At 41.9% G+C, this 288,358-nt stretch overlaps 13 protein-coding genes across 13 annotated transcripts in view; 6 read left to right on the forward strand and 7 right to left on the reverse strand.

Annotated features, from left to right (window-relative positions):
- The first annotated feature begins 1,441 nt into the window (after positions 1-1,441).
- psd2 (pleckstrin and Sec7 domain containing 2) lies at positions 1,442-23,761 on the forward strand. The gene is made up of 14 exons (XM_084549422.1): positions 1,442-1,953; positions 2,823-3,599; positions 15,381-15,578; positions 15,700-15,780; positions 16,528-16,640; positions 16,993-17,051; positions 18,414-18,503; positions 18,639-18,682; positions 18,820-19,010; positions 19,130-19,200; positions 19,630-19,787; positions 20,037-20,181; positions 20,458-20,601; positions 20,922-23,761. The coding sequence occupies exons 1-14, from the start codon at positions 1,451-1,453 to the stop codon at positions 21,150-21,152; spliced, it is 2,805 nt and encodes a 934-aa protein (XP_084405548.1). The 5' UTR covers positions 1,442-1,450; the 3' UTR covers positions 21,153-23,761.
- Positions 23,762-27,242: 3,481 nt separating this feature from the next.
- On the reverse strand, positions 27,243-34,153 carry purab (purine-rich element binding protein Ab). Its single transcript, XM_084549842.1, has one exon. The coding sequence runs from the start codon at positions 34,016-34,018 to the stop codon at positions 33,173-33,175; it is 846 nt and encodes a 281-aa protein (XP_084405968.1). The 5' UTR covers positions 34,019-34,153; the 3' UTR covers positions 27,243-33,172.
- Positions 34,154-38,748: 4,595 nt separating this feature from the next.
- nrg2b (neuregulin 2b) lies at positions 38,749-85,380 on the forward strand (the record flags this gene model as incomplete). The annotated part of the gene is given in 13 exon segments (XM_084550134.1): positions 38,749-39,157; positions 61,485-61,647; positions 63,370-63,488; positions 63,826-63,949; positions 70,846-70,904; positions 74,608-74,631; positions 77,479-77,581; positions 79,760-79,918; positions 79,920-79,935; positions 80,896-81,023; positions 82,061-82,276; positions 83,628-83,811; positions 84,904-85,380. Coding segments are annotated over 13 exon segments (2,181 nt in total).
- Positions 85,381-90,063: 4,683 nt separating this feature from the next.
- Positions 90,064-92,918, forward strand: LOC311492323 (N-acetyllactosaminide beta-1,3-N-acetylglucosaminyltransferase 2-like). The gene is made up of 2 exons (XM_084550575.1): positions 90,064-90,084; positions 90,601-92,918. Exon 2 carries the CDS (start codon positions 90,605-90,607, stop codon positions 91,955-91,957), a length of 1,353 nt encoding a protein of 450 aa, XP_084406701.1. The 5' UTR covers positions 90,064-90,084; positions 90,601-90,604; the 3' UTR covers positions 91,958-92,918.
- Positions 92,919-93,110: 192 nt separating this feature from the next.
- On the reverse strand, positions 93,111-96,207 carry eif1ad (eukaryotic translation initiation factor 1A domain containing). The gene is made up of 5 exons (XM_084550576.1): positions 96,078-96,207; positions 95,596-95,714; positions 95,367-95,475; positions 93,845-93,953; positions 93,111-93,725 (listed from the first exon to the last, which is right to left on the reverse strand). Exons 2-5 carry the CDS (start codon positions 95,680-95,682, stop codon positions 93,488-93,490), a joined length of 543 nt encoding a protein of 180 aa, XP_084406702.1. The 5' UTR covers positions 95,683-95,714; positions 96,078-96,207; the 3' UTR covers positions 93,111-93,487.
- A 437-nt stretch (positions 96,208-96,644) lies between these two features.
- On the reverse strand, positions 96,645-104,152 carry ctsf (cathepsin F). Its single transcript, XM_084550453.1, has 14 exons — positions 103,743-104,152; positions 102,900-103,010; positions 102,488-102,569; positions 101,920-101,981; positions 101,696-101,768; positions 100,022-100,135; positions 99,723-99,871; positions 99,522-99,618; positions 99,360-99,440; positions 99,030-99,149; positions 98,720-98,784; positions 98,272-98,362; positions 98,054-98,112; positions 96,645-97,791 (listed from the first exon to the last, which is right to left on the reverse strand). The coding sequence occupies exons 1-14, from the start codon at positions 103,989-103,991 to the stop codon at positions 97,717-97,719; spliced, it is 1,428 nt and encodes a 475-aa protein (XP_084406579.1). The 5' UTR covers positions 103,992-104,152; the 3' UTR covers positions 96,645-97,716.
- Positions 104,153-104,909: 757 nt separating this feature from the next.
- Positions 104,910-114,064, forward strand: aup1 (AUP1 lipid droplet regulating VLDL assembly factor). The gene is made up of 12 exons (XM_084549955.1): positions 104,910-105,205; positions 106,570-106,707; positions 107,253-107,403; positions 107,859-108,046; positions 109,610-109,682; positions 110,634-110,707; positions 111,088-111,154; positions 111,354-111,456; positions 111,557-111,694; positions 111,821-111,960; positions 112,790-112,878; positions 113,710-114,064. Exons 1-12 carry the CDS (start codon positions 105,165-105,167, stop codon positions 113,753-113,755), a joined length of 1,248 nt encoding a protein of 415 aa, XP_084406081.1. The 5' UTR covers positions 104,910-105,164; the 3' UTR covers positions 113,756-114,064.
- A 620-nt stretch (positions 114,065-114,684) lies between these two features.
- On the forward strand, positions 114,685-120,392 carry fnta (farnesyltransferase, CAAX box, subunit alpha). Its single transcript, XM_084549956.1, has 9 exons — positions 114,685-114,979; positions 115,440-115,525; positions 115,706-115,820; positions 116,455-116,559; positions 116,693-116,819; positions 117,051-117,199; positions 117,430-117,492; positions 118,560-118,752; positions 118,890-120,392. Exons 1-9 carry the CDS (start codon positions 114,852-114,854, stop codon positions 119,055-119,057), a joined length of 1,134 nt encoding a protein of 377 aa, XP_084406082.1. The 5' UTR covers positions 114,685-114,851; the 3' UTR covers positions 119,058-120,392.
- A 10,316-nt stretch (positions 120,393-130,708) lies between these two features.
- Positions 130,709-131,587, forward strand: tmem271 (transmembrane protein 271; the record flags this gene model as incomplete). Its single annotated transcript, XM_084549190.1, has 1 exon — positions 130,709-131,587. Exon 1 carries the CDS (start codon positions 130,796-130,798, stop codon positions 131,585-131,587), a length of 792 nt encoding a protein of 263 aa, XP_084405316.1. The 5' UTR covers positions 130,709-130,795.
- A 16,348-nt stretch (positions 131,588-147,935) lies between these two features.
- pigg (phosphatidylinositol glycan anchor biosynthesis class G (EMM blood group)) lies at positions 147,936-217,479 on the reverse strand. The gene is made up of 13 exons (XM_084550133.1): positions 216,558-217,479; positions 216,252-216,457; positions 210,042-210,251; positions 207,395-207,583; positions 201,172-201,310; positions 196,270-196,482; positions 190,476-190,693; positions 189,915-190,199; positions 182,437-182,840; positions 179,269-179,460; positions 165,657-165,966; positions 161,831-161,994; positions 147,936-154,770 (listed from the first exon to the last, which is right to left on the reverse strand). The coding sequence occupies exons 1-13, from the start codon at positions 216,709-216,711 to the stop codon at positions 154,554-154,556; spliced, it is 2,901 nt and encodes a 966-aa protein (XP_084406259.1). The 5' UTR covers positions 216,712-217,479; the 3' UTR covers positions 147,936-154,553.
- Positions 217,480-219,824: 2,345 nt separating this feature from the next.
- On the reverse strand, positions 219,825-229,903 carry guf1 (GTP binding elongation factor GUF1). Its single transcript, XM_084550164.1, has 17 exons — positions 229,556-229,903; positions 228,814-228,925; positions 227,927-228,075; positions 227,337-227,417; positions 227,168-227,245; positions 226,989-227,072; positions 226,847-226,911; positions 226,539-226,742; positions 225,340-225,479; positions 224,746-224,869; positions 224,120-224,252; positions 223,621-223,764; positions 223,302-223,435; positions 221,770-221,871; positions 220,321-220,440; positions 220,151-220,187; positions 219,825-220,058 (listed from the first exon to the last, which is right to left on the reverse strand). Exons 1-17 carry the CDS (start codon positions 229,742-229,744, stop codon positions 219,924-219,926), a joined length of 2,031 nt encoding a protein of 676 aa, XP_084406290.1. The 5' UTR covers positions 229,745-229,903; the 3' UTR covers positions 219,825-219,923.
- A 5,015-nt stretch (positions 229,904-234,918) lies between these two features.
- gabra2b (gamma-aminobutyric acid type A receptor subunit alpha2b) lies at positions 234,919-265,260 on the reverse strand (the record flags this gene model as incomplete). Its single annotated transcript, XM_084550136.1, has 9 exons — positions 234,919-235,227; positions 236,438-236,640; positions 238,189-238,341; positions 248,302-248,445; positions 249,277-249,359; positions 251,001-251,221; positions 253,507-253,574; positions 260,990-261,105; positions 265,190-265,260. 9 exons carry the CDS (start codon positions 265,258-265,260, stop codon positions 234,919-234,921), a joined length of 1,368 nt encoding a protein of 455 aa, XP_084406262.1.
- Positions 265,261-279,596: 14,336 nt separating this feature from the next.
- Positions 279,597-288,358, reverse strand: part of gabra4 (gamma-aminobutyric acid type A receptor subunit alpha4) — a 21,375-nt gene continuing 12,613 nt past the window's right edge. Inside the window, exons 8-9 of the mRNA XM_084550137.1 lie at positions 284,959-285,215; positions 279,597-281,205 (exon numbers count right to left, since the gene is read on the reverse strand). Coding sequence (XP_084406263.1) covers positions 280,669-281,205; positions 284,959-285,215 — 794 coding nt within the window. The 3' untranslated portion in view covers positions 279,597-280,668. The remainder of the gene's footprint in view (positions 281,206-284,958; positions 285,216-288,358) is intronic.

Raw genomic sequence — 288,358 nt, forward strand, 5'->3', positions numbered from 1 at the left:
TCTGCAGAAACATTCCCTTTGAGAAACCAGAGTTTTGTTGGGAGGATTAATGGTGAGTTCACTGCAGCCAGACCAGACCGTTACCTGCGTCTGCATGCCACCAGGAAAGCTTAGAATCCCAGTAAATACTTTACTGCAGTTGTGCTGCAAGTCCCTTGCTGCAGATGATTCATCAAAGCTGAGATCTCGTCTGTCTGAGGTCTATGGTTGGATCAGGCTGACAATCCTCCTTGTTAGCTGCACTCAGAGTTAGAATCTACCTTATGCACAGGTTTATGTGTATTAGTTTAGTTTTTATAATTAACATTTTTACCATTAGTCCATATAATACTGTTACATAAAAGCATGCATTAAGTATTTTAATAGGCTTGGTGACATGGTTAAGAGTGTTATCTTTCTAATAATTATATAACACACAATATAGAATATGCATGTAAAACATAAGGTATTCTAATGGATTTAGAAAACAGCTCCCTCATCTGATGAACCTTTCATTAAAGCTGAGCCTCAAAGTTTATTGTGAACCTTCTGACTTTTTGTGCAACCGACTGTCAAAAGCCCAAAAACATTCGCTTACAATAGCCAAGGAGGAAATTGTCTCAGTTGAGAAATAGCAAGCAATTCCCCACGCAGTCTTCTGACTTTATAAAAACATTCATTTCATTTTTATTCTTACTAAATCCATCTTTTTAAAATAAGTATGACTGTATAAAGCCAGCATTAATTCACACATAACTATCTGCACGTGTACTGAAGAGGCACTCTTTAGTGTTTGCCCTTGAGTCTCAGTATAGAGGAAGGCCGACGGCACAGAGGTCTCAACTGCTCGAGCAACAGTGCATATTAGAGTTAATAGCAGACCATTAAGTAACATGTTCAAAGGTTACTGTCATGCATTTACACAAGGCACAGTGAAAGCAGGAATCGAAACAGATAGTTATTAAGCTGTGAAATCTCCACAAAGATCAAGAGCGGATGAGCTAGGATCATTTTGACAAGACTCTTCTGGGTTTATTAAACAAATCTCTCCCCGTGTCTGCCTGTATTCCTCTGCTGTCTCCTCTCTCTACCTTTTCCTGCCCTCCTTTTCAGAACTGTTTTGGGATCATCTGGTGCAGAGGACAGAGTGTTCCAGACATATATGTCTCTCTAACACCCACATGCACACCTATAAACACACTGCAACGCTCATATGCACAGCTGCTCCTTTGTTGAGGATGACCTCTGTGACTTGCAATTAGGACTAGAATCTAATCTAATGACTGTATGGGTATCTGCCATGATTATTGCACCTGCGCCTCCTCATTTTCGCTCATTGTGTTGTCTTTATTTCAAGTTGATCTTCCTCTCCTTTGTTGTCCCCTGCTTTTGTTTCTCAGAGGGTCCTACCTGGTTGCTGATTTGGTCCTCCAGCCGGAGTGGACAGTTGCCCTCCTCAGTGAAGAGCACCATGACCCAGGAGGGGCAGGCACTGCCCTCTCCCACCCCACCAGAGAGCCCAGTGGAGCCCAATACTAACACCGCCAACGCCACTGCCGACCCGCCAACAGAAACACACAACAAAACTGATGAGGACAAGCTGGAGGCTGGGGCAAGGGATGAGCTAGAGGAGAGGAAACAAGATGAAGAGATCAGAGAAGGAGACGAGGGGGCTCAGGGGGAGACTCATAGAGAAGGAGAAGGGAGTGCGGAAGTAAAGGATGAGGGAGGAGAGGAGTTGAAAGAGGAAAGTGTAGGTAGCGCTGGAGATGAACATCAACGGACAGAAGGAGAGGCGGAGGGAGAGACGGAAGGGACGAGAGGGGAAGGATGTATAAGTGTGGAGGTAAGCTCGGCAGGGGAGGAGGCGTCACACGAGGCAGAGGAGATGAAAGAGGAAGAGGAGCCAAAGGAAAATGAAGAGATGAAACCCTTTACGGAGGAGGAGGGAACTAATTCTCAACAAGCTGGGCGGTTAGTGTACACAATCATATTTACTTTGCACAAAACAAATGTTGCCATTAATTGTGCGAACAGTCTGTGCCCGACTGTCATGCATCACATGAGCTGTTAATCAGCAACATATACAACACAGCTTCCCCAACCGTACATTTATAGTAGCTGTCTTTTGTGGTGGCGCAGACTGTGGTTGTGTTTTCCAGTGTTACTATCTTGAGTTACATGTTTTTAATCCAGAATGTTCTTAACACCAAATTGTTTTCTCAGTGTGGTTCTCCAGTACATAATTAGCGTAATGTGATTTACTAACATTTAAATATGCAACAAGCCTCAACCAAATGAGCGGAAAAGTAAACAACAAAAATGGTCTAATTTAAAAAGAGCTGAGGGATTCAGTAAGCTGTTTTGTAACAGCCTCATAAAGACATGGCATTGTTGAGGGCAGTGGGTGAAAAGCTCAAAATATAGTGGGAAAAAAAACATATCTGCTAATTAGGGGTTAGTTTTGTGAGAATTTTGTACAGAAATATAAAAACGTGCCAATAATGCAGATTGTTGCTGCTGCTTTTCATGAGCCCAACATGAAACTAGTTTGAAGGCAGCAAACATCACGACGGTTGAATCTAATTCTTTTTAATAAAAGGGATGAAATAGAGACGACTTGACAGACGAACGGAGATGAGTTTTAAGCTGCGCACACAGTAGAAAATAGCACGGTGCTTTTTCATCCTTCATCTTGCTTCAGTTAGTGGGACTATTCAAGCTAAAATATTTGCCCGATGCACATACTTCTGAACTTGGAATCATTTTAACAATGATTACATTCACACTTGCGTCAATCTAAAAATATTTTAATATTTCTTTTTTTCTCCCTGTTGATACAGACTGGCAAATGGTATAGGTGGGAATGATGACGAGGATGAAGGGGGTGAGGAGGATGAGGGTGGAGATGACGGGGTGACACAAACACACTTGGACACTTTCAGCTCTAACTTTGAGACAACCGTGGAAGAGGCCGACACAGAAGTGGAGGAAGAGGAGGAAGAAGAGGTCCAGGAAGAAGGAGACGGAAGAGAAAATCAGGACAGCTTCAGCTCAGCGTTCGAGCAGATTGTTGAGCAGGTCGACGTGCAGGAGGACGAAGAGGAGGAAGAAGAAGACAGAGGGTTGGAAGAGGAGAGGGAGAAAAGTATGGTGGACAACAAAGACGGATTCAGCTCCACGTTTGAGCGCATTGTAGAGTCCGCCCTGCTGAGGGGCGGCACCTGCTACAGCAGCCTGGACTCTCTGGATGTGCTGTCACTCACAGACGAGACGGACAGCTGCGTGAGCTTTGAGGCGCCACTGACACCTCTCATCCAACAGAGGGCGCTGTTACAGGGCCCTGAACCGCTGGAGCTGGAGTTGGCAACAGTTCAGGAGCAAGAAGGGTCTGAGGTCGGACCAGATGCCCCAGGTGGTGAGCTCACGGCGGGGGAGAGCGGTGTCCGTGGAGCTGGAGCCATGGCTGGAGTTGGAGGAAGCCCGCTGCGGACCACCATACCAGGGAGCAGATCAGAGTTCGTCCTGAGCCAGCCTGGACGTTGGGCCATCCCGAATGGATACCATACAGACTCCCAAGGAGCCATGGAAGGTTGTGGCGCTATGATCAACTCTTTCAGGTAAGGTGAAGGCTAGTTTAGTTTATTTAAGCCCAAGTGTTTATATACTCTATGTCTATATATCTAAATATAGCTACATATCTAAAAGAGTTCTGTTTAGACAAGAATCAAAATCTGTATCCAGGTCAGAAAGTTATTATCATTGCACATTCCTGTCTGACACAGTGTCTTTATGATAATACCATTTGCTCTAGCTGAAGTCATAAATTTACACAGGCTTTAAAGTATAGTCATTTATCTCTGAGTGTTATAGTAGCCGTGAGCCATGAATCAATGTGTGTCGTCTAAACATATTACGGTTTAGCATGAAATGTTTTATTACCGCAAATGATGCATGCCAAGTTTCTGCAGTGACTGATTGTTCAAGGTTTGTTCAGATGTCACACTCAAGTGTAATTCACTTGCTGTGACCTTGCCTTAACCAGCAGGTGGCATAAGCAAGTGGGGTGTGGGCCCTTAGGTTGGTGCAAGGAAGGTTGATTGGAGGTGAATTAGGTAGTCTGCAGACACTGATTTGTCCATACATGCAAACGCAGACAAAGTCTTACCAGTCTACCAAATCACAGCCAGCCAACCAAGCTTAAAATCTTTCATATCCTATCCTGAAACTGTTACTGTAACATGGTTGAATAGCTCTGTGCACGGCAAGGATGCTACATTCACACAGCAGACTTAAACAGCACCAAGCTAACAGCAACGTCAGACTAGCTTTAACATTTTCATGGCGTGAGTGGGACTGTTAAAACGAGAAGGAGTGGTGCATTGAAAATGGGGAGAGCTGGTAGTGACCGAGGGCCTGGAAAAACCCAGACAGCATGTTCGTACAACAGACCTGTAGATTGTGCCTCCGGTGTTTGCTCTATCCAACAAGCACACTTGCACAGTAATCGGAAAAAGAAAAACCCTCAGTGCGGCAAATGACTAAAGGTTTATGCATGACAGGACATCTTCTTTGAACGGAAACACAACTGTGGTGGTTAACACTTGAAGTTCATACATAAATATGGGAATAAGATACCTGAATCCTGCCTGCCTGCATAATGAATCATTTCTGTGAACAGCTGTATTGTTACAGATTTATAACAATACAGAGATTTTAGAGTGGATCATAAACTCACCCACTCTGACCACCATCTACATAGACCCTAAGGGACTGTAGGAATACAGCAACAGCTGACACTAATTTCATACTGTATATTTAATTATCTTAATAGCACTAAAGAGGGTTAGGGAGACGGTGCAGAGCCACTGAAGGAAGGGGGGGAGTAACAGGAACCATATGGGAAAGACCACGTGATTCGAACTATGGCTATAGGCCTTGTCTGGTTGGCATGTACACAGTGCCACAGTGGCTTGTTTGCCAGTATTTCCTTCCCTTGCTCAATCTCCACAGTTACGTACATACTGGAATGTCAAACAGACGCACGGACCTCTGACATGATCCCTTCAGCTCACTTCACGGATTTGTCCTCAGACTCTCCTGGTGCTTCACAGCTCAGCATTAGCTGAGTATGAATGGAGGATTTCAGATGTCGGCTCTGCTCCCCATTCCTCTCTCTCTCTCTCTCTCTCTCTACAGATGTTGTTCTTTAAGCACGGTCTAGCTTCCTGACCACCAGCGCCAAGCTGAATGAGCTATTGTTTATGTCATGACATCATCGTCTTCAGCTTTCCTCTGCCCAGCAGGGTCTTAGAGTGGATGTGAGTGTGTATGTGTGTAAGTGAGCGATTATTGCTCGCTGCTAGCCAGCATGCCAGACATTTGAGCACTTAAACCTAGAGTGGATACATCTGCTAGTCAGTCTTAAAGGGAAAGTTTAAGGTTTAAAGACTCTCACAGAATCCAATTTAAGTCCTTTGTGCCCATTTAACTTCAGCTTTTAGGGTGTAAAAATAGAAGAAGTTATAAGCTTTACCAAAGTTTCATATTACAAATTTGTAATATTCTCTCGAAAGAGCATTCATAAGTCAAAATAGCATCTTTTTAGGGCAATTTCATTGAAATATAATAAAGAACAAGAGACTAAATGGCAATAATGAAAACCTCGCAGTACTACTGAGAGTTTATTTCTTCTTTGAAGAGTCTAGGATACAAGGTAAAAACATAAAAATTAAAAAATATTAGGCAATATATGCCTACTGTGCTGTTCTTCATTTAAATGTCTACTATCCACATGTAGCTCAGTCCCTTTGTTTTTTGTTTTCTATCTCACCTCGTGCCTCTCAGTTAATTTCTCCTATTCATCCATCTCATCTCACTTTATCTCCTCTTACATCACCTCCCGCCCGCCCCCCACAGCACACACCACGCTCCTCCTCTCGTCTTTGCATCACCTCCTCTTCCATTTCCCCTACAGTGCTTTCCTGCTGCTGCTGCTTCTTATCTTTCAGTCCTCTCCCCACATCCATTCATGCCAGTGGGCAGCCACACAATTGGCACAGATACACTTTTTGGCACCTAGGGCGTCATGGACAACTAGTCTTTTTCACTGTAGGACAGAGCTGACAAGGAATGGATAGAAAATGTCATCCAGACAACATGGCAGACATTTTGTTATTTTATCGGTCAACCAGTACATTTGTTGACCTGTCATTTCATTCATTAAAATAATTTCCGTGATGTTTTTGAAGTTTTCTTTAACTTGTATCACTTATTACTTTAGATGGCATACAATGCTAAACTGGATAATGCTAGCTGCTAGCTGCTAGCTGCATTAATTAGCTCTAAACACATGCACATATAAAGCTGATGGTAATGTCATTAGTTGTGCTTTTATTTATTCAGAATCCAAAATATTTAGAATTCAAATTTTGATGATGACGATGCATAAGAAGTTAAAAGGATTAGAAATCATTCTGCCGCCTACATGTCTCTCATGGCAGTCCATCCAATAGTTTTTCAGACATTTGCCTTAAAACCTCAAATGTAAGTACTGTGGTGGCGCTGGAGGTAAAGTCAGGGGAACACTAAGTCCTTGTCTTTATATCATGAATGTTGTATTTGTTGTGATATTTTAATGTGAACCAGAGTGATGGACCAAAACAAAAAATATTCCCTGGAGTCACACAACTTGTGTGGCTAAAAAAATGTTAGAAACCATCACTCTAGTAGACATGTAGATACATTAGACTTTATGGTTTACTTGAAAGATAGAGTAGAGTAGATAGAGTAGTGTGTCCTTGCAGGAAAACATTGGCATGTAGAGTGAAGCAGTTGGATCAGCATATGTGTCTCAAAATGCTGACGGAACTCTGTTAGTGAGTCATAAATCAGTTGCAACATGTCTTCATGAATGCAACAGAATCAGTAGCACGGCTTGTCTTACTTTCGTTATTCATACTAGTAACGGGATTTGTACAGATTTAATTGTATCAGTGAAAAGAAATGACACAGATGTACTGATTTTCACCTAATCCAAACATGTAAATTGATTCTGACGGCTTTCAAACACTGCAGCAATAGTGCGTACACGCTTTCCAAAATTCTGGTTTGAAATTTGTAACAGACAGAGCTTAGATGCCGCTCCAGGGGGGGAGAGAAGAAACCTACATTTTACCTCATCCAAACTCTCCCTTAAGATCCTTTTTCCTGCTATTACTGATTCTTCTGACATCAGTGGATGGAGGAAGTGAAGTAGGCAGCATTGCCACAGGGATACAGTAAAAACTAGCAGTACTGCAGATATTATAAGCACGTCAACGAGCTCATGCAAATAAGAAGTGACAGTGCCAGTCTCTTAGTCAGCAAACCTGCTCGTTAGTGTTCAGGCATTACAGTCAGCACATAGTGTAGTTTGTCAGCCTGTCAGTCAGTCAGATAGTTAGGTAGTACTTTTCGATGAGACTGTCAGTCACATCTTCATTGGGTTTGTTCGTCAGTGCGTCTTTACGTGACTTGTGTACCTCCGTGCTCCCTGGGGATCGTCAGGGAGGTTGAAGCTTAACCTTAATCCATCGAGGATCCTAAAATCGCCGTGAAAACACACTCTGACTGTCTGTCAGTCCAGCAGCTTACTACAGATCAGGCTATATCTGTGCAGTGGAGCCAACTAGTTGAATGCTGATTATGTGATAATGCACCCAGCAGTGTAGCGTCCACTCAAACAGGCACGTAGAGAAAAATACTTTTAGCTCAAACTTGCATACGCACTGTGTCGCACTGAAGCACAAACTAATATTCAAAAGCCATCGTATAGTAAGTATCCCTGCAAATGTACTGTGCATGTGTGCAGTCTCTCTGGCTCGGTGTATGTTGTCGCACATGTTTCTATGTGCATCCGTGTGGGAAACATGCTGAGAGTGTGTGTTCCTCCCTCTAGCTCACGAGCCCACCAGATCTAAGCCCAAGCAGAGCAGATAAAAGCCAGGCGCAGTTGTTTCCATATCAGAGAAGCAGCTCTGCCGCGTGGACTAATCTCTTTCATACACGGCGTCGAGTGCAGAAACGCACATACACATAGAAGACACGCAGGCCAGCAGCATGCATGCATAAACAAAAAATGTGTTCAAGTCTCGTACATCGTGAAGCTCGTTCAGTGACACAGATATGAGAGCTCTGTATATCTATCTTTCACACACACACACACACTCTCTCTCTCACACACATACACACACATTTTCACACTGACACTATGGGAATAAAACCCTTAGCGTGGTTCTATAGCGCTGCTGAAACATCCTGCAGATTATCCTTTCCTGGCTCTCACTCAGGCAGTGATATGGACACACACACATACAGTAGCTGTGCACACTTTTGCAAAACAAGCACTAATACATTCCCTTTTGCCGTCTCACCACAGACACACACAGTAACTGCATCATTTCAGCGCTAACAGATTTATCCCCGTCTATTTATAGCTTGACTCTATGTTTTATGACACATCCCACAGTCTTACTGTAGCACTTACTGTTTTGGTTTGAATGAGGTTCTTCTTACCACGGGCTTCTCCTCCACTGAGGCGTCTTGTCAACACTTCCTGTATGTGTTGAGTGGAATCCGAGCCGCACTCTGCAAAACATTGGATGCCTGTTTTTCTGGGCAGAAGTTATTCCCTCTGTGTTATCAGACGAAGCTGCAGCGTTTCACAAACACAATCCCACACCTGAACATAATTAGTCTCGCCCAGCCAAAAGAGGTCATTATTGTCCATTGTCTGATGCTGAGTAGGTGTTTTTTTGGATCACATGTGTGTTTGTGAGAGAGGGAGAGCGCAAGAAAGACAGCAAGTCATTCTACGCTAACGTGGAGAACGGGTTTGTAAATAACCTATTGTATTTAACAAGATTAATCTATCTTGTTGCCTCTTCAAAATTACTATAATTTCTACTTTTAGTGTTGTTTATGATGCATTCCTTATTGTTGTCATTGTACGCTGGTAATTTTGTCATGCTGCATTTTTCTTATGCAATTTTAATGATTTATGAAATTTAGTTTTTCATGGTTTCATCTTAACATCATAATCTTGTGTGCTTTGTGGATCCTGATAGTTTAAAATTATCTATATAATATTGACCGATTTAGAGAATTACACATTTTTATTAAAAGGAGGAGGAAAACAGGCATTTAGTTATTTGTATTTTTAGTCATTTTGGACATCAGCGTGATTTTATTCTACTCTCCTTGATTTAAGTGATACTGGAGCTTTATGCCTAAACCACTACTGATATCTGTGAGTGTAAAAATGCGCTATTTATAATGATTATTATTTGTTTTAAACAGCAATTGTGGCTGAGTTATGCACTGAGAGGAATATTTTTCAGTTTGAAAATGAACTTGTGATTGCTTTCTGCTAAAATCTAAATAAGATATCGGAGATCGTGAGATAATAAGATGACACTGACAGATATATGGGCTTGTGTATTCTGGTAGTTTATACAAGCTTCTAGGGAGGTGTTAAGCGTTCTGTCAACTTTTAATTTGTCTCTCAGTCAAGAATGCCAAAGTCAAAACAGGAATTATCCATTACAGATGTTTAAAAGCATAAATCAAGTTTCCATTGTGGATGGAAGCAGGGCTCTTTGTGTAATGTGTGTGGCTTTTTATGTCCTGAGTTCATTGTTGTCTGTGGTGTTGCTAGATGGAACTCGAACTCCACAGCCTTTGTAAGGTCAAACTATATAGAAGTATGGCTGACTTGGTTGACAAGCACAAATTCAGGGCAAATTTTAATATGTTGCAGAAGTTATTGAGAAAAATTCATTTTAATTGTAATCTCTCTTCTCTTCTGGCTAACTGCTCAAAAAACCGAATTAGTTTTTTCCCACGGGTTTGCTCTCACGTCTGTGCCGCAACCACACACAACCAAATTTAGCTGTCTGTGTGGATCGTGTGAATGACAATGGTGAGTCATGGCAGTACAGCTGCTCATAAAACTGACTTGTGACCAGTGTTCAGCACTGCGTCTACTTGGTCCAAAAACGAGTGCTCACTGAATGAAGTATCTGCAGGCACTGAATCAGACTGCAGTGAATGTCTCAATGCAGGTCTTATATTGACTTTCCATCTACCACCTCATCCCCTCCAACTTTATACTTCTGACCCCACAGCTGCTTGTCTGTCCTATTCTATTGTTGTTCTTTCCACCAGAGTAGAAAGAGGAAGAAGGGATTCAGATGTCAAAGATGGCATGCAGAGATGTCTCAGTGTGCAGCTGATTATATAATATGAAGTACTCTTACTCTACTGCACATTATTTATACTGGTGCTGTACATAAAAAACCAAAAACATATCAGTGACGTCAATTAAGCGGATACATTTGTTTTGTTATTTATAGCCAACCCTGTAGCAAAATACCTAATTTAATGCATATTCTTCTTAGTTAGTGATGAACTTGTACAAAACAGGCTCCATTTCTTTATTTTTAAGACACATTAAGTTTAGTTGGCTTTACTCGTTCATGCCTTTGTGATTGTTTCAGCCTTACTGGAGCTGCACAAAGAGAAATGTGCAAGAATTACCAGCTGCTGGAAAGCAACTTAATGCACTTTAAGAGTTGCGGAATCGATCTGCTGGCTTTTAATGCTTTATTTCAATGCAGAGGAAGTTGTGTTGGCTGCTACACACAGGGCCATTGTAAAGCCACAACTAGGAACAGTGTAATTCATCAGGAAAAGTCTGTCGACTCGGTCGCCCCGCCCCCAACATCCTCTCCACTGAGGAGCGTTCAGACCAGCCAAGAAACTTCAAGGAACACACACAACACGTCCTCTGCCTGTTGACACCACGGCGGATTAACGCAGCAGTTTTAATTTATAACCTCCATATACGCTGTAATTATACAAGACGCGACCAAAGGTGAAGACATCAGGTTTGGCTTGAAGTTTAATTACAAACCGGGCCGATGCGGATTTTACCGACTACTGGATGATGAGGCGGTCGGACCATAGCGCGCCTTTAACCGCTGATTTCCAAAATCCGAGATGTGGAAAGAGGAATATGATGCTCACTTCGACTTTTTGCTGCAACTCCTGTAAGTTTCATATCTCAGTAGACCGGGTTTAAGCTTTGACGGCCAAATGGGTGGGAACATTAACGTTATGCTGCGTGGCAAAATGGAAATAATGAGGTAGCGGTGGTGTATATTTATCCTGACCAAAAAAAAACCTTGATACTATAATAATATTATTACCAAGACTTGGTTCCGGTACTAAAAATGGATGCAGGTGACTTAAACGTACTTTTATTTGATATGGCCCATCCCTATGATGTCTTGACAGTGCCTGCTGATCAGTATGGAGGATTCAGTTTCATTTATCAGGACTTAAATGTCTTGGAAATAAGTCTGCTAATAAGTAATAAGACTACTAAATTTTGTTTTAAATAAGTCAGCCATCACTATGTATGTACAGTATGACATACTGAGGACAGAGATGCAACTAACGACGCAAGTCAACAAAACAGGTTTATTAACTAATCATTTAATTAATGTAATATCAGAATATTAATGATAGACGCCCCAATACAAGTTCTCAAACATGTGTATGAGATAGACATAGAAGATGCCTAATTCCTGTCGCAGAGTCAATATGAAACTGCTTTATCTTAGTTATCATGTGCAATTGTGTAACGTTAGAGGGGTGTTTGGGAGGTTTTGTTTGTTTTAAATTTAGAACACCAGTAGTGTTTTCTAAAGAATGTTATCTATAAGCCGCATCAGATGTAATTCTGACTGACACACACGCTTAGTCAATCTCAAACAACTCTACTGTACATCAGTTGTCCGTTGACGAATATGAAAATGAAAGATAGGAAATAACAGGATTACAAACCTCAGGTTATCTCATAATTTGGGGATTGCATTCCTGGAAGATGCCATTAAGACCCTCCCCTCGCGGCCACACGCACCTCGCATGTAGACACACCTTGTAGGTGTGGGTACCGGAGGAGTACAGCCACACAGATTAGCATGTGAGTCACTGGCATGCCTCATCATGCTCTCTTACTCTGACACAGTCTCACACACAGACTGAGTGGCGGTCACAGTGACTGAATAAGTGTGGCCTGGGGATACAGAATTGTGCCTTTAGATAGACTAATGGCTTCACTGTGTGCCACTTGGCCCTCAGTAACTCTAAGTGTCTTTGCACAAAAGGCCAACTTTAGATATGCGACACTTATTACTGTGTCTCTCTTACTTGTACTTTGTGTGTTTGTGTGTTGTTATTGCCAGGGATCATAGCGCGGAGGGAGAGCCTGGCATCATTTTAGCCCGATGACTGATATGAGCTTTGAATGATTTATGAGGTCTTTCTGAATGGAGTGAATTAATATGGTCAGACAAGCGAAAGCAATTTCATAGCAAACACCAGGGTGGATATTGTTTTGATGGTTTACGACAGACTCATTTTGTTCGGTGTACATCCATATAGTGTGTGTGTGCGTGTATACATTTTGTATATTCATATGTGTTTCTGTTGACCCATTTTTTTCCTTGTTTGGTTCACAAGTAAGTGAAACTTCCTCAGCTTTGGTGGTATATTTTGTCCGGGGGTCTCCTTCCTGATGGAAGTGGTCAGAGTACCTCCAGAGGGAACTACACAGGAAGCATTTAAATCATATCCCCAAACGAAATCAGATGACGGCTTCTCCACTTGAAAGTTTAGTTTTACTCTTCCCGGAAACTCCCCACCCTGTCCCCAAGGCTGATCCCTAGACGCTGCAAATGGCTAATTTTTGCCAACTGTATCTGCAGTCTCATTTTCGTTCTGAGATGGAGCAGTATGCCTGACCCTCCTCATCATGGTGGAGTAGTTCATGTGTTCCATGACTCCAGGAATGGTTTTGTTGTTGGGTAATAGATTCTTGCTCCTAATTTTACTTGTCCCGGCAGGTCAAGGGCCAGATGAAGATTCAGGATGATGTAACCTTGCCTGGAAGAGGGAAATGCGGACTGTTTGTTTAGGTCAGCTATATGGCTGTATCACATAGTCAGCCAGACTAGCGCGTGAAGTCAGAGGAGTGACCTCTTTGTTATGTCCCTTGTGTTTTTGTGTATCTTTCTGTGGTTTCTTGTTTGTGTTTTTTAGTCCGTGATGGTCGACTCTCATTCTTCTTTTAGCTTGGAACTCTCAGCTTCCGCCGTCTCCATAGTAACCCACTAATCCCTTACGACAGCGGTGCATAATGTATTGAATTTGCGAGGGTAATGAAATTGGGTTGATCAGATTATGCAAAAAACATCTGAATCATCTGGTGAGAATGCTGGCGGTGCCGCGCAGATGAACACACAAGACAGGAAATGAGGAAATGCCATTGAATCCGACGGAGGTGAATGTACACACTTCATTTGTCGTTAAGCTGCTAGCAAATACAATAATAGTGTATCGTTTTACGTTTGCTCCAGTCAGCATGGGTGAATGATGGTAATGTTATGCTGCTTAACACAAATGTTAGATGTTCTTCTAATGTGGGGGCTGGGTGGAAGGAATGAGTTACAGGCACTTTAAATAAGACGTGAAGAAAAACGTTCTTGCTACAGAAATAATTGAAATAAAATGTTTTCTTAACTTGTAATCAAAATTAAGCTCAGCTGTTTATTTAAATGTCAATAAAAAGGCTAATTAGCTTCCCAGTGATTGACTCTGGTCTTTAGCAATTTGCAAAGTGTACGGTGAACATCTCAGCATCAATCAAACTGCCACAGTAAGTCATAAATAAATAAGCGGTGCTAATTAATACTCTGCATTGACTCTGTTCTCTAGACAACAATTTAACAGTTACAGTGAGTGCGAGACCTTTGAGTTGACAGTTCATTAAACTGTGTCCTTCAGCCATGCACTGCGTAATAGTCTGCAGTGGTGATGGCCCTATTTCTTTATGGTAATGGGCTGCGACCATTTTAACATCAAAATCAGTATAAGTGTCACAAGGGATACTACTCAGAAGTTGTGTAATGTCCTCTGTGGCTCTGAAAGGGGCTTTTTCGAGTCTTGGAAACTCGATGGGTCGGAAGGTGATTGGTCAAATTAAACTTTAAACTTCTAATTTGTTACGGGAAGCCTGTAGTAATCTGAAGGTGCAGTGTTTGAAATATGTGAGCATTTCCCAGGCAGAGAGGGTTCAGTGAAAGATGCTGGCGAGCTGCATTAGGGGACGTGTCTCGTTTTGTGTCTTTCTGAAGCTTGACCCGTGCCATGGACTGCGAATGAGAATATCCTGACCTCAGCAGTTTAAATTTTTATGATACAGCTCTTTTTAGTTTAATGTAGGTCCATTGCTACATCACTGCAGCACCAAGTCAGTTCCTCTCCATCCCTGCACATTTTTATTAATCATTAAAAATACAAGGGAATTCATTAATAAAACATGAACCACTGTCTCAGAGTATCATTTTCTTTTCAGTTTTTAAGCAGTTAAGTAACATGTCTCTTACTCAACAACATAAATAGTTACAATACCTTTAAATAAACTAAACAAAAACATGAAAATCTATTGGAGCATAAAGTAAGATGGCTGTAAGATGGTTACATAATCCCCACAGTTTATTTAAACAATATTTAAACAAATATTAATGCATTCCCGTTTGACACATGTAGGTGAAGGATTAGCATTTCAAACAAGGTAGTGTTTGTGCACAGTGTTTGAGATTCGTCATCTATCCAGGTTATCCACATAATTAATTTCCAATAAAAACTACGTGTTCATTCGTGTCCTCAGCTGTCTGGGCACTCAGCTAACCTTAGCGACTCCTGCAGGGTTAACTGAGTACATTCAGTGTTTTCCATGAACTCCCTGCTTCCTACTCCGACAGATGCTCCTATTCACAGCTGGAATAGAAAGCCTAGTGATAGACATGGAGGATGAGGTGGGGTGTTCTGCTCAAGGGCAAATTGATGGGAGTCGTTTAAGCCATCACTATGTGGATGTGAACAATGAAAAGCTCAGTTTACTAAGGTCTTGGCCACATTTTGCTGAAATAGAGTTTTATATTATAGCTTCAACTCAATTATAGAGGTTCACACGCTCTGAGATTAGTGGAGCTTTTTTAGAAGAGATTAGGGCAGGTGAAATCTTCAGCATAATAATCAGCCTTCATATCCACTGCATTAAAGTAGGACATTAAGTGACAGTGAAACTGGGTCATAACAAGTCATTTAAACCTCATTTGACTTGTGTATGTGAACATATGCTTATATAACAGATTTTTATGCTCAGCGTTTTGCATCTGGTTTTAAGTGAGTGGGCGTGTAACGACGGACGTGTGTTCCATTCATTAACCTGGGCACCGGCTTGTTTGTGTGTGGTTATTTGTATTTATGTGTGCGTATGTTGTCCTCCCCAGCGATGCCAGCCTCACAGACGTGCTGTCTGACTCAGAGGAGTGTGAGTTGGGCAGTCTGGACCGTTTGGAGCGCGGGAGCACCGACACTCTGGCCAATGGCTGCCGAGCTGACTGTGAGGCCGCCAAGAGGCTGGCCAAGCGCCTCTTTCACCTCGAGGGCTTCAAGCGCTGTGATGTGGCCAGACACCTGGGCAAGAAGTGAGCACTGACACACACACACTAACACATGCATCAAACACATATGTATGTGCTTAATATACAACAAAATGCCTTTTCTGTGCCACATTGATATGCTCATGCTCTTTCTGTCTCTCTGCAGTAACGAGTTCAGCCAGTTGGTGGCGTCTGAGTACCTGAGTTTCTTTGATTTTTCTGGCCTGTCTCTGGATCGAGCCCTGAGGTAATGCACGCTCAGCACTTGCAAGTGTGATGGTAGATATTCGTGCACAGTTGTGTTTGTGTATGTAGATACTTCACATCCCCTCTTCACAATGCATTAGCTGCATGCTAATCAAGTTGTCGTGTTGAGTACTATTAGCCAGTGTAGCTGACAGCTGCGGAGTACGTCACAGTCTTGTACCTGACATGTTGCTGTCTCAAACTGCTGCCTTCAGTGCAGGGTCTGCAGTTAAGAGGCCTCACGAGTTCACATCAGACAGAGACAGATAGCCTGTTTCCTCAAAACATATTCTTCCAAATGGCGATTAAACAACAGTGAAAATAGTGAAATAATTGATCATGAATCAAGGAGATACCCTGAGAATACTAATTTTACAATCATGCATAGCATAATAAAATCAGAAAATAAGCAGATCGATTGGGTAGACTGCAGTAGTAGGCACCTTTGTTTGATGAGCTGATAGTTTCAGATCTGCATTAATGTTGTAACTCAAAATGCACAGTATGAAAGTGGGACTACATGATATATGAAAGCTGTTGATTGTGACGCAGGGTTACAAACAGATCCATTAATCCATCAGTCAGCTATCACTCCCAGTTCTCAAGTCAAACAGATGTCACACAGTCATCCCTAATGGAAGCATGCTACAGGTTGCTTGAACACTGGGTCGGGTTTTAAAAGCAGGCTTGACTGTTCTTCAGTTCTTCCTGGAGTAAAATGTTTCATAATGTTGTTTATGTGTGCCAGGAACTTCTTAAAAGCCTTTCCACTGATGGGAGAGACCCAGGAGAGAGAGCGAGTCCTTGTACATTTCTCCAGACGCTTCTGTCACTGTAATCCGCAGACACCCACCTCTGAAGGTCAGAGTCGTGAGGGTGATGATAAAGATGGTAATGAGGAATAATATTATCAGGAAATAATATTATTTACACAGTATCTCGTGTTGTTTTTCATATGGATCTAAACTGACTAAACACTTGTTATACTCCTGTTATAAAAAAGCTGGTGCCATTTGTATAAGCCTTGAAACATAACCATCCTAAATGTTAATGCCAAATCAAACCACATTATTTTATCTTGGAGACTTCCTATGAAGTAATCTGTGTATGTGTTTGCTATGTGCAGAATGTCCTTTTTCACGACTGAGTGCGTGTGTGTAGAGAAATGTATGACATTTAGCTGACATCGGCCTTGTGTAATGTCCTCCTGTAGATGGAGCCCACACATTAACCTGCGCCCTCATGCTGCTCAACACTGATCTACATGGACACGTATGTACTATGGCTTTGTGTCTTACTGGTTCCCACACATGTATTCTTCTACTTAGGAAGTAAAGTGCAAAAACAGCCCTTTGCCAGCAGTGTCATCTTCTTATTTTCTACCTGTTTGTCTTCCCTTTTCTCAGAAGTTCTCTCTTTCTCCTTCGCGGCCTACTTTCTGACCTGTTTTTGTCTCTCCTTTCCTCTCCTCTCCTCCTCTCTTCCTCTCCTCTCATAGTCTCAACTGTTTAGTTCTAAAAACAGGAGCACTGTGGTCTGGGTAACATAACACGATCAGTATCACAGGTCTTTCGCTTTTCCATGAGCCTCTTGCTCAACTCAAGTCCGTCCCTGCTGATAGTAATTCTCCTGAATACCCCTTCCTCTAACTAATATCATCTCTCTCTTTTCAAATGCCTTTTCCTCCTTTTCAAATCCTTCCCCTGCTAACCATATCTGGTCCCCTGGTCTCTCTCTGCCCCTGCAGGTGGTAAGTATACTTACAGTACTAACATGCTCCTCATTGACTGTTCTGTTCCTCCTCTTGTCAACTAACAATAGAACTGAAGTCATACTTTTAAAACAGATGTCATGTTTATAGTAAATGCAGGTGCACTGCATTTATTTTAGGCAGTGACACAAATATAGTGTAGGGCATGAATGCTGTTTATAGGCGATGAGAAAACCCACAGTGTAGGGCTTTAAAGTGGAAGACAGATTTAATTTATAATACATAGCCTCTTTCAGGAGCCTAACTTAATAAGAGTACACTGTCCTGCAGCCTGTGCATAAAGGTATAGATTAATTCGTAAACAAGATTATCACATTGGATTATAGTTGTGAATTCCACCATTTATATTTTCCCTAAATGGAGCATGTAACATTTTCTGATGAAATCAAATCCTGAGTAATTTCTGCTTTTTAAAATAGACCAGTGATGTCTTGTCTGTTATTTGGCCTCCTTACAGGGAGATGTGTGTGTGTATATATATATGTATGTATTTCCACATCTGTAGCTATTAATAAGACTACCAGCTTGGTTCAGACACAGTGTACACTAACACCCTCTTTATCCTCTAATGATGCATCGTGATTAGAGGTTAAAACATGGGCGCTAAGCTGATGCTTGAGAAGCTCTAATGGAAACAAAACCCTCCTGACCGCCATTAGTTGAACTCCAGCAGCATGACATTGCCACCCAGTGGACAGTTGCAAAAAGGCATTCAGGTTCAAGAAAATAAAACTTGGCAGAAACTTAGAAATCTAAACAGATAAAAGCTAATTTGCACACAAAAAATTAAATCTAGATTGAACTCTTTGCTTTTTTTTTATGTCCGTGTCTGTCTATTAAATGGTTTTTCTCTCTTTCCTCAGAACATTGGGAAGAAGATGTCTTGCCAGCAGTTTATCAGTAACCTAGATGGCCTCAACAACGGCAAGGACTTTCCCAAAGAGTTATTAAAGGTACAGATCTACACCAGAGAGAGTACAGCCACAAGAAACTCCCAGTTGTGTTTGCCTTCCAACCCTGCTAAAATATATGAAAAGAAACAAAGAATAAATGAAAGAATGGTTTTCTCTCTTTTATTGCCCACACAGGTCTTGTATAACTCAATCAAGAATGAGAAGCTTGAGTGGGCAGTGTGAGTATGCATTTTGTGCTAATCAAAAGGGAAAGTATTTGGGGTATGCAAGTTTTTTAGCAGTAAGTACACTTGAATACATTCACCTCAGGTTTATTTGAATGGGTGTTTGTGTGTGTGTGTGTGTGTGTATGCAGTGAGGAGGAGGAGCTGAGGAAGAGTCTGTCAGAACTGGTGGAGGAGCAATGTGAGGGCGGGAGCAAGCGTGTTGCCAGGGTAACGGACGGCAGTAACCCTTTTATCGCCATTCCTATTCTCTTGAATGCCGTCACCTACAAACACGGAGTGCTGACCCGCAAGAGCCACGCTGACATGGATGGCAAACGCAGTGAGTGCACGTACACACACACACGCACGCACACACACGGCGTTTGACTGAAGCCACAGAATCTATAATCCTTTTAAAAGATATAAGGGGAATAATGTTTGACTCTGTTTCTCTCAAAGCCCCAAGGGGTCGCCGTGGATGGAAGAAGTTCTATGCGGTTCTGAAGGGGATGATCTTATATCTCCAGAAGGTACCGCATCTCGTCATCTGCTCCGTTGCCATAGAAACACATCCACCACCGCAGTGACAGCAGTGGTGGATGCTGTGAGCTGCTGTGCTCTGTGTGGTGTGTGTGCGTGTGTGTGTGTGTATGTGTGTTTCAGAGGGAGTGAGCATTAGGAAGAGCATTAAGAGAGGAGATGAGGCAATGCAGCAGTAGTGTGTGTTTGTCTCCTCCTGTTGGTAGGAAGCCTGTCCTGACCATGTGCAAGGTTGTTTAAAGTTCAACCTGCACAAAATGAATAGGATTCTGTATCTGTTACATTATGATGCTGGTATGAAGCTTACATTTTTTTTTTTGCTGTAACGGAGTGAATCAGTAAATGGACTTACAAGTATGTAACCTACAGTTTCTGCAGGTAACCTAAATATATATAAATGTGTTTTGTTACTCATCCAGGATGAGTACAAGCCAGACACTGACATTTCAGAGGTGGACCTGAAGAACGCAGTGCGGATCCACCACTCTTTAGCCACTCGTGCCACCGACTACAGCAAGAGAGCCAACGTACTGAAGCTCAAAACCTCAGACTGGAGAGTCTTTCTGCTGCAGGCCCCGTGAGTCATCCAAGTCAAATTTATGAAACCTAGAAACGCGTATTTAGATTTAACAAATGTATGTTTTGGAACTTTACCACTTTTGATTGTTGGGTTTCCATCTTGAATTTAAAAAACAATGTGAATGCAACAAAAACATAAAAGTAAAGAAACTTCAATTGAATGATTTTCATTTTCTGCACCCTTCGCACACGTTCTTACTCTTCAACTTCACCTCTACCTGCTCACTCTCTCTCTCTCTCTCTCCAGGAGTGAGGAAGAGATGATGTCTTGGATCTTTCGGATAAACCTGGTGGCGGCGCTGTTCTCCGCTCCCGCCTTCCCCGCCGCCATCGGCTCCATGAAAAAATTCTGTCGGCCCATCTTGCCGTCCTCATCCACTAGACTCAATCAGGTACATGAACACAAACACACACAGACTCACATGGACATACAGAAGAAACAGTTGAATACTTATATACTGTATATCTTGTACTTTTTCTACAGACACAATATACTGTTGTTAGTACTGCAATCTTCTGACTATTGCATATAGTGCACAGTATACGCAATACATTTAAAACCGCTACACAGGGCTGGGCAATTTTACATATTCTATTTGTGTCTGCTTGCATCTGATTGGCTGTTTTGAGCATCCTCCGGCTTTTTTCTCTGGCTGTGATTGGAGCAGGAGCAGCAGCTGCTGAGTCACGAGAGCAAGCTGAAGCAGATGAGCCTGGAGCTGGAAGAACATCGAAAAAATCTGCCCTCAGCCGACCCAAAAAGCAGAGACTGGGAGGAGTACCGGCTCAAAGAGCACTACCTCACATATGAGGTACTGGCTTTGTGCATCTTTTATTTATCTGCGTTTATTTTTCTCTCTCTCTCTTTTTTTTTTTTTTAACCAGACGAGTTCAAGTATTAGGACGAGTATTTTCACAATTTAAATTAATATCTCAACCAGCTGTAAGGTGACATTTATCTCACTCACACTTGGTACAAGCTTGTGATCTCTACTGAAATATCTCATGTGTTAATAGCAGGTGTAAATGGGGCCAGTGAATCCAAACGGCTTCAAACTAGGCCATTAGTGTCCCTTTGACTCTTGATTCATATTCTTTTATCCCTCCCTTCTCCATCCCTCTCTCTGAGCAGAAGACTCGCTATGAGACGTACATCAGCCTCCTGCAGGCTAAAATTCGCGCGGAGACGGACGACCTTGAGAAGATCGAGGCCAGCGTGATGGGTGGTCTGATCGTGGAGGCTGGCCTGGCCGGCCGCGAGTGCCACCTCCGCAAGACGCAGTCCTCCCCGTCCATCAGTCAGGCCCACGGTGGTCTGAATGGGAAGGCCACTGCATGCACTCTCCCAGCACAGAGGAGCTGAGGACAAGGGAGGAAGGAGGACCAGTAGCCACAGCCCACAAAGCAACATCCATCCAAGCCAAACTAGCTTAATACTACAACTCCTTACTGGGTTTGTTATTAGTCTTTTGCGCTTTGGGCTCCTCCATTCCTCAGTAAGCCGTCACTATCCTTCCCAGAATTTATCAACCCTTGATGATAGGTTTCTGTCCTCGAGCAATAGATGAAGAAGATGACGAAGAGTGTGCCCTTGACACCCCACAAGTAACCCTGCCAAACCTCAGTTCTTTGAACTTTTATTATTGCACATTTTAAATGATCATAACTGTGATCACTATTTATAGCAACATCATCAGTATTATTTTGAAAACTCAGACGTAAGCAGTTGTCTTCAGTTGAAATGTGTTTTCAGTCACGAGCTGAACTTTGAGTAGTTTATAATGTATAAGTAAAAGGCCAGAGAGAACAAAGAAAGAGAGTCAGACTGAGTTTGCCTTTGTCCTCTCTGTCCTGTCGTTGCTCTGCTGCCCGGGAGTCAGGCAGCGATTGAGATGGACATGGTAGAGATGGTACTACTGTAGCATTCTGGCCTTTTTTTCAACTCGCATTCACACACCCAGCCACTCACAGGTGTGTGCACTGCGTGGACCTACAGTATGGATGGAGTGTGGTGAGTGAAGATACAACATATCCATCAAAAAGAACTCAGAAGGTTTTAAGACCCTGTACAGCATATTTATTTATTTATTTAACTCTCCAGACCTTTACTCACCTAACAAAGGGTTTACACTGAGCGTGCTTGCCCTTTTTCAGACATTTCCTTGTTATCGTTCGAACATTTACATACATTCACGCGAGTACAGGAGCTGTCAAGTGGATCAATGGCTTAAACTGTTTACTGAGCTGCTCCGCCAGAGGAACTGGAGGTTGAGTGCCTTACTCAAGGGCACCTCAGCACTAGCTGTTGAGGGATTTTGGAAAATGCCACTCAGACACAGAGAGATCAAACGTCTGTTCCTGTGATTTTTGAGGTGCCACTACCCCAAATAGTACCATGTGTTTAATTATTCTGTTTGTTCTTAGGGAGTAAAAGAGGGTGCCGGTATGTAAGTGAGAGAAAGCACTGTGCCGTGTTCTGCATTATCCCCTCACTGCTCCTTTTAGTACACTGAGCTGGTAGGTATGCAACAATATATGGTTGGATGTGAGGTTTCTGAAAATTGAAATGAATGGCGAAACAGGAAGGTGTGGGTGGGAGGCATACTGTATGTGTGCGCTTCAGCATGCTATTTAAAGTGTTTCCATTTCAGATGTTGAAGCTGTAGGCAGCATGAAGAAGTAAAGTGAGCAGGGTCATGTTATAGTACGAAGACTTTATTGAGCATGTTTGGTGAGAAACAATGTGACGGCCTTCTGCTGAATAATACATCCATCAGTTAGGCCTGGATCTCTCAAAAGCATCGTCAACACAACAGCAGCCGTTATTCTTTTGACAAAAGACGTACCTTTACTTCATACTGAATCTTACCAATCTATGCTCTGATGTATAACATATTACGTGGACCTATAATAGCTTTTGTGGCCGGGTACAATGTTGGGCATTTTAATACTGGTATATTCCTTCCGCTATTACTGGCCTAGGCTTATTTTGGACTAAGACTGGCTGATAGCAGAGCGTAGCAGCAGGACTGCTCCAACTTGGTGTACTAAAGTCAGTGAACCTTCCAGCATACGTGAATGGATAAGGGATCTGCAGCAAAACAACTCTACCAGCAAAGTAGTCCCAGAGCGGGGAGGAGGGGAGGGAGGACAGACTTGTTTTCTGAGAAGAAGAGACTGGTTTGGCTTTCTTGGTATGGCCGTGTCCAGCAGCCAAGAACAGGCAAAACGGACATCCTGCACACATTTTTCCCAAACCAAGGAAAACAACATATTAAGCCTGATTCTCCTGGAAGTAGGACTTGTGTAAGGTTGTGGGGAAGTAGAGACGTGGTGGTACTGTTGTTTGTGAGCACCTTAATTGACCCTACCCACCCCTTAACACACACACATTCTTGCTTATGACACAACTGTAGATCAGTGAGTCCAGTGTACCCTCACCCAGCCCTGCTGTGCACAGAAGCATGTCGACATAACCAGAGTTGTGGATATTGATGGTATGAACAATTATATCTTTGGCTCTGGACACCGTGCTTCTGCTGCTTCGTTTATCGTACTAACAGAGACTGATGGGATCTGGCTGGAAACCTGGAATCACAGCTGGAATCCTGGAACCGGATCCTTGTACCAAAATGCTGAAAAGGAGCTGAGTTTTAAGAGAGGAAGTACCATTTTCTAAAGCTGTATTGTTAGGATAAATAACTGCTTTCTTACAGGGAGACTTCCCCTTATAGTCACTTTGGCTGTTGTGCTAACCATTGTTTCCCGATGTTCTAGGGTAGGCCTGTGCTGTAATATAGGATTGTGAAAAAAAAATGTTGATTGTTATGTTTTATTTAAAAAAGGAAAAAAAAAAAGGACAACTTCGGCACTTTGATGTCAGCATTGGATCTGTCTTTTTGTTTGTATATCTGAACCTTTTTGACAGGATGCTCATACTATGTAAAGGACATATTTACTGAATATTTAGTCTGTGCTTCATAAAGTAAGCTTTTATACACATGATGGTTGATGGCTGCTTTTTCTTTTTTTTACCACTTAGCGCCCAACACCAAATTTCCACCGAAGGTAAATGTGCTCGTCTTGAGGATTCATTAAATAGTTTAGCCTGAAGTTAAGAACTAAACTTGAAAGCAGCTGTTAGCTAGACCAAAGACAGAGCTCTAATATCCACAGGCAATACGCCTACACATCCAGGAACAAGTAATTGTCGTAGAGCTCACCAATTATTTTAGTTAGACATTTCAATTTATGTCCACAAAGTTGGCTTAGTATGTCAACTGACACATTGTTCGTGTACAATGAAGAGTGCACGCTGGCATCCTCCTCATTTTCTTCCAGAGAGTCAAATCTAAACTTGAAAGGCACCACCTTCTTGACCTCGGGTGTTTTGCAGCATTTCTCCTACATCAGCAGATATGTTGGGAGAAGTTCAGCTACGCCATCTGAGAAATGCTGATTGCATCCGTAAACTTATTTCACGATACAAGCTGCTGATACTTGCCAAAATGTCAGACAGACTTGGTTACTTGTGAGCTGTGAATACTGGGAAAGAACTGACCTGTAATGTAACGTTGGACTCAAAACCGAGATGGTCACGGTGAGACTTTGAGATTTCAGCTGACAGTTTTCAGCCTTTGCGTCATTTGGGGTTGGGCACAAGATAAGAATTTAATTCCACGTTGAAAATCACTATAGACAATGCCTTTAAAATAATTTTCCTTTAAACTACCATAAAGAACGAATGTGAAATTGTGTGATGATATTATTCACTCTGGACTACTGGTTTACTGAGATGTTTGATTTATAATGAATTAATTCTGCACAGTAAAAAGAATAAGATTAGTAAACCACCATATTGACCAGAAAACAATAAAAATAAAAACATGTTGGGTAACGTTGCAGAATTTGACAAAATTATAATTTCTATTTAAAGACAGGACGTCTCAGCTCTGCTACGCTGAAGCCTGTTCCTTTAATACCGCGTTGCATTGTGGGTTGTTTGTAGCTGTAATGTTGCTAAGCTAACAGGTTTCTATATGTCCACCTGCTACGTGTTTGCTCAGGTGTTGTAGCCCCAAATGTGTCCAAATGCCGCCTCTCATGAAGACACTCGTGACTTTAAAAAGGCTTTCAAGAAACAAGAAGTTGTAACATGAAGCAGAAAGTCCAAATGTCAAGATTAAAAGATGAAAAATATTTTATACAGCTTGCTTACAGTTTGAAAACATATGCTGTGCTCCTGAAAAGTACTGTGCTCCTGAAACTACTCGCAGACTGTGTGGATGTGCGACTGAAATATCAACTAAAGGAACAAAACACAAAAGGGTAAGTTGTATTACTTTAAAACAATATTTTTAAATTCAAAGAAAGCCTTCTCAGGTGAGAAATGAGTGGAGGGTGTTGCAAAGCTCGGTAAAAAAGTATTAAAAATGAATTGAAATGTTACAGTGTTTATCTGCCTTGCATAAATATGTGTCTTTAATCGGTCTTCATTCATAAAAAAGCGTTAAAATTGACAGTTAAAAGCATAAAAAAAGTTGGTGCGGCAGAACCAGAGATGTTGAGCGTCTCGTTCCTACACTACCCACAATGCAACGCAAACTGCAGCCTGCTCAGTGAGAGAGAAAGAGAGAGAGAGAGTCAGGTGTACTGCTGCTGCCTCCAAATATGAGACTGGTGGTTACAACGCGGGAAGTCGTTTACACAAAATGCGGCGCGGTGTTCAGGTGTTAACATCAGCTGTTAGTCATGACAACACTGCTGCTAGGCAACTGTTGGTGTCCAGAAGCAACCGAGGCTAACAGTTTAGCATGCTAACGACCTTATTTTTTATAAAAAACAAAAACATAATGAGAATAGGAAGCTCACACATATTATAAAACAATAGGGAACTTTATGTGACAAGTTCATAATGACAGACTATTCAATTCCGCCATTTCTGACACAATTGCGAGAAGTTGCCATTCAGATGGAGATGTTTTTTCAGGAGCTGGGCTTGGCCCCTTAGTTCCAGTGAAAGGAACGCTGAATGCTTCAGCATACCAAGAGATTTTGGACAATTCCACGCTCCCAACTACGTGGGAACAGTTTGGGAATGGCCCCTTCCTGTTCCAACATGACTGTGCACCAGTGCACAAAGCAAGGTCCATAAAAACATGGATGAGCGAGTTTGAGTCCTGATCTCAACCCGATAGAACACCTTTGGGATGAATTAGAGCGAAAGCTACGAGCCAGACCTTCTCGTCCAACATCAGTGTCTGATTTCACAAATGCGCTTCTGAAAGAATGGTCAAAAATTCTCATAAACACATTCCTAAACCTTGTGCAAAGGCTTCCCCAGAAGAGTTGAAGCTGTTGTAGCTGCAAAGGGTGGGCCGACATCATATTAAACCCTATTGATTGAGAATGGGATGTCACTCAAGTTCATATGCGTGTAAAGGCAAATGAGCGAATATTTTTGGCGATACAGTATAGGTATGTCTGCTCTTTAAAGTGAAGATCTCCGTTTTTTGGCGACACCTATGGAAATAAGAGGAGACTGCAGGTGTGTTTTTGAACCTCACTTCTCTAATTACTCTAGAAGTAGGAATTAAATATAAATCTTAACGCTTTTAAAAGAAACACAGCCAGCTTACAGCCGAAAAAACAAAAGCCAGTGAATAAACCTGAAGCATGTTATGACGACGTTGGTTTGATATAAGACGGGTACCTGCAATATGGCCACGCAAAAATAAGTGACTGTGTTTTTATGAAATATATTCTAAGTCCCTCATTGAATCGTCTCTGTTTGCAGCACTGTCTAGTTGATTAGCGTTTAAAAAGACCAATTTATCCACGGTTCATGCTAAAAATCATAACTCCCACTGGTTCTAAAGTTTTGTTCACAGTAGCTGAAAATTTAGTGCCAGGTGCCATCAGTTTAATTGCTCTTGGTGCAGTGACCTGTTAGCTGCTGCAGAGAGAGAGAGAGAAAGAGAGAGAGAAAAAAATCCGGATGACAGTAGTTAATACTGCTCTGTCACCGGTGTGTCCCGTCTCCTACTGCGGCAACAATCTGGCGCTTTGATTTTCCACATGAAAATCCAAAGCAGATGTCTGGAGCGCCGTTTATAAAATGTTTTTTTGTTCGGTGGGGGCGGCCTGAAGGGCGAGCGTTTGGGGCTCGCACCACACGGGGCAGAGCGTGCGGCCACACCTCTGCTGTCATTCCCCCGACTCTCTTTTCCCTGCATTTTCTGTCCGTCTACATTTAAGATAAATCTTTGCAACCGTCCGATGTAGTTGCTCTGTTATTATACGGATAGAGAGTCACAGTTAAGAGTAAAGGAGAATAAAATAAATCTGTCATATACAGTATTATGTATTATCTTTCTATATAATAAAGCCTGCAGCCGGTATCAGAATTTACTTTAGGAAGTAGGTAATCTTGTCAAGTATTCAGTCAGTGCCTACGGTTTCATTTTGATTAATTGATCCCAGCCCTGCTGATGGATCCACTGTAGTGTTGAGACAGTTGTGCAGAGACAGGGACGTGTGGAATGACATTTTATTGCGCGATTAGTCATTTTTCAGACAACAAGGCTCCCCCAACAATAAAACAAACAGCAACGTACAAAACAGCACACCTTTCTTGTTTTTAGTTTTTTTTGCCATCAACGGAAATTTAATAAGGTAGTGAGAGTACATAACAGAAAGTAATGAAGTGTGGAGGACGCGAGTTATGGTGATGTTGAGATGTCTAGGATGAGCTCGATGTCAAAGCCAAAGTAAGCACCATCGTCATGTAGTCAGGAAAGGCCATATTTCAGTAAGAAATATTCTAGGATGGGTGACGAGAGGTTAAACATGATACAAGAGGGTTGTTATCACAGTTTTCAGACATTTTTACCAACTAAAAAAAAAAAGAGAGAACAAAAAAAGAACAATATCGGTGTAGCACTACTTTATCATGCAATTTACTTTAGTAAACCTTCTGACACACAGACAAAATATACTTCAATAAGTAGAACTCAATACATCTCTGTCCAGCAATAGTCACAAAGCCTGTAATTTATACTCTTTAAATGTGAGATCCCTATCAAAAATAATATGCAGATTTTTATTTTTCTTAATATATCTAAAGTGCAAGTATTTATCCATTTTTATTCAATGCTTTCTGTAAGTATAAAATACAAAGGAAAAAAACAGCAATATGTTTTTCCTGTTTACATGTTATATTTTTCTGAAAGGAGGAGCATCATATATAACAAACCATATATATATATATATATACACACACACACGCCACAGATAAAATATTTCTTGAAAGATACAACATATTATCTCATATGGGGATGGTAAAGGGATTTAGACCAAACGGTGACATGGGATATGTTCATTGTGCATTGACCCCCACCCCTTTAAATCCAGGATCTGTTCCCCGACATCTTCAAAACATCTGAAAGAACGTCTTTATATCTATACACAACAGTAGCCTATACAGTCTGCAGACATGATGGACCCTACTACTTGGTGCGTGTGCAAACAGAAGACGTGCTGAATGAGCTCCTCTGTCAGTGGCTTGTGATGAGTCATATAGTGCTTGGCTTTGACCAGAGGCTGCGATTGGCTGTGTGATTAACCAGGAACTCTGAGCGGCCAATGAAAAGACTACAACACTGAAACCAGAAACAGAGCACGTTTGGTTGTCTGGAACACCTTAATGGAAGTTCAGTCTGTTTTCAGTCAGTACAGTTAGGCGGAGGCGAGTGGCCGCCGCTCACATTTCACTCTTGGAAGTTTGCTGTTAGTAAGTCATGCACATGTTGCTGTCGGCTGCAGCCAGAAACGCGATTAATCTCCCCAAGCAGACAAAGTACCTACAGTTGGAGCCATCCTAGCAATCTGACACTGAGTTACAAGCAACAAGTTACAAGCAACTGCTGCACATTTTCATGTTTCTATCAGCTAATATTTGTAAGGAATGGTCTGGTTGCCTGTAGACTGAGTGACAATAAACGAAGCTCTTTAAATCTAATTGCACAAATGGACACTGGCATGATTGCTACGATGGCTGCAGCTGGGTATTAAATCGAAACATCATTAATGCTAACCATCACTCTTGTATGCTGGACCTAGCCGGAGCCACCGAGGACAGTGTGCAGCTTCACAGAAAACAAGACGGAAAACATCTGCCTACCATTTTGCATTTGAGTCCCAGAAATGAATGACCGTGTAATTGCGGACACAACATGGCTGCAAGGTCACTCCAGAGTTGTTTTATTTTATTTTATTTATTTTTTTGCTGTGACAATGGGGTGGGTGAGCTCATCAAATGAGGAATTGGATTTGATCAGCAAAATCACAAGCGCCCCCTTCCTTTGTAACTCAGACAGAGCTGCGACCCAAAAATGGACAAGTCATGTTCATCGCAACAGAAACTTTCTTTCTGCACTGCAAAACACAACCGGCCCAGTAGCACCTGGCGATTACAGTCTGTAACAAGATGACACGTCTTTGAAAAAAAAAGAAAGAAAATGTGCGTTTCACAGAGTGAGGCATTCACAAAGTGAACTCTATGAGCAGGTTCAGGCTCTCCTTATATTTGGCCATTAGAGAAAGAGACGGAGAGAAAGGAAGTGTTGTATTTCCAGTCTTCATGTAGCATGAGCCTCCAGGAGGCCTAAATTCAATCAAGCTAAAGCTAAAACACTTTGGGGAATAAGTGCTGTATCACAACAGAGAGTCCACACTCATGCTGACCTCAAGACAAACTCAGTTTGACCTCAGATGTGCTTTGCCGGGCACATAGTCATAGGTGGCTTGTACATGTGTTCAATGGATTTTGATTAAATTCACAGGGCAGTGTGAGGAAATAGAGTCATCTCTGCAAGAGTGGAAACAGATTTTCTCTACTCCTCCAAAACGGAGAGAAAAGTCCCTAACTGGATCAGTCTAACAGCTGGGTCAGAAGGTCGCGGTAGGCTGCTGCTCGTAAGCCCCTACAGTGCAGTGCCAGGCTTCATCAGGCCTTTCACCGTCACTCTGAGACAAACGTGGGCCAAACAGATGGGATTTTCTGGAACACTTTTCTTGGCTTTGTCGCCATAGGCGTGACTAATCAAACCCAGATCACCATTTTAAAGCAGGGATCCAACGGGACGTCTAGTACCTTTTCAGCCCGATCGTGCTCTGGGGAATTCTGCTGTAGCCTAGCCTTAGCCATCCTACAAGTCTCATAGGTCACAGACTTGTAAATGCATTAGCCACTTCAATCCAGCTGAGGCCTCTAAAGCTGCAGTCCATACAGTCTGTGCTTCTCCTGCATGTCAGAAAGGTGGCACGCTACTCCGACGGGGCCCTTGCCCAGGCTCAGATGTATAAGCTGTTGTAACCTGCTTTAAATAAACCTGATCGAGGAACTAAACGCTTCGCGTGCTTTGATTGTTAAGTAGAATGTCGCTGTAAGCCTAAAGATCAGTTCGGGTCAAAATGAAGGAATGGACCATGTGACCTAAATGACGCATTTGGACAACTTTTGCCACACAGACAATGAGCCGGGGCCTTTTTTATGCTTTGAAGCCTGAGCTGAAAAGGAAAGAGGAGCAGACAAGAGATCAGAGTCTGCCCACATCAGAGAGGATCCCTCATTGTAAAAACAACAACAAACTCCTCTGTCCTATGGGCCTGCTGCGGCCGATCACTATCGCCTGGCTCTAGTGAAGCCGCACAAAAGTCAAATCGGGGTTTACCTGTCCTGCGATCGACCGTCCCAGGCGAGAGAGGGGGTCGCACTCAGGCTCCAAGCACTCAGTTTCTAATGACAGGAGTCCTTGTGTAGCTCTAGACACCATTCAAAATACTTTACAGGCCTCCCAAACACTCAGATAGCAACAAGAGGCCTCGGCAAGGGGGAGACCGTATGTGTGTGTGTGTGTCGGCCACCCCTGGACCTGAGCCTCAAGATACTATTCAGCTTTAGTGTAGGCCGGAGCAGAGGGGCTGACATGGAGACAGACAGTGGTTGTCGACTGCTGTGTGTTTGGAGAGTAAAAAAGAGGGGCAGGGCGTTTCTCTGCGGTGACTCCGTATGGGGGACGTAAAACACTAATCTACGCGCACTGAGAGACGGACAAGGCAGCCTACTGGTTTACAGAATGTGACAGGAAAAAACACCTCACTACTAGTCTGACTTATTATTATTTTTTTCACTCTGAGCAAGTGCTTGAGAAGAAAGTCTTCACATTTCGGAAAATATAATGCAGATGCATCAACCTCATGCTTTCAAATATCTACTGATCACGTAGCCTGTACATTTTTTCGTCTTTTTAATAGTCTATACACGTGATACAATGCCACGATTGGCACGTACACAATATTGCACACTAATATGAAATGTCCTACGCTCGTCGGCGGCTTCATCTCTGGCTGGGAGGGAGAAGCCAGACACGTTTAGGACAATGTAATGTGGAAAGAAAGAAAAAAACAAAAAACAAAGAGCATCAGAATAACAATAATGCAAAAGTGACATATTCTGAGCGGCGAGGCCCCCATGGGACGATCAAGGGGCTGTAGCACCATAAAGAGATAGATACTGCCTCGGCCCTGCACCGATAGGCCTCTACATCCACTGGACTGCGCTCAGACTGTCTGCATGGGACCGGCCGGCCCGCTGGCCCGCCTGGCTGGCTGACTGCCCGGCTCCTAAACAGCATCCATCTCAGCTCTAACAAACATCCAGTCGCTCCCGATTTTTTATTATTTATTTTTTTGTTGTTGTTGCTGTCCTGTCTTTTTATTTTCTACACGGTGCATATGGCCTGTAAAGCCACCCGTAACAGCTCCAGTTTAATCTCTGTGCTCGCAGTCGGTGTTGCCACAGAAGGCGCATCGCGGGTCCTTCCCTGGTTCCAGGGAGACACATCTCTACTCTGTGACAGACCACCCAGCCAGGTGCGCTGCTAGGGATTCTGGGCTCCATGTTGCCAGTGAGCCACCACCACCACCAGCTACCCTCAAACCCCAGCTCTTTTCTACCCTGTAGCACTGTCGGGGCCCTCCCTCTCAAAAGCTCCCAGCAGCCCTTCAGCCTTCTTCAGGTGTTGCCACACGTGCTCCATGCACTGCAGGGGTGTGAATCCCACAGTCCTGCTGAGTATATATTTCTGCCTACATAACAGCACTCGTAAAATAAAACGTACAGCGGTCGAGGTCACAGACCATCCACGTGAGAACACGTAAACGAGTGGAGTGTATAAGGCACGGGTCGTAATGACGTCAGAGAGGATGCGTTGCCTCGCCGCGCGCTGCGCTGACGCGTCTTTATTTTTTATATATATATATATCATTTTTTTTAGTTTTTGTTTCCGCGCCTCGCGCTCCCACAAGTGGACCTCATCTTTTTTTTGCATCCCCCCCCTCCCCCCTCCAAGAGGAAAAAAAAAAACAACAACATCAAAGTAACAAAGAAAAAACTTAACCCACAGAAAACGTGGGTATCTTAATAAGGATTTTTTTACAGCTGATTCACAAAATCATAATTAGTACATCTAAGTTAGCACTTTTTTTTCATTTAAGTTTATATGGACATGGTGCAAGAGGGCTGATATTCAATAGCTCAGAGATATAGATTTATCCCGTTTGTTTGAGGCGCACAAAATAGGCTGTTAAGTTTTTGAGTCTCCAACTTTCCACTATGGCATGATAGATCTGCTCTCATTAGCCGACTACGGTTCTGGTTTTTTAGTCAAATTAAAGCCTACTTTGCCAACTTCTTTTACAAAACATGAGCCTACACGCATGCTGACAGGTGTTTACAGGCCTGTAGTGCTGCGTTCTGCGAGTCATACACTTTTAGAGCGCTTTCATATTTATTCTGCGTACCTTTATAATAAACTATACATCTGGTATCCGGTTTTGGTTTCGTAAAATCCATAATATATTCTCTTTGTGCTGATGTCAAATATTCGTTCTACATGAAGACTGTCATTTTTATATAATAGACCTCTGGTTTTCTTTTTCTGATTTAATCTTAGTATATTACCAGTCTGAAAACATTTAAACCTCTGTGTTTTTTTTTGTTTTTTTGTTTTTTTTTTCTCTGTTGATGTGTGCAAAATCTGTCGTCGATAGAGATATAAACACTCTGTTCATTGTCATTTAAATCAAGTAGGAAACAGTTCATATCTTACAGTTCGATCCTTGATAGCAGCGGCTTACTGTTACATGGTGGTAAGTGGGGTGACATCCAGTAAAATGAGCGAGGAGGCAGCAGAGGTGCTGCCATGTCTGTGGAGGTTGTGTGTGGGGGTGATTCCCTTGGAAATTCTCTTTCTATTTTACAGTTAAAAGTCTGGTTTTTTGTCTCACAGTTCGGTTTTGTCTGGTTGCTTGAAATCCGCGTCAGTCATCGTCTCCATCATCTGCGCCGTGCGGGCCCTCAGGTAGCAGTTCGGAGGCCCGTTTCTCTCTACTCCTCTCCTGGATCTTCCTCATCTCCTCCGCGTATTTACTGAAGGTGTTGCCGAATTTGGACCACACTTTGCAGGGAACCGTGATGGAGTTCCGGTACGTGGGCTTCACCTCGCTAACCCGCATGAAGACTCCGTACTTATTGGAGCCCACGTCGAAGAAGAAGCGCTTGTTGTCGACCGTGAGAGAGGTGCCCTCCGGGAGCTCCGCCGGCTCCTCGTCCACGCCGTAGTCGTCGATGAGTTTGGCCAAAGCGTCGCGGAACTCGATGAGACCCTGCGCCGGCAAAGCGATGGTCTGGCCTTGTGCGCTTCCCAATCCAGGCCCCCGATTAACGGTCTGTCGGATCCTCAGGAACCGCCCCCTCTGGTTCTCCTTTAGATCCATGTAATATTTCCGATTCTCCCGCACCAGGAATTCGCTCTTGAGCGCCCGCCGGGGCTCATCCTGCACAATGTCCGGGTTGGTCGGGCCCAGCTGGGCGTAATGTTCGATAAAGTCCCCGAGATAATCGCGGAACTCCACGGCGACAGACATGGAGAGAGTGAGGCGGCTCTTGTTTCCCCCAGCCCCGACCTCGGCTATCTTTAGGAAGCGGCCTTTAACATTCTGCTTCACGTCAAGGTAGAAGCGCTTGTTCTGGATGTCGACGCGCTTGGAGGCGAGCTCCTCGGTGTCGTGCTGCAGCCGGGACATGGCGCCCATCGCGCCCGGGGGCAGCGAGCCGGGGCCTGCGGTGGGCCCTCCGTGGTCACTGCCACTGTCTCTGTCCGCCATGATGCTGCCTCCCTGCTTTACCTTCCACCGTCTCCCTCTGCCTGCTGCAACCTCGACTGCCCGTCAAACCACTCCGCCGCTCTATCGCGAGACGAGAGAAGGAGGAGAGGATGAAAAAATGAAAGTAACTGTAGTCGGTGTTACTGTAGTACTCCGAGCGGGCTGCGTTCAAGATAGTCGCGCTGTTTCTGCAACGTTTCGCACAGAATTTTCATTTCAGCCTTTAATGTGGTGTTATATTGCAAGTGAAAGTTAACCCCCACCCGCGTGAGCCTAAATCACTGCAGTAGTAGCATAGATATATGGATAGATAGGTAGATAGAAAGATAGATAGAAAGACAGAAAGACAGAAAGACAGAAAGATAGATGTCAAAGTATGTAAAGCTCACACCTGTCTGCACACGGTTTAAGAGAATATAAAGGGCAGGGCACGGACAAAGTCCTACCTGGTGGTTCTTGGCTGGGGTGTTTCAGCACCGTGGACAGTTGTTTAGGGCTTTCAGCACCACGGACAGCGAACCCGCGCAGTCCCCGTGGAGGGAGACGGAAGGAGCGGGACGAGAGGGAAATTTCTGAATGAGCAGCAGCAGATGATGATGGTGGCTGTGTGGGAGTCTGAGGACGGGGGCTGATAACACCGTGAAGCATCATGAATCATTACCCTGTGATTGGACTTGCGTGTGTGTCACTGTTTCTCAATGGGAAAGTGTTATGGCTTGGCCTTTAAAGGGTTTATCAGTGTGAAGGAGTCAAAAGGAAACTGACTGAAAAACAAAAACATCTTGAACGACTAGTCAGAAATTAATGTAATTCATATAAACCTGCAGCATGAATCCAAAACTTGTTTGGATCAAGGGTTAAATTTAAACATACACAAGCGGTGATAGAAAATCCTTGAAATTAGCAGGATAGCTAATTAATTATGAAATGATTTATTGTGTAGATGTACAATCAAACACAATTATCTATATGTGACCTCAATTTAACCTGTCAATTACCATTATCAGATATATTAATTGGTCTATTATAAACCAACAATATATATAATATATTTTTTGAGATTTTGTATTATTCTGGAAAAACAAGTCGTGTTACATTTTATTTTATTTATTTTTTCAAATAACCTTGTGAATTTGGCACTTTCTTCATTCCTTTCTCAGGAAATCAGACTATACGATAGTAGTCGACAGGTTAGATACTTAATAGTTTAAATAATAAGGAACAAATGAGACAGTCATCATTTCAGCCTCTAATTAAAATATTTTTTAAGTATATTAAAGCATAAATGTAACTAATATAAAATTGCTATTAAGCACAATAATGACAGTCATCTGTGAGTTTTAATAGTGGGTGGAGCAGGCCCCCATGTAGAAGAATGATGAGTCCTTAAGCGATTAGAGAGCAATAGGCTGTTATTAAAGTCAATAAACCAAATCTTAAATAGTGAAACCCTCCTGTGCTTAAGTGTAAGTTTAGGTGTTGTAGATATTTTGAAAGCTGTGCTGCAAACAGGATAAATATAAAATCTGTGTTATAAGAGGAGAGAGGGACAGTGTGATAAACTGACTGTTCGACTGGTCAAAGAGAAACAGATAAGTATGTAAGATAAGTGTATTTTCCAGACAGCAGACACTGGTTGTAGAACCCCATTTGACCCATGAGTGTTCCCGGTGATGTAAGAGAATTAGGGAACGAGAGCCGCTGAGAAGAAATCTGTGTCAAACGTAGGCCGTAAAAAAACATATTCTGTAAAAATAACAAAAAGGACTGCTGTGTCATTAAATGGTATCAGAGTGAGCACAGTGTGTCATGAGAGGCCGGTTCAAGTGACCTCGTCAACACCCCGCTGAAATGCCGATGCATTTTCCAAAAAGCAGCCCCCGCCGTGGTAATTCCCCCAGCTCTGGTATGAGCGTCAGGGGAATCGTGGAGGCAGTCGGTGGCCTCCTCGGGCCAGTCAGCAGGAACTGGTTCTGTACTCCCCTTCGCTTTGTCAACAAATGATTTTCCTCTCAGGGCTAATTTGGAAAATTCCTGCACGGGGTTTCTGAACGGGAGCTTTAATGAATGCACCAGCGGTCGAATGAATGAAGGAGAGACGGATCGGTGAATGGGTGGGCAGTGGGCAGTGGGCAGTGGGCGGAGAGGTAAAGAGGTGGGGGTGGGTCACAGGACGGATCACAGACTCACGGGCTGCTTTCCCCTTTGAAATTCTGTGATGACCTGTGAGCTGCAGAAACACTTCCACTAATGGGGAACAATCAATGTGATTAATCAAACCTGTGTGTATGAGTTTCTAGCACCACAGAGAGCACACATAACTTTTACTTGAGATATTTACTCCTAGTGACTTACATCGATCAGTCATAACATTATGACCACCTTCCTAATATTGTGTAGGTCTCCCTTGTGCCTCCAAAACAGTTGTGACTCATCAAAGAGTGGACATGGGCCTTCTGAGGGTGTCCTGTGGTGTCTGGCAACAGATTGATGTTAGTGGGGGGACTTTGGGTCCTATGGCTTAAGGGGAGGGGGCTCTGTGGATCATCCTACAGATACTTGATCAGTTTGGGATCTAGTGAATTTGGAGGCCAGGTCAGGTTTTTAGTTGCTCCCATTTTTGTGTGTGTCTGTGTCAGGCTGCTGGGGTGGCTGCTGGCATCAAGGAGTGTTATTGCTATGGGGTGGGGGTGCCTGGTCTGTTCTAGGTGGGTGGTACATGTCTAAGTAATATCCACATAAATGCCAGGTCCAAAAGTTTCCCTCGCAGATCATTGCGGTCACAAGCTGGTCAATTTTAATTACTTCTCCTGTCAGTGGTTTTAATGTTGTGGCTGATCGGTTTAAATGTATGCAGTGAGAAGAAGAGCATTCACTGCAGCAGTCTGATTGTGGCCTTCAAGCCATATGAGGAAGGCCAGCAAGCGATTAGCCTGTTGGATCTGAGTGCTTCACGTCTTTCAGCACCATGGACAGAGACGGGTCCCTGACCTGCTGGGGAGACGAGGACATGATGTAGGTGTATGCTCTGATGAAATGGCCTCTCGTACATTTCCTTTATCATCTCAGTCACCTATAGGATGAAGACCTCTGCACGTGTCCCCTATATGACATTATATTTTATCCCTCTCTCAGGGTGGACAATGAAAGGCTTCCTGACCTCTACCGAAGGGCGCTCGGCTCCTGACAGGGAGGGAAAGGTGAACCTTATGAATGGGTTGGCTGATGGTAAAACGCAGAGGGGGTCAGGGACTGGAAGGTGGGTATGTCATGCGTGGTCAACATATTGACACTCAGTGTAGTGTACTAAGCTCTGGTTTTACTGGTAGAGACGCATTCAATTTAAAAAAAAAAAAAAAAAAGTGGTTTTATATTCTGTATCTGAGCCGGATTGAATGAAAATGTCTCTCCACTATGATAATAGCCGCAGTTTGTGGCAGCCTAACTGTTGCTACCACGTGTTGCCATAGAGTCCTTAAACTGCACAGTTCCCCAAAGCGGCATTCGTGAACTGCAATGACTCGTTGACAGTGTTGAAATGTCAGGTTTTGGGTGTGCTCACTGAGCGTGCTACGTCTGGACGCATCTAAAGCGCAAGAGTCGAAACTCTCCGCTCTCTTCGCCATGCCGACGAATCCATTGAGAGAATTTCGCAGCGTTAGTCATCGCAACAGCTATCCGCAGTGTGTGTAGTAGTCGCCTATAGCCTCTCTTGCACCTCTTGCACCGGAGATCCACAGTGGGCGCCGTGCAGGGCTTGGCTACAGACGCACTCTGTGCCGCGTGTCTGTGCACCGCGTGCGCGATTTCTCCTGCACCCACCCGCAGAGGTTTAACAGTCGGCCGGCATGGTCTCACGCCGGTTGGGTCCGTGCCGCTGGGCCGCTGGGCGCCCGGGTCATTAGGGTGTTTGCGCAGGACGTGGCGAGCCGACGCCAGTGACCGGGCAGGTGATGTTTGCTCACGTAAGCCGCTCGCGTTTGATGAGGGGCGCAGGGGACGCGGCTGGAGGGTGCGCGCTACTGTTGCAACGCCTCACCGGATAACCGCTGCTATCCCATCCTGTCCGTTTGTTTCTTCTCGGGTTTTTTTTTTTTTTTTTTTTTGTTCTCTTTTTATTTTTTATTTCGCTGAACGCTACTGACGGATTTTTGCGAGAGCGGGACACTTGGCGATCGAAAGAAGTGGATAAAGGACCCGATTTTGCGTGTGCGTGTGCGTGGAGTGCGTAGCATTTCTTGTGATTCCCCTGTACGCGCAAGCCGCTTTTTTCCTTCCAGAGAGGCAATGCGCCCACCCATGCGATGCTAGCCTATTAGCTGGAGAGGGAGAGAGAGAGAGCGAGAGAGAGAGAGCGAGAGAGAGAGAGAAAGAGGGAGAGAGAGAGAGGTTTCAGCCCTGGATTCGAGAGGAGGCTAATTTACGAGTCTTGTTTTGCCTTTCAGGAAAAGGGGAGATAAGAGGGGGAGGGTGGTTGGTGAAGGAGAATGCAGCAATCACATTTTTAAGCATGCAGAAGCGGGCCGTTTCCGGTTCCTAGGCTGGTGTGTCCCCCCATCCGACGCCAGCAGCCGTATGGGGAAAGCAGCGGCAGACACAGATGGCATGGACACTTCCACAAGGTCTGCCGCTCTGCCCTGCCTGCTCTGCCGGAGCCCGTTCGCCGCCGTCTCTCTCTTCCAGCTCGCTCCGCCGCCCAGCAGCACTGCAGCACAGCACAGGCTGACGGCATGAGGCTTGATCCAGTGCATTTCTCCATGCTGGTCATCGGGGTCTCCTTCGCCTGTTACGCCCCGAGTCTCAACTCCCTCCAGGACCAGGCGTACAGATCAGCCGTGGTCATCGAGGGCGAGGTGCGCTCCTCCCCGGAGAACGTCTCCTCCCGGGAGCCCTACAGTGTGAATGTCAAAGTGCTGGATGTGTGGCCCGTCAACAGCGGCGGCCTCGAGAGGGAGCAGCTCGTGACCGTCGGGGACTTCGGCTCCGAGGCCCCGTGCACCACGGTGGAGAAGGACCACAGATATATCTTTTTCATGGACCCGACCGCCGAGCCCTTGGTATTCAAGGCATCGTACGCCCCCGTGGACGCCAGCGAGCCGGAGCTGAAGAGTGTGGAGAGTGTGTTGTGCGAGCACTGCGGTAAGTTTAAGGCTTTTCCGTTATACCTGCCTGTGCACTCACAGCGCACTATAAGGGCCACTGGAGCTGCCATGGTGATGTAAGGAGACATCCACCACTCTCTGGCTGCGCGTGCACGTGTGCAGTCTATACAGTGTGTCAGCGTGCATACAACACATGCATGCGCGCCAGGCGATTGACACTTCAATTCTCCATAACCCGGTCACCCATAATGAAATGAGAAGCGTGTCAGGGGATGTGTCTCTCTGTGTGTGTGTGCAGGTCTGTGTGTTGAAGAGATGGATAAATCTGCTAGTTTAACTTTATCAGCAGGTACTTCCTGTGATTAGACAGAAAACTTGCCTGGATTCCAGCAAGATCTGCATCATCACATCATTGCACTGAAGTAGGCTGCATGTGGAGTCTTAAGGTGGAACACTCAGCCAAAGGCAGCAGCTCCTCTCTCTCTCTCTGTGTGTGTGTGTGTGTGTGCATCAGAGAAAGAGAGAGTTAGGCCAAGCATGTGATGGGAATCAGGGACAGCAACCTCGTCTTGAAGTAACCTCATTTCCACAAACTTTGTATTGTTGCCTTTGGCCGGTATTAGATGTCAGATCCGGTGCCGCTTCGTACTGGAAACTGTGGCAACATCCTTGACAGTGCCAGTGTTGACTGCAGTGACAGAATGTGGGAGGCGGCAACGCTACAGATCTCCAAACTTGTTGCCAGTTCCTTTTGTTCACGCAGCACAACAAACGACAGAAACTGCCGTAGCTCTTCCTGGTCTTTAAGTTACTTACAGTCCTCGAGAAGTAGAGAAAACTAGGGCGCAGGAGCCGGTGGGCAGGTGGGAAAACTAGTCTGTTTAACCACATTAAAAGCAACATAAAGCCTAAAGTTTTAAGATGTTTTTTGTCCTTTTTTTCCTCATTTCTTCTCCATTTCGTATCCACCTCCTTATAGCTCAAATAACGTGTGAATTAAATCTTTGTGTGACTCATATTGTATCTTATTCAGTTAGTTGTAGGGACTCTTGATTCTCCTGCCAATATTTCCTTCAAGACGACTATAAGTAATTATCCTCATGATCTGCTCCATCTGTGTTTTCAGCACTGTACTGCAGCAATGCCTTCGACTAGATGTAACTGTGATCTGATTGTGTTTTAGTAACTCTGAGCAAAGACACAGGCAGGAAGTACCAGTTCCCCCTCCCGCACAGAAAGCCATTTTTCTCATACACTTTTTATGAAGCTCAAAAGGAACTGTAAAGCTCATTTGTCACACGAACGTGAGGACAGGAAACACTTGAAAGCACAGGCAAAAAACCTGGAGAATAAAAATAAACTCCTGTGCAAACTAACGGCGCCTTAAAGTGTTCAGTCCTAACAGAAGTCAAACTCAGAAGTCTGAACAAAGGGTTTATCGATCGCTCGAGGAAACAACGCGACGTTCTATTTTTACCTCGCGCTAAAATTATTCAAGTCATTCACTTATGACAGTGCAGTTGCAAGGCGGGGATGAGCTCGCTTTCTCTCCGCACAATCCGCATGTAGCTTCCGCCGCCTCGCTTGCATCCGTTGCTCCAATCATTTTGCATTTTGTGCCTCACAAGGAATCTCCACGAGGGCCACAGAGAGAAGAGAGAAATGCATCTTTATCAGACGCTCCAGAGCGTGTGGTGACACTATAGATGTGCACAGCAACACAAGAAAGGCTGTATCCATTATTTCCATCAGTTCTGCCTCTTTTCTAAGACTGACTGGATTAATCTGTGATAGTAAAACATAATCACACAAGTGCAAAATACATAGACAGAGACAGCCATGAGCTTAAGGGAACACTTCATCCTTGCATCCGTACGTTTTATTTTCAAATAGCAAACTTTAAGATGTTATAAAAATCTTTCAGTAGCCAGCCGTGGTGAATCTCTGTGTGAATCTGGTTTAAAAACGGCCAACAAATATCAAAAATACTAAACGTCTCTTTTCATCACAGATGCTGTTCCACATGTATTTGCAGCCTCTGCTTGGTGCATCTCAAATGCATAAATATCCAGTAAAGTGTTACAGCTCCCTCTGCAAAAGCTCTATAACTGATTATTGGCCAAGACTTGCCCTCAGTTGTAGCTCTCTCTCCCTCTCTCTCTCTGTCTCTCTGGCTACACTGACACTTTTCATTGGGTGGATGCAGCAGTGTCGGGGGGTAGCCGGGAAATGAGCTACGGCCGAGCAGGAGTCCCAGCCAGCAGTCGGGCTGGAGATGTGCAGATACTGTAGAAGAGTGTAATCTGAGACAGGAGTAATTGCGGCTCAAAGATGGGCCGGTGAGGGGTGTGTCAGCAGACACACACCCTGACCGTAGCCAATCCGGAAGCAAGCCTAAACACGGCCGGCCAATCCCTGCCAAGCGCTCAGTACACCCACATCTGCACAAACCCCTGGCAGTTCCTATCAACACATCATATTTTACAAACGCCTCAGTTACTAGTAGTAGCGTGGTGTGAAACGTTTGGGTTATGCTGAACTGGTGGCCCAATAAAGCAGGTAGAGACAGATGATCCAGCTTCCCTTTATCAAAAAGATCACTGCAGCTGTTATCTACTGGGTGGCACAGTTAGTTACGAGGGACGCAGCTCATCACGCTTGTCAGGCTTTATTCTGCCATGACAGTACACTCTCTGATGTCTGTGCGTTAGCTTCAGTACGAGCATTCACTATGGCACCACCGCAGTGCCAAGTTTTAAGAGGATACATCACTGTAGGCCTCAGGACAGCTCTACCATTTACTGTATTATAAAGGCAAAGGATCAATACAGCTTCCCTTCTGTCTGTTTTACCTCATTGCAATAGTGCAAAAACAATAAAACTGTGTAGAATAATGAATGACAGCCAGTCTAGGTGCACTCTTTAGCTGGATAGCTGATGTTTCTGGCCTAGCAGCGGCCCGTCAGGCAGATAGCGCTGACGTGCAGAATTTCAGGGGCCCGTTCTTGATATTTCTGGGTTATGAGAACATCCAGAAGCCACACAATGTCAGCGTTTGTGCCTGTAATACAAGTTAATATCATTTTTAGACAGCTGCTTATCAGGTTACTGTCTCTGGGATTAATTCAGACTTCGTGCCGGTGAATGTTGACATTTTAAAGTTAGGACGCACAGAGCGCTCGCTGTGAGAGAAATTATGAGACGGTAAATCTTTTTTCTTTCTTTTTTTTTTTTCTTTTGCTCAATAAAAGATAGCAGAGCCATCTTCCAAAAGCAGAGGCAATGTTGATTAAATGGCGAGAGCGGCCAGTTCCTCTCTTACTGTTTATTTTATTGAGTCTGCCATAGCTACTTCCAATAAGCCCCCGCCTCCGAACTCCAACTTAGCCCACACTCCTGACCAAGACGCAGCTGTGGCTTGCCTTATTTATCCCCACGCTTTTCAGATCAGTATTTGCCGAAATGGGTGCGACCTTATCTTATGTGCTATATATAAAACTTTCTTTATGAGGCATTCAAGGCTACATCATACGTCGAGTAGTTCTCTCCTTACAACTTAAAACCAACGCGCTTCTGTTGTACTCTAAATAACGCAGCTGTGGACTGCTCACACTCTCCCCCCCTCCGTTAGAAATCACAAAACCAGTTCAGTCTTACATCCCAGGCAGTCTGCAGTGAAATGTAGGTCTTCTCTGATCACTGCTGCTGGCATGCCTTTGGAGATGCATTGACAGTTTCTTCCTAAAATAGCCTTATCAGATGCCCAAACATGCTCCAGTCACTGATTTTGTATCTATTGCTGCATACATCAAGTCTCTCTCTCTCTCTCTCTACTCTCTCCTTGTCTCTCTCCTCAGGCTGTAGCTGACTGTAGCTGGAGTGTGTGGTTCAGCTTATGCCTGCCCTTCTGTCAGTCAGCCTCACGGGGGGTGGAGGGGGGTTGGTGGGTGGGGATAGATCTTTAGCTTTGAAACTACAAAGAGATGTTATAATAATGCATACTGTAAGAATTTCAATAATTGCCAAGGCTTTTGTTTTTTTTTACTTCATCGAGAATGAGGACACTAAGTTCAGGGACAGTTTTATTTTACCTGACGCGTCTAAAAATGGATCCACTGCATTTCTGTAAAATGCTGTGAGGCTGTCTTCTTCCAGCTAATGCATTTAATGCATTTAAGCAAAACAATACAGCAATTTTCTTGTCTGTGCGGAGACTAAAATTAAAACCGGCTGATAAAGTGTTATTTGTATTGTTCACGTAAGTGTTAAACATACATAAAATTAGTCCCCTCCCCTTTGTTTTTAGGCTTCGTGCTAAGCTAGGCTAACCCTGTCGTGACTGAAGCTTAACTATACACTGAATATAAAAGATGGATGCCTCATGGTCTCAGAAGTGAAGCCAATGCCTTAAACGTGTCCTCTTTCTAACAATCAACAGGGGGGCGGCTCCACTGGTTGCTAAAAGAGGTCAGACTGTGTAACCGTAGTGTCTTAATGGGTTTATGATCTCAAACGCTAGTTTTTAACGTGTAGTCCCAGTTAAATAGGTGATGAGACAGGGTTTGCTTTAGGGTGTGGCTCCCTGGGGATTGACACATTCCGACCGTAAGGACGTGGACATGGTGTCCTCGGGCCAGATCCACCCTTCGCTCCTCTCTAGCTCCAGCCTCTCTTCCAAATATGGTCACGTTTGTGATTTGAAAAAATGCTGAGCGTTCAGAAGGAAACACCAGAAACCGATGAGTGACAACACGATGGCTACGCCCTTATTTTTTTAACATAGGTGGACTAAAAGGGGAATTACCATTTTTTACAACCTGGACCTTATTTCTGGCATAAATAAGGTCCAATACGATTGTTTACTCGCCCATATAACTCTGGTATAATTTTTTGTCATTCGGACAATATTTAGATCCACGTATATCCATATAGTGGGAGTGATTGGGGCACCGAAACGCAGCCTATAAATAACACATTATCTGCCGAGAAACTTGTTCATTTCACCAATATTTTGTTAGGATATGCTAGTGCTATTCCCCGTTGAGTTTGGAGTTACCTCTTATCATCATCCGGGGTCTGTAGACTGACCTACTAACCTCTGACCTGGATGATGTCATCTCTGAGTGCTGTGTGCACCCCGCACGGCTTGTTTATCTGTAATTTGCTACTGCTAGTTTTTTGCAACATGGCTGAATATTTTTCCGATTCTGAGGTTGTGGACGATGACTTTGTTTATGATGGACGTCCTTACCGTTTTGAGCCAGAGTATACGGATGAGGAGCTCATTGAAAGGAGGATGCGGAGGCAGAGAGAGGAACAGCTGGCCAAAGAACAACAAACCGCTGCACGTCTGCAAATAGATAACCAGTAAGTCCTGGCTCAACGGGGAATAGCACTAGCGTATCATAACAAAATGACGTCCATCATAAAGAAAGTCATCGTCCACAACCTCTGAATCGGACAAATATTCAGCCATGTTGCAAAAAACTAGCAGTAGCAAATTACAGGTAAACAAGCCGTGCGGAGTGCGCGCAGCACTCAGAGATGACATCATCCAGGTCAGAGGTTAGTAGGTCAATCTAGAGACCCCAGATGATGATAACAGGTAACTCCGGACTCAACGGGGAACAGCACTAGAGTATCATAACAAAATATTGGTGAAATGAACGAGTTTCACGGCAGATAATGTGTTATTTAGAGGCTGCGTTTCGGTGCCCCAGTCACTCCCACTATATGGATATACGCAGATCTAAATATTGTCCGAATGACAAAAAATTACACTAAACTTATATGGGTGAGTAAACAATCATATTTTATGCCAGAAATAAGGTCCAGGTTGTAAAAAACGGTAATTCCCCTTTAACATACCAACTGACACACACTATCGGAAAGACAAAGAATCACAATTATTGAACTGTTCTTTTCAAATGATCATCTTGCCACTTCATTAGGTACACTAGTGAAACAAATGTATCCTAATACAACAGTCCTGCACTAAATCTTATCATCATGAAGGTTTTGGTATTCAGAATAAGTAATTATAACTGAGGGAGCTGTGTTTTCATCTTGAAGGCTGTGGTTTTTGACTCACCAAAGACTATTGAACTGTACAGACACATGTACCTATTATTCTGGCAAACCCATTGTAGTCCAGTGGGCTAATCCAAATAACAGAAAGACTGTAGTGTTTAATTAAATCCAGACTAACAGCTCCACAAACTACATCCTCCAAAATGATCATACAGCTGAATCACCACCTTGGTCTACAGTGTACGCAGTGGACACCAGTATATGACAGTATTTTGATTGCATGACTTGTGTGTTGTGCCTATCTAGCATCAGTCCATTCTAAACGGCAGTATATATATATTTTTTCTGGGTTAGCGCGCACCACCGCCGTCTCTCGGCTCAGGTTCACATCAGTGCGTACAGCAGCTGGAGGGCAGAACCACCGTGGCATTGATCTCCAAATCCTAGAATTAGGAGATCTCTTGCTCTGGGGCAGCACGTCAAAACAATCCCCGCAACAGGAAACACATCCAAGGCCACACCCGCGAACAAGTCTTTAAAACAATCCCAGAGAATTCATTACGGATTTCTGAAGGTGCTCCCGGATTCACGTCTCTTTCAAGCCAGTGGTGAGAAAGTTGTGTTCGTAGCAGGGGCTGATTTGTAGATTACTGGCCTTAATTGAACCGGTGTAAAGGTGGATCTCTGGCATACAGTATGCACATACTGCATGAATGTGCATTCACCGGTTGAATCGGTGACTTGACATGAATCTGTGTGTGTGTGTGTTGTATGTGTGTGGCCCCTCACTTGTCTGTCTCATCCCTTTCCCCCTCTTTGTTGCGTTATCTGTGTCTATTTCAGACACCCTCTGTGTGTCGCTTTCTCTTCTGTTTCTCTCTCCTTCTGTCTCCCTCACTGTCCTTGTCTCAACAGAGCTTTATACCTCTACACACACACACGCACACACACCACTGCCAGTTAGCTGTTGCTGCTGCTGCTGCTGCTGCTGCTGCTGTGCTGCAGATGCCCCAGTGTGCTGTCATTAGCAGAGAGATCTGGGGCTGCTATAAATTATGCACACTGAATAACAGAAGGCTGAGGATTTCTCCCCTCTGCTGCTTGCATGCATGTGTGCGTTTGTGTGTGTGGAAGGAAGCAAGGAATGCGCACGCCACATCTTCGCTCATTTATGCTCTACCGACTGATCAACTCTGCCTGTCGATGTGTGTGTGTGTGTGTGTGTGTGTGTGTGTGTGTGTGTTGGCGCACTTCTTTGTGGCTCGGCTCGCTCATGACTGTCCAACTCTCGTACATGTCCTTCAGTTATTTAGCGCGTGTGTGTGTCCTTGCTTGTGAATAATGTATCAGCACTCATCTTTTTCAGCAGTCAGCTTTAGTAGAAAAACTCCCGACACATGCCTCTTAAAGGGACCGGCCCGGTGTCACATGGCTCCGTTTGTGAATGAGCGAGGCCTTTGTGTGACCATACTTACACACAGACACAGACGACGTGGAAGCACACAAGCGCACACATGCAGATGTACCGCACACATCACCCACATACTCATGCAGCTGCTGCTTCTGCTGCTGCACTCACCCTCCTTACTGCATCAGCAAAGTGCCTGTTTGAGACGGGATGGATTTGCCCGATGCTCTCTCTCTTTTTCTCTCTTTCTCAGTCAAGATTATTTTTCCACAGAATTAGATTAGACAACAAATCCAGAGCTGAATAATTAAAAATGCCGTTGCCAAGAACCTGTCACTTGATATCTCCGATAAAACGTTTAAATATTACAAGTTTGCAACCGTTTCAATAAATCTGAGATGTCTTACTCTTTTTCTTGGAAAGCCATTTTAATCTCTGGCATTCTTCTCCGCAAGTAGCCCTGCTGTGCCAGACTGCGAGGGGCTGGCATGCCGTCAGCATGCCTGATATTCATGAAGTTGTAAAAGGACATTTCCAACTCTGGATGATACTTCATAAACGAGAGCTTCTCTGTTTTACAGCGAATGTGCTTTTAGAGAAGGGCATTTGAACTGTCCTCAGAGGTGACGCTCTGTACGGCTCTCCTTTTTTTCATTTAAACGCGAGGAATGTGATTTCTGAGAAAGAGAACGTGTGCTGTGCAGACACTTCCTGGGAGAGGAAGAGTTAAAACCTTCCTTTGGTTCTATATCAGGCTATCTTCAGCTCAGAAAGGTGGGCTATCTTTATCTCTCTTTGTTGTGGTGATCTCTGATGGTGACAAGCAGAGTATCTTCATCTGTCTTCTCAATGTCCTCCTTTGACTCTCTAGATGTTATCTTGTGACTATTATGGGATCCTGGTGGATATTACTGTATGTATGATGTGTTTGGTTTGGCGTCTTTTCATCCGTCTGTGCGAGATTGTGTGACCGTGCAGCGGTTTGTTCATATTTGTCTTTGAGAAGTGGATTTGGAGGAGCGTTCCACTCAGACCGATGCTGGTAATGCATTGCCTAATTCTCACTTATGAAATGATATTTCAGCTTCCCATTGTCAGCGTTCTTCGAGATATTGCGGATATTTATTTGTAATTTGGTCAATTATGTTACGACGCCAACAGTTTCCCAGACTTATTTTGTCTCTTTTGTGCCTGAACCAAGATAAGAAGCTTCAGATTTCATTCTGCACATGGGGCACTGGGTCTATTACAGTAAGTCATATCATCTCCATAAGCTGAGGCAAATGATTATTGCCATTTATTTGAATCATATTCATATCGTACATACATTGTGTTACTTGCTGAAACGACAAGAATGTTATAAGCTGACAGTTTAGCCTGTATGACACATGGAAAACAAAGTAAAGGGCATGGAAAATGTTTGTAGCTCTCCTAGGACTTTTCATCCGACAGAGAAATGGTTAGTTTTCAGGCATTTTAAGCAAAAATAGACTGATTCGAAGCTTAAAATATTAATTCTGAGTGAGAACCAATATGCTCACAATATGAGTCTGATAACACCCCATTTGGTTTTTCGTTATGGGCCGTGTTTCAGCTGTTACAAAGAAAAAATTACCTCTGCACGCAACTGGGAATTCATACAACCACTTTCAGAGCCAAATAAATCCCCATCCATGGCGCTCAGATGACATGTATGACGACAACGCTGTTACTCTTCTGTCCATCACCACACGAAGCCCATCCAAACTAACTGATTGACCCAACAGATCAGATCCCAACGGAGAGACTCCAGATCAGCTATTCACCACAAAAGATATGTGAGCAGGGATGGTCTAGCTTCTAGGCTAAATCAGATCTAATGGGGAATCATGACAACACATAAAACTGTGTTTGTTCGTGCTTGTCAAACCTCTCAGACTTTTAACATCAGCATAGACGTCTTGTAGCTGACTCTAGGAACATAATGCACCTCCGTTAAGGGCTTTTTGCTACTGTCATTGTTGTTGTCACTCTCTTTCTAGTGTGGTGGATGATATGCGGTCAAAGAGATACGCTTTCCATCTCCGCTTTCCTGCCATTTCTACCATCTGTTGAATACCAGCGAAAGCCGGAAGGCTCTACTTGGAAGAGCAAACGTTGATGATAATTTGAAGTTGATGAACCAAGGTTTAGCCACCTACTGGACTGGCGGGTGGAAGCGGTGCTACCTTCAAAATATATCAGGATGCTACAAGGCGAGCGGTTCTGTGGCTCATGAATAGAACTGGTGACCAATGGAAAAATCCAAAAGGGTGTTCCTGACTTTGACTCTCAACCAAAGACCACACATATTTACAGATATTCATTCATTTTCTATACCTGGTTATTCCTGTTAAGGGTCGCGGGGGTCTGCTGGAGCCTATCCCAGCTGTCATCGGGCGAGATGCAGGGGTACATCCTGGACAGGTCGCCAGTCCATCGCAGGGCTAACACAGAGACAGACAACCATTCACACGCACACCTACGGCCAATTTAGAATCACCAATTAACCTAACGAGCATGTCTTTGGACGGTGGGAGGAAGCCAGAGAACCCGGAGAGAACCCACGCAGACACAGGGAGAACATGCAAACTCCACACAGAAAGGCCCATGGCCCATGGATTCGAACCGGTGACCTTCTCACTGTGAGGCATCAGTGCTAACCACCTCGCCACTGTGCCGCCCATTTACAGATATTTCGATTTCATTTTTAAAAAAGGGTTCACTAATTTTCTAAAACACACATTTTATATTGAATGTCGTAATTATTTATGACAGTATATTTGGGATTGACCCAAAGCACCTAGTTCATACTAATGAACATGTCAGTCAGTGCACTAATAAAAACTATACATTGAAAGGCAGTACTTATTTCCTTTCTTGTGTTATTCACAGGACATTATCTGTGTGATAAAGTTAACATATATATACATATACACGATGATTTTAACAGTATGATATTTCCCATCTGACAACACTGATTCTGCTTGTCAGTAGTCGAACTCATTCACTAAACCAACTGCACTTGGTTGTAGTCATACGCTGCTATTATACCATGTTGTAGAACAAGAGAGGTGACCAAGGAAGACTGTGTTTGACTAAAATAGAAACCCTGAGACTGGGAATACATCATCTGTTCTCTTGTTCCCCAACCTGGTCTGACGTTCATGAATTATTTCTTAAAAGTGATTTAAGTTTTTGATTTGAGTTTTAATTAATTGTAATTATACCCCCCTCCACACACACACTCACATGCACACACATGCACTCACACGTCCACCTGACCAGGGCTGAGAGAAAGTCAAATAACCTTGCGCTTTAAGTGCATTTTAATCCAGATCAGAAGTGGACGTCCTGTCCAGCGTTGGACCCACTCACAATAAATCTCTCGTGGCCCGTCTCTCTTCGGTGTAAAGCGTCACAGGCTGACCGGCTGGTAAAAGAGCATGCGGCGACAGTTTATTCAGGTTATGAGGTTACATCGCAGCGATTCAAATTAAAACCGGTCCCTTTCACGTCTGTTTCGATGCCGCCGACATGCAAAGTTGCCAAGTGAAGATTTAATCCTCAATAAACCTTTGTCAGTGCAGCACTTTAATTTTAGAGGAAATGGAAAGGCCAGAGGGACTTCAATGCACAGTAGTGCCTGTCAAAAAAAGACCAGTGACTCATAGATTTATTTATTTATTTTTTTAAATAAAATCTTACGTGTTCGTTAGCGCCGTGGGTACGCAGACAAAAGAGACACTTCTGTTCTCGTAAACAAGAACGAAAACTCAACAAAACCTACATTAAGCATTTACCTTGAGATGAGACTCCTCTGAAAACAAAAGCATTTTCCCGTCATTGTTTTGTATGTTCATGTACTGAAATGAAACAAAGCAACACATTCAAAAAAGCACAGACAAGGACCTTTTAAATGATTTACCATCAGAGAAGAAGTGAACTTTTCACATTTCCCATAGTGGTGTCTTCTCAAATATGTTTGTTCCTTAAAGCTGCACATTGTGGCAAGATGCAAACATATGAAAACATGCAACACATACACATGGACCTATCTGCATGGTATTTTTTAGGTAAAACACACAGATTCAGATTTGACTTCAAACCGCTTGAGCTGAGCTCCGTGAGCTTTGTTCGTTTCACAAAAAAAGAGGAACAACATGTCTGAAAATGGTTTGTAAGGCTGCCATTTGAGCTTTGAATCGAAAAGTCAAAATACACACTCTCCTTTTTAGATGAGGTTTCTCTAGGCTCAAGGGGTACGAATTTAGTTGTGAAGCCTAACAGCACATGACACATAACACCGTATTCAGCACAGTAATTATTAAAATGAGCACAAGTTACTCACAATCCACCAGCTTTTGTTTTCTCTTTCACAGAGAGCACGGTTGCGACTATTGCATCTATGTTTCTTCGGATGTCACCGCTTTCTGAGATCTCGGCGCCTTAAATCAATTCCCTAGCTCACAGCCAGAGGGAGGTTAGTCCCTGTCACATGTGGGTGTTCAATTCAACGTTGGCAAGGATCCAGAAAAACCATTACAGACATCTGATCAAGTTCATAGGCTGAGGTTCCTTTTGGCCCTTTACAGGACAATAATAGCTCGTGTTTACGGCATTTATTCACTGATCAGAAATGCAACAAGGGCTCAGCGGGGCTCTGATCATCAGATAAAGGAGAAATGTGGAGCTGTGTGTCATCTGTGTACCGCTGGAAATGATACTGTGTTTACAAATGCCCTTAATGACAGCATAAACAAACTGAAAAAAGAATAGGACCCCGGGCAGAACCTTGGGGTATACCATGAAAAATAAATGCAGCTGTAGTACAGTAGCTCCTGTGCTTCGTCTCTCCAAGGGGCAGTGGGACGTCCTCCTTCTATAGAATCTTTAGCTCCTTATGGAGGACGGATGTGATCAATGCTTAAATCCCCTTATCAGGAGAACTGTGTCTGTTCGTCTGCTTTACAAGCCTGCAGTTAATGATGTGTGTGTGTGTGTGGTTGATGGGAGAGATGAGAGGTGGGAAATGGTGGGGTGAGGGGTGGAGGATAAGAGGTGGAGGAGGGAGAGACGCACAAGATAGCAGGATAGATGAAAACCTGAAGGAGGCAGAGGTGAAAAGGAGAGACGACTGTTGGGTGAAAGGAGTGGAGGGAAAGGAGCAGAAAGTGTTGGAGAACAGGAAGAGAGACACAAAGAAATAAAAAGATAAATGGAGGCCAGGTGGGGAGCAGAATGACTTGCACACGACTGAGAAGGGAAAAGAGGAGGAGGAGGAGGAGGAGGAGGAGGAGGAGGAGAAAGGAGAGACATAGAGAATAGCTTTTCCCCACCGTTCTGCCCGCAAGCCCTTCATTAACTATTCATTACCAACTCTGCACATCCTATCTATCTATCTATCTATCTATCTATCTATCTATCTATCTATCTATCTATCTATCTATCTATCTATTTATCTATCTATCGATCTATCTATCGTCTTACATACATTTCTCTCTCTATTTCTGTCCTCCCTAATTTTCTTCATTTCTCTCCGTCAAACCTTCTCCCTGAATGTTTCTCTCCTTCTCTCTGGCTTTCTCACACCCACTCCCTTCTCTCTCTATCTCTTACAAAAGGCTTGACTGTACATCTAGAGCACAAGACAACCTCTCTCTCTCTCTCGTATGTGTGCGTCCGTGGAAAAAAACAAAACAAAAAAAAAAACTGATTTCTATTGAATTTGAAGGATATATTTTTACCTAAATAGATCTCACCGCAGCCGATAGAACAATGCACACCACCACAAAAAGATAAGAGGCAAGGTCATGCCGCCGTGTTTGTGTAGCTACAAAAAGCAGAGAGGGGCAGAAGGCAGTGATTTATCGACAGTCGGCCTTGCTAACCATGCACACGCACACACGCATCCACTTAATAATTATTTCCTTCATCACACGTGAAACACTCAAACTCACATTGCCAAGTATTCACTGTTTGCTGCACAGACACACACACACACAGACACACACACATATGGAGGGTTGCCCTGGGCTTGGTGTTGCTGCTGTGCAGAGGTTAGCTGGGTGCTACTGCATGAAGGCCTGTTGTGGCTGCTATCATTCAACAACCAATGCTCATCTCTCTCTCTCTCTTTCTCCATCTTTCTCCCTCACACACACACATGCACTCTCCTACTCTTTCTCAATCTTATTTTTCCCTTTCTTTCTGCCTTACATCCTCTCCTCTCTCTCTCTCTTTCTCTCTCTGTGTCTCTCTATCTCCTGCTCCCTCCCCGGTTTCCATGGTGACAGCTGTGCGCTGCAGAAATCACACTGATCGGAGAACGAGATAGAAGGAGCTTCTCTCTTTTGTACGTGAACACGCGCGCAGGCTCGCTCGCTCGCTCCCTCTCAGCTCCCTCTCCCCCCGCATGTCTTTGTGCATTTTATGAATGTACTCTGTGTCTTCCCCTCAGCCGTCTCACTAGTGACCCGCACGCACACGCGTTCAGCCCCATGTGCGCAGTCATGTTGCCGGCCATGGCTTCCCGGGGTGCCGTACCTGTCTGCGAACACACCTAATTGGTTTGGCTTCCATATCACTCTCTGTTATTGGATCATGCTTAGCAAGAAATTAGATCAATTTTGTTGATGCTTGCTTTGCTGGACTACGAGAGAGAGGGAGAGAGAGAGAGAGGGAGGAGAGGAGGGCGGGAGCATCAGCTGACCTTGAAAGAAGGACCTCTTGATGGACGGCTGATGGGAGCGCTGGTCACGTGTGATTGGATTGTGGAGCAGGCCGGTCACAGGCTATTGGCCAGACGCTGCTGTCCATTCGTGGCTCCCCTTTCCACATCAACCCACCCACCGCCCCCACCCCTCTGCGCTCTCACTGAGGAATACTCCCATCAGTCAGTGATACAGAAGGCTTGGATCAGCAACTTATATGGCGCGCACACACACACACACATATATATATACACTGTGTGCGCACACAGACAATCACACGTATCCATCAGTGCAGACAATAAAACGTCCATGTGCACATCTGTGCATGGCACATGTTCTCATGCATGCACTCTCTCTCTCTCTCTCACACACACACACACACATATTCACAGTGCTGTGGAAAATCTCTGTGTCAGTGTATAAATTGCAGCTGCAGAATTAGACTTGTTATGGCTTGCTTGGTGCCTGCGCTGTGTGGGAAGTGTGAATCTACTCTAATTGTGTTCGTGCACATATTTCAGCTCTCTCTCTCGCGCTCTCTTTTTATGCACAGCTAGAAAACTGTTGTGCAGGCTTTTCCTTTTTCTTTTAACGTCTGCAGTCGTAAGAGTAATTCTCTATCAAGCTGCGTCTCAGCCTCAAATCTGACATCACCGATTCAGTTTTACCCACAGCGTTTTCTCTGGGGTTGTTAGCGAGCAGCGGCGCCAAAAATAAAGGAGGATTTGACGGGGCCCGCAGGATTTATTACTTTACTTGGATGTTTTCCAATTTGTTTACAGAGAAAAAAGTTAAAGGTAACAACTTGGAGATGAATAGGGGTTTCAGAATTGTTCAAAGGTCAACATGAAGTAGTCACTTTTGTTGTCCACGTAACAAAACAATTTACAGTTTATGCTAAATTAATCAAACCCTTTAGTAATGGTCTGTATTTAATTATATTATGTATTACAGTAGTTAAGTGTCAGGTGTTTTATGTCCTCCTTGTGCTATCTTTCATTTGTTTTTTGTAATTAATGCAGAGAAAATGAAGATCTATGCAAAGGGGGATGAAAATATCAGTTGAATTCCTTGTTTAAGACATCATCTGTCTAACATGCAAATGTACCCTATAGGTGCTGATGTGTCTGTGGCACATAGGCGGTGGTTTCAGGACTTAATAGGGAACCCTTTGCTCCACATATCAGCATCTGAGATTTGGTTTTGGAGCATCGAGCATCAGGCAGCAGCACAGTGTTCAGCAAATTTGTTTATATGCTCTAAAGCTCCTCAAAGCTTTCAGTGTGCTTTAATTCAATCGTGAGAGAATAACATGAATGTAGCTGTCATTTATGACAAAATCAGGTTATCTGGGAAAAAAAGGTTAAGCAGCCATTTTTGAATTTAGTTTGAAATGGATACACTCAAGCAAAGTAGAAGGTCTGTGATGATGAAATGCAGGCCCGTTAAACTAACCGTACAGTAAGCACAGAAGGAAGCATCTTAATTTTCCACATTATTGCTTGTTTTCATCGTATCGACTTTTGATTTGTTGACTGTTGTGAAGGACAAACTCATATGTTCGAGCACACACTTGAAGAATCATGCTGAAGGCTTAAAATGAGTTAAAAGCGCTTCGGGAATTCGCAGCGATTCAGTCAATCCGACACCGTCACACTCATAAACGTGGATGTCACATCCATGAAGGGTGATTTCTTCCCGGTTCTCAGCTAACGGGCCGACAACACCTCTGCGTTGCTGGAGGAGAGCGTCCCAGAGAGGGATGAGCTCATCGGTAACCTGGTTTACCACTCGCAGCTGCTCCAGGCTGGCTCTCGCTGCTGATTTCCTCGCACGGCTCCAGGTGACGGGCTCACCTCAGACTCACCAGGTTGACGGGCGTCATCTGGGTGACAGTCGTATCCATCTTGAAAACTAGTGGGGTAAAAGCAATGTCATCTAGTACTTTGCAAATCATGTGTGTTTCAAAGACGTCTCTAAATACAGCTGTTGTGTGTTGTGATGTGTCTAGAAAGTGAATTTGTATTTAAATGTCAAGAATAATATTTGGTTTTAAAGAAGTTGTTTAAAGGCAATCCATTCTTAATTATCACATAGCTTCCTGGTCAAATGTGGATAGTATTTTAAGTATAGCTGAATGTGATTAGTTAATAATAATGTCATCACGTAGTCAGATTGTCGCTCATAAAGTTAAAGGGAGCAGTGATTCCAGTGTGTGGGTGCTCCTTGTATTACAGTGAAGTTTAATAGCAGGAAACAAAATGCAGTATTAATTCTAAGCAGACTCGCTGCACTGAAGCTGCACTTAACAATCATACAGGAAGAAAGAAAAAATACTATAAAGCAATTTTCAGTGACTTTGTCTCAAACGACTCCAATGTAATGTAGGTGGAAGGAAGTGTTATCAGTTCCGTCTGGATTATGTTCAGTGGTATTTAAATCCAGTCAGGAAATAGTCACGTTCTTGTTGCTGGCATAGAAAATATAAGATTATGGTTCTGGTTATAATAAGTAAATAAAATAAAACACATCTATCGGCCATTTCAATATTTAACAAACTCAGATATCATTTTCCAACCATAACCAAGTGCTCTTGAACCCAACACTTAAAATATTAATCACGCTGAGGGCACAATCATAACAGTATATTTGACAATTAATTGCCATACAAATAATTGTAATAAGACATGTGCTTTTCTTTGTCAGACTATTGAAGAATTTCTTTAAAAGCTAATTTTCAATGGCTGCATTTCTTTGACATTATATCGTCACCATATTAGAAGTGAAGATTGGTGGCACTTCTTCACACGTGTGCTGTTAAACCACAGCACGAGAAGAAGACACAAAAACAACAATATAATTAAGAAAACGTGGTGGCACAGTGGCGAGGTGGTTAGCACTGATGCCTCACAGCAAGAAGGTCCTGGTTCGAACCCAGGCTGACTGGACCTTTCTGTGTGGAGTTTGTATGTCCTCCCTGTGTCTGCGTGGGTTCTCTCCGGGTACTCCAGCTTCCTCCCACTGTGCAAAGACATGCTTGTTATGTTCATTGGTGATTCTAAATTGGCCGTAGGTGTGATAGACTGGCGACCTGTCCAGGGTGTACCCCCCCGCCTCTCGTCCAATGACGGCTAGGATAGGCTCCAGGACCCCCCGTGACCCTTCACAGGAACAAGCGGTTACAGAAGATGAATGAATGAATAATTCAGAAAAAGTTATTTCTCTTAAAACAGACTAGCTGCTACAAAGGTTAGCATCAAAGCATTAGACCAGGTTGGATTAGCTCAGTGGTAAATGTAGATGACTCTATAACATGTCAAAGTAAATTCAGTCTGTACAACAAGAAAAGTTTCCTTTCTCCAGACTCAACACGTTGAACAAATATACCGGATGAAATGAAACGTCAAGGGGAAAAAGACTGAATGGTTTTCCTCCACCCTCTCTTTATGCACCATGTTACAGCCTCCTTATAAAAGCAGCAGGTGAGAACAGGGTCAGGTCAGCTGTTTCCCCACCGTCTTACCCTGTATGCTAATAAACCCCTGCCTCCAGTTGTGTAGTTACGGCACAGACCTGAGATCGGTAACGATCTGCTCATCTAACTCCCAGCAAGAAGCTAAATTAGCTGTACCTCCCGAACCGTCCAGCTGTTCTTTTGAAGTGGGCGTCTTGCAGAGCTCCGACCACACACTGGAAACTGAGAAAGAGACGCCGCGTCGCGCTCCTGCAAATGCGATTGAACCGGCCACTCAGGGTAGTTTGGAGGGATTGATTGACCGATTGACGAAAGGCTTGACTGTTATTTAACCCTGGATGCACGGACAGGCTGGCTATCCTCTCCTTCTCCTCCTGTGTGTGTCCTAACCTCCTACTCGTGTGTGTCTTTTGCCAAGCTTCGGGAAAAAAAATATTCTGATCCGCAGAGAGACCTAAATTTCATTCTCACACCTCACTCTCTTTTCTCCCACACATATTTCAAATGAACTCGGTGGTTTCTGAGAAGTCACAGCTATCATTTCTGTCTGTTTTTCCTGTGCTGCCTTGCCACAGTGAAATGAAACATGTTAGTGTGTGTGTAGAGTAACTGTGTAGTACAACACCTCCACTCCTTCAGACTCTGATACGTGTTCACGCCGAGGATGCTGAAGTGTTTTACTAAAAGAGAAGAGGAGCATCCGTGTACATGCAAGACTCTTTACGTACATGTTTGATCCCGCTGCCTGCTATGTTTCCTTTCTTTTGTTTGGTGGCATTTCTAGTTAATTTACTCTTGATTATTTCTAATGTATTTACTGACTGTGAAGCACTTTGTAACTAGCTTTTGAAAAGTGCAATACAAACAAAGATTATTATTCTCAGAGGTATTTTGTCACTGTGAAACTAAATGTCAAATCCCCACTGCTGGAATTGGCCCAGTGTCGCCCCTCCCACAATGAAATCTCATCTCTTTTCCACATATGGTACATTGATATTAGATTACAGTTCCCATGATTTCCTCTCGGTCTCCTGCAAAATATCCAAAGCAGAATGCAGGATGGAAACGGCAAGCGTGCTGTTCAGTGCCTTATAGAAAACAATTTGTCCTGACCACAGTGAGGAGGCTAAACCAGCCACGTTGGCTTTCATACATTATTGCAGACGTTATATAGCATGTTGGTAAATAATCCTTATGTTATACGCGAGGTAAACACATAATATTCCCTGTAATGACTTGTAGATATCACCTGTCTTTCTGAAGAAGGACCAGGGGTGTGTGTATGTTTGGAAGTTACACAAATGGTCGAACACAAGCCGCCGGCAATCTGACGTCATTAACTTAACGACAAATACAGCCAGACACTAAAAAGTTGCCTTTTAGTTATATTTTGGTCTCCACCGACTCCTGAGGAAAATGCCTTTCTCTTTAAATGCTCTGTTATCAAAGCACAACCAAAAATGTGAAGTAAAATTAAGTTGAATGAATTGATGTATAAAAAAACAAACTAAGAGTTTACCGATGCTATTTCGCTCACCTTTATTTCACCTAAATTCAACTCTTTGCATCCCTTATCGTTGTTAATCATAATAATCGTGCCGTGGAGGAGGTGTTAGCTTCTTTTTGGGCTAAAACTTCTCTCGTCTTTCTGCTACAGCTGGAAATCCCACAGATGAGAGCTGTCGGATTGAAGTTGAGAGCTATAAAACGGCAAGCTAGCACCAAAACAGCTAGCTGAAAGATGCTAAAATGCCCCACAGAACTGTGAACTGTGGAGGCAGGTGATAATTCTCTGTGGGTCTGTCGCTACGACACACAGTTACGATTCAGTGATTTCATATTTAATGAGAAAATCATAGATTTTAAGAGTCGATTTCAGTCCTGGTTGATTTGCAGACACCTGTAGGTTCTGATGCTAACGGCCAATGTGTTACAGTTCACAGAGTGGTCGTGGCAGCAAAACAAACTGTTTCCATCATCCTGTGAGCAAATGTGATGCTGTACACACATGCTGTATTTATTGTGAATACTTCATAATAAAAGAGCCTTTAATGTGATGCTGCAGCATTAGGAAATGTTCAGTTTGCATTAGCGGGGTCTTAATAGAGCATTTTGTCCATCGCCACAGATGCCCAGTTCATTATAATATTCAATGTCTAAATATTGCAATACTTTCCTCAGTGGGCCGTAGCCTCAGTCACCATTGTGTTACCTCATTAAGCTATTAATACTGACTAAATGGACATCTGTTTCAATTCAGATCTCTGAAACGGCCTCTTTAAAGTCATGAATACATAGCAGGGTTTGAGTCTCAGCAAGTCAAACATGGCCGCCTCCAACATGAATGTCGTTTTGGTCTTGTGAATCCAGGGCTCATCTGCACGGGGCTTTCCTTTAGTTTCATCAGTAAACACTAGCTCAAGCCAAGACCAAGCCTTGTAGAGTCCTAACTGAGACTGTGGCATCTGGGGTCTTGTTCTGGAGAAAAATCCCAAAATAGCCGGCAAATTATTCCAAAAAAAAAAAAAATATGATGACTGTGACAGTCAGTGCGATCCTTCAGCATAACTCATTACAAGCCAGGAGCCGTGGAGCGAGAGAGAGACGGCATCTGGTGATGCTGAGATGATTTACTTTGGTGTGACGTGGAATTATACATCAACTGTGTGTGTCGAGTCTGTGACAAGACTAAATCTCACAAAATGTGAAAACTGGATGCGCTGCTTGTTCTGCGCGGGTCTAAAAATCACACTTAAATCCTACTTACATAACTGCAAGCTGTTTGAATGGTACTTCATGGAGGATCTACTCTCTTAGCTCCATTGAGTTTTTTTGTTTTCTCCTCCATTGACTTCCACTTGTGTAATTTCCCAAGTTCCTACGTCTGTCCGTGGCATTTAGCCCCGAAACACATTCGTTCCCGCTGCTTAAGAACAGGTCGGTGACTTTTAAAAAAGAGCAGCTTCCTGAAACAGATGGACTCGGTAGTTTTTAGCGAACGATATTAAAATAAGAGTTAATGGTACATTTGTTGGGGACTATTTTTAGTGGCGGATTAATACAAATTGGGTGTTCTGGTGATGATTTCTGTCAAAATTAACTGCAGTGCGTGTTGACGATGATTACAAAAGAGCGTGTGGCTTTTTTGACATTTTTAATAGTTTCAAGACAACGGCAGAGCAACGGCTTTTAATACGCAGACACATACGCTGGTTCTTAGCAGGATCTTTGGTATTTTCATTCACATCAAGTGTGGCATTTGCTAGGAGCTGTTAACATCTCTTCAGAGCACAGAGCATCTCGTCAAATGCCAATTTACAGTGAGAGCAGTTAACTTTTAAAAATCATCTCACAACGACCACGTGGCCCGTTTTTCTGCTTCCATTTTTCTGGCTCTGGTTCGGGAATAAATCTCACCAACGGCGGTCCGATCGGTCGGTTGTGTTGCCAGTAAGGAAAAACAAGCATGGCCGACCAGAACCTCAGAACTGACCTCTGCTTGTATCAGTTAGTGGCCCAGTGGACTACAATGAATAGTGTAAACCTGGACTGAGACTTTTCTAACATATCTCCGTCGCTCTGCTAAATGTTTCCTGTCGCTCTGCTGTCAGAAATATCCCCTAAAAGCAAAAAAAGGAGACGTCATGCAACACTTCAGCTCATGATACAAGCACCACAGGATATTCACTAGGGCTAACAAGGCTCACGCAAACACACTGACCTGCTGTTGCTTATTTAAATGAATGAAGCTCAAGTGCTGCACCTATTGAGGGGTGGTGTTAGATGCAGCAGTGCCGTGAGGAGCTCTGTGGGCCTGTACAACAGTTGTCCTGCGTTGCATCAAACGTGTCCTATCGCTGCCCTGCGTGTGCGTCGGTCCCACGGTAAAATGGTACGCTGTGTGTTTCACTGGTTGCGTGTGTGTGTTGTGTATTAATGGGACTAGTGCTGAGTTGTCTCTTTGCTTTAGGTTCAGCTTGTGTTGCCTGCGCTGGTGTCGGTGATGCAGTCTGTTGTAGTTTTTAAGGAGAGCAGAAAGAGAGAGAGAGAGAGAGAGAAAGTGAAAGTCTCCTGGGACCGATGAAGCACACACACACACCACACACACACACACACACACACTATACACACACACGCATTGCTCTGTAGTGAAAATCTACTGCAGAGTTTCTGAGGAAAGATTTTCTTCTCTATAAGCTTTCAGTTTGTCTTTGCTTTTTAGGATTCAGACCTCACCCAAGTGCTTTTCTTGTATGCATGTGTGTGTGCTTGCGACTTTTTAGACCTCTGGAGCGAGGACATTTGTGGAGTAAGGACATTTCAGTCAGGTCTCCCTGTGGGACGCACCTTCAAAGTGGTGTTTGCAGGTTTTTGCAGGGTTCAGCTCAGAGTTAGTTTTAGGTTAAGCTTGGGTTCAAATGAAAGTACTGTATGTGTGGGTGTGTGTGTGTGTGTGTGTTTCATGTCAAATATTATTGATTCCCTTCCGTTCTTTGGCCATCGCTCATGCGACCTCTGACCTGTTGCCTCAGGTTTGACCTCAACATTTGAACCCTTGCTAATAGATTTTCATCGGCCACGCACAACCACACAAACACATGGACACACACAATTAAACAGATAGACTGACAGAAGGAAAGTCTGTAGGTCATTTCAATAATCCAAGTTTTGCTTTTCTTTCATTTCTTCCCCGTGTCTCCCTCCGTCTCTCCGTGTCCAGCCTCTGCTCCCAAGCTACAGCCGATGCCAGGCCAATCTGTGGTGGAAGGGGGGAAACTGTTCTTGAAGTGTGAGGCGACGGGGAATCCCAGCCCTTCCTTCCGCTGGTACAAAGACGGACATGAACTCCAGAAAGGCAGAGACCTCAAAATAAAAACCAACAAGTGAGTCTGTAAGGCTGGTTATTGTTTTTTTCTTAAAGGTGACAGTCGTATCAACCAAGAAGTTCCCTCGGTGAACTGTGCCGGGCATATTCACCTTGCACCCAAACTGTGGCCAGTAGGAGATGATTGGACTTTTACCATATTTTCCACTTCACCAGGTGTGTAACAAGTAAAAAGTTAAAGCTGCACCACTCAAAAAATTTATAATAAAGTATTAAATTACATAGAGAATATAGCAAAAGATGATCTGGTGTTAATGTCATGCTGGTATTTACAAAGAGACAGAATTATTCCCTGTCCCTTAGAGCATTTTATTGTCTTTCAGCTTGTTTTTACTTAGCGATGATTCCAGCATCAGCAGGCACAAAAAAAGTCTCCAGTACAGTATGTGTCCAGCACCAAACATTAAACAGACAGCTGCTAAAGAACCAGATATTTCCAAAAGGAGTCGGTGTAGATCTAAATAAAGCTGAAAAGAGAGCAGATACTGGAACTGACGGTGACCTAAGATGGATCTCCAAATTATAACACAATTATCGCACTGACTTTGGTTCATATCTTATTGTTCCCACTCCACTCCTGGCTTATTTGGCTATTGTATTCTTAGATGAACCGACTCATTAGATTGTGAATATGAAAAGCACAATTTATATGTATATATAATAAACAGGAGCACCCTTTGCCTTTGAAACGGCACCAGTACTCGACGCAGTTCTACAAGGTCAGTTGTCCAGACATCTCGGAGACGGCGAGGATTTAGGACTCTCTGGATTTAAATTGTCTCAGTCTTCAATAATCCCAGATTGACTCCATGACGTTTAGGCTCTGTGGGGCTCCTACCAACTCTTGCAGGACTCCTTCCTGGTGCTGAAGATAGGTTTTTATGAGTTTGGCTGTAAGTCTGGGCTTCTTGTCCGGCGGCAGAATGAATTTGGGGGGCTGATCAGACGCCTCCCAGATGAGGAGGTATGGTGTCATGGATAAACCACAGGTGTCAAACATACGGCCCATGGGCCAAAAGCGGCCTGTCAGAGGCTCTAATCTGGCCCACAGCATGAATTTGCAAAGTGCGAAAATTCAAAGAAAATAACTGATATCCCCAATTTTTAGACCTAGAGCTAAACAGCAGACAGCAATGTGCCCAAATTGCACTTATTTTACTTAAGAAATTTCTGGAGTTCCCGTTACTTATAGTTTATTATGCTGTCATCTTACTGGTCTGGCCCACTTGAGATCAAATTGGGCTGTATGTGGCCCCCAAACTAAAATGAGTTTGACACCCCTGGTCTCAACAAAAAAAGTTGTACACAGTACTGTAGAAAACAGAAAAAAATATATAAATATGTTTTAATTGGTACAATCCATTGCAGTAGAAAGAGCAGGACATAATTTTAATGTCTATCACACAGGCTTTATTTCTGATGTTTGAAACTCTGAATGAAGTTTGTGTTTTACATTGTGCTCTGACTGAATTTCTGATTGCACTGAGCATTGTTGTCACTTTCCCATGTTAAATGAGTACAGAGTCATTGTTTGAACAGATTTTAGTAGACCTGCCTTGTCTGCTTTTTGTTTGTCTCCATCAAAACTAATAGCCCATCAGTCAAAGATGAGCCTGCTGCTTTTTAGAAACTACAATAATTGACTCTGCTTTTTTTTTTTTTTTGTATCACTCTCTCTGTCTTCTTCTGCCTCTTCCTCCCACTTTCTCCTTAGCTCAAGAAAAAACTCCAAGGTGCAGATCATTCGTGTCCGAGTGAAAGACTCTGGCAACTACACCTGCGTGGCCGAAAACTCGCTGGGACAAGAAAACGCCACGAGTATAATCAGCGTCCAGATCTGTGAGCAGCAACACGTCTATCCATAAATCGTCCTGTCTGTCGTTCTTCTGTCATTCCTTCATCAGTCCATCTAGCTATCGATTTATTATTCTATCATTCTGTCTATCCTTGAAAAACTGCAAAGCTAAAGGAAGGAGGGAAGAAAACCATTAGAATTGTTTGTATGCTCATAAAACCAGACGTTTAAGAGAACTTCACTGTCGTCAAAAAGGTGGCTAGCTTTGTGACGCCGGCTCAAGGTGTGTGCAGCATTTTGCCTAAAATGTGAACGCCTCGTCGTACCGATAAAGACTCTGTGCATATTTGTCTGTTTTCTGTCCATCTGTCGTCCTCATAGTGACCACCACAACCCCGTCTCCGGGTGTGAGTCATGCAAGGCGCTGCAACGACTCGGAGAAGTCCTACTGCTTCAACGGAGGAGACTGTTACTTCATACATGGTATTAACGAGATGTCCTGCAAGTAAGTTTGTTTCTCACTCCCCTCCCCTCCCCCCCAAACCCTTAGTCATCACGGTGTAGTCACTCCCCCCTGTCTCTCCACCTGCCCTCTCTCCCTCTCTCTGTTTATGTCTGTTACTGGTCATGGCACCACCTTGTCTTCTGCTCCTCGGTTGTGCCCTCTCCACATACACCTGCAGCCCACCTAACCACTCACCGGAAGCCTCAGAGACAGTCTTCATCTGCACATTGTGATCCCATTGTTCAGAATTTGGTGTTTCCAGTGGGTTTCACTTCATTTAAGAGTGAGTGAGGTTTGCATGTGTAAGAGAGGAAATGCAAAGGTTTTACAAAGAAAGAGCGTCTCAGCTCCAGAGGAAATGTCTTCGAGTGTTATTTATATATTAATTTAACAATGAAAATAATGACTCCAAACTATTTTAGATGAAAATTACTGCAAAACTCTTTGCATGCTTTATAACTGTTAGTAATGTCGTGGTAAAGCCCAGCAGAAACAATGAGCAGTCTCTTTACCAAGACAAACAGCAGGGGTTTTTTTGTGTCGGTATTAAAGGGAGAAGATGTATGAATGTGGGGAAGCTTTAATGAAGGTCAGCAATATGTCTATTAGTTGTTGAACGACTTCAGATTTTTTAAAGTCGACTAATATGTGGTGAAAGTTGAGTCAACTAGTCAATGACGTCACACATAAAAACACAGTAGAAAGTAAAGCTTAGCAATAATGAAATCTATGCTCTTGACCTGAATACATATTGTAGCATCTCACACAAAAGAAGCTACAGCGGCTTTTCTACAAGGTAATTAAAGCTTGAACATGGGCTACTGTCAGCCGTAGACTACGTCAACACCACAAACACCGCCAGACACTTCTGATAAGAGATAATGGCATTGAAATTCATCAACAAATTGTTGATTTGCAGAATCCTTCTTTGGTGAAGTTGTTAATTGACTGCCACTGAGAGGATTTGGACCGTTCCTCTGCTAGCGTTAGCGGCTGCCTTTTCAGATGAGTGTGCATTACAGTAGTACATTTGTTGTATTTCAGGACTGACTTACATATCCTGCATGTCACGGTAGAATGGGCTTCATCTCTAGTGAAGTATTTATCCACACACTTGATAAACCGCTGCTAGTTTGCTGCAATGACCCACTGGGCTCCTCACCTATCTTGTTGGAGGCGATCGGCGACTAGTCGACTTCCTCCTCAAAGCTTCATGGCAGAGCAGTAAAGTCGACAGGTCGATTACTTCAACCCCTAATGTCTATACATGTTTCTACATCCAGTTTTATGTTCCAATAGACAGTTAAGATAGATGGTTAAGTCTAGGTCGCAGGTAAGATGACGGTAAGATTACAGGTCAATTCTGCCTTTGTTTGCTCTGTGCAAAAAAAAATGTTTCTGAGCATGGTGGTGTTGCACAGAGGAACGACACAGTGGCAAGAAAAGTTGAGCAGGACGTCCTGCTGACATCGTGTATTAGCTGCTGTCTCTACTGTCGGTCACTCTGTTGGCACATGACCATAAAACACTTTGAAAGCTGAGGACACGCAAAACAAAGAGGACAGAGGAGGCAAGGCAGCTTTCAGTACTTAAAAAAAAATGTATAGTGGTTTGAAGTGCTTACATTCAGCTATTAGTGAGGCCACACCATAATGTTTCTGTTAGTCTGTTGACATGTTCAATATAATCTTTCAGTGGCCACTTTTAATGACTATGGATCCATAATGATAGCTTTGGTAACTCCACCAGCTAGCACTTTAACACTAACATTACGTTAACTGAAATAAATTGGCACAAAGTGAAACATTCACATAATTTCTTCTTAAACTGTTCATAATTTGATAAGCAATGAACAGTATCAGTGGAATTACAATTAAGGCTTAATTGATCTGTTCCTATTCATTTCAAGCATTTGCTACTTTGTGATGGATATGACAAAATAAGAGGGAAACATAGCCTTCGAATTACGCGTGGCAGTGCTTAGCAGTTGTTGTTCACTGGATCACTTTCCCTAGAACTGGTGCAGTCAGCCCACGCTTTTAATCTGCACGCTACCTGCACCCTGTGCACATACCAGATGTTGAGAGCAAATAGTTGAAAAATATTTATCTCAGATATGACTTCTGTCAGGACCCTCGCGACAATCATCTGCAGACTGTTAAAACGATGGCGTTCAGTGCATCCGTTTTGTAGCTGACGCGAGCGCAGCGCAGTGAAGTGATTCTTCCTTGTCCTCTCACATCTGCATAAGCACACTTACTACTTCTGGTTGAAAGCTGTCGCTGCAGGTTGCTCTGTGCTCGTGCAGCTCCCACTTGATGTTGTGCTGTGATGCATTCATGTGCAGTGACAACCTCCGACTTCCAAGACTTTAGAGTGGGCTGTTGGACATAAATATTTTAATGGACGAAGATGGCAACTACACGTCGTGTCCATTTTCTTGTTGTTTAGGCTTTAGCTTTGACTCAGTTGGCGGACACACACATGTTTTGGACGTCTGGACCACCACGAAGATAAGAACACTTCAGATAGACACGGATAATCCACATTTAGCAGGTGCTCGGCTTTAAAGCATTGTGATAATGCGAGATCAAACTAGACAGACAGTAATCGTACAAACATCTTCCTTCTTTCTGATTTCCTCATTTCCTCTCTTACAGTTTGTGTCACCATGTTTTGTGTCGTCCCAGTAGGAGACAGGACAAGCGGCCTGACAAGCTCACGGCCACATTAGAAATAGGGATGCTGTCCATTTAGGAGTAGTTAAGAGTAGTCACTGTTTGTGCTAATGATCCAGTACTTCTTTATGTTTATTTGTGAAAAAAAAAAAAGAAGAAAGGAGTATGGACATAAAATGCATCACTTCCTGTGAGTGGGAGGGAGTTTTTTTCTCCCAGGAAACAGCTACCAGACTGGTAGGTGTTTAGAACAGCAAGTGCAAAAAAAAATCATGAACTGAATCTTAGATTAATCACTGCTGTGTTATATCAACTTATTCCAGAGGAAGACAGACATTTATTTATATGAACATGTCACTAGTTGCATATCTAGCAAATAGTGATATGGCCAATAGCAATAGTTTTCCAGTAGCAGTAGCAGTGAAGCCTTGTGGTGTAGAGGAGGTGGTTAACGACAGCGCTGTCCTTCTTCGGTACGCCGTAAATGGTATAAGAACAAGCACAAGAGCTGATTTGCATCCAAAAGCTCAGCATTAACCTAGGCAATGAAAAAGTCTGTTTTCCACTTAGCATAATGAATATTTTCTAAACTAGAGGTTGCAATCTTTCAGTTCTGACTTGAAAAAAACAAACAAACACACACACGCTGGGTCATTTTGTAGACGTGTAACAAAAAGCTTTCCCCGACGGCGTGGGTAACAGATGGCGTGTATAGTCATGCGTGATCAAAAGCGTTGCTGTTATGCTTCCTGTACAATAGGATGTATCTGCCAGAAAGCCGTCGTTAGATCTTTACGTGTATGTTTCAGATCTGCGCTCTTTGTCTCCTCATTTCCATCTCCCTCTCTTTCTCTCTATCTCCATTCTGTCCCTTGTTTGCCCCCTCCCCTCACTCTCTGCATCTCTCTCTCTTTATCTCTCATACCTTCCGGTCATAGCTGAAGGATAAATCAGATTTCGTTTTTTAAATGGTGCTGACAAGCAGAAAACTTTGTTTGGGAGGGTTCATATGGACACTGCGAGCTGCGTATAAAGCCGTTAGGGGTGCAAAATGTGCAGTATTGTACAACCTTGCGTTCATGATCGCGCTTCATGCTGCACACTAAATATTTGAAGAAGATACAGCGAGGTATCTAGGTAGCAGCAGCAGACTAGCCGGCAGTTTCCTGAGAGTTACTGTAGCGTCTTTGTTGGACCTGTCTGTTAGGGCTAGTGGATAACAGGATGTAAATAAGACTGCTGTCTGTAGACTGTCTGCGCAGCTTGTTCATTTCAGAGATATGTGGACCCCCTCTCCCCTCGCTCTCTCACACACACACACACAAATTCACTCATGAATCTGCAAGACAGCTGCAAATCACTCCGCTCCACGGCACTGGCAACCTGCAAAAATTGTTAATCTCTCTGAAATTTGAGGAGGTATTTTGCAAGCTCTTTTGTGCCGACCACGGAAACCTATAATCTCCTCCTCTTCCCTGAAGGGGAACGTAATGCTGTACTGCAAAATGGAGTCTGTAGGTTAAACTGGAGGACGGCACATACAGAAAGGCATCCTGGCTGAAACAGAGTGTGGAGGTTAAAGTGGAGACGAGCCCATGCAAACATTCCCCCCCTGGCAAGCTGGGGGCAGGTTAAAGCCTGGCGTGACTCCCTTCCTCCTTTCAGCCGCAGATAGCTCTTCTGATTAATCAGCGTCTTGTTGGTAAACTACAGATGCCGCCAGAAAGCATTATCCCATGTATCGCCAGCTATAGGTTGAAAATGTCAAATTTTCCCTCGTGAATCAATAACCTTCATTTAATCTGATCTAATCTTCAAATACCAAGAGTTCAGGCTGGTATTGATGTTCGGACATAATGTCCACGGGTGTCTGTGTCTGTGTGTGTGTTCTGTTACATTTGATGGGTCTGTATTTGTATGATGAACATAACAAAATGAACCACAGGGTTTGCTTTCTTTCACATGGTCGGAACAAAGCGTGCGCTAGCTTTTCTTTGCTCGTTCTCTCAGGGCTGCAAGAACAGTAAGGTCGGGGGGGGGGGAAACTAAGCTAAAGCAAGCACGGGCAGATAAAGAAAGGGCGAAGGGAGAAGGGAAATGAGACAGAGAAAAGAAATGATGTACAGTAAAAGCTTTTGCCGGCATAGGGCTGCCTCTGCACAGAGTGTCTCCCACCTCTCTCTCTCTCTCTCTCTCTCTGCTCTATTTATATCTCTCTGGGAAATTGCTGAGTGGGCTCTACCGAGGGTTTTTGCTGTAATTGATTCAAAATGCAAGTTGTCTCTTTAGTGGTGAGAAAGAGGAGAAAAGGATACCCAGTCAGTTATATGGACAGTATATGCACGAGGCTAAGGTCCTTGCATTTTAAACTAGATCCTTTTGTGCACCAGATATTTAAATCACAGTGTTTTTTTTTTTTTTTTTACTGCCGCTGGGTTAAACTGCGAGAGAGCTTCTGTTATTCTATAATGTAACGGGGCCACACCCATAATATCATACTGTGGTCAATTGTTGTGATTCGTCTGCAGCATAATGTGCGCTGCAGCTCGATCAGATTTTCTTCAACATGCCTATCTTTCATTTGGCTGCATTTACAGCTGATGTGCTATCAATTACAGCAATAACACGATTAAATCACAAATACGTCGGGCAGGGTGAAAGCAACCACAACGCTCATTAACAACACACAGATCAACACGTTCTTATGGGTGCCCTTTGAAACGTCTGCTTGAAAGTTTCAGGTTTTATAATTTAGTTTTATTAATTTCCTAGTTACTGCGATGCAGCGAGGAGCCTGCTTGATAGTTTCAGTGTTGTGTGTCTGATGGCCGATGCCGGAATATGAATCATACACAGCCCCGTGGTATCCCTGACAGCTCGCCACCCATCTAGAAACAAAACGACACATTCTGCAGCTGCACGTGAACCGTTGCCGTTATTTATGCCCAGGAAAATACCAAAACCGACTGTTTTTCTTGCTCACACACTGTGTGGAGGTCTCTCACTCTCTGTCTCGGTGTGTGTGTGTGCATCTGTGTGCTCTCCCTGTTTTATTTTTATCCCCGTGAAAAAGAGTTCAGTTTTGAGAGTTTGCTATTTTTGCAGGTCCTTGTTCTTTAAGGATTTATTGATGGCGTCCACACTAACATGGCGTTACACGGCGCAAGGACGTTGCATCCAGTAGAAAATGCATGGCTGTGCTGTCCTCCACGACTAAAGATCTCCACGACTGAAACAGGGCGCGCTGCCTTTTCTAGCTACCGCAGAGGAGAGCCAAAAAGGGAATTACTACCCTGCAGCTCACCTCAGCTTATTCACATTTTTAGCTCCTTCATTTTCTTCAGACTATTGCATTTTTTTTTGTTTGTTCAGACTTACTCCCATGAACCAGTTTCCAGCGGCAGGCGGCAGATTGTGTCCCACCTGCTCAGAAATAGATGCCAAAGTTAGCAACTAGCTGCGGAAACATTTAGCAGCGTATGAGCCTAATGTGTCCTTCAAGAGTCGGTGGAGACCAAACCAGAGGTAAAAGATGGGTCAGCGGTCAAGCTGATGTTGCTGTTTGTCTGCTGGGTGTGTTAATAGGCTAACTGTGTTCTAACTCATTAATAACCTTTGCTCCCACTATACCAGTTTCCTGGTTATGTTTTGCATACTGTAAAATCTGAATGATTTAACTAATTTCAATACAAAGAGTATATAAAAAAAAGTCAGTATAAACAGATCTTCTCCACAATTTTACACATTGTTGTACACAGGTTTTATAGACGCAGGTTTTATAAAAACAATGTTGTAAGGGGTTAAAAGGTGGGTCTGTAACGTAGGTTGTGTGTGTGTGTGTCTGTTTGCGTGAGAGGGGTTGGCGGTTGACGACGCTCGACCCCTCCCACTTCCTGCATCGCCATCACACGACCCTCATAACCATGATGATGTCTGATCTGTAGCGGTGATGTCATATTGATGGCGGCGATGTCACAGTATGCAGGTCATCTCTCTCTCTCTCTGTAGTTGGTGGATTGTGCTGTTTCTAATCCCTCATCTCTCTGCTCTCTTATGTCTCCCTCCTTCCCCTTCTTCTCTCTCCCCTTCCTGTCTGTCTTTGTGTATTTCTCCCCCCTCTCTTTCTCCCGGTTTGTTCCTCTCTCCTCCCTCTGTATCTTTGACCAACCCCACCCTCCCCACCCTCCCCGCCCCTGTGTCTCGTTTTCCCTCCATCAGGTGTCCCAATGACTATAAGGGGGACCGCTGTCAAAACTCCGTCATGGCCGATTTCTACAGTATGTCCATTTGCTCTTGTCTGTCTCCTTCCCACTGAGGTGCTGCATGCTACATTGGAGGGGTTTGGATCGAGAGAGAGCGCTGTGTGCGTGTGTGTACGTGTGTGTTTGCATACCTGCGCTTCTGTTTCATGTAAGTTAATGTGTTTGCGTGTGCGTGAATGTGCGTTTGCATGCCTCTGTGTCCACCCCTTCTTCTCCCTGTCTCCCCTGGTTCCTCTGTGGTGCTCCTCTGGCAACCAGAAACGACCAATCTAGGAAGGTTACAATTTGCAAATTGTATATATATTTTTTTCACTCATACTTCACCTGCTTGAAATTTTATTTATTATATATAGGATACTTGACCTACGACACTGCTAAAATGCACTTTGCATTCAAGAATTCTGCAAGTGAAACCTGTAAATTCCCTTTTCCTGCAGCCTGACCCAGAGAACTGCACTAAAAGAAACAGAGGAGACAGAGGATTAACACAATAGACAAAATAGGAGGTTGAAGTTTCATTGAGTCACTTTTCTTTGTAGATGGTCCATCGGTGCTGCCTTGTTTTCTAGCACTAACCAAATTAAGCGATTATAGCCGCATTGATAGAGGCGATTAACACAAGATTTCAAGTCCCCCCTCCTTGAAACAAAAAGTCTTTTATCGATTTTTACTTTCCGAAGTACCAACAGGACTGAAAATTTGCAGACTTTGGACGGACTGCGCGACTCCCTCTGACGTCGTCTTGAACGGCAGCCAATCACGACCAAAAGCCACGAAACCCAAACAATTTGGCAAGTGAATGGGAATAAGATTTAGGGGCTGGAACATGTTTAACATTTCAAGTCTTCAGGTAATGAGATTTGAAAGCATCACTCACGTTTATTCAACCGAGGGCCAGTCTCGCTGTGACATTTATCTTCATGTAAGGAGTTTCTCAGTGTCACGTCAGAGGAGTCTGTCCTGAGCTGATGAATTGTGATGCAACGCTGTTTCCACTCTGAGCATCCATGGATCATATATTTAATTCTCTTTGTTCCTACATTCAGCTCGGAACTTTTCTTTTTTTTTCGTAGGGTTGACTTCAGCTGTGTTTAAAAGTACTGTTGCATATTTTTGCTTCAAATCCCACTGGTAATGAATTAAAAGAAATGGTTTGGCATTTTGGGAAATTTCTCTCACATTAAATACGAAGCTGCAGGAGACAGTTAGCGTAGCTTAGCGCAAAGACTGGAAACAAAGGGAAACGGCTAGCCTGGCCATTTCCAAAGGTAACAGAATGTGTTTTACTGTTTTTTTACAACCTGGAACTTATTTCTGGCATAAAATACGATCGTTTACTCACCCATATAACTTTGGTGTCATTTGGAGTCATTTGGAAGATATTTAGATCCACGTATATCCATATAGTGGGAGTGACTGGGGCACCGAGACGCAGCCTCTAAATAACGCATTATCTGCCACGAAACTCGTTCATTTCACCAATATTTTGTTATGATACACTAGTGCTATTCCCCATTAAGTCGAGAGTTACCTGTTATCATAATCCGGACTCTGTAGATTGACCTACTAACCTCTGACCTGGATGATGTCATCTCTGAGCGCCATGCGCACCTACGACCGTCAGCTTGTTTACCTGTAATTTGCTACTCCTAGTTTTTTGGCTGAATATTTTTCCGATTCTGAGGTTGTGGACGATGACTTTGTTTATGATGGACGTCCTTACCGTTTTGAGCCAGAGTATAGGATGAGGAGCTCGTTGAAAGGAGGATGCGGAAGCAGAGAGAGGAACAGCTGGCCAAAGAACAACAAACTGCTGCACATCTGCGAATAGATAGCAGGTAACTCTGGACTCAATGGGGAATAGCACTAGCGTATCATAACAAGATATTAGTGAAATGAACGAGTTTCGCGGCAGATAATGCGTTATTTAGAGGCTCTGTTTCGGTGCCCCAGTCACTCCCACTATATGGATATATGCGGTGCTCCACTGGATCTAAATATCTTCCGAACGACTCCAAATGACTCCAAAGTTATATGGGTGAGTAAATGATCGTATTTTATGCCAGAAAGAAGGTCCAGGTTGTAAAAAATGATAATTCTCCTTTGCGTTTACTGATAAGCATTTTGTTTGTTAGTATGATTGTATACTAATTGAGAAAAACTGAAAAGTTTCTGAAAAGAGTAGTGACTTTCATTTTGTGTGTTGACCACTGTAGATTTTATTTTTCTACTTACATGTCTTTATGCTAAGCTAAGCCAACAGTCTCAATATGTGCACTGTGTTCAAACAATATCAATTCTCTCTCCACTCCTGTGTGTGGTCAATATGAAGAACTGTCACGTCACTGATTCCTTTTTGGCGTAACCCAACCGAATGCATGAATTTCCCAAAACGCTGAACTTTTCCTTTAAATCCCAGGGATGCAAATGGGGTGTGTTTTGTCACTCTCTCTCGTGATTGCATGGGCAGTGATAGGGAAACACATTTACTGGCGCAATCAGATGAAGGCCAGACGTCAAGAATTAGCAGCTGCAAAGATTACTGCGTGCTTGGCTCCTCTGCTACCCTTCCCTCTATTGGCTCTGTGTCACTCTCACGTCGCTGTCCAAACAATCACACGGAGATAAAGCAGAGGGATGGAAATCCTCCTCTTGTTTCCAGGGGTTAAACACCGTTGCTTCATGCCATGTTGTCTTGCTTTGCTGTTTGTCTACTGTTGAAGTTTCCCATGCTGAATAATGTCTAATTTACACCAGGAGCAGGTTTCACATCCCAAAAATATCATACTTTACGTAACGTCTGCTTATTTTTGACCCCATCATCAAGCCTTGTCTACATGCTAAAAATCTGTCTGTGTGACGCTGTGATTTTATTTTTGCATTGCGATGGTCAGGGAACACCCTCAAGGGTTAAGGGTAGGGTGGGCAGGAGGCTTTTCCTCTTTATATACGGCCTGTAATGCATGCAAAACCATGGAAATTGGGAAAGCTCGGATGAATTCTCTGTAAATTACATGAAAGGTTATAGAGTAATAGCTGTACGCAGCAGTAGTGGGACAAAGCACAACACAAGAGGTATGCTGTAATCAATACAAAGGCGCACAATTGCCATTAGTCAAACGAGTTACAGCACCCACCCCCATTTGCTGTGCCAGCCTCATCGACTGTACTGTGTTTTTATGTTGGAGAGTAACTCACTGCTTTTTTTATCTTTTGTTTTCTTGTTGTTGTTTTTTTTTTCCTTTCGTCTCGTTGTTTTCTATTCATTTTTATTTATTTTTTCTGTCCAATGTTGTTTACTCCAGAAATGAGGTCTAGTAAATATAGCAGTAAGTGATGTGGCTTCTTGTCTTGCTGTCTTTGTCCACCTGTCTCTGTCTGTGCATGCCGTTTCCTGCCTGCTGGTTTCTCTTTCCTTCTTCCTTTGGTTCATTTTCTCCCTTTCGCTTTGGCTTTCTGTTTGGTTCAGTTGAATTTTTTATTTATTTTTTAATTTTTTCCTGTCATTTCTGGGGGTCACAGAGCTGAGGCTGTCTGAATTGTCTGTCTGTTACTGGACGGTACGCATGTCAATCACTATGACTGACAGCACTAATTAACTTATATCCTGGTTCAGCATACACAGGACATGGAAATAATATATCTGCTCCAAAGTGGACATTACACCTGACCCTATCTGTCTCTTTCTTTTTACCATGACAACTTTCTGCGCTGGCAGAGCTTCTCAGAATTAAATTTATAGGTATGGAAATTTATTATTCATTTTGCTGTGCTTAAAGGGTTTGCCAAGATCCTCTCACAGTCACACATTATTGTGCCATCTTCTTTCCAAAGCCAACAACTGGGTCTCTCTCAACCTGTCCCTCTTTTTCTTCTGCCCACTAACCCGGTTCTAAAACACATAACCTCCCTTCTCTGCATGCCCTCTTCTTCTTCTAATCTGACAAATTTGGATACATAGATATTAGAGAAAGGGACAAATGAACTGAGAAGGGATGAATTAATGACAGAAAGTGCAGAGGGGAACTAACACACAATGTAATCCTTGAAACGAGTCATAGTTGTGTTCATCTAGAGCCAAAACTACCTTCTATGTAGCTTAAAAAAAAACTGGTCTGGGCTTTGGCGATGTGCACACTCGCTTCAGCAGCTTGTCGAATATAAAACACGCAAGCTGCGTTCATTTTCCCCGAAGCGTTGCTAGTGCTAGTGAGCAAAAAGGCCTGACCTCGTGGTCCATCCTTATTATTATGCCCTTGATTGACTCAGTGTCAGAGTCGAGAGCTCGCCTGTTCTAAATCACGATTGCTGTTGGCCCCACTGTGCCAGCAAGCTCGTCTTCCCATTTTCCTTTTCCTTCCTCTATCAGTACCCTGTGACACACACACAATGCCGGGCCAAGGCTCTCGTAGGCTTGTCAATCCCTACAGAGGCCCTTTATTTAGAGACTCTCCTTGTCCCCTCCCTCGCCCCCTTCCCTCCTCTTCAGTGGCGTGTCTAGAGCTAGAGTAGAAGGGAGGGGGGTATGTGGTGTCATGAATAAGGTAAAGTTGCAGGGTTTAATTTAACCGCCCAGGATCAGTCATATAGCTAGATATATAGATAGTTTTAACCTATTGCTTTTAACCTAATATTTGTGTTTCTGAAGGTGTTAGGACACTAAAAGTTGTTGCTAGCCTGCAGGGGCTTTAATTTTGGCCGTAACTAACAATCCAACGACCTCTCTAATCCAGTTAGTTGATAAGGGGACAAAGTCAGGTCAGTCATTGGTTCCTGGGGACCTGATTCTCCCTTGGTCCTTCTCTTGGACACGCCCCTGCTCCCCTCTCAGCCCCCCTTCCTCTCCCTCTATGTGTTTCCTCCTCCTCCTCCTCCTCTTCCTCCTCCTTCCTCAACACTTTGCTTTTTTCTGCTGTTATTCCCTCCTTCTTCCCCTCATGTTCTTTTCTGTTTGTTGCTCCCTCTGTCATTGTGTCGTAGCGCTTGCCGTTTCAGACACAGTGTTACGCCGCAGCCGGCCCACCCCCCCCAAAAAATATGGATTCACTCAAAATGATACGGCGGGATGGTGTAGTATTCACACAGCATCACCACAAACCTTTAAGTATTTAAGTTTAATATAGTGCAGTGAGTCCTGGCTACGATATGAAACAAATTACATGTGTGCAAAAAGAAAATAGTTTATACCACCATCAAAATTATGTGACTGTGACACTGTTGGATATCTGTAGCCAAAATCCTTACATAGAGAGCAATTACGCATTTTCACAGGACAATAATTGAAAACTTCCCTCCATAATACTGAGGATAATGGCGTTCTATCTCCACGTTTTATTTGAGCATCGCTATAACGTTACCTTGACCCCAGTTTGACGTCACAGACAACTTAAATCCTCCTTTTTTTGGGCTGCAAAACACTGCTTATCAGTCGATGTTTGCTTTTGACCAAATAAAATAAAATAAAATCTCACTTATAGTTGGTGGTAATCGGTTAAAGTCTGTTACTTTGAGCCTTTCCTCATTCCCAGGGCGTTACATAAAGCCGTTTTGTCAGAGTCACTGGCGTCGCAGAGATACGCACAAGGTGCCCTTTGGCGTTGGTGTCATGACGCACATCGGGCTTTGCTCCGAGAGACCATAGCCAAAGGTTGTGTGCTGCTTGCGTCCTTTTCAGGAAGGAAGAATCCAAAACCTAGACCTTTTTCTTAATCTAATTTAGTGCTTAACTCTAACCTAAAAGCGAAAGCTAAACTCCCAACTTCTGAAGTTCAAAAAAAACAACCAAACTCACGCGACCGTACGCGATCAGGCCACTGTCCTGGGATTTCGTCAAAACTGGAAACTCTCCGAGACACTCGGACAAACCAGGGGAGAGACAAAACAGCAGTCTTTGACTAAGAATGAGAACGCCTTTGCTGTAGAGACGACTTTGTGCAGGCGTCTGATGAAAACGTGCGCATAAGAGAGCTGGAAAATTAAAAAATCTGACCAAATCAACGGTGATCTTTGTGAATACCAAACTTTTATCTTGTTTCCAGGCCGCTGCGGTGTTAACACTTTGAACAATGTATTGTTTGTTTTCTTTTTCTTTTTTGTCATCTGGACAACTTGTCCTTTGTTGACTCCATCCATACTGGCATGCAGTCAGATCCTCTCCAGTCTCCTCTGTAGCATTACATCCCCATGGCCATTTGTAAATGAGCTCGGATAGGGACAGCAGGAAGTGTCAGGATGCAGGTTTCCATCTCTGCTTTTCATCACGATATTTATGAGATTGTAGAATTACTCCTGTCTGTTGTAGAGTAGCACTGTATGACTGCAGCACAGTTAATAGCGTAAGGCATGTGACATGACAGCGCAGGAGTTGTTGTGGAGACAGTACAGGGGATAGGATGGCAGCAGATAATAGTGAGAAAACTGTTTCTGTAGTTACCGTCAGTGGAGTAGCTCTCACGCTGTGTGTGTGTGTGTGTGCGTGTGTATGTTTGTGCGTATGTATTTTTTTTTGTCCGTTTCCTGCGATGCATGAATGTGTGTGTGCGCGTGTGTACATGTGTGCGTTTGTACGTGTGTGTGTTTCCATCCACAGAGGCTGAGGAGCTTTACCAGAGACGGGTGCTGACGATCACAGGCATCTGCGTGGCCTTGTTAGTGGCTGGCATCGTTTGTGTGGTGGCCTACTGCAAAACCAAGTATGTCTTTGAAGGAAAGATTAACTATTTCTCATTTATGAAAAGGGCCCAAACCTTCAAATTATCATCCTTTGAAAAAAAAAAAAAAACTAAAAAAACATTAGCTGCTTTTTCTGCTGGGGATGCAGTAAGTGAAGACTGCATTCATATTCAGAATCAAAGTAAAGTACAAGTATTGGAACTGTGCCCTGTGATTGATATAACTTATTATCATAAATGAGATTATTAGATTGTCGATACTGATGCGTCAATGTGCAAACAGCATTTTTCTGGTTGAGGCGGAGCTAACTGTAATGACATTATGTGCTGTTACATCCAGCGGTTGCCAATTTAATGCAAATGTTAAGCTATGTGATATCTTTATGAAAAGGCCAGACATGTTACTTCCTTTTTAACCACAGACAATCTGCCGCATTAGCATGTTCACCACAGAGCTCAAACCACTGAGAACCTAAATATTATTCACTTACCGTATTGTTTGGCAGAAAACCGGTCTCAGCGGACTGGAGATTGGCCAAACTGTGGTCCGTCCCCACTCCATTTTTCCGGCGTTCTGTTTCCATCCACGGACGTAAAAGTCTTACCTGGTTTCCATTTATTTTTGCAGTTTTCCCCTCAACTTCTAAAATGGTACTAGCCTACAGGCGCCAGAGTCAGTTCTTCTCAGAATATGAGTCTGGCAACGTGGCATTTGGATTTTATTATAGGGCAACCGATACAGAGAAGAAAAAAAAAAATCTCTGCATGGAATTGGATAGCCCTACAACCAAGCAGAGCCATTTTGCTGTAAACTGCATGGCACTCAGTTGTACGACTCTTCCGTCCATTACCACATACGGCCCCCGCTCAGACGATTTGATTGGCTCAGCAGATAATAAATCCAAACGGAGTGACTCCAGGCTAACATTTTGAGGGCAGGGGGAAGCTGGGCTGGCTTCCAGGCTAAAATGGTACTGATCTGTTGCCAGATATTTTGACAAGCATATTTGTCACTGTGCAATTGCACTGACACAGATACAAGCAATTGTGGACATGTTCTAGAAGCTTGTCTTTGAAACTTTCCGTCATTCACATCCCCATGCTGCCCTTACACCGCCCCTGCAAATCGTGTTTGAATGTTGTTCAGAGGATTCAGAATACACAAGCCACACGCCATGCAAAGGTGTCCTTCCCCTTCCTCTGGAAGGAAGTATATGTCTGACCAAAATTTACTTTCTACTTTACATTTATACTCTTCTTCTGAGTTTACTTCTCTCTAGTACATTTTGAGGACTTGTCCCATACATGCACTTACGTAAATTACAAATCAGTCTCTTAAGTATTCCTTCTTTTGCAGACACACACTTATTTCTTCTGTGCAACTTTTGTTCGAGAGTTATTATGCATTGGAGCGTCACGATGCAAAAAAATCCACATCACTTAGATGCAATTCCTATCACTCGGACCTTATCGGACCCTTTGCGTATTAGCTCAACACTAGCCTCAGGGTTTGATCTCCTCATAAGAAGATAAATCTGTGGGGTTCAGAGATGATTAATGGGGTAAGAAATAAGAAAAACTTAGGTATGGCTTTGCTTATTGTGTTAAAAATATTTGAACTCTTTGAATTTTGATATTTAAATGAAATGAACCGAACCATTTAAAGAAGACATCCCTCTGGTGTGAAGTAGCAATTAAATAAATACTCAATGCACGGGAACCTCAAAACTGAACTTGAGTTGAATGCTTGAGTCATTTTTTTGTGTCTTATTCTTGTAGAGTCCCTAAATCAGTACGTCTCATTGAATCAGCTATATTTGAATGAATCTATACGTTGGCTTCCTTTCTGTTTGGTTTGATGGTTCATCGTGATCTGAAAAGACCAGTTGCAAAAGCTCAATCGCTAACTGATCTTCAGAGCGAACGTATTTGTTTTGCCACAAATCGAATTCATAGTAATTCACAATGAAAATGCAATAGAAGTACCGTATAGGAGAATGATTCGTGGGCATCCAAAAGAGACAAAGGCAAAAAAAAAAAAAAAGCTTTGATAAAATTACCGCCACTGTAAAATGATCATGTGACAACTGCCAGCCAAAGAACTAATGAGAGAGATAGAGAGTAGAAAGCAGTATCAGTTTACTGTTTAGCACTTTTACCAGATCACTTATTGTTTCTTCGTAATCTCCTCTTCTCTAGGAAGCAGAGGAAGAAGATCAAGAGTCACCTACACCAAAACCAGAATCCGTGTGTGGAGCTGCCAAACCGAATAATACCCAACGGGCCGAACCACCCCGGGCCTGGTCCTGAGGAGATCCCCATGGTTGACGTGAGTAGCCTACAGACAGACAACAGAAACACAGCAGCAGAGGCAGGTACAAGCTTCATCCACAGTCATACTTTACATATCGTGACAGCATTTTAAAACGACCTTGGAGGCAGATTAGCATTTTTAATTATATCAGCAATAATCTCCATGCTGCTCATACATGAGCACTGACGTGGAGTGGAAATAACTCTCTGACTCGGGAAGTAACGTCCTGTTGAGGTCATGTGGATGGTTTTTAATACAGTGAGCTGGTGGCACATTTTACAACATTTAGCTTGTTCACTTTTTTATTATCATGGTTGCTGGTTAAGCATAGCCGGTGCCAGGGTAGCTGCCGTTGCCAAAGTGAAAAGGCAAAGGCACTTTCAGCATCTGTGATTTAGCTGTAGTTTAGTTTCTACACTATTCAAAACAATCGCAGTTACTTCACGACCGTCTGCTAGAAATCAGACAGCTCAAGTCACATTTTGTTATCTCCATCAAAGCCCACAGCATCTGCTTGAATAAAAGCAGACATATTAATGCTTTTAATTAAACATAGACACGCTATAAATAGGATTCAGGTGTCAGGATGTTCAGAATACCCTCAGATATTCATTAATGCTAAAGAGGGAGCGAAGAAAGAGAAAGAGGAGACGTGAGCTTCAGTCCTGGCTCGTTCATGTCTCCTGACGTTGGGTTACTGATAACGGCGAGTTTGTTTAAGTTTGGGACGTAGATTTAGCTCCATCAAGAAAGTTGTTTAGCTTTCAGAGCAGATCTGATTTGTGGTAATAAAACATACTGTAGAGGTATACGTAACAGGCATGAGTCAGCATAATAGCACCAGTACAAACACAGTGAAGAGGTGAACAATAACTACTTAACTACTTGTCATAGTTACATGTCATTACCCTTTTATGTTTGGTTCATATTCTTTGTATTATTTCTTTCTGATTTAGAAAACAAGACCATAGTAAAAGTAATTAAAAAAAAAAAAACAACTGTATGTGGGTTTTCTTTGCAGTACATCCCCAAGACTGTCCCTACCACGGAGTGCGTGATCAACCACGGAGCTGAGGGTGCAGGCAACTATGCAGGCAGTCGAATGTCCACCCGCTCCCACCACTCCACCACTGCCTCGCATGCTTCCAGGTAGACGTGGCGTTCACAATGCATAATGCAAACAGTTAGAAGACCCACAGGCGTTGTTTTAGTTTTACACGAGATCTTGGCAGTTTGTGAGACGTTGCTGTTCGCAGTGGTGTTCACCTCCACTGTATTGGCCACGTCAGCGACTTCCAAACCTGGACATGTAACACAAAAACTGTGCGGCTAGAGATTAACAGGACTTTTGTAAAAGAGAGGGAGAAAACGCCCAATAAGGTGAAGTTATTTCGCTTGTTGTCAACACGGATCAAAATATATAGCGTAGCACCTAATTCCGCAAGCATGAAGACGATATTAACAGAGTGAATGTTTAATTACAGGGATTAGCACGGAAAAGTCACCGCAGATTCAGAAGTCACCTAGCGCAGTATATTGTAACAATTGTGGTACAAAACTTCACCACTTGATGGCAGAGCAACAACTCATTTATTGGAAAAGCTGAGCTAAAACTGTTGCCCCGCCCAGTGGCTAGTGCCCAGTGTGCTAGTAAATGTTTCCTTGGCTTAGCTTAGCAACAATGCTAAATTGCTGTGTAATCTGATGAGCGTGGACTCTAGCGTTCATTTTAGCAGCCGCCCTGCGCCCATCCTCACCAGGTAGCCAGGTATAGCTGGGCTGCAGCCGCGACATTGGATGCCGAGCTCTGTTACCAGTTGGATGCACCTTCTCCAGTCCAATAATGTTTTACTAACATCTCCATGTCAGAGCAGAGAGTCTTAATTCTGTGCTTTCTTCTCTCCAACTTTAAAATCTTTATGCTCATCATATGAAACTCATTAGAATATTTTTTTATTCAGTGGGCTTTGTCTCTAAAACTGGCCTGTTATTAGGTTTAGCAAACAATACAGATCCAACACACTGCATCAAGAACTGCATCAGAACTATCCGTTCAGTTCCCTCTATTTGACAATGGCAACCTTTTATGGTTTACTCTTGCTCACCGTTCACTCCCTCTCAGCATCCTCCTGCCTCCTCGGTGCTGTTGTAACCTTTCAAACTTCTCTTGACGCCCACACCTGCAGACATGAAGAGCAGACGTGGAGCATGGAGCGGACAGAGAGTATGAACTCAGACTGCCAGTCGGGCGGGCTCTCCAGCTCTGTGGGAACCAGTAAGTGCAGCAGCCCGGCGTGCATGGCGAGGAGGGCCGCCCACTGGGGCTGCACGGACGTGTCGGGGCCGGGAATGCAGTATGGGGACTCCTACGACTCTCTAAGAGACTCACCTCACAGTGACAGGTAGAGAAAGTGGCAACGCGAGTGATGGTGGTGTGGAAGGAGCCGGGGTTTGCTCGCTGACTTTACAACACTTCTTGCTGTGATGTGGTTTTTGTCATAGCAGACCCATTTACTCTCTGGCGACCCCAAGTGGAAGTTAATTGTCAGGACTCGTCGTCAGGGTGTAAAAGACTTCCTCACCCAGATACTGTTAATTGTTATGTGAAAACCAGTGCTATTCTAGGAGCTAAATGTGTACCGGTAGTGAAGTTATTAAATAATTTAGGCATCCCTTTTCCCCCAAAAGAGAGATTCTTCCTACATTTCCCAGAATGCCACACAGACCTGACGTTTATACATTTAGCTATGACTGCGCCACAGAAATCCAGATATTGGACACAACTATAGTTTTGTTGTTGATGTTTTAAACTAATAAAAAACAAAAGAAATGTGATAAAACACAATAACTTCAAAGAATTTATCAGGGACCATTTTATTTAGATTTTTTTTATACAACATTAAAACCAGTTGTCATCTGATTTGCATGTCCCTGTTGTGCTTCTTGTAGTTTTCCACTAACTATCCACTAATCTGGGATCTCTGCGGCGATACTTTGCACCGACAACTATGTTTACGAGGTGGAGCAGTCGCACACCTCTTGTAGCAGCGAGGGCACATGTGCAGTAATGTTTTTAAATTTTTTTTTTTGTGACTGACTGACTGAGTGGGCGATGAGGAGGCTCAGCTGTTATCACTGGAAAAAGATCTCGCACGCAGAACTGAGCCAGCTGGCTGAATGTGTTTGCGCGTTTCCTCCCACAGTCCGTAGATTTTACAGGTCAGGTGGGCTGGATGCACTAACTTGCCCACAGGTATGAATATGGCTGTTTTTTTTCCTGCTTGTGTTATCCATGAAGAGATTATGATGGGAGCTGGAGCTCCGTCTGGGAAGCTCAACATGGTGAACGTAGCGCTACCTGGCTATAACTATAAATGACACAGGCGGCTCTTAAACGCATTGTTTTTCCACTTCCACTTGTGTGTATGGAAGTCTTAGATGTGCATAAATAGCACTAGCCCTATGATGACTGATGACCTGTTCAGGATATACCCCTACATTAACCCAGTGCAAGGGACAGCTCCAAACCCTGCTCGTCCCTGAAGAGGACAAGTAGTTTTTACTAACTGCTGCTACATAAAGTCTGCCTGCTCCAGAGAACTGCATTCCATCCCCCATTTTCATACCGGTGGCAATCAAGGTCACGGGCAATCAAGCTACTGCACCTTAGTCCCAGACTGCACTACATAATGCACTCTTAAAGCTAAACAGTGTAAGGCAGAGAGCTATTCATCCTGTCTTTTTCCCGTCCAGATATGTGTCAGCGCTGACCACGCCGGCACGCCTGTCTCCGGTGGAGTTCCACTACCCGCCGCTGCCACCCCAGGTGCCCACCTTCCAGATCACCTCGCCCAACACGAGCCACGCCCTCTCCCTTCCCCCTGCCGCCGCCGCCTACCACAGAGACGACGAGCCGCCGCTGCTACGATGCCCCGATGTACGTAGGCAGATATAGTCTGAACGTAACAGTGCAAGGAGATGGTGACAGCGTGCCATTAGGTGTATTTCTCACCATAAACACAACACATTTTCTCTCCCTTGTCTGTACTACATAAGCTCATTATTTCTGAAGATGTAAATCTTTAAAACTTGGTCATGGGTATTTACTTTCTTTTTTTAAGTTTTTTATTAAAACACAGCTCATTAATGTACCAAAAACAACAAGACGTAAATGTTACTCAAAGATACAGTGTCTGGGAGAGATCAACGCACTGCAGTTTAAAAAAAACACATGCAAACAGAAAAAAAAAACACAAGAAAATTAAGAAAATGTCTTCATCAATTCATCACATGGGCTGCACCCAATTACAGAAACACAATGCAGGTACAGTGCAAACAACATGTTTCCAGAAAAGGGTCGGAATCCAAACGTTTTTAATTGTTACTGATGCGGTCAATCTGCAAATGAACTGTGTGTTTCGCCAGATTATTGAAGTGACAAGTTTATAACAAGCAAATGGCTAATAAGGAGCCGTGCAATGAGGACGTTAAGAATGAAACTAAAATTAGTTTCAGCTAATTTCCAACCCAATTGATGTGTGGCAAGCTTTAACAGCTTCAAAAGTTATAAAGCTTTGAACAATAACCACATCCTAGACACGTTCATCACTTTTTTAGAGTCCCCTGGAAGCATTTCAGTTGTTTTTTTGTTTGCACTACTTGCATTGCATTGGTGCACATGTGTTGTCAAATTGAGACTTTTTCTGAATTGGCTTCAGTAGGCTATTGTATACCGAGACTGGTATTTTTTCCTGGGGACTATTTTCATCTGCGGATTATTATGCTGCAGAAATGTCAGTGCCCAGGTTGATCAGAAAAAGAAAACATGTGAAATTGTAAATCCCTGATTTGTACTCAGCAGTTTGTAGAAAGACAGTATTTGTTGTTAGGGTGAATTTACCTTTGTTCTCTATAAGAACATTATAGGATAGAAGTATGTGTTCCTGTGTTGTGTTGTAGCTTGTATTTAATATCGTCTACACTTTAGTGTGGTCATGTAGATTCTGTAAATCTTTGTTTCATGTTTTAGGATGGAAGTTTATACAGGCAGCCACGGCGTCCACGGCGACCCTACTTGACGGAGAGCACAGGAAGTCTACCATCCAGCCCCTACCGTCTCCCTGACGACGAGGCCTATGAGACCACGCAGGAGTACGCCTCTTCGCGGGAGCCCATCCGGAGCAGGCGCCGCCCGCGACGCAACCGCCTCAATGGACACATCTCCCAGCGTTCAGCCGGCCTTCGGGACTACAGCTCACAGAGCTTCAGCCAGTCAGAGGAGGAAGAGGAGGAGGAGGAGGAAGAGGATGCTCACGGGGAGAGCACACCTTTCCTTAGTATGCAGAACATGAACATGGACCCGCCCCTTTCTGTCCCAGGTTACCGTTCGTCATCTGGTGCGGACACACGGACTCACCGCGGGCTGAGTCGGCCGGGGACACGCAGCAACGGGCAGAGCCGCGGCTCCCATTCGCAGCGCTCCAAGGCCGACAACATGCCCCTTTAAGACTTGACCTCCCTCCGACGCCCACCCATAGGCCCCCTGCCACCTCCCACCCCCCTCCACCTCACACACTCCCCTTTCCTTCTACACACAACCAGTGGACTAGAGACCTGCACCTAGGAGAAATATTTTTATTTTGTATAACAGACAGATATTCTAAACAAATGAAATATTTATTTTCATTTCAGCAAAAATTGTCTACTAGCTAACAGCAAAGACTTTTTTTATAATGGGGGGGATATTTATATGTAAAGTTTTTTGATTTACAGCATTATGAGAGATGAAAACATAAGAGAATTACGTGCCAATTTTTTCACAAGTTAGATAAATAGAATAATATTGTGGTGCCTTTTGCTGTATGCTGAAGTCGGAGGTCCCATTGAGTTTTTGTAGCCTTTCTTATAAAGACTCCTCGTTTTTATAGAGACCAACCCTCTTCCTTCCTTTTGCTTTTGTTTTTTTTTTTTTTTTCTCTGATTTGGGATCTTCCTCTTTTTGAACTGTGATCTGATTATGTCATCATGCAATATTGATTCCTCCTGTGTAAAAGGTGTCTGTTTACATGAGTATGATCCACGCAAAGCGTTTCACAGGGACATTTAGTCGCCGACGCAGCCGGGTGTGTAGGGTAGTTTTCTTGGATGAACACACATCGGTCATTTATGTCCTCGTTCGCTGCCTGTCAGTCATTTGTTGTGTTGTTTCTGTGAAAATAAGAGTGTCAGGGAGTTGTTGAGGGAAAGTGACTCCAGATTCCTGTGTGGGTGTTCAGGGTGCTGCCATGACATTGGTGGTTGTTGCAGTGAATGTGTGCGTGCGTGTTTGTTTGTGTGTGGGTGGGTGCACGCCTGTATAGAGTCTGTACACCTCATGAAGCCTCATTTGGTTGGCACCTCTGTTCACCTCGGAGGGTGCGTGGTCTCTCGTTTGACTGACATGTTCTTCTCACCAATCCTCACGCTGCCAGAAGCTCCATTGCACTGTAAGAACCTCCCTCCGTGAGCAGTCATTGGCCAGGGAGCTGCCGATCCAAACCTGAACCTAACCAATCCAGTTGTAATCCAGCCTGACTCTGGCCTCCCGTGGACTGCCCAGCCCGCCCGTTTCCTATGCCAGCAGCTTAGAGCCGCACTGTGTCTCAGGACTTCTCCATCACATCACAGCCAAAAGACTCAAAGCAGAGAGAGCACGTCATCTCAGTCACAGTTCAGTCCGCAGGCCAGATCCACATCCCCTCACTCTCTTTCTTCTTTTTTTTTCCCGGTTTGTTGCGTTTACTCGTGGCCACGATTGACAGAGCGTTGGTAAAAAAAAAAAAAAAAAAACAACATAAAAAAAAAAAAAACATGGAATCAGAAGGGAGATTCAGTTGCTTTTTTATTTATTATTTTTATTTTTTTTTACTTCTAAGGGTGTGCAAGTGGGCATGTGTGTAAGCTGTGTGTGATTCACAGAGATGATGGCGATGACGAAAAGACGAAGTTGTGCAGAGACCACATCTGTTTGCTCTGTTGCAGGGGCGTACCTAGGAAATCTGCCCCCCTGACCCCCACCCCCTGAGAGGAGGATATTGCTCTGGGTTCCCACTTTTCCTTTCTGTTTTCTATTTTACATATATTAATGGAAGCGTTAGAGGTGTTACAGCCCCCTTAGAATCGCCACCACCTTTCACCACTCCAGCGACGGCACTGCGGGTTCACACTGCTCGGGAGCGAGTGTTTTATTTAGCTCACAGCCAAAATGGTGGCATATGATAATCCTGATTACTGCATCCTTGGTTTGCATTCCTATACCTTTACTGATTGAACTTCTTTTGCTTGGTCATATTGACTGAATGATCTGTTCCGTGTCTGTCCGCCCCTTCCGTCCCACGTCACCCCTCACCTCCATGTCTTCCTCAACCTCTTACTGACCTTCAGAAGCAACTAGCCGACGAATTCGAGCCCCGCGTCTGGACGAGAGCACCGAACAGCACACTTAACAGTAGGCCCATCGTGTCAGAAACTCTTCCACTTCAGATACACATCAAGTTTCGGGACCCTTTCAAGCTCACTGAGGAAAATGATGCCGTGTCAGATACAATATGTGTCCCTGTTAGAATTTCCAGTAGTTGTTTTTTGTTTTCTTTTTTTGTTTCCACACAGGCGATGCATGGATCACAGATTTCGAAAGTATCTTAAAAATGGCAACAGACGCCCCTCGGATTCAGGGGAATCATACTAGAAGTATATACAAATATTATTTGGGTACATGGCCCAAAGGTCTGGCTAGTTTTGTCTTACTGTCAATGTAATCAACCTGGGATTTGCTATGTGGAAATACTGCAAGTGAGGATAGTGTGCTTCTAGAGCTAGTTGAATTGTTAACAACCCCACCCTGTTTCTCCTCACCCTGCACTTCCCACCCGCCTTTTACAAACACCTTTCACACGTATACCGACATCATACATAACAAGGCACACACTGAGAAATGCACACAAAGACACACAGACACACACACAGAGTCCTTTCCATGTTTGTTTGTCAAGCAGTTTGCCTTTGTCTTTTTTACCTACCGAATCCCTCTCTCCCCTTCCTTCCCCTCCCCTGTCCGCCTTCTCTCTCCTCCTCTCCCCGTTCTCCTCCTCTTCTCCCCTCCTCTGGCCCCTTCCCCTCCTCTCCTCTCCTCTCCTCTCCTCTCACCCCACAAATCCCCCTGCATGTCCTAGTGGTACTGGTAGTTGGGTGCATGGAAAAAGCAGCAAGCAAATCGTTTTTCCACTCGGTGAAAAAAAAAAAAAAAGAAAATAAATAAAAACGTGTCTTCATTTTAACATTCAGCAATAAATCCCCTTCTCTTCATGTCCATCATTCTTGGAATATGCTAGAAGATTTTTTGCAAGTTTTATCAAAAACATACTACTTGTAAAAGAAGAAAAATCCAAAACCACCCCTTCATATGGAAAATAAAACTTTATTCCTACCATTTTGAAACACTACTGTCGTCTTTGCAACGTATATATTTTTAAAAACACATTTCTTGCTTCTCTCTCCTCGTATTTCTACTTAGAAATAAGACAGACTTTCAAACAGGAACACCGGGTGGCAGCACTTTCACCTTTAGCTGAAATAACATGAGCATGTTTTCGATGCAGCATTTGTGTGAGCAGGTGGATGAATTCAACTTGTGCAAAGGAGACGAGAGGTGAAACGAGAAGGGTAAAGAGCATCTAACCTCAATTCTTAGCCCTCTACCTTCCAGCAGGGCATATATCTTCTCATGCATGTTCAAAATAAGGATATTTTATACCTCACCATCAAGCGGAACCTCACTCATGACGGAGGCACATCTTCCCTGAGCCTCAACGCTACCTTATGGCTGCACTGGAGGCCCTGAGGTACATTACTTTATCTTTAACAAGACTTCTAGTTTACAAATGAGCAAACAATGTGCATTCTCCATTGTACATGTTTTAAATGGCACCCATCAAGTATTCCCTTTTCATTCTGACCTGGTTACAGCAGAGGTGTATGCTGGCTCATTGCCATGCCCATGGCCTATTAGCAACGAAACACAACAAAATGTCTGTTTGTTTAAATTCTGTTGATATAACGACAACTTGACAACTGAAAAAACAATGAAGCGGAGCGTTCGGATGCACCAAACCCCAAATATTGCAAACCGGCTCGGCAGTGCCTGAAGTGAACTTTCTAGAATTTAGTTTTGGATTCCTGATGGCGGGTAACGCCTTTGATGCATAATTTTGCACATTTGCCATACCAGTAGTTGCTATCTCAAGCAAACGACAAAAGACAAACCTTCTTTGTGTGTGAGATACTTTGACATTTAACTATGGCTCAGAATTCTAGTTTAAATGTTCCACTTTGTGACATTTGAGCAAAAGTTAAACTTCAGTTCATATTTTGAGTTAATATTGGCTTTTGGAATTCAAATTCTTTCACAGCTAGTTCATCATTAGTCAGAGCCCCTTGCTTTGGAAACTACGTAAATGGGTTTTCCTTCTTGGTGCATCAACGCCCACATATCAGGACGCACTTCAAACATGAGTCCCTCTTTGCAATTCCTGTTTAACCTGATGTGTGTGTGGCTTTGGCATAATGAGCCCTGGCGATTATCTTACTTTGTATTGATGGTTAAATCCAGATAAGCAGATATAGCAGTTGTTTGAACCGAACAGATGTTAAGCAGCTGCTACACAGGTTGTATACGAGTTTCCTTCAGCTGTAAAGTGCTAGATATCAGGAAGATGAAAAGATTGATGTTACTGAGTCTCAGTGATGGCTGAAACATTCTGGTTATTTGGTTTGGCACAAGGTATACTTGGATTAAGCTAAATTAGTTCACACTGTAGAAGAAAACAAAGACTGCTTCACTGTTTTACAGAAAATAGAATATAGAATATAATGAGTAGAGAAGCTGACATGTGCCTTTCTGTTTGCCTACTTTCCATAAATGGGTGTGTCCTTACCGCACACACACACAGACACACCTGTCTGATGAGTCTGCTGGGTGCTGTTAAATCTGCAGAAACTACAGCAGACTCATCAGACAAGCAGCCAGAGGGTTTCAGCCTACAGAAGGAAACCTCCACTCACCCTGCACTGACTCACTGGATCACATCTTCAGGGATTCTTCTTGTTCTTTTCTGCTTTCTCACCGGATTACTGGCATGAACTAGTTGAGTATTGAGCCTTCGTTTTAAAACAGGTAAGCTGATTTTATAATAAGACACTTAAGAGGATAGTGTCACTTCACTGGCACAGTGAAGTTGCTATCAGTAACACACATAATTTGTCAGCTGATAGAACTGTATTTTCGTACTTTTGTTCAAGGTGTAAGTTAACTGGATCTCAGCAACTCTCTTCTTGTCTTTTAAATAAGTCCATTCTTGACCCTGGGAACAGAAGTTGATAAAAAAGCTTTCTACAAGGTCCAGATTTTCAGGAGATTTCAGTTATATCCCAATCTTTCTAAGCATGCTGAGTTTCCCCAGGCATCGTAGAGTTGTAGCTGTATTAGAGATTTTAGATTAATCTGACAAAAAAGTGATTTTATGATTACATTATTGGGAAAAGTCAGCTTTATTCTGTCCTGATTTTGCTCAGTCATAGAAATTTGCATCTTAGCACGCACAGAAATGCACTGATTTAATGTTTTTCTTTATTTCAACACTCATCTAAGATTTGCCCAAACTAATCCACTATTTGTTTGTTGCGTCTGCAGTTGAATGGCACGGTGTCGCTGTCGCTGGCGTAACGTGTTGATCTGTTTGTGCACGCCATGCATCCTCCTGGTCAGCCTGTTCATCTTCGCTGCTGTAACGATCTGCATGAACATGCAAGGGCACTCGAGGACATCACCGGCATTTACAGAACACATCAGTTCTCATTTTGTGGCCACAGGAACGTTGCGTAATGGCAGATTCGGCCCATTCCCAGAAAAATTCTGGGAGAGCCACAACAGTGATGGTATTTGGAACCAGCTCCAGTTGTCCATTGACCACCATTTCAACCCCATCCTGCGTCCCAGCATAGCCAAGAGAGGATTAAAAAGGGCTGATGATTCCGTTCTGAAGCAAAGTTTCTCTCAATATGAGGACATCTTGAGGGAGAACGTTGACAAGCTACCAAAGCAGACTCGGGAGTTTGTGAGCAACATGCAAAGGAGGGACTACCCAATTCTCCTCCAGCCACATACATGTGGAGCCCAGACAAAGGAAGAAAGAGAGGTGCCTTTCCTTCTCTTGGCTATCAAGTCAACAGAGGTGAACTTCAGGAACCGGCAGGCGATTCGACAGACCTGGGGCAAGGTGGGATGGGTGGCAGGTCAGAAGAACGGCAGTGGAGCAGACGTTGGAGGCTACGTCCGCAGAGTGTTCCTGCTGGGTAAAGAAAACATTCAGGAGCTGGGTGTAGATGTGTCGGCTGCAGTGAAGTCAGAGAGTGAGTTTTATGGAGACATTCTCCAGTGGGACTTTGAGGATACATTCTTCAACCTCACCTTGAAGGACGTGCTCTTCTGGAGCTGGTTCTCGCGCTCCTGCGGTCAGACTCGCTTTGTCTTTAAGGGAGACGACGACGTCTTTGTCAACACTGCGAAAATGGTAACCTATCTCCATGACCAGCAAAACAACCCAAACATCACCATGGGAGACTTCATGGTTGGAGATGTCATAGGAGCAGCAATGCCCAACAGAGTCAACAAGTCCAAGTACTTTATCCCAGACACCTTCTACAAGGGGTTATATCCTACGTACGCAGGCGGGGGAGGGGTGGTGTACTCTGGCCTGCTGACAAAACGCCTGCACCACATGTCCAAGAGAGTTCACCTGTTCCCCATTGACGACGTTTACGTAGGGATGTGTATGCTTCGGCTTAATGCCTTTCCTATCCACCACCCTGCCTTCCTCACATTTGACTTTCCGGAGAAGGAAGAGGCGCAGCAGTGTTCTTACCACACAATACTGATGGTCCACAAACGAAGCCCCAGCCAGGTAACAGAACTGTGGAACGACTTGAAAAAGACGCAGACGCAATGTCGAGATGTGGCTCTGAGAGTTGAACACAAGAAGAAAAACTAACTGCACTGTGGCAGTGTCTGTTCACCGCTATTTTGTTGAGTCTGTCTTAGTCTGATAGATAGCACTGTCACATTTCTGAAAGTGAAACCCATGTCAGTTTGTTACTGGAGGCATGTTCTGTGCTCATATTTAATTACACCCAACAATGTGGAAACCGTGGTGTCAGCGGTCTAACAGCCAGCACCGTTTGTAAAAAGTCTACACCCGTGTGCTTGCTCATTTTACACATAAAACCACAGTACCTCTAAAAAACTATAATACCATGTAACAGTCTTTCAGTTTTAAATGTGATTTATTGTAAATAAGTGTGAATGTCCGGCTCTTTCTTATCTCAAGAAGGTTGAAATGATCCGGTTTGAATTATAGCCTGACTTCTCTCCATCCTGTCCGGCTTATTACAGTTTATTGTCTTTTATGACAGGGGAAGTAAAACAACTTCCTTCTTGCAAGTTCAGTGAGTTGTTTTTTGTTTTATACATTTACCAAAGTATTAACACCAAACTTTGTCATCTCCCTTACTATGTTGAGTATTTTAATTACAATATATTGTTTATTTACAGTCCCAGCGCCATCGTAATGTATTATTTAATAATGTGAGACGTGGTTTAAGCCAAAGCAAGCTTATAGTTGTTTGAATTAGTTAAGAGTTTGACAGTCAGAGTAATGATGTAGGAATTCACCTATGTCTCAAATCTAAATTATGTCGTCCAACGACAGTTTCCTCTCAAGCCTTGGGGGAAAACGTTCTTGTCGTACTGGTTCGTCTGGCAGTGGGAATATCCTACTATGTGATGAGCTAATGTTTTGGGTATGTGTACATAGCACATGTTGAAAACGTGTTGTTTTCAGAACCATGCTTGTGTTTTTTGTCCGCACAGAAGTTTCCAGAAGAGACTGTTGCTTAAATGTGAAATAAAAGGAAAGACATTCTGTTGAAAGTGATGCAGCCCCAGAGTTTATATTCAAAGAAATGTCAGTTTCAAGGTCATTTGGTCACTACTGACTAAAGGGGTAATGGCGGTGTTTGTAACTTCAGAAGACCAGTAAGACAGGAAAAGGATTCTCACAAAACCCCCCCACCAGTCCCGCAAAGATCTTGCTAAACCAGCAACCAATATCAGACACAACTAGAATGTATTACAGTAATAACGAGTTATTTTTTTAGTTTTCCAGATTTATTTATTTATTTCAAATGTACTGTAGCTCTTTGATTTCCACGTACTGACTCCATTGGAGGCCTCTGTGTATAAACATGGGGTTTGTGATAATTTGTCAACAGGAAACTGAAAAGACAAAGGTATCCCACGTTAGATTTTGGAGGATGAATTCTACAAGCAGGAATGATTAAGTCCACTGAACGAGTCCGAGCGTTTAACGTCTCCTACAGGTCTGTCATGCTAGAACCGCAGAGGGATCTGCAGCATGCAGGGATCGGCCATCATCTGAAATCATCAGTCAGTGACGACAGCAGCACAGCAGAGCACGCCGTTACTTGATTTTCACAAATCATGCTCTCGGTTGTCCGTGTCTTCAGCGCTGCGGCTGCGAACCGTTTTCTGTCCTTTCCTCTTTTTCCTCGTCCTCGTCCTCACTGTCCTCTTCCTCTTCACTCTCGCTGTACTGGTAGTTGCAGCGGTTGGTGTTTACAAAGAGGTCGCTCTCGTCGTCTTCAGAGTCGCTACCTTCCTCTTCCTCGTCTTTGTCCTCCTTTTCCGGCTGTTTGTGTATCTTGTCCTGTGCTGACTGCTCCTCCATAAACCCCTCTGGCCTGGAAGGAGGTAAGTAGAAAGAAAAACAAACACACACACTATAAGCTCAGTTACAGAAGTTAAGAAAGTGATGCCCATCAGGACACTTATATGTGTTTATATGTGTGTTTCTACCCACCAGAGCCGCTGTTTTTGCAGGTTCTGAATGTGATCTTTGTAGAGAATAAAGCTGATCTCTGCCTTCACCTTCTCTCCCTCCTCAATAGGATCCACAATCACATAATCACCTTGGGAAGCACGAGAAACAAACAAACCGTAAAGGTCATTTTAACTGTACGAGAGAAAGAGGCTTTGCAGTATCAACCAGTACGTAATCACATTGCTGACTTATCATCTTTCTACGTTAAGTTTACGTCATTATCTTTCTTTTTAAAAGCTGCCAGACCATTTTTTTTTGCTTATCTGCTGAGACAGAGAACAATAAGTACTTTTGGGAGGTAACAATTTATAATTCAACTGTAATCTCTTATGGGATTAATATCACGTCATATATTGAAACTACAGAAAAACGTTTTGAAAGTTGGAAAAGAAATCTAAACTCTGTAAATATTAGTTAATATTCAAGTGTTCCTTCTTTTTTTACAGAGTTTCTACAGCACAGTTTCTAAAGGATTGGAAACCTTGAAGAATGTGTATTTGCACGACTTGATGACACTCGCCGCTCTGGTTCAAAACTCTAAAACAAACTCCTTGACTTCAACAAAGACTGAACAACAGCTTCAGGAGAACGCTGCCAAAAAAGAAATTAAAAGCATCGCTTGATTTGAAAGCTCGCAACTGTCTGATCAAACCGCTGAAAGTGGGAGTTCAGATCTGAGCAATACGAACAAACATACAGTGTTCGCAGTTTCCAAATTAAGTTTCACCCCTCTGAACTTGTGCTTTTCAAATCATTGATTACAAGGTTTCAAACATTGGAAACTAAATCTGAAAAGGGAGAGCTGCAGCTGTGAAAAGGGACTATTAGAGATTCATATTTTCTTTAGACTTTTAAGAGTTAAGCAAGCTTTCAAAACCTTTGGCAGCCAGTCAAATTCTGAGTTACGTGTTTTAGTAGTTGCTGGAACTAACACAGTCAAAAGAATGCTGTTTATTTAGAGGAACACGACACGGCAGATGAACTTGTCAACACCTGAGAACGAGCTTTTACGAGCTACGTAAACACCAATCATGAAACTTCTCTAATATTACTGAACAAAGGTACAGCTTTATTACCAGCACTGACAACACTGCCAATGTTTATGTGAAAATTTATCTTCAGTCTCTGTTTAATCTAATTTGTGTGACCTCCATCCAAGATAAATTATACTGAAGGACTGTTGATATAAGTTTAACAATAACAAGTGTCGCGTACTGTTGTAATCTTGTGCAGTTTACACTTCCCGGACTTTGTTGTCTGGTTTAAAGCATTTCTTAGAAAAGCTATCCACGTAATAAGTTATCATTTGCAAGGGTATCATTAAGGATATATTAAAAGGGGTCAATAAATCCCAATGAGGGGTAATAAATGACAGTGGCACATGAGTACAAAAAAGCCACGAAGTATGTCCCTAAGTATAACACCTATAAAATATCACCTGGCACGTTTCAGGAGTTGTGCCACAGGAATAATACATAAAACATCCTACTCCATCAGTTACCTCTCTTGATCCAGATGTTCTTGCGGAACTTGGTGGGCATGCTCACCAGGAAGGTCTCACCCTGAGCCGTGATGGCTTCATGGAGGTTGTTACCACGGCTACTGGTAACCTGTCAAAAGTGCACAGGTAAAGGATGGAGATAAGATTCATATGTGGGTATTAGTTAATGTTTTTTTTTTTTTTTAACATGTGAGACGGTCAGATTTGGTGCAGTTCTGATAGAGGTTACCTTCACAATCTGCTGGTTTTCTGTGGGCGTGACGAAGTCTCCAAGAACCTCCTTGACAACGTGTTTGCGTTTGGTGGCCTGTGACATTATGAACAGTGAACTGCAGGTTCCTTCGCCAGCTGAGAAAGAAGATGAGACAGACAAAGTTCAGGTAAAAACAGGTAAACAAGAAGATATGTTGTGGTCACTAAATCATACATTAAGGAGCTAAAAAAAATCCCAGTAATCAAAAAAAGGGCTAAGTTAGCTTAATGTTAAAAGCTGCTAGCTAAAACTCGCATGGGTTGCTCATCAGTTAGCAACTTTTTGTAAAACATTTTGGCAACCTCAGTGACATGAAAACACATTAGCAATTAGCTGCTTCTTTCAACTTACACGCAGAACACACATAAACATTACTACGAATTTAGCTTGACAAGCTAACATTAGCTATCTTAAAGCGTATCCTCGTGCTCAATCACGTCGGCGGGTTACGTGACTACCTTGAAACAAAGAAGAAACGGTTGATATGCGTCCTTTTGAAGCGGATTATGTTTTAACACACTAGTAGTCTGTGTGGAAAAAGACTGTGTTCAAATCAACAACTAAGAGCCAAACCACATGAGCCTGTGTTTTCTGAAAACAGTGTGGCGAACGTACACTTCCGGGGTTAAAGGTCGTACCGTTTTCAAAATAATGGCTGCTGTTTATTTATATTTTGTTTCATGGCCGCGCAGTGGCTGTGTAATATATAACATGACGGATAAAGAAACGTTCACTAGAAGAAAATGTGACATTTAAGTAATTTATCCACGAATTATATTAGTGAATTTAACGGCAGACATCACGTGTAGTTTGTTTTAGTCTGTAACATCTCTAGTTCTTCCGTGGCCCTCCCTTTGCATTGTGGGTAATTGAGTTTTCTCTCTATCTGAGTAACGTTCAAGATCGCACCAGAGCCATGCTCATTTAATCGCTTTTTAATAGTTTAATGCAGTGTTTTTCAACCTTTTTTGAGCCAAGGTACATTTTTTTCATTGAAAAAAATCACAAGGCACACCACCAACTTAAATTGTTAAAAAAAATGAAACTCTGTAGCCTATATTAACAATATAAAGTCATTCTTGTCAAAGTGTCTTGAATAGGAATCAAATAAACACAAAGAAAAAAGTCTTATGATCTTTCATTTTTCTACTCATTCCATGTGAAACCTGGGCCTGTTTGGCTGAACACAGCTCTTGGCCTATAGATACACAGATATATATACACAGACACTTGACAATGGGATATTATTTACAGATAATAATTAATTTGTTTTCAAAAAATGTTTTTTAGACCAATTAGGTGAAATTGGATAATTTCCCACGGCACACCTGACGGTCTCTCGCGGCACACTAGTGTGCCACTGCACAGTGGTTGAAAAACACTGGTTTAATGTGCACTTTTCACTTTACTTTTCATATGTACATCTTAAATGTAATGTCTGTTTGTTAACTTATTCATAGTTCGTGTGCACATGAGGAAATATAAGTATATGAAAACACATATCAATAAAAAAAGAGCAAACAATAGGTCTCAACACCTGTTTTATTCAAACTTCATTCATTTCTCACAGTCTTACAGCAGTCATTACACTTGCACTGCAGCCCGTTAGTATGTGCAGATCTCCACTGTAAAGTCAAAACACCATCATTTCGAAAATACAACCCTTTCAAGTACATAACATTAGCACAAACACTGGTAAAGAGTTAGCCAAGTATACTGACAAAATATTAGTCTACAGTGAGTAAATCAGTCTATAAGCACTGGCTCAGATACTGAATGGAAAGATGAGTTAACACAACACCACCCGAAACACACCAATCACGATGAACTGCCCGACTAACGGAATGAAATGTGCATATCAAATCTAGTTTAAAATTAAATAAAGAAATATCATCATCACATCAAAGATAGCTTTATTGCAGCTGGTGTGCTTTTGTAATTTGACATGAGGTGTGAGGCATGAAGGTAAAACACTAATTTGGTTTTAACGGAAATGAAACATCAGTAGGATGTGGGTGCGTCAGAGTGTGACTACGAGTAGTGTAGCTGCGGGGTCAGCCGGCAGCTGCTGTACATCAGTACGGTGGGTTTGGTGGTTTAGTTGACTACAGCAGATGAGCACATTCTGTTGATCCCACATGCGTTGGAGCCCCTGTGTAGGTAGTAGTAACCCTGCGTGAAAGAAGCAGATTGTTTAAAGAAAAACACATACTAGTTTTCTTTTTTTTTACTTTCATTCTGTGTCATCAAACCTTCCACATAGATAGATAGATAGATAGATAGATAGATAGATAGATGTATTGTATATATCTTTCAACCACCACAGAGCATTACAATTTTTAACCTTCACAATGTTATATATTGCAGTGCTGTGATATATTTGGTTTAAATGTCAGGGTTTGGATTTTACTTAAGAACACAAATGTTTTCCTACCTGTTCGCCAAAGTCCTCCCCCCAGCTGTTTTTGATAGCCCAGAATGGGATACCTTTACCTGAAAACACAGGAACTTTATTACGGTGACGTCCCTCATCTTGATTTACAAAAAGATCATTATTTATGTTAAAAAGGAGGACCAACATATGCGTGGGCCTTCTCCCTTTTACAAGTAAGAACTGAAAATGAGGATTAAAAACAGGGCGGATATACTCACGTTCTCCGTATCCCACCATCAGCACAGCGTGGTCGATCATCCAGGGGTTGCAGAAGATCTTCAAGGGGTGAGAAATACCCTTTCTGTAGAACTACAGGAATTCACATGACCAGTTAAATTAATTAAATATGGTTGCAGTGAAATTCAGAGGCATCTTAACCTTATTTTCTCTTTATCGCCTGGTTCACATGCAGGTGATGGACGTGTGCTGTATGTCAAACTAAGTCTGTCAGACTTCAGTGTAACTACTTTATAGCACTTTTCTAAATGTTTTAAATGTTAATTAAACACAGAGCATAGAATACAACGGTAAAAATGTTAAGAGCACAAAGAATAGGAACAAAAATACAGACATAGGTACAATTTAAGAGAAAAATTCAAAGTTTCTTGTTGATAGTGAGTTTTATGATAAGATTTATTGTAGCACCGTTGTGACAGAACTGCTTACCTGCATCGCAAAAGCATTCAGAGCAACAGAGACCGGTCCATTCTCAGCCAGCCAGGCTGCAATTTCTGTGGAGAAAATCAAATCAAAATGAGCCCATTTAACAGCTCATTGTTTGACGCTGCTTAGCATTTCTACAGAAACAGCAGCCATTAATCTTCACTAACTGTTTGTCCTTAATACTGAAAATGACATGTCCACGTAGTGCTCTACCTAGCGACTTGCATCTTTCAGATTAAAAATCTGTTGACGTATTTATCTGAACTTTCTCTTCTCGTTCCTTGTCGCCTCTAAATTCGCTCTGCCCACTCACCCTTCTCATCTTTGGACAGCTCCACAGAGCTGTTGATGTAGGCGGCGACCTTCCTGGTGGTGAAGTCGCACGTCTGCTTGTGCCCTGTGTAGGAGTAGTCCGTTTCAGTCTCCAGGCCACCTTAACCACACACGAGGGGCAAACGTCAAAAGATTAATAGTTTGGGTTTAGCATCTTTTATTGTGCAAAAATCCATTTAATTAGCATAAATCCAAGATGTGTGCAAATCTGCAAATTCCTCTCTCTTTTGAAATATCCAAAATAAGCTATAACAAGTGCAACAGGACTTGTAGGGAGTCTATCCCAGCTGTCATCGGACGAGAGACTTACCCAGCTTCTCAATAGCTTCATAAGCATTTGATGGGAGGCCACCCCTGCACGCCTGGTCCACTCCATCACAGTCAACCAGCTCTGTGGAGGACAGATCGAAACATGAATTCAACTGTAAAAAGGAGAAAGTTACTGAACAACTGGATCAGCGCTCTGTGTTACCTTGCTCTGAAAGTGACAGCAGTGTTCCATTTTTCAGGAACCACTGGCCTTCGATGTTTCCCGTGACAGAAAATGCCCAGCACGATCCACACATACCCTGTAAGAGACGCCCACACCCACGATCAGCAGGAGGTAGAACTGTTTCATTATCAACATGCTATTTAAAAAGACTGCCTAATGATTAACTCTGTTTGTAGGCACCTGGTTCTTAACAGAGCTGACAGCTCCACGGTCCCGCCAATCCCAGCTGTCAGGGGCTGGGCCTTTGGCAGGAGAGGCTGGTTTCATTTGTCGGTGAAGAGCCCATTGACTGAGCATCGGGTTTAGGTAAGTAGAGCGAAACTCCTCCTCTGGAGAAACGCAGAAGGAGAAGAGTCAAAACCTGGTGTTTGCTAAGGAGGATTATTTGAAATGTGGCTGAAGCAACATGCAGAAAGCAGAAGCTGCATTTCCTCCACGGAAACTGTGGAAATACAAATACATAGCAGAGAGGTACATACCAGTTAGGTCACTGAACTTGGTGACTCCATACTCAGCTGTGCCTTGATCCAAAGACTGAAGCTTCTCAGCCGTCTTCAGGTTCTCGTGGAAGATGCGCACACGACGATCAGTCTCTGCAAAATCAAAGTTCAAATAAACATTAGTCTGCCTCTTGACAACTAAAGACTACTGTGTAGTATATTAATTTCTGACATTTTAAGAGACACTCAAGTATTGTGTCTGCAGATGATCAGTGTTTGTGATCTGGGTTGCTTTGAATTTAAACCAAAAGGTAGCCTTTCATTTCCTGTAGGAATGTTTTTTGGATTATGCTGGAGAAGTCAGTAATACTCCAGACTACTGGTTCTTCATAAACAGCTAGCTGGTGTTGATTCATGATTATCTGATCATCATTAAAACCCACACAAACACGGGGAGAACACTCCAGTGCTACCCATTGTTCCACCGTGCTGCCCAAAATAAAGTACTTGCGCCCAACGTGGGGCTCGAACCCACGACCCTGAGATTAAGAGTCTCATGCTCTACCGACTGAGCTAGCCGGGCCTTAAAGAGGGGCATCCTAACCTGCTCCATTCTGGTCGCAAAGGAAGAGGTGATGCAGAATACTAAGCATCAACACCAATGCTATAATAACTGATGGACAGACATTAGTGCAACACTGCAACAACAGTAAGCACAGAGAACTGTTGTTTGTGATTTAAATCTTTGCAAAGAGAGACTGGATAAGAGACGAGAAGTAGTAGGAGAGCAGATTCTAAATGATATTCTGGTTGCTGCAGTGGAAAAACACTGAGGACCTCCAAAGGATCGTAGTTTCTGGGGGGCAAGTCCAAGTGGGAAAATTTGGCTTCAGTGGCTGACAGGCAAATAGCACTCTGCCTGTTTACCTGTTTATTTTTTTATTTTGAATTTCTGTGTAGTCGTTATGTAGCTAATGTTGTCACACTAATGTGTCCTTTAGTTGTTGATCTTGTATTCTGTGCTGTTTTACATTTGGTCATGTTTATTTACGTGCTTATAACCAGCTACTGCAAAAGACATACACAGATCAGGCATAACATTATGACCACTCACAGGAGAAGTAAATGCAATTGACCAGTGTGTGATAATTCAATGTTCTGCTGGGAAACTTTTGGACCTGGCATTTGTGTGGATGTTACTTAGACATGTACCAAACCACCTAGACCAGACCAGGCACCCCCGCCCTGTAGCAATGACACTCCTTGATAGCAGCAGTCAAAAACAGTTTAAGAATAATTAAAAAGAAAACATGAAAAACAGCACAAGGTGTTGATCTGGCCTCCAAATTCACTAGATCCCAAACTGATCAAGTATCTGTGGGATGATCCACAGAGGCCCCTCCCCTCACCCCATAGGACCCAAAGGCCCCCACTAACAACATTGTGTTGCCAGACACCACAGGACACCATCAGAAGGCCCATGTCCATTCTCTGATGTGTCACAACTGTTTTGGAGGCACAAGGGAGACCTACACAATATCATAATGTTATTCCTGATCGGTGTATATCCACTGATTGCCACTCAGAGGTTTGTTTGTTTTCAATCAGGCTGAACTATAAGGTGAAGTATTCAGCGTGTGTCGACATGAATGTGTCCCACAATGCGCCCATTGTTTGGTGTGTCCATGGTATGAATACATGTGACTCACTCACCCTCCTGGCTGCTGTACACCTTATTGTATTTGACCATGAACTCTTTAAACTGGCCCAGCAGCTCCACAGACTCCTAACAGATAAAGAGAAGAAAAACACACAGAATCAACACAAACCTTATCCTCCATCCCAAGTTCAAAATGATGACAGCAGTTTACACAACAAGTTCACTGCTGGAGAACATAAGATACGCCAACTTATCACTGATCTGAATACAACATTACATTTACGTCCAGAGGCTGGCTGGTGGATGGATTCTCCACTTTGTTGGTCTCTTCAGGCTCAGCTGGAAAGAAAAACATACATGTTTATTATTTAGTGGTAGGTAAAAATCTATATATTTAATAGATATATCAATCTTGGTTGTTTTCTGTATACAGGAAGAAAGAATTTTAAAATCTGGACATGGACTCATCACTTTTTAACCTTTTACCTCATAACTTATCAGCCCCACTGGTAAACATTAGTCTTACATAATATGAGGGACAAAAATTATTCAAACAAACCCATGCACTGACTGACTGATATGAGCTTCTTGGTAAGACTGGCCTTCCAATCAACATGAAAAAATGTAATGAAACTGTACGTTTCTTCTTTTTCTTTTCCTTTACACGCATTGGAATAAACAGGGCTGGTGTATTACTGAATGACATTACTGCTATAACCAGAAGATTACAGTTAACCAAGAGCTCATGAGGTAGGACAGGTCACTGTGAGCTATAACTGTGTCCTTAATGAATCTTAAATGTTGAATGATCAATCTGTTTATCTGCTTACGTGCTGCTGACTGACCTTTAGGCTGGCATTTCTGTTTGAGCAGGGTAGAACTGCCCTGCCAGGGAATGTCCCACACTTCAAACACACACACCTCGGTCTGAAATGTAAAAAAATAAATGAAGATATAACAGAAGACAGGGAGTATAGATGTTAATTTCACTTACTGCACAATCTGTTTCATGTGCATGCCTGTGAGCAAGAGGCAAGAGCGTGCTTCGGGTCACTCTGAGTCAAACTCAAGTCACAAGATCAGATGGCTAACCTCAGCTGAACAAACGGAAATGCTTGGCCACGATAATAAATCAATACGCAGTTGGATTCATATTCATGTGCAATCTTGAGCAGTTTTAACTTGCGTTTTTAAAACCATAGCCTGTTTTTGTTTTTCTCTCTGTGGCAAATTCCCTTTTTGTCTCCAACATCCTACCTTGAGTTTGTGTGCCTCGGGATAGAAGTCACATGTCCTGAGCATGGTGGACTTCTTACACTGGGTGTTACTCAGTTCCACTGTCAAAGTATAACGGATTCCTTTAACCAGCTGGAAAACAGAAATACATACAAACAAAGATCACTTTTAATTTACAAAAAATAAAAAGATATTTCGCCCAATAATAAAGCATCTATTCAAACATTACTCACTGCATACAGACAGTAACAACAATATGTGTGTGCATCATGAGATTTTTTTGATGATGCACACACAATGCGCAGGCTTTGTTTTGTTGTCAATACTGGATGATCCTTTTACTGCATAGAGTCTAGTGGTACAGTAACAGGCCAGCGGGATGCGCTGATAAATGACCTATTTTCAGTGTTAAGCTATTTTTTTAACTCAAAGACAAGACTTCCGGTCACAATCAAAAGCTGAACCTTAAGATACCCGTATAATGCATGTAATCTTGTGATTTTTTTCCCTCCTAAAATTAAAAATAAATCTCTAACTTAATTATACTTATGTGAAAAGAAGAAAATAAAACTGCACTGGTTTAATTTGTGTTAGATCAACATAAACAATTCTTCTCCTCATGCTATTATTTTGAAAATAGGTCATCCCTCTTCCGGTCTGTGTGTAGCTAACTCTTGCTAACATGATGCAGTTTTAAATCCCTCCAGTAAGACTGTTGTTTACAACTGTTACACAACAATGTAATAAATTGTTAAATAAATAATTGTGTGTACTACAACACTATTTTACGACAAATTTTTTAATACGTGGACAAAATGATGATAATAAAATAAAATAAAATATAATAAAAGATGCTGTTTTGACCTGTTTGGAGCCAGAGATGAACCGGCTGACTTTGCGGAGGTGCATGGCGTTGGAGCCCCGATTGTAGCGCTCCTCTGCGAAAAGCAGTGCCTTTTTGAGGCCCGGGTCGGACTCCTTTAGCAGGATAGGAGACCCGGGGGGCCCGAACAGAGGCCGGTCGAGATCCTCGCCGAGCCCGAGTACCGATCCCAGCACTGCGGCCAGGGCCAGCCAAGGGATTAGCGCACAACTGCGGTTTCCGAGCACCATGATGCTCCTGCGTGATGTCAAGGAGAAAAGGGACCTGTCCTCAGTCTGCGCTCAGTTAAAAAAGACAAGTGTTTGTTTTTGGTAGAGGAATAATCGATATTCACTAAACTGCAGCGTTATACAATAGGTCCTCTCTTGTTGCCAAACAAAATCTGCTGTGGGAGGAGTCAGGGAGGATGGGGGTGTGTTCAAGAAACATACGTAGTGTTGCTCACTCTTATTATTTAACAATGACATTTCAGACCTGTAATAACTATAATTAAGTGATCATGCCATTGTAAATAAATCATATAATTATATAATCTAAGCAGACAAAACATGATAAGGTTAGATATTGACAGACAAGAGAGATAACAGCCAGTATATGGAGCGACATAGACTGCATTAATGTACAGTTATTCACATGCACGCAGCATTATGAAATATTTTTTTAAATCACGTTATTTAATTATCATGTATGTGTCACTCTTTTTTTCCTGAACCAGTTTAATACTAATATTATGTCTCACAGCTCTCAGACAACCTATTAATATTATTAATTTTATTTAATAAGCAAGTACAAAAATTGTACATAAAAATCTTGAACAATTGAGTTTATTACTAAAATGTTTTACCAGTTTTATAACATCGTGACTCGATGTGTCAAGTATAGACACTAGAGGGAGACAAACTACTGCACATTTTAACCGCTTTTTATTTTGAAAGAAAAAGACCGTATTTTGATGCAGATAGACTTAAATTGTTTTCTTACACAGCTACAGATTTTATAAAAAAATAAAATAAAATGAACGGCTTAAGCTTAGAGTTGTTATATATAATACGTTTTTTGTATTTTATGTTTAACCTACCTACAAATGTTTGTGTAGTGTAGGTAACGCTTTTATTCTGTAGGATCGTGGCCGGAAGTGTTATTGTTGTTGTGGGCTGGCTGACGAGCGCAGCCGTTAGCTCTGCTAGCACAACGGACAGTAACATCTGTTGATAAATGCTAAGCTAACATTTCTAACTCTAAACGTAAGCTGTTCGGAAGGACGTTAACGCGAGCTGGATTCAGTTTCACCCATCGCAGGACGAAAGTGCTGCCGTGAACGTTATGACTAATTTATATTTAGGGTTCAGGTTGTATTCTTAGCATTAGCTTCTGCCAAAAAAACCAAGGTCTGACGGGCAGACATGGAGACTCGGGGGATTGAAGACATGTTTGACTTTCGTCGGTAAGTCGGCTAACTGCTAGCTGATGTTAAGTTGCCTAGTTAAGCGGAAGCTAATGCTAATTAGCCACAGTTGCAGTTATGGCCTTGTGGTGAAGGAATCTAGTAAAGGTTATCGCAGACATTTATCGCTTGTTTGCTAACCAGCGCACCACAAGGCTTCTTTATGAAAATGTGTTAAATATTCCGTGAATCCTGCGGTTAGCTAGCCGTGCGACTAGCCGGCGACGTTAACGTAAACACTTTATTGTTAGCATTTGTTGTGCAATGCTAATTTAACTGTGCACGTCTTAATGCAGGAATATTAAACGAGATTAGATGACTGTTGGTGCTGAATGTCATGGTAGCTGGAAATTAAACATTTCAAGCTTCTTTTATTTATTCAGAGGAGTCAGAGATAGCGTTTTTTACTTATGTAAGCAGAATGGACAACTGTCATATAACCCTCAGCTTTGTGGAAAAACAGAAGTTGGTCTTCACCATGTACTCAAAGAAAGGCCCGCCGTTTAGATATTTCACTACAGTGCAAGTAGGAAATAAGGCCCTTGGTTACAGCAGTACCTTTTATGGTGTCGGGTTTAGTACAAAACAAAAACTAAATGTGAGCGAGATGTTGTGAAGCCCCAAACTACGAGTCAATCGTAGTGACACGTGTAATAGCTGAGAAAACGAAACTTGTGTATTAATGAGAAACTGAACTTCACCATGGCTCACAGTGAAGTTGTTTACTTTGCGTGCTCGGTTTAGTATTGTAAGAAAAGTGTGTGCATGTGCATAAACAGGCCATTTTAGAGAACATTAAGGAGAGCAAATGTACAACAAAATTAAATGTCTAGGAGAAATGTGGATTTGTTTTTTGTTTTTTGAAAGTTATTGTTGGGTAGTATAACGTTTCTGCACAGTCGAAGTGTTAAAGTAGCTTAACTTGATGCAGGATTATTTGGTGTTACAGTACTAGGTTGTCAACTAATACATGATTTTAGCAGTCTAATTTACACACTGTTCAAATTACAGGTGTGGTTGAGACAGGATGTTTTAAATTTGAACCTAAAACACACTTAATAGAGATTCCTAGTATATTTTTTTTTATGGAACAGGGACAAAGATGAATACCAAGATAGACACTGTAGTTGTGAAACCCTTCAGTGCTCTCTCGTGGAGATTACATAATGGTAACCCTGTCTGACATTTACCTCAAAACTCATTTTACATGCATGGTAGTTGTGTTTTTTGTTTTATTTTACTATGTACACTGATACATCCTTAAAAGACTAATAGTGACTGACATTGCCTGGTCAATTTATTGGTCTGTATCAACTGTAAATGTATAATTGGACCTATATTCCTGTGATTCTCTCTTGGTACAGATTTCCCAAAGATGCTGTTGTTCTCCTGCTGTTGCTGATTTACTTCCCAGTCGGCATTTGCTTGACGTTGATACGGATTTTTATTGGCGTCCATGTGTTCCTGGTCAGCTGTGCACTTCCAGAAAGTTTTGTTAGAAGGCAAGTATTTGTTTTAACACATTTGCTCCCTTTATGTGTCATTAATAATAATCAAAGTGTGCAACGATAATGATTTAGGTGCCAATAGAAATATAATGTATTAGGAAAACTGTTGACGCTAAAACACACTCTATAATACATGCTTTGCTTTCCATTAAAAATAATTGCAGCCTGTCAGAGTTTGGACCCCATTAAACACCATTAAGACAAATTGCTGGTCAATTTAATGTAATGGCATATTTCTCATAGTAATGTCCGTGTTTACATAGGGTTGATGACTGTATGATTCAAGAACCTTAACATATAATTACATATTATATTATAAATTATACTAATGTATGTACATGACCTGGATGTCGCTGGAAGAGCAGTAAAATTTAACCCTGAAGGAGTTAACACCTGCAGGCTGTTACTGAGAATGATTTATTGCACATCATACGTACTCAAAGTAATGTGCATTTTGGGGAATGGCTGGCTTTGTTGTGGTTAATAATTACATCCAGTTTTTTTATTCCACTTATGTCGTTTTATTTATTTTTTTTTAGATTTATTGTGAGGATTATGTGCTCAGTCCTGGGGATGCACGTGAGACAGAAAAATCCTCGCTCCAGAGACAAGAACACCAAGCTGTACATATGCAATCACGTGACGGAGTTCGACCACAACATAATCAACCTCCTGACCCCCTGCAATACTGTGAGTTTCACGTTGTACCTTGCTAAGCCACGTCGTGCAGCATGTTTTAAAGATGTATTCGAGCCCGTGCTCCGTTGGAACATCGCAATATGCACTTGTAGATATGGCCTGTACACAATTATATCACATGTTTCACTCGAAAATGTACATATTACGTAATTCCTTGTGGATGAGTCTGCAGCTGATTTCTCTAGTTTGGAACATGATCGCCTTCATGTCAATACTACATCTGAACTGACTGCAGATGATTGCATGTTTGCAGAAGGGCCAGTTTGTGCACCGATGCTTGAAAGCTTGTTTCAGTCCTACCTGCTCACTGTCCAGACAGTCTTGCTGCCCTCAGTGGAAATAAATGTGTAAATAAATATGCTGCCTTCCCCTTTTTTGTGTTGTATTGTCCAGTGAACACCGTGTCACAAGATTGCTCTCTGTCTTGTCTGATTTCCGCTCATTAGCCCCAGTTAGAGGGCTCCACAGGCTTTGTGTGCTGGGCCAGAGGCTTCATGGAAATCCATTCAGCGTCTGGCCAGGGTGCTATAGGAGAGTCTCTTCAGAGGTACTGCTCCACTGAAGGGACCCCACCTTTGCTCCTGTTTCCCGAAGAGGACACCACAAACGGCCGTGCTGCTCTGCTCAAGTTCAGGTTAGTGCAAAAGTTTCTATTTCTGATTAATGTAAGAATTCACATTTACGTCCTCTCACTGAGGAGAACACAGTTATTAAATATAGGAAAGGGAAATAGCCGGGAACATTGAAATCCAAACGACAAGCAAAAGTAGAATATTAAGGCCCCTTCACTCTTGTAATAATATGCGTTGTAGATGATTGGATCACAACAGGCCAGCATTAAGTACATGTGTTCACATCTACCGTTTAAATGCATCTTTAGATGTGTCTCAGTTGTCCACATAGGAAGAGGAAAGCCTCTGGTAATCAAAGTAAGTGAAAGCCTCTATCTGTAATGAGGAAATACATAATTTAATCATACATCGCTAAATTGCACATGTCAACATATAGACACGGCTGATGGAAACCACATGTGAATGCCATTATTATGATCAGATTACACAGAGCATACACACAGTCAATAATTTAATTTGCTAATTTATTCTTGTAAAAGCTTATTCATCAGTTTAGTTAGTAGTTAGTTAGTAACAGCAACAAGGACAGAACATATTCAGGAGCTCTTCCCACTAATAATTACACATCAGTGTTTTTTTTAGCAGTCTAGTGTCTTTGTTTTCTCCTCAGGTGCTGGTTTAAGATACAAGCCACGTTTTTGTTTTGAGATAATTTCAATCTTTACCCCACTTTCAAAGCAAGATGTGAATTGTGCTTTTGCAAAGGCCGTCAGTTGAGTTGGCGGTCTTTCAGTGTGGCCAGAGACCACTGTGTGTTTGCACCGCTAGAGGAATGTAGTCACAAGGAGGTCAGATCACCTCCAAATGTAGACCGAGCGGTCAGATCTCAAATGTGTCCCCACTGCGTCTTAAGTGTGTTCCCACCTGTTCTTAAAGCTGTCCACTTGTGATCATCACTGCGTGCTAGTACTCCGTCTGAATAAGGCCTAAAAAAAACTTTTCTAGACTTTCCTCTTTGTTCCTTTTGTTTCTGCTGTTGTTCATTTGTACACATTAGCCTACTGTAATCGGGAGCAAAATGAATAGTTACGCAACGGAGCAGTAAATGTTGGGATTTATCAATATTTGCCCATGGAGACAGTTTTGGCCTCATACCCATGAATTTGGTTGTAAAAAAAAGAAAAGAAAAGAGGGATTTAATGAAGCCAGCCGCAAATTATCATCCCTCTTTCACGGCACTTTGAGATAGAGATGAATCACTTTAGCAGTTGAGTCTCCTGGCTAATTTCCCTCTGGAGCTGGACAGAAATTAGTGTGAGGAAACATCTGCAGAATTGATTAATTTCTATTGTTAATTAGAGTAAACTCAGATCCATGTGTACTCTATCTTCAGTGGAGATGGAGGTGCACTTTATAATGAGATCATTGCCGTGGTTTTTGTGCAGAGTTCTGATATTCAGCACCAACTGGTTTCTTCATGGGTTCTTGCTATGATGCAATAATAATGAATATTTCAACATGTAATGAATTCAGAATTCTGTTTCTCAGAAAAGGTCAACATTGGTTCTAAAGTCTTATTTGCTCACGGACGATCCGACTAAATCTAAATATATTTTTCTTCTCAGTTCCTGGCCTTTCTCTCTCACCGAATCCATTCAACCTGTGGCCTTACGAGTGACCAGACCATTGATCTCTTTGGTAATGTCTTTTGAACTTGCATATATCAGCAGTATCAATATAATTAGTGTATTATCGATAAACGTGCTTCTTAATGTGTATGTAAGTATTGTTAGGAAGGAATTTGTGGTGACGCCGATGAAGAAGAAGAAGAAGTACCAGAGTCCTGTATGTTTTATGCTGAAGGGGTTTATTTAGGCTCGATTGAAGAGAACAGAAGATTCGTCATCACAACATAAGTGCATGAGTCCACCTCAATTCCGAGGGTCAAACAGTAAAGCTCAGATTCTTATACTAGAAAGGTGGGCCGAGGCAGCAAATAGGAGATGTGTTAACATCTAATTTGCTTTAGTACATAAACATGAAGATAAGGATTCACACCAGCTAGGAAATACAAAGTGTCATCATCCAGTGACGGAGGGCGTTATCATCTAACTCTACAGCTGTGTCTGCAGACAGCCAGAGAGTGAGATTGAAGACGCCAAAGAGGGACCATGGCCTTGGCATGTTCCTCAGAGAGAAAATAGGGCAGATAGCTGACCCCAGCAGTAATCTAACATTAACTACACAAACTATCTATAGGGAAGAGAAATTATTCTCTAACAAGTACGTGAAGAGATACTTTTGTGTGCTTGGCCGTAACATTGTGGCAGCCTTTTAATAACATAGTATGATGCATTTATGTATCATGTTCCTTCCATGGAAAATCATTACAAAATGAGTGAAATTTCTTGGAAGTAGCAGGAAGCTGATTAGTGTGGGCTGCGGTAATCTAATCCACCCATCTCAGCGCTAAGAATAATTCTGTCTTGTGTTCCTGTGTGCAGCAGTGGCCAATGTTGGGCTTTTATACTAAACAGGAATATTTATAAGTGGAGTTTGTTAGGATCACCTGAACACAACGCTTAGACGCTCAGGGTTACACTAAACTGTTACCATGATTGTTATTCATTATCTTTCGTCCGTCCACAGAGCACACCAGAGTCCAGCTGGCTGACGGAGCTCTTATGGACATTTTTCGCGCCCTGTACAGTGTATCATGTAAGGTACTAAATAATTTGTGTCATTATTTCTATCCGCTGTTGCTTTTTAACGTTGAATCATGATACTCTGGAGCCATGCTTTTGGATAATTTAGTTTTTCTTCTGAACTGTTTGGTGGCGATTGGATTATGTAAACTAGATTCACTGAGAACAGAATAAGCTGATGAAGACTTTTGGCACAAGTCACAACCTCAGGCTCGTCTACTCTAGTCAGTGATGCTAATAGATGTATCCCAAAAACATTTAAAAACGTTTTTTTTTTTTTTTTTAAAGCTCTGAGTTCTAAATTCAGGTTTTTAAATGGTTTCCTTTTGATTTTAAGGCTCTGTGTTGCCAGACTTCTCAGTGTAATATCTTCCATTACTTTTTCATCTTCATCCCAGTTGGCTTCCTCCAGTGTCCAGACAAGATGGTGAGTCCACGCAGGAGTTTGCCAACAAAGTCCAGGAGGTAAGACCGAGTGGATTTATACGTCTTATGTTCGTAATGGTAAAAGCAAATATTTGGAAATGTTAAATAAAGATCCCTGTATGGTGCAAAGTAACTAAACAGAGATCTGGGTTTGCTATAGTTCCCTAAATCATGAAATCCATGATTTTCTACTTTCTCTAAAGTGCATATCATGTGTGTTTTGTTTTTATCTTATCAGCTACTAGCTGTGGAACTCGGCTTGGTCTCCACCAAGATCACTAAAGCTGACAAAGCAGAGCACATCAAGAGGAAAAGACATTCTGTACCCCAAACATCTACAAGTGAGTAAATCCCATTATTTTACAACATATCTTGACGACTCTCTTACTGCAGAAGATTCAGATTTTTGGGGGAAGTCAGCTGTTCTTTTCATTAACGTAGGTGTCACACCTGGCTCTATTGGACTCGGATTCATGGTCCAGAGTTTGGGCACAGATGATCACAGGATTGCCAAGATGGCCCAACAGGTGAAGGACGTCCTGCCTCACGTCCCACTGAATGTCATCGCTAAAGATTTAGGTAGGGTACAGTCTAAATGCATGGTTATATTCACATCCATCTCTGCACCTTGTAACACATCCTTCGTAAAATTTACATAGGATTTAATGTGTCATACCCTTGAAGCCGTCTTTTGATCCTATACAGCAAAAACCAACTGTGTTGACACCACCATAACGAATCTGCTAGAGAACAAGGAAGAGGCTTCAATGGAAGCAACTGGGATGTCGACATTTGGGGCGTCTAAGATCAGCCACTATTCCTCTGGTTCTGCTCCCACTATTAAGGTTTGATTATAAATGAAGTTCATATTTGATTATTCCTACAATTTTAGTATAAAATTCAAAGTTGCATATGAACGTAAAACAGTTAAATATTCAGTTTTTTTTTGTATAACTGTTTTATATTGTGTCACTTTGATTGATTTTCTTGATACTGATGAGCCAAATCATAATGACCACCCTGTCTGATCTGTTCTTGGCGTGATGGACCAAGAACAGATTTCTGACCAAGGCATGGAAATAGACTGCAAGACCACTGAAGGTGTTCTGTACTAACTGGTACCAAGAGACTGCCAGTATATTCTTAACAGTAATTATTTCATTTTTGGAAGTGGGGAGATACTTATATCCATAGTCAGATCAGACAAAAATGGTGGTTGGGATACCCCCAGTTTGGTGAAGCACAGAAGAGTACCGGCACTCTTTAATTACCTGCCCCCAAGCAAATATGTTGAAACGTTGGCTTGACAGAGTCAGCAGTAAAATGAGTTTAGCCACTTAAAACAAGGAGCACCTAAAAAAAATACTATGAATATTAAGGATACTCCAAACCTTCTTGTAAAGGTAAACCTCACACTCCTCTCAACTCCTGTAAGTTGTGATTTGGAGCCACTGCAGTTTATGGACATAACATTGTTCAAGTCATACTTACACATTTGCATCAGACACAGTCAGTGAGAGAGAACTGACTGTTTTAGCCAGCTAATATCCCAAACCTTGACGTGTGCTGTTACAAGAACTTTGTGTACTTAATTTGTGAGTGGTTGCAGTATTTTTAGCTCCTCGTTCAGTTGCAATCATTTTAACTAAGGTGATTATTCCATTTTCTCCTCAGCCTGCTGCCAAATCTTTTGGGAAATCACCAGTTGATAGACATTTGTCTCTCCAGGAAAGAAAAGAAGCGCTGTATAACTTTGCACGAAGGTGAGGTTTTGTTACCGTTAGCACAGCAGTGTCTCTTGATAACCACATGTGACGGAAACATCTGTCATGTGTGGTGGAATCAAATTTTCTGTTAGTATCTCTCAGGTGTTTCAGCTCTCATTTTTAATGCTCCGTGTCTGTTCATGCTAATAAGACAACAGCCAAAGCAGCTTCATTATGCACAACATCCTGCAGGTGTGTAAGAGTGAACGGTTATACAATATTCATGTGGCTGGAGATTTACTTCCTTTGCTTGGTGCAGCTTTAACATTATGTAGAATCACTAATGAGCAACAGGCAGAACCCAAAGGTTATGTGTAAAAGAACAACGGTGTTCACAGATAAGATTAGACACTTCTGATTTTCTCATCTGAAATCTGGACTCAGAAAAGTTCTAACACTAATCAATAATTATATATTAACAATGGGTAATGACAAACCCTCAGAGTAATCTGTTCTCCTGGACTCTGTGGGGTGTTTTATGATGTTTCAGCTATTCTTTTATGCTGGCACATTTATTGTTTTGCTCCACTTTCATCTGTCTCATCAATAGTGTTTAGAGTGTTAGCAACAAGCTGAAAAACACATTCAGAAGTTAAATGGGCTGATAACTTTAATGTGATGTCTGTGGAAACACAGCCTGAAATATGAGTCCAGGTGAATGCTAACGTCACTCTGGTTCTGCTGGATGTGTTTAATCAGTATTGTTATATAAATTGTTCTGCCACCAGCTGGCCAAAATGTGCCACATCCACCATCTATAGGTGTGTGTCAACTCGTATGAAGCGAAGACCATTTCATCTCCTGTGTTTGTTTGTATTTCTCTTCCAGACGTTACATCGAGAAGCACGGATTGGATCAGGAAGAGAGTCACTGAACACACTTTAGGTCAAGCCATTATTGAAAACTCGTCAGAAAGAAGCATATTCAACTTGCATAGCTGTCTAATTTGAATGGTGATTTTATATTCAACCTGTTCTGTCAAAAATTGTTATTAGTAATAATGGCAACAAGTATTCAGGACATGTATAAGTTCATGGAATGGTGATTATGCATGTGTTTAATTCTTCATTCTGGCTGATAATTTTGATAACAGTTTGTATTACAATCCACTGACTGTGAATCATCTATTTATTTTTATAATGTCCAGAGTCCTCAAATGAAAATAAAATTCAGCTTGACCTTGCTTTCAAGAAATTATTCCGCATGTGTGTAGATTTTGTGGCACTCGTGATATTTGAGGAAGACATTTTTAATTTGTATGTCCAGCAACATTTAAATCACATTTTAATTGTCTCCGTTATGTTTGTAATGTGTCATGTATTACCTAAGATGCAACAAGAACCAAAGCCTTCTGTAGGAGGGAGCCAGTGAGTAGGTGTATGCTCAGGCCACTGACCCTCAGCTGTTAAATACCAGTTCTTATGAAAAATAGCCTGCCGCTCATGATAACAAAAACACACAATTAATAGGAAACTACAACCTTTTAACACCAGAGGCTGTAAATCCTGTGTTGTGAAAATAAGTTAAAGGTTTCTTAGTTTATTGAAATCAACACTATAGACCTGCAACTCTCGTGGAGAAGCAAAGTTTCTTGCAGTGTTAATGGATGAGATGCAGTTTATTATCAGTCGGATTTGACAGACAAAGGTCACGTTACTGCTTGTGGGAAACGGCAGCTTTAATGTGTTTTCTGTGCGGTAAACGTCCCATCTCGTCAACTACTTTTTTAGAGAAATCATGAGCAGTTCTGGGACAACTGGATATTTGGACAGGACAGGAATCAGACCGGTTGGTTGATTTTACACTTTGCGTTCATGATGATGTTGAATGGCGATTCACGAAGGGAGCGAGTGTTGGAAGAAGCGCGATATTTCTCCGCAGTACGTGAAGGCATCCTTCCGCCACACCGGAAGTGACGTTTTCATATTTCCCCCGCAGACTGCAGCCGCGGTTAAGCTAGCTGGTTAGCAATGTCAGGTGTTGAGGAAACTTCAAATGAATGCGCAGAACTTCAGGAAGACCAGGAGTTTAATGTAGAGATCGATGACCACCTCGAGGATGATTATGCCGATGACCCGACTCGATATAAGTTTTACAGGTAGTGTTTGGTTCTCGTTTTCTCTTAACTGTTGGGTGGCTAACTTAGCTTTGCTAGCTGCTGTAACTGCTAGTACTTTTTGAGATGAGTTTATAATAACGCTGTAATGTTTGATTACTTGTAGTTTAATGTCTGATTTGTTGTTGTGTGTAATAATAACCTCACTACGTGTGTCTTTGGTATTAAAAGGCAACTTTATAAGTTGCTAATTGGACGGCTCAGTTCTGCAAGTTGCTTACAACCATAGATAAATGAATATTGTTTAAAAAATAAATAATAACATTAAAAACATACAGTGATAATGTGTCAATCCAACTTCACAACTATCATATTTATTTCAAGAATGCACGACTTTATCCCATTTTTTTAAGGAACTAGTTAGCTCTGTCACTAGCTACATTAGCTGTTCAGTCAGTATTGTAAGGCAGCAAACAAGAAATGAATTGTCTTAATGTTTCAGGGACAGAAAGGAATGGGCTGACCTGGAGCCCGTCCCACAGGATGATGGACCAAATCCCGTGGTGAAGATTGCCTACTCTGAAAAGTGTAAGATGGTTTGGATTGTTCTTAAGACATAGAGAAATGCCACCCTCCATAAAAGTGAAAGTTACACCTGCACGTCCACCTTTCATGAATGTCTGGTAACCTTATATGCATTTAGTCACTACCATGTGCAACAAAACATAAAACACTGCCTAACTGTTCTTCATGTCTTTTGTCCAACAGTCTCAGATGTTTATGACTATTTCCGTGCACTCCTGAAGAATGATGAAAGAAGTGAACGTGCTTTCGCTTTGACAGCAGACGCCATTGAGCTAAATGCTGCAAATTACACAGTCTGGTGAGCGCCTTGCTTGTTTGCAGTGTGGGAAAGCAATATTCAGCTTCCACCTGAAAGATACGGAAATCTAAGATTATAGTTAATAGAATTCATTAAAGAGATGAGCTCTAAAAGGCCTGAAAGGAGTTGATGTTCAGCTGTGGACACATCCACAGTCAAACTGTATCATTTGTTTGTTTTTACTTTGGATCTTAGGTTGTTTTTTTGTTTTTTTTAAAGGATATCCAAAAACAGTAAAGCAAGGCAACTGGACTTGTAGAGTTTTCCCTCTCATCCAAGTAGCTTCTTCAGTTCTAAAGGACTGATGGGGAGTTGGGGAAAAATAGGAACATCTGTATGCGGTGTCCATCAGAAACTTGTATGATTAGTGTCTGTTAACGACCAGATACTTATCTGAGTGGTGTCGCCTGATGGCTCGAAACGTACCTGTCATTGGGGTCTTGTTTTTTAACAGGGCTATCCCTTAATGAACAAAAAGGTCACTTTAGACCTTAATTTTATAGTTTTGCAGGCAGATTGATTTATTTACTTTTTACACAGTTTCTGCATGAAGATGAATATATACAGATGAACAAAAAACAAAAGAGTGACCTCTGTAAAAATGTATTCTAACGTTGGTTTCGGGGATGTCCAGGCACTACAGGCGAGTGCTCCTGCAAGCCCTCTCAAAGGACCTGAGGGATGAGATGAGGTACATTACAGCCATCATTGAGGAGCAGCCCAAAAATTATCAAGTCTGGTGAGTGCTGGCAAATTCCCTTCTGCATTTCTAGTTAGAAGAGGGAGGGAGGGATGGAGGGAGGGTGCAGGACGTCTTTAAAATAATTCAGTTACATGACAAAATAGCAATGTTTTTTTCACGTCTCTTTCAGGCACCACAGACGTATGGTGGTAGAGTGGTTGAATGACCCCTCAGAGGAGCTGGAGTTCATTGCAGACATTCTCAGCCAAGATGCAAAGAACTACCATGCCTGGCAGCACAGACAGTGGGTCATCCAGGTAGGTGTTGCTCTTAGCAGAGAGAGGCTTCAAAACTGAGGAATGTGAAACAGTTTTCTGCCCACAGCAAGTCACTCTGCCAGATTGAATGATTCACTTGTTAATTTGGTTGTTTTGTTGGCGTGTTTCTGTGGTCAGTATTTCTTTCAAGCATTGCAGGGCCACTACGGAAAGCACAGTGTGATTACATAAACATGTCTGCGGCCAACATTTGTCTTCTTCAATCTCCAGGAGTACAAACTGTGGGACGGCGAGCTGGACTTTGTGGAGAACCTTTTGGAAGACGATGTGAGGAATAACTCTGCATGGAACCAGAGGCATTTTGTCATTTCTCACACTACGGGCTTCTCTGATCCAGCCATAGTGGAGAGAGAGATTCAGTAAGTGCTTTCCTTAAATACCTGGATGATTTGGACCGAAATTCAATTTGCACTCTTTAAGCTTGATGTAAAGTGCTTGCAGTTTGGAGTTCCTATTCCAAATAGCTTATTTAGAGAATTTCAATGCAAAGATATTTTCACTTAAAGGGACGTCACTGTATTTAAGAGAAATTTGAAGATTAATTAATTGTTCTGCATACATTTGACTGGTTTTCTTCTCTCTTCGTAAGGTACTGTGTGAACCAGATCAGGAAGGCGCCTCACAATGAGAGCGTGTGGAATTATTTAAAAGGGTAAGATATAAATCACAGATCAGACACAGTTTTGGATTGCCTTATTTGCACCTTGGTGAGAGCAGATTGATAGCAGCTAATGATGTGCTTACATACAGAGCCATAAAGCAGAGTCCTCACAGGTGTTGCATACATGGTCGCGCATCACTTCACTTATAGCTGTAGCTTTGTGGTAGTGGCTGGAAGATTTTCGGTGGATGCAACAAAACTACTTTTTGAGATTTAGTGAAGACTGAATGCAAATCGTCTTTCACAGTGTTAATTGTGCACTAGAAAGCCTTTCTTCAAACTGCTAACAGCATGTCGTGATGCATGTCTCTACCACGGTATTCACCAGGGTGCAAATAGTCACATTGGATGTTCCACCCTGGGTGAAAATAGCATAGTTGGCTGCTACCCTGGTGTAGCCAGAATCACTTCTTATCAGAATATGAGTCTGGTAACACATCATTTGCATTTCATTATGGGGCATGTTTCAACTGAATCGTAGAGGAATAAAAAAAAAAAATCCCCTGAAGTGCTGTTAACTGCGTATCCTTAGTTATTTCGCTGCAAGTGTCTTTTACAACAGATGCAATAGCTGAATCTAAACATCTCATCTTTGTTTGTGAACAAAATCAAGTCAGCAGCACTCAGATGATGTTGTTCTGTCCTTAACTGCATAATCCTCCCCTAGCGATTTGATTGATCCTCACCAGGTTTAATAAATACCTAATGTAGTGATTCCAGACTGAAATTCACCCATTAAAAGTTTGTGGACGCCATAACTTTGGGTTAGTACTGAGGCTACCTGGATGCTAAAACCATCTGCCTTCTTTTTTTCTACCGTATATCTTAATCCCAAGGAAATCTGTAATGATCAAAATTGTTGAAATTGTCTCTGATCTTTCAATTAATTTGTCCTGTTTGGTCAGAGTAAAAGAGGAATATTTCAGCCTTCCCCATTCAGACATTCATTATATATGGTATGCTACAGGGGTGAAATGGCAAATAGAGATCGAGTTATTAAACATGGAAAAGCTCGCTGACAGCATCTCCTGTTTTTCCTTCTTTCCCCCTCCCTCAAGGATGCTGCAAGACCGAGGTCTATCATCTCAGCCAGGTCTGATGGAAAGGGTCCTGGAGCTGAAAGAGACACACTGCTCATCTTACCTTCTAGCCTTTCTGTTTGACTGCTATGAAGATGCCTTGGAGAACAATGTGCAAAAGGAAACAGTGGATGAAGAGGAACAAAAGGAAACCATAAGAAAGGCTCTTGAAGTAAGTGTTGTGTGAAAAACGACAGCAAATTAGAAATAATCTGACTTTTTACTCGTGATTTTATTAGTTAAACCTGAGGGGGGCAATTTTCCAGTAATGTTGTTTGACCCTCTCGTATTTGTTCTCCCCCTTCGAAGATTTGTGACCATCTGGCACGAGAGAAGGACACCATTCGTAAGGAGTACTGGCAGTTTTTGGGACGTTCTTTAAAAAGCAAATACGGAAGCAGCGTTCCCTCAGATGAACCTGTGCCAGACAATCCTGAGCAGTCAGTCCCTGCACCTGCCCCTCAGGAGGTCAGCTAGGCCTCCGGGATACTCACTCCTTTCCCTCTCCCTATCCTGCTTCATGATGGAGGTTGATATTACTGTAAATTGCTTTAATGGAGTTTGAAACATCGCAACAAACATGAGGTCACCAAGAAGAATGCACTGAGCTTGAAAAGTCTCCCTCTAACTAAAGTGTTGATATGTTTGCGTCTGATTTTAAAAGAAAATAAGATAGAAGAGTGGATTACATGTTGATTATTTCCCACCTTAACTAAAACGTAAATAACCATCAGATAAGTTTTGTCTTCGATCTGGAAATCGTTGAGCCAGTTTAACCTCAGCTTTAGTTTTGTAAGACTGGCTTCTGTTCTCGTGCTTTGAATCTGAATATGTTATTTTTTTTTTTTCCTCTGAACTTACCTCACCTCTTTCAGCGTGTTTGCATGCAGCCAGTGTCCAATGTATATTTCTTAGTATTAAGAGGCCATTAACGATCAGAGAAAAACAATATGAACTGGACTGCTTTGGAAATATATTGTTTTATTATACGTTTAGTGATGTAGTCAGGATGGACAGGATGCATTTTGGTGACAGGAAGTGTCTTTAAAGCTATGTAATGGCAACAAAAGCCAACTGATGTCTCCTCAAATCATCTGTGTTGAGACCACAAAGCCAGGACAAGGGCCAACGGCCGTCAAACGTCCTCCACCTGCATGACATGAAACGTCTCTACCCGCCAGCAGGTGGCAGTAGTCTGTAGTTGTTACTCAAAACTGGAAACTGTAAGAGCCACTCATTGTACAGAGCTGACCTCTCAATCATGCTGATCTACTTTTTTTTTTTTTTTTTTTCAAGATGATCATGTCTGAGCCATCTTGAGTTTATTGTTTGGTCACTTTCACAAGTTCCATTTATTGTCTAAAAAGCCAATCACAATGATCTGTCACCAATGCCCACTTCTACACATTCTTCTAATAAGCGGGCAACAGGTCCCGACTAGCGCCAGTGGTGCAGGACGCCACTGTAACTAGAGTTACAGACAGCCTGACACCGACAGACCGCGTGCTTGGGTGTGTTAAAGCCCTGAGATATTTTCTTTTGCTGCACCTACAGCAGTCAGCGGTGAATGCAGGTGTGTTTTTAGAACCTCACTTCCCACAGAACCAAACCGTGTCACCTGTGTGGCGTCGACGGCTGCACCTGCTCTCAGTGGCAAAAATATAAACCCTGAATGATGGAGCACTTGATGCAGTAACTGTGCATGGCTTGCTATTTTTTTGTGCCACCACAGAGCCAGTTATTAGCACAGTAAATGCAAGGTCTTTCATGTGACTTTAGCAATTTGTCATCGGCTCAATCATCATTTTTGTTTCTTCATTTGTCAAAAATAACTTGAACTCCAAATAAGACTTGAATTGGACTCTTGTCTGCATGCAAACACGCTTTTAACATACTTCTATGAAAATGTTTTGATCGTTTGTCGGTCTCTTATTTGTGTTTTCTTTTCATTTTTTTAGAAGCATCGCAAAAATAAGTTTGTAGTAACATGACATTTGTTTGTAAAACTTTTTTTTCCCGTTATAATAAAGCAGGTGAGACACTACATGCAGCGTTAAGGCTGCTGCATTCTGATCAATGACTTGCACAACATCACAGCTTCCCGCTTCTCTCCAGATCTATATCGCTGCCTTTCAGCGAGTCGCTTTCTTTCCACCGGGCAGAGTTTGTTTTGTTTGAGCCTCGTCAGTTGCGCTGCCAGGAGAAAACTGAACCAGGCAGCCCCTGTGCACGCAGCACATGTATTGACACTCACAACTTCATGTCCTGGCCTCCCTCGGAGTTAGGAAATGGATTTACTCCACTAGACGCAGCTGTTTCAACTTCTGCTGACACTACAACACAATCCAACCCATTACAGTTTCTAACCAAGCAGCCAGTGTTCCAGCAGGGTAATTGCCACTTCTGCCACCCCGCAGTGTGAAAAGCAGTGATCATAAAGTTCATGTCATCAGTCGTTATGACACAACTGAGCATGATGGTTATATGACACTGACCAAAAAAATGCAAATGTCGTCCCACTTTGAGTCAAGCCGCATAAATGTGAAGTTACTACTTTAGTAAATGACAGCTGGCTTCGTTGCACCAGGCCACGAGACACAATCCAGGCTGCTGAGCTACACTGAATATTAGCCTCACTAATTTAAAATAAATAGATCAGGTATCTTCTGTACCTCCTTGTTTGGATGGCAGTGCTCCCTAGTGGTTAAATTCAGCCCCCCCAAACAAAAAGAGCACCAGACAGAGTGTAATTAAAATCCTAATTAAATCCAGCACAAGCCCAAACAAAGCACCCGGGTCCCCTTGAAGTCTGTGTGCAAAGGGAGTTATTAAATACAGGTGACTGCAGACAAATAGCTCCTCTTTTGGTGTCCATATGCGATGTCCTCCACAGCAGTTATCTTAGCTCGCTCACGGCGCCGCTGCCTACTTCTTAAAATGCACGCACAGACACAGTGGATTAACAGGAGACCAGCGTGTCGGTGCAGGGGTCTGGACGAGATCCAGATTGGTTCTGAGACATCTGTTTCTTATAAATGCTGGAATAGGCAGCTAATCCTGTGTGGGATTCTGCTGCTGCCTCTCTGTTCATCAAGGAGTCAGCTGTGTGTGTGTGTTTTCCCTGAGCATTGCTGCCAAAGCCATCCAGCTAGCAACATGTAAGGTTGCTGAGGGAGTGAATATGTGCATGGATATTGTATTGTCATAACGTAATGTGCAGACAATGGAATCACACATGGAATGAATAAATAAATAACACAGCTCCACGTGACGTTTCTATCACCTCCGTCACCGTGTTAACGCCAAGACATGAGACAAGTGTCTGATTATCTTTTCCAGCAGTTTGAACACTTAAAATAGATCACACACACACAAACACACAAACACACACACGGAGAAACAAGTCAAATTATTGTAATAAATAAATGAATAAAACATAAATAATAAAGCATGTGACACCCTGGGAATATATGTAGATTTATACCAGAGAGAGGTATAACAGAGGTACAGAATACTTCAATTAGTTAATATACTGTCACTACTACACCTTTAAATTTCTTCTTCTTTTTTAAAAAATATTTTATTTATATTTTATAAATTTATATATATTTTATTTCTGACTTAATCAGAATCACTTTATTGTCACTGTACCAAGTACGATGAAATTGAGGTAGCAGTTCTTCATATTCAGTGCAAAGTAGAAATAAGGTAAGACAAAACAACAAATAAATAACACACACGATACTACTACTAACAAAATTGAGACACATATTGCACAGACAGCAGAAAATTGCACAGGGTCGTGTTTCCAGTGTTAGAGAAAAACTGACAAGACATAAGATTGACAAACACGAACATCGCCTGCCTCTCCCCACCCCTCCCTTTACACGTGGAGGGAAAAACTAAGTAGATAAAGAAGGAAAAAAAGTAAGCAAATTAAAAAAAACAACAACAACCGTGGTGAACAATTTTTCACAGCTTTCTTTGGTCGTCCGCTTATACACTTATTTTATGTTTTAAAGATTATATAACGACAAATATTTAACTAAAAATGAGTCATTGAGGTGTCATGAGGGTCCTCTGCGTACTGTGATGTAATCAAGGAAGGGTTGCCAGATCTGCTTAAACAGGTTTGTTTTCCCTGCCATTTCAAATTGGATTTTCTCCATATATAAAGTGCTCAAGAACTCTTTGAGCCAAGATTCAAAGCAGGGGGGTGTCTCTTTATTCCAAATCTCAAGAACAGTTTTCTTTCCAATTACCATTCCACACTGAATCCACATAATTTTCCAACGACTTACAGTTTCCAGCTATTGAGACCAACGTAGAATGGCCGTTTCTGGATTAGGAGAGAGGCCGTGTCACTTTCCTGTTTTTTTTTTCATGATGCCTTCAAGTGTTGGCAATCTGACCTGTGAACACATGTACAAACATAGATACCAGCTTTTTTTAGTACCAGGTTTGGTTGTCAATAAAGACTGAAGCTTATCAGGAGAACTGTAAGTTTCAAAATTTGGAAGGTTTTCTCTGGCATAGTTCCTGACTTGCAGGTACCTGAAAAAAATATAAAATAAAATAGAATGACTGCAGTGAGAATTTTACTTTGAGGTTAGAAAGCCAGCGTCTAGTTGAGAAGGGGCAAATGCAGGACTATAACAGATGGGGACTAAAATGGAAGTGTCTGGCAACTTGAATGTTTTAGAGCTTTAAATTTCAATGAGAATCTGTTCTACAGAATTAACTAAACATACAATTAGACAACTCAGTTAACTCACAAAAAAAAGTCCAATACGAAAAAAATACAAATCTTAAAAGCTAGTACTAAAACCATATTATATCTGTTGTTGCCTGGCTTTACCAGCAGTCTGACTTTAGCCATAAAATTACATCTACCTCACAGACATAAATACATACAAATCCATGTTTTAGTCCTGCACCACACGTGAAGAGTTTATAAAATCACATATCGTACTCAGTCCTGTAAACCCGTGTTTGTAGTCATAAAACACTGAATCAGAACAAGTATTAAAACTCATAAACACACTCAGCTGTGAATGGTTTCGTGTGTCGGATATTATATAAATAAATATGTTGAATTTACATGTAGTCCTCCGTAATTGGAAAATCCAGAGTCTATGAATGTGCCATGACTGAGTGAATGTCCTCCAACAATACAGGACATGTGAAAACAGCTCTGATAGAAAAGGAAAATGACAAACAGGAAGTTTTAATCACACCAAACAAAGCTCCATCTCTTGGGATGTGTTGCAAGGCAGGAAGAAAGACTCTAAGGTGAGCCTTGTTAATGGACTCTACACCTCGCTGCTGCTTGGTCCTGGGGCCATACTACCTAAAACATGTTTCTCTGTTTTTGTCTAACCTCACTTTCGCTTGACCATGTTGACTGATCACGTCGAACGCCTTCTTAAAGGCAGTGATGCAACTTCTTTCTGTGAGAAGTGCACTGGCAGACACAAGGAGCACCCTGGATGTGTCTGGGCCAGTTGCATCATTTTGAACCATTACACGCTTGCAGGCAGTTTTATTAACTTGGAGAAACTACTGCACCTAATCAGGGAAAAAAAAAACATACACCATATAAAGCTCCAACAGGGTTTAAAAGAAAGACTCTGCTGGTGCTGGTGCTGGTAGAAGGCCCTTCGAATGAGATGAACAATGCTAACATAACTATATTGTGAAAGGATGTTTAGCTGTAGTGACTATTTCTCATATTTTGTGAGTATTTCTCATTTCATTTGAATGACATGATGTGCAAAGACGCCGGTGCTTACATGTAAAAGTGTACAAGTGAAGTCGATCATTGCTGTAGTTGTGTCATTAAAACGTCTAAAAGGTATTCCTGTAGGAAATACTCCCCTGTGGCTGTTTTAATCTCATACATGCGATCGTTGCCATTACGCGCCCTCTTATCTTCACCTCTTCCTTCTCTCTAATGAACCATTGTAATGGTCTGATCATCATCATTACCGCCGTTACCATCCCACGCAGCTCCGCTATGGAGAAGGAACAAATTCCTGTGTTAAAAAAGAGAAAAAAAAAAAAAAACGATATGTGGATATCCATCACAAAAATACCACCATTAATCTTCTTTAATAACAATCACAGTGATGGGACTGTGAATGTGGAAGAAATGTATTTAAGTTATTAATCAAATGTTGGCAGCGGCTGTCTCCAGACCCGCCACTCTGAGAATGAAGGATAATTTAATAACAAAGAGGGAAAAGAATGAAAAGATAATTGAACTGTTGTCACTATGTATGATTTAAACCTACTTCTCGACTTGAAATGTCTATCACCCTATTTTTATTTTTTTCTCTTTGTGCACTTTAGTTTTACTCCCTGAAAAATACAGTCTCCCAGAAGTTCTTTAATTAAAAGTCACTCCGTGGAAACCAATTATCAATATATACGGCCGGGCCAATAAAGTGTGTCATTACATCAGGTAGTGCAAATCTAAAGGCCCCGGGATGAGCTTAGAGATGAAGTGACTTTTGATTTAGGAGAAGAAATGTTATTAATTCTCTGTGTATTTCTCTCAGACAATGGCTCATGGTTGTAGAAGTAACACCGGAGACAGTCCTGAAGATGATGGGAGTATTTAGGGAGCTAATATCATTTATAATGTTAAAAAAGGTAACTACAAAGATTCAGTGTTTCCTACAGAAAATTATTTTTCTCACGATGAAACAGCCCTAACAGAACCTTGGCACTCTGAATTTCAGCCAATAAATGAATAAGCACCTTACGAATTACATCTTTTACATTTAATTTTTACACTTAAAGCTGCATCAGTTAAGTTTTTGGCCACCAGGGGGCAGCAGAACAAGCTTAAAACACAACATTTTATCATAATTATCACATCATGCACTATATTGCCAAAACTATTCACTCACCCATCCAAATAATTGTATTCAGGTGTTCCAATCACTTCCATTGCCAGAGGTGTATAAAATCCAAGCACCTAGGCATTCAGACTGCTTCTGCAAATATTTGTGAAAGAATAGGTCGCTCTCAGGAGCTCAGTAAATTCCAGCGTGCTGCTGTGATAGGATGCCACCTGAGCAACAAGTCCAGAAGTGAAATTTACTCGCTACTAAATATTCCACAGTCAACTGTCAGTGGTATTATAATAAAGTGGAAGCGATTGGAAACAACAGCAACTGGGGGATGGCAGGCTACATAAAATGACAGAGCGGGGTCAGCAGATGCTGAGGTGCATAGTGCACAGAGGTCGCCAACTTTCTGCAGAGTCAGTTGCTACAGACCTCCAAACTTCATGTGGCCTTCAGATAAGCTCAAGAACAGTGTGTAGAGAGCTTCATGAAATGGGTTTCCATTCCTGAGCAGCTGCATCCAAGCCATACATCACCAAGTGCAATGCAAAGCGTTGGATGCAGTGGTGTAATGCACGCCGCCACTGGCTGGACTGGAGAGCAGTGGAGACGTGTTCTCTGGAGTGACGAATCACACTTTTCTCATCTGGTAATCTGATGGATGAATCTGGGTTTGAGCATACCAAGAGATTTTGGACAATTCCATGCTCCCAACTTTGTGGGAACAGTTTGGGGATGGCCCCTTCCTGTTCCAACATGGCTGAGCGCCAGTGCACAAAGCAAGGTCCATAAAGACATGGATGAGTTAGTTTGGTGTGGAAGAACTTGACTGGCCACAACCTGATAGAACATCTTTGGGATGAATTAGAGCGAAGACTATGTGCCAGGCCTTCTCATCCAAAATCAGTGTCTGACCTCACAAATACGCTTCTGGAGGAATGGTCAAAAATTCCCATAAACACACTCCTAAACCTTGTGGAAAGCCTTCCCAGAAGAGTTGAAGCTGTTATAGCTGCAAAGGGTGGCCCAACATCGTATTTAACCCAATGGATTAAGAATGGGGTGTCACTTAAATTTATATGCAGATGAGTGAATACTTTTGGCAATATAATGTATTATAAACATGTTATTTACCGTTCTGTTTTGGTGTCCAGAAAATATATCTAGCTGCAGAATTATTTGTATGTACATTGTCTGCAATTGTTTGGTGCCAGAAGCATAGGGTGGATTTATCTAAGATTGTTTTTGGCCTGACAACGTGAGCCCATAGTGGATGTAGCTGACATCGATTAGAGCAGAATATGCGTGCTGGAAAATCAAAACTATTAGGCTAAAAAGCTCTGTGGTGCTGGAGCAACTGTTGAGTGAAAGCAACACATTTTACATTGCATACACTCATCTAATCCATTGCCAATATAAAAACACTGACTACTGCTTCTTTGTTCCTTTTGTTTTCGTTCCAGCCCGTTTGACATCACTTGTCCCCGGTCTGATCCTGGTCGGACAGATGTTCAGCCTCTATATTGATTCTATAATTCAGAGTCAGTTCCTCTTCGGGATAAACATTGTTTGTGTCCCTCCCAGTTCCAGCCATCAACAGTGGAGACTGCTTTAGACTCATTAATATTTATAGGCTAACACTGGATTTTACAGGCTGACCTGTCACTGCTGTTGTAACTGTTGCTGTAAAACTGCATCTTAGATGCAGAAGCAGTCCCTTCACAGCTGACTCTTGGCACAGCAGAAGCAAAGAGGTCCTAAACACACACATTCACACACACACTGTGTCTTGTAGTGATTTAAGTTGCTGCTCTTGAAGTGGAAAGAGGGGATTTTAGCACAGTGTTAGTGATCTGTCTGCATTGTTCTGTGTGTGTCTCTAATACTGCCGGGTTACTGTTAACATACCGCTCTGAAGAATGTCCTCTACATCTTAATCAGGCCAATTTCAGATATTTCTGCTGTGGTTTACAACCCTTTACCTCTCGCTGCCTTGTGTGTGAGGGGTGATCTTACCTATTAGGATGGGAATTGCTTTCTTCTTCAGTGACACTGTCTTCAAGGTTTGTGACCATGACAAGGAAATTGTCTGTGTTATGGAGGGGAGCGAGGCTCTCCTTGTGCCCCGATGAAAGACATATGCTGTTAACAACTTCTGCTTCATCAGATTTGTCGGGCAATTGAGTCCAGTAGCCTTCCCTAAGATTAAGATGCAAGCTGCGTACCTGTGGCTGCTCTTCCCGTGAGATAACTGAAGCCATTTTTTTCTGAGATGTCCTGGTCTTATTTGTGTAGCTCTTGATCACAGCTACAGACTCAAAAGGTTTCACAACGCCCACATTATGGAACAAAACAAATGTGAAAAACTGGTTTGAATCTGCTGCCGCACAAGGAGTGGACATTACACAATCCTGTAAGGGAAGGGCTCAGAGTTGTTGTTTTTTTTCTGCTAACGCCCGGTTGGCGGATGTGAGGTGATGGGTCCAGTCAGTCAGTATTGTTGCTGCTGATGATGTTTACATCTACAGTGCTGCCACTGGACTGACCCACACTGCCAGCAAGCAGGGCTGCCAATCAATCAATCAGTCAGTTGGCCAATCAGCAGATCATCAGCTCATCAGCATCACATTCTCTTATGTGCACACCTATGCAAAGAAGTAATGACCTAATTAGAGTGACACTCGTGCTTTCTGGCAGCTGTACTGGTACAGTCAATGAGGTGGCTCATTGTGATGAATGGACGGGCAAGGACTTTCCCCGGTGTCATTCTCTCACGTGCACCTCTCAAACATTTGGGTAATTAACTCAAAAACTTGTGCTCGTCCGCCGAGATGTTTCACATCCAGGCAAAATGAACTGGAAATAACTCCAACAACCTACAATGTTCTGCCAACAGGTCACACTATCAAATCATCTCGCACATCCTTGAACTTTTTCCGCAAGATCAATTCTTAAATTTGGGAAACTTATTTCCAGCTAGCTTGGTTTCAATGACACCTCTCTGTTGGCTGGCAATAGTCTTTGGTTCGGACTGAAATGTCTCAGTGGATTGTTTCCTATGAAATTGTGCACAGATGGATAATAAGACTTTGGTGATCCATGTACCTTTATCATGTGGCCATATCAAATTTGGTGTTCCCCTGACCTTCCCTCTAATTCACCTAAAACTTTAATCCATAACCAGGCAACTCAGCTATACTTACAACCGATTATTTAGCATGTTTGGTTGTTTTTAGCATTAGCAGCTATTTGGTGTAAGCTATCATTTTGTGCCTGTGGCCTAAATAATGACAGTGAAGGTGGTATCTCATAGAGATTTAGCTGTAGGTATATTTTAAACATTAACAAGTTAAGTGAAATAACGTCGGTAGCCTGTATTAACATTCTGCAGTTAGCATTAATTAATTAGTGTAGGCTATAAATTTAGCCACCTTTACTGACATATGCGTAAACAGTATGAGTATCTGCTAAACATTAGCATGTTTTAACTATGGCCAAATTAGCATTCTGATAGCATTTAGCTCAAAGCACAACCGATTATTTGGCATGTTTAGCTGTTACTTTTTGGTTTTTAGCATTAGCTGCTATTTGGTGTAAGCTATCATTTTGTGCCTGTGGCGTGAATAAAGACAGGGAAGGTGGTATCTCATAGAGATTTAGCTGTAGGTATATTTTAAACATTAACAAGTTAACTGAAATAACTGTGGGCAGTCTGTATTATTCTGAAGTTAGCATTTAGCTCAGTGCACTGCAGGACTGTTCTCCGTGGGTACATGTTAGCATGTTAGCATGCTTACACCTATGTGGAATTAGTTGTTCCTATTAATTAATTCATCTTATTTTAATTAGTGTAGACTATAAATTTAGCAACTGTAAAACAGTATGAGTTTTAAATATGGGCAAATTAGCATTCTGTTATTAGCATTTAGCTCAAAGCACTCAGAGCTGCTCCCCCATCATGAAGTAAGAGCTGAAGGAGACGTTTGTCCAGATAAAAAACCCTGAATTGTCTCCTTAACGCACTTTAAACCGACGAATTAACGGAATCTCCCCTTCATCTGACCGCTCTGTTTTGTCTTTTAATAGGAAACCATATTGGACTTCACACTCAAACATTTACTTTTAGACTGTGGGCTGCAGCTTCTGCTCGGCATTACAGCATGGACTGTGTGGATGACTCACACTGTATGTCCTTCTACATTTGTTTTGGGACTGAATGACTGTCTCTAAACAGCCATCAAGCCTGTGATGCCTATTTATTTAGATCGTTTCTCTCTGATTGGCTGAAGTCAGTGCCGAGGTCATGTGGGCATTGAACTGATTGCAGTTCGCGTAGGCTGGCATGCCACCTACACAATACATTCGTTTTAAATAAACGAAGTCAGATGCATAGTTTTGATTTTGCTTGGTTGGCTGTGAGGAGGGATGTCGAGGAGTCCGGTCAGATGGCCTGAGCTGGATGTTTCAGCACCACGGACAGCACACAGCCTCTCCCTCCTCCCCCTGGTGTTACTGCTGATGCCATGTTTATGATTAGGAGACAAATATCCCAACACAAGCAGAAAATACGCAGTGATTACGCATGTCACTGTGTATGTAGCTCATGCAAGGGGCCTGATATCTGCAGGAACTGGTTAAAATTGGAACTGGAATCGGAGTTAAATGATCTCATCACAGAAATCGTGAGCACAGTTTTACCATTTCCACAAATTAAATTCCTCCCAGTCGCTGCTGCCAATGATTTTACTACGAGGCTGAGGGCTTTACGGCTGCGTAAAGCAATTAATGTTCCTGAAAGGCAAATTATTTCTGTCCCTGCGGGGAACTGTTTGTTGATCACCAACCAGAAGCCGTACACCCACCTTTCAATTTGACACCACAAGGGCCACAGTTAAAGAGTTTGAAGGCCTGGGGGTCACTGGTCATTGGTCAGCATGGACCCTCAAGGCTCTCCGGTTGAAGCAGCACCCCCTCCCCTCCTTCTCTACCACAAAGACACCGCACATCATTCAGCCCGGCGACTTGGCGGACAGCAGGTGAAGCTCTTAACGGGAGAGAAAAAACTTTTGGTCAGAGGAGCGCTTTTTAAAGTCAGCTGTCTGGGCTGATCATTGACTGCGTATGGATTATCGATAAGTGCACAGAGGAAACGCGCTGTTGCCATTAATTATTTATATATTCCCGTAAAGCTGCGGGGATGCGAGAGAGACGCAGCAGCGGCGAGGATCGCCCGCTCTGAACCGGAGGAGTCACCGGCAGATGATGTCCCAATGTGAGAGTGCTTCCAGAGGAGACGAAGGAGAGGACGAAGGAGGATGAAGAAGGGGGGAGAGGGATCGAGAGCGGCAGAGGTGGAATATAATGAAGTTGAGTGGGAAAGGACTGTGCACCGTCCTCTCCGGCACCCTCCTCTTCGTGTGCGCCCTGAGCGAAGTTGTCGTTGGATTAAGATGCGTCTCGCTGGGATCTACGGTGAAAGCGCATTTCCACCTCGGCTCAGCGGCAGGGGCTTTCTACTCCGGGCTACTTGTGGGAATCGGGCAGGTCCTGCTGGGCTCCGCGCTGCTCTGTTGCATGGAGAAGCCCGGCTGCAGGAATTTCTTTCTCCTCGGTGTTGTGGTCTTCTTGTTGGGAGTCCTCACTGCCTTCTCCGGCGCGGTGGTGGACGGGGACACGGCTTCTCTGGTGGAGAGGAAATATTCCCATTACTGCTTCCACTCTTTGATTGTGAACCCTGCCTGCGAGCAGCTGAGAGATTACCAGCGGACTCTGGTGATCTCCACTGTTCTCAGCACATTGGAGTGTCTCCTCGGGCTCATCAACCTGGTGATCATCAAAAGGTACAAAGCAGCGCAGTTTTCTAGGAGCAGACAGTGTCAGAGGCAGAGCGCCGGGGCGATCATCTTCAGCGAGGAGCGGGACTGCTCCTCGGCGGATTTCCAGCCGGTGTCTTACATTAATTTGGGTGTTTTTAATGTGTTTGACGAGACAGGTGCCGAGGTGCAGTGCGGGGGACACCCGTCAATCGAGCTGCCGGGATACTCGCCCACGGACCCGGAGCTCAATCATTGCTTCCCTTTCTCCTACCCGATCCCCAGCGAGCTGCCACCCGCATACGAAGACATTTTCCCCGTTGAGGCATGCAACACATAGCCGCTCTGGAGCAGCAGCAGCGCGCCCCTCTGCTTTGACAATCAATGACTTTGTGCTCAAACGACCCCACTCCTATTCTTCTTCCAGCACCACCAACAACAAAAACAACTAGTAAGTTACACAAGAGGACAAGAGCAGTGGATTTTAATTCACCTGATTCCATTATGATATTTTCTTACATCTGCCTAGTAGCTTCTATAGTACATCACCAGTCAGACTGATGTAGATTTAAAAAAAAAAAAAAAGCAAAAAAAAAAAAAAAAAGATCAAAGTGATACAAGCCCAGACAGTGCAGCCACATCAAGGCCCATAAACGCAACAGCTTGCCAGTATAACAAAAGCAGAGTTTGTGTTTTGAATGTTTGCTGTTAACGTTTTTACTTGTGAATAAAATGTGTGTTTAACCTCATCTGAAGCTGATGCCAGTATGGCTTTTGGAAACCTTTATAACGGTGTGTTTAGTCTAAAAATTCAAGACTAAAGTTTCCTTCTGAACTCAGAGGAGGCTCAAAGCTGGAGGGAAAAGAATGTATATCACGTTTACTGTGTTTATTTTATTACTCGGGAGCCATCAGTGGTCTTATAAGCAGTTATTACCTAATTTGTAATTCATTATCAATACTGGCACATCATCATCACCACCATCATCATCATCTTGCTCATCACGCTGAAATGTTAAGAAAGCGACGACTCCAAAGAGCTCAGCATGTTACACTGTGTGGTGTCGACTTTAAAGGCACGCTCCAGTGATCTATTATTACACCGTCCTAAAGCTGGGGGACGAAACAGAGACAGAGCTGAAAAAGAATGGGTGAAATCCAAGGAGCAGAGGGTTCAGTATTCTGACTTTAAGTCTAGACTAGTATGGGTCAAGCTCCAAAGACACTGGATCCTTCAGCTTCCAGAATGTTTCCCTTATTGTAAAAAAGCAAAAACAAAAAACAACCACAACCTCAGATAACCCTGGTAACATCTTTATTAAACCAGACTTTTTAAAGTATCCTATGGGGCCCCAGAATTCATGATGCAGCTGCTTTTCCAGTCCCCATGAAGACTAAATGTGTGCAATCACCTGAATGCCCTTCTATGGATTAGTTTTGTCAGAAACACAAGGCTGATAATGAGCATTTGAGATTTCAGTGGAAGCAGGAGGTCGGAGGAAGCCTGGACGCATGGAGCTTATTTGTATTTAAAGCAGCAGAGGGAGGTAATGATATAAAATCCCTCATTTTAGAGGATCTTTGGTGCACACCCAGATGGGCCAGGCTGTCCAGATATAAAACAGATTGAAGGTGGTAATGCACTGTTTCCAATTTACAAGACTCACACTGTGCAGAGCTGCTTCCCATATTGTTCCGTTTGATGCGACTTGAAATAATTTTCAAACTTCACCGGACACAAATGACCACATCGATTGCACGGATCCTCCCTGGACCGTGAAAGGCTTTGCAACCTCACTGCTGCTAATTTCACTTAACAGCCGGAACAGTGACACAAGACAAATGATAGATTAGGCTGACGTTATTATGTGCCCACCTTTAGACGGCACCGCTCCGAGGTAAATTAAATCGAAATGGTCCCTTTTCCCTCAAATTAAAGCCCTCAGATGAGCATCCGCGGCTGAATGCATTGCTTAGGGCACTTTGACGAGCACACTGTGATGAACAAACTTTAAGAAGTGCTTCACTGGCTCAGTGTAATAATCATCCTCTTATCCTTTTCAAAACGTTATGATGACGCTTTCCACTCACTCTTTCTGCTTAGGTTGGGATTTGCGTGCCAGGGAGAGAAAAAAATCCTGCTCACTTTTCCTCTCTTGAGTTTCCTGCTTTTAAAAAGAAAGAAAGAAAGAAAGAGGGAAAGAAAAATGCTATAACCTACGACGACTAACTCAGCAACGAACCAGAGAACAAAAGAGGTCTTTGGGGAGCTGGTGTCCTAAAAGTTTCATAGAGAGTCGTCCAAAGAAAGATGCAAACAAAGCTAATGGCATGCCTCTGTAGAAGTCACCTGCTGTGGCTGGGCATCGACACAAAATCTGAACAGAAAACAAGACTTCTGGTTCAAACGAGATTATTCTAGCAGCTCAAATGAGGCTGCTGACCTGGAGTGCAGACATCCACGTCGGCAGTCTCACACCAGGTTTAATGATTTATCTATTCGGGATCTGTTTGGGTGTTTCTTATTCTTATTTGCACGTACCTTTTAGTACTAATGCCTTCTGTCTTCTCTCTTTGCTCTTAACACCCGTGCCGGGAGCTGGCGCAATAAAGCAACGTTGCTTCTGTTGCATATTTGTTATCATGCATGGGGCTTGTTACTTAGGAAAACTGGTCTGATAATCAAAGTAGAAGTGGCTGAGGTAAACAGGGATCGTCTGTTTTTGCTTAAATGCTTTTGAATGACATCTTTAGGAGGATGAATGCAGCATTTAGATGGTGAAATAAAGTCTGAATGAAGCTCCAGTCTGATGGTATAAGATCCAACTTATTAAATCACAGGACCCTCAGTCTGTCTTGCATTTAAAGTTATTGGATGGAAGGTGTCTCACGCTTCCATTTTCTACTCGGTTGTCTGATTTGATGTTTCTCCAGAATACACAAGGTCACATGTGACATGCAGTCGCTGGTCAAAAAAGTCAAACTCTGCACAAACATCACAACAAAACATGGAGTAAATTGCAGATTATATAACACAATCATGCAGACTCCCCCAGACTAACATTTTCTGACATTTAGTGATAAAATCCATTGCACTGATAACACTGGGGGAAATTATTTGGCACATTTTACTTCCGAAAATATGATTATTAAGTAAAGCTTGAATGGTATTTAAATTATCAAGAAGTGATTGAGGGAAGAAGGAGCTGCGTCGTCCATTCCCCTGTTAAGATCTCATAGCACTGTAAAACCAAACGGCCATATCAGTCCCATTTATGCAAAGAGCAGTTTAATTTGGGCAAATAAAAATCCGCTCCGTGATCAATGGTCAGAGTGTGCCAAAACCCATTTCTAGAGTGTGTTATAATGGTGAATAAGTCTCTCTGGCAGTGGAGCTGAGGCTGAGGATGCTTGGGCAGACAGCTAGCGACTTGTCACTCAACGTGACCATGTTATATGTACGCTTGTCATGAACAGGGAATTGGCTGAAGAGGCCCAAAACATTTTTGTACCAGTGCTATACACATGTTAATTTCTGCTGTTGGACATTTTAACACGGAGGTCTTTGGGGATTGACTCACTGCTGGAGCCAGCCTCAAGTGGTCATTCAAGGAACTGCAGTTTTTTGGGACTAGCGTAGCTTCATTTTTCAGGCCTGGAAGTTTCTGCTGGATCTAAAATACCTAAAAGTACACAAAATACTGGACATTAGCTCCAAATCTACCATCAGGAAAATTATTCTTGAATCAAAATATTCTCTGGTAATTACATTAATTACATTTTGCTAATATAGGTAAGCTACTTATTGACAGGTTAAATTCTATACATTAAAAAGGATGGATGTTACTCATTCATTCATTCAGTTTCTGTAACTGCTTGTTCTCTCGAGGGTCACCTATCCCAGCTGTCATCGGGCTAGAGCCGGGGTACACCCTGGACATGTCTCCAGTCTATCACAGGGCTAACACAGAGAGACAGACAACCATTCACACTCACATTCACACCCACGGCCAATTTAGAATCACCAGTTAACCTAACCAGCATGTCTTTGGACGGTGGGAGGAAGCCGGAGTAACCGGAGAGAACCCACGCAGACACAGGGAGAACATGCAAACTTCACACAGAAAGGCCCCAGTCGGCCGATGGATTCAAACCCAGAACCCGATGTCTCTAGTTGCAAAAACAGTAGCCTGGAAGCCAAACCGAATCGCCACAAAATTTGTGTGGGGAGGAAACTGGAGTCTCTTCCTTGGGAACTGATTATGCTCTGGCAAAGATCTGCTGAGCCAGTCACATTGAGGGCTTCATGCGGTGATGGATAGGAGAGTAACAGCAGCGTAGTCGTGCACGTCATCCGAACTCTGTGGAGTTGATTTTGTTTACAAGAAAATGTCAGAGAAGCAAGATGTTTAGATTCCGCTATCTTTTGTAAGATACTGGCAACAGAACGGCTTTAAAGGACAAACAGTTGACAGTGATTATTTGCGTCATATCATTTGTTGCTCTGACTGGTTGTAGGACTATCCAGTTGCATGCAGAGGTTTGGTTGGACCACTCCCCGTAATGAAATCCAAATGGCGCGTTACCAGATTCACATTGTTATCTGACAATAATAAAACTCTGGCTACACCAGGCTACAACCTCTGTAAATATTTTCACAACTGTATTCATGGTCTCAGCCACTACTTCCAAGTAATTCAGTGCAGTTGTTTTGTATTTTGAGTTAAATAGAAGATAGAGCAGGGTGTTCTTTAAGGCTTTAAGGCGTGGCGATTAAGCAGTTACTGACAGTCCTCAGGTTCTCAGTATCCATCCCCTAATTCTTCTCAATCTCCACCCTCTTGTAAAAACAGGAACACAGATGTTTTTTTTTTGTTTTTTTAGTTTTTTTAAAAAATGGCAACGACCAAAATGCTAAACTCACTGATTCAAAACAGAAACCACAAAGCAGGTAGTGACAGTATTTTGTACATTTTGGTATAGTCGCTGTTTCTTAAGTGAAGGGCCTGAATACTCAACCAACACTTCACCTTATAATACTACTACATGGCTGTGTGAATGGCAATTATCAAGTTAACAAACAAGCTAAATTACCCCTAGCACCTCTATTTACTGTATGTGTGGCTGTGATGCTTCTTTCTGTTCATCCTGACTAAAATATAGCACCAAATAAATAAACTTTCAGTGCTAAATTATTATTCTCTGCACAAATTAAACAGTTCCTCACATTATGGTAATTTCTCTACAAAATGTTTTTATTTCCATAAACACGGTGCCACCGTTGAGGTCAGACTAAAAGAAACAGTCAATTTAGCCCGACTCATTTTCCCAGCATGTTTCACGGCGTCGCTGTGTTTAAATATCAGCTCCATCAGACGCAATTAAGAAATGACAAAGTGCACTCGCCCTCGCGAGGCACAGAGGGAAAGATTAACTTTCTAGAAGTCACCACGGCGGGAGCTGTTTATAACCTGCTGTCCGTCGTGACAAATGCGTCTCGTACATCTCCGCGGTCGTTAACAAATGTCACCTGCGTGTTCACTGGAAAGGAAATCTGAGATTGCGCCATAAATCTAATCAGTATTTATACGGGAGAGTTCACTGAGCCTGGATGCTGCTTTCAGCAATTCGCAAACAAATTTACATTATGAGGCCGGTGCAGCAGGCCGGTGACTTCTACCGGCGGCCTGCTACAACAGGGGGGTTTAGTAGGTTGCTTTGTGGCACCTTTAGTGGAGATTGACCTGCTTTTGCAAACCAAAATCTACCCTTTAACATCTCATGATTTAAAAATGTTTCATGTTTTTTATCATAAGTTTGTGGCCACCTCTAATCTCTGATAAAAAGCACAACAGGGTGGATGTGTGTGAGGGAGTATCTCGGTTAGCGTTAGCATCTTAACCGTTGCCTCTGAAGATGGCTCATCATGATATCCTCCCTGAGATATAATGAATTCCTGCTGCTTCAAATGTATAAATGATGAGTAATTGCACATTTCTTTTAAAAAGCCAAGACATGTCAGGCTGTAATGTGGGGCAGTCCATTACCTTAAGGTCTATGTTCTCTGTTTCTCTCCCTCTCTCCTGGTGGCAGATCCTTTGTTGGATAGCAGTGCTGCATTAGTGTAATGACAGCCCGCAGCTGTGGTCACACAAAGTAAAAAACGCTGACTTGCATCTCAAAGTTCCTCACTCCGAGGAGTACAAGGGAGGGTTTCTGCACAAGTGATTACTCTGCAGATATTTGGATGAATGATGTTCACGGACAGGAGTGTGCTGCCCCGAGGCGAGGAAGCGCAGTGTCTCTGGCGCCACCTGAGACCTGGTTAGACAATTAGCTCCTTAACCTGCGTAATAACTTTCTAAATGTCGCACTGACACTTGTGCAGGTGGTCACGGAGAAAATAATAGTTGTGCTGCCAAGATAAGCGCACAGGGCTGGTTGACACACACACATCAATCTTTCATAAACTTTCCGCTCACCATCTATTCGTCCGAATGTATGTCAAGGACAAAACTGCTAGTCATACTTATGGAAAAAAAAATCAATACCCCCTAAAAGCCTTTCATTAGAAACTTATCCATTTGCCATGTGCTGCTGCTGCCAGAGGAGGTTCTGTCTGGAAATGCTCCAGTGGCTTTTAAAACCCAGCTCTGGGCCTTTCCTGACAACAACACACAAAAAAAAAATGTGGTTCATTCCGAGCAATTAGACTCACTTGTTCCAATTTTCTCAAAAGCTTGATTCCTCCTCGTGAACTCTTAATTTATCGTTTGAAAGTTTCTGATTTTCACATTTCCTCACTGGGAGAAGCAGTGTTAGAGCCGATGAATTAATAGCTCCATGATCATAATCAAAAACCATTTACGCTTTGGCTTCGGTTAATGAAGGAGCATTTATGTGTGTCAGACAACTGAAGATAGACGCGAGCTCTTTCGCTGTATACTTTGCCACGATTGCTGCAAAACCACTATTTGGACACCGAAGCTACACTTTAAAATATGTTCATTTTTATTGCACTATATAATAAAATGTCAAAGCTAATGGTAAAGTTTGTCAGGTCTTCTCGACTTGAGTAGTCACCCTCATGAAACCCAGCCTCACCTCCATGGTTTACTTCACCCATAGTGGCATCCACTTGGACTTCTTCCTCTCTCTTCCTCCACAGAAACTTTCTACCTTCAGATCCAGGTCGAATACATCTGAAAATCACACGTCTCCGGAATCCGCCGCCTTTCTCCTTGTGTTCTTTTTCCGAAATTTAATCCCAGCCGTCTCGTTCTTTGAGCTCATGAATGGTTTCTGCTGCGTCACCCTCCCCCCTTGCATCCTCCTCGCTCGCTGATCCCATTTCTAACGGTCTGTGAACCAGCCCCAATCTGCTAATTCTTGTTGCTCTCTGAAGCGCTCCTCGCTGCTCCATTTTTACTCACAATTGCACGGCCCGATCTCCCGCTGATCATTTCAGGCTCGCGTGTGCCAACCTGCAGTTCTCCATAAAAAATCCTCCATTTCCAAACACCTTTTGACTTTATACAGACTTGTGGAGGACAGGAGAATATTTCTTTTTTTCTTTTTTTTTTGCTGACCTTGTTTGCCGTTCTTTGTGCACACAAATAATACTCGACCTTTTCTCCGAGCCCACTTCACTACTCTTTGCCATTTTGCAGCTGCTTTTAACTAACCAAGGTCATTTATAGTGGACATAGAAAGTCTCTAACCCTTAATGTGACAGGTTTCGCTGGCAGAGAAGCCGTGGGTTTGGTTCATTACATGAATGATGAATAAGCTGCACAGAATTTGACATTCAGAACTGGAACAAATACTTTCTGGTTGTTATTTTCTTGGGTATGCTCTCTCACACTTCATTTATTTTAGTGGAAAGTAGTTGTTGCTGAATATGTTTTTTTCTTTTCTTTGGGTCAAGTACCATCTATCTTTTTAAGAAATTACTTTGAACTGTAGTTTGAACCACAGTCTGTATCAGTGGATGCAGTTTGCCCAGTTATAGAGATGGATCTGACATGAATTGGTTATGATTTCTTAGACAGCACATAACAGTGTATTCCTGTTTTTTATTTATTAATGTGATTAAATGGTTTTAAGACCGCTACGTCCAATGGAAGGTTTTCAATTTTCTGTCAAACGACAAACATCTAATTGCTTAATTGTCCTGGACGTCTCTCCGGCGTTGGCTCAGAGTGTAGCTTGCGAGTTCATTTTCAACCTTTGAAAATAGTTTAAGAAAAACAAAGCCAACAGAACGTCCTCTTACCGGAGCAGCTTCCAGCCACAGTCATTTGTCTCAGTCTGATGTTATTGTTCTAGTGATAGAGAGGGATTGTAGAGGAGTTGGGACGAGCTCTCATGTCCAACAGATCCAATTCTGTGACAGCTAAGAAAACAGTCGTTATGATGAAGACAATATGGTTTGATTAAAAGCTTCAGAAACAGCTAGTGAGTGCTATGGTTGTTGAACAGTAATGGTGATTTCCAGCAGATTTCAACCTAATAGTTTGTATCCGAATAAAACATCTACAGCTACAGGGTTAACGTCTTATTTAAAATGTCTCTTACTGGAGGGGAGACAAATGGTTCATTGTCTTCTTGCAGGATCACAGGCAACTTTGTAGTTCTTTATCAACGACTCCATGGACATCATAGTTGGTTCATCTCTCATGGCGACCTGCTGAATGAATATTTAATGAATGCTCTTCCTCACCGTTGCTATTTAAATGTAATTTATATTCAGCATAAACCAAACTTTCTGTACCAGATGTCTGTTTGCTCCATTTATCTGTCAATTAATGACACAAACTTTGCAACAACACCGTTTTGTCCTCCCACTTTCAGGCCTCGTGGTTGTTCGGTGCAGAAATGCCCTGCTTGGATTTAAAAAGTTTGTCTCAGCCCAAAAACAAGCAAAACTCTGAGTTCTAATTTGTACATCACCTGAGGGGACTTCATCATATTCGTAGCGATATAGTAGGCCTACACACCCACTCACACTGTCACATTTTGTGTGTGAAACCTGTCACAGGACTGGAGGTCCTGAAGGTGTCCGGTGGTTGGCTTGTCTAGACACAGTTTGGTTGTCCAGTTGAGTCTTCTGGCCAGGGGGACAAAGTTCGGAGAACGAAAATGCGTCTGGTCATCTCTCAGTTCAAGCAGCAACTATCTCATTGTAGACGACTGACTGCAGAGAGGAAAATGGGCTTATAATTATATAGAACATTTCTACCTGTTGGTACTAAAACGCTTTACAGTAACAATAACACATCCACCCATTGGGTACATGTTCACACAACCTGGTAGCAACTCAGGGTTCAGTGTCTCGCTCAGGGACACTTCACCGTGTGGTTCATGTACTGGAGATCGAACCCTCTGGTCTGTGGACAAACTGAAGATAGAGTCCTGGTCAACTCTGACGTTAAAAGTGTCTTAAAAGTCTTAATCTCAAAATGAATGTGCAAAAGGCGGCACAGTGGCGTAGTGGTTAGCACTGATGCCTCACAGCAAGAAGGTCCCGGGACGAATCCATCGGCCGACTGGGCCTTTCTGTGTAGAGTTTGCATGTTCTCCCTGTGTCTGGGTGGGTTCTCTACGGGTACTCCGGCTTCCTCCCACCGTCCAAAGACTTGTTAGGTTAATTGGTGATTCTAAATTGGCCGTAGGTGTGAGTGTGAATGGTTGTCTGTTTCTCTGTGTTAGCACTGCGATGGACTGGCGACCTGTCCAGGGTGGACCCCGCCTCTCGCCTGATGACAGCTGGGATAGGCTCCAGCATCCCTCGTGACCCTTCACAGGAACAAGCGGTTACAGAAGACGAATGAATGAATGAATGAATGTGGAAAAACATTGGTTGAAGCAGCAAATGCTAGCAAGCTTTTCAAGCCATTACACAAAGTGTAAAGAGAGCGATATCATGAAGACGTGGAGAAGTACACGGCCAAACTCTAATGAAGTGAGGACAATACTAAGGATGCTAAACAAGAACAGCATGAAATGGTCCAGACCTCGTGGAACTCAGAGTAAAATTGCTGCAGGAACAAGAACATTTTATCTAGAAGGCCATCGACCTTGTTCCCTGTAAAACAGCGGATGAAGGCACCAGCCAATAATGACTGCACAGATTTCATATAACCTCCAGCTGCAGGAGCTTCACAAGCAGCTGCTGCAGCTGGTCCTCAGTCTGGAGACTTGTGGTAAAGAGAAAAAGATCCCGTCAACTGCCAGTGGTACAGAACTGACAGCCACTAAGAGCAGCAGGGTATAGATGCTGTTTCAGATCAATAGAGATCAACATGACATGGGGGAGGAAGCTGCCAACCAGAAGGACAAAAACAGACTTCTGTGGGAAATAAAGGGCATTAAAGGAGAACTCAATGCTGAAGGGGCCCTCAAAAAAAAAAAAGGCTGATGCTGAGCACTAAAGGCAAATCAGCGCAGAAGAAAGCGGAGCAGCAGCCGTAGATCCATTTCAGTGGGAGAGAGGCGACTGCACGCTCCAGCAAATACTGAAGGAGAAACAGCAGAAGTGGTCTGAATTGGTAAATAGACAAAAGGTCCGAAAAAAAAAAAAAAAGAACGGCAGCTCTTCGCGTGTAGAGAGATCTCACTTGTCATAAGATGCCCTCCAGTGTGTACAGATACACTAGCTGCACTTTCACAGAGAGCTTCTTGTCCATTTTTACTTAATAGAGAGTAAAACTGATGGTTTTCCTGCCTTAGGCGGAGATCAAAACCTGATCTGGTAGCGGAAAGTTGGTCTGGAACCTCCTCCATTGGGAAGTAAGTCCACGAACCAGAGGCTTAGCGGTTCGATCCCCAGAAAGGGCCACATGCCAAAGTGTCCTTGAACCCCCAGTTGCTTCAAGAGTCACTGGTGTGTGCTTGTTTGAGCGAATGGGTAGGTGCGTCTGTGACTGTGTGTACTTGCTATATAAAAGCAAGGCCATTTACTATAAGTAAGAGTGATGCAGCCATCTGAGCGCTGTGGAGTAGAATTTGTTTGCAACAAAATGGCTCTGATAGGTTGTAGGACTATCCAAGTACATGCATTTTTCTTTTCTCTTTATAAGTTGAATAATCAGATTTTAGTGGTGTGTTACCAGACTATATATCCTAATAGAAACTGAGTACTGAGTATGATGCCAGGCTAGCTTTTTCCTCTTCTGTAACCGCTTGTCCTGTGAAGGGTCGCAGGAGGGTGGGGGGCTGGAGCCTATCCCAGCTGTCATTGGGCAAGAGGTGGGGTACACCCTGGACAGGTCGCCAGTCAGATCGCAGGACTACAATTTGTCTTGTTCAGCTTAAATGCTTAAATCGTAAATGTGTCATAAAATTGCCTAAATAAGCAAAAACTTTCTCTATACCTCTATATGATTTGTACTTTGTGTTTTACCCTTGTTAAAAACTAAATTGGCTGTTTTTCAGCAGTTTCCCTACTTCTGTCATAAAGCCAGGTCAAATTGAGAAATTTCGGGTGGAGAGATTTTTTTTTTTTAGCAGGGCGTAACTGATGCCTGATGCGTAGCCAACTCCTGGCTAATATGGTGTGATAAGTCTCTTCATACTGAGAATAACTTGAAGTGCTGAATGTGCCACATTTCTCACCTAGAACGTCTCCAAGAGACACGGTGCAACATTATTCTGGCTATAGTAATTATAGAAGTGTTCCAAGACTCACCTTCATATATATATGTTTCAAACTTGGGACACGGTCAGACCTGGAAGAATCTAAAGAATGAACTTGATGCAGACGGTCAAATACAGTCCACAAAGGGCTAACATGCAGCTTCTCCACCGCTGTGCACAGGTCAGCAGCAATTTCATGCAAACAGCAAGTGTTTACCTCCAGGCTTCTTTACGAGCGGAGCAGAGTTTTAGTGAGCTGGATTCCTCTCAGTACCTTGGAACAGAAAGTGTGAGCAGAGACGCAGTGAAGGGAGAAGGGAACCCCAGGAAGCGTCTGCTGCCACCGAGTGAGCCGTGCGTCAATCAATAGCTCCCGCAGCGGCTCTGTTTTCAGAGGGAGCCAGCTCTAAACTTGCCATAACCTCTTTGGCTCGCTGCCATCTGCCACTTAGCAGACAACTCCTGGAGCTTCAAAAGGGTGGAGCGGTGCGGCAGAGGTAAGGTCGCTTTCACAGGGGGAGCTCCGACTCAAAGACGCAGCTTCAGTTCAGCTCTCTGGCTGCTCTGCTCCTGTAATTAGTTCTGTGTTTTCTGCTGGACGGCCAGCCAGCCAGCCAGCCAGCCAGCCACGGCTAGCTCTGCTCACATATGAAAGAGGGATGAGGGACACACACAAAATTAACATGCAGTCCAACAGCATACACACTGAGGAGATGAAAGCTGCTTACTGATTTATAAGAGCAAGATTTATGCTCTTTCACATTCGCACAAACACGGGCGCCCAATGATTTAAAGAGACATTATAGTACAATGAGTTCTTACAAGTTTTTTGTATATTGCTAAGGCAAAATAACCGGTGCATAAAAAGCGTGTGGATGGCTGCTTTTAGATTAGATATGGGACTTTTTAAGGACACAGGAACTGTCGGCACTAGTCAGAACCGGTACAAAAGAAAAGAAAAATCCATAAGTAATCAGAAGGCACACAGAATTTGAATCCACAAAAACTTTTAACAGTGAAAGTGAAATGAAGACACAGAAGACCAAGTGGCCAGCATGATTTAGAAGTGGTCAGTTCTGTACATAGACTGTATATAAATATGGACAATGTGTCCTCGCTTCGTTGCTCCCGACCACACTTCCTCCAGACTGACTTGTGTTTTCATTTAATTAATATTACGCTCTGTTCTTCCTCTACCAGTTACAAGGAAATGTTTGATTACACACTGAACTTTTTTTTTAATTTAATTATTTTTTTTTTTTACAACTCTGACAGTTTCTATAGCGTCTGTTAAAATGAAACTTATCCAAAAAATTGATGCTTGAACATGCATCAACATTATATTGTCCACCTAAAATTACAGATACTATTCTTGAAATTAATGTGACGTGTATTTTAGTGTTTTAGTTCGAGCCAAGTCCCGCCCACTAACATGGAGGAGGCGGAGCTTATGACCTATACTGCAGCCAGCCACCAGGGGGAGCTCTACTTGCTTTGGCTTCGCTTTTGAGGAGCAGTTCTGCCGTCCATATTTATAAAGTCTGTAGTTCTGTACAATGTTTTCAAAATTCTTCCTGTTCTGGTTTTGAATGACAAATACTGACTACTGCCACCTGCTGGTATGAACAGTTATTTCCTCTCATGTAGCCACGATGCGCTAAAAGCCACAACTTTTTGGCTGTGAGGCAACGCCACAGTCATCATTTGTTGCTTCTTTAATGGTGTGTATTTAGTCCTAAACATGCATCCACTGGTTTAGGCTGCTTCAAAACGAACCTTTTAGCAATATTAATAGTTAATTTTTTGCACCTCCTGAAGGAAAATCTGGTTCTTTAGCTTCTAAATGCCTCACTGTAATGACCAAGAGTTTGATGATAGCTGAATCAGACGATCAGGGAACATAAGAGTCTGGTGGTAACACCCAGTGGGTTTTCTGTTCCAATCAGTCACTCAGACTTTATTTGTATAGCACTTTTCATACAAACAACACACAGTAATGCCACCTGCACGCCCACCCCTCCCCCAACACAGAAAAACACACACACACACACAACTTAATAATCTGTGAAGCACTACAAATAACAACAGCATTCATTAAAACAAGAGCAAGGACTGTGGAAACGCTATCGCAGGTGAGGAAACACCAGAGGCTGGAAAAAACAACAACAGCAGCAGCACGGTAAAATCAGTCAACAGATGTAAACTCCAAAGTAGCAGAAATGAAATAAAACATAAAAGACCACAAAGTGGGGAAATAATAAAAATAAAATAAAAAAAGGCAAACAAGAGAGAAAGTGATAAAAATTACGTTAATAGCAGAATAAAGATGCCAACTACTAAAAAAAAATAAGAGCGATCAAAATTTTAAATAGTCAATAAATACATAGTTAGGGTTCAATCAAAAGCTAAAAGGCTGAAAAGGTAGCTTGAGATTGTGAACTGATTTCATCTGATGCAGCGATAAAAGGCCTCACCGTGGGGTTTTGTTCTAACTTTGGGTACTATTAAAATTTCACTACCAGAGGACCTGAGGGTTCTAAGAGGTTCATAAGATCCACTGATCCCTCACCACATATAAGTACTAACTTACTGTATTTGATCAAATATTGATATAAAATACTGATAATACAACTACCGATACCACATATGATTCAACCCACTGATCCTGCTAATCCCCAGTATCGTTAGTATTCTAAAGCTTTGGAGATTATAGATTTACAATTCAGTCGGCAAGAGGAGAAACCAGACTAAACATGAGCGGGAGCGTTTTAGTATTCAGCTCCTCCAAATGCAATAGAATATAAGAGACTATAACTAGAAAGAAATAGGAAATTATGATTTACTCTCCAAATAAATTTTCAGATTCCAAGGACCTAATCTCTCTGCACCAGGTCTGGAAGGGATCCGGGTGCTTTTCTTTCACAGACTTGCCTGAGGTAAAAAAAAAGTGCCAGCCAGATGTGGGGGTATTCATGAGCTCCCAGCTGAGCGTGGGGGAGTTGGAGTTTGTCCCAGGTTTCAGAGAGGAAAGACTGTGAACGGTGCCTGTGCCTTACACGTGCGCACATCACAACATTTAGATTCCTCCTTGAGTCCTTCAGGGGCCTTGAGAGACCGCTGCCCGAGGGCGGTGCCTGAGTGTTTAATTTGGATGTCTACCTCCCGTCACGTCAAAAAGGTCGACAAGGCTGTGGGTTATGAGAAAGCATTGATTGTTGACGCACCTACAGAGTGGTGCAGCACACGGTCAAATGAGACGAGCTGCGATGGCAACACATAAATCCTCCGGTGAGAGAAGTTGTCAGAGGAAAACCATTCATAACCACTGACTGTATATAAAGATTGACAAATCCTTCGTGACTTCACCCAAAAGGATTCCCAAAGAGCCTTTTTGAAGCTCAGTGCGTTGGCTCCGGCCGTTGCCATCTTGGCAGTTCCTGACTTCATCTAATTCTTGGCAAATTCAAAAACTTGGAATTGAGGCAGGGACTTGCTAGAGCTGAGGTGACCTAAGCAGACAGCTACTGACCTGAGAGACCTCACACTATCACCCAAAGCATCCACCCCCTTGATAATGTCCACCGATCAGCCATAACATTATAACACTGTGTACGTCTCCCTTGTGCCCGCAAAACAGTTGTGACTCATCAGAGAATGGACATGGGACTTCTGAGGGTGTCCTGTGGTGTCTGGAAAGAGGGTGTTGTTAGTGGGGGGCCTTTGGGTCCTATGGGTTGAGGGGAGGGGCCTCTGTGGATCATCCCACAGATACTTGATCAGTTTGGGATCTAGTGAATTTGGAGGCCAGGTCAACACCTTGTGCTGTTCTTCAGGTTTTTTTGAGTTGTTGCTGAACCGTTTTTGTGTGTGTGCCTGTGTCGGGCTGCATCCTGCTGCTATCATTGCTATGGGGTGGGGGTGTCTGCTCTGGTGTAGGTGGGTGCTACATGTCTAAGTAACATCCACACAAATGTCAGGTCCAATAGTTTCCCAGCAAAACATTGTATTGTCACAAGATGATCAGTGTTATTTACTTCACCTGTCATCGGTGTGTATAACGATAGCAAAATCTCCATGTTTGGGATGAGTCTGGTGAGTTAGTCAAGAAGTACCTGTGGCTGAACTTAGTTCTGGAAGATGCAAACCATCAGGAAGCAGGGTTTTACCTCCTCTCTGAGTGTGTCTGCTCGGCGACACTCGGCTGCACATTCGTGATGAAAGGAACCAGCCGGACCCGTCCGCCAACATACAGCAGACCCTGGGGCAGACTCACAAACCCTTGGGAGAGATTACATATTCTTTTCAACCTGTGAACACTTTAAATAGCCCAGAGTAAGCTGCAGGACATGGCCACGAAAAGGTCAAAACACTGACTGCAGACAGATAAAGCGGCGGGAAGTAGATGGTTGGACTGAACCAGGGAGATTAAAGTAACATGAGAGAGGGAAACCGAACAAATGAAGTGAACAGTATTTTAATTGAGTCACAAAATGATCTGCGCCATGACCGTAGGCAAAATTAGTCGAGCTGGAAAATAAATCCAAAAATTAAAATGCAACTCTGCAGTAGTTGCTGTTTGTTTTTCAAGATCTACATCAAGCAGTGAATGCTGAAGTGAGAACAACTACAAGACACCCAGATAAATATGTGTCTAAGCCGTTTGGTTTTGAACAAACATTTTCCATTAAAAACTAAACAAACACATTTTCCTCGGTGCATCATCACTTTGGAGGTTTTAAGTGAAACTCCTACTCAGAAGCAGCATGGAATGTGTGGTTCCTCTAATGGTGGCATTGAAGTCCAGCTCCTGAAGGCATGAAATAATTATTTAGTGGGTGGATGGCAGATAGAAGGACGATTACTAAATTATCATCCTCCTACTACTATTCTGCACGTCAAGATACACTAGGTGCACTTTCACAGATGGTTTCTTGTCCAGTTTTACTTAGTCAGTAGGAAACTTTGACACGAGAAACTCCAGTGAAAAGTGCATCATATGTCATCCATCCTCCAGAGCAGGCTGGGCCCGAAGACAGATGGCCTCCACCCAGGCTGCACGAAGCCGAAAGACAATTTAATGGCCAGCTAATCACTAATATCACAGGAGCGAACGAATGTGCACGGCTTCTTATTAAAATGTCCGCTTAAAAGATGTGAGCGTTCGGCCGAACTCAGGTGCTGAACGTTCTTCAAGCTGATGAAATCCAAGTTACGCTGCAGAGTGAGTCATTTAATTTATTGTTAAGAACATCAACAGTCGATTTTGGTTAATTTGTCACCTTTCGTTCATTCACAGTGGTTGCAGAGCTTTGCAAACAAACAAGACGCGTCTTTAAACTTAGAAAATACAGACTTTAAAGTAAGGAAAAAGGTCAGCGCTGGCTTCAAGGATGATTTCAAGTTCAACAGTTAATTGGACAAAAGGGATCACAGACAGACAGAATTGTGAAAAATGTCTGAATACATGAGAATGATGAATTGCATAGTTACTACAAACTACATAAAAACAACCAGTGGGATGTTAACAGAAGCAAGGTTTTGTCATTCAGGAGTAATCCGAGTCGTTTCGTAGCTGCTTTACAGTCAAAGTAATAAAACAACAGAAGACATTTTATTCATACAGACATGTTTTTTCCTACAACACAGGTTGACATGAATACTCTCGGAGACTAAATCAACACACTGCAGGGACAAATACAAACACAAGAGTCATTACAGCAGAGATTAAAAAAAACAAACAAAAAAAAAACACAAAGGAAACAGTCCAGCTTCTTTGTGACGTACACGGCGCACTTAAAAGCTTTCAACCATGTGAACAAAACAATTATTCTGATCCATTTCATGGGCTGCTGGATATTTGGACACAGAGGAATGATTTCACACACAAAGCGTTGCCCCATCTGATTTGCGAGAAGCTGCTTTGAGGCTTCTTCCTGCACCGATGCAGACACGTTTCACAGACGAACCGGGAATCCTTTCTCAAAATAAGCGGAGAAACCAGCAAGGCCTGCATCGGGATTTATTTTCTTCAATGCGAGGAGCTGAGCATTTGAGCGATCTTCAGCCAGAAACCAGTTCTTCTTTTTTTTTTAGATATTCTCACCCTGACGTATTGGAGTTAAAATGTGTGATCTTTAAATCACAATAAAAACTTTTAACTGCGGCTCTGTTATGAGCAGTGTTGAAAAACTCACACTTTTAGGTCGTTTATAGTGGCAATCTCACAGATTTTCATTTAAATAAATGCCTACCTGTCACCAAATTAGTTAACAACAATATAGGTGACCCAGGCTGTAGCCCACTGATGAAAGTATATGAAAGTCCTTGTATTTACTGTGTTACAGGAACAGGGCGTCTGTGGAGACATTACCGCTCAGTTAGTGATCCATATCCCAGAAGATGTATTTTTGTGCCAGAGACAGTTGGCAGAGCGAATGTTCATCTGACTGAGGATGTCACACATGGGACACTATTTGGATTTTCAAAAAGACGCCCCGCCTGCAATTACCACTTACTGCCAGAGGTGTCGCCAAAGAGAACAAAACTTATTTATATTTGAGAGCGCCACTTTAATCATTTTTCCATTCTCTGCATTTAACCCATTCATTCATTTACACCAGTGGTTCCCAAACTTTTCACAGCCCGTACCCCTTCAGACATTTGACCTCCAGCCATGTGCCCCCTACTCTCACGCACTTGTAGCAGCTAGAAAAAAAAAATGTCTTTGAGCCTGCCGCCACCCCCACCACCCACATTCAGCATGCATAACATACAAATAAAATCCCTTAAAGTGAATTATTTCTCACAAAATAGATTTCTTTACCACCATTTTCAGTGAGCAACAGCAGTTCACTTTTGAAAAAAAGAAATCTACCAAACATTTCTACACTGACAGCTCAAATGACAGAAAGTTATCAGAATTGTTGACGACGTAATTTAAAGATAAATCAAGAACGAGATTTGCTTGTTTCTGGGGAGAAAGTATAGCTATATCACCAGGAGATTTGCACCTGTACACCAATCACAGACATTTTTTTTATTTAGCAGCAAACATATATATAACTTCAAAGCCAGTTGTCCTACAATCTAGCTATTAACATAATTGACTCGGATGAAAAACTGTCTTTTGATTTTTCGTTTAGGTGGAGAATCAAAAAACGATAAAACAACCCGTTTTTCCGTTTTTTCAGTTTCGAAATGTAATCAGGCTGAGTTCAGAATCACGCGTACCCCAGATTGGGAATCATTGATTTACACAGTAGTGTTTACAGATGGACCTGGGGAGCAGTTGGGGACTTGGGGACTGGAGATGAAGATGTACTTTTAGACAAGATCCGTAAAGCTCAACTGTTATGCTCACCACTATACCACTATTGTTTAAGAAGGGATGTGTTATGCTCAGAATGAACAGATAACCCCTTATAATAGCCCAGAAAAATCACTAAACCGCTAAATAAATTACCCCTATAATGATAAACTCAAACTCGGTCTACTACAGGAGTCTCTCAAAACTCCACAGAACTGCTCAGCGTTGTAGAGCAGCCTCACAGATCTTTCCTTCGAGAACAAGGACGCTGAAGAGATGCAGATGGATGTAACTCCATCGGGGATAATTCATCATCTGCACAGTAGAAACACGCGCCGAGCAGTCCGTAACAACAATCATTTTTATCTCTCACAGCAGAAAATCGATCTCCATTTGAGAAAATGTATTGCCGTGCATTCCAAATTATTCTAAATCGCCTTCAAGAATAACAATCGCAGGGAGTAACCTGCACAAACAGCTGCCATCTGGTTGGTGTAACGGCTCTGTTTGTAAAGACTCTGCAATGGCTGTTGGACAAGCACGGCGATGCGAGGCATACTGAACGCCGGCAGAGTGAGCCACATGTAGATGACCTGCTCCATAATATATTAACATCGGACTTTGTTTGAAGCCTGTGTGAGATTCGCCGTTCAGCTAAACAGAAGAAAAGGCACTTGACAAAAGCATGTGCCAGTTTAGCTCCGAGCCTTGTTTCCTCAAAGCTAAATGCGTCCTGCCTCTGATGCAAAACAGCTGACCTGCAGTGATCCATATGCAGCATGTGTCAGCCGCTGACCCTGTGCGCGCGAATGCAAATCCTCTTGTTTGTCTGACTTTCCAATGATGCTCTGGACATTTAAATTCCACTTTCTGTCAGTCTAGTCGGCAGTGAGGTCCCTGTCAAGGTGAAACACGCCGACAACTACGACGACAGCAAAACAAAGAGTGAAGCTCGTCTTGCATCAGATGAAATCAATTCACAAACACAACGAACACCAGCATTGCTTTTTTTTTTTTTTTTTATTTCATTTTCTACTCCTCCTCCTCCTCCTCCTTTCCCGGCTTGGCACCTGCTTCCCTGACGCCTGTGGCGGCTTGGGGGCTGTCAGTAATCCTGGCCCCGGGCGAGATGCTGTTTCAAGGCAGACAGCTCATCAAGGTGAGTGACAAGTGTAGGGGTGGGAACTTGCGATTCACTTCTTTGCCTGAAGGTGAAAAGTTGCACGCTGCGGCTTTAACACTCAGTCTTTCAGCTTGCTTCCCTCTCCCCTGGTTAAATCTCAGAGGATGATGAGGGTAGGACTGCCAGGTTATAAACAACCAGAAGCTTTGAAGTAGTCACAGCTGTTCATCAGACGACGTACGAGAACAAAATTACTGCTGGAAGTCTTTGCTCCTATTTTCTAGTCTACGTCACATTCTGCTGAAATAGACGTCCTCCATACTGGAGGTGGGAACAGTATTTATAACACATGAATGATCGTGATGAAGTGACGTTGCACAGGCTGAGAGTTTAGGCCCCGCAGGAGGTTTGATGAGACTTGGACCGCAGATATTTCCATTTTCAGATTTCACTTTCAAAACAAGAGTTCAAGCAATCACAGAGATAGCGTAATAACGCCCCATAAGTACTTGGACAGCGACACTCGGTTTGCTCTTTTGGCTCCGCACTTTTACTGCTCTGGATCAAAGCCAGCTTCACTTTGGTGGCATTCTCAGCGACACTGAGTGAAAAGACAGAGCGAAGTTAAGGGAGTTTGAGAGTCTGCATTGAGCTGCCAGAGTCCCTTTAGATCCTGACACTTGTATCCAAATCGCAAGACGGACAAAAAATAAAGTAAAAATAAGTTGTAACGTTTCAGCTTCTGAATCAACTCTGACAAGTTTCCCCCACGTCCTACCTTGGACTGATTTTGAGCCTAATGGCTGAATCCTCATTGAGACATACTGAAATAAATAATAACAATCAAAGTGCAAAAAAGGCCAGTGGGTCTGGTGCTCTTAAGAGCAGGTTACAGGCCCCTAATTGTTAGTGTATGCAGCAAAATGTTTGCCAACACTCAACTGCTGCTGAATTAATTAAACCTCAATTAGAGCTTTATAATTCTTCTTTCTGTTTGCTCACTTAAGTTGTTGGGAGAAATCTGTGTTTATTTTCTTATACAATGCATTTAAGTTGTTAAAGGTTAATTTGATTTTAGTTTATTTTGCACCCCTCAGTTAAAGGGGAACTACTGTTTTTTACAACCTGGAACTACTGTTTTTTACAACCTGGACCTTATTTCTGGCATATAATATGATCGTTTACTCACCCATATAACTTTTGTGTACTTTGTAGTCAATTGGGAGATATTTAGATCTGCGTATATCCATATAGTGGGAGTGAATGGGGCACCGAAACGCAGCCTCTAAATAACGCATCATCTGCCGCAAAACTCGTTCATTTCACTGCTAGTTTTTTTGCAACATGACTGAATATTTTTCCAATTCTGTGTTTGTGGACGAACCGTAGCAGTAGCAAATTAAAGGTAAACAAGCCGACCGTCGCGGGTGCGCGCGGCGCTTAGAGATGACATCATCCAGGTCAGTGGTCTGTAGGTCAATCTACCCCCGGATGATGATAACAGGTAACTCCGGACTCAACGGGGAATAGCGCTAGTGTACGATAACAAAATATTGGTGAAATGAATGAGTTTCGAGGCAGATAATGCGTTATTTAGAGGCTGCGTTTCGGTGCCCCAGTCCCTCCCACTATATGGATATTCGCTGATCTAATTATCTCCCGAAGGAATACAAATTACACAAAAGTTATATGGGTGAGTAAACGATCGTATTTTATGCCAGAAATAGGTAGTTCCCCTTTAGTGCTGCAAATAGACGCCTTGAAAAGAAGGTGAGAAAGTAGGAGGCCTGAAAATGAAAGGATATAAAAACCGAAGAAGCTCTTCCCCCTCTCTTTGAGGAAGTTTGCACGCTCACATACACAAACCGGAGTTCATCTAGCGCTGCTTTGTGTCAACTTTTCCAAAATGTCACCAGTAATTGGTTAAATTCTCATGATAGTTGGAATAAAGTTAAAAAAAAAAGAGAGATCACATAATATTTTACCTAATGGTCTGTGCAGCATGTTGGAAATGTTCTTTGTAGTGTCTTGAAAACTCCCACTCTGCACCCCCCGTGTTACACCCACACAGGTGCCTGATTAGACCCTCTCCTCAAGGCTGTGTGGGCACGGAGACTGTAAATGACTGGCACCTCGCGCTACCTTCTACTGTAGGCAAATCATACACTTATGATCAATCGCTACACATTTCTTTTTATTTATTTTTTTCTTTCCCCAGAAGAGATTATAACTTCGGAACAGGAGAAAAAAGCACACGTGCTACTAATCACATTTAAAACGGCCTCGTTCTGTTCGACCGCAAGGCTCGGCAGCTGGCGCGAACAATACCAGGACCTTGAGATTGAAGCAGCTAAATGGAATCCAGACGTAATTAAATTTATGATTCGCATCTGCGCTCTTCCCACCGAGACAAAAAACCTTATTGAGTCTAGTGGCCTCGCATACTTCCCCAGCATATTGCTCAGCCCAAATTCAAGCTAATGAGGTTCGGGTAAAGTAAATGAGAAATGGTAAAGGTGTGGGTCTAGACCTAGACAGTGTTTACGGCGTTTATGGGAACATCCAGCAGCCACACCTTTTGGTATCCACAACCTTGTAACTGAACATATTTGAACAGTTCCCAGGTGTGAAGTTTACTGATGTTTTCAGAAATGGTCGGGGTTGATGTTGTTGTTTAATATATTGTAATTTATAACATATCTGAGCAAAATGTTGACTCATTCTTATATTTTGCCTTAAGTAGTTAGTAGTTATCTTGCTAACTGGCTTCTGAACGCCAAAGTCTTCGCGTGAGTTCCATTGAAGGGGAAGCATCAAGTTATCAAGATGTTCAGAACAAAAATATACGAAGATTTCCATGTAGCATCAAAGTCATTCAATTACACGTGGAGCTCAAACTCTGCAGCTCACTGTACACTCGTCCCTGAGGTAACATACAGTGTAAAAAGTTATTCAAAAATCATTACACCATCTCACTTTTATTCAATATTTTGTTTTTTCATCCAAAAGAAGAAATACTTAAATAGACTGCTTAAATATAACACGAGTGCATTCCTTGAGTGTCTTCGTCAAACCCCACAAGGACAGAGTTTAGATGGACTTAAACATCCGTCCACATACTGTGAACAGATATGTGTAAATTACAAAAGATGGGAATATCGTTGAGTGTATCAGTCTGAAAGTCTCTCCCACAGTACGAGTGGACTGTGTCTGACCCTTCAGAGGAGGTTTACAGTCTTCCTATGACTTACTTGAGCTCTGCTCCATCGCGTTGAAGACGAGGCAGACCCCTGCAGTCAGCAGGAGGTGCATTGACTCATAGAGCAGTTTGGGTGAAAAGACGCTCCATATGAAGAGATGATAGCGGAGGACGGTTACCAGCACTATGTAGGCAGCGGCGGGCACAGACCTCAGCAGGGCCAGACAGTAGCAACCGTGGCCGACTGCAACCGGGCTCCTGCAGAGAGGAAAAAGATTCATCAGGGAGGAGGAAGCACTGCAGAGCGTCGCGCTGTTATTAACGGGCAAACTTCCTGTAGAATAGCGAGGAAAAAATGTCGGTGCAAACCAAGGTCGTCTCTGCGTTATGTTGTCGTGAAGACTCGGTAAAGATGCGGATTGTTTGACGGATCTGATGATTCATAGGACACAGTTTTCACATTATTTCAACGTGCACCCAGGAGAAGACTCTGATCCCATTATCTTCTCACAATAACGCAGATTGCAGCCAAATTCTGATAAAGAATTTAATGAGTTTAAAAGCTGCGCGATGGGAGGACGGATGCAACCAGGAGATTAGGACATAATGACATAAAACCAAGCGCACACCGACACGCGCAAAGACTTTGTGCACGTGCCCTGAGACGCGCTGAAACACATTAGTAAATGAGTATGGGGATCTTTTTCTTCACCACAGGCAGGTTGACAAATTTAATTTGACACCTGATAAGAACATCAAGATTTCACCCAAAACATTCCACTCATTTTAAACTGCACAACTAAAAAGAATAAATCAAACCTAAACTTACAAAAGACTTTTTTTGTCCTGATCGGACACAGTTTAAACATTGTTGAGTATCACCCTGTACCATAAAACACTTCTCTGGAAGTGATAACGATCCACACACTTCAAAATTATATTCATTCAGTCAATAAATGCTGTGTAAAACTCTTGGCACGCTGACTGCTATAAAAACATCAGGTCAGAGTTGAATCAGTAATTAGTCTCGTAACAGACAGTTTAGATGATAAGAGTTAACATTTGTCTCTAAGAGGTTGAAATGACAGATGCAAACATTTGCTTGTGCTGCCCGAATGGATCCATTTTTAAAGCTGTGACTCAAAGTCGCCACGTCCTCAGATGAAGAGAGATGAGGCTGGAGAGTATAAGGTCAGAGTAACTTAGATGAAAAGACAGCCAGAGCTGCATGAAACAAACAATCAGGTGATAAATAACTGAAACCCTCTGAATCAACACGTCAGTGTTGCTCCTCGGCTAATGTCGACTTCCACAGCTCCTTCGAAATTGCTCGAGTTTATTTGTTTGCCGCCTCAAAGTGTGACTGAAACTTTCACGTGCGACCTCTCAGGTGGGTAACCAGGATAAACAGGCTGCAAAAATCCTGCCTGCAAATTACTCTCTCGTAGGAGAAGACGCACGGCATCTGGGATGTCAGTTCTAATTTACACTTTTATAAAAGAAAAAGGTGATGAAGAAGCTTAACTTAGCTTCAGCTTGATGTCATTCATTAAAAGTGAAACTCAAGAGTGTAACAAAATGAGCAGTGTGAAGAAAAAGGCCTGGAAATAGTACAAGGAAAAGTGAAGGATAAATTAAGCACAGCGCCTATCCTACGCTAGGGGTTGTACCGACTAGTCGACTTTAATGTTGTGCCGTGACGCTTTAAGCAGGAAGTCGACTAGTCGCCAATCTCAACCCAGTGGGTCACTGCAGCAAACCAGCAGCGGTTCATCAAGTGTGTGGAATTACTTCACTAAAAATGAAGCGCATTCTACCGTGACATGCAGAATATGTAAGTCTGTCCTGAAATACAACAAAACAACTACTGCAGTTAACGACTTCACCAAACGTCCTGCGCTAACAGAGAGAAGGAGGCTGCTAATTAACAACTTGATGGTAAATTTCATGGTCATAAATTATAAGACCTTTAGCTGCTTTACACGGCAAAGGATTTTTTTTTTTATCCCGGCTACATTATCCTATTTTACAATGACGATTTATATAGGCTATACATATCTGGAACTTTCTTTTTTGCCAAGCGACAGCCGCATATTAGCAGCGTCGGACTGACGGTGTTTATGGTGTTGGCGTGGTCTACGGCCGTCAGTAGCCCCGTATTCAAGCTTCAGTTACCTTGTAGAAAAGCCTCTTTTGTGTGAGACGCTACAATATGTATTCAGGTCAAGAATATAGATTTCATTGTTGTAAAGCATTACTTTCAACTGTGTTTTTATGTGTGACTAGTTGACGTCAACTCAACTTTCGTCACATATTAGTCGACTTTGAAATATCCAAAGTCCTTCAACCCCTATTCTGCACCAAAAAAATAAAAATAAAATAAAATAAATACCAAAAACCCTTTTCACAAAGCAGCACACTGCTGTCTGCCACAATCTCCACTTTCTTGAGTTGTTCACAGCTCTCAACAAAGATCATTTCAAAGAGCCAATGCAGTGGTTTGGACATAAACGGTGCGAACAGTAAGACAGAATTATCCCTTGTGCTCGTTGCCTTTATGTCCAAATAACAGAGATTTTAAAATCTCTACAGAGCAGTGATTATAGGGATTAAGACGATGAACAGTCCTGTTTAAATAAGAATATAGTTTCAAGGGAAACCCGCTGAGCCGCTATTGATCAAAGTCCATTTCCAGTCCGTGCCTTGTGGTCGAGCTGCTGAGGCTGCAGAGTGAATTACAAATGAGCCCAGACTATTTCATTCGTCACAATTCCTCAGAGTGTGCGCTACAGGTGGGGCTGCCGTGGAAAGCCCCAAGTTAATGTATGAGTAATGACAACAAGGGAAGCTCATATGCCCCGCTCCATAATGCACTATGTAATGTTTTATAATGGGTAGGGAAGGGAACTGTAGATGAAAGTTAAAGCCCTGCAGGAGCCTCAGCAGACACAGTGTTTATGACAGCACGGACAACATCCCGGCCATCTGGCTGTTCGGAGGCTAAAACCACGGCTAATACGGTCAGCTCCAATAATCGGCAGATCGATTACCGTCCGTCTAAAAGCGTTCTGCTGCCCGCTTTGATTGTTGCAGTTACCGTCGGCGAGCAACAAAAATCAATGCAAGTGGCGTGTCTGAGTTTAGCTTTCTCTGAAGTAATGGTTCAAGCAGAGATGCTGAAATTATATGCATTAATGCACAACACATCTCAAGTGTTGTTACAGGTTAATGAGAAGTGATTTTTGTTAGCTCCGCTAGTTGAGACCCTTGCTTCTAGTGCAAAATGTTTTTATTGTATGCCACAGCTTTGCCTGGCTTGTCCATCTGACCAACCCCTCAGTAGGAAGATGATGTCCTTATTAAAATATGAAGTCCTTATTAGAAGTCCATTCATTCATTCATTTTCAATAAGGTGGGGTACACCCTGGAAAGGTCAAGGATCCTGGACAAGTTAACCTAACCAGCATGTCTTTGGACGGTGGGAGGAAGTACCCAGAGAGAACCCATACAGACACAGGGAGAACATGCAGCACAGCAGACTATCTCACTGGGAGATTCTCAGGTTGGGGAACTGCACATTCGGGACTATCATCAGCAGCACTGGAGCACCACAGGGGACTGTCCTATTCACCCTGTACACCTTGGACTTCAAGTACAGATGACACTGCAATTGTGGGGTGTATCGGGGATGGACAAGAGCAGCAGGAGTACAAGAATCTGGCGACCAACTTCGTCTCATGGTGCGGAGCGAACCACCTTCTGATCAATACAGCTAAAACCAAGGAGATCGTAGTGGATTTCCAGAGGTCTAGGCTCCACCTGCAGCCCATGACCATCAACGGGGAGTGTATAGAGGTGGTTCAGACCTTTAAGTACCTGGGTCAACACGAGTATCCAAAAAAAGGTCAGGGCCGTCTCTATTTCCTTAGGAGACTTAGGTTGTTTAATATCTGCTGGAAGCTGCTGGACATGTTCTACCAGACTTTCATCGCCAGTGCCCTCTTCTACACTGTGGTGTGTGTGTGGGAGGCAGCACTAAGAAGAAGGACACCTCGCGGCTGGACAAGCAGAAACATAAGGTGGCCTCTGTGGTAGGGGCAGAGCTGGAGTCCCTGACATCGGTGGGAGATGTAAGGACCGTGAGCAAAATCCAGTCCATTATGAACAAGATCCACCACTGTCTACACGACACCATAGCCAGGTAGAGAAGTTTGTTCAGTGACAGGCTGCAAGTTTGGCTGCAAGTTTGTCCTCCCTGTGAGGAACAAACTGGACTGTGGTCACTGCTGGTACTACTGTATATTTTGTACACAGAATTATATATCTCTATCTTGTAGAGTTTTCAAAAAACTCTACAACTCTACAAGTCCAGTTGCCTTTTTGAACCTTTACTGGATCTATCTGTGTGTGTGTGTAAATACCAGGGTTGGGTCAGATTACTTTGAAATGTAATCCATTACTGACTACAAATTACATGGCAATTTTTGTAATCAGTTGGATTACCAAAAACATGTAACGTAATCTGATTACTTTTAGATTACTTCAATAAATATGCACCTTAAGTAAAAGACACCGTCACAGAATTGATCAATGAATTCTCTTTTTATTTTTCTCTTTATTATTTCATTACATCTAAGAAAACTTTTTGCTCTCAGTAAAGCATTCCTTTGTGAATGAACTAAAAACTGTATTAACTAAAAACTTTATATTTATTACTAAGTACTTTCTTTACTCTGAACATATCCATTTTTCAGACCATATCCTCATATCAACTTGTTTAACTCTTTTCTCACATCATATTGAATGTTTACAACTAAAAACATTCCTAAAACATTTTTCTATCTTTTCTCATATTTCTCTTTCTGAACATTTCTCATAACATATCCACAACATGTCTTTCAAAATCTCAAAATAAGTCTGTAAATAAGTCTGTAAACAAAGAACAAAAGTTGTTTGAACAAATGTTCTTTTTACAACATATTAGGATTTTTTCACATCTAATGTTTCAAAGCTCATTAATCAAAGGTTTATTGATAAAATGTAATCAGGTAATCCCCAACAATGTAACTGTAATCTGATTACACAATTTTTGTATTGTAATCTGGGTTGATTACAGTTACTTGATTTTTGTAATCTGATTACGTAATCCAGATTACATGTAATCCATTACTACCCAACCCTGGTAAATACACACATATATATATATATATATACTTAAATATCTTTCACATCTTCAACTTTTCTATGTGATGAAGCTACTGGACACCGAATTTTCCCTCAGGATAAATAAAGTATCTATCTATCTGTCTGTCTAACCACCACACCACTATGCCGCCCCTTATTAGAAGTTGGGAACCTCAAATACTAAATATAATTATTAGTGTTTATACATAAAAGCATAAAAGTGAACAGATTGTATTATGAAAGATTTAAAGCCATTTAAATTTTGATGCTGTTGCTAAATAAAAGGTCGAGTTCACATCAGCTGTCACGACAAGCTAAGAAAGAGCTTAGATCAGCCTTCTCATCCATATGCTCCGCCGCTCACAGCACGGAAATATTTCAGATGGCTGGAACTTTTTAATCATTCCCTGTCTGGACTACTGAAATGTTAAACACAGCATATTCAAATGTCTGATCAAAGATTATTAAGAATATAAATCATGTATATTCACCCTCTGCACTCTACTTTCTATGGGTCTTTTGTGCTTACAAAATTAAAAAAAATTCTCCATAAATTAGAGATTTTTATTTTTTTCTTCTTTTTAATCACAAGGCTGCTGCTTCCGACACATCCTTGCATTTCTGTAGCTGGCACTGACCCAACAGAGGCAGGTTAAACCAACAAATCCAAACGGCTTCCTTTGTCTAAATTAAAATAGCATTTTAACTTTGGCTCTGTCAGCAGGGCAGCTGTTGCCCAGCCACAGAGCTCATCAAGCTGCAGAGACCTCATGCTGAGGGGAAGCTGTAGTTATTGGCTGCTTTCACACATACAGCCTCTCTCCATTTGAAGTCTCATGCAGTTTAAGCTGTTCACATCCATCTTTAATACCCTGCAAGAAAGTCAGTCTCGTTGTCGTGAGTAAACCAATGAACAACTGTGTACCTGCACTGCCCCCCCCACAGACAGGGTTCAGACTGAAGCATTTAAAATAAACTGACGATGGTATGTGATTGTGTGATTAACACAGAGTAGCATGTTTGAATTCACTTATAGTAGTTTCTATAATTGTGGTTGATAAACTAATGAATGGATTTATGTTAAATATATGAAATGTGATTACAAAAGGCTTTTAGCTAACAATTTCAACATTCTTTTAAATTAGCAGTGGTTAACAATGTAAACCATTAATTCATCACTGTTAGCTAATAATCCCAAATACTTATCCTTTACTTACAGCTATTTAAACTACACTCACCTTTAGATGATTGTTTATAACTTTGCTGCTTAACTGCTCACTAAATAGTCTTTATACTCTCTTACAACGTACCTACAGCCGATATTCAGCTTACTTGTAAGATCATCAGTTTGTGAATTCAGATTCCACATACCCCACCCCTGAAGTACCCCACACTACAACAATACAAACACCCACTGGGTATGACATATGTGACAACTACAGCTTAATTAAAACTATCTTAAGCCAACTTCAGTAGGTTTCTGCACTTTGAGATCCTGCTGAAATTCAGCAAAGGTGCATGTTGACATTAAATTAAACTGAATTTCACAGAACAACCAGGCAACACCCCAACTCTTTTTTAACGGCTTATATAGGCTTCTGGGTCAATTTGAAGCCGTAGGTATGGCGTGTGTCCGCTTTAGTATTTCTGGCTGCTTCTCCATCTCCGCAATTTTCGAACTGATTGTTTTGGATCAATAAAGATGGAACACACTGAGGAAAGGTTAACGGAGGAGGTTCGGAGATACAGACATTTGTGTGACTCCAAACGCGAAATGTCAGCGAAAGCTTCAGTCGCCATTGTTGAATGCGAAACAGGAAGTAGAAACAAATGTTAAACCCGACTGACAAATAAGACACAACGCCAACTAGCATTGGGGTGGCGTTTTTACAGAGCGAGCCAGACTGACGAGTGCACAAGTATGAATGGCTCGGTTACGGCGTCTATGTCCCGTAGTGCCCTAAAAGAGCCTTTTGTCCACACCCACTCACGTTACCAATGGTGTCACAATTCACGCTCAGATCCAATAGATAGTATGTGGTTTTCTCTGGAACCCAATATTTTATGTTCCAAACCAAACCTGGTTTCTGTTGGTGGGAAAAGACCTAATGATGACTTTTAAACAGACACTCACCTGACTTTCTCTGAGCTGAGGTGGCAGACGAGGTGACAGACCCAAAGCAGCGGACCCGCGTAAGTGCTGAGGGCTGTTAAGAAGATGGCAGGAGCTTCCACGTAGCTTTCCAGCCCGACGAAGCCAACTGAGATGTCGACGGTAGCTATGTTGTTGGAATTGCCCTGCAGGCGCACAAGAGAGTTGTCTTTTAGCGTTTCCAAGGGCACAGACCGTGTGTGAGTCTGTGTAAGCACTTCAGAGTTCCAAAGAACTGGGCCTCCTTTGCTTTATCATCATTACTCTGAGCTTCTGGCGACTTCCCAGCGGCCCAGTTGTTTGTGTTTTTCCAGTCTCTGACCGGAGCAGCACACACAGCACTCTGTCTGGAGCTGGACTCAGAAACCACAGGGGCTACTGTCTAACCATGTATATGCACTTGTGCCAAAAAATATATTTGATTTAGTAAAGAACTGCATATTTCTGTTTTATTTAACTTTGCAACTAATTAAGTCTCTGTAACATGATGAATACTCGTCCAGTAAACTGAAACTTTTCTTTTCATCTCAAGTTTTTTACTGGATGTATATCAATGGAAAGCAAAAGAAAAGATTTATAGTTAAATTTAAAGTTTGGGTCTGTGAATGTAGGAACAATTCACACAAGAAGAAAATAAGCTCTTGCATCTCTGAAAAGAAAAAAAGAGTGACAACATGTGTTAGAAACATTTCATAGGTTTAATATGTGCAGGGTCCTGCTAGCTTTTAGACATAACAAGCAACCTGAGCCACTAACCTGCACCTCTGAGAAGCTCTGTCTCGTCTGCTCACATTTCTTCCTATAAAGTCTAAATTTATTCAATTTCATCTACTGAAAATAAAATTTAAAATCCCATGTGTTTGTTAGGCTCTTGTGTGTATACTCCACAGTTTTTGTTTTTTTCGCTTTACAAGGAAAAGCAAAATCTGAGAGAATCAGCGGAGATCAAACATGGCTTTCTTGTAAAAAATGTGACTGCAATGATGATCCACGCGCAGCAACACATCAAGTATCGGCTTCTCTCCCCTCTGTGCACACGTCTCTGATCACAGAGGAGGAAAACAGCTGGCTCCCTTTTAAACAAACAGCAAATATGAGTGAGCAGGTTGCAGGCTGCGCATGGATATTTTCTGCTTGCTTGCCTTTCTGCTTTTCCTGCTGCGATCTTTCAAATGTCATTTTGCACCATCAACGAATAAATCACTTGTGGAAAAAAAATAAAAACAAAAAAATAGAGCGGCAAGAAATGTTTAAGAGAAAATCAAGAAAAACTGATTCTGATGATAAACGTCAGTGAGCCCGCCTCGTCTGTTGCAGTACGAAGAACAGACGACACCTTTATACTGCAAAACAGAAATAACTATTGTAATTTGCCATCAGTTCAACAAGAGTTCACCTTTTAATCCTGAGCTCTAAAACCATCCTGGGGATTCATGTTTTTAACTAGGGCTGCCAAAATGAACGCGTTAACGCAGATTAATCCATCATCATGATTAATCTGATTAAAAATTATAACGAAATTAACCCAACTGCAGCACTTAATGACTCTGAACTTCTCTGGCAACGTATTTCGGGCGGTTTGTCCAAGTAGAGTTACCATCGCACATGTGCAAATGGGCAGTTAATCCGAAAAGATAAAGTGCTGTTCAGCGTCTTCCATCTTTATCGGCTGGTTCTGCTGCCTGTCACTACCGGATCAATTGTCCATTTGCGCATCCGCGACAGTAAGTCTACTGCCCGACATGCGTTGCCGGAGACGTTCAGAATTATGATGCGGATTAATCCATCATGATGATGGATTAATCCGCGTTAACAAGTTAACTTTGACAGACCTATTTTTAACAGAAGGCTGCTAAGTTGCATCTGAATTCTTACTCATGGGGGTGACTCGTCCCCACTCGTGAGGCAGCATTTACAGAAACTGGCTCATTCCAGAAGAATAAACACCTCCTTTATGATTTACTGACCATCTGGTTTAGGGATGCCGATAAATCCACAGAAAATTGTCAAGAAAGCCACAAATTCCTCTTTGCCTCGCTGAAATTACCTGCAATATTGAACCATAACCCTCTTGTTTTTTTTTTTAGGCACGCCTATAATAAAGCTACTGAAAAAAGTCAAGGCAACAATAACAGTCAAGATCTCAGATAAATTCAGACCCCAGTGCTCACAATCAACCGTAACTGCAGTCCCTGATTAACTGGACATTATTGTGATTATTCTGATTTTGTTTCAGAGCAGCATCTTAAATTCGCATACGTCGCTGCTTTACACATTCATTGTGGTTTCAGTTGCGTTGAGAGTGATATTACTCAAAAGGTCTGTAATCACATGCCCGGACGCCTAGGCTGATAATTGTCTGGCGGCGGACTATTCCCGAGCCCATTGCAGCATTAATGACACGAGGGTGATGAGGGTTATTAAATTGTTAGTGATGTGGTAGTTCAGTGTTGACAACAATACACAGCTGCTAGTCAAATACTGCTCTTAAGTGCAGGTTAATTCAGAAGGCAGGTATCATACTGAGGAACGTCTGTAGCCTTCATGGCAGTGCTGGTTAAAGTAATCAAACGTATAACACTTCCTCTGCCCTGAACAACCTCTATTACACTATGTAACACTTTACCAGATGTGAGAGCTCTGCTAAACGTTGCTACACTCTGTGTCACAGCTTTAAATTAGATGTCTCTTATAATCAGACATGATGAAACCTGCTTGCTGTTCTGTTGTTCCCTGAACTTTTTTTTTTTTTTTTTTTTGTATCTATGAGAGGTAGTGATTTTAGCTCTGAATCACAGGCTGTATAAATATGGACAATGTGTCCCCACTTCGTTGCATCGGCCAAACTGATGCTATTTTCCCGAGGATACGGGCGGCGCCATCTTTCAACTTTGGAGCCAGAGTCTGCGCTCCACTGTCCAAGAGTGGAGCCACGCGGAGCCGCCCACACTTCCACCAGACTCACTTAATAATACGCCCTGGACAACGTCCACCAGTTACAAAGAAATGTTGGACTATACACTGAACTTTGTTTTTCTGGTGGGCTGTGTTCACATCACACACACAATTACCACTTCCTCTGCGCTGTGTAGGGTACTCCCCACTGACATTTTGCTTTCCTTATCGTATATTACCTTAAAGAGGAAAACGTTTAGTCGAACAAACCTGGTAATTTTGCACTCTGTATATCACAGCTGCCCTTTTAAGACAGTTTGTAATTGGTCTGGGATGCAGGTTTGGATTATCCTGGTGTAGCCAGACTCATATTCTGATAAGATCCCCATTTGGTTCTTATCAGAAGTTACCTCTGCATGTAACTGGATAATTCAGAGCCATTTTGTTGTGGATAAGTTCAACTCCAAGGCGCAAAGATGTCCATCACCACGTAAAGCCCGTCCAAACTCTTTGATTAGCCTGGCAGATCTTTGCTGGAGCATAAACTTCTGATGCAAGAAATGTTGTGGGAGGGGCTTTGGTGTAAAAGCTCAGCTAATCTGAATCTAACAACAATTGTGTGTATTTACTGATGACTGATTTTATTGGAATGACCCACTTTTTCTAAAGATTTTAATGTTTGTTAATGTTGTTGTGGTCAGGTGATGATACATCACACTCACACTTCCACAGCTTGTGTTATACATTTCTTTCTATAGCTTTGTGGGGGAATGTTACTTTGAGTTAAGTCGACAAAAAAAAAAGGAACATTTGTAGACATTTATTATTTAATACACTTTCCACTGCACAAGTGGTCCCCTAACAGACAGACTGGCTCTTTAAACGTGTTATCTTTGACTTTAATGGTGCTTACCTGAAAGTAAAAGAAGGCTTGACCGAACCAGTAGTGCATGATGGTGGTCTGAGCTGCGTCGTAGTGGAGTTTCTTCCAGATAAACTGAGCCATGAGTGTCTGGATCAATAGGCAGCAGCAGAGGACCGGCAGGTTGTGAGCACGAAACAGCAGCGAAACCAACAGAACCAAGCCGCTGTAAATCTCCCATAATCCCCTGCTCTTCAGTTTGGCATCTGCTGTGATGATCTGGGATCGCAACAGGTCCTTGGTGCCGGTGAAGAGGATGCCCAAAACAAAGACATAAACAAAGCGGGCCTCCACTGTCCCCCTAAAAGAGAAAGATTACAGACACCGTCTCAGTTTCTCAGTTGAGGAAGCCTCTATTGATTTTTTCACACAGAAAACTTCTCATTCAATATTCAAGTAATTGTAGAAGCAACTTGGGGCTGTGGTTTCTTGCTGTACTTATCCGTGTGTTTAGCAGTTAAATATCCAGGGACCGGTTCTGAGACCCGAGGAAAATGATTCAATCAAGGCTTCACAGTATTTAAGGAATGGCTAAATGCTTCATTAAACTACTTAACAAAATCCAAACAATCTTGATGAAATCAAATGTCTCAGACCTCAACGAACCTTCTTTGTAAAGGAGACAGAACTTACAGTATCTGCCTAAAAAATATTAACAAAATAGACTCAAATCGTGAGCAGTTATTGAGAGGTCCAGGCTCACTCGAGCATTTTGAAATCCAAAGCCGCGCTCACCCAAGCCAAGAATCCACATGCAGTTTGGACTCGGAGAGCACCCTGGTGTATTTCATAATTAGAACTTCACCAAGTAATAAAACTAAGGAATCCAAGAGCATTAACAGCATTAACTGGTGGTTAAAGCGGCTTGTTCTGCTGGTCTAACTCAACCTTACAATATGCACAGAGGCAGGATGAGATCCATCTTTAAATGAAGGGGATTTCTCTTCTCTTTCTCATTAATCACAGCCTCAACAACCAAATTCTGGCAACACCGTGAGTTTACTTCGTCGGATCTGATTGATTTTAGCTGGCAGTACAGCTTCTGGTATGTAGCTGGACCACAGCACGTAGCACTTTGTGGCCCCGTAGTACCAACTGAGTATCATTTCCATGCCACAGTCTACCTGAGTATTCTCGCTGACCATGTCCATGCCTTTATGACAACACTGTCTTCCAATGACTACTTCCAGTACGATAACGCAACATGTGACAAAGCCGAAATCCTCTCAAACTTATTAAACGTGACAATGAGTGTGATTCAGTAGGTAGAGCAGGTTGTCCACGAACCAGAGGGTTCCCCATATTCTGAGATATTGAGAGCAACTTTGGGATATGGTGTGAGGGAAGAATTGCTTCATGGACGTGAAGGTGACAAATCTGAAGCAACTGCACGATGCTAACCACCAAACTGCAGCACATTGTCTAATCTAATCTAAGGTAGTTTTGAAGACAAAAGAGGGACCAACTTAGTAGTAACAAGGTTTATCTGGCAGGTGAGCTTACGTTAATAACGCCTGCATAAAACATTAATTACGGTGTCACTTACAGCGCCAACTGTAAATCAGAATAATTTGTTTTTGGAATACATGTTCAGGACTTTGAGTACATTGAAGGAGCTGATTTTAGATGTAGCCGGATTCCAACTTGTGATTCTAGACAAAAGTTCAACTTAAAATCCAACATTTAACAGCCTGAGCCAAACATCAGGACTGAAGGCTTTGGCTGAAATGAGAAGCAACATGCATCTCATTGCAGTATGACCACTAGATGACTGCGGCACACCACGAATAGAATTAAAAATAATGACAAAATGGGCTTTATTGAGTCAAACATTGCATGGTTCATTCAGAAACCTTCATTTATAGAACTATAACAAAAACTACATTTCATGGACTGCATGCATTTTCTAATATGACTGTAATGAAGCCAGTGAAGTAAAGCATGATACATTTGGTTTGTGCATATTTCAGCCAGACCTTTTGTTATAACAGCCTTTCAAAGTTCACTACTTTAATTTCATATCCGTCACTTGTTAGGCAGGATTTCTTATATTTCAGTGACTCATAACCCTTCCTTCATTCAGTATGCGGCTAGTCAATGTAACATTAATAATTAAAGCTATGAGGCTGGAAGACAGAATGAATCGCCGCAGGAAAACAGACTTTCTCACACCCATCGCTTTGTCTGTCAGGGTTTCTGAATCGCTATAATTTGAGAAGACAATGTATTCAAATACTTTTCACACACGTGACTATTCATCAGAGTTTTCTTTCTCAAGCGGACAACAGGTTGTAAGAAGTAAGCGGCATCAGCGTAACATCCCAGTTGACAGCTGATTTTAAATGCTAAAACGTTTCACAGAGCTATTTTCAGTATCTTTTATGAAGAAATGAAAGATATAAACTCAGTGAATAACTACACAAGCAGCTCCTACTCTAGCAGGTTAGCTTTTTCTTCTAGACTTCAGAGACCCAACCGTTTCTCTTTTGTTGAGATGAACTACTGCATTAAAAATACAAAATATTAACGTGCAGTGGTGGACAAAACATACAGCCTTTCTTTTTTGTCAACCCTCTCTCTGTCTTCATCCTCCATCCATATGCTCATCTCCTCCTTTCTGTCCTCTATATGAACTCAGGCTTCTCTTTCCTGATGCGTCTCTAGATGCTTTGTCCCCTAAGACATTCCCCTTCTCCTTTTGTCTCTCTCACTCTCTGTCCTTTAGCGTGTTGGTTCTCGTCTTTGTTGGTTTTCCTGAAGTTGTTCTTGTGAAACGTTTACTTATCCCTGTCAAAGGTCTGATGATAAAGGCTCAAATATGCTCTACATATTGAAATAAATTACAGATTTGGGATATTGGGACTTTTATTTGTGTATTTATCTTTTTTAACTTTTACAGGGATAATTAAAAAGACCAGGCTGAGGACGCTAAGGAACATAATGGAGAGGTATTAATAAAACAAATGTGCATGGCTAACATTATTAAAAAGCTTTTTTTTTTTTAAATAAATTTTAATTATTAGTAATTACAACTACTATAATAAAGAGTATGCAATTACCTGCTGTTTGGGCTCTTTATGTAATCATAATGCCAAAGTGGGAACGAAAGAGTAGCTCTAATGCCAAAATTATTAAGCCACAGGACTTGACCTTGTTCTCAATTTGGGTAAAAGGACAATCAATATGTAACACAAAGAATAACAACTAAATCAGAGTCTAGTTTTCATAGTGCTGGGATTGTTAGGAACACCCAAAAACTTTATTTTAACCTGCAATTATGCAAATGAATATATACTTTCGTTTGCTAATTAATTAGGTGCACTTTGTTACAATGTATGCAGTTTACTATACTGTGAGGTGTATTTAAAATAAACCCAGCCTGATGGAAATGCATCAAGCTAATATATATACATAAAACAAGTAAGTTACAATCCCATAGCAACACTAGACTGTTATAAAAGAAGGATTTATTTATGGACTTCTGTTTTACTAGAATGATTAAAACAGAATAAACACAGGTTCACAAAGTTATTGCACACACACAGGTGTTTAGATTATAAATCAGGTTACAGCTGGATGGGACTGTGCCAGAAATATTGCGATATTTCAAAATGGACCGATAAGAAAGATAACAGGGTGAGTTCTTCTGACCGACAAGGTGCAATAACACTAACAAGTGTGAGGGAGAGAGGGAGATGTCAATCAAGTACTGTCTGTCTACTCCCGCAGTCCTGAGACAAGGTCTAATAATGCAACCTAAGTGAAACTCCTGTGTGGGTGGACCTCGTGTGTGTGTGTGTGTGTGTGCATACTTGTCCAGCTATCTTTATGAGGACTAATGTGAGTAGACCAGCGGAGTGAGGACACTTTGTTAAAGTGAGGACATTCTGGCCTGACTATTTTTACAACCTTTTTACACCTTTTTAAAAGGCTGATTCAAAGACTTGTCTTTGGAGTTAATGGTACAATTACGTCTAGGCTAGAGTTAGGGAGAAACTTTGTTCATACCCCCCGTATTGAATCACTACTCCATAGCGGGCTACGCCAGTGTAAGCATTTCCACTTGTGTTGGCATCAGTTTGTGATTACATTGCTGAAATGCTAGTTGGTGTCTAGTCAGTCAGTGGAGTTTCTCCGTGGACTTCGCGCAAGTGCGACTGGGACTGAGCGGATCCTGCTTTAGTTGTAGCTAATAAAATCACTGCAGCAGCAAAGAGGGGAGATGTCTGAGTAGAGGGTGTGTAGGAGTCAGAAAGAGGGTGAATTTTCTGTGGTTGTCTGACCACTGGGAGACATAAACGTGGGAATGCATTTCAGATCAATCAGAGCTGTCTCTGTCCCGGCAACATCTACTTAAATGTCTTGGAAGGTGCACATCAGGATGTGGCGTAGGATATGGAGCTACGCTTTACCTACAGCAACATTTCACGTGTGACCACAGATCAAGTTTTCTGCACTTAGCTGTTATGGTTAAGATTATGGGAATACATTATGTCAACGGATGCCCTCACAAAAACAGTAAGACAAATGTGTGTATCTAAGGGGCTTTAAGGAGAAAATGTAAATGCAAAAAGTTTGGTAGGGAGTTCTGTAACTTTTTGCCTCTGTGACACAAAAGCTTTTATGCATAATAAAATCTAACGTGACACACATATCTTTCATCCAGCATTGTTTCAAGATGACTTGACCTATTTTTTTTTGCATTTAAAAAAAAGTTTAGAAAGGACAAAGTTTCCTTTTATGGTCGTAAGGATGTAAGCATGCTCAGCAAGATTTAAGGACGGACGTGGCATATAATGTATGGCCTACGACAGTAGTCTGAAGCTCCTACAAGGTTAAAAATAAGTTTCCATAAGCTCTTCCTCCTCTAAAAGGCTTACTCCACAAAAAAAACTTTCCCAGCTATCAATAATTTATATACTGAAAAAGTCCCAAATTGAAGCTTTAAAGGAAAAGTGCTTCCGATTATAAAGGCAATTACATTTAGTCTAATTTCCATTTTAGGCATTCAGCATGTGCTCTTATCCAGAGAGCCTTAAATTAAACAGATTTTCCCCTCTCACAGCTGCTCTTCAATTAACATATATTTACGAACATTGTCTAAAAAATGAAGAATAAGTAAATTAGTTTTTATTAAATAAATAACAGACAACAAGTTGCTTTGTCCTCTTTCATAACGGATTGCGATGATGTTAAAAATAATCCACCGAATTTTCAGTGAGTTACAGCATGAAGTGACTTAATTATATTCTCTGCAAAGGTCAGTGCTTCTTATGTGCTCACCTATAGAACTGTCACAGCAGACATTTTGACTCGTCACCTGTAGCACTTTGTCATAGCAGGAAAAGAACAGGTGGAACTAAAACACATTAAAGGCTCAGCTCCATTTAATGTCTCAGTAAGATGTTCCTGTAAGCCGGCATTCACATTACCAGGACCTTCCTGAACTGGAATGCAGTCATCATTAATGTGCCTGAATGCTTTTCTTTCCATTTCTGCTGTGAAAAAGGGGTCCCCAGATCATCTTCAGAATAATACCCAACATTCATTTAAGGCTGCCTCTCATAATGTTTTCAAACCGCGACAGCTCTGAAGCTATTTACGAATTCAGAAAAGCCCGCGTTCGCGAGCACGACTTCTCTCAGTCGAAGGTAATCACAGTAAAGGGGCATTTCTTTTGCAGCAGGACGCTGTCAACGCTGCGAAAGGACTACAGGATAATAGCTGACCCTGAAGGAGTTGAGCAAGTATTGCGCATGTATTATTAATCAGCCTGTTTTATGGAGACCTGTTCCAACAGAGGAAAGGAGAGGAGTAATATGCTCGATACAGCACTATTCTTTATTATTCACAACTCCCCGAACAATATGCCAGGGATTGTATTCATCATTATTTTATGCAGAGGAAAAGCGGAAAGTCCTAGCCTGGATTTGATTTTATGTGAGGAAAGTGATGGGTGTGAGCTGCTGGGTTTGTATGCTGACTAGTGTGTACGGGAGGAAAATTTTGAGAAAATTACTAAACTAATCTTTCTGACCTACATGCTTCTGCCAAACAATGATGCATTTAATGTGCCGGCATTTCTTAAAACTATGCCCCACGATAAGCATCCTCCCCGAAACTGAAACATGCAAAATTCATCTTGTTTGCTTTGACATTTTCCGAAGCAGCATGCATGGGCTGTTCTCCTTGTCTGAGAAATAGAGGCTATTTGCTGTTTATGCAATTTCCCCAAATGCAGCCACTTTTAGAGGGGCTGTGGTTATTTCAAGGGTCTCCCCATTATAGTATATCTCACGGGACTTTTAGGTTGAAGGTGTAAATAAGACATATTTTCATCATCATATTCTTCCACTTTTTCAGCTCTTACTTAAACTACACTATTTCCATCCACCTCTAGTGGCAAGTAGCTGGCAACAGGAGGTGAAGCAACACTAAACACGGCTCGTGCAATCCCTAATGTCCCTGTCCCCCCAATTGCTTCCTGTCCACTTGCAGCAGCTTGAAATAGACACATACGCAAGCTGACAGCCACTTTAAGATGCAGCATATAACATCAGCAAATGCTGGGTTAAAAATGCTGCTTTAAAGGTGCAGGTGCTTGGTGGTGGTGGTGGTGGTGGTATGCACCGTGTCTGAAGGCAGTTTTTGTTCCAGAATATAGCATTAGCATTGAACACCAGTCCTACCGTATCAACCCTTTCTCGGATATACTGTCGTCTTGTATTGAAAGGTTTATAAAAGTCCTCATTTGGGATGCTGCAGTTCAGACCACAAAGTAAACACAAAGTTCACAAGAAGATTGGCCTGCTTCCACAACAACAACAAAGACAAAGACAAAGTTGTTGGGAAAATGGCATTCAGCTGCATCTTCCAGAGGAGCACATTTATCATTAAGAACAATGCTTTTTGTTACTATTGCATGCATTTTTTGAGGTTACTCATGGATTTGAGAGGTACACTTAAAAACATAAGAGATACTATGAAATAACCCTTTCCAGAGAACAGCCGCTACCAGACTAATATGCTAAGACAAGGCATTAAACATTCATTAAAGCAGACACAGCAATGCTGCCGTGCAGAGTGTTTTCATTAATCACTGGATCAAAGCTGATCTTGTCAGGCGAGTCTACATAGAAAATGACTCCACCTAAAAATCTACCCAAAGCAGCATTACTTGAACACCGACCCTGGTATCATAGTAAAGCCATTATCACAAGCTTATTCATTATAAATATTTATAAAGCTGTTGCTCACAATGACCTATTGTCTCAATAAACTTCTTACTGTGAGGAATTTCTGCCATCCTTTCAGTTCTCATATTTTTCTCACTGATCTGGACTCAGCCAAATAGTTTACAGACCAGTAAATTAAGACTTATGCGTAATCAGCAACTTTCGTTTCAGGATATAGTGTCAAAGTCCAATTTAATTCGATTCGATTCAGTTTAAAAGTGCATAAGTAGTTAAAAAATACATAAAAACAGCACACAACAAACCCAATTTATAAATGCACAATGCCTACAAAATAGTATGCTTTGTGCGTTTTTTTTTTTTTTTTTTTTAAATAAAAACAATTTTCTTTTTTCAATATCTATTTTTTTTTTTCCTTAAAGGAAAAATTCACCACTTGGCAGCCATCTTGGCAAGTCCCATGAGCAGTTATTCTCTAACAAGATTACAAGTGCAAGTTCAATGTTTTCTGGGACATAAAAACTGCAACATGAAATAAACCAGTCCAATTTGATAAAAGCTGCTTCAAAAATTTGGTGACGTTGGTGAAAAAATTGGTTCAAAAAGCCTTTTTTTCTGCTCCAGGTTATATTTGTATTAAGCATGTTTCAGAAGGGCAGTTTCAAGCCAAAATATAGCAACTCAGGCTGTTGCCATCTTGACTGCGTCTGACTCCACCTAACTTTAGATCAATTAAAAAAAGGCATACCCTTAGGCATTACTTGTGAATAACTTTAAGCCTTGATATAACTTAAATCATATACTTAAAAATTCACGTATAGTTAGCCTATCCTACGTATAGTTGTCATGAAAGTAAAGTAGCTGTGTAAAGCAAAACCATTTCTGTACCAGGCTGTGAACCTATAGAGTGGTCTGCGGGGACTGACTTGCTAATCGCCTCCAGTGGCTATTTGGGGGACCATAGTTATAGTCAAAGCCTGCTGCTTGATCCTTACAGAGAAAAAAGTACAGTTGGAAATCCTTTTGCATCTCTTATTTATCAGGAAGACAATTGCTTTTTGAGGGAACGGGCAGGATATGTGTCATACCAGCATTTGTGGCAGACAAATACAATTATTGTTTTTTTTTCCCCCAGTAGAATCACATTCTCTTATTTCCGGTAGTGTACACACACCATGAATATTATTCATTCACCAGTCAACGCTGAGTAATGTCTGAATCAAAAGAACATAAAACAGTTGTGGAATTATTTGTCTGAAGTATTTTTCCTGTCCAAAATCAAATCTAATGAAACACACCCACTCAATTTTAAACTCTTCATAGATTTTACCACAGGATGCTTTTCTTCTCCAACTTTTAAATTTTTTTTCTCTCCATTTAGTGAATAATATTTTATGGTATTGAGAAAAATCAGATTTGAAACTAAGTGCTTAGGGGCTTTAAATCCTGAGGAACCTTCATCACCAACATTTCTTGATGAGGATGCGCAGCCAGTCCAATCAATTTCATCTTATCTGCTGCATTTTGTAATGTTAATAGAAGACAGAAAGTAGTAGCTTGTCAAGCTGCAGAGCTGCCTGGATTCATGTTACCTAGGAAACAAGGGCTGATGCCCCAGCAACTGAATAAGAAAAGGTAAGCCCATGTCCAATCCCCTTAACATGTTTGGTGTATCCCCTTCATCAATCACCTGCATCACGCTAACACTTCCAGTAAATCGGCCCAAACAAGCAATTCAGTGCCAGAGGAAAGCTTTGAAGCAGATGCCTGAAGATGAGAAAGGAGGGCCTGCCCACTTTGTTTAAACTCTGGTCTTTCTGTGGGATAAAGCTGAGTATGTCGAGGAGGGCAGCTACGGAAATGCCACTGGGACTAAGTGGAGGACTTTAAAACAATGGTCACAGACGAAACATCTAATTACACAACAAGCCCCTCGATCAATACCTGCTATGCTGGCAACACATGGGGACGTCTTTTATTGCCTTCAGATTTATGGTAGAATCGCCTATTTTGCTGAAACTGTAGTATGATTTAGAAAGATTAGAAAGAGCCCACGCCAAAGCAGTTCTCTATACAATGCTCTGTCAGTCAGTGGAGTATAATAATGTGTTAAATGTTACCACTGATATATTGTGCTAACACAGAATTGACTTTGAAACAGGGTTATAAAACGGTTTACCTCTGGGGTAATAAAACGGAAAACTGAATTCTGTCTGTGCGCCTATGTGTGTCTACCTATGTGTGTGTATGTGTGTGTGGCAAGGGTTCACAGGTGTTTTTGAGACGAGTTTGAATACATTTCCATTTTTAAGCGGGATCGGTATGCATGAATATTTTTAAATTGGGAAACTGCACAACGGTCCCTTTCTAGATCAAGCAGTACATGATAAAATGGGTCACGCTTTGTGCAGGTGTGAAGCACGTACAAGAACACAAACATAAACACTACAAATGCTTCTCGCGGCTTTACGGTTTGGTGGAAAATGTGGCATAAATGATGGAGGAGATGGAGGACAGAGACAGAGACAAACTTTGGCTGTGATGCATACAGGCTCAGACAGTTTTGGCCCGCAGCCGGCTGCTTTGATGTTGAGCTACTTCCGACTGGAACATTTGTTCAGAAAACTTTACTTCTTGATCTTTTATGTTACATTAGATATGCTAGATTTTCTTATGTTATTAGTGCTCAGTGATCTCTCAATATCTAGTTATATAAAAATAATGTTTAACATATAACTTCCCTGTTGGCTGACTTTGTCTATAAAATGTCAAATGGGTTCATTTCTGCTGAGGACAGAAACAAAGGGTGGGCTCTGGAGAGAGAAAAGTAGAAAAAGACTAATTCTATCCACAGCGACATCACTCCAAGTAACTCTTTGAGCTCTTTAAAGTGAGCAGCATTGGCCGTTCCCAACCCCATTAGACATTTTGAAAGATGCAACGACGCAATTAAGTAGTTGGCACACAGGGAAAGCCAGGAGAGACCAGGGTAGTTTTCACTGAGCTTGCCCTGATAAAACACACAGGAAGCAAGTAACCCGTGAAGACCAGACTTTAAAAAGGGTCATTATACGAAGTCGCTCATTTGTACAGCCGGATTACTTTGTGAAGACATCTTTGGCTTATTTAATTCCAGATTGTTCTCCACTTCTAATAACACAGATTCAACTAGTTGGTTGTCCAACAATACCAACAAACCCATAACCATCAACCTTATATTACATGATAATGATCAAAGCCCAATTTTAGTATAATTAATAAATCAAAAGGTTAAAAGCTATCAAAATATATAAAGGTTGCATGTTATTGCCGTAAATAACAAACTAAGAGCTTACGCCAAGAATCCGCAGTGTGAACTAAATCTAAAATAAACTTTTGAGGATGTGCACCGTAATGATCAGTGAAGAAAAAGCTGAAGGACTGGGTCAACCTTGTCAATCACACAGTTCGTCAAAAAGGATCCAGAGTACCCCGCGTACCTTCAGTCAGGTGTCTTTGCGTGGGTACGGGTGAGAGGTTGTGCTTTTAATTAGGCGAGCAGGTACAAGAAACTGCCAAGGACAGCAGTAAAGGTTAGGGAAGGCCAGATATTGGTGGTAGATGAAGGGAGGTTGGAAAAACCAGACAGGAGAAGCGTGTGCAGTCCCGAGCACTCATTATTTTCTGACGGGGGGTTAGTAGCGGATAACTCTGTGCCAAGCTCCAGTCTGCTGAATGAAAAATTACGACACTTAGCAGCTGCAGGGCTCTTAATTTCCTGTTTTTGGACAATTCAAACCACGACAGCAAGGTTTAGATACTGTATATACAGTCAACAGAGGTATCAGTATTTCAAAAATACGAATGCATTTTAAAGTGAATGAGTGACTTGCAAAAGTATTCTACCCTCCATGGCTTTTCACCTATTTTTTTAATATATATTACGTAACGGATCTGAACAAAGTCGTCTAAGTTGGTGAAGTGAAATGAGAAAAAAAATATTGATCACATGATCTGTCAGTATCCTTTCAGAAAGGTCTCAGAGGCTGCAACGCCACTTAGCAAGAGGCACCACTAACCAAACAACACCACAAAGGCCAAGGAGCTCTCCAAACAGACTTGAAGATTGTTGTTCACCAGCAGAATCAATTGACTTGAAAGAGCTTGAGCAATTTTGCCTTGAGGAATGAGCCAGGACCAGTCCCAGTGGTCAGATGTGGCAGGCTCAGAGCAATAACTGTAGCAAAAGGTGTCTCTACATAGTCTTTTGGGAGGTGAAGAGTAAAAAATAAAATAAATATAATAATGTTCTGTAAATGAATAATTTTGCAAGGCACTGTGGGTTTCATTATTCAGGCTGAGTTCAAGGACACGCAAAATATCCTAAATGCACTGGACACTGAAGGGTTGCCACCAGATGAACTGTTTCATCATCTGCTGTGTAAATTTAACATGATTATGCTCCTAGTATGCTTGATTAAGATCTGAGGGTCCGGGAGGGGAAGGCTCTCATCCTCAAGCATACGGTGGAAGGGTTTCAGCGCATTTGCAGGTATGAGAAATACAAACTCTTCTCAATATTTATCTTTTAACGTCAGCAGCGGGAACTAATAGTGATTTTAATGATAAAACAACAAAGCTGGTAAAAAGCAGCTCACCTATTCAACAAAGCAAAGTAAACTTTCTTGAGGATTCTGAATCTCTGCATCCATTTCCATTTCAGCACAAATGCCTCTAATTGTGCATTCTTGTTGATCTGATGCTTATCTGCAAATTAGTTGGGCTGGCTGACTGATCAACAAACATGGCAGGTCAATGAAAACAACACTGCTGCATACGCTTTGTCAGTCTTGCTTGAGCTAGAAGGAAGAGTTAGGCGACCTTTTAGCTTTCTGGCAATGTCCGTAACATCACAAGGTCACATTGTACAGAGGGTGTACCCCTGAGATACGATCACACTTGCTTCGTTTACATGGAAACTAGCTTTCAACTAATGAGCAACAGCACAATCAGAAGCAAAATGCCTCAATAAGAACTGGTTTGCCCGATTGGAAGGCATTTGCAAAACATTTGCGTCTAATAAAAATCTAAACACTTGATTTGCCAATTTCTCTCTTGGTGGAATGAATGAGGTGCCAAGTTCCCGGGAAGGACAGAAACATGGGTGGACAGAAGAACGACAGGTTGTTCAAACAAGTGTGAAGGGATAAACAAAGCCAGAAATTGGAAGTGGGCAGCGCATGTGAAAATGTGTGCACTTCTAGGTCATATTCTTCTGTTAAATGAATTGTCTTCTGTAATGCTTCCAGCAGATTCCACGCTCCACAGTGGGCAGAACAACTTTGAGGAGAACTCTCTATTCTGATTCATGTTTTGGTGCCTATGAACGCATGTATCTTATCAGACCATTTTATTTAGCTTTTAATATTTACAGTTAAGTTGGAATACTATTTGTGTAAAGGCAGGCAAAGAGAACCACCTCCAAATGTGATCCCCGATATGTTCTGAATGCATTTACACTTTACATTCATATGTTTTCTATGTCCATATGTGAAAAGCAATTAGAATATGAGGTTAATGAGATATATATTTGTAAGTATTTGGTCATAAACTAAACTAACTGGCCAGAAAAAAAAGTAATCACCAGTCAGCACAATTTCTCCCGAGGGAAACTCAGGTCTGTATCAAATTTCATGGTTATCCATCCAGTAAGTGCTGAGACGTTCTACTCGAAACTACAAATGTGGATGTCACTTTCTAGCCTGAGCTGTATTTTCTGCATCTTGGGTCTTTTTACTGGTCAGCAGTGCAGAGAAACGCAGGGTTTTTTATTTCAGTCAAAAACTAATTTTCAAACCAAATGAAAAGCAAATTTGCAAAACTTATTGCAAACATTATTTAAATATTCAGGATGATTTATATACTACTTCAATATCACAGCTCTAATTAGGTAGCATACCGCTCTCTAGAAATGTGACTTTGGTTTCATCCGTTACAGAAAAGAGGAGGGGGTGGGTGAGGCTGCAGATGTGCCCAGAGACGTGTGCTGGAGGAGAAAAGACCTGTCGATACTACTGCAATTCCTACTGGCTGCCAATTTAAATCAGCCGTCATAAATTGCTTGACACCTCTTTCTGTGTTATTAATTTGATTTAAGAGACTGTCTAACTTTTTTTTTTAGGTACACTGGATGAGGCAGATTTACTGTAGGTAGAAGTAAAGCAAACAAAATGTACAGCAGTTCATCATCACAGTTAATGGCGTGGCCTGAGCGTTTGGTCCAGATGAGACTCACAGCACTACAGCCTGCATGCTCATCTGCATCACAAAGCAACCGGGCACTACTGCTCTGTAAATCAAGTCACTATCAGGGGACAGCAATTTGCCAAGTGAGAATGAAATAATGGCAACCGCGGATCACAAAAACTTACTTGGACATAGTTCGACCGGAGTGTTGCCAGGGAAACAAGACATTGCCGACAGCTGCCCGGTAGCAGTAGACACCCAAAAGTCCGAGGGCGAGGGCAACCTTGGAGACCCACGAGCAGCGTCTTTGAACCAGGAGGTAGATAAGAACCAAACAGAAAGCAGACAGCAGGGAGAGTACCGTCTTGTGTTCGGAGCTGGAAAGAGATAACAGATAGACAAACAGGCATGTGGTGAAAAACAAATCCCTGGACACTAACACACAGAATTTTCAAATTAATTCACGTTTTATGTGTTCGTTAAATACACCAATGTGATTTATTTCAGCCTAAATCCAGGAAGAGCAAGAAAAATAGAGTCATTTCAGTTTAATGAATCAAAACAGAAAGCTGAAACACCGAAGCCGAGTATTTACTGAGCAACAGAGAGCATTTCGATGAGATGAAACACTGTCAGTCATATCCTCCAGCATCAGTTAAAATTTTCAGGATCTTCCACTGCTAACTGGATTTAAGCCCGTACAGTCTGAAATTACGCCATGCTGAGCACAGACGGGAAATAATAAGTCCTCAAAGGACATATCAAAGTTGAATAGGAGCTGCGTATTTAGCCATTAGCTGGATCAGACAGCAGTGGAAGTTGGGCACTTTGCGAAAAGATGAGGCATAACGATACCTAGATCTCATTATCCAGGCAACAGTCAGCGCAGGTAGGAAGAAAGGGCAACACTGGACAGGGAAAAGGTCAGAATCCACATCTCTATTCCACAATGTGATGCATGTTAAAGAACAAGCTATAATCCCCTGCCCCGCGCCGGTGTCAGAATATTAATGGCTCTGAAGCAGTCGCAGCTTTACTGAGAAATCACAGTTTTCCTACAGTCTGGGCAAATGCAGAAGGCCATTTTCCTTTCTTGAAACTTTTTTGTTTTTTCTTTTTACACAAAATGCTAAGTGGAAGGTTCTGTCAGCTTCTCGGACAGAAAAAACACTTTTAAAAGGTTTCAGTGTCAGAAGAAAAGACTTGCGTTAACAGCCTTGCCATTTCAGGACCAGTTACTGGAGTAAGCTCCTTGTATTTCATTCAACCATTATGTCTGTGACAGAAGCAATATTGTATATCTAGCATGCTGTGCAGTTCAGACATCCCCAAAGAACAGGTATGAAGTTGTTACATCGATCTGTTACACCTATGTGTAGGTGGAGAGACAAATGGAGATTAAAAATCCTGTTGCTGCATTCCACTAAAGTCTACTGAGTATACCGTCTTCAGACGAATTGGCATCGCTGCTTTTTTATAATGAGTCTATCCCCGTGTGACTGTTGAACAGTGAAAAGAATCTAAAGTTTACAGCATATGTTGATCCCCAACGGTAGCTGTTTTGAGATAGAGTGCTTGTTATGTCCTGTTACCTTCATGTTTCCACACATCCACATAATAAAGAGAAATATACTCTAGTCCAGACAGTAACACAGTACTAATAGTCTGCTACAACCCCACAGTTCAAAATTGCATGTCAACATGTAAACAAACCACATACTGACACATAACATTATGACCACTGACATGTGAAGTGAATAACACCAATTATCTCTTCATCACGGCACCTGCTAATGGGTGGGATATAATAGACAGTAAGTGAAAGTTTTGTCCACATAGTTGATGTGTTAGAAGCAGGAAAAATGGGGCATGCGTAAGGATTTGAGAGAGTTTGACAAGGGCCAAATTGTGATGGACGACTGGGTCATCTCCAAAACTGCAGCTCTTGTGGGGTGTTCCTGGTCTGCAGTGGTCAGTATCTATCAAAAGTGGGGACAGCGGTGAACCGGCAACAGGGTCATGGGTGGCTAAGGCTCACTCACGGCTGGCCTGTGTGGTCCGATCGAGCAGATGCCGAAGAAGTTAATGCTGGTTCTGATAGAAAAGTATCAGAATAGGCGTGGACTTAGCCTCCAAATTCCCCACATCCAAGTCCAAGATCTAGGTGCCAGATTTCACAGCACACCTTCAGGGGTCTAATGGAGTCCATGCCTCGATGGGTCGGAGCTATTTTGGCAGCAAAAGAGGGACCGACGCATTATTAGGAAGATGGTCATAGTGTTTTGCCCGATCGTTGTACATTCTGCTGTGGTGCCTTCTCAACTTCGGTTGCCGTACGCATTGCACTTGTTGCTTAACAGAAAACTAAAGGAAGACACACAGTCAGACATTTTTGCTATAGTTGGGGTGGTGTGTCTGTTCCTTGGAGAAACATCTTAGGCTACCACGCCAATCAACTACAGCAGCTACTGAGGCTGTTAACACATTCACTTTGCTTTGCTGCCTAGGGAAACAGTCCATGTTCACAGATGGCTAGCTAGGAAGCATCGCTAGCATCGCTAAGTTATTTTTCTTTTGTGAAATCTGTATATTAACAATGGAGACAACAAGTAGTTCATGCCTACATTTCTCCTCAACTATGGAGTGTTGAGGAGATGAACCCAGTGTACGCAATGTTCTCAGCACCAAATGTTACACAAAGTTAATGGTAGTTAATGAATACAGCTTAGCATTCACAGTAGCGGCTAAAGAGTCATAGACACACGCTTGCCAAAACATTAGGTACACTGGCAAAAGTGAATGCATTCTAATATAACAGTCCTGCATTAAATTATGTTCAGTTTTTGTTGAAACAGCGTCAGAAAAGTGGTAAATCAATTGTGTGATCATTTCGGAGAATGGTGGTGCTGTTAAACTGGATTGGATTAGATACAAAGGTGCTTCTGTTTGTGTTTCCGCCAACTAAGATGTGAAAATGTCAAAATAACAAAAAAATACTGGCAACAATACTAGCCTGAAGACTCAGTTCTTATCATAATGTTGGTTAGTAACACAAAACAATTCAATAGTGCTACAAACCACAGTCTCCAAACTCAAAGCGCAGCTGAATCAAAATACTGTAAGTCATTTGCAACACATTTGCCTCATTTCCTCTACAAGGTGACTGCTGACATTTACGGCCAAATTCAATACCATTAAAGAGTGGTCCTATGTAGCTGGTATAAGCTGGTAGCATATCCAGCTCCAAATAAAAACCAGTTTATTAATACTATTTTATGTTTCAAGTACTGTCTGCACATTTATCCAACTGTACAACATTTTAGATTATGTTTATATAGACTGGTAAAGCCAACCTGTTAAGCCAGTGCCCGACGTCAGGAAGATGAGCCCACTGCACCCCGGTCTGGTTGAGGGAGCGCAGCAGTCTGCAGCAGACCAGAGTGAAGGGTGGCGTAGCTAATGCTAACCACTTCTCAGAGTAAATCTGCGCTTTAGGGTGAGCAGAGGAATGACAATCTTTGGAAGGGAGTATATGTTCTTCTTCTTCCCCAGAGCCGCTCTGCTCTCTGAAGTACTTGCGGCAGACGTCCTGGAAGACGATGAGGCAGAGCGTGTTGAGCAGGAAGTACCAGGTTTGGTGCTCCTCCTCGACAAAACTGCTGGCTGCCAAGCTGAGAGTGTGGCCGACGGTGCCAGCAAGTAGCAAGACGTCCAGCTCTGACAGCGACCACTCGCTACCACTGCTCCTCACTGGGGACTGTGAAGGAAAAGGAAAGCGCAATTAAATGGATTGTATTAGATTGTGTTGCCACTTTGCATACAGATAGGTCTTAAGGAACATACACACCAATCAGCCATAGCATTAAAACCACTCACAGGAGAAGTAAATAACAATCCCTGTGTTGTGACAATATAATGTTCTGCTGGGAAACTTTTGGACATGGGATTTGTGTGGATGTTACTTAGACATGTAGCACCCACCTAGACCAGACCAGGCACCCCCACCCAATAGCAATGACCCCCGGCAGGATGCACCTCTGTATTATGGCATCGTAATCCTCAGTGGGATGAGTTACTGATTCAAACTTGAATAATAAACCAGCTCAATGGGTAAATACCTATACCTGCTCTACTCATTATTATCAGAATATGAGTCTGGTAACACATCACTTGGATTTCATTACGAGGCCTGTTTCAACAAATACAAAGAAAAACTACCTCTGCATGTAATTGGATAGTCCTACAAGCAATCAGAGGCATTCTGTTATGAACACATTCAACTCAACTACACTCCAATGAGGTGTATAACTACCTCGCTGTTACTCTGCTGTCCATCACTGCATAAAGCCTGCCCAAATGATTTGATTGGATCTGGCAGATCCTTGAAGAGCTGGCCTCCAAGCTCGTTCACACTAAAATTTTACACCACTCAGACTGCTGTTGATGATGAATAGAACAATTCTTTGTTAAAACATTACATTATCCATCACACATTACTACTAGATGCATGGAAGCTATTTCCTGCTTTGGCACTGCAGACAGTGACCATGAGCCGTCATTCATAAATCGTGGTCCATCTCTTTTGGATGCTTCCAAATCACTTCTGGTGTTTGTCCAATCATAAATTTGTATGCAAGTTATTTTATTCATTGCAAAGTAAGTTCAAATAGAGTTCAGCCAACCCCTTAGCTCAGCAGCAATATTTTAGCCCAATGAACAACAACACATGCATCGTAGCCTGTGCTCACCTTGATGACTAAGACAGGCCGCTACGTTCAGTACCTGCAGGCTACAGTGGTGGGCTCAAAGTGGGACTGGGCTGTATCAGAACAGTTTCATCTTTTTAAAAAACAACAGGTTACTGTTGTGGCCGTCTTTCAAACACATCCCTGTGTTGTTCAATGTTTGGTTCTTATAGTTATGTACGAAAACAGAGCAAATATCCCTCAGGATATGAAAATCTCGATTGCATACATTTTCATACATTAACAGTGTATACTTATTATGAAACTCTGTACAATCATAATTTCTGTTTCCTCCAGATTATGTTCATTTATTCTGTGTACAAAACTCTGAGCCATCCTTGCATTATGCTGCATGACTACAACTTCTTTGTTTTTAGGATAAAACAAGCCAGGGCCCACAGGGAGCTGTACTATGTTCCTCCAGTTCCACTGCTCCATGCTCTCTCCTAAAACAAAAAAAACTAAAAAACAACGGTTCCAAATGTTTTCCGTTACTGAGCAAGACTTCTGCATATTTATCTGTGTTTGTGGCGTAGTTTAAAAGTAGATGGAGTACACAGTTAAATATTAAGAAGCAGTATGTATGCAGTTTTACAGTACTGCAAAGTGCATGGCTTACCAATAGATTATAAAGCACATTTCTATCTCTGGTTAATTAATGAAGGAGGTAGTCACTGTTCATTCAAGAACACACTGCTCAGGCTAAATTTCACATGTCCTAATCTTGAACAAGTTTGGAAACTGCGCAGGTCTTTCTGGTACTAAGCCGAGTTGAGATCCAACTTTACGTCCAAGCTAGTCTGCCTAACCTGTGAGTACCACAGGGATCAACACCTGGCCCCTTTCTGTTCGGCCTTACGCTGTTAATACTCAACGCTTTATTTGACTTTCACCCCAACTAAGTAACTAAGTCCATGTCTACTAGTGAGAACTATGAGTATCTTCCAGGATTCCGGTCTAAATTTTGACATACATAGTACTAATAGTTTGTTTTACTATCTAACAACAGATTACTACTAAACTAAGATGACACCAGACAAAAAAGTTAATCCACACAATCTGTTATAAACAGTATTTCTCAGCCAGCCTTCTGTAATTTTGAGCTCTTCTTGTTGTCAGACTTAAATAAGCTCCTAGGAAAAGTTATGAGAGCCTCATTACATCATTTGTCAAGCGGATCTTAGTATAACTATTATGTTACGCCTGCATTTCTGTTTTCTTCAATCAGTTCCTCCTCCATTAATATTCATTCAGCTGGAATTCTAATCATATTTTTGAAACAAGTTAGCAAGTGTGCTTAATCTCAAAGTTTCTCATCTAGAGGATAAACTAATCAGGATAGCTCCAATAAACATTTTGGACGGCATCCACAACGCAGTCATTTGTCAAGCCAAACCACGCACAGCCCTGCACTTAGATCCAAGCTCATTCCAGTGATTATGCAACAACATTGAACCTTTAATTTCTTACCCTTTCCTTTCTCCATTTTGGAACTCTGCACCACCATATGTTCCAACTTTTCACTCCTTACTGGTGATATATGAATTGCAATTTAAAGGCACTTTAAGAAAGCGATGCAGTTTAAACGCAGTAATGTAAATACTCAACAATCACCATTCTGGAACAATATATAAAGTATGGCATTATATAGGACGTCACATTTTAACATCCATATATTGCTTTTTAAGTAATTTATAAGACTGCTGAAATGCTGGTTTACCTCAACAAGGTCCCTCTAAGAACAGATAAAAATTTCAGTAAAAATATATCTGTAGTAGGACAATGAACTCAATGAACATATGAGATAACTTTTGTAGTTGAGGACAGTTTATTATCGTTAAACAGACACATTTATTAGCTTTTTGCCCTTATATAAAATAGTTTTTTACGGCAGTCTTAAAAAAAGTCAGTTAAGTATTGAACTGATTCATTTTCTGAAACCAAATTCTAAACCTTTCTTTAGAAGATAAACCCTGTGGGTACACCGATCAGGATCCAGCGATGTAAGTTTCTTGTAGAAGTTTTTAACACCCATATGAATTTAATATAATTTTTTTTATAAATATTTATTTTTATTTTTACTATTCACTAACAACCACAGGTTAAAGAACTATGAACTCGGTGTTAGTTGAAGCCATAATCAACAGTTAAGGCTCTTTTATGGTACTGCAGGACCTAGACGCCGTAGCTTACGCACGCAGCCTGCGCCATTGCGAGCCATTTATACTTGTGCATTCGTCAGTCTGGCCCACCACCCAAACGCTAGTCAGCGCTGTGTCTTTTTTGCCAGTCCCGTTAATTTTTGTTTGTACTTCCTGCTTCACTTTCAACAGTGGCAAGTGAAACTTTTACCGAAATTTCGTTTGTATCTCTGTACATCCTCAGTTAACCTTTGCTTGATGTGGTCCATCCGTATTGAAAACTGCGTAGATGGAGAAGCAGTCGGAAATACTAAAAAGTACTACCAAGCGGACCAATCTCAGCTCTTGCGGTCTGCGTCGCCGCAGCACGTAGTTACATTTCTGGGGAGGTGCACGTCAGTTACGGTGTTAGGGTCTGCGTACTGTCTGCGCTGTCAGCGTAGCTTTTGCATCGACTTAACGAAAAAGTCTAAACCGTGTAACGAAAAGTCTAAACTGTGTCTCGTGTTATTTCTACAAACAGAAAGTTGTAACACCACCTAAATACTTTGTGTTTCAAATAAAATCTGCTTTATTTGCCATCTAAATGGTATACTATATGTATAAACATACAAGGATTTTGTTATCTGCATTTAACCCATCCGTTTAGAGCAGTGGGAAGCAGTTTGGTGGAATTTAGATGCATGCCTCAGGCAGCTTAGCTACAGACAGAGAGGTGGAAGCGATCCAGGGGCCTTACCATCCCAAAGCTGCATCTCTAACCACTAGTTCACGGCTCTCTTGTACGGTTCTCTGCAAACATTTTAGGTATTATTGAGTTTAATTTATTAACTTTATGATTAAATCAGTGTTTTATGCGCCCACTTCCTTCAAAAGTACCACTTCTCCACCAGGCATGCTCACTCCAGCTTTTCACAGTACTCAGCAGGTAAGTCCTTCCAAGCATCTTGCACAACTTGCCACAGTTAATTTTGCTCAAGGTCAATGTCTTTATGACTGACAGGATTTTTTTTGCTCAGCCAAAACTTTTTGTCTGACTGCAAAGTCTGGCGATTTCTTAAAAATCTACGGCTGGACAAGAAGTCGTACTTCACTTTACAGGTCCGATCATTATTGCCAAACTTTGTAACTAGTAACACATTTTTTTTTTTATGACATTTGTGTGGTATTCAAACTCAAAGTAGTCTAGAGTCAACATTCAAGGGTGCCTGAGTCAGAAGAGAAGCATCCACAGTATTGTATAATCCCTCCACAAGCTCCAGTGTGAAAAAAAAAACAAAAAAAACGAGGGTTTATTTCCTCACTCAGGCTAATGGCCCAAGTGGATTTTTTTTTTTTGCTGTATCAGCACTTTCTCAAAGTTCCCAGAAGGGAAATGAGATGTAACCTTTACAGATAAATTATAATGACCAAAGAGGTGTAGCAGGAAAGAGGAGGAGTTACCTCTTAGGCCATTTATACAAACACTTCAGACGCAGAGCTTCCACCTTATGAATAACTACAGCCACTATAAATGATTGATTAGTCATATTAAGAAGAACAATCTGCATACGGCTGACAATTACTTTAATTTGTTGAAGTTGAAATCCACACTGCAGTATAAGGGAGAGGATAACATCACAAACAAATCTGAATTATCAAAAGCCCTTAAAGGCACTGCCACAGCATTTTTTTTGCCTGTATAAAATCACCTCCCTTTGTTTGTAATGGGAGTTTAATGTCTGTCCCCCTTGACATATTGAAACATTTTTTCTCATTATCTGATGAGCGCAACAGCAGTTTGGGCACAGATGATTTGGCAACGCTGTCTCTGTTAATTTTCCATTTAGTTTGACAAGTGGGCAAAAAATCTAAAATTAATAATTGTCTCTTTAAACAGCTGAGTAATGCCGACGACTGCATTCATCAAGATATGAGCTGACCTATTGTAGCAGAGTTTGTAACTATGGCTACGTTGATGCCGAGTTCAAGTCATTTTAATGACGTGTCTCGATAATTAAGTTAAAGAACACCGCTCATGCATATGCACCGATTGTACTAAGGTTTTTGTTTCTTGCGATTCAACTATTTTAAATAGAAATCCTGACTATTATGCCCAGTACAATGTTTTTGTAATACTGTATACTGTGCAGGTCAAAAGAACATTGAGAAACCTGTAACTTTTTTCTGAAATGGCTCAGTGAACAATTTAATACTGGGATGAGTTAACGTATTTTTTGTGCACGACTTTCGTTTTTTTATTATCTTGTGCCCTCTTATCCATGATTTACTCATGTATTGACATACACCAATCAGGCATAACATTATGACCACCTTCCTAATATTGTGTAGGTCTCTCTTGTGTCTCCAAAACAGTTGTGATCCATCAGAGAATGGACATGGGCCTTCTGAGGGTGTCCTGTAGTGTCTGGCAACAGAACGTTGCTAGTGGGGACCTTTGGGTCGTGTTGAGGGGAGGGGCCTCTGTAGATCATCCCACAGATACTTGATCAGTTTGGGATCTTGTGAATTTGGAGGCCAGGTCAACACCTTGTGCTGTTCTTCATGTTTTTTTAATTTAAAGCATTTTGTGTGTGTCTGTGTCAGGCTGCATCCTCCTGGGGATGGCTGCTGCCATCAAGGAGTGTCATTGCTATGGGGTGGGGGTGCCTGGTCTGGTCTAGGTGTGTGCTGCATGTCTACGTAACATCCACATGAATGCCTGGTCCAAAAGTTTCCCAGCAGAACATTGTATTGTCACAAGATGGGCAATGTTATTTACTTCTCCAGTCAGTGGTTTTAATGTTGTTGCTGATCGGTGTATATAAAGTTTTATGTTAAATATTACATCTTTATTACAACATAACTTCATAATGCACCTGTGGTCCAATTTATTAATAACACAGAGGCTAAAACAAAAGTTTCTATAGTGCAGTAGGAGACACCGTCTAGCTGGAGACACACAATGATCTCTTAAGATTCAACTCCTCTGGCAGACTGGAATACTTTTTAATATTAAAGCCTTGGCAGAGGGGCTATAAAGCTGTGTTAAAATAGAATATATATGCTGTTTAAAATGATGGATTATGTTCGTTCTTCTGTTTGTTTCATAAATGTGTTTTAAATGGATCCTGGAATCAATGGGGGCTTGTGAGTGAACCAGCAGCAGCATCTTCAAGAAATTCATATTCCTTTCGATGTGCTGCTGGCATTAATAGTGAAGCCCAGGACTTTGGGAAACTCTGACTGTTTTCTCCCACAGTCGAGCTGCTGAACAGATTCTCAAGTGTGTCCGCATTAAACAACATCATTTATGTGTAGAATTACTACCTAATTATTAACTTATCGTTTTGCAGTGCAATACCGCAGAATAATTGAGGAGCAATTAAGGTGGCTGTTTGGAAACTTTGTTTAAAAACATGGCAAGGTGAGAATGCAGCCAGGCTCTGTTTAATGAATATAAATGTTGCCCACAGTTTCAAATCGACTAAGAGCCACTCGCTTATTTGTCACTTGTCACAGATCCAAGTAATTCTACTAAAGCGTTTTCTGAGACCTTTGTTTTACAGCGTTGAAGCGTTCGGGCGATTTAAAGCATTAGAGAACTTAGCTAAATCACGTAGCGGGTGTACAATAGAGAAGAGGGTTGACACCTCCCCTGAGCCTCAGAAGATTTAGTAGGTTTCCTCTCTTTTAAATTCTGCTTGTGTCGTATGTAATTTTTTTCTACCCACGGGACGTGAAAGAGTAAAACTCTGTCTTCGAACCAGCAGTGAGATTTCCATTCAGCTGGATTCAAGAACATTAGATCGGTCCTCCGTTGTTCCTTTAATGTTCTGTGCTACAAAGAAATTAATAAGTTGGCTTTACATGCAGATGACTATATGGACGTATACATCTCTGAGGGTGAACATCCATCGCTGTACCTGTGTTTTAGGTGTGGTATGTTTCTGTGCACTTGCTCACCTTCCCGTGAATCTTTGGTCCCAGGGGGAGCCTCCGTGTTGCCATAGAGACCAGAATACAAAACATGGCTGAGGAGAATGCAACAGCAGCAAACACGAGACCCCAGGAGAGACTGCAGAAGTAACAGGAGCTCTCGGCAGAAGTGCACACCAAGACGTGCACTGATGCAAGGAGCAGGCACAAGAGGTAAAAAGGCAGCGAGAGCAGGGCCGAGAGGACGGGGAGGTCCACGGTTGCTGCACCGCTGAGGGCCTCAGGCATAGCCAGCAATAAGACCAACAGGAGCTTAAAGGCCAGGAGAGAGAGGAGAGAGAGAGAAAAAAATCTTTTCAACAACTTTGTGTAACTGATAAAACCACAGAAACTTGCAGTATGACATGGAACAAATATTTAATACATATATGCTTGTACGGGATCTTCACCGTTAGAAGGATCTCCTCTAGCTTGCTTCTAAATGTCAACACAATAACTGCTCTTCCTCTGACTTCCCGACACTATGTCAGTATGCTGGTGTACCAATCTATGATGATCTAAGGATTAATGAGATTCCTCAACACTCACCTGAAACACGAAGACCATGCCAGCGATCATGGAGTACATGTCGTACTTGCCCAGCTGTTTGCTGAGAGCGGCGCTCATGGCAGCCAGTGCCTCCAGATACTGCTTCAGGACCTTTTTGCCCATGTTGTTCAGCACCTCAGAGGTGTTCCCTTCCAGGTAGCGCTTCATCCAGCTCCCATGAGCCTTCTCTGCCACTCGAAACTGCTCAAAACCTACCTCTGGATTGGAAAGAGAAGAGGTTTTGTGGTGAAATCCAGTCCCTTTTCTTCGTTAACTTGTGGCTTGCCGCCATTTGATTTATCAGGATAATCATACTTCTATATGAAAATAAATACACTAAGGTTTAGCCGTGGAACCAAATGGAACCAAACTTTATAATCGACCTCCCTGGGGCTATAGAGCAATATTCCTAGTATATTAGGGAAGTATAATTGTCAGTGGTGGCATTATTCCTTCACACATATTAAAAATCTCTCCCCATATTGTCACTCATTAATAACTTTAGCACCAAGGTTGGGTACCGGGCTGTGGCAGAAGTTGAAACCACTCACAGAAATTATTTTTTGTTACTATTAGCTTGGTGTTTTTTAAATAAACCACCAATTAATTCTGGAAAAAAGTACAGAAAAGTTCTTTGTTTCTCTTCAGACTTCTGCTTAACCTCTGGTACAGCATCACAAAAAAACACACAGGCATTTTCTAAATTGCCCGCTTCCTTATGAACCAGAGTTCAGTCGTCTCATTTATGACTTCCTCAATCAATCCGATGCATGTTGGTTGTTTGCTCAAATGGGAAATCCATTAAACTGCAGTGTTTTTCTCTTTCTGTTGCCGTGTCAATATTGTTGCTTAAATTGAAAAGATAATAGGCCCGTGGTAAAAACCATTTAGTCTCGAAGGAAAGCAATGTACCATTCGTCACGACGCTAACTATGACAAGCTATGACGGATTCACATGTTTACTCAAAGCAAATGAAGTGATGTACTTTCATTTTAATTCCATAGCGTTAGGAGCCTGTTCAAGGACAAAGCAATGTGGAGGTTTGATGTGTGTATATTTCAGTGAAATGCACACACACGCACACACACGCACACACACACGCACACACTATTTTGCAGTATAACACCTATCTCAGCAGCATAGGCGTAGAGGTGATAAATAGTGACTGTGGCTTTGCCAGACAGAGGGCTTGGTAGAAATATTAGAACCTTAAGCCACAGGCATGAATCATACAATGTCGATGTCCCTGGCCGTGTTTCATCTGTCTAAAAGAACAGTGATTGGTTAATGGTCCTCCAAAACGCCTGAGGTTAGAAGCCCAAGAAAAACACAATAGGAAGATTGAGCGGACAGAGAAGACGTGAAGGCAGAACACGGTTGTTTAAACATCACCAGGGCGGAACTTAAAAATGTTCATGTGTTACAGGTTATTCTCAGTCTGGAACTAAAAAAAGGTGATTTTGTTTAAACAAAGAGACTGCACAACAATGACAAAATCATAAAGTAACAAATTAGGCCGTCACAGTCAAGCTGTGATTTTTCGATTGGAGGACTTTTTTGTCTCCCTGATGAAACATATTTGAATACTGAAATCAGAAACATGTCTTTTGAGGCAGAAGGCTGATTTCTTTGAAGCGACTTCTTTCACTCCCGGTAAGATTTGACCCCAACAGGTGTCCAACGGGCACGCTACTTAAAATACCATCCCAGGCAAAATTCCCAGCAGTGACGACTATTATATTCTGCTGCGTAACAGCTTCATGATTACCCAAGTGGACAGATTCAAAAAAAATCAACACATCCAAATGTAGATCTGCTGAAATAATTTCCATTTCATCCCATCTCTATGGAAACCGGGGACCAAAATAGAGTGAAAATGTGCTGCTAGGAAGTGGCTTGTTTCAAGTTTTGAAACATTTGATGCTTGCTACACAGATCTGCTGATCGGATCTCACTTTTTTTTTTTTTTTTTTCCAAAGACATGATACTGTTCATTCATGTCACATTTCAGCATAAGACACTGCATGACAACATACTGTGTAAAATATGTATCACCAGCATGCGTTGATCTGACAGCTTAGGAAACGAATGTGTGGGCCTAAAGATGATCAGTGCTTCAGTCACGATGCTAACATGCTCACACTGGTGTGTTAGCATGCTAACATTTACTAATTAGCAGTAAGTACTTATGGAAATGTATTGATAATGGTGCTAAAAGTGAAAAGGATTATCAAATTTATTACAGCTCATCCTAACAAACATTTGAGTGTTAAATTTCACAGCAATTTTAATAGTTTTTTTTTTATGATATTTTACTCAAAGCTACAAATGCCAAACCCAATGTCGCGCTGTAGGAAAAGGAAGCGGTTCATCAGCATAATTCCAACTCACCGCGTGGGAATCATGAATAATGTTTTAGAAATACTTCCATTTGAACATAAACGGCAGCCTGTTAAGAGGCTCTGTCATACTACTAATTTTATCCATCATTCATTGAGAAAAATTAAGGACCCAGTCTGAAAAACATCACTTTGTTGTCTCTGTAATGCTTGCCAAGGATTTCTGACATTAGGCATGCAACCGCCTTATTTTTTGTGATAAAATTTGTTCCGGTTTTTGCTCCACTTATTGTTTATTATTTATTTACTACAACTGACGGAGTAAATCTGCTTCTTTAAAAAAAAAAAAAAAAAGCCAAAACCTAAGTGATCATGTGTCAGGTTACTTGTATAATTTTAATTCTGCCTCATTCCTCGTTGTTTATAATTTTTTGTTACCAGAAGTACTAGAAATGGTAATTGCTGCCATTGGTGTATCAAATGTTCATGAACGTAAAGGACGTCAACGGCGGGACAGAAGGACGGGGGAGGCAGATAAGAGGGGCGGAGGGATGGCACTAAGATGGATGACTCTGACAAACAGTGTGGCCCCGAGATATAAGCAAGGAGAAAACCCATGTGAGAATATGTGCATGCATTTGCACAAAGAGGAGGCAGCATTAATGTTTAAGAAAGAAGCACAGGCTGTAAGTTTGTGGAGTTTTCACATTTGTAAGGTGCAGTCTATTCATGAAGAAGTCAGTACAGAGAGTTCCAGCCGATCCATTACTGCTGGAACTGGCTTGGTCCTTCTTTTTTAAGGTTTCTCATATAATAGTAGAAATACTGTATACGGTATATGGTCCCATATTTAATTCACTTGTGATTATCATAAACCACACACATACTATGATTGGAAACATTTAGATAATTATTCAACTGTAAACTGATAAATTTCATTCTGTTTGCTACCAGTAGCCAAGAACAAAAAAAAAATTAGTTTGAACTTATTTATTTTCTTCTGATACATTCCAAAGTTTGGGGGTAAAAGTGAATTATCTTATTAATTAATGATCTTATAAATTTAATCTTTTGAATCAGTGAGATAATTTTGGTCACGTTTTAATCAAACTGTGTTTAGTCAGTTAAAGACTCTTAGAAGCTGCTCTGATTCACTCCCAACATGGAAACAGACTAACAGCTAACTATTCCTGAGCCATCTTAGGTCTGTACCATCTGTGTTTGAGGGGTGACAACACTTGAACACACAAAACTAGGATGTAAATCAACAATATTTAAATATGACACAGACTGTGTTAGTCTGAGTTAGCATATGTGAGCTCAGTAACTTGTGTGTATGAGTATTCTGATTTTACTTTTGTAATAGAGACCTGCCAACATGAGCTGATAACAAACTTTTATTTCTTTAAATTAGCATCACTTGACCTTTCAAGTTTGATATGGCAAACCTGTTACCAGTTACCTATTTACGGATACAGCAGACGTCCAGTAAAGATGCGTGTCTAATATGTAATTTTAGTTCTGTAATTCCTTTTAACTATGCCTTGATTTCTACCTACTGGGAGAAATATGTGTTTTATTTAGCCACTAAATGCTATGTTCACCTAACCTGGATTTAATTCTTATCAGAATATGATTCTGCTCATTTTGATTTTCTTATGGGGCATGGTTCAAACAACACAGAGAAAAGAATACTCAATTGGATAGTCCTACAACCAATCAATGGTGCTCCGATGATGTGTATGATTCATAGACTGTATATAAATATGGACAACGTGTCCCCACTTCCTTGCATTGGCCAAACTGACGCTATTTTCCCTGGGATACGGGCGGCGCCATCTTACCACTTTAGAGCCAGAGTCTGCGAAGCACGGTCCGAGAGTGGAGCCGATATCGATGACCCAACCACATTTCTGCCAGACTCACTCAAGTTTTTCTTTAATTAATACTGCCCTCTGCTCTACCTCCACCAGTTACAAGGAAATGTTAGATTATACACTGTACTTGTTTTTCTGGTGGGCTATGTTCACATCACACACACATTTTCTCCACACTGTGTAGGGTACTCCTCACTGACATTTTGCTTTCCTCATCGTATATTACCTTAAAGGGTAAAATGTTCAGTCGGACAAACCTGCTAATTTTGCACTCTGTAGATCACAGCTATTTATTTTACAACTCACACAGTCCCACGGGACCGCTTTATGAAGTGGTTGGAATGGCAACTGGTCGTCGCCATTATGTCACATCCTGTTTCTATAGCATCAAATAACTAACTAAAACGAAACTTATCAAAAAACTTGACCCTTGAACATGCATCAACATTATACTAACTACCTAAAATGACTGAAACCATCCTTGAAAAAAATATATTTGAGGTGTATTTTAGTGTTTTAGTTTGGCCCGAGTCCTATCCACTAACATAAAGGAGGCGGAGCTTATGATCTATACTGCAGCCAGTCACCAGGGGGAGCTCTGCTTGCTTTGGTTTCACTTTTGAGGAGCAGTTCCGCCGTCCATCTTTATACAGTCTATGGTTTGACTACATTGCTGTTAATCTTCTGTCTGTCATGATCAGTTCCCAACAGAGTGATCCCACACCAACTTTCCACAGCAAACATTTTGTGGGCAGGGGAAGTTTGTCTGTTTTCCAGACTAATGCTTCCCAGCACTGAATTTGTGTGCCTGTGGATTTATCAGAACATTTCCACTGATACCAGCTGCCTGCTGCAAGCTGGGAACAATATGAGGGCTGTGACAAGTAAATCAGGACAGTAAGTTTTCAGTGGTTTAGAACATAAACAATGATCTGAAAGTAGCAAAAATGTGTAGAGCTGTGGAAAACTGTAAGTTCAGATATAATAGAACTATCAAAATAATTTTCTTGCAGCTAATCTCAACAAAAGACCTCTCTCACATTACTCTTACTCATCTGAGCAGTAGTTTATATAAGAAAGTCGAGTGGTGCGGCTTTGAATGTGAACAAATGAATTATGAGTGGGTGGAAGCAGAGCTCATTATGCTCATTCGTAAATAACCTTCACATAAACCAGATATTACTAACTATCATGTCTTGAAATACTGAGTCAAGCTGCATTAATATGAGTGTAATGAGTTACAATGCAATGGGCCCATTAATGTCAACAGTTTGGGAGAGAGCTGAGGTGTAATAACAGGAACGGACTTGATGTATGTTTAATGGTTCTACCAACTCCAACAGTTTTAATTGTTATGGGGTGAAGAAAACAGAGCAGCATTTTCATTCTGGAATGAACTATGCTTAAATTATTTGCCATAGCCGGACTGCTGTGTGCATGAAGAAAAAAAAGCCACTGAGACTTTCACCAGGCTAGAAGCAACACAGCATAACGATGAGTCAACCTGTCAGGCAAGGTCTTGGTTTTTATGGCTTTTGAGGAGTCCGGAGGGTGAACACGGCCGATTTGTAACCCACCTTTCTCGTAGTCAGGAACGCTGTCTTTGAGCAGGCAGCTGAGCTGGTGTCCATTGAGATGCAGGAAGCGCAGCTGGTCTCTGAGAGTGGCCTCCTCCAAGACACCCGGGATGACGCGGCCCACACTGTTCTGAGATATGGGCAGGCCGAGTCCCAGGGCCAGGGTTGGAGTCAGGTCAACCTGCTCCACCACCGCGGGCTTCTCCATTCCCACTGACATGACAGGGCAAAAACAAACACAAGTAAGAAGTACTGCACCTGCAATGCACAACTGTGAAATAATGATTCATGAACTAAGAGCATTTCTTTTCATTGCAGCATTTCGATTCTACTTTGTCGCCTTTTAACTGTGATTTGCTAAAAACTGTGTCTGGCACTGCGACGTCTTTTATTATAAAAACTCTTTAATGGCAAAACGCAACACCTTCTGCGTGCGACTAGACTCTCCCTTAAAAACCTTGAGTGTCAGACGCGGAGAAGCCAAACCCTGAATCACAATTGTGTTACACCAAACAGTGAAAGCGGGCAGCTAAATGAAAATGAGCAAAAAGTCACATCGCATTACTTCAGTCGCAAGTGGCAGACAAAAACTATTTTCATGATGGACAGAAGGAAATGGCTCAATTTCCATACTGCCTGTTGTGGAGGATTTCTCCGTTTACACAATAAGAGCTTGTCTCAAAGGATTTCACGACACTCGTCAAGATCAATTTCAAAAAAGCAGGTCCTTCTCCCAAAGTCATAAACCAGACACGGACAATGAGAGTGGAAAAGCCCGCACAGCTTTCTATTACTTGGACATCACTGATTATATCTAATATATTTAACACACTTGAATCTTGGGAGCTTTGGCATCTCATTGCCAGTACTTTCTCTTTTCCCCTCACGAAAAAATAAAGTGAAGGAGGGTTTGCTCTCACACAGAAGCCTGAATCTGCTTCACAAATACCCAACATAATTATCCTTTGCGGAGCGATGTCAAAACATGTAAACCAACAAACACAGAGACTGAAATAATGAATGAAATAACAATTACGTGACTTGCAGTTCTCATTTTTATTTATTTTTTTTACAAAGCTTCCCTTCTGTGATGCATTTTTATGTTGACACTTGACTTCCTGTGGAGAGCATCCAAAAATAAAAACAGCGAGTGGGAGTCTTTTCCCATATTGTCTGCGTTTGAGTGAAGTTTTTAGGTTGCAACGGTGCAACTACCCTTGTGCAAAATATATACTGAACAACAAAGCTCACATGGGTGGGGAAGTGAGACAGACACAGATTAAAGACCGGGACAAACCCCAGAGCTATGAGCTAATTTGGTAATCGGACACAATGAAATCAGGCGGGGAATTATCCATTTGATATTAAAAGGAGACGGATTTGCAACAAGACAGGGACTCTGCTGAATTAAGCCCAGAGCTGTTTGGGATAATGCCATGAATCTACCAGGCTTGTTTAAAACCGGTTACTAAGCAATGAATGTCTAAAAATGTTATGGCTTTAGTGGCTGTACCTACACTAATGAGCAATATTGAGGGAGCCTTCATTTCTGGAATATTTTCAAACACCCTGGAGAAAATCTGTGCTTTATCAAACGCTAATCCCACATTAACTGTATTAACTGCGAGTCTGTGGTGATTTGTTCTCTGACGACAACCTAAAGAAGGAGCTGACTACATGCCTGTACCGTCGCATCCAGCCAAACTATATTCACTTTGTTTGTGCCGCTTGGCTTCCACGGAGCAGAGCGACTCACATTCTGGCAGAGCAGATGTGTCATAACTCACTTAAAGGTTATACACGCTGAATGCTGATTCACGGATGAGAAGGCTGCAGCTTACGACGACGCCATATGTATTACGGTGTACCAAGCTCGCTAATGTTATCTCTGAAATACCACCATTAAAGCCATTTTTAAATTCTTAGTACGGCCACCGAGAGTCACACATTTGCTCACTCTGAAGACGACTTTGTACAAAAAGCTGGCACTACAGCTAGATTTTCTCTACAGATTGCTTTGCCGTTTCTCATGATGGGATTTAAATGTGATGCTGCCTCATATATATGGCCTCTATAAACAAATATCTGGATACAAATGCAGAATGCTAGCTTGTCATCACATGATAGATGATGAGTTCAGACGTAGCAGCTAATAAAAAACAAAAAATCAGTTTGAAATATTTCAGGGGCTAATGGAAGGAGAGGGAGAAGCCACAGTGATCTGTTATATGAAGAGCTGCAGGTGATGGACTGCACATCTCCATCTACTCAAGAGGTAACCAACTCTTTTCACTGCTATTTGCAGACTCACGCCACGTGCAGGATAAAATCTGATCACGTTCACGCACAAAATGATGGAAAAATAAAACAACTATTGTCTGATTTGTTTTTCTGTTCCCAGAATTCGATGAGCTGAAATATTAAACCACATTTGTTGCTACCAACTGTGTCGCCAAACCAGCCAGGACTACCACTTCAAAATGACATGCCCCCCTCTGTCTGTGAGAAATCCAGAATCTATGAAAATGGGATTACTTTTTTATTTCAAGAGTTTTAATACTGGCTACAAGAGTAAAAACCTATTCTCATTTCACTGTATGTGCAGTCCAAGTTTCCACATGCCACTTATGAAAGTTGATTATAGGACCACAACTGACTGCAGAACTACCTGCAATGTCACAAATCCCTAAGCTTATATTTTATGTAAGAACACGAGAACTTTCCAAATTCAGACGTTTCTGCACCGTGAAGGCCAAACAAAACTAACAGAAGTAAAAAAAAAAAAAAAAAAACGAAAAAGAAATTACTTTTTGGGTAAAAAGTAAGAAAAGGCACCAATGGTTACTGAGGTAAACAATAAGTGTGTGGCTTATTACGCCCACACTGTCTGATTAAAGTGGCTCTGCCTCTCAGGGTCCTCCCAGCGATGTCAATTAAATGTTGTGCCAATCTGCGGCAAGTGGTGCATTTTGTCAACGATGCATTCAGATTAAAAAGTGAAGCTCAGGTACTGAGGCAGTAGTGAACTCTGATCCACCGCGGCATGGTCTAATGGAAACAACAGGCAGAGGAGCTCTCCACTAATGACCCGTCATTCTCACCATGTTAAAAATAACCAGTTATGCTAATGAGACCACTGATCGCACCGATGGAGGCATTAAACAGAACACATTAGCAGATATTTCAGGTATTTCCGATTGTGGCTAAAAAGGAACTCAAGGTACAATGGAGTCAACAGACTGTTTCCCACAAGATTTCACGAGACCCTTCCGTCATTAAATTGCTGTAATGATGCTAATATTGTAGGGTTAGGGTTAATAATAAGCATAATGCTGCTGAGGCGTGGCATTATATGGACAAATGTATGTAAGATTAAATAAAGTATTAGCAAATTTAACTGTCTTAACTAGTCGTTTCATCCAGGTTTTAACCAACTCTCTTAAAATAATTTTAAATCTCCATGGTCTAAAAAATCAGGAGCACAAATACTAGATTTTAAACTGTGGCTGTAACGTTCATTTTTATCTGTGAACAACACAAATAGCTTCACATGCTACAAGTTGTCTGCACCGTTTTCTCTGTCAGGTTAAATTGCGTAAAGAACAGGTGAGCCTCCGGTGTGTGTGGTGGTGAGGGGTTTGGGGGAGGTGGCTTTGGGGAGGGAGAGAGAGATGCGTTCAGGGGCAATAGGAAAAACACAACACAAGCACAACGTTGTTTGAGACGGAGAAATATTTCCGATTCGTTATGAGACCATGGCGGAGTAAATTAGACCCTGGCAGGCTGCCACAGCATTAACACTGTATGGGAAACCCATTTACTGTATATACTATTATTGCAATATACTGTAATATACTACTAGGGGAAACCCTGCTCTCCATTTTCCTGGCTACCGTATTTAAATAAAGTGATTCAGAATCAAAACAGAATGGCTTTACTATAAGAGGATATATGTTTCCACCTAATATGTCAAGTATTTCTATTTGTTATACTGAAGTGAAGACATTATTCTCAAGAATTTTGTGCATAGAAGTGACCGAATATACAAAACAAAAGTAAAACTGGATTAAATACAAATGTGAAAGTCCTAAAAACCAATGAGCAATGAAATCAGTTTTCATTTTTGTTAGAGAAGTTTTGGTTATTTGAGAATCTTTGAGCCCTGCGATAAATGAGACCTCAATATGTTCTCCTACTTACACAGACATGAATATTTAATGCTGTGGATCAATGGTAGAGAATACTTCTGTTTCAGGGGCTTTAGACTGTTTAGCTTGGAGTTCGGTTAGCGGTGATGCGCAAAACAAAACCACACAAAATAAAGTTAATCAATGGGAAAAAAATCTGTCAGTGACATACAGATAACTCTAATAGCTCTGTTAACTCATTCAAGAGAAGATATTCTGGCAATAACCACCTGCCTCGCGGTAAGCAAGTCATTCCAGCTGTCACTGCCGGAGGCACAGAGCGCTAACAGGACCAGGAATTCTGCAGCAGCAACTCAAGCGAACTGTGAAAGATTAATTAACATGAATGGTCTATAAATAATAATAAAAACTAAAAAAAAATCTGAAAAAAGATATTAAAAATAGACCTAGGCGAGAAAGAAGCAATTATCCCAATCACACATTCACACACACACACATTCGTCACTGCAAAATAAAGTTCTGCTCAGGAGCTTCTATTTGCACCCATGACACTTGCTCCTCACACCAACGTTAATGGAACGTTATGTGTGAGCGTGCGAGAAAATGTTTCCTCGAAGCCTCTTTGCAAGTTTATTTTACTCGATTCATAATTATTTTTATTTATTTTATAAATGGGTGCGGCAGAGGGCAAAGGTCACAGAGTGTCTTTACGTTAATGGCAAGTCTGTTCAGTCTCTTCTCTGCAACAGTTTACCTTTTCTTTTGAAGGCCGGACTTATGAGCACCAGAGGCGTATTGACTTCTGGCTCAGAGGAGCCTCCGTGGCTGCCGGTCTCCGACATGCCGTGGTCTCCACACAGCACCAGCAGATAGGGCAAGGATCCCTCCGCCTCCTGGGAGAAGCAAACACCAAGGTTAATGGATTCCTACTGTATGCGCCGATATAGGAGGACAAACCCAAAGCTCTACGAGGTGAATTATTCATGCCTTGAAGTAAACACTTTCTGTGTCGGCACTCAAAATTAAATAAAAAGAAAATTATTCAGTTTGCCAAACAGAACAACTGCATAAAATGAAGGCTGCCGAGGTAATGGATCGCTTCATCAGATATGTTAGATGTTACTGTTGCTGGAAATATTTAACAGCAGCACAAGCGGAAGGTATTAAATTATTGCTTCTTTAAAGGAAGTCATCACAAACACTCCCTGGCGCTGCATCGTTCTATCTCCGGACTGAAAAACAAAAAAATAAAAATTACAGAGAAGGCAAACAAAGACAGAGAGGGTGAATCGTTTGTGGAGGATGACAGACTTTGATCAAGCTCGGTTTCTTCCCTAAGTGATTCCCTTTCAACTCGTCTCACAAGAACCTTCCACCGACTGTGAATTTGACAGGGATGCCTCACGAGTCAGAGCAGTGGGGGCCGGTTTAAAAACACGACTACAGATGTTAACAAAACAGAAGCCAAGTCCTAGAACAGATTACAATCCTCTCAAAAGTTTCAGAGTTTTGTCACATGCAAGGAAATCATAATAATAAATCAAAGACTGCACACTTAATTTGTCATTAAAGATGGAAAACTGTATTCTATCATCCACATATTAATATAATTGACTGTATATAAAAGAGGTTCATATATGTTTCTAAGCCAAGTCAGATAAATTGTTCATGTAAGATGGCTCTGGGTCAGACGTAATGAAATTAACATTTTTTCCTAATATATCAAGGTGACGGTTCATCCAAACCAAGAAGTACAAAAAGCTCATGTAAGCATTTAAAGTATGGCTAATTTGTGGCAGGGGGCTTTAAAAATACTTGAGATTCAGATTCAGAAAACTTTATTTGTCCCTGGGGTGCAATTTAAGGCCCGAGTGTAAACAAGACACAGAAAAAATACACAATATGTACACAAACTGTGCTATAAATATTTAAATACTTTGTAAACTATCTATAAAGGAAAGCATAGATCCTAAATCTTTAGTACTCTCAGAATGCGCCATAAAAACGTGATGGCTGCCCTGACCTAACACTGCAGGTGGGAGCCTGCATTCAGCTGACCCATTACAATTATTACCCAGCACAAAGGGAACAAAGGGCTATGCTTTGTCCTAGATTTTTACTTCTTTTTACCTCTGGTTATAAATGGCATTGGACGCAAGGGGCCAAAAAAATAAAAAAATAGAAACACCTCAAGACCAATGTTAAACGCCACAAAAGCTTGTTTTTGTTTTAGGATAACTCAAAGTTTCCTGAGGATGAAAGCAAGAAGTGCGCCGTCTTCAGGGATTATGCTGCATAACAAACATTTTTAAAGCCAACACACAGTGCTGTGTTCAGCATGTGCAAGCTAGAAAGATATAGAGCTACTGCCTCATAAATGTATTCCTCCGCCAGCCAGCCAAGTCGTAGCTTATATCCATGTCAGTCGTAGAAGTGATTTAAGTGTATTTAGAAGGTATCTGGTATATTAAATGTATTATTCAGGCAAAATGGAAGGTAGCACTAGCCTGGAAGCCAGACAAACGTTGACTACAAATTATTTGTGGCAGAAAAGTGGTCAGGAAACCCTCCGTTAGGAACTGATTATGCTCTGGCAAAGATCAGCTGGGCCAATCAAATCATTTGGGGTGTGGTGATTTAGTTTTCAACTAAATGGCTGTCATCAGAGAAGCAGGCTTTCCCATATCACATCTGTTGTAAAAGATAGATAGCAAAACAAGCGACGGACAATTAACAGCAATTAAGGCATTTGTCATGAATGCCCTAGTCGCTTAGTGTCACACACTTTGCTGTTATCTTCAATATTTGTACAGAAGACTGCCTGAAAGCTTTGTGATGTGGTGTAAATTCAACCACCTGATCCCAGACATTACAAAGATGGACAGCAAAAGTGAAGCCAAAGCAAGTAGAGCTCCCCCTGGTGTCTGGCTGCAGTATAGGTCATAAGCTCCGCCTCCTCCATGTTAGTAGATGGGACTTGGGTCAAACTAAAACACTAAAATACAAGTCAAATAATTTTTCTCAAGGATGGTTTCTCTCATTTCAGATAGTTAATATAATGCTGATGCATGTTCAAGTGTTAATTCTTTGGATTTGTTTCGTTTTAGTCAGTTATTTGATGCTATAGAAACAGGATGTGATATAACGGCGACTACCAGCTGCCATGCCAACCACTCCATAAAGACTGTGAGAGTTGTAAAAAAAATAATTAAAAACAAGTGCAGTGTATAATCCAACATTTCCTTGTAACCGGTGGATGTTGAGCAGAGCGTAGTATTAATTAAACGAAAACTCAAGTGAGTCTGGCAGAAGTGTTGTTGGGTCGTCAATATCGCGGCTCCGCATGGCTCCACTCTTGGACAGTACAGCGCCCGTATCCCCTGGAAAATAGCATCACTTTGGCCAATGCAAGGAAGTGGGGACACGTTGTCCATATTTATTCAGTCTATGCCTGATCCCCACAATCAGCAAAATGAATTAACTTTAGGTGGACAGCAAGTAAAAACAAGAGGCACTCTGTAGTAGTTATCATCCAGGGATAGGAACTGAAGAAGGTGGAGTCCTATTAGACCTTTGGGATTTCACTATTAACATATGAATTCTTCAGTTATATATGATAAAACATGTTTTGTGAGTCCAAGACAGCATTTTGCGAGTTGTAATGAAATTTCCTCCAGGCATTCTTGACATATCAAGTACACAAGATCAGGACAGAACTGAGGCGACACTGACCTTCGAGCCCAAGTGGAAATCTGAGGCAAATTTGACGAGATTCTTGCACATGTTCATGACAATGGGACGAACAGAAAGCATCCAAAAACATGGCAGGTGGAGAGGCATAAAGACAAGTGAAACGCTTTCCATTTTACGCCTCAGACATGCTTCTCCGTTTGGTAATTCCCTCATTTACAACCCAGCTGTACTTCTGCCGTTTGGGACGTGATGAGCAACCAAAAATATATAGAAATTTGTTTGATGATGGTCTTTCGCAAATTTTAATTTGCCCACCAACCTGAGAGAACAGAAACAGATACTGACACTTATAAATGAATAGTAGGTTAAAAATAGTTGACAATTCAACTGTATGAAAACATCACTGCACCGATAAACACATGTATATAATAATTTATAATTCATAAGAACAGAGAAGCGAACCACTGAGGTAAACTGGGATGTACATACGACACTGCAGAGTTACGACTCAGTTAAAGGACAATATTCGGACGTTCTGTCTGAACAACGGTAAAAAGAAATTTGACACATGCTCTTTCTGCAGGTCAGACTCTTACACTTCAAACGGCAAAAGCAGAAACCAACCTTAAACTCATGAAATATCGAGAAGAGAAGATTGAGGCCATGCGCTCTCCATTACCACAAAGTTCTGACCGAAGTCTCCATGAGCAGGAGGTCCTGCTTTCCAATCATGCTTAAAGGAGAGTGTTGCATCTGTGCGCTCTGCAGATTAAGCCTTTCTCTGCTCCATATATGAGCTCGCTGAAATAGGCTTCTCATATCACATTACAAACCAAACTTTGAGGGTTGTCATCTGAATCCTGCACTCCTTTTGTCTCCAGCAGCTGGACACAACACTCCTTTTTGTGCATTAACATGCAACAGCAAACAAGAACCAGAGAAACACCTTGATGTAATGAGATCACACTCCCTGACATGTCAAAAGCATGTACTGATCAGAGAAAACATGGCTGCTTTTGTAGAAGCGTCAAACATATCCTCTGGGGTCCCCACTGGGCTGTGTCTATATTTAGATCACAATGCTGCTGTGGGAAAGAACAGGCACAGCTTTCACTAATTTGACTGAATCTAGACTTTCAGACACATTTCATTTAGAGAGCTGACTGGGCTGCCACTGCCCGCAACACACAGATGTCGCCTTGAGCCTGGAGAGACAGGATTTAACGAGACGAGAATTAACAACTTTCGGGATGTGGTGAAATGTTGCCTCAACGTATAAGAGACACTTTGGCTTCTGTTCTTACTGCCATTTGAAAAGAAGAGGGAAAAAGAGGGAGATTGTAGTGTCATGTATACATGACTTGACACCCGAAATACAAGCTACTGAGCTGAGTGACAGCGAGACAATACCCATTAGCAACACATACACGGTGCCGAGAAAAGCATGCACAGCAGTCTGACCATGCAGAAAAAAAAACAAAGGCACGAGACCTGCACACTGATCAAAGACTAAATTAAAGATAACAGAAAAGCTTAACAGTTTATTAAATCTCGGGGACTGCTACAACAGATAAATGCTGGAAACATTACAAATGATCTTTCGTAATTAAACGACCATCCACAAACCGATAGAGCTAAATATTCACCGATAGCATCACATCAATTTATTAACCATTGATCATTACTTCGCATTTGCACGTCCTCCCGTCTTTACATTGCAATATTGGCTGCTATTATAGCAACCCTAAAAAACCCTACACCTCGTAAATCACCTATTCAAAATTTGAAGTGTAATGTTGAGTTTAATGAATTTCAATGGAGGAAACAGATGTTGACAATCAACTGCTAAATCAATCCCACTCATACAGATGAAGCAAATCAGTCCCATTAACTTGAAATTAAAAATTAGAAGCCAAGCCAGTGCCTCCAAACACAGCGGGTAAATAACACAGTCTAGGTTAGAGTAGCATTCCTTCAGATTTTCAATAAAATCAAACCATGTTTTTTTATGCAACAACCACCATTCAGTGATTTATATCCTGTGATCAACTCTATATATAGTTGTTTTCATTCCTGGAGTCCATATTTGCTTGAAATGTGAATTTAATACGTTTGAATTTTGTTTAACTGAAGTCAACTCTGGAAAATGTTTTGAGCAGGTTTCCTTTAATAAAAAAAAAACATCTGTTGTATTTAGTAAATCTGTTGACTTACTTACTGATTTCAATAGGAACTGGGAGTAGTGGTTAGAGATGCAGCTTGTGACCAAAGCTATACCTGCCCCTGCGTCCAAGGCTAAGGCATAGCCATGGATATTTAACCACCTAACCCCCAAATTGCTCCTTTAGAGCTCATATAAAGTAACAATACGTACATTGGGGAAACTAAACAACTCATCCACAAACACTTGTCCCAACACAGGAGAGCCAGCTCATCAGGAAACAATTGGGCGGTCACTCCTACACCTGAAGGACTCTCCTTTGAAGACAACAACATCCAAATCTTAGGCAGGGAAGACAAACGGTTTGAAAGAGGAGTAAAAGAAGCCATCTATGCCAGACTGGAAAAAACCTTCTCTAAACAGAGGAGGTGGACTGAGATGTAATCTGCCATCAATTTATAGTTCAACTAACTTCTGTCCCCTAGTTTCAACCCCATTCTCATCTTAAGACTGGAGCCTCTGACTGTGAATGAGTCATTAGAGCACCAACCAGAGCTGTGGACAGCGACCAACAGTCCCTCCTCAACGACATGTAAGTATCTAGCCGTTTATAGACACTAGTCGCGGCAGTTTCTGGTCGTTACAGAAACAAGTCAAGCACGTTCTTCTGATGGGCTACACTCACCGATGTTTCCTAACTTCCCACCAGTCCCTTAGAACTGAAGAAGCTACTCGGATGAGTGGCGAAATGTCTTCAAGAAACTAAAAGTCCAGTTGCCTTTCTTAACGCTTTTTGGATACACCATCACCTGGATGACTGAGAACCTTCAGACGAGACTATGAGGTCTCAAAAGAATCCATCTTGGCAGGCAACCAATCAGAAGTCACAAAAGTCTATGGTGACAACAGCAAGAAGCAAATGTTCATTCAAAAACTGACGTGCACCTTAAAAAGACTCATCTACTTTGCTAAGTACACTGACTGCCTGGCAGCTTTCAAAGCTCCTCAGACTGTGTTTCCTGTTTAGCGCTCTCCTACAACAATGATATGTTTTTTGTTGATCTGATCGATATTTTTTTTAAATACCATCATGCACGCATCACAAACAAAGAAATTAAATTACCTTTGTAATGAGAGTACTGTGGATCTTCTTCAGGATGTCGTCCATCTCCATCAGTTTAGGCTGAATGAGTGAACTGTGTGGTCCGCTGATATGACCGATGTGGTCCAGGCCTAGGTAGTGGAGAATCAAAATGTCCCAGTCGTCCCTCTTGAGGGTGCTGTCCAAGTGACGGGTTACATTGTTGTCAACCTGTGTGGAAACCAGGGACGCATTTACTTTTCATATCACTCATAATCCACCCCGACGAGCAAAATAAGCCCGAGTGGAAATGAAGTTTATTCAAACCTGAGATACCAGGGATATGAAATCATCCCACATATCAGGCTCTGCACCGCCAATATTATAGTATAAACAAGAACAGATTGCGCACAGTCCCACAGAATATTTGTATCTACGGCATCTGGAGCTAATTGACGAGCAGTTTTTGTGTGATCTCAGCTCTGTGCCTCCCTGGATAATCCCTCATCTCTTTCATGCAGATCACTTGGCCTCGTAGATAACGCAGCAACTGAATCCTCGCCAGACATACAGTATGTGTACAGAACGTGTGCATACATTACGGAAAGTCTTTGACTAGTTGAGGAACTTAAGTGTAAATTAGATTGTTTGATGTATGTGACATGTTGTTGTATACAAAAGAAAGAATAAGTTTATAAATGATCAAAGTGAGGACTAGATTTTATAATTATACCGGTACCATTATACTACCTTTCTTTTTATTGTTTCTGACAATGAAACTTAATTTCTGGGTAAACCCTTTATCTTTCTAATATAGACAATTATGTACTTACTTACTTACACACTTTATTTACTTAATATAGGTGTAAGTGAGCTGCTTCATGTTGCAAGCCATATGCCTGAAGACTATTACCTTAATGTAATATTATTTAACTATTTTACCTTTAAATTATTACTTCAAAATGACTCTTACTGAACAATCACTTGTGAGAATGGCAACTTTTCCATTCTCAACCCAGTGCCTACTCTGGCACATAACTAAGTACGACTGTCCACTTTACTACGTAAGACACAAATTCGCACTCATACTAGGATTTTACAGAGCAAGGGATGTGTATATGTATAGCAATATAAGCTGGCTTTGTTGCACTTGCGCTTGATTTTTAATTAAGATCTGTCCTCACATTAAGATCTGCTTAAAGTACAGTTGTGAACACACCCAGGACACCTTGAACGGACTCATTTGAGAGATCAGACCACATTTGGAGGTGGTCTAGGTCGCATTTGGCCAATAATGAAGTTGAATAATAATAATGTGTGTGGTTTCAGTGAGTGAGAGAGACTTCACAGCTTGTACAAAAATAAGTATCATGTCCCCAAGTCATGACGCACACACAGCAAACAGCTGTTTGTGGTTCTCATACAGCGGCAGATGCAGTAGAGATCCATTAGAGACAGCAGCTGTTATAATTGTGGCTGGGGGACGCATGTGGAGACGCATTTAAATGCCAGGTGTGAACACAGGTACTTAAAGCTGTCTACCTAGGACAGATGTTAATGTAAGGTCTGAACTGGGCCACAGGTATAGTCACTTGATGGAAAGTCTCAATGGAAAGAGAGATCTGCTTTGCTAAACAGGATATACACAGATCAGACATAACATTATGACCACCTTCCTAATATTGTGTAGGTCTCCCTCCAAAACAGTTGTGACTCATCAGAGAATGGACATGGGTCTTCTGAGGGTGTCCTGCGGTGTCTACCAACAGATTGTTGTTAGTGGGGGCCTTTGGGTCCTATGTGTTGAGGGGAGGGGCCTCTGTGGATCATCCCACAGATACTTGATCAGTTTGGGATCTAGGGAATTTGGAGGCCAGGTCAACACATTGTGCTGTTTTTCATGTTCTTTTTTAGTTGTTCTTAAACCATTTTTGTGTGTGTGTCTGTGTCAGGCTGCATCCTGCTGGGGATGGCTGCTGCCATCAAGGAGTCTCATTGCTATGGGGTGGGGGTGCCTGGTCTGGTCTAGGTGGGTGATACATGTCTAAGTAAATGAATGCCCAGTCCCAGCAGAACATGGTATTGTCACAAGATGGTCAATGTTATTCACTTCACCTGTCAGTGGTTTTAATGGTGTGGCTGATCGGTGTACGCTCCAGTACATATCGGTGAACGGTGTAGAAGTGGAGGTTTTTTATGGACATTACATTTCTCTTTCATTGCCTGTTGGGGCTGTGATTCAACACCATAAAGTTAGGAGGGTAAAAGGTTGGAAGTAAACTAAAGTGTTCAATTATATATATATTTTTTAAAATCAATTTTCTTTATATATCGCTGGTAAGAATCAATATGGCTTCAAGATTCTTTGCAGTCTGAATTCTGTCTGTTGCCGTGAACAGGTGGTGAGTTTGGTTGTTGAATAAGTAATTAAAGAGAGTAACCCTCCAGTGATTAAACTTAGAGCCCAGCAGAATTTAGTGGACCAGAATCCTGTAATTACCACACATGGCCACAGATGCCGCTATTGCTGCGGCTCAGCAAAGGTTAATGTTGCTGCTTTAAACAAGGATCATATTTTTTTTATGTTGAAATTCTTGGATCACATCTACCGCCCTTTATTAATATTAACAGAAAAATACATCACTTATACCTTCTTACAGCCAACCCCATCAGTTTACATTATACATACCTCCGTGTAGTCAGATACGAAAAAGGAGGTCGTGCCATCATACTCCATGAAGTGTTTTGGGAAGAGGCGTACCCAGGTGTCATCTCCATAGAAGACTATCCTCTTCCCTGCTGTTTTGGCCTGCCAAATGAGGTTGTCTTCCAACAGTGCAGGAGAATTTAGGTTCATTACCACATCAATGAAGCCTGGGATACTGCCAGTGGTAAGAGCCTGGGGAGAGATATGTTTTTGTCATTGTCCTTTGAACAATAATTGTCTTTTAATGGTGTTATACAACCTTACAATTTCATCATATCAACCCAGTTAATTAAGGTTCCGGCTCCGGTGCGATGCTCAGTAAGAGGATAAAGTATAAACAGGTCAAATAAATCATTTTACTTTAATCTGATCGGTCGCCAAATTGACGTTAACATTAGAAACCAAACCAACTGCCGGATCCCCAAACGCATCCTGCTGTCACATATGGAAACTAGAAACTGAATCAGCTGACAAGATGATATTCACGAAGAACCGTTTCTACTGATTTCATCATAGAACCTGAAATAAAATTATACCAGCCTCCATTTGACTGACAAGGAAAACACAGCCTATGCATCGTCTGTGGTGGGTTGGGAGAGTACAAAGGCTGCGTCTTTATGCACAGAAGAAGACGTGAGACTGCAGATACTGGCAGAAATACATCGTTATTTAAACCCGTACGAGCTGCTTGGAGCGCCGCCCGAGATCCGCCGGGACGCTCAGAAATCCAGGTTAAATCAGCGGTGACCAGCCTTTGTTGTGTGAGGGCCCAGGTGTTAGAGAAAACTGTGGAGAGGGCTGAGCTGGCAAATTCACACTCCACTTTGAAATCACTTCTCAGAGCTTCATTTGATCCCTTTTATCGTCTGCGTTTTTGTTCTTATGTAATTCTACTTCTCGATTCACATCTAAGTATTCTGTTCACCTTTTTTTTTTTGGTTTTTGTGCGCTGCTTACAAAACACTCTTGTTGCAGTCTGTGAGTGGTCACTGTATGAGTTGTTCGCACAGCAGCTCTGCGGCCAGGACAGGAATAAACTAAAAGATGTCACACCCCCACAAACAAAAGCCAGAGATGCATCAAGAAATGTCACAAACCTTCCTTTATATTCCATCACCTCTGCAATACACCCAAGACTCGCGTGTTTTTTTTTTATTGATGCGAGTCTTGATGTATGGGAACCAAAGAATCCTCTGGCACTTTCAAATGTTGTAACAAACTCATAAACCCTAGTCTTAGGCCAGACAGTGTCAGAAGCAGTTAATTCACGTCACGTTAAAGCCGGAGACTGAAGCTGGAGTGTGGAAACCTTCTCGTGAGCCTTGTTCCTCGGCTCAATTATTTACCACTTCCCTCCCTGCGATTGTTTTGCTCCTGCCGGTGCAGGTGCTTGTTTCATCGAAGAGAAGGATGGTTCTGCCTCAAAAGCAGCCTTCTCTTTCTGCTTGTTCAGCCTCAAGGAGGTCCCCGGTCTATTAATAGAGATAGACTGACTAATGAAACCAGTGGTTTGGGCAAAAAAAAATAAGCAGGCCTTTGCCAAAATGGTAAAACATACAGAGACTGAGTGTATATAGATAATTACACTGTAAAGAAAGGGATTGGTTTGAAAGCTCTCTGTGGAAAAGTTCACAGTTTAAATAGGCTCAATTTAAAAATTTCCCTCGATGCCAAAAAACGTTGAGAAGCTGCCCGAAATGAATCAGTGACTCATCAACATACTAATTACTTGCCCACAGTATGTGTCTCGGCTTGTGATGTGCCACCGCTTAAATGTCAAATACAATATCAGTGGGGGTATACAGACTCTCTCTGGCATAGTGATGGAAACTTGTAACGGTGCCAAAACACAGATGGAAGGGGCCGTGGATTGGAGTCCTCAAGTCTGGCAAAAGATATTTCGGTTTCCTTCTCGGCGCTTGGTTATTTTGTTGACAACTGAAAAGATGATTTTGCACCACCAACTTGAAAACGTCATCAGTATTCTCAGGCCTTATTACCACATAATAACTACGGAGGTTACACAGTAGAAATATTATGCACGACTGAGTTCAGACACGGGCCTTCCAAATACCCACAGTGCATTGCTGCTGCTCCTGTTGTGATTAACTGAATTCATTGTCCAAATCCTGCATCTCAGTAAAGTCTGCTGACTGCTGCGCCGGTCGGAAAGCGCGGCTCAACTGGCCACATGTGAATACGGGACCGGGAAGGCCACTTGTTTTGTCCCCCTGTTGCGCCTGAAACGACCCGACTAAATCAAGTTTATCTGGAGGAGGGGGCCCCAGGGTGCCACAACTGCTTGCTTGCCTCGTCTCAAATATTACAAATAAAAAAGTACACAGAGAAGAAACTGGATACTAAAACCCAAATAAGACTTTATTTCAGTCATTCTGAATATATGCACGGAGACGGTGACATTATTAGATGCAGTAGTGGGTCTAATGTGTCTGTAAATAAATGGCTGTGCCGCTGAGAGTTTATGATTTAGGTTAGTTGGCTGTGTCATAGCAGTTAATTGGGTGCAATGCAGTGATAACGGGCAGTTAGAGGCAGTTGGCCTGTAATGCCCCCTACTGGTGCATCACTAAACCTGAACAGTGCAACAGATTTATTTAGTTTGAGATGACAGATCTAGTGAATCACTTCAAGGTTAAACTGACCAGCGTAGTTGCCACAAACAAAGCAACGCGTTGACTCAAAGCCACAATGACTATATGCTTGTTGTCGTGACGCTCCGGCTGCAGCGTGACAGTGCACCAAAAAAAATAAATAAATAAAATTTAAAAAAAATCTGCAGATGTCATGAGACATATCATTATAGTAGGCTGTGTTTATCCAGCTCATATCAGCCATGAAACAAGTCTCGACTCCCGTTCAAAAGGCAATTATGATTCATTCATTTCATTTTGGAGAGGTGTGACAAAAGAAGACTATAAAGTAGTGCAGTTAGAGTGTAAAAACACAAGGTCTGGTGCTTTGAATGTACTGTTACAACCCAGCCTGCTAACATGTGATTAAGTGGACCGTCTGCAGGACTGTATGTGTACATGACTCTGGACAGATGCCACTTTACATCCCCCCCCCTTGTCCAGACTATACATCTGCTGCTGTATAAACCCTTCATGCATGTGCATCTAAATCACAGATTTATTCAGAATTTCCTCTCAGATCGATTTGCTTCCACACCCTGCTGCCCTCCCTCTACCCATCAGCAAACATCTTTTGTAAAAGGTGCACATCCGGGATTGGTTTTTCCACGCCGTCTTCAAGCTCCTTTCCCTCAGTCATCACCGCGTCTTTCACTAAATCCTTGGATTATGTTGAAACATCTGTCCCCCTTTAAGTCCGCGTCAATCTCAGCCCGCTCTAACCCGTCTCTCCCCTCGTCCTCCTTGTCATCAACGACGTGCTACGTTAAATGAAAACCAGCTTCAACTCACAGTGAAGTATCTTTTTCATCCATTTGGAAATATCAGTAAGTTTTAACAGTTATACTCATTTAACAGTTGCTTAGTCCAAAGTAGCAGTATTTAAACTATGACAAATATTACGATAAAAACTCCTAATTCGTAAACCCCAACTGACAAATTATACCATAATGGAGTCATAGTTTAAGTCATGTAGTCCTGTAAAAATGAAACCAATGCACCAGCAGCCGACTCCTCAATTTGAGTCCCAGCCGGCTGAAAGTAATGCCTGTCATTCCCCTGCTGTCTTTGCCACTCAATCCATTCTATCAATGGGAAAATGTCTGTTTTTGCATTAAACTATATGGGCACACAGCTCTAACTGAACAATGGCTGGTACTTCTGTGTCATTTAAGAGAACACTGGACCTCTGCAGGTTTTAGGTAATGAGGTGAGACGTTTGCTTCTCTTCTTATATGAAAGGAAAACTAAATATCTTCATGTCTTTGAGAGTAAAAAAAAAGCCTTTTAACGACACCAAAATGGGTTTTAGGGAACTGTGAGTGGCAATTTGTACTGCTTTGTGACATTATATGGACAAAACAATGAAATGACTGTTTAATAAATGGCTGATTCATTGGGTGGCAGGAAGGTGAAGATCTTGTTGCACATTAATAGATAGATTATTTATCCTGTGAGGTATTCAGTATCTAGTAGCATCATTACACAGAGACAGGAGGAATTACAGTCCATAAAAGAGTGAAAAAATAAAAAGCAAACAAGAAAAAAACAATTAAGCTAAAACACACTAGAGAGAGCTGCCAATTTAAATTTAGCATATTAGCACGCTTTAAATTTAATTGAAAAATAGCTTTTTTAAGACCCTGCTTTGTGTTCTGCCTTCATTCAACACTCATTTGTTATCATAGTTGACATTTTGTAGATTAGAACAAAAACGATGCATTAATTAATCGCAAAAACATGTGTAAGCTGCTTCCCAAACCGTACCCTGCTCTGTTAAATCAGACGGGACCGCACTCCAAGTTGTTGTTTCACCAGCGCTGCTTCTCTACGTCTTCACCACTCATCTTATTCACCGTTTCAATAACGCCAGGCCACACATGCTCTCTGACACCCTCTCTAACCTGAGAGCTCTGCTGAGTCCACACTCTCCCGGCTCCCACACCACCTTTCAGACCACATTTATCAGACGCCACTGACTCTGTCCACACTGTGTATCTTCATACGGTAGGGATGTCCAGGGCTGAGGTTTGGCTTGTACCGTCTTATTTCTCTACAATAGCTTGATGTTGTCAACACCCCCCCCTCCCCATTCCTTCCACCGCTGCTATAAAACATGAATACTGCATCCTCTCCTGCCCTCTGACACCTGACATCTTCGTTTACACATTTCCCCCTTAGCGCACATTTGTACAAGACTGAGCTGCTCTTTTTTTTTTTTCCAGCAAAATCTTTGCAAACTCTCTCCAACACCAACTGACAACAACGTGTTGACTCTTTCCCAGTCTGCCCACAATCTCATTGCGTTGCAGCACAACCAACTGCCACGCAAGGCGCACATGACATGACTGTAATTCCCTCCTGGCTCCGCTCCTAAAACACTCTCATCAGCGCAACACATCATCCGAATGTGACAACACACCACGCTTTCCAAATTCTGCCATCTAGCTCTATTTTCAGTTACAGACAGAAAACTTAGCACCTATTTTCAAACTTTCCTCGCCTTTTCCTCTATTTCATTCAATCCACTTTAACAGAACCAACAACTGCATCCTCCCAAAGGATCATACAGTTGAATTACTACCTTTCTGATGCCGTTGCAAGATAAACTGAACATTAGAGGCGTCATGAAGGGGGATATAGTGCAGAATTGTAATATTAAAATGCATTTTTCCTTCATAAGACTGTTGTGGGGCGGCACAGTGGAGTGGTGGTTAGCGCTGATGCCTCACAGCAAGAAGGTACCGGGTTCAAATCCATGTGTGGAGTTTGCATGTTCTCCCTGTGTCTGCGTGGGTTCTCTCCAGGTACTCCGGCTTCCTCCCACCATCCAAAGACACGCTCATTAGGTTAACTGGTGATTCTAAATTGGCCGTAGGTGTGCATGTGAGTGTGAATGGTTGTCTGTCTCTGTGTTAGCCCTGCGACAGACTGGGTGTACCCCGCCTCTCGCCCCATGACCCCTCACAGGACAAGTGGTTACAGAAGATGAATGAATGAATGAATGAAAGACTGTTGTGCAATAACCCCCACACCTATTCCCCTGCCCAGCAACATTCAAAAGGCACATTTGCACTTATGTTTACTGTTTTAAAATGCTGCTATTCCCCACTGTACTAATAACATTCATTTGGGCACTACTGTGTGGTTTTATTGTATATATTGTATTTTATTGGGTATAGTTTCTGTTTTTATTGCTTCCAAACCAAAGGGCTGTCTTATTATTCTTATTTGTTTTTGCCAGTGTACCTAATAATCTGGCAAGTTGGTGTATTGTTGCTTTCAATGAAGCGAGGATGGATCTGCATCAGATCAGCGTAGCTTTGCTCGAAGATGTAACTAGATGGCATTAAAACAATATTAGTTTCATATGCAAGAGTGTGTGTGTTTCACAGTACTAAGGTTGACTTTGCAGCTCACCACAACCTGCTAATCCAGAACTAGGATTTCTGACAGCCACATACATTCATACTGTGGTCAGACTTGATGGGTGAGTTCTCCTTTGAACCTGCACATCTTAATATCTGAGAGACATTTTTACCTTGATCCTGGGCATGGTGACAGTAGGAGGTCTGGCTTTAGCAACAAAGCTCAGAGAAGAGCCCTTTTCCACCACGTGTCTGGTGTAGGGCATGTACATGCGACCACTGGGTCCAAACACAAAGTCCTCTCGGAGGGCGTCCACTAACATAATGACCACCCTTTTAAACAGGGGCTGGGGGAGGTGGGATGAGTTGGGAGAACTCCCTGCAAAGAAGGAAAATATTTTAACATTAAAGTCAACAGCGTAGCCAGTAGAGTAGGAGAGTCTGGTTCTGGTAGCGGAGTGGTGATGCTGTGAACTCACCTGTCAGCGGCTCCCTGGGCAGATCTGACAGCTTGCTCTTGGATGAAAAAGAAGACTTGACAGGTACTGGGAAAAATCCCCGCAGGAAGAGGGCGATGCCCATCACTTCGAAGATTAAAATAAACGAGGCAAAAACCGACGAGCGTACCTTCATTGTGGCGGTCTGCGGACACTTTACGAAAGAAGTAAGTTAAGCTAGTGAGATAAGTTGCTGGCTAACAAGCGACATGACGCTTCCTGCACATTTCACCCAAATAAACAGTGATGAAAACCGCAATAACCTGTTTCACGCGGACGCACTGTCAGAGAGCACATTACAAAGCCACGTATCTCAGTATTTAACAAACTGCCCTTATGTTCTGCCTTTGTGGCCGTTATTTACAATAAAAACTCTAATATCAGTTAGCACTGTTGCCATTGACAGCAACTTCCGCATTCAGAGCCTGGAACTACGGGTCGGACGTAGAACCAAACGAGGCAAATTCGCTTTTTTTTTGCACTTTAATGATTGTCGGTGCAACAAGTACAAACCACGCAGAATAAAACAGCTATTTTTAATGATACCAGTAGGTTATTTAATTTTAAATGTAATTCAAGCTTAGTGCATCAGAGTGGAACAAACACAGTCACTTACTGGATATGTACTGGTTTTATAGATGGGCTATTGAACAGAGTAAAAGGTGGAACCACCAAAAAAATCTATTCTCCTGAAAATGTTCTGCGACATGCCACCCATTGCAAACCGTATAGCCCTACTATACAAAAAGGTAGTGTTTCTTTATATATGTATACACGACAGAACAGAACAGGACAGAACAGAACAACATCCTCCTACTGCATGTGAGCATCTCAGAAGTCAGAATCAGAAATCTTATCTTAAGTGTATACAGCAAAATAATTTGCAGCCACTCAAGTGGTGTATTTATTCCCCATAAAACACATAGCACATGGCATTCTATTAAAATGCTGCCCAATGCTCAATAATCTAAAAATATACACAAATAGTCAAAAATTGCCCAATTTTAAAGTGCAGTATAGTGCATTAGTAGCAGCTTCTGCATTCATGAACCCATAATTAATAGTCTATTCAGTGTGGAAACAACTGTGTGTGTGGGGGGGGGGGGGGGGGGGGGGGGGGGGGTTACTCTGCGTCTGGTAGGCCTATGTAATTTGTCAGCCCTGTAACCACTGCCTAAGTGTAACAGTTCAGGGATTTTATTTCTAGTTATTAACAGACCTTAGTCGTTTGGGTTTCACGTGATGTTCCAAATAAAAACCCAAACTCCCCACTAGACATTCAGATATTAATAAACCACCTGGATGAGTGGTGAAACATCTTTAGAGGAAAACACAGCAAGTCTATTTGTCTTTGTTTTTGGCTCTATCATTATACATCTGGCACCTGTACAATGTGATAGATCATATGTGCCTGCAGATGTTACTATATACAATGTGCATTTACTTTGCATTTGGTAGGAATAGCGTAGGGATTTCTGGCACAACGTAATCGTCTTCCAGTGTGCATGGAGGAGGGCAGGAATGGTAACACTTGTCGTGCACTGTACGAAACGAGAGAGAGAGAGTTTTTACCTCTTCATAAATTTTTACAATTGATACCAAGAAGAGGTAGATTCAGAGATGCTGAAAGTCTGCTCATAGACTCAATATTACCAAAGCAAATACAAGATTTACATAATCGATAACATTCATATTTGAGTGGAGAATGCATGCATTCCAAACACAGACCCATACCAATGCCAATGACCAAATTACAAAACTCTCGAAGGTCAGTACATTCTCCTTAAAATATACAACGCAGTGGACTGTAAAACTGAGATGAGTGAGTCACATCTGAAAGTTTGTGCATACTCTTAAAGTTAGACTTTTACAGTCTGGGAATGAGCATTGAATAAATAAATAAATAAATAAAAGTCTGCTATAAGCCTATAAAACTAGCTGCGTAGCTCAATGCAGTTTTAGTCCAGCTGTATTAGTGGCCGTGAAATCAAACTATACATACTGTAAGACATAAACAGGCCTTTTGAGATTCAGGTTTGATTATTCTGTGCTGTTAATTGGTGGGCTGACACGTTTTTCCTGCCATGACATTAGAAAATAAGAACGAAAAGGGTCTCATTTGGTTGAGTGGATGCAGCATAAACCGAGGCTATATTGATAAGTGCAGTAAAGTAGGTTCAATTCCAGCCTGCTCCCATTTCTGCATATCATCCCCCATCTCTCAGCCCATTACTCCTCATCTCCTGCTACTTTTAATATAAAAAAAGGGTCTACAGTTAACATTTAACTGACAGTCTACGCGTCCCAACCGAAAGCCCTATTAGTAGAACACACTGCTGAAGTATAGCTTGTTCTTTTTATTGCAGTAAAACGCCAATTAACCCCTTAATTGTATTTCTTAATATTGCCAAGTACCAAGGACAGCACTCAGGAAGAATGAGATCGCTTCCATCAAGCAGCTCCAACTGTTCGGGACGTCTCGAGCTTTGTATGACGTGATAAATCTGACGTTAATGGGGTCTGAGGCTGATGAAGTCTGACTGGAAATTAGCTCGGGATGGAAGTGACTGACTTCCGCTCAGGTCTGCTGTGTGTGTTTGAGCGGTTACTGCCATCTGCTGGGGAAACTTCATTAAGAACAATGTTGGGTAGTTTTCCTTCTGCAAAAAGCACAGCTGGCACACCAACACATATCTGAAGGTTTTTCTCTTTGTCATTTTAAAGGTCAGTGTCACAATCTGTCACTAGTTGTGATATATATGTTTCCGTAGATGAGGATGCCCACTTCCTTTGTCTAACTTTGGATTATACATGTTGCATAGAAAAATTGCGTAATTGCCAAATAAATCATGTCAACAAATATTTGATTCACACCCCTTTTGGACGAAATGAGAGGATAATTAAAAACCTCATATATTCACTATATAAACATGATTAATACTTAATCCTAAACACAGCAGGGTTTTTAGATGCACATAGTATCTGGTCTTCATGGTCAGGTGTATTGTTCTTACTTTAACTCGTCTTGATCTCCCATGCAGGCTCACATCATTTCAGGTACGGCACACAAGCCACCTGTTTCATTTGATGATTGATGGAAATCAAATCCTCAAAGAAAAGTGTTCATATAGCGTTAGAAGAAGGATAAATTAATTGAAAAGTTTTGGAAAAACATTGATTTTGAACACAACCGAATGCCAGAGATTAAAAAAGATTGTGATAAATGAAGTGAAATCAGAACAGTCACAGTCTGCAGCACTTTATTCAGGGCCTTTCTATAACAAAGACCTCTTCCATATATTGTAATATAATATACAGTGTACATTATTAATAAAGCATTAAGAGCATCTACTTTTCTTTCCTTTTCAGAACATTAATAAAGGCATCTTTGGGAACGTCCACATTGCCGATGCGCCTCATCTTCTTTTTACCCTCTGCCTGTTTCTTCAGTAGCTTCATCTTCCGTGTTATGTCCCCTCCATACTATCAAAACAAGGGAACCAATAAATTCAAAACATCCGTGGGATATTTTTACCGGAATGATTTTAATAATAACAGAACAGATGTCTACTTACACATTTTGCAAGAACGTTCTTCCTGTACGCCTTTATTCTGAAAGAGGCAGATATGGTCATACAGCAGATTCATTTTGATCCGTCGGATATTTTTATCCTTAACATGCATTAAGTTTGCATCTCATCTTATTCTAATAAACCTTTCAGCTCAGTGCAGTTTCTGAACTTACGTTTCTCTTGCGATGACCTTACTTCCAAGGGCTGCCTGTATAGCGACCTCAAACATCTGCCTTGGGATGGAGTCCTTCAGTCGCTCACACATGGCTTTCCCTGTGGCGTACGCACGGTCTCTGTGAGAGAAATGCAACCATCAGAACCAGGAGCCACAGATAGTTATATATAAGCTTCTTTCTGATGAAAAGGCAGACGAGTGTGGTCCATAAAAGCCACTGTACTCATCTCTAAGAACACTAGTTAGTAATGCCATGTGTCATCCACAATTAATCAATTAACCACCCCTTCAAACATGATGCACTCTACCATCCATCATAGATTTATCAAACTAGGGCTGAGGCAGGACGAGCATTTTAAATTTCAAATATTATTCTTTGCTTCCTTGGCGCATTCATGAGTGTCAAGTTCTGACAAAATCTCATGTTAAAAAAGGACACCGTAAGCAATGGGAACAACTAGCATGTCTCAGTCTGAAGTTAATAAATATGCTATTTTAACTCATTATTCTTTGTCTAATCTAAACACAAAAACACTATATATGGTTTTATGCACTGACTTAGTAGTTGCTGGGTTGGAGACATAAGCACAATTTATCTTTTTGATAAATTGTTATGGTTAAAGGGGGCGTGCTTTTAACATCTGGGGACTAGCAGTTTCCTCTTGCTGAGTCTTAAGTTAATTTATTCTTAGCTGTAGCTCCACACAAACATCAAGTTCTAAAATGTCCAACTATCCATTATATGACGACACTAGAAAGTAGTTGGGCTTCAATGTGAGACCTTCAAGGTGCGTCACATAAAATCTGTAATATCAAATACATGTATATGATCTTATAAAACACATCCTGCTCTGTGATTGGTGCATCGCCCTTAAAGAACCACACACTGAAGCTATGCTCAATTCGGCTCAGCCCCGAGGCTTATAATACTAATGGTCTGAAAGTAGCCATCAGTGGTGAAGTGTAGCGCCCTTCAGTTGTTCTGGTTCGTGTACCGGCTCTGGTAGTAAGTTCATTAAACTCATATCGGCTATGTGTCATCACTTTTTCTCTGAAAAGTTAAGTCTCGTGTCCTTGCCACAGACAGAATGAAGTCCTTGTCCGGTGTATAAAGTCATGTTAACACTCGCTGCCAAGAGGCTTTTTTTTAAATTTTTTTATCTTATACTTAGTGTTGAATACATTTCATGCTCCATAGGCTCAGAATAATTACAATAGTAATGAAGGACCATATACTGTAACCTTGACAATAACAATTAAGCTACGGGAGACTGCTCTGACAAAGAAAATAAAAATGGTGCTTTGAAGCAGCATTCGAGTTAAATGTCCAGAGAAACTAATGTGTGAGTTCTAACCCAAAATGTTTAGGGGGAAATTAAAACAAATGAAATCACTTTTACTTCACAGCTCATATTCAGCCCTTATTTATTTATTTAGTTATTTTTACCTGTGAACAATTGTGGTGAGTTCCTCCACTGGCCGTCCATTGAGCAGAATATCCATCTTTATCAAAGGAGCACTCTGGAAGTCTGCGTTCTCATAGTCAAAGCTGTGGACGAAGAATTGACAATGGTGATCGTCTGAACACATGGAAGGCTTTTCAAGTTAGTAAACAGAGCTAGTATATGTCATGAATGGCCTATCTAACATGAGGTGCACAGGAAAGGGAAAAAAAGTCACAGGATAGAAGGGAAAATACATTTTACACCAAAATACAAGTTTCTAACATTTCTATTTTAAAGCTAGACTGTGAGATGTTTGTCTCCTCCTTCTGGTGGTGACAGTAATTCACAGTTCCTTAGTGTCTCATTTCAGTCCTTTCATTTTATGACTGTATTTCTCCTTCTGAACAAGGAGTTTCTTTTTATCTGAAGCATCAGAAAACATTTTCTGGATGCTTCCTAGATTGTATTTCATTCATCCTGAGTGTAAGAGACAGTGAAGTCATACAATCCAAGTCAGTTCCTGTAGCTACTCAATCACTGTTGGTGCAGTGTGTAGACTGTATATAAATATGGACGACGTATCTCCACTTCCTTGCATTGGCCAAACTGACGCTATTTTCCCGGGGATACGGGCGGCGCCATCTTTGGAGTAGATTGTGCGCAGTACGGTCCAAGAGTGGAGGCGTGATATCGATGATCCGACCACACTTCCTCCAGACTCACTTGCGTTTTCGTTTAATTAATACTACGCTCTGCTCTACCTCCACCAGTTACAAGGAAATGTTGGCTTATACACTGTACTTATTTTTTTTTGTTTGTTTGTTTTTTACAACTCTCTACAGTCCAGGACCCGGAGCAGTTGGCATGGCAACTTGTGGTCACCACTATGTCACATCCTGTTTCTATAGCATCAAATAACTAACTAAAATGAAACTTGTAAAAAAAAAAGTTGACACTTGAACAAGCAATCAACATTATATTAACATTATAACTACCTAAAATAACTGAAACCATCCTTGGAAAAAAAAAAAAGATTTGTATTTTAGTGTTTTAGTTTCATCCAAGTCCCATCCACTAACATGGAGGGGGTGGAGCTTATGACCTATACTGCAGCCAGTCACCAGGGGGAGCTCTACTTGCTTTAGCCTCACTTTTGAAGAGTAGTTCCGCTGTCCATCTTTATACTGTCTATGGTACAGTGCCTCCATCATTCAGCTTCGGTAAAAAATATTGCTAGTTGATGTAAAATGAATTGCTACCAGAGTGTCAGCATGGGAATGTCATTAAAATCTGGGTATATAGGTATTACAAATTATAGATATGACATATTTATATTTAAAAGCCTCGGACCATAGCTTTAAATACTGTTAATTCAAAGCTGCAGAGCTGCCGTTTCTGAAACTTATCGTAGGAAATCTCGTTTTTAAAACATCATAACTAATATACCTCGATTTTAGATTACATACTGAAAATACAGAACGAATGATTAACTGTAAGTATTTAAGTATTTAGTGTAATACTGGTTTGGTTTTACCTGGCATATCCAGATGACAGCGATTTGAGGAGGTCATAGAAATCCACAACGATTTCATTCAAAGGGAAGAGATATTTCATCATGACACGCTGGTCGTCAATGTAAACCATGTTCTTCTGGATCCCCCTGCGATTCTTTAACGACACAAACAATCAGTGTTGTGGGTACACTAGATACTGACTATCAAAGAACGGCTACTTTGGTACACTACATCATCAGTTACTTCAGAAATGGGAGGAGACAGCTTGGACAGGTCAAGAGTCCTCAGGAAAATAAGATAAGCACCAACTTGGATCATTACTTTGCATTTTCTTCTTACCATGCACAGAGACATAATGTGGCCAGTGTAAGTGTCTGGCGTGAGAATGGTTCCCAGCACCATTGGCTCCAAATACTCGGACACAACCGATCTGTCGGGGAACTGAGCAGGGTTCACAATGGTTATCTCCTCAGTGCCGTGTTCCTGTAACGACAAGGAGGAGAAGATTTGAACATTGGTAATACCTTCAAAGGCTGCGTTTTGAGAATAAAGATCTCTAGCCTGTCATAAAATAAAATAAAATCTTTGCATTACTTTCAAGAAAACTCAACTTGCATGCATCGTACTGTACATTCAAGGTAACTGCATCCTCCTCTAAAGATCGTCCTCTAAAGTATTTCCCATCACGTTTATCCCATACTGCATCACTTTGCAGGGAAGCATGCCAGTGACAGCCTTGATCTGTCAATTTCCAACATAAACCTTCTTCTAAAATCACTAAGTAAGCCAAGCTCTGCTGTAAGTCTGGACAAATATATGAGCAGCAAATGGCTCTTACCTTGATGAGTTTGGGCGAGGAGAGGACCGCCTTGTATGGCACGGTGGGCGCAGTCATGATAACGGAGGCGTTGTACTCCTGCTCCAGCCTCTGATTGAACACCTCCATGTGGAGAAGACCCAGGAACCCAAGTCTGCAGGGGGACAGGAAGGTCCACAGGTGCAACTCAAGTTTTATAATTGATATCTGTGCTTTTAATTACAAAGAGCCTGTCTGGAAAGACTTCAACAGTGAGTAAGACTCGCCGCTCTTCCAGCGCAGTGTTTCATTTCCAAATGATCTAAATCACTGCCTCCAGCAGAATCAAATTTCTAACACGTGGACCAATAATATGACCTGCGATGATAAATAAACTCTTACTTGGCGGCCTATGCTGGCAACACAGAGTGGGTCCCACAGAAAGGTGTTTATTGACAATAAATCATAGCAGCTGTTGTCCAAGTTTATGTGAAAACAGATCAAATCAAGCTGCTTCTCCTAAACTTTTTAGGATAGCTCTTCCCAACACCAAACATAGTGACTCCAGAAACAGGGCCAATTGATGGAGCCACACCACAATATTCAGCTGGGCATTGTAAAAGCTTTTTTTTTCTAATTTTATTCTAATTCAAATATTTCATCCTGACCTCCATCCTGCTCCCAGGGCCAGACTGCTGTCTCTCTGCACTGTGACACTTGAGTCATTCAGGGTCAGCCTTTCAATGGCACTGCGAAGGCCAGGGTATTCTGACTGGTCCATTGGGTACATGCCTGAGGGACAGAAGAAATACAGAGTGCACATCAGCAGCAAAAAGGGCTCTTCGTTTATTATATGAGGAAAACACTGTTGGCACAACACTGGCTAGTGAAACATGACATGCACTAAAGGAGTTTATTTTTTGCCTAGGTTTAAGGTTAACGTTCCTTTATGAATGAACAGTTTTATGGCTGTGCAGTGTCTCCCAAATAGGGGGAACTTTCACATCCTCCTTCTTTCCTGCCAATATAGAATAGACGTTTATTGTTATTGTCCAGTAAAAAAAACAACGAAATACACTTTAGCATCTCTCTGGTTCGGAAGCAATAAAAATAAAAGCTATAGCGGCAATAAACAATACAATCTACAACATATACAAGTAAAAGCACACAGTGTAGCTTTATAGAACAGCACACTTTAGAAAGTGACACCTATATAATGATAATTTGAAAGCAAAAGCGGTAAAACAGAGCGGTTTTCTTACCAGCAAAGACCATGGCTTTGGCAGGTTTAAACCCTGGAAGAGCTTCAACTGGCTGCTCCTGGCTGTAGAGCGTGTCGCCAATCTGGGCTTCTTTCACATCCTTCATCCCTGCTATTATGTAGCCCACTTGGCCTGCAAACCTGCACAACGGCCCACGTTAGAGAGTGACACTAATACAATGATAATCTGCATGAACAGCTGAATAAATGTAGAAGAAAAATCCATTATTTATCTAATGTGCGGACTGGTGCTTGTTGCAATAAGAAGGCTCAACAACATACGTCCTCACAATTAGTATTCTATAGTGATTTTCACTGGCTTTCACAGATATACAGTACTGATATCAGTGTTTGTACGGAAGCGTATTGCTGCCACACTTTAGAAAAAAAAAAAGGCTCAATATTATGTAATTACGTGAAAGTTTCTTGTTATAACATGATATTTTTCACGTTTTAACAAGATAAGTATCACGTTATTACATGAAATTATCATGTTATTTCATGAAATTATCACGTTATTTCATGATAATGATATTTTCATGTTATAACGTGAAAATATCATGTTATTTCAAGATATATTTTCACGTTTTTACATGAAATTATCACGTTATAACATGAAAATATCATTATCTTGAAATAACGTGATAATTTCATGAAATAACATGATCATTTCATGTAATAACGTGATACTTATCTTGTTAAAACGTGAAAAATATCATGTTATAACAAGAAACTTTCACGTAATTACATAATATTGAGCCTTTTTTTTTCTAAAGTGTGGCAGCAATACGCTTCCGTATTTGTCCTATATTTCTTGACATAAGTTTTTTTTTTTACAGGATCTAGAAAGAAAACAATTAGAAAATGTGTCATTGCATAGTTTGTCCAGCAGAGAACACTCCAACTCCACTGTTTACAGTACACTCAAGTGGATGCAACACATGGGGGCATGTGCATACAAATACACTATATGTATATTTAAACACTAATTAATACACTGAACTTGTGTGATGCTTCTTCATATTAAAATTATTTATGCAGAACTATTATATAAAATTAACGAGCATTACTTCGGACTGTATCCAGAGGCTTCCCTAGTTGTAGATAAGAGTTTGAAGATGCTCGCTAACGTCAGATTTAGTGGGATAAATAAAACATGAAGGAATACAGGGACATGAGGGGAGGATTAATGCAGCGTACAGCTTTTGTGTCGGGTGCTCATCTGGCCGGAGGAGGCCCAGCTCGTTGACCTCGTATGTTTTGCGGAGATGTGCAGACACGATCTTGTCCCCTTTTTTGACCCGACCTCCAAACACAGCGATGTTGGCCACCACTCCTCTGTAGTGGTCGAAATTGGAGTCAAACACTAAGGCTTTAAATGGGTCATCGGTGCTTGCCATGGGGCTGAAAAGGGGAGAAAGAAAGAAAGAAAGAGCTTCCTTTTATTTCTTTTTACCTCCAACATACTGTATTTGAAAGGAGAAATAAAACCACCTGAGGCTTCTTACGGTGGAATCCTGTTCACGATGGCTTGGAGAACCTCTTCAACATTCGTTCCAAGTTTAGCCGAAACCTGAAAAACATGGAGAAATTCCTCAGAAAAGTGACTGGCAGTGAATTACAAAGCATGTTATGTGTGCTCCATCCTACCCTGATGCATTCTTCATGAGGAATATCAAACACCTTTTCAATTTGTGACTCCACACGCTCCGGATCTGCATTTTTCAAGTCAATCTGAGGGAGATATGACAGAATCATAGGACTCACGCCCTGTTTACTCAAGTAAAACACATGTAATTAAGCAAAAACAGCGGCAGAACTAAATGTACCTTATTTATGACAGGGATGATTGTCAGCTGAGCTTCAAAAGCCAGGTAGAAGTTAGCTACTGTTTGCGCTTGGATGCCCTTTACAAAACAAAACATAAATATTAAAAATAAATCAATGCATGCATTAAATACTGCCATATTATTTAACTAGGATAATACAGTTTAGTACCTGATTGGCGTCAACAATCAACAGGACACCTTGGCATGCAGAAATTGAGCGAGACACTTCATAAGAGAAGTCGACGTGACCCTGGAGAGACGAGAAGAACACAAGCTTATTAAAGGCTGGGGAACACAGCTGTGCAACATGTAAATAAATCAACTTAACAGACGTGTAAGCATGTAAAGTCCTCTAGGGTCCGAATTTACAGCAATGAATATAAAATTACAAATGCAAATTAAGGCTTAATGGGTATTCAGTTCGTTGCAATCTACAACCTTACCACTAGGTGCCACTAAATCCTGCACAGTGGGCCTTTAAAGTGGTAATCTGCAACTATTTAAAATAAATAAAATTAATAAATACTCATAATTTTAAATAACCAGTCTGCTTTAGATTTTATTTTCACTAATAGCTCAGAAATTTGTGGCAACATTAAATCAACCACACCGGTGATATCAAAGTTAAATACACTTTCCATGAGACATTACCACGCACTTGTCCATAAACACAAGTCAGAAGCTGCACATGTTCGTAATTTATGTTTAAAGAAAATCAATGGACACATCTTTACACCGACAACTCAGCTAAGGACTTACCGGTGTGTCGATGAGGTTCAGGAGGTACTGCTGTCCCTGGTGGTTATAAATCAACGAGGCCGTCTGGGCCTTCACCGTTATTCCTCTCTCTCGCTCCACCTGAAGCTTGTCCAGTACCTGTTTGTTCTTCTCAGTCTTTGCTATGGCACCTGTTAATCACATCACGAGTGACTTTGACATGATTTACATGACTTACTTAGTCCCTGATCACAGCTGGCATAAACATGTGACGATCCTGTCATAAGTGGGCAGGTCTAAGTACAGGTGTGAACATACTCAAGACGCAATAAGGGACGCATTTGAATCCGACCACATTCTTTCAGCAGTGTGAACACAAAATCCACCCACTCAACATGTCTCACACATTTACCACTACGATTTCACATCTTGCTTTTAAAGCATGGTGACACTAAAAATAGCTTCAAAACAAGAGGTTGGCTTGCAACCTGAGCCAGAACCTGTAGAGACAAGACACAGCCACTAGTCTGAATGATGGATCCCCGTCATCGAAAGACAAACACACTATAACGGATGTCTGTTCATTAATAAGGAGAGCTCTTTAATATAATGTGTCCTTGCTGCTGTTACCTAACTGAACTGATAAATATATCCAAGCAAGAATAAATTCACAAATTAATTATTCACTAAGTAGATTTTGTTAGCTCGAGAGAGCTACTCAGATACTATCTATAGTCCACAGTGAAGATTCACTGATGGACCACCTGGACAATGCATTTACTTTACGCCATCACCATCTTTTTATTGGCTGTGGATCTTTTCATGAAAATAGTTTATAAAATTTCTTGATTTCCTGAAAAGAAAAGAAAAGAAAAGAAAAGAAAAGCAAGGATGAAACGTAGGCAGTGTAGTGTGGCAAGAAAACATACCAGTCACTTCCAAAAGCCTGTCAGCCAACGTGCTTTTTCCGTGATCAATATGAGCAATGATGCAGAAATTCCTGATTCTGTCCACGGGAAACTTGGACATGTCAACACCGTCCTGGAAAGACAAAGGAAAGGAGACGCACTCAGCCACTGAAGAACAGCTTGAGTAACCCACCTAGGGACGCAATTAAACTTTTTAATGCTCATATCTTTTCTTCTAATTGGGTAAAACACCAGAACTATTAATGGAGTGATCAACATGATGCATATGCAGCCTCTCTGCACATCTCAACCCTTCAGTTTAATGGTACTAATGGTCTCCCCATCCAAACGGAGAGTATCCAGCCTTTAGATTAGATTATATTAGATTAAACTTTATTGTCATTGGTTATAGTACAGGTACATACAAAATGAAGTTTGGCATCTGACCAGAAGTGCAAGAAGTGTTACCCAATAGTAGGGAACAAGCTATGACTACTGTATTAAGTAAATTAGCATCATATAGTAAGTGTAATACTAATATTAATATATAGATCGATATATACAGTATGGACAGTTAGTATACCTACACATATACTCATATACATGCACATAAATACATACATATAGACATTTATGTGGCTGTATTAACTGTGACAACAGTGTAGTACTGAATTATGAATAGGAAGTGACTTACTCTGATAGATTAACTATGATTAATACATTTAAAGGTGCCTGAACTGATGTCTCTGTGTGTGTCTGTTACCTTGTCTGGTTGTGTGCTCATTCTCCTGAAGCTGCTGGATAACACGGGCAGTCTTTTCATCCAGAGGTGTTTCAACACTGTGTAGGTCACGTTATGAGTGTGGACTCTCCTTCTGCAGCACATTTTCAGCTGTGACACACACCTTAGCAGAGGAGACTCGTACCACATCTTCACTAGAGACAGCGACATGTTTTCTTTGGGGCTAATAACCTCACAGCATGGGGACGGGAAGGATAAACTGCCGTTAGCTAGCACTAGCTAGTAGCGGGAAACTTCTAATAGGCTGTCATGATAAGACGCAGACTACTGAGACACTTGCGGACAGCTGGGGGACTGTCCTGACGATAAACCCACGCGAAACTTTAAAATAAATAGTCCTGAAGTAACCCCCGGTGCGTGAGCTTCTTCAGGGTGCTGACATTTTGGGTTGACAGGTCAACGGCAATGCATTCTGGGAAATGTTGTTGATTTTTTCTTCCCCCATTTTTTTTTTTTTCCAAAGCAGAGAGTATGAAATCAGACAAGATGAACTCATCATGGTAACTTCCGGGTTTGTTACCAAGGGACGGTCTGAGCAGAAGAAAACGTCGCTCTAATTCAAAATATCAAGACTATTTTATGAATGTTAACGCTCTTATATTGAATCACAGTTGAGTTTACTGCATCTGTACCGTATTGTTATACTAATTAGCATGTACGACGATGAACTAGGAAAAGCTCCTTTACCGGAAGTGGAATGCAGCCGTAATTAAGACACCTGTGTTTTCTCTACTGTGACAAGAAAAAATATCTTTTATCTGTGAATAGGGTCTAAAAAAAAACAAAAAAAAAAAAACTTTTATTATAACTTGGTCTCTTGATATGCAACGGCGTCTTTAGTATTGGTATATTAATCATTTTGAGACATTTAAAATATTTGAATTATCAAAGGAGGGCACCAATCTTCTCACCATACCATCTTTGAAAATGATTGACAGCTGGAAGTCCCGCCTACTCACTCTCGCTTGTCAGATGAAGGATAAAAATGGATATCAGTTGCTATGACAACCAAGCCGTCTCTTGCACGAGAATAGATTATTGCCTCTCTTCTTTGTGCAACCAGAGATAATAGGCCTCTATTAGCCCCAGTTTGTGCCTGTCATGCAATCATACGTATATATATATATATTTTTTTAATTTTATTTATTTATTTATTTATTTATTTCACTTGTAAGACGTTTGCACCGATGGCTGCACTTGATTCAAGAGCTTCTGTTTTGAGGAAAAGCATCATCTTAAACCAGTAGCATATTTGGAAAATCCAACAGGTTACAGTAATAGTAATAAAATTGAAGACGTGGGCTCATTCCTCAAATTTGTCTGGCATCTAATGCACAATAGAAAAAAATGACGTTTGTCTAAATCTGTCAGAAATCTGGATGTGATGACAAAAGTCTGAATATACGTAAAAATGATGAAAATATTGCACGAATATAGATCAAATGTACCTGATACATAAGGAAATGTCTTAAAGCATTTTACTGTTGCTTTGGGACAATCTGCTTACAGTGCTAAACGTTAAATAAAAGGCGAAAGTTAAAAAAATAATAAAAATAAAATAAAAATAATAATACAAGCAAAAACTATATAAATAGAAGTAAATATACTCTATATATGTAGGAACTATAAATAACAAGGTGTGCACTTTGCTTCAGAAAAGTGTTTCAAAGTTGTTTACCAAAAAAAAAAAACACACAATTCTGTTTCAAATTTGAAGCTTTGTGTTATGTGTGATGAGACTAGACAGGCTTTGTGCAGTTGTTCCCTAAATAAATTGGACAGAAGTGCCCTGACATTTCTCTTGATACTGCAATCATATACTGTAAATGCCATTTATGTGTGAGAGCTTTAAGCCCCTTTATTTACACTTCAAACCGGTCATTTCAGTTCTCGTCCTCTCATTCAGGAGCTGAACCGTGTAGAAATGTGACTCACTTTCGCATCCGTCGGTCTGACGTTTCCGAAAACTGTAAATGATCCTCAATTACGGAGATTTCGAACATGTATGTAAGCTTGCTCTGCTGTGCTGTCATGCCAACTAGATACCTCACGTCCGTCAGCATTGATTCCTGTCAGGCCACGCATCTCTGAGCAGGGTCAGCCATGGACTGCAGAGACGGAGCTCAGAGGAGAGCTCATCTCACACTGGGGTCTGCGAAGCACTCAAGTGGTGGAAAGATCCGGCTGGAAAACAAAACTTCAGTGAGCCTTGCATTAGCTCCACGGGGCTTTTTCTGTGGGCTTTACCATCACGCTCGTAATGACAATTCCTGGCAGAGGAGCATTTGTTGACAACGTCCTCTCCTGCAGAAGAAAGGTCCGAGCAGCCTCACTCTTGGTCCCATGAGCATGAGTGAGTTGTTAACTGTGAATTGTGGTTCTATTAATATCAAAACTAATGGATCTCTGGAAATGGAACACCGTATGAAAAACAAGCCTAAAGGATATCTTAAAACACAATTTATTTATTTATTTATTCTATCATGACCATTTATGACCCTGAGATGTCAGTCGGTGACCATAGCGCAAAAGGTTTTATAAGAGGCCAAATTCGCTACTAGTCCTGATAAATAAAAGAAAAGCTCCGTCGTAAAGTACATTATTGGGCTGGGGCTAATGGAAAATGATAGCTTGAAGGTTTTTCTCAATAAAATAAATTATTTAGAAAGGTTTTGCATTCTAAATCTGTGACAGCAGCTAGGTTTACAAGCATATCCCAAGAAAACATACACTGATTGAACAATACATCTCAATCAAAATGACTAAAATGAATGCAGTAACTTACAACCCAGCTGTGACTTTTCAAACAGCGCAGACTGCTGTGTTTTCATAGATTTTGCAATGATTCTCTTTACGGGAAGTCAATTTAGGAGAATCCACTACCCTGTCCTTATCAATTTCCAAAATCATGACAAAAACTAGACGTGAAGAACTGAAATCACGTGTTTTATTAGAAACTGTGCAGTGAGTCAAGCATCCACCCCGTGAACAATCATTGTTTCTGGAATGTTTAAGAATCTATCAGGAAGTTGGAGAAAATATGAATTATATCTGACAACATAAGAAAAATAAATCATAAAAAAATCCTAATTTTGACTCCATGCAAAGTTCGACCCAACAAACGAACAAATCAAGTTAAATTATAAATATCGGTGTGAAGAAAAAAATGATATCACTTTGTGAGAAAAAGAGCAACACAGTAGAGAACCATAGAGAAGATGACTGCTGATATGGGGCTGAACGTGGTTTTTCTCACACGATATACAGTAATCATGGCAGAAATTCATGGTAAAGCAACAGAAAAAGGTTTAAATACTATGATTTCTAATTCAGGGAGTCTAACATCATCATACTGCTGACATACTAAAGGAAACTTCTATTTAATCAACACTGGGACAGCTCCCTAACTTTAACAAAAAGCTTTGACGATATACTACCACATGTTTATGAATCACAATCTTTAGTTGTCCCTGGTATTTTGTTGGTGATGGAACTGGAATGACGACTGCATATGGCTTCTGGGTTAAAGTCTATCAAATTTGAGTGTACACATCAATAAATGTGCATTTGAAAATGAGATAAAACCTCACGATTGGTTTAAAAAATATTCATTTAGGCACAAATCCTGGCCGTATCCTTTTTATTTTAGTCCACTACACAAAAGGCTTGCTGGCAGAGGAACGTGACTATTAAAAGAACTTCCAACACATGATTCACTGAAGTTCATACTGGCACAGAGCAGGCCTGTGTTTACAATCCTATCCCTTTCAAACCTGCAATTATTTCAATGGGATCCTGGAATGTGTTGGAAATAGCCAGACACTGGCTCTGGGTAATGAGCACAAATCTGAACCGTAGACAAGCTGATTGGTGCCACAGTGCTCTAGTAGTCAACACCGACAAGTCAACACTGTTCTCCACAATTAGTACACGTATCAAATAAGCTTCAACATCAGGTTTGTCTAAAGGCTGTGCATTTACACACCACAACAGCAATGACCATATGAAATTATTTGGACTTTAACCTTACTGACAAATAATTGTAGCTTGTCAGTATAGTAACATACAACATTTCTCTTTCTTCTGCTTTTAATTGCAGTTTTTGTACTTCCAATTCGCTTGTCTATAGTTTTAAACCTATTTTTTTGACGTAAAAGCTGTCATTTGTGAGAACAAACCCACAAATCTGTGCTTTAGCCTCTTTAATGGTGTTGTTGCCGTTCATTTATCTCATCTACACCAAATAGCAGACAAAACCAGCAAAAGCTTCCCGCAATTGGAACGGGTGGAGACCAAAATGGAGCTAAAACAAATTATGAAACGTCAGACTTTGTGACCAGTAACAAGACTCCACCATGTAAGGCAATAATTCTGTGTGTCTGCCACATTTTTTTGGCTTTCTCCTTGTGACCGAATGAGCTAACAGCATTTTAATGTATGTTCACCTGTGAAATTAGATCAGACCTCCTGTGTATTGGGTTTTTAACTTTTATGAAAAATCTAAACCCACTGCCACTACTGCTCTACACAACGCTCCTTCTAGGGATTTTAAGCCATTACCAAATTATCACATTTGCTACCATGCTACACTTGAGCAACCTTTAAACCTGCAGACTTTCCTTGTGAGATCCCGTATCGTGATCGCCAGTGATACATGGAGTATCACGTGCGCAGTTCTTGTAGCTATTTCTATTCACAGCATTTCTGACTTGGAATGTTTCAGGTATTCTGGAGATCGGTGTTTAATTGCAGCCCCATACCTGTAGTCACAGAATAAAACAGGTTTTACACCGTAACAATATTATACAAGTGTGTTTTTGCATTGGCTTGGACAGAAAGAAAAAAGACAGAAAGAAGGGTCAGGCCACTCTTATATGACAAGGAAACAAAGATAAGTGATAGAATCAGTCTCTTTCATTCAAAACAAAAATATATACTGTGATACCAAGTAAGTGGGCGATACCAGAAAAATTCAACACACTTAGAAGTAATCTCAAAGAAAATGTACATGTTTATGCTTATGTGTTTGTCAGATTTGTATGTACAGTGGCCACGTACTGTAACTGGAAACATACTTTCAAGGAAATATGCACTCTAATCAAAGTAATCACACGATATGTCACCATGAAACCATGAATATAAATTTACATACACATTTACAAAAGCCAGGCTTTTCAAAAGTGCTGCAGACAGTGTAGAAAACAGGCGGAGATAGAGGATCACACTGCAATCCAGGACTTCACTCTGCAAAGGTATGTGTACATTGTTGCTGGAGGTATTTGGTTCATCTCAGTCCCCAGACCAGAAGCCATCAAAACTGGTCTCTAATTAGAGGGGACCATATCCTTTATAACGGGTTCTCTGTTTAGGTAGGTGGCCCAGTAGACAAGGTTGAAGGTGCCAAAGAGAACCGGAAACAAAACCCGTGACATCCTGTCAATTTTGCTAACGCTGTTGAATGTCTTCTTGCTCTCCGGGGCTTTGCCGTCTGCTTTGGGCTTGTTGGGATCCGTAGCTCCACCTTTGGCAATGGTTGGTAGTGTGCTGGGATCCTTGGTGATATTGGGCGCGTAGTTAGCCACTGCTACAGCGTAGGCATTATTCTTCTTGACAACAGATGCCCTCTCTTTTTTCTGTTGAAAGATCAAAAGCATTAGGTTTACTCTCAAAGCAAACCCACTTGACAAAATGCATGAAAATGAAGGACACATTTCTCTATTCATAACAACTGCAATCGGCTGAATTTTTATATAGCTCAATAAAATTATATTGAAGTTATTACATCTTAAGTTCGGGAACTAGACCTTGCCCCATCTCATTCTATTTCCTGTGTTTAACTATAAAAGTGTGTCCTAACCCTCTCTCTCTCTCTCGCTCTCTCTGTTTGTCTCAGTTCTCAACCCCCACCCTCCCCATCCCTCTCTTTTCTTTACTTCCTCTTCCATCTTTCATTACAGGAACCAAGCTTCCTGAGATGTGCCCCCACTCTGAGCCTCAGTTTCCTGGGTTCCTTTACCATCATGTCCATACCGTCTACACATTCTGCCCCTTCATGTCTTCCCTTTCGACCCTTTTCATCCCATCCCCTCTATCCCTTTTCATCCCCTCGACCGCTTTTTTACTCTTTTCATCCCATCCCCTTCGACCCTTTTCATCCCATCCCCTCGACCCCTTAGATCAACTCAGCCCCCTTTTGACTCTTTTCATCCCATCTCCCGACTCCTTTTCGTCCCATACCGTTGACTCCTTTTCATCCCATACCCTTCGACCCTCGTCATTCCTCCACTCATTTCTCTCATGACATGTCTACCAATAAACGTATTTGGTCAGTTGGCCCACTCTGATGCAAATAAGGGGCATTTATCAATATGTGTTCTTGTCTGTACTTGTGTTCTTCTTCTGCAGCCAAGTACTTGAATTTCAGTTCAAAGTATGAATCTAACCAGTTTACATCCAAATACTCAGATCAGACTTTGCCCCACCCGTTTTATCGAGGATGCATTGGGGAGTAACTTGTGTGGACTTGGAACTGCTCATTCTCTCAAGCTTGTCAACACCGAGCTACCAAGTACACAAGGCGGAAGTTTGTTCATACATATTTGGCATTGATAAATGGTTCAGGTGTGTCAAGCAATTCTTAATCAACTTCCTTTAGTGTGGGACACAGGTTTTGTAATTTTCTACACCTTTTACACACAAAACAAGCCAAATAGCTAACAACAGGATAGGGAAAACCCCCAAAAGCATAATATGGTATCTTAAAAGCTCCTAGCTACAAGAGTTGCCCTCTTCAACATACATTACAAAGGTAATGAATTGTCTTTGAAAATGAAGCCCCTTTACCTTCTCATTCACGACACTCTTTCCATCCCAAGCCCAGCCGCGCTTAGTGAAGTAATTGACGGTCGCAAACTCGATCAAAGCAGAGAAGACGAAGGCGTAGCAGACAGCGATGAACCAGTCCATGGCGGTCGCGTAGGCAACTTTAGGTAGGGAGTTCCTCGCACTTATACTCAGTGTTGTCATTGTGAGAACAGTGGTTACACCTGCAAACACATACAAACAAAATGACGCTCTATAGAAAAAAAAGAGATGGTGGTACTTTAATGCCCCTTTTAAGGTTGTTAGGTCATTACTGTCCTTTGTGTCCTTTTTTTCTGTGAGGATAATCAGTCTTACAGTATGTCACTATTATTAGTTTCTCTTATCCAACTGGACTTAGAAGCAGTGAAGCCTCTGGGGAACGTCGCCTCTCTTTTCTCTTTGTCCTGTTTGATTTCTGACAAAAGTAGAGTAACTCACAGTGGTGTTACGAGGTTGTTGCTTCAGGTTCCCAGATGGCATTGTGCCAGTCAAGTGGCTGGTGTCCCTGCACTGTGAGGCACTTCTGAGATATCTGATGTACAACTTTCTCTGCCTGTCGCTGAATGAGTCAGAGTGGCTTTAACCAGCCCTAGGAGGAGCTGCTCATCCAGGCTCATAAAACACTGTCGAGAGCCCATATATGAATTGCTTTTTAAATTGAATGATGAATTGTCGTGCTCTTCTGCCTCTGTGCTGGCGCCGGAGGCATTTTGTTCTCGAGTTGTCCATCCAGCCAGCTCGCATTCTCGTGAATGGGGATATCTCAAGAACACGTTGTGTTGTTCTTGTGGACTCAAGGATGAGCTGAGTTTGGTGGACTGAGGTTAGGGTGAATGTGGCATCACTACGCACACATACACAACACATTCTTGCCTAGAACACATACACTAATTATGACATTTCACACAGATGTCTAAAAGGATAAAATGATGAAGTGATGACGTTTACTTTAAGGTCAAAGGTCAACTTTACACCCTCTGCCGCATCTCTCCCTAGCCTTGGGACTCTCTTTGTGCGTCCGTTTGTGTTGTGCCTTGATTGCAGGAGCAGAGTCAGGTATGCGAGAGCCAGCAGCCAACCATCCCCAATCTTCTCTGCTTCAGATACCGGGCGTCAGCTCCTCCTCCGTGCTGCCAGATTGTAGACTCAGCCATCCATTTCGCCCCTTTCTCGTTTGATTTTGTTTTGCTAATCAAGTTGTTTTCATCCGTCTGCAGATCCCTTGGGCTCGAGTCCTGCCACTGCCTCCCTCCTGCACTCTCTGGTCGGTCCAGCTCTGTCTCCCCTGCCCCTCGGACCCTCTCCAGCTGGATTCCCTCAGCCAGCTTTTTTCCTCCGCTCAGCTCAGCTCTGCTCACAGCTGCTGCCTCTTGCTCAGCTTCCTGGTTCTGCTGCACTTGTGAATCAAGAGCCCTGTTCAACTGATTCCTTGTTTCTGTGTCCTGCTTTTGAGTGTTACGACCTGACTGACACTGTGACATCAGAATATTCTCTGAAATCGCTTTTATTAAATTAAATTAAACAATGTCATTACATGCCGTATCCAGTAGTCCGGAAAGATATAGACGTGGTACATTTTATTGCTATGAACCCTCTCGTGAGTTGAATTAAGTTCCTACTGCTGATATGTGAGAAACAAACATTCATAACACTGAGCTTAAATCACTTTTTTTTTTTCAATAAGACTGCGATGAAGAAAAAAAAAATCAATGACATGGTCATATGCTTACCAAACACAGTCCTAGCCGGCACTGATTCTCGATTCAGCCAGAAAGACACTTGGGAAAGAATGACCGTCATGATGCATGGGAGGTACGTCTGGATGACAAAGTAGCCGATCTTCCTCTTCAGATGGAAATGAGCCGTCATCACAGTGTATTCACCTGGAGAGACGGGAATCAGGGTCGATTTAAAGAAACAGCTAGACATTTGGGTGCTTCTAATTACCGGCTGCATTTGACACTGTCACTCCTCTATAACATCCAACTTGAATTAGTTTTGCATGCATGCAATATTCAGTGGTAACTTTCAATGAGTTTTAAGTGAAATAATTGATTAAAGGGGAATTACCATTTTTTTGCAACCTGGACCTTATTTCTGGCATAAAATACGATCGTTTATTCACCTATATAACTTTGGTGTCATTTGGAGTCGTTTGGACGATATTTAGATCCAGTGGAGCGCTGCATATTTCCATATAGTGGGAGTGACTGGGGCACCGAAACACACCCTCTAAATAACGCATCTGCTGCGAAACTCGTTCATTTCATCAATATTTTGTTATAATACGGTAGTGCTATTCCCCGTGACAACAGAGGCATTCCTCCTCCATTGTCATAGATGAATATTGTCCACAAGAACACCACCAGTTACCATCTATTCGCGGACGTGCAGCGGTTTGTTGTTCTTTGGCCAGCTGTTCCTCTCTCTGCCTCCGCATCCTCCTTTCAACGAGCTCCTCATCCGTATACTCTGGCTCAAAATGGTAAGGATGTCCATCATGAACAAAGTCATCGCCCACAACCTCAGAATCGGAAAAATATTCAGCCATGTTGCAAAAAACTGGCAGTCGACAAGCCGACCATCGCGGGTGCATGCGGCGCTCAGAGATGACATCATCCAGGTCAGAGGTTAGTAGGTCAATCTACAGACCCCGGATGATGATAACAGGTAACTCCGGACTCAACTGAGAATAGCACTAGTGTATCATGCCAAAATATTGGTGAAATGAACGAGTTTTGCAGCAGATAATGCGTTATTTAGAGGCTGCGTTTCGGTGCCCCAGTCACTCCCACTATATTGATATACGCGGCACTCCACTGGATCTAAATATCGTCCGAACAACTCCAAATGACACCAAAGTTATATGGGTGAGTAAACGATCGTATTTTATGCCAGAAATAAGGTCCAGGTTGTAAAAAATGGTAATTCCCCTTGAAGAATCGTTTTTTCCTTGTAATCCAATGCATCACCTGAAGAGCAATTTTCCAGTAACAGTTTAATTTGATTAAAATGCATAAAATCATTATGGAAATATTACGGAGCACTAATATAGTTTTACAGCATTTTATTTTATCTTCAGCTTGGTTCAGTTTCTCCCAATGAACAGACAATTAAAAAATAAAGCTACCACTCTCAAGAGCGGCAAAAAATGGAAATGTATTTTAATCCGGTCATTACCAAATTACTTATAAATGTTATTGTTGTTAAATTAACCTGAACTACACTGATTTGTTAGAATTAAAAGCAAACTGTTGTAAAACCTTAAACTTTCTCATACAAAACTTATAAAAATTAGTGAATCAAATCAATTAAAAGATATTAATAACAAATCAATAAAGCAAAAGCCGAGTGAAGCTGCTGATGGGAGTCAAATGTCTGAACCCACACAAGGGCCCACATCTCCGTTTGTCCTGCACGCGTATGTCATTTACATCAGTCAGATGTCACACATTTATCTCAAGACCGTAACGTTAAGATGCCAAAGATACATAGAGCGGTCTGCTGAAACTGTCAACAGTGGTCAGCTCATCTAATAATCCGTTGCTACATACGAGAGTAGGCAGTATCATTTCCTAGCCACGGTGAAAAGTCTAATAGCTGACAAGGCCGTGAAACAGCGCCAGTGCTGCAGCAGCAGGCAGGCTTTCCAAATGGAAGATATCTCAAAGAGAAGCCAAGATTAGACATGAGAAGAAAAAGATGTGTTACCCATGGCAACAGAACAGAGAAACATAGCTCATTTGCTGCGATTTTGAAATGAAGGCCTTGATACACGCTGCCACTTGGCAAGAGGAAAGTCCTTTTCAGCGGAGGGGAGGGGGTGTCAATGCCATGGAATAATCCCAAATGATTTTTTTTATTCCTTCTATTATTATAGTGCTGTAGTTGTATTGCCTGCGTTCCTCGCAGTTAAGTATTTCTCCCTCTATCACCACACAGACAAACACGCACACACACACACACACTCGGGCGGTGGAATTTAGAGGAACCGAGTGCACTCTCAGTACCCCATGGAGCGCTATATCTTCAGTAATTTAATTTGCATTCCCGTCCCGATGCCTGTGTTGTGGATGGGGGAGGAGGAGGATGTGCAAGCGAGGAATTCACTAGATGTGGCTGAATTTTCTCCAGAGAAGCCGTGATTGCCTCACTGAGAGGGAAGACAATAATTATACCGTGGAGACGGTAACTGCGTGAGGTTTCCTACAGATGTAGGAAACAAGCTTCCGTGCTAAATGGATGGGGATACCTCAACCATGCACAACAGGCTGTACAGCATAATGGTAAAGAAACACCAGAAATAACTACTGACGCATTGATCTTAGTCTCATGTTTTGATAGTTAACTTAGCTGCTGTTCATCTCATGTGAGTAATACTAAGTAAACTGCTACACAAGTAAATTAGTAAGGCCTATTGCAAGGCTTTGCTTTCAGCTACATTTGAGTCTTACTAGAAACAAATCAGAACAATAATAATTCATACTGGATGCAACAGGCTAAGTTTTAGGGCTTACTGTGAGTCATAAACTTCCTGTAAATTAGTTTGGTAGTATTCACATGAATCCCAATGCATTAGATCATCCCTGCAAGACACTCCACTCCTTTCTAAATCCATTCACCAGGTATGCACTTCCCGTCTTTGCTATTAAAACGCTGAGGCCCTCAAAGAGATAACCTCTACGATATATCTTTATCACGATCAGGCTAATTTTCTTCGTTTAAAGTCTGAAAAGCTCCTCCAGAGCTACAGAAACACCGTTCTCTGCTGATCGTGCGTCCTGCAGGTAGAGGGAATCATTTTCATCCAAAGCTCAGCTGCTGTAACAAGGTTGGATGGAATAAATGACACTTTTTCACGTAGTACGGTGATTTTAACTGCTAACAAGACATCGCTAGCCGCCCAGAGTGTAATATTCAGCGATAATGACAAACCTGCAAAGAACGATCAACCAACTTTGCAGTCCCACTCAGTCTTGGAGAGGTTTTTAGCTTCTTTCGGCTCACTGTTTTGGTTTTCAGCCGCAATGTTACTAATTTATAGCTCTTGGCTCTAATTGGGATTGTTTTTGACTGTAGTTGATTTCATTGAGGATGCTGCTGTATACTACCTGTCCAGCAACAAACAGATAAAGTTAGCAACCAGCTGGAAAAGTGGAGTATTTATCAGCTAAAGGGCCAAATATTTTCTTGAACACTGGGAGAAGAGCTAAAAGTGAGTGAGTATTTGATTTGAATTTGCTAAATGTGCAAAACATACAAGTCAAAATCAATACTTTTCTTATTGTTGTTACTGCAAGTTTTAAAAAAGACTACCTAAATACTCGAATAACTTCATATAAAGACATAAAAACATCTGCTGCGCCCTAAAACATTATACATTCTGCGTGAAGTAAGACATTGCCACGTTCACTTGAGTTCAGTCGTGGTTTCTCATGTATTATGTATGAATCCACACAACAAAATAAGGGTTTTGAGAGCAAACAAAAACAAGCGAGATTCATGGAAAGCCGCATTTACCAGTGCTCCGAGGTAACAACACGACTGTGTGACAAACAAACGCACGGCCGAATAGTCGGGGATTTTTGTGTTGATACGTTCGCAGGCTTATGCAAGATGTCCGTCCCTGTGAAGCCTGGGAGCACATGCATTCGTGCCAAATGACCTAGTTTGCAAGTACGCCACACCAAACACTGACACACTAGTAATGAATGATTAATTTAAAGTCAGCCAATCAGATAATGTGGAGTGACTAGTTAAACAAGAGAAAGAGTCACTGGCAGGCATTCTGCCTCCTACCAAGGCATCAAACACCACTTAACCTAGATAGGGGCATTTAGTGCATGAAAGGGTATTCTTACTCAACGCAACTGAAGCAGGGATTCCCTTGATAGTGGATTTCAGTCATTGGGGGAATACTGTGTACTGGTAATTGATACCTTAAGGGAGGAGTAGTGGAACTCTTGGCTCAGAGACGCAGCTACTGTTCATTCTTTGGATATAATTTAAAACTGATCATTTCACCCGAATTTATACGACTTGCATTTTAATTTTTTGAGATGAAGGATAAATTAAACGATTGGTAAAATGCACGTAAATCTCTTTTGTATTACCAGGATTAACATGCACCCATTAATGCAGGAGAACGATCCTTCGTAATGAACACGGTGTTGGGCTGCGATACAAGAAAGCGTGTCTAGATTTAAGCGTCTCTCTCCCACACCATCCCCAAATACCTGGAAACTTCAGCATTAAGAGCATTTCCAAAAAAAGAAAACTGGAGCAACTTCTGAGAAAAGGAGGACTCACTGAGCACGCTCAGGCACATGAAGAAGACATCTAACGCCACAGCTGAGCTCTGCAAACCACCCACTCTAACATCATGTGCAAAGTTAAACTCTGGAGGCAATAAACCTAAGGTCAATATCTTCCATGAAACTTCTCAAAACTGTTTTTTGATCATCATATGTTATTCACTCTAGACAATTTAGTAAACTGTGAAACTCACTTTTCACATTTTCATCCTGATCTGGTGTTTAAATATCCTTTGCAGCCTATTTACTATAAATTAAATAGTCTTTATGTTTAGTTTGATTATTTTTACAAAAGAAGCTGCAGCTTTATTTGAGCTCACCTGAAAATGTTCCTAAAGAAATAAAGCACACACCGCTAAAAGCAGTCAATCGATTGAAAAATGAGTTTAACGTAGAGATTTGACAGATGTTAAAAAACGTCGCTGGTCTCTCATCAGGTTTAGCCAAGAAGGTCGTCACGATTATAATTCTCACGGTGTTTGTTTTCTTGCAAGAATCTTCAAAAAGGCTTTTTCTGTCATGTTTTTGTCCGCTAGGTGGTATTACTAAAATTAGATCAGCGCTGTCACCGTGTGACACAGAGAATATACTGTACACGCTTTGAGATCTCTCATCTGCTGCCACATCTATTAAAGTGAAAAGTATTTGAAAGTATTTTAAACTGTCAGAGTCATTATTCTGTGGGTGCTGATCCTTAATCTGACTCTCAATCATTTTCAGTTCAATTCATTGTTTCCGGTAGCTTATAAATACTGTATCTGATTAAATTTGACAAGTAAGGTATTTACTGACTGCCTTTAAATAGGTGCTTTCCTCTCCTGTTTGTGTGTTACCATCCAAAGATAATTGACATTTCCAGAAGTTATCAGTTTCAAGTGAGTGTTAGAGGTCTCTGGCCTAGACGCCAGCCTGACTTGGCCCGTCCACGAAATGTGTGTGGTGGAAAGTTGATCTGGAATCACTCCATTGAACTGATTATGCCCTAGAAGAACTGCTCGGGCAATCAAATCATTCAGACGGGCCTTTTGTGAAAGTGACATAGTCATACACGTCATCTGGGCGCCGTGGAGTTGAATTTGTTGATGGCAAAATGTACCTGAATGGATGTAGGACTATCCAGTTGCAAATCTGAATGGGTTGAAACACGACCCAACGTGAAATCCATACGGGTGTTACCAGACTCCAATAAGAAGTGAGTCTAGCTATGCCATGTTAGGAACAAAAAATTAAAGATATATTTGAAAAAACAAAAATGTGTCAAGGGCAGCACAGTGGCGAGGTGGTTAGCACTGATGCCTCACAGCAAGAAGGTCCCGGGTTTGAATCCATGTGTGGAGTTTGCATGTTCTCCCTGTGTCTGCGTGGGTTCTCTCCAGGTACTCCAGCTTCCTCCCACCGTCCAAACACATGCTCATTAGGTTAATTGGTGATTCTAAATTGGCCGTAGGTGTACATGTGAGTGTGAATGGTTGTCTGTCTCTCTGTGTTAGCCCTGTGATAGACTGGCGACCTGTCCAGAGTGTACTCCGCCTCTCGCCCGATGACAGCTGGGATAGGCTCCAGCAGACCCCGCGACCCTTCACAGGAACAAGCGGTTACAGAAGAAGATGAAAATGTGTCAAAAATCCTGTGACCTCTCAAATTTATCTTGCGACACCTGGAAGGGTCCCAAACCCCATATTGCGAACCGCTGCTTTGAATTCTGCAGGCACCTTTAATTCTCATGTTTCATTTTAAAGCTTGCCTGCTTCTGTTTTTAAATTTTCCATATAAGTACTTTTTGATTAGTTTATGCAACCGTGGCAACGTGCATCGTTACCATGACAACATGCACCATAATACAGTGCGTGTATGTTGAGTTTGGCTTATTTGTCAGGTGTATTTTGAGGTCAGTCCGGTCTCAGTTACAACTTATAATTATTTTTTTTATATATATCATCACTATAATAATCTTTTCTGTTCTTCCTTCCTTCTATTTTAGCCACCTCCACTCACCGCTGGGTCCTCCTCTGTTGCAACAGCAAAGCGACGACATCCACAGCCATCACATCTCACTGCACTGATCTGGCGGCCTATTTATTACGTATGCCTGCCGCTGTTACTGCTGCTCCACTCCACCCAGCCTCCACCTGCCTGGGTTCTGCTCTGCTTGTACGCACCCCGGAGGGCGTTTATTTCTAAGTTAATAACCATTGGGGGATTATTTACAATGGCGCCTGCGTGTTACTTATCACAGTGCTATGTGTTTCATTCTGCTACGCCGCCCTGGCACAGCAGGGAGCCTCCCCGAGAGGAGAACCATATTGCAGAGACAGTCCTGATTCCCGTTTTAGTTGATGTGACACAATGGTGCTGAATTAAATTTAAAAGATGGGAAATTAATGAAAAACAACACATGGCACGTGTCTCTTAGCCGTAGTAAGTTCCTCAAATAACCTTTTTCTTTACGTACACATAAAACCCATAAAACCAGAAGACAAGAACTCTGTAGTCTGCTTCTCTTTTCATTGGCTCCTCGTTGATTACAAAGTCTTCCCTACTTACATAGCCTTCCTCAGTGATTTCATTGTTGCCATCACATAATCTGCACTCACTGGATGTCAGATCCATTGTCACTCCTTGTATGTGAACGCAAACAGCTGCCAGCAGTCTGTCATCTCCCTATAAGAAGCCCGCTGTCCTCACAAATCCAGACTCAAGGCCTATGTATTTCCCACAACATACAACCAGTTTCTGAAAGTTATTTCCCTGCACTGCTTACCTCCTGGACTCTAATGGGGCCGCTTTTATCTTGACACGCACAGAAACACATATAGACTTGCGCCTGCACACTCAAGTTCTGACCCCGTTTCCTGGTATCTGTGCTGTTGCGGCTGCATTCAATGCGTTGCCTCTATTTTTATCCCTCATTATCTCTTTCTTTTCTACTATAGCCTATTTTTCTATGATTTTTTTGTGTTCTTTGTTGTCTACATTCACTTGAGAACAATATGCTAGTTGAAACAGTTTATTTAAGTGATTTAACTTGACAGCTGATTGCCTTGGATAGAGTGTATTTCTATTTCTGTACGGACGCCAAGCAAAGCAGGGACAGCTTCATGACAACACGCTTGTGGGTTTTGCTGCTGCTGCCCGATTTCACAGTAGTTTAAAAAAAAATAAAACAGCTTAAGCATTAAGATAACAAGATATATTTAGTTCTTGTATTTTAAAACATAAATAACAAAACATATTTTTAAAGGCTTTTTTGGTAGAGGTAAAGGTAATGCAACGACAGCTATATTATATCTCTTAGATAAGTCTGGGGTTTGCTGGAGTACGACACGCTGGTCGGCCTTTAGCTGTTGGGCTAGTTAGCCAGGCAAGCTAACGTTTACCTTTTACGTTAGAGCAGATAAGCATTTAAGTGTTCATCAGTTCTTCTCTTGTATTTATGGAACGAGAAGAAGTAGATGCCATTCTCCAAACTCTTTATAGCTCATCACTCTTAAAATCCCCTCAAGCACATTGCTTGTTTTAGGTTGCTAAGCTATCACTGGACACCAGACATGAGAAAATGTGTGTTTATTCCAACATAATAGCTCATTTTGTTAATTTAAATGAACAGAGGATATAATAAAAGTGTTAAAGCTTACTGTCTTTCATCAGTAGCTCACAAACTCTTAACTACAGGTTATTAACGGAGCTTCAAGTGTGCACCATCAACAGATGTCCCTAAGAAAAACCTAAACTCCTTACCAGTCAGTAAGACTGTTTTTAGATTAACTATAGCCTGTTCACCATGTTCAATGAATTGCAAATATGGAAGGGAAATGAAAGTAAGAAAAGAAAGCTTTATACAAGTAAACTCCCCAAATTCCAATTAACAATAAAGGCTTTAACGAAATCAGTTCACTTCTGAAATATATTTCTAATGAAGTTGTGTACACCTTCCCCCGGAGAAGAAAATAACAACGTGAAGATCAGCTTCTGGCGCTAAGATGACTTGATATCCAAGACTCATACATTCATTCATTCATTCATCTTCTGTAACCACTGTGAAGGGTCGCTGGGGGGCTGGAGCCTATCCTAGCTGTCACCAGGCGAGAGGCGGGGTACAGCATGGACAGGTTGCCAGTCTATTGCAGGGCTTTAACTTAATGAGCATGTCTTTGGACAGTGGGAGGAAGCTGGAGTACCCGGAGAGAACCCACGCAGACACAGGGAGAACATGCAAACTCCACACAGAAAGGCCCAGTCAGCCCACGGATTCAAACCTTCTTGTCAGACCAGAGGTAATGATTCTGTCCACTAATGAGCTTTTCACTGTTTGGTTCACATGCTGATGTTTCCAGTCACTTTCTGGGCGCAGAATGTAATTGTTCTTTATGATTTCATGCCTCTCCGCGCTCAAGGGAGACATTGGTGTGTCTTTGGGTACTACGATAAGATACTTATCAGCGAGGAACACAGAAGTTCTCTTCTGTTAGTATCTGGCTGCAAAAACCACAGACTGTATAAAGATGGACGACAGAACAGCTGAGAGTTGTAAAAAATAAATAAGTACAGTGTATAATAAACATTTCTTAGTAACTATTGGAGATAGAGCAGAGTGCAGTATTAACGAAACACGGGAGGAGTGTGGGCGAGTCATCGATAACGCTGCTCTACTCTTGGACCGTACTGCGCAGACTCTGACTCCAAACTCACGAGATGGCACGACCCGTATCCCTGGGAAACTAGCGCCAGTTTGGCCAATGCAAGGAAGTGGGGACGCATTGTCCATATTTATATACAGTCTAGTTCTGCAATAAGATCTCAGTCTTCACACACACCTATGGAAATTCATCAAGCAGCACCACAGTGCTTTTTGTCCAGAAAGAAGGGTTTGTAAAATAGAGCGGCTTTTTCACAGCTACATCTCACCTGTCACGCCGCTCTCACGCTGCCCATGCTAAAAAACAGATTAACCAAATACAGAGTAAACTAAGGCTTTCAGAGTGCATGCGTGCCAAATCCCCGTTTGTTGAATCTTTGTCGTGCAGAGGAAGCCAGAACAAACATTCCTCTGCGGTTTTAGAGCCAAATAAAGTGAGTAACAAAAAAGACAAAACTTCGCAAGCACTTCACAGCAAGCTTACGGCCGCCTCCTGCAACATGTAGGAGGTGGGCAAGCTCAACATCCACCCAAACAAGCGCAAAATCACAGTTTGATTTTCACACCGAAACAGTTTGGAGCAGAGATGAAGGGCTGTCGATTCCACAACATTAATCCGTCTGTAGATGCCGTTAAAACATTCAGATAAACGCTGTGTTTTGTTGCTCAAGGGTATATTGTAGGCAGCTACTAAACATCCACTTTTTTTCTCCAGTTATCTGGTACAACTTGACCATTAAAGTGCTTTTCTTATTTCCCAGCACTTGAAAATGAATGCTATATCGAAGCTGGAAAAACATTTACTGCACAGGATGGAGGTCAGTAGGAGATGGAGGAGGAGGAAGTGGACCTAATTCCCTCTAGACTTCTGCCAGACCTCCACAAAAGCTTACCTGTACTCGATTTGATAGTCTCCTGTCCGACCGTTTGCCCGAGCAGGTCGTACTGGTTCAGACGTGAGCTTTCTCCTTCCACGACAACCGAGTCCGAGGCGTTTAGAGTCCAAGCGTAAGTCACTTCTGAGATTGTGTAGGCATCTAAAAAAAAAGATAGAAAAATGGAAGAGGATAAACCCACAGGGGATAAATCTGGGGCAGTAGCAGCTATTGATGATTTTAGGAGAAATTCTTTCAAATGAAACCCCCCCCCTCGCAACTACATTGTGATGTGATGAGTTTCTAGAAAGAAAAAATAATAATAAAGAATACTGCAGAGAGAAAAACAGTGGTTGAAGATGCCATTTGTAAAACACCAACGAGCAATCAATGCATAGTGCCCTTTTCAAACAGGCGCAGCATACACTGAATATGAAATGTAAAAGCTTGTCCACAAACCTACGAATGTTTGATAGAATAGATTTCTTCATATTTATTTATATTTTTTTACTTTAACACATCTGATAATTGATTATGCCGTGCAACCGGACGTTAATGCATCGACAATGCAAATGAGGAAAGAGATTAATGTGAAATATAACAGGTGTAACATGTAAATGCATTGAAAGCAGATGCTCTGATATGACAAAACAAAACAAAAAAACAATATGTCATCCAAATGTAAAGAAGCCATGGCAATAACTACATTTTAACAACAAAAATATTTGGATGAGTCTTTTCCCCCAAAATTTCCCATTGACATTTGCACTCAGTCCTTTATTCCATATTAGTTTAAACACTGGTGCATATTTTGCTCAAATTTGAGCACACTGAGCCACGTATTCCAGTATCACTCAGTTTTTAGGCGGCTTTCTTTCCTAATAACCAGTGAGGATGAGGAGAAAAAGAAAAGGAGATAAAATAAAAACAAATAAACAAACAAGCATTTTACTTTACGTTCCCTCAGGCGCTATCATCATCAGTGTTACTCACAGCTGCCAAATTTTAGTGGACAGGAATGAAAGTCCATGGGGAAATCCTCCAGATGCATTGGGCACTCTGCATGCACAGTTAACCTGCATCCAATCCACAGAAAATTAAGGAGACTTTGCAAATGCATGAAGAGTAAACAGCACAGAATAGGCAGTCGTCTCAAAAATAAAAATAAAACGAAAAATAAATCAGAAACTCACAAGCCTCATGCACTATTTAAAACGCTTCCATCTGTAATGCCTTGAAACAAAAACAAAAAAATAATTCATCTTAACCGTAATCAGCAGAGCAAAGTAAACAACAGGCTAGTGCGTGTCTACGGCGAGATCGCAGGTTAGCTATGCGATGAGAAACTGCATTAAAACATCATTCAACCATTCAAATTTATCTTCTTGAATCGAGAGGATGATTAATAAAACTGGATTCGTGACGAACGCATTAAAACATCTGGGAGTTTGTGATGTTACTGAATCACTGAATGATTCACGCACGCTTAAGCAAACAAGATGTTTCATCCATGTCGATGCGCTTAAAGAAGCAGACCAATTTTATTTTTTTATTTGTTTGAAAAATGTGGTTATTCAGCGAGTTAATTAGAAGATTGATACCACTCTCATGTCTATACAGCCGACAGCTTAGCACGGAACAGAGGCAGAAAACAGGGGAAACCACCGTGTCACTGAAGTCAACAAAATACACGCATCCATAGCTCACTATGTGACGCATTATATCTTATTTATTTAATTTGCAGAGAAACAAAAGGCGTGCTTTTAAACAGCGTCACCTGCCAGACCATTAAGCTAACATGCTACTAGGTGTGAGAAAATACTGAAACACTTCAAAAGATTTGTGGCAGACAGTGTCACGTCTACAGTCACAGCAGGCAGATAGAAGCGTTGCCATCTACAGTACTGTATGTCCAGCTTCTTTTGACTATTCCGCCCAAACTGAGACAGCTGCAAGGAGCACAAGGGTGCACCACTAATAATAGTACTAGTGCAAGAGGCAGTTCAGATTGATAATGTCACCTATTTTGTATCATATCCATTAGTTATTGACTCTTATGGCTAAAGTCTAGGGAAGAGAAGACTTCTTGTGATGTTGTTTTGAGTTGGTAGTCTCGGCTAGAGCCTGGCAGACTGATGGCTGGGTTTGAACACCTTGCTAAAAGTCATGAGAATGAGCTCCAGTGTCTGCATGTTCTTAAATAATAATAATAATGGACGTCACATTCGAAACCCCAGCTGATTAGTAAGGTTTCCACCAATGGTTAGCCCTGATGGCTAAATCCAAAACAGTTAGACCAGGGTATAGAGCTGAAGACTGAGCTCACTTTGGTTTCTGCTAAATAGAAGGTACTTGGGAGATTACTTGACATGGTTACAAAATGCATAATCTCCAAATCAGATAGCAGTGGATCTGAATGTGCACTTAGGGACTCCGATGTTCACAAAAAACATCTAACGTTAAACGAATGGGCACAATAATCACAGTAGTATAATGCTGGATGTTGGACTGTGACCAAGGCAAATTCAGATCCCAGTGATCTTAAAAAGATTTTATGCACATGGCAGTTAGGGTTAGGGTTAGCCGGCTTCCAGTAGCTTAAAAGTTGGCTTACAGACATGAGAATGACATGACTATTCAAGTCTATCAACGTTACAGAAAACAAGATTCCTTTAAATTCATTTCTGCTAGAAAAAGAGCTCTGCGGCTTTAATTACCTCATGGTGTACAGCAGCGTCCCGTCATCCTTGATCCTCAGCAGTTTATTGGGCATGGTCATGTTATGGGCCACAGACTTTTTCCCATTGTGGAAGAAGGTGTCCGGAGTCCAGATCTTACTCGCCATCAGGTTGTTGAGGGGCAAAATGTTCATCGGCCCGTGGAATTTCAACCGCTCGTCTTTCCAGCTTTGCCGGAAGAAAACATCTATGGTGTACTCCTGAAGGACAGGGGAGATAAATGATTAATTGACTGCATTTATCTTTTTATCTGTTTCTATCTTTCCGCTTCCATATTAGTATAAAAATTAGTTTAATTCTTCAGAATATTTAAACTAAAACCCAGCGCACGGTGCTACACGCAACGTATCTTCACAACTGACTTCACCTGCCACTTTAAAACCCGGCCACTGTATGGCCTTGTCTATTTGTCAAAGCTCCAACAAGACGAGGCCCTGCGCTCTCCATGTTCCTCACAGCTCTCTGAGTCGGTGTTTTCCTAAGCCGGCTCTGAGGCCAAGACAACCCCTTGACCTACAATTCCTCTGTTGTCAAAAGAAACCACACACAAGAAAAGGATTTAGGGCAGAAACCACTGCACTGTGAAATGTGTGTACGTGCGAGAGTGTGTGTGTGTGTTTGCGTGATTGACACACTCCGAGCAAACGTGTTGTGGGGGGGGCGGGGTAACATATCTCCAGAGTTTTTTCTTGTCACAGCGGAAAAGCCTCTGACATTTAGATCTTGGGACATTGAAACTGTCTACTGAAATCAAGTCTAATTCAATTCCTGTAGGGTACGAAGCTCGTACGGAAAACGGTTAACTCTGGTTTACTGCAAATCAGGTCTTGTTTTTCTGCTTTTACAATAAATTGCAAACATTCAACCCAGCGAAGAAACTTACTACCTATCTAAAATGTCAGTAATAAGCCATCATTGTTAACATGTTGTGTTAGGTCAAAGCCAAATCATCAGGAACTTGGTCTACACATTGTTTAGGTTCAATCTTACAGCAGCCTCGGTTTTTCCCTCCAAATAATTCTGCTGATTATTTATTGACGTATTTCCTGTCATCATTGAATCTCTTTATGAAGACCACCTGACTGAAGCCTGATTTAGTTGATGCCTCTGCTGAGTAAAACATTAAATCACACACTGGGTAACATGTTTCTCCATCATTGGGAATATGTGGTCTGTAGGGCTAACATCGGTCATCAGTACTAAGATATTTTTAGTTTCTTGTGTGTATCTCTTGTTGAAAACAATACAAATAAAAAATAAAAAAATTGATTAACCGTCTCCCTGTACAGACAGATAAAGCTTTTCAGACTTAAATATTCCTCTCTCTTTGTCTGGCTGCCGCTCGTAAAGCTAAATACGGTCCAGTTTCCACTTCGCCTAATTGTTTTCTTTCCCGTTTTTCCAGCTTTGCCTTTCAGCGGCCCTTTCTATAAATCTGGTGACAAGCGGCCACCTCAGCAATCAGCCGAACACAGCGTCTGAATAAATCAATCCGATCAGAGGAGGGAATATATTTTATGCTGTTTATCATTTTTACGAGGCGTCTGTCCACACAAGAGCAGGGCCGCTAATAAATCACGTGTTTTCAATCTGATCACTAATTTTTGCATTTTCAACGAGAAATATAAATTTTTTTGAACTGCAATTTAAATGGGTTGATTTTACCCTGTGACTTTTATAAATCCATCTGCTTACATCTTTGGCTCAAATGGCTGTAGCCAAAATAGTCAGTGACGACCTCTGCCCCTGAAATTGAAGGAAATCTTGTTTTCCTCAAAGCTGTTTGTCTGTCTGTCCATCTGTTTATTTGCAATATATATATTTTTTTAAACAGACATGAGGAATGACTTGGCTGGAAATTAGTAGACAGATCACCCTCTGGGCCAGTTAGCCGATCACATGTGGGTGGTGATGTGGAACTGGGATTTCCGCCCTGAGATTAAAGTATTTTTTTATTATTCTGTGTCTTTGACCCCGTAAGTGTCGGGTTTATGTTCGGCTAAGAGCTTCCCGTTTTGCATATCTTTTAAGAGGCCACCTAGCATCTTAATTGATAAATCAATAGATCAGTCACTTGGAAAACAGTCTTCCTCAACAATAGAGGGGATGCTGATGATATGATGTGAAGGTGGGCGCATGTATGAGAATGATAAACAGGAAAGCCCAGGATAAACAAAGGAGTGACTTGAATAACAAGAGGACTTTCAATAATTTATAAGATGAAAATTGTCAGATGAATAGACATCGACACAATGAGGAATACTCGTCCTACTTCAGTATCGCAGCGTGCGTGTGTGTTTGTAGAGACAAAAGAAGCTAATGTAATTACATACGCAGGGGTAGTCATAATGAAGCTAAAAATAAAGCAAAAGAAGCAGTTTTCCTACTGGGTAGCATGAGCGGAAAGTGGCGTTGTTCCCTAGAAAACCAACAATATAAGAGAGTGAGAATACACGGTGAAAACATATCCAAAATCTTCGCTCACCATGTCTGTGTCTGAAACTGGACCGAAGCTGGTGACGTAGATGTTTGTCTTCACCTCGGTTACCCTGTCTGGTTAGAGGAAAACAGTTTGAGGCATGAAGACACCAATCAAGAAAATACAAAGTCAAAGTACTGGGAAAAATAAGCTTCATTTATCACTCAGTTGCTTTCTTGTGTATTTTAGTTATAGTCAGTATAAAGATGGACGGAACAGCTTCTCAAAAGTGAAGCCAGAGCAAGTAGAACTCCCCCTGGTGGCTAGCTGCAGGATAGGTCATAAGCTCCACCTCCTCCATGTTAGTGGGTGGGACTTGGGACAAACTAAAACACTAAAATACACGTCAAATAATTTTTTTTTCAAGGATGGTTTCTATCATTTTAGGTAGTTAACATGATGCTGATGCACGTTCAAGTGACAATTTTTCTGATAAGTTTTGTTTTAGTTAATTATTTGACGCTATAGAAACAGGATGTGACCTCATGTTGACTACCGCTCCGTGAAGTGGTCCTGTAGGGCCGCGAGAGTTGAATTGAAAAAAAAATAGATAAATAAGTAAGTACAATGTATAATCCAACATCTCTTTGTAACTGGTGGACGCAGAGCAGAGCGCAGTATTCATTAAATGAAAACGCAAGTAAGTCTGACAGAAGTGTGGTCAGGTCATCGATATTGTGGCTCGCATTGTCCATATTTATATACAGTCTATGCTTTTAATACACGATAAGCTGACTTCCATGAATGAAACACTTTTCTAATACAAAAAAATGTGCTATTGCATTACTGAGAATTAATACGTATGCCCCAATGTTTAGTTTTTTTAATGATGTAATATTTTCTTCATGTGATACAGAAAAAAAAGTCAAATTTGATCTTCTTCTTGAATCACTTTGCTTTCCATCGCCAACCAGATAGAAACAAAACAACATGTAAGCACCGACGTGACAGATAGGAAGAGCAAAGCCGCATGTTGTTGGTTGTTTTGCTGCATCAGGTCCACTTGCTTTCTCTGCACTCTGTTTCTTTCAATAATTACTGAAGCTCAATCTCTCCAGCTCGGTCAATTCAAAAAGCTTTCACGTTTTACTCCACTCTCTGTTCTACAAAGAAAACAGCATCTCACATGCAATCTAAAGAGATCATCCCCGCCTAAGTGAAGTGCTGTCATGCATAGCAAGGTGAGCTTCCGTCCGCATCCATCCAACAAGTTAAATTACAGAAATGGTTTAAAATAGAGCCCACGGTTTACACTTCAGTGTGACCGTTTTTGGTCTGCGGTCACTATTAGAGCTAACCTCTGTTTTCCACAAACATCCATTCAGTTTCCAGTGCACCTTGATGGAAAAAAAAGAATTTGCAAAACTACTGTTGGCTAAATGTTCCTCTTTTGTTCCTAATAGTCATGTTTTCTATTTAAGCACCACTAGGACCCAGTAAGTGTTTTATTGGTACCTGGTTCATGCAGGCCTGGAATAAACAGATCTTTTATGTCTTGACTAAATTTATTTTGTTGAGGCACACATGAAACACGATCCCAGTAAAAACCACGTTTTGATGCTGAATGTTATCGTACTTCTGTAGAGAAAGACACAGAGCGGTGCATTTTATCACATTCTACTGAATCTGTCAGTGACTACATCTGAGATTGTTCACGATACAGAGGCCATTGTGTGGCGTGTGTTTGGCATTTTGTTGGGTTGTGTGAATGTTTAGTGAAAATTACAACATAGCATGGAATGGTCACTAACAAAGAGCCACCATCACATGTAGAGAAGGCAGAGAAATGGGTGAATCTTGAAGGATAAGAGGAACGACTGGGTGTGTTTACATAGACTAGGTTACTGAGGTATCCTGAAGGATATACTGTGTTTGTGAACAGCTGGAGCAAGAATGGAAATAGAGGTTTCTCAACAAGTGGCCAAACATCAAAACCAAAGAAGTGGCCCTGGGCCAATATAGAAGGTAATATTGGTCGTGATGCCATTAGCATTTCCCGGGAAACAAACATCTTATTTATACTTATCAGCCACAACATTAAAACATTGACCATCTTGTGACAATTCAATGTTCTGCTGGGAAACTTTTGGACCTGGCATTCATTCATATGGATGTTACTTAGACCAGACCAGGTTAACCCACCCCATAGCAATGACACTCCTTAATGGCAGTAGCCATCCCCAGCAGGATGCAGCCTGACACAGGCACACACACAAAAACGGTTTAGGAGCAACTCATGAAAAACTGATCAAGCCCCTCCCCTCAACCCATAGGACCCAAAGGCCCCCCACTAACTACATCCTGTTGCCAGACACCACAGGACACCCTCAGAAGGTCCATGTCCATTCTCTGAAGAGTCACAACTGTTTTGGAGGCACAAGGAAGACCTACACAACATTAGCAAGGTGGTCATAATGTTATGCCTGATCGGTGCATGTAAGTTGCTTAGCCAACCTTAACACATAAGCACAAAAGGTCCAATAACTGAGATACCAGTATTTCATGAATAACAAGATTTCTCTCCGCTCCGTGTAAACACCATGTCCTGGAAAAGTGGTCATTGCACACCTGTATTCAAAAAAGTATTTCTCTGTTTATCCTGTTAATATTTAATAAGAAAGAGTCTGGTTTGATTAATGTTTTGTGCACGAAACTATTTTCCATATATTGTTTTGTAGTCTGTTTTATTGAACTATAATTCTATTTTTTATTAGGTGTGCTGTGAAGAATTTCCTTAAACATGTCATCAATTCCTTTTCCTGGTCCATGAACTGTCTTCTTGTCCTTTGGAAGTATTCTATAGAGTACGTACATAATACAGGATTGTTCTCTTTTAGCATTTTAAATGCTCAAAGACGTTTGAACACAGCACTAAATCAAATTGCCAGCAGTGTTGACAGTGTGCGTGAGATGATTTTTTTATTGTCTTGGAACATTAAAAAAATTTGAACTATGTATCAAAACCCCCAAAGAATAACCAACAAACAGATGTCTGTGAAAAATAAATAAATAAATAAATAAACTAAGGACAGCTCCAGTCCATCTGCATTGTGTTTGCAGCAAACCCAGAAAAGCGGAGCCTTCAGGCAAAATACGTGTCAACTGTTTAAAAATATCAAGAGTGCATTTTATGCCTGAGGTCACTGGGATTTGTATTTATGCGAACAAGGACAATACCTAAAGTTCATTTATTCAGCTCGAACAGTCACAAACACGTGCTTTTCATATATTCTGAATCATTTGGTACAGATGGGCCTGCTGAACCATGTTTAATTGCTAAGACACAACCTGTCTGCGTTAGGGAGAGTGCATTCCACTGTGCAACTATCCAAATGTCAACTCAACTCTTGCCAGTTTGAACGGGGATAAAAAGAACAGCAACAGAAACACAGACGCATCAGAGTGAATGATACTGAAATCCTAAACAGGAAAGCCTGCTTTGAGTACACGCAGAACAAACTAACAGCAGCTCATAAATTAACAACGTGTTCCGCCGCCGCCTCCCTCTGCTTACTAATTACTCCAACAAGTGATTAAAAAAAAGCCAAATGCAATTTTTCAATTAAATGTTTATGACATGTGATATGTATAACTCTGTCAGCGCTTTATGTAGTTAGCATTTCTGTCAGTACACGGTAGCAGTAGGAGCCTTTGCAGCAAGATCATCACGTAGAGATCCACCATAGATCGAACCTTACAATATTAATTCAAGGAGTTCAAAAACTATATGTGTATAAAGGTGTACATTTATGCAGGGAAAGAGTCGTAGGCCATAAAACAGTTTGCTGAAAGACACTAAAATGCTCCACAGGATTGCAACTGCTAAAAGTCAATAAAACGGACACTTAAAGGGACAATCTCCATCTCTTTATACTGAAGACTCTTATTTGCATATTTTTATTTTGTTCTTAAGATTTGATTAAAGGGGAACTACCGTTTTTTACAACCTGGACGGAAGATATTTAGATCCAGCGGAGCGCCGCGTATATCCATATAGTGGGAGTAAATGGGGCACCAAAACGCAGCTTCTAAATAACACATTATCTGCCGTGAAACTCGTTCATTTCACCAATATTTTGTTATGATACGCTAGTGCTATTCCCCGTTGAGTCCGGAGTTACCTGTTATCATCATCCGGGGTCTGTAGATTGACCTACTAACTTCTAACCTGGATGATGTCATCTCTGAAAGCTGCACGCGGCTTGTTTACCTGTAATTTGCTACTGCTAGTTTTTTGCAACATGGCTGAATATTTTTCCGATTCTGAGGTTGTGGATGACGACTTTGTTCGTGATGGGCGTCCTCACCGTTTTGAGGTAGAGTATATGGATGAGGAGCTTGTTGAAAGGAGGATGCGGAGGCAGAGAGAGGAACAGCTGGCACAACAAACCGCTGCACGTCTGCAAATGGATAACAGGTAACTCCGGACTCAACGGGGAATAGCACTAGCGTATCATAACAAGATATTAGCGAAATGAAAGAGTTTTGCGGCAGATAATGCATTATTTAGAGGCTGCGTTTCGCTGCCCCAATCACTCCCACTATATATATATACGCCGCACTCTGCTGGTGCTAAATATCGTCCGAACGACTCCAAATTACACCAAACTTATATGGGTGAGTACACGATGGTATTTCATGCCAGAAATAAGGTCCAGGTTGTAAAAAAACGGTAGTTCCCCTTTAATTCAAGGAGTTCAAAAACTATATAAATGTGTACATTTATGCAGGGAAAGAGTTGTAGACCATAAAACAGTTTGCTGAAAGACACTAAAACGCTCCACAGGACCGCAGCTGCTAAAAGTCTAACAAAACGTGTCCAACTCTTTATACTGAAGACTCTTATTTGCATTTTTTGATTTTATTCTTAAGATTTGATTAACATCCAGTTGGAGAATTGACCGACTCAACATTAAAAATTTATTTTAGGAGCCTTAATGAGCCAGGTCCTTTTTTTTAGCTAGTGATATCCATTTGACATGAAAACCCTTGCACAGTACAGCTTTAAAGGTCTCTGGCGACACGAGGTCTGAGCATGAAGTCACAGATAGATGACAAATGTTTTTTCGGTAGGAAAACAAATTAGCCGCAGCAGAAGTGTGAATGTGAACAGAAGTGAGCTGCCTCGCGGTCACACTAATGATGCTGCAGGAGCAACTGTGCTTTCTGCGTCCACTCGCTGCGTTCTGGCTCGACTTCAGCCAAAGTGACAGAAACCAATTGCTGCATTTTTAAAAGAGCACTTGAAGCAGATGACAAGTATGAAACATAAATGCCCGATTAGGGCAGTTAGGATAGCTGTTTAGTTACATTATCTACACTGGAGAAAACTGTACACCTGTTTAGTGATCAAATGTGACCAAACACAGAAAGTCAAGGGAAATATTCAGCCTAAACCCACACACTAATTCTATCATTCTTGAAACAATTATGATTTCGTTTTTCTCTCCTCCTTGAAACCTTCTCAAGGCCCTGAGGGTAAACGTGGGTTTCCCGTTGGAAACCTCTGCCCTAGATTCATCTTTTCCATCTTTATCATTTGATTATTGGAGGAAGCTGTAAAATGTTTCGACTAGATGTCTTGTTCACCTCAATGAAGCTGCTCATGGGGACAGATCTAAAATTAAATAAGGAAAGCAAAAACATTGCAAAGGTGTTCCTTTTATTTTGTCCACACCTTTGAGTCAATGTGGGTATTAACACTATTGTAATATACTATAATATGTACGTATGCTCTGTTAGCTTGATTTAGATAAACGTGTGATGATCCACACGGAGAAAGTCTACATTAGAGATTCAGATTCAGGCTTTTATTCATTTATTTTTCTGACATGCTACTTGAACCACGGAAACTGTCGAAGGGCCTGACTCGTTATCCCTGAATATACTGTATGTTTGCGTGAACACACTCATGCAGCTGTGATGAGTCTCTCTTTCAGTCACTATAAACGTGTTAGAAACCAAAGTCCAGCGGAGCGTTAACATGTTTTTCCCGACAGATGAGACATGCAGATCTAATGTGTCTGCGGTGTGGAAAATGACATCTGATGTCATCCCATGTTTCCTTCCTGTACCATGATTTATTCCCCGTGTGTATTAGTGGGCACAGCATGCTCCCACACTTTGCGTGTTGCGTGGTTTGGCTTCCACTGGGAATAAAAATCTGATAAAAATATATATGTGCTCACGGTGCTGTAGCACACTTGAAAGGATCTTGTTTGTGTTTATTTACGTGTTTTATTACAGCTCGCCGATCTAAGTCTAGTCTGTCTTTAACTTCTTCCAAAATGTTTGTTTGAGCATCGTGTAGTTTTTCGTCTTGATTCAGTCATTTGAATCTATAGTGAACAAGAAAAACAGCCAGAAACTTGACAAATTTTAGATGCATAAAGTAAATCTGGTGCATAAAGGGCACTATAAAACATTACGAGGTTCCCAAATTAAGGTAGCTGAGCTATACCGTCACGGACAAGGACATGCATCTCCTACTTTGCTTCTCCTACACAGTAAATAAGCTAGCTGCAGTGTTATTGTAGGTCCACTCGAGCAGGCTGAGCACTGCCAAGCTAAAGGAGGTCTGTTCCCCATATGGCAGCTCCTGGGCTGGGCTGATGGCCCCAGGAATTTGAATTTCAAATGGCACCAAATCCTGAGGGAGGAGCTCAGCTTTGGGGTGAGGGGCCAGCTGGAAATGAGATGCCAAACATGGAGGATAGCGGCAAAGGTGACGTTGAAGGGAGGAAGCACTGTAGCGCAAAGGAGAAGATGGAATTCTTTTTCAACTACGTCAAAATCTAGATGCTGCCTTCTGCAGGAGGTGTGAAGTGAAAAATACCATGCTTAGTAGATGTAAATGCATCAAACCTGTTTCATGGCTACTGGCTATTTTACAGTCATATTGTATTATGAATACTTTATTTAGATTTATTATTAATTAATCCAAAATGTGCATTTACCAACTGTTCAGTATGACACTTGATTTTACAGCCAAATTAATGAAATAAAGACAATGTGAAACCGTTCTAAAGACATATTTTTCATAAAAGTTTAAGCATATACCCAAAAGCAATCAAGCAACCATCCAGTACAACTACAAAACCCCACTGTTAAGTCAACTTTGCAGCGTAGTTTGCATGAACCAGTAACGTCTTCAAGCTCCAAAAAGACCCTCTGCGGTGTGTTACACGTGGCCACTCTGGGCGCTGTTACTTTCCAAGAAGTGCGGCTGTGCGAAGTGTTACACAACCTGAATGTTTGGTGCACAGAGTGTGTTTGTCAGTTCACTCTGGAGGGAATTGCTGCCAGAGGTTATCGGCACTTCAAAAAGCTGATGTTAAATGAAGTGTCCTCACTCCAAATGAGCCATCAACCATTAAAAGGCGGACACTTACTGTTTCATAACAACAAATTTTCATTTAGAGCGTATGAACTGAACAGATCTTAAATGATTAACTTCTGCACTTCCAATTATAGTACATCAGTTTCTTACCCCCGAGACCCGGTCGTAGGCGGTTGTCATATCCATCCAGCAGTCTGTCCAGGATGCGCGTGAACAGGGTGATGTTGGTTTTAAAGGCATCGGATGTGGCATCGGCATTCACTGATCTGGTTGGCAAACACACGACAACAACATGAGCAAGTAAAGGACACCAAACAGAAAAGCTGATCACGTTTTAAATATATTTACAATCTGTTTTCAGAGGTTTGATTTATGTAAAGCAAAGAGGTCATTATTATCTGGCAGAGATTCCATACATGCAAACACACACACACACATGCACACTGTGTTTCCTCCACATGGATGACCCAGTTCAAGACAGAACATTCGAGAGCCATCTGATCTTGGAGCCAAAACACAACTGAATATGCAAATGTAATCAGAGCAGAGATTCATGGTAAATAAATTCAGATAAGGCCGTACATTAAAGCTCAGCTTAATCACCACTGTTGACAGCTCTGGTGTAACAGCCTCCGGTCATGGGTATATTGCACTTTCACCAGTCAGTGGGAAAGTATGAGAGTGTACATATATATATTTATTAATGTTCGGACCACATCCCTGTAATTGCCATCACTGAAAGCGCTGGTTTAATGTTATCTACATGTTGGTGTTACAACCTTATATACTGGAAATATTTCAATCCGGGGTTATGCATTATAGCTGCAGCACTTCTAAACTCACACCTGTATCAGGTTAGATTACATCCAACAATATTTAAAATTCCTGCTTCTTCATTGAAGATACATGGTCAATGTTTGGCTTCCTCTACAGAGAAGCACACAGCTCCCTACAACAAGCTAAGCTAATTTAGCATTGTGTACAGCTACGTCTATTCTACAAAGGAGGGTGACTTAAAACTGACAGACTGAAATAACAGAAATCAGCACATACTGTACGTTACTGAGAACACATACAGTTAGACACATGCGTACATGCTAGCCCACATGTTGGTGTCAGAACCTAATTTCTTTATTATCTTGCGTATTCTCAACCTCGAAAGTGGAAACTTTAGGTCAGAGTTCACAAATTTTGAAGTGTTTGCTGATGTCCCCAGAATAAAAAGTTAATATATTGGAGGAGAGGAGGAAGATGATGAATTCATACATGCATCTGGCATGCATGCAACATATATACATGATACAAACAACATTACATGTTACTAGGCGACGCAAGATACACGAGAGATCAATAACGGATGGAGCCAGCATTCAAAGTATTCACTGTAGAGACGCTTAGTGGGTATACAGTGTGCTCATAAAGTTACTGTTACCAGAGTAAACAGGAGCAGGGGAACATAAAACGCTGCCGTCAGCTTTAGTTGTTGGCTGGCCGGAGAATTACACGTAACATTTAGGTGGGAATGGGACAGTTATCTGTTTACCTGAACTGCAATGTGTTGCATGTTTATAGGTAACTTGTTATTTAAACTTTCACAATTCTCTAGTTAATTTTTAATGTTTTGTGCTAACGTTAGCATGACGGCAGCCTGATTAGCTGCTAGCGGTCCATCTAAATAACTATTAGTTCAGGTTATGGAAAAGTTTTGATATAACTTGTGCTATAAGTGATTTTCTGAAAACAAAATCTATTTTATTTTTCCAGTATATTTTGTACAGACCTCCATCCTCCTCCTGCTAGCTACACAATACAGTACTTCCCACTGGTTGAGAAGAAGTATAGGCCTTGAACCAACCAGTGGCAAAATGGCTGTATTTGAGTGCATAAATAAAGTTACAATTATTAGTATATAGTATATTTCAGTAGTATATTATTATTATCATTAGCCTTAAGATAGAACATGTATTTTTTTTTTAAAGAACGGAACATCACTATAGTAATGGCTCCCAAAGTAGAGGGCGAGGAGCTACTGCAGCTTGGTCTTGAGCACTGCTAGCATACCATGGAGCGGTTTGTGAGAGGGTTCCCAGCTAAACGTACAGCCGAGGATGAAACTTCGTCAACTCAAAGCACAACTTCCAATGCACAACTTCCAAAGCAAAGACAAGAAAACAGGATTCACGAGTACAACGGTGGGTAATGAGCAGAGACCACAGGTGCGTCTAACAGTTTGAGACCAATTGGAGTGAACACATCTGGAGCAGAAATACAACCCAGTGGATTTCTTCTTCTTCTTCAAAAAAAAAAAACATTAAAAAAAATGCATAAACTGTCATGCACAATGGAATCGCTTTATAAAAGCTGCTTCTGTGATTTCAAATGCTCAACTTGCCTCATGTAAATTTGCCTAAATAGTTGCTATAGAGTTGTAACAAAACACATGCTATAGTCAGTATAGTCTTAACGCTGGTTTATGAAACAACAGCAAGCTAAAAGCAATACCTCTATCAAACCATAGAATCGCAAGAAAGCCACCACTTTCCTCTGCAGATGGATGAAGCGACCGACAGCAACGAAGACTGTTTACTGATAACCTACGTCTGATATGTATATTTGTGTCAAGGGGCCTTGCAGAAAAACTTTGGGAACTCATTCATTCATTAATCTTCTGTAACCGCTTCTTCCTGTGAAGGGTCGTGGGGTCTGCTGGAGCCTATCCCAGGGCGAGAGGCGGGGTACACCCTGGACAGGTCGCCAGTCCATCGCAGGGATAACACAGAGAGACAGACAACCATTCACACTCACATTCACACCTACGGCCAATTTAGAATCACCAATCAACCTAACCAGCATGTCTTTGGACGGTGGGAGGAAGCCGGAGTACCCGGAGAGAACCCGGGACCTTCTCGGGACCTTCTCGCTGTGAGGCATCAGTGCTAACCACCTCGCCACTGTGCCGCCACTTTGGGAACTATTGGACTATAATCATGAAGTGAATTCAAGAATAACTACCTAATCCATTTGTATCTTGCACTTTTTAGCACAGTACTGCAGATGTGCACGGCGTAACTAGCTGGAGGACTAGTGTGCTAATGTACTAATCTTAATAGACTTTTCTTAAAAACGTCCGTTTGTTACAGCAATAAAAGCGTTGTTACTGATATATATAAACAGTGACTCAATATTTTTGAGCGCCCCAGTCAGCAATTGTGACAATGAACCAACATGAACAGATTGGAGCAGATAAACGGAACAAATTTTGCCGTCTTACAACGCGGCACACGGAGTACAACAAAAACACGTTAACGCTCAACATCTGAGGTTTAACGTGGACGATAGGTTACGAGCGAACACCGAGGCTACGGACGACTGCTGGCATCAAGAAGCCGCTGAGGCTAACAGTTTAGCAAGCTAACGGCTGGGTATCTTCATGCAGGAAAAGGAAGGACATATTGAAAGGACGAGGCCGTTTGGAATATCAAGATTTCCCTCTGACATATTATAAATTATGCATCAAACGCCATATGCCTAAATCATAATGTATTAACATCCACTTCTGCCATTTTTGAAAACATCAAAACAAACACATCACAACTGATGAACTCTGGCCTCTCACAAGGGGGTCCACCTTCAGATGGAGTTTCCTCTTGAACACAGTTAACATTTGAAGGCAGCATTTGTCCCTCTCTTTTTTATTAGTTGTAATATGTACACTTTTGTTTTTCTTGAAGTTACATATTTGAGAAAGCAAGACTGGAACGTCCTCTGGAATCCATACGCCGGCTTATTTAAACCGCCTATCTTGCTTCCGCTGCCTGTTTCTTTCATTTGTCAACGGTCCCTTAGCGGGATGACCTGATCTGTCACTCTGGCCTATAACAAAAGACTCCTTTACACCTGACGTGATAATGTGAGATGTCCTCAGATAAAACAGCATGCATGCAACCTCACCACAAAGAAAAATGAAGGTGCACATTTTCAGACATTTGCAGACATGCCAGTTTTAAATAATTAAGCCTATAAGTACCATTTATTTATTTATTTATTTGTATTGTCATTGAAAGAGGCCGTTTATACAAACAGATGATTGCCTCAGCTGCAATAGGCTGCATTTTCAACAAGGCCAAAGATAATTACACACATGCCCTGCAGGTTATTTTTATGGCCAGACTGAAGGCAGTAAACTATCCCCGCTCCTGTGTCCAAGGGTAATGAGTCCAGCAGGATGGGAACTGGATAAATAGTGACCTCAGGGACAAAATGTGTGTGTGTGTGTGTGTGATCCACGGGACTGGGCAGGCTTATCATCAGGGCTCCTCTGGACCCCTGAAATTCAGAGAGAAGACTCACCTGGTTTTCCAGAGAGCTGTGAGCGCCAGCAGGCAGACGAGGAGTGAAGAAGCGCTCTCTCTGCTCCACATGGCTGCTTCAACACCTACACACAGGACAGCCGCTGCAAGGAACGGAGGCTCGGTTTAACCATCTTGACATGCCACAGGATCCATACCTGACCTATATAGTCTGAGATAAGACTGATTTCTGGGGATTCCCTTTCAGCGATAAATAAATAAACATAAATAAGACGGAGGGGAGGGGATGAAGCAGTGACAGTGATTAGTATTCACTGACACGTCCCACGCTTTCATTCACATTACTGTTACCAAAAATATAAGATCAAGCCAGTGCACAGATTTTGCAGCAGCCGCCTCGTCGATTTAGTCGATTAAAATTCATTAAATTCAACGCAGGCTATAAGAAGAAATGGGCTGTGATTGGATGGGGGGGACGCGGACGAGGTATGGAGCGTCTCTCCCACGCTTTCTCCTCAGATAATAACCTCACATAAATAAAGAAGCGTTTCTTTTGTGTCGGGAGGTGGAGGTGGGGAGGACGGGGGGGGGAGGAGGGGGAGGGAGGGAGAAAACAAACGGACTCACCTCAAGTCCAAGAAGTACCTGCTGCAACTGGAATCGTCGAAGATGCTCAAGAAAGTTGACGACAGATCACCGCTCTCTGCTGCTCTGATGAGACTGAATGAGCGCAAGTCTGTCATGAGAACAAAGCTGGAAGCGTTGAGAAATCATGGTCCCAGACAGCAGCAGGAATGCACACGAAATGCATTTGCTTTCATATTGTCCCAAATTATTTTTATTATAGGTAATATATTTTTTTTTATCAAATGGGTTTAAACAAAAAATATATATAAATAAATAAAAAAAAAAATGAGAGAGATGTATTTAAAAAAAAAATAATCAAATAAATAAAAATGAAAAAGGAGCAATTATGGGAGCTGATCCGAGCTTCAAATGGCTCCGCTCAGCATCCTCCTCAGCTGCTTGGAGCTCGATGTGAATCGTGATAAGAAAGGAGCACATCTCAGTCTCCCTCATCTCCACACACACACACACACACACAATAATAAAAAAAAAAACTACAAAGGCTCGAGGAGGAGACACACACTGGGTCCTAGAGGTAGTTTGGTATGCACTCAGACGCTCCTCCTGCAACCTCCTGCAGTGTGAGGATGCTGTTGAACGTTGCGTCCACTCGCAGCCAGTGTGCGCTGGCATATTGATTATGCACAGGACGTTACAGCTCCAAGGCACTGAGGTGATGGCAGGGTTTGGAAGCTGAGCATCCCATGGACCGTTTATTATGTGAGGGGTGAGGTATGGTTTTGGTAGTCATGTTTCCACTTCGTTTTTTTACTTAATATTTGTACAATATATATTTACTGGAATGGTCATCAAGACAACAATGAGAAACTGTGTCACGCCAACCCTGAACTTTTAATATATATCACATCTTGCAGGTTTATCCTTTAGTTGTTTTGTATCTATATTGAACTCCTAGACATGGCAACTATTGCAAATAAAGTGGATTTAAGTGTTTTCCTTGTTGTTGTTGTTGTTGTTGTCGTCGTCGTCGTCGTCGTCGTCGTAGTCGTTGTTGTTGTTGTTGTTGTTGTTGGTGGTGGTGGTGGTGGTGGTGGTGGTGTGTGTGTGTGTGTGTGTGTGTGTGTGTGTGTGTGTGTGTGTGTGTGTGGTCTTGGTAATTTTGGGGGGAATTTATGGTATAGGGTCATGCAGTCGTAGTGGACCCCACAGCGTTTTGAGTGTTAAAACCAGATTTAGGTTATATGTTACTACTAGGTATTTACTAGGGTTAGGGTAAGGGGCTAGGGGATGCATTGTGTGTGTGTGTGTTTGGGTGTGTGTGTGTGTGTGTGAGAGAGAGAGAGAGAGAGAGAGAGAGAGAGAGAGAGAGAGAGTAAAGGAATGATCTGTTGCTGTTGTAGACACCTCTGTTTCACACCTAACCTCTGTTGTGTTTGCAGCGTCTTATTCATTTCTCAGGCTCCAGTAGGAACTCCCTCATAAAATAAATGAAAATAGAAAAAATAATCATTATATTTCAAAACTGTTTCCGTTTTCATTTGCATTGCTACTACTTCCTCCATCAACCCTTGGGAGCTGTTCTTTAAGCACCACGTATACTTATACAGAAATCTTCAATCGTCTACTTCCAACCGACGCGTAGCTTCCCGTGAATGCAACCCTTGCAAAAAGTACAGCACGCACCAGACATAAATGTGCTAGAAATAATGTGCATGAGCCTATCCCAGCTGTCATCGGGCGAGAGGCGGGGTACTCCCTGGACAGGTCGCCAGTCTGTCACAGGGCTAACACAGAGAGACAGACAACCATTCACACTCACATACACACCTACGGTCAATTCAGAATCACCAATTAATCTAACCAGCATGTCTTTGGATGGTGGGAGGAAGCTGGAGTACCTGGAGAGAACCCACGCAGACACAGGGAGAACATGCAAACTCCACACAGAAAGGCCCAGTCGGCTTGGGTTCGAACCCGGAACCTTCTTGCTGTGAGGCATCAGCGCTAACCACCAGTCTTTATCTGTAAATTCAGTGCACATATATATCACCTTGTTCAAAAGTAAGTCTCTGGTGTTGTGTTTCATTAAATGACTTTAATATAGAGCTGCTTTTGAGAGTAAGATTTAAACAAAAGGGAAAGCTAAAAGAATTCCTGCAGTTATGTTATTTAAATGTTATGTCAACGTTAAAACATCTTCAGTCGATGAGTTAGAGAAAAATGAAGCAGAGGATTAATAAATAACGACTCGTTTCATGATTGGATTGCTAACTGTCCAAAAAGGGCAGGCGCCCGGGGGCAACGATCCCATATGTTCACTGCACGTCATTGGTTTGGTAATTGGATGCCTATTACTTGTGTCTGGGCCTGACACTTTTACAAGCCCCTAATTTGTCAAACCGACCGAAAATCTGAGTGTCATGGTGTACATTTGTGTTGCATCAACATACTGGTGTAAAATCGGGTAGCCTGAGTGGCAGAGGCTGCAACCTAGTGACTGATAATCCGGCACCTCCCCTCATTTGAGAAGCAGTAAGGCAATCAGGAGCTCACATACACACTCACACAACCACTCACACACAGGTCAAAACAACCCACTGGACCTCAGGGGTCAGACTATTATCAAGCAGTCACTGCCTCCCCTCGCCATACTTCAGATTAGAAGGATGTTCCATGCTTTAATCAATACCTGTGACAGGTGATCGATGAGGCAGGTCATCTCAATACAGGTGACCCCCGAGCCTTTCGTCAAGTAAAGCAAAACAGGCAGATGGGAAACGGCCAGCTGAGGAACAGCAAGGGCATCGAGGACGCGGCGAATGAGAGCTTTTTATTTTGCGGAACTGCATTCGCACGCGTTTTTTCTTATAAACTTACTGGAGATGCTAGCCTCTGGGTTACACGCTCTTACAGCAACGTCGTCTGTTGCACGGTGTTGCGTCATACTCAGCCGACTGCCAGGCCTGAGAGTGTCCCAGTTGGGGCGCAGTGAGCGACAATGCATATTGATCAGGTCCATGTAGAGGAAGGCGAGCGCGTGATTACAGGTTGAAAGGCACCCAGAGCAGGTTTAATTAAAGCATTTACGTTATGCAAAACTCCACGTGATTCAAGAACGGGGCCCAAACGCTTTTTGAAATCCTCCTTGGATGTGAAAACACAAACCCTGCCACACAGTACATACGTCTCATCCTCGATTGCGACTCCAGATAAACAAAGTGTTTAATCATTTGTATGATTAACGAAGCGCTGAGTAACTCCAATCTGTCCGTTTGCCGGCATCCCAGTCTTGTCCACTAACCCTTTTGTTTTTACAGCTGCTTGTTTCCAATAGACAGATTACATGTAAACAGCGAGAATACCAAGGGGGCAATACAAACGCACAACATGACACGCAAGCATTGACTGATGTGCTTTCAGTCAGCGGGGGAGCAACCCAATAATGACCTGATCAATCTGAAAAAAATAAAAAATAAAAAGAAGAAAAACAGGTAACAGGGAAATTGTGCTGCTCTGCTTTTACACAAGCCGGCTAAATGGTACTGAAGCAACGAAATCCAGCTCATTTGAAATTGTATGAGCATCAGGAACAGGAAATAAAATATAAAAGAATAAAATGCATGCACACAAAAGGGGGTCATATGACTCACATGCATACATGAATGTACATGCATGCATGCAAACCTGCACAGTGTCCTCTGCTGGAGGAGCACAGTAACTGGCCTCGCTTAGATTTGGCAAACAGATGTGAAGAAGGTGCATGGAGCAGAGCAGCACGCGAGAACATCATCAGGGTGGATTTTTTTTTTTTCCTGCTCTGCAACTCAAAGCGGCGCACACATCTCTCAGTTCCTCGTGTTCACAACACGGCACAGAGCAGCTGAACACGCCATGAAAATTGCATGAGCTGGATGTAATATCAAGTGGGGGGGCAGCTTTGATAGGATTCTCATCTAAGATTGCAGCACCAGGTGGTCGTTGACTCCGGTGACATTTTTTTTTTTTTGGTGGGGGGGGGGGGGGGGAAATACCTGAGCCCGCCACACAAACGTGTTGTTGTCAGTCGCATGTCAGCAGGAGTTGATTCACCAGGCAATGCTGGAAATGCTAAACCATTCTCTGGCCTGTTACCTCGGCAACAAGCCATGCACGGCAGAAGAAAGATGTTGCGAGAGAAAAAAGATGAGGAGCCCATCGAGGGGCTCTGACATTCTTAAAGTGATAGGTCGCCCTCAAAAATCCTTTGTCAAACTGCATGTACGCGGCGCACACTCGCATCCTTATGAAAATGCTTAACCAGCTGACACACAGCTGCTCCCCCTTTACAGCATCAACCATTACGCTCATTGTGGTTTAATATTCTTCACACCAGCCTCAGTCGATTCAAATTACACTTCCCTGACTTGCTGCTGGTGACCTAAATTCAATACATCAAATCAAATATAATTATTTATTGCCTAATATAATATCCCCCTTCTGAAAATATTAAGCTTGTCACATGTTTATATGTAGAGGAGGAATCAGATTGGTCCACGGCTGGTAATTGTCAGTGGGACTATAACACAATGAACGGCTGATATATTTATGCATTCAGAATGAGAGCACTACACCCATGGATGAATTAAAACAAACGGATACCGCGTCCCAAGGTGGCGCTCCTTTTCATTCAAATGAATCCTGAGGTTGAGCATGCTGGGAAAAAGGTTTTTCAGGCTTTTGTGGTTTTATCTTCATGGAGCATTGCACATGTTGGGAGAGCTCCTCAGACTTCCTTTTGGGTCCCCGCACACGTGAGTGGCGTGACATAATTTAACAATCCTGCTCGTCAAGAGTTTATGGATTTTATTGGGGCGAATAAATCAAATGCTGATGTTGGAGGGAGACGGCCTGAGTGGAGTGGGGGAGTGTTTATGATGTGCTCCTGCAACACCAACAAAAATTATGGCACGTGACAACATCGTGGTTATCGGGATGATACAACTAAGTGGGACCAGAAAGGCCTAAAGATTAATACCTAAATGGTGACGAATGGATAATGTCAATGCCTTTTTGAGGGAACGGTGCGCCCGTGCACCAACGAGAAGCTCCACAAGGCAGAAAAGCAAAAAAAAAAGGAAGAAAAGGTGATGGAAAAAACAATTAGATTGAAAGTCTCCAGCGTGCTACTGTAGATCAACGGACCGTAAATCACGTAAAGGCCTGAACGCAGTCAGTTGTTTGACTGACAGGTGCAGCGCAGAAACACCTCAGCGCCGAGCCCGCAGCAACACAGATGGAGGCAAATAAAAGTTCACGCAGAGTTCACGTTATCGACAGCCTGATGATCTGACCGTCACAAACCGGCTCCTCTCCTCCTCCTCCTCCTTCTCCTCCTCCTCTTCCTCTGCCTTATATAACTCGCTAGATTAATCACAGGCATATTTAGCTTATAAAAATTAAAAGGTCAGCTTCATAACCTTGGCGATGTTATTTATGTAGCAGGAGTTTTCTCTGCTCTGACTGTTTCTAATTTCCCTCCAGGTTACCAAGGAAACTAAACTGAGTGCAATCCGACGGCCCTCTGTGTTTTGCCGGTCATATTGCATCTGCCATCTTCGGCTCTAGAGTTTCTACAACAAATCTTTTTATTTTTTTTTTTATCCACGGCTAAATTTAACTGCTGGTGTACTAAGAGCGGAGAGCTGAAGCGTGGGCTCCCGTACCTGGTTTCTACTGTCACGTGCAGGAAAACAGAAGCAGAGAAATGACAGATTTAAGACTTGGATCTTGTAGGAGTTTTGTATTGTGTGACTGAAAGAGCATGAAGATAAAGTGGAACTAACAACATGAGCTATTATTATGCATGCAAATGTGTGCACAACGTGGGTATGAGCGCAAATGAATGCAGGATGTGGATACCACACTTTCCTTAGGAGTACAATGAAAAGCTTAGCGGCCAACACATGTTACATACTGTATATATTCACCACATGGGGAAATGTGATAGGATGATGGCATGGGAAAGGCCTGAGATTGTGGAAATCGTCTGCCTCTTGTGCTTTTAAATATCCTGATCCAGATCCTGTAACATCAACGTACTGGTGCACTTGGGAATATTACTGGGAATATATTACCCCCCCCCCCCCTCGCTTGGTTATTTATCTCATTGTAAAGACAATTTACTTGTGCATCTGCAATAAATAAATAAAAAATCTCAGCCAATGTAACATATATTAAAAGAAGTTAAAGAATCATATCGTTAATATCACAAAATATGGAAATAAGGAATAAGTAGATGTTAGGCTTTTTTTAATCTGTAGGAATTTTGATAGACCAATACTAAGGTTGTCCAGGACACAGCTTTCAGGTTGGGTTATGTTATTTACCGATAATGAAAAATATAATTTTATGCCATAATGTTCTCTGCTTTAGCTTTTTAGACCCACACAGAAAACAAGAAACAGGTGCATTATATATTTGTATATTGTACATTTAGAAATGTTCAGCAGTAATACGAAGCTGGTGTGAAAGTAAAGTCGACACAAAAATAAAACTGCAGATCGTTTTAAACAAATGTGTCCAAATCCTGATTTTAAATGGGAACGTTAAAGGTGCAATTGACTTCATCTCTTTTGTATAAATGTTGCTTAAAGGATCGTGAATTTATTATTTGGCCACTAGGGGGCAAAACAATAAGCTGTTTCCTGATGTTTTCTTTCTTATGTTGTGACACAAATTCTAAATTACCACTGTTTTGTTTTTAGCCAACGAAATGTTTAAATGTTTATGGTTGCTAACTTTAAGACAAAGTCAGTATGGTTCCAGACATGTGAATCTTGCAGTTTGAATCGTGAATTATGCACAATGTGGGAATTCGGTCGGACAATATGAGCTTTGTTGGCAATAACAGCTGCATGCAGTGGCTTAAAACAGACTCACAACAGTGATGTTGAATCAAAACATTTCTGATGAGGGTCTTCAAAACAAAACAAGGACCCGAAAGACAGTAAAACACACCTGAGCACACCTGAGTTACTGCAGAGCTAGGCAAACTTCAGTTGCACCTTCTTTTAATGTTATATCAGTATATTTAACTAGTATGTGATGGGAGAAAGACGAGTTCTCATCATGCAGTTTTATTTCTTGGTTTCTTTCCAACATGAGTCACCAGCTTTGCATATGAAGGCCTGTGACATTAAACTGGCAAAGCAACTTACCAGCTGCTACTTCCCTTGCACATGGACGGCTTCGTCTTTTCATCTCCGAGGATTATTGAGATCTATCTTGAGTTTTGATCGCATCTTAATGTATAAGACCAGAGGCAGCAGATAAATTGTGTGTGGCGTCTGAGTTGGTGTAAAGTATCGGATATTTGGCTGCAAGAGTTCGGTCACACCAGGGTATTTTATACGTATTTTTTAAATCAAAACAAGCAAATGCAATTCTTGCAGCCAACATATGATAAAAATTAACAGTCGTTTAAATCTTACTTTTTATTTTGTGAACTAACCAAGCTAAACATGCCTCACCTTGTTGACTAGATTGATAACAACCTTGTCAGTAATTACTGAATCTTACTGCGAATCTGAAGATAAAGCTAATTGATGCTCACAGCCATGAAAACTGATAAAAAGTTTATATTTACACAGTCGTGTTAATACCACATTAGTCAGTCTATCAAATCTTCAGAATTTATTTCCTGGAGGCGCTATCAACATCTCCTTGTGCTTCCCTTCACTAGTCGATCAGATTCTATCCAGACTACATGCTTTTAGCTAAATGCCACTTAAATACAATTAGTATTTCATTTCATTTCATCAAAGTGTGTCCAGTAGCATCTCCAACAACTCTGGGCTGTTTAAAAGATGGTAGCAAAAGCAGTAAGTTTATATTCATCCCTACAGTTTTCCATAAAGATGTGATATGACATATTTTATTTCAATTATCAGTTTAAAAGCTTTTATTATTTTATTTATATAAACTATTTGTCAAATCCCTTGGTTTAATGTGACATGGCTTGTTTATATTAGATAATTATTACCTGACTCTGCAGTTTCCCTCAGCTTATGTAGAGCCTTTTAGCGTTCCTTAGCCCTTAGCTAGCTCCTTCGCTCACTGTTGGCCCAACTTTACTGTTTGGTTCTTTTCCAGTGCTCAAATTTGTTGTCTGTTTTCATAAACCAACTGTGTATGACCTAACTTATTGGTATTCGCAAGATAGTAGAGACCAAAACGAAGGCAAAGGGACCATCTACATATGCTAATGCTAATCGGATGCTAGCTGTATAATCAGCTAGCTTTATAAGGTAATAGCAGGTCAATCTTGTGTTTACGGGTTGTTCTGCTCATCCATGGTGACAAATGAAGAAATAAAAAAACAAGTAATCAGCATACTCAAAACCTAATAGTCTAGTTTAACCCATTAAAAGCCCTACAGTATATTTACATCCTCCGGTCAACACAAACACACGTATACACGGCTTGTTCACCAAATGAAGTTGCAACTTGACGTAGGGATTTGTCTAACATGTTTAATTTGTGTTTCTTCAAAACAGTGCATTGGATAGGGACTAAAGTAAACGAAACATTAGTTCAAAAATATTTTTTTTCTTTTTTTATCAGCTGACCGTTGACTGTAACAACTTGACAGGATCACAAACAGTCCAAGTTGGGATACAGCAATGTACAGTACCATAGCTTGTCGTCACATTTTAGATAAATGTCGATGTGGCATCAGTACTAATTACACAATACACAAAAGTTCACTTTCACAAGTCCGTCTCGCTCATCTGCAAACCACTACAATCGAAATTCTGCACTTTTGTCTAATGAATTAGTACGACTCGAGGGTCTGTTAGTTATCGATTATGAGTTGGACTAAGTAAAGTCTTAAATTCTTACATAATAGTAAAGCGTTGTAATGAATCCTTTGGTGCAGCAAGGAAGCTGTTTTGTGCACACGTGTCATGTTCTATGCTTCTGTTAACGTTATTGCTGTCTGTCTGTGGCTTATCTAAAAGTCTAAATATTGCTGTAACTGGCACTCCTACTGCTGAGTGCTGCCACTTTTTATAATTAACGGTTTCCTCATGATCTTGACTCCAGAAATCTATTGGTGCAAACATGCACCAGCAGACAAGAGGAGGATTTGTTTTGTGTTTTTTTTTGTTAGGCTTTTCATTTTCCGTGTTGTGACACAACAAACGTCTGGAATCACGTCGTCCCTCTCCACCGGGACGATTAATAACCCCCCAAATGACTTGCACGTGTGCTAGAAAGTGTAATACAAATTAGGATGTATCATCCTATTAACTACCAAGGGCCCACGTGTTAATTATCTTGGCCTGTGGCATTCCAGAAACTGGGCTAAGTGAAAGCACTCAGATACACAAGCTGCGCAAGAAGAGTGCCCAGAGGAATACTACAAAAGATCACGGCGAATTTAAATCTTTTCACGTGTGACAAATACAGACGTACATCAGACGAAGGAATGCACACTGAGGAAACAATGGGATTAATGTTTCTCTGCCAAGTTAATATTCAAAATCCAAACACACCACGTCTGTTAAAGCTCAAATGCAGATAACTCCCAACATATCATAAGAAACAAGTGTCTTTTAAAACACAATAACACAGAATATATGAAGACATATCCAGATTTAGGGATAAAGTCGTGTCGGTTAGTTGTTTTTGTCGCAGAAGCTTTTGTATTTACACCAGATTCTCGCCCTAAATCACTACCTCCCCTAGACTTGAAGGATTCTCATCAGTGAAGACAGATGACTGATAAGAATAATAATATGGAGGGCAGACCTGCGTTGTTACCGTGAGAATCTCTAGAGAGCTGCTGGTGAAATGAAAAGAATGATTAGACGGAGTGACGGAGCTCCTCTCAGAGCACGACTCCTCTAATAAAATGCTATCAATAGATCTTTCACGTTAGAAATTAGACACTAAAGTAAATGCAAATTACCCAGTTTGGACATGCTGTACTACTGAGACCCATCTGATCTTATTGTGTGATGTCTGATTTGAAGGAGAATTTCACAGCGTCATACTCCCTCTAGTGGTTCCTTTTAGGGGTGAGACACAGCACAAGAAATGTTTCTCTAAAGCACTTCGGTGTCCCATCAAAATGGGACCGTTTGTGCAGTAATATTTCATATTGATGCGGTCTTCCGTTGTTGTGCTCATACGTAAAAACCACAAAAATGCAGTTCTGCAAAATGAGTTTGAGTCTTAGTTTTTATACTCAAATAAATGTTATGCTGTTAGAGAAGTACAGGGGTTGTGAAGCACATGTTACAGTCATGAGGTCACATATTTTAGTACTGGATGTTTGGAAATTTGAATTGATCTTTCGAGTTTCTTTACATTTTCGAAAACAACCATTTTCAGAGCATTTTTATGTTCTTGACTTGCACATGGGAACAGTGGTGTGGTGGTTAGCACTCAGGGTACTCAGGGTAGGGAGGGTGTCCAAAGACTTGCTTGTTAGGTTAACTGGTGATTCTAAAGTGGCGGTGGCAGGTGTGCATGTGAGTGTGAATGGTTGTCTGTCTCTCTGTGTTAGCCCTGCGATAGACTGGAGACCTGTCCAGGGTGTACCCCTGCCTCTCGCCCAATGACAGCTGGGATAGGCTCCAGCAGACCCCGTGACCCTTCACAGGAACAAGCGGTTACAGAAGATGAATGAATGAATGAATGAGTTGCACATGATAAAATAAAGGAGGCTTTGCTCATTCTGCAGAAAATGGTGCAATGAACAAACAACAGGTATTTGGAGTATTTTCTTGAGTATTTCCATTCCTGTAGCTCTACTTTAGAGGTAAGTGTTGTACTTTAAAGCCCACCACATGTATTAAAGTGATATAATTAATAGATATTTCCACACTGAAGGTTTCACAAGGCCTTATTAAAGACGAAAGCAGAGAGTTTTGGTTTGTGACTCATTTCAAGTTGATGCCTTTTATCACAGGACAAGCAGCGCCTGAATTGCTGAATTACAGTTGTATTGACAATTTTACTTCTTTACTAGAGAAGGACTTTGAAAGCAGGATTTTATATGTAATGATTTCTTTTTTATTTTTACTCAGATTCATTGATGGACAAGCGGCTACAAATTTTCTATAACCACTTGTTCTCTGGAGGTTCGCTGGGGGTACTGGAGCCTATCCCAGCTGTCATTGGACAAGAGGCGGGGTACACCTGGGACAGGTCACCAGTCTATCGCAGGGCTAACACAGAGAGACAGACAACCATTCACACTTACACCTGCGGCCAATTTAGAATCACCAATGAACCTAACGAGCATGTCTTTGGGTGGTGGGAGGAAGCCGGAGTACCCAGACACAGGGAGAACAAGCAAACTCCACACAGAACCTTCTTGCTGTGAGGCATCAGTGCTAACCACCACACTACTGTGCTGCCTGTGACTGCTTGTTCCTCTTAGAAATTAAAACTATTTTTCAGATAAACAATCCTTTTAGTCCCTATTAATCAGCTCAGTAGTCAGACATGAAATTCTGGACAAATCTTGTTCAAGTGAAGCAAAGTGGGTTTCTCCGTCATTTTTAGGCTTCATTGTCATTTCACGGTTTGAATGTGTGTGAGTTTAAGTGGGCCAAGGCATACGTAACATAGTGTGAGAAATATTTTCCAGTACCAGTTCAGGTCAGGGCAGGTGTCAGACAATATTCCTTCATGAAGGCAATCAAGAGAGCTTTCTTTACTGTAGCACTCAGCTCCTGCTCCTTCGAAATGAATGCAACAGCACTGAATCATTGAATTTGTTTGTGATCAGAATTGAAAAGGTTGAGCCACTAGAGGGAGTGTTACACCGTGCTTTACTTCAAATGTCTTCTCTAGCCACTGTGGACGTCCCATTCTGCTCCGTTATCTGCACGGTTGAGTTTCTAAAGGAGCTATTAATAAAGATCCTGATCTCTGATGTTCTCGCAAATCTGCATCAGATTTCAACATGGCAAGGTGTGAGTCTTCAACTATCTGTCTGTCAACTAGAACAGCATGTCTGTTAAATAAATAAATATATAAATGAATGAATAAATAAATTCCACAACCTGGCGTTGGCAGCTCCATCAATCATGCACACATTCAGAGCTGGCAGAATCGCAGCATATAAACACTGAACATCAATCTGTTGTTGACAGGGCCCTCATTAGTGCATGGATGTTCTGTGTTTCCATGATGAGATATATTTTGTACCCTGTTGTGACAGACAGAGAAGAAGGGGGGCGGAGACCAACAGGGAGGTAGTAACGGCAAAATCAATTTCACACATGACTAGGTTTAGGAGAGGTGAGTGGCGCTGGGCATCTTGATCTGTCCATCAGCCCGCCCGCTTGTTTTTCCCCGTCGCCGTGGCAGCATCATAACTCCTGTTAGACTAAGCGATCAACGAGGGCCAACAACCACGACTACACGGATGATATGGCTATTAGAGCTCCAACTAGGCACGCACTACATCACGAGCCCCCTCGTGTACCGTATCCATACGACGTCCCTGTCTGCGGAGGGGCACAGTGGCGCTGAGCTCATCCACCACCTGTTTAACCTTCAGCTCCTTCAGCGAGGAGGGCAAGAAAATAAGGCCATGAGGAAATATATTCTGCTAACTGGGCCTGATTTTCTGTGTAGGTTATAAATATAGACGTTTTCAGGGTGAGTCACATCTGCTCTTCTCGCTACTGAAGATAACACACTTGATGTATAAACATCTCTTGGTGCCGGTTATTAACAAAAACTGTGATTTTGTGATGTCTCCTTTGCCCTTAATGTTCAGCAAGTATTCACACAATGACACTTTACCCAGAGACAAAGACTCGGTGACGATACGTCCCCTGCTTCACCTCTACCAGACGCCATGTTGTGTCTTATCTGGTTATGGGCGTCCCTTACCTAATCAAGGATTCGATTACCACCATATTCCTTACCACCAGAAACCGGTGACCGTCACAAGGTCCCGATCATGTCGTAAGTCTCTTTGATTTATATAAGCTTTTTCTGAAGTGTGAACACTACATTCACCGGGCAGAAAATAGTTTGTTTCGCAGCAGAGATTACGAAATTCAACACGCTCCTTCCGCTTCTTGCACAAGTGTTAGATGAGAAGATTGATGCCACTCTCACGTAAAATGAAGCCACGGCCAGCAGCTGGTTAGCCGAGCACAAAGACCAGAAACTGGTCCAGAAACGACGAGCCTAACCGAGTGACTTGGGGCTGGAGCGGGACAGCGTGTAGGAGTGAGTCTAATTAGTGGATTTAATTTATGAGATTTAAATATATGTGGGAGCTGGTAGGTGGATTTTGTTACCTTTGAAACAGCTGTTCTGCAAAACATAACCCTGCACTTGGAAGGATTTGACTCACGGGACTCTTAAAGCGACGACAGTGTGCGCCACAAAGTGATTCAGCGAGTATGTGGGCCTATAGTTGACAGAAAATAACGGTTTCGCACTCCCGTTGCAAAATATGGAACTACTTATTATTCTGCTGCTGATTCTTAAAATGGTTTGCAGTGAATCTATGAGGCTTTGTGCATTTAGATGATCAATAATTAGTTTGAGAGGGATTAAAACACAACAACAGTCTTATTTCTCACTTCGAGAACCTGAACCAATCTTCTCATCTCAACAGGAACATTAATAAATGTATTTTCCCCACAACGTCTGATTTTTAACAATCGAAGTCAAAAGAGCAGCCCTACGTAGAGCCAGTCCCGCAGACTCTGGCTTTTCTTTTTCTGCCTTTCCTTCAAAATGTGTCAGTCGCTGCAGCTTTAAAATGCCGCACCGTTCGAGCTTTGCTCCACAGACTTCATCCAGTCACACTTGTCCTAAGATTGTGGAGGACAGCAGTCAGCTCTTGTGTTTCTCCCTGCAGCCGCGGTTTGGTCACATTCTTTCACTGAGCATGACAAAATGTCTACAAACAAAAAAACAACCAATTCACTCTTTGTGTTCCACGAGCGAGCACTATATGTTCCCTGTATTTTTACCATGCAGTGGCGGCTCTTTTTTTTTTTTTTTAATCACTTACACAATCTTTTGTCTGCTGTTCTGAACCTATTATGGCAGGAAAAGGAGCTTAAACCCTACTGCTGTATAAATTAATAACTTGTCTTTACTACTTCCTGCCAGACTTATCCCCAAATTTCATCTTCAGCCTTTCAGATTAGTTAATCCATCTCGATGCTTTCCAAGTAGGTAGTGTACAAGAGGAAAGCTTTTCATGGTTGATCAAGTCACAGCCTAATCTCCACTTAACCCGGACTTTCATTCTGACCAAATCTGCTTCGTATTCGTTTAAAACTCATATGTCCAGCAATCAAGAACAATAGGTTTGAGGACCACAACAAGAGATCTCAAAGGGGACCCTCTTTGAGATCATTTAGCTTTGCACCAGAGCAACAAGTGTGAAGGTTCAAATGGAAGTAGCGCATATTCATTAAATATAAATCTGTTTATCCTAATAAATTTATATATTTACATTGTCGGAGCAGTTCATTTTTCAGGACGGTGCAACGCACATCCGAATATCTCGACAGGTGCAGGGTACAAAAGTAGGAAAAACAAAATCCCATGCTTTGTCTTGACTGCAGGCCAAAATAGATGATGAGGCAACTGAAGCCGATGGAGACCTTTGCGGTATAAAGAGGACAGTGTTATATTCCAGTGTGCAGGTGTTCTTGCTTATGTTGAGTCAGATATTTCTAAACTGGTTGATTTGTTCCCATGCTTGCTGTCCCAGGACCGTAGGAAGAGAAAAATAAATGTATTCTGAATGCGTCCTCCAGGATGTAGAAGTGCTTGTCCAGCACATTTACCTGCAAAAACAACAGTTTCTTCTTATTGTTTGCAAACTCCCATTATCCTGATTTGCTTTCCGTGTGTTAAAAGAAATGATCATCACTCCTGTGGCCGGAGCGACGTCTAGCCGCCTTTAGCCACCACTGTGTCCTTCGATAAGTACACCACCCAGTAGACCATGTTAAAGGCGCCAAAGGACACCGGGAACAGGATCCGCGCGTACTTGTCAATTTTACTGGTTCCTCCCATGCCAGCAGTGGTGGGCTGAGAGCACGGCGTCTGCTTCGGCTCCAGTTTGTTCCCCATCATCTGGATGCGCTCCAGCTTGGGCGCCAGCAGAGTCTGCAGCGACGCCGAGCTTGGGTTCGGCTTGCACGGCGTCCCCGCCATCACGTCCGGCGTGGAGGCTGCGGGCTGGGGCGTGCTCTTCACCAGCTGGGCGGAGGAGGAGGCCACGCTGAGCAGGCTCTCGGACTTGGGGCTGGAGCGGGACAGCGTGGAGGAGCTGCCGTTGGCCCCGCTGGCCAGAGGTCGCAGCGGCCTCCCTCTGCCTATGCCCGAGATGTTGATGGTGGACTGGGCTCTCTGTTGGCTGCTGGACTCTTGTTGGGAAATGTAATTCATCCGCTTTCTCAGATTACCGTTGGAGTCAGGATTTTGCTGCAAAAGAGGTGAACAAACAATAGTTGGATATTAACACACTGTTATCTCTAAAGCATGGCAGATCTGTAAAGTCTGCTCAACAGTTTGAGTCTACAATGTCAAGCATTTACAAAAGCAGAAACAGGGCAGAAACAAGGAGAAGATTCAACTATATTCAGGATGTCACATTTAGCATGCTAACTAGGTTGCTATCCACAGCTGTAAACTTTACTTTCTAAGGCCAAGGGACAGCATATGATTAACCAACTACATCTTGTCATTTCTCAGATGCCAGATTATAATGCAGCTGTATTAAAGTTAGCAGATCCGACGTGCTCTCAACAAAGAATATTCTAAAATGACTCGATTTCAAGTGGGAAATTTGACAACCATACCGTTAACGTGCACTGAAAGACTGACTGCAGTAGCAATATTGAATAATTGCATGACAAAGATACGCTAAAGATACGTTTGAGATTATACCCTGTTTCCCCTGCATAGTTAACTTGGAGATCTAAACTGGTAAAAATCTTTCAGACGTGAACTCTAAATGCACCGACTAATCGACTTTTTTACTTTAAGCAGGAAGTCGACTAGTCGCTGATCATGTGACGATAACAACATGGACACCTCCTAGAAGACAGGTGTGGAGCCCAGTGTTTCATTGCACCAAACTAGCAGCGGTTCATCAAGCGGTGTGTGGAAATACTTCAAAAGATGCAGCCCATTCTACCGTGACATGCACAGTCCTGAAACACAACACATGTACTTTTGCGATGCAAGCTCATCCGAAATTTCAGACCTCCTACTAGGAAAGGTGCTCTGCAATGCCACTTGAAGCCGGAGGTCCTACTAGTGAAGTCGGGGCAAATCGATCAACCCTGACTTCACTGAGATGCAGCAGCCTGACGTCACAGAACAATGGCGACGCCCATGGAGATGCACACCGTGAGCGTTAAAACATAATTTACTAGACTATAAAATGCATTTATCTTTTTTTTTTTTGTTCATACTGGACATCATCATATTACACAACATTTTGCAGGAGGATATGTCGCTATAATCTCTCTGCATAAAGTAAACAGATGAAGTGTAGCCTAAAAAAAAAAACAACGAGCGAATCTGACAAAAAGAGAGGAGGTTTGTTGAACATCTACCGTAGAAGTATATTACCTATTGCTGGTGGGAAAACTTTGGGAGACCTCAATTTCAATCATTGTCAGTAACTTCGGAAACAAAACAAATATTATCGTGGTCGGCCATGTTTGTTCTGCCTCTGCTCTCTCTGCCCTGCATTTGGGTCCTACCCCCGATTACCCTCAACCTCCCTGACAGTTTGTTGTTTATGTTCAACTTCGTTCTCCTGGAACGGTTTGATGTCACATCTAGTACACTCCAAATGGGATAAATCCCACATCCCAGCTTTCTGGAACGCAGCAATATTAGTCGACTTTACAAAATCGGAAGTCGTTCAACCTCTGGTGTTTAGGAGACTTAAAAAACAACAAAGACCCTTAAACTTGTGCCCAAAGAGGAACCTATTTACCTACTTACTTGATGACGATCATACATTAACTAGTGGTCTGAGTGAGCTATAAGAAAAGGGTTATTGAAGGATTTTCAGTGGGAGTAATGCAAGTAATTTCTCCTCTCAAGGTAAAGCCCAGTTGCGTCTGTTTGCTGAAAGCCAACATATATAAACCTTGTCATCTGATTACAGTCCTCCTGACACAGATGGCCTTCATCTGGTCGTCAGGGTGTGCGCAACACAGATGTCACTTACCGAGGATTTCACTCATTTCACACGAGCTTAAGACAGAAAGTAGGTAGCACTGCATCGGGGCGGTAATGCAGTGTAGCGTCAAAAGGAGCTTATCCTTTGAGAGTTTATGTTTTCAAGCAGGGAGAGTGTGATGCTGGTGCTAAGGCACTCGGAGAAATAATCCACCGCCACCTCCCCACCCTGAAATCGAAAGCGCCCAGTGTTATTGTGTCCCATGTGCAGCAAAGGAGGCATGTGTGTGTGTGTTTTTAGAGAGAGCAGGGCTTCTCATCGTGGAAGAGGAAAAAGAGGTAAAAAGGTTGAGGAGCTGGAAAACATCAACGCACCCTGACCCGTGCGCCGAGCCCTCCGCTAACAGGACATGCTCTCGAGGAAGAGAGTATTAATATTTTTTTTTCCCCCCCTGCTGCCAGAGTCTTTTCTAAAACCTATACAGATGTAGTCGGGCTGCGTTGCTGTGGCAACCTACTAATCCACTGAAGTGCCGTTGTCACTATACTGCATTCAGGCACGATTACGCCACACTGGGATTTGGAGTGGAGGGGGCAACCTAAAGTAGTTAGTGTAAAACTGACATATGCATTGCTGGGTTGTGTCAGCTGCAAAGATCAGTTAACACCAGACCTATGAATGTATTTCATTAAAGAGTACAACGTCTAAGAAGAAAGAAATATCTGACTAAGACCTCTGTAGAAGCTTTGTGGCATATTCACTGATTCTGATTCGATCCATATGTCTGTCGCGGTGTCACCGTGGTTTGTTTTGACACAGGAATAGGAGACTGTGTCAATTTAATCACGAAGAATTTCAAAATAAAGACCCCCGCAGCACGCGCCGTCACCGAGAAACACCTCGTGATTAGCGACAAACATCTGCGCTGTGAAGATTCTCACTCTCACATATTTTCCCTTTCTTTTCCAAACCAGAGTCAACGGAATTAGCTTCTATATTTATACCTGAGCAAAAGCTAAATTCGGGGCCAGGCTGGCGGCTGTGGAACACTTTGGGTGTTTAATTTGATTATCTGCTTCATTTAGCGCTTGAGCAAAAGAGCTGTTTTAACTAATTGACGCTGATGGTCAACAGATCAGTTATCTGTGTCATAGATTAAATGAAACAGAGATATTGTTTAAACTGCTATTAAATGATAATAATGTATTAAAGTGACAAGCTTGGAGCTTTTCATTCAGATAAATAAGGAGTAACGGAACAAGAAGGAGCAGCTACAGTGAGCTGTTAGATGAAGAGCTGCAGGTGACAGGCTGCACACATCCAACTTTTCAGGAGTGACCAACTGCTGTTACACAGACTCATGCTGAAATCAGATCATGTTTGATCACGGGACGATGTTATCTGCAGAATTAAACCACAAGTACCAAATCAGCCAGGACACAAATGCTGGACATTTGCAACACAAGTTAGTTTGGGTTAGTGTAGCATATCTGGAAACATTTATGGAGTTAAAACAATTTCTCATAAACGCCAGGCTGTTCTGGCGGTAAACAGAAGTCTACAAACTTCTTGGATCAGATTTCTCTTTCTTTCCATAAAATCCTCTGAGCCGGAGCGCAGCTGACAATCCTCAGGCAGGCCCACTTCTGTCCATTCAAATGTCTAGGCTAAAGGCCAGATGCATTCATTCATCTTCTGTAACAGCCAGCCGTCATTGGGCGAGAGTCTGTTCGCCAGTTTATTCACATGCTCACCTTCGGCCAATTTAGAATCACCAATTAACCTAACCAGCATGTCTTTGGACGATGGGAGGAAGCCGGAGTACCCGGAGAGAACCCACACAGACACAGGGAGCACATGCATGCAGAAAGGCCCCCGTCAGCCGAACCCAGAACCTTCTTGCTGCGAGGCATCAGTGCCACCACACTACTGTGCCGCCCAGGCCAGATACAGTAAGGAACATGCTGTGTAAGTGCTCCTGTTGCAGATTACTGAGCCACTTCTTTGACGGAAGCAAAAAAAAAATAAAAAATCACCTGCAGCACTTCCTCGGCGTCCTTGACCTTGACAGGTGTGGTCTGGGGCACCGGCGGACATTTGGCCGGCTTCTTCTTGGCCCGCTCAATCTGTGCATTGGTGAAGTAGTTGACGGCGGCAAACTCAATGAGGGCGGAGAAGACAAAGGCGAAGCAGACGGCGATGAACCAGTCCATCGCGGTGGCGTACGAGACCTTGGGGAGGGAGTGGCGAGCGCTGATGCTGAGCGTCGTCATGGTCAGGACGGTGGTGATGCCTAAGAGAGTGGAAAAAGAAAACATTTTTAAACATGTGAGGCTGCACCACAGAGAGAGCTGACAGTTTTATATTTGGGCGGCAGCTCGGGGCATCATTTGTCAAACTGGCCTAAATCTTAATGCAAGTAGATCAGCTGTATAAATATCCATCTGCCTATGGAAAGAGCAGCGTCCCCTGAGACTGGTGTGTACTTCACCGCAACGCACAGCAGATCAGAAGAGAAAACAAGAAGTGTTCAGTAACGCAGTACGTTGCTCTCATTTGCATATTTCATTAACTGGATGCAGAGGGATAATGAACCAAAATATTCTGCGCTGTGAAAAGGGAGACAAGCACAAAAAGGACCACAGTGATTACACTGCAATAACAGGTAATCGTTTTCAGCCATTTGGGGGCAGCTTACAGTTTTAGGTTTACACATCCAGCAGATTAACATCAGTGATCATTTGGAGTTAATTATAAATCTAATATTTACTGTGAGAAAACAAAAAAACGACAACAACGAAGAAATTAAAGTGCTATAGAGCTGAGTAGACCTGTAAAGTGTGAGGGCAGCTTCACAGCAGGTATAGACCGTAGCTAGACTGTGACTACACGGTTTCCAGTTCTGTAAAGTTGTTTAGCTGCTGTCTGTATTGAAAGCTATAGTGAGGATCTTTTGTGTTCTGTCTCCTTCTGGCACAGAGAGTTATTACATAAACACTGCTTATGAGTGAGAATAATATACATATGCTTACAGTCCCTAAGTCATTTCTCTTCTTTCATTGCTCTCCAATGAGGAAAAGCCACATCAGTGGTAATCCATGTTTTATTTATTTATTTTTTTTTAGATTAATCCTTCCTCTGAATGCAGAGTTTTGTTTTGTTTTTTCATCCGGAGCAGTAGAAACGTTTGTTTGTTTGTTTGTTGCTATGTCCTATTTCAATCTTCTTCATTTCATGGAATCTCAGTTGCATTTGTAACTTTTGTTTATCCGTCATACTCCAAGTTGATGTGGGTGTCCCCGTATAGCTACGGGTGCTCCCCTGTTCAGATCTAGTAAACAGTCTGTGCCTGGTGTTACCTCTGCACCAGCACAGAAAGGCAGGAACGTTGCCATGGGCAACAGATGTACAACTTTGGTATATTGTGAAATGACTTACTCATACTTACAGCTACTTTGTGTGAACTTGTTTGGCAGGGGCTGGAACCTTTAAGCTATCATTCATTCATTCATTCATCTTCTATACCTGTTCAGTCCTGTTAAGGGTCATGGGGGTCTGCTGGAGCCTATCCCAGCTGTCATCGGGCGAGAGGCAGGGGTACACCCTGGACAGGTCGCCAGTCCATCGCAGGGCCACACACAGAGACAGACAACCATTCACACTCACATGCACACCTACGGCCAATTTAGAATCACTAATTAACCTAATGAGCATGTCTTTGGATGGTGGGAGGAAGCTGGAGTACCCGGAGAGAACCCACGCAGACACAGGGAGAACATGCAAACTCCACACAGAAAAGCCAGCCGGCCCATGGATTCGAACCGGTGACCTTCTTGCTGTGAGGCATCGGTGCTAACCACCTCGCCACTGTGCCCCTTTAAGCTATCAGTTATGTGTAAATAATCTCGCTACGCTACAACCGATTTGTGACCAAACAACCACATCAAACATCAAACTGCAAGCCAGACCCACAACTTCCCCACCTACAATTTAATTCACTCATTCACTCATTCACTCATTCACTCATTCATTCATTCATTCATTTTCTATACCGGGTTATTCCTGTTAAGGGTCGCGGGGGTCTGCTGGAGCCTATCCCAGCTGTCATCAGGTGAGAGGCGGGGGTACACCCTGGACTACATCCAGGTTGCCAGTCCATCGCAGGCCAATTTAGAATCACCAATAACCTAATGAGTCTTTGGATGGTGGGAGGAAGCTGGAGTACCCGGAGAGAACCCACGCAGACACAGGGAGAACATGCAAACTCCACACAGAAAGGCCCCAGTCGGCCTGGATTCGAACCCAGAACCGTCTTGCTGTGAGGCATCAGTGCTAACCACCACACCACTGTCCCGCCCACCTACAATTTCATTTATTTAATTTTGTGGTGCAATGTTTATCTGGAAAACATCTGTGTGGGCTTAACAACGACGTAGTCACACACATGATGAGCGTCGTGGAGTTGAATTTGATAACAACAAAATGGCTCTGATTGGTTCTTGGATGTAGAGGTAACTGTTGTTTCATATCGAGTGAATCGCGCCCCATAATGACATTTAAAAGCTGAGTTTACCAGACTCATATTCTGACAGCAATGGAGAATGAGCTAACGACAAACTGTTATAAGTTACAAAGATATTTCACAGGTACAATACATCCAATAATATAACAATGCAAAAATAATATGAACACGGCCCTTTTCCAAGACTGCAGTCTCTAAAATACTTTCTGCTTTCACTGCCACAGTCAGCGCTGCCAGATCTAGCTGATGGTTTTTATCCTGAAAGCTGTTCATAAACTGCCAAATGCACACGAAACCTCCCAAAATATTAGTTTGTTTTGTTAGTATTATAATCACCCAGATTGTTTCCGAAGCAGACCTAGCAGCATACGGCTAAACAGTTAGCGAGTGCTGACTAGGCTATATTGCAATCTCTGTGATATATCTCCACTGTATTTCAGGAGAGACAAAAACTACATCCAATTGGATTATTTCTGCCTGCAAACACCATCTGTATAACAAAAACTCAGATGTGCATCAAATGATATTACGCCGCAATGAGCTTAGAGCCTCCTAAAGTAAATCTGAGCAAGACGGGTGACTCTCCAACCGTGTAAACAATGTAGGTAAAGGAAGGTTATACATAACGGAGCTGGAGGACACACTGACTGGGACACCTACACACAGTCCATCCTGGGACTGAATGTCACATGCTCCTCATTTACTTGTCACCGCACTACCAAGAGAGGGGGGCCCGTCAAAATAAAACAAGACGCTAATCTGGTCAGCACACAAGGTCATACGGTATGTAGCATCCTACAAAAAACACGAGGTCCCCGGTATAAGCCTCATCACTTGCTCTTGGCATTATTAACCAACAGCACTAATGTGATTTGGAGAAAATCCCCTTTACATTGAAGATTTGGAACAATCTG

This window comes from Chelon labrosus, assembly GCF_963514085.1.
Source record: "Chelon labrosus genome assembly, chromosome: 8".
NCBI classification, from domain to species: Eukaryota; Metazoa; Chordata; class Actinopteri; order Mugiliformes; family Mugilidae; genus Chelon; species Chelon labrosus.

Bases quoted from the DNA above. Each gene is read 5' to 3' on its own strand.
- psd2 (XM_084549422.1), top strand. From the start codon at position 1,451: ATGACCCAGGAGGGGCAGGCACTGCCCTCTCCCACCCCACCAGAGAGC. The intron at 3,600-15,380 runs GTAAGGTGAAGG...TGTCCTCCCCAG, and splicing joins GCTATGATCAACTCTTTCAG to CGATGCCAGCCTCACAGACG. The intron at 15,579-15,699 runs GTGAGCACTGAC...GTCTCTCTGCAG, and splicing joins GCCAGACACCTGGGCAAGAA to TAACGAGTTCAGCCAGTTGG.
- eif1ad (XM_084550576.1), bottom strand. From the start codon at position 95,682: ATGTCACAGGCCACCAAACGCAAACACGTTGTCAAGGAGGTTCTTGGA. The intron at 95,476-95,595 runs GTAACCTCTATC...CACTTTTGACAG, and splicing joins AAAACCAGCAGATTGTGAAG to GTTACCAGTAGCCGTGGTAA. The intron at 93,726-93,844 runs GTGGGTAGAAAC...ACCTCCTTCCAG, and splicing joins CTGCAAAAACAGCGGCTCTG to GCCAGAGGGGTTTATGGAGG.
- guf1 (XM_084550164.1), bottom strand. From the start codon at position 229,744: ATGTCGCTGTCTCTAGTGAAGATGTGGTACGAGTCTCCTCTGCTAAGG. The intron at 225,480-226,538 runs GTACGCTGCATT...GCCGTTGTGCAG, and splicing joins GAGCACCCGACACAAAAGCT to GTTTGCAGGCCAAGTGGGCT. The intron at 221,872-223,301 runs GTAAAACCAAAC...CTTCGTCCACAG, and splicing joins CTGTCATCTGGATATGCCAG to CTTTGACTATGAGAACGCAG.
- fnta (XM_084549956.1), top strand. From the start codon at position 114,852: ATGTCAGGTGTTGAGGAAACTTCAAATGAATGCGCAGAACTTCAGGAA. The intron at 114,980-115,439 runs GTAGTGTTTGGT...TTAATGTTTCAG, and splicing joins ACTCGATATAAGTTTTACAG to GGACAGAAAGGAATGGGCTG. The intron at 115,526-115,705 runs GTAAGATGGTTT...TTTGTCCAACAG, and splicing joins GATTGCCTACTCTGAAAAGT to TCTCAGATGTTTATGACTAT.
- purab (XM_084549842.1), bottom strand. From the start codon at position 34,018: ATGGCGGACAGAGACAGTGGCAGTGACCACGGAGGGCCCACCGCAGGC.
- ctsf (XM_084550453.1), bottom strand. From the start codon at position 103,991: ATGGTGCTCGGAAACCGCAGTTGTGCGCTAATCCCTTGGCTGGCCCTG. The intron at 101,982-102,487 runs GTCAGTCAGCAG...TTTTCTTTCCAG, and splicing joins ACAGAAATGCCAGCCTAAAG to CTGAGCCTGAAGAGACCAAC. The intron at 99,441-99,521 runs GTAACACAGAGC...TGTCCTCCACAG, and splicing joins GCTGTCACTTTCAGAGCAAG to AGCTGGTTGACTGTGATGGA.
- LOC311492323 (XM_084550575.1), top strand. From the start codon at position 90,605: ATGGCACGGTGTCGCTGTCGCTGGCGTAACGTGTTGATCTGTTTGTGC.
- pigg (XM_084550133.1), bottom strand. From the start codon at position 216,711: ATGAAGGTACGCTCGTCGGTTTTTGCCTCGTTTATTTTAATCTTCGAA. The intron at 196,483-201,171 runs GTAAACTGTTGC...CTGTCATGTCAG, and splicing joins TCCGGCCTTCAAAAGAAAAG to TGGGAATGGAGAAGCCCGCG. The intron at 190,200-190,475 runs GTGAGTGTTGAG...CTGGCCTTTAAG, and splicing joins GCATGGTCTTCGTGTTTCAG to CTCCTGTTGGTCTTATTGCT.
- aup1 (XM_084549955.1), top strand. From the start codon at position 105,165: ATGGAGACTCGGGGGATTGAAGACATGTTTGACTTTCGTCG. The intron at 105,206-106,569 runs GTAAGTCGGCTA...CTCTTGGTACAG, and splicing joins GACATGTTTGACTTTCGTCG to ATTTCCCAAAGATGCTGTTG. The intron at 112,879-113,709 runs GTGAGGTTTTGT...TTTCTCTTCCAG, and splicing joins CTGTATAACTTTGCACGAAG to ACGTTACATCGAGAAGCACG.